Here is a 288,358-nt window from a genome sequence, read left to right on the forward strand (position 1 = left end):
AGTCTCAGGCGGAGACGGATGTCCTGAAGAGCACCCGCTGAGCCCCTGGACCTGGTGAGGCTGGTGTGTTGGGAGACCCTGGGAGGAGGGTCGGCTCCCTGAATAGCACCCGGTGTGCCCTGTGTGTTGGACGGTCTCAGGTGGAGACGGTACGTCCTGAGTGGCACACGAACAGGACATGTGAGAGACTGTGCATGTGTTTTTTTTTTTCTTGTTTTTTCTTTTCCTCTGCAAAACCTGAAGGTGCTTGCTGTGGCTCAGTGGGGTCATGAAGGTCTCGCAGCACAGGGACCTGGTGTTTTCTTTAAGGGATCTGCCCTGGGAGCATTGGTAGCAGACGCTGTCTGTCTACGCCATCCTGCTGCAGCTTTATGGCATGTGACTAAGCGGATACAGTAGTTGTGGCTTTACACAACTATTAAGGGTGAGTACCCTGTATCATTGCTTCATAACCCATTATACCTGCACTGGTAAGGCCCTATGGGTGCACTTTTGTGGTTTTTATCTTTGAGGGTGACAAGCGGTTTCTGGTAACCCGGCGGGGTTAAGAAGGGGACAAGCGGCTTCTGGTGGATCGGTGGGTCCACGAAGACTGCGCAGCAGGAGCTGCAGTGACACCAGCCGCTGTGTATGTGTGTGAACAGCAGCCGGAGGTGCCGGTGATCAGTGACAGCAGGAGCTGTGGTGGTGCCAACAAAGACTTGTGTGGTATCGTTAAAAGACAAACTGTACTGTGTGAACTGTGGCATAAGAAGTTCTGCAGAACAGACATGGGGAAATCCCAAAAGGGGGCGGTGACCCAAATTGGAGTGGTAACCCAAAAAGGGGTGGAGTCACAAAAGGGGGCGGTGACCCAAATTGGAGTGGTAACCCAAAAAGGGGTGGGGTCCCAAAAGGGGGCGGTGACCCAAATTGGATTGGCAACCCAAAGTGGGGTGGTGGTCCAGAAAGGGGCCAAGTGTGAAGAAGTGACAGCACTGGGTGTCTCAGTAGGTATGTCTGGAGTACCGCAGTGTATGTGCAGGTCTTTTTCAGAATGTGGAATATCCTTTCCGGGGAGTAATGATGGGCCACAGATGTGTACAGTGATGCTGCACCGGGAAGGAGCCTTTGGTCGGCTGGAATCAGAGAGTCAGGTGACTCTGACAGGAACTCCTCTCGTTTTCTCTCTGACCGAGAAAAACATCAGGGTTCGCTGTAAACACGGGGTCACGGTGAACTACGCAGTAGACAGAGTAGTGTTTGAGGGGACCAAAGGTGGTGAGTGCCAAGGTAGAGGAATACCACGGGACTTAGTCTATGCCTGGGAGAGGGGCCGGGACTTTCTTTTGTTTGATGACGTTTGGTCTGACGATGGAGATGCTTCGACTGTGGGGCAAGCGGACACTGAGACAGTGACGGCTCCTGACATGGACAGGTCAGAGGTAGAACTGACCAGAGGAAGAAGTACATCTGCCCAACTGACGGACCTGACGTCTCGTGATAAGACAGATGGTGGGCTGGGAGATGAGACGACTGGACTAGACACATTGGTGCTGGACGGTAACTGGAGGGTTCACTCGACTGGGGTGACTGACCCAGTGGTACCCTTTAACGATATAATTAAAGAGGTAGTAGTGAGACACGTGATGGACAAAAGAGAGCAGGATCGTGAGATACAGCTGATAAAGGAGACTGTAACAGAACATGTCGAACGGGAAAGAGTCCTAAGGCAAGCAGCTGAGCACAGAGTGGATGAGCTGGAGAAGGAAGTCTCTGAGCTCAGAGGTCACCTCTCAGCGTGTAAAACCATGAACAAGACCCTGTTGGAAGATATGGAGGTGCTCAGAGAGGCCCAAGAGAAGCATCAACAGGAGATTCTCAGGAGAGAGGATGAGCGTCGCTACCTGGCAGAGGAGAAAGATAAAGTTCTGCAAGAACTCAGTGGAGTAGTAAAAGGTCTTCTGCAGGAGAAGTGGAGGGGCGAAGACATACAGCGGCCTTGCCCGACTGATAGCAAGGCAGAACTGCCAAAGCCCATCTTGGAAAAGGGTCCTGAAGACTGTAAATCTCAGGAAGATGGTGAGCCAAGAGCTGCACAAGACAGTCACCCGGTCTTGGCAGATACCTTGAGGGAAGTGTCCGTGGGGAACCCAGAGCCATCTGTCCAGGATGAGAGCAAGTCCATGACCTTCAAGTGTGTGATGGAGGTACCCGAAGACGTGCGAGAAGCGTGTGCCAGCGAAGGTGTGCATGAGACCTTTAAAAAGGCAGTAAAGGCCTATAGTGTGAGCTGGGCACCAGAAACAGACCAGTTGGTGATACTGGCAGAAACGGAAGACACAGAGAGAAGGGTGGCTGTCCTGAAGGAGATGCACCTACAATGTCTCCGCACGAAACAGATGCTCGTGAAGCGTAATTGGAAAGCCGCTCGACGTCTGGAGCTTGCAAGGGAAGCACAAAGTCAGCTGGGCTTTGTGGAAGACATAATTCCGGTGCCCAGAAATCTGGTGGGGAAAGTCGTTGGCAGACTTGGAAAGGTGATGCAGGAGATGGTGAATCGATCCTGTGTGAAGAGAGTGAGGATCCCACCTGCTGGTGAAATCCAAGTCGTTATTGAAGATGACATGGTTCCTGTCATTGTGGTTGGTTCGGTGGAAAGCATTGGGAAGCTTCGCATGCTCCTGGAATATCGGGTAGCGTACCTGAAGGAGATTGAGCAGCTAAGACAGGATCGACTGCAGATGAATGAGCAGATAGAGAACGTCAGGTGGCGTCCCCCTCCAACCCAAGGTGTAAGGACCCGAAGGGATCCTCCAAGGAATGAAAGGACAGGTAGTCGAAGGCAAGAACGTCGAGAGTTCGCAAGTGGCCGTTCTAATCTTAGTAACATAGGCACGAGACTCGGTGGTGGACATAGCGACAGAGGGTCAGACTCAGACCAGCCAGTTGGCCCAGCTGGACGTGGGACTCATGACCGTGCGAACTGGGAGAGCCAGCCAGTGAGAGAAAGGTCGCGTGATGAAGCACACTGCAGACAGGTGGAGACTAAAGAGTGTCTGGTCACACTGACGGACGTTGACGGGAAGGCCAAAGCCCAAGGCTGAGATACTGACCGCTGGGGGCAGGGGAGGCCTAACGTAAATATGCAGTATGACTACCGAAACAGACGGAGATGGTCCTCCCGACTGGTAGGGCAAGGTGACATGGGTGCCAGGTCTCAAGATCCCTGGGTGATGTCATGTGTTCAACCCCACAAGTTTGAACAGAGGGGGGAGGTATGTGGTGTAGTTACCACTATGTCAGCTAGGGGGCGCTGCGTGGGTGTCCCAGGACGGGTGTACAGGCACATTCAGTGTGGTAACAGGAGCAGGGTCCTAAATGACCATTATGGGTCTCAAGGTGGGTGGCCTTGGGATGCAGGCTCCAGGGTGTATTGATCAGCAGAGGTACTGCTGATCTTTCTGTTACACTGTGTCAGGGAAGCCTGTGTGTGTCTATACAACGTTTAGTGATGTCATAGTCATGTGATCACCTGTGGGTGTGGTTACAGGGCTATGTAATTGAGGTGTTTGGCACATGTGAGAGAGTGTGGAGGGAGTCTGTCTGAGTGTGGACAGACTTCCATGTGTCCAGGGGGGACACTACAGAGAGTGTATATGGGGAGGACTACACCTCCCAGCATGAGCTGAGACTCTCGGTCCGAGTCTGAAGCCACGGACGTTTATGATCTTTTTGGTGATATGCTGAGTTATGGTTTATGAAGCAAATAAACCTCATGGACTTTGGGAAAACCTGCCTCATATTTGTCTCCCGCTGCACCTAAGCGAGTCACATCCCTACAATATATATATATATATATATATATATATATATATATATGCGGGTGACCAGAAAAATGCCCACAGGAAAACTCCCCACAGGAAAAATGCCCACATGGAAAATTGCCCATACGGAAAATTGCACACAGAAATTTACCCACATGAAAAATTGCCCACACGGAAAGTTGCCCACACAGAAAATTGGCAATTTCAGCATCACAAAGTTTCAGCTCTACGATATTTGAGGTGCAAGGTGAGGATGTTCACATTAAATGTGAAAAATGCCCACAGAAAGTTGCCCACAGACATGAATACCCACAGGAAAACAGTAGAGAGTTATAGGTGAGATGCTCTGCACCTCAAAACAATGTTAGCAAAAATTGCTCACACATAAAATTACCCACAAGTTTATTAAGAACAGTTTATTAATGAGGTCTAATAACAATAACTTCAGTTTATTAAACAATCATTGCATACCTGCAAATAATTAGCTACCTGGTGATAGTCCTGAACAGGAACAGTTTATTAAAGAGGTCTAACAACAACAATAACTCCGGTGTAACAGGCCAGATAAACCCCCGTCCAGAATATACCCAGGGTTAAAGTGGCCTAGGCTAGATTATATCCCAGGTATATTCTGGCCTAGGCCAAACTATACCCCGGGGTATAAATTGGCCTAGGCCAGATTATACCCCTCCAGGTCAGAATATACCCCAGCTGCTGTAGATCAGATTTTTCACACTTTTGAGAACCATCAAAAACGTGGTGCCAGGCAGCACACGGGGCCCCAAGCAGCACACGGGGGGGCAGAAACAGTGAACGGGGTCCCAGGCAGCGCACGGGGGCCCCAGGCAGCACACAGGGGCCCCAGGCAGGACACAGGGGCAGAGACAGCGAATGGGTTCCCAGGCAGCACACGGGGCCCCAGGCAGCACACAGGGGCCCCAGGCAGCACACGGGGGCCCCAGGCAGCTCACGGGGGCCCCAGGCAGTGCACAGGTGCCCCAGGCAGCACACAGGGGCCCCAAGCAGCGCACAGGGGCCCAGGCAGCACACGGGTCCCCAGGCAGCGCTGCCTGGGGCCCCTTTGCATTGCCTGGGGCGCCGTGTGCCTGGGGCCCCTGTGCTCTGCTTGGGGCCCCTGTGTGCTGCCTGGGACCCTGTGTGCTACCTGGGGGCCCTGTGCTCTGCCTGGGGCCCCTGTGTGCTGCCTGGGACCCCGTTCGATGTCTCTGCCCCCTGTGTGCTGCCTGGGACCCCGTGTGCTGCCTGGGGCCCCATTTTTTATGGTTCTCAAAAGCATGAAAAATCTGAACTACAGCAGCTGGGGTACAGTATATTCTGACCCGGAGGGGTACAGTATATTCTGACCCGGAGGGGTATAATCTGGCCTAGGTCAATTTTTACCCCTGGGTATAATTTGGCCTAGGCCATAATATACCCAGGAATAATACAAATGGCAGAAAACATACTATGATATAGTGGTCAGAGGATTTCCCAAACCACCAAATGGCATTAGCCATAGGAAATCTCCACCAATACTTGTAAACATGCAAAAAGAAGGAGTTTATATCTTGAAGTAAAGTCACATAATTATTTTATTACTAGATACATCACAAATATATGAATAGACAACATAATGCAATAGTAATATGGTTGAGTGTCAGAAAGAGATCTAGGTGCAACAAAGGTGCAGTGCTAATGACAGCAGGAATAGTATGTATATTGCCAGTGCAAATAAATTCAAGAGGCCCCAAAAATGCAAATTGGTAGAGGTATAGTAATCCCCTAGAGAGGTGTGAACATAGCAATAAGGCCCCTTTCACACTTCAGTCTTTTTGTTTCAGTCAAAATCCCTTGTTTTGTGAAAAAAACGGATCCAGCAAATTTGCCCACTGGATCCGTTTTTTTCTCATAGACTTGTAATAATGACGGATTGTGACGGATGGCCATCCGTTTCATCCATCATTTGATGGATCCGTCATAAATTCTGTGTCCGTCGGCCAGAGACAACGGACAAAGTAGCGTTTTTTGTGTACATCAAAAAGTCGGACAGCGACGGATCCAGCGCCGTCCGTCGTTGGCTATAATGGAAGCCTATGGGCGACGGATCTGTCGCTCTCAGTCAAAAAAAGCAATCCATTTTTTCAAACTGAGCAAGCCCGGATCATTTTCCCTTCATTCACAGATCTGAAACTTTGTGATGCTGAAATTGGCAATTTTCTGTGTGGGCAATATTCCGTGTGGGCAATTTTCCATGTGGGCAATTTTCCGTGTGAGCAATTTTCTGTGTGATGGCAATTTTCCTTGTAGGCAATTTCCTGTGGGCATTTTTCAGGGAACCGCTAAGAGGTTCGGCATGCCCATCCCTCCAAGATCATATGGATAATATAATAGGTTACTCGCTATCCTTGGCTGGTTATGTTCCCAGATACAACGACTGGCCATTTGTTGAAGCATCAGGAAAATCCTATTAGGGATGCACCTAAAGAAATAGATAAGTTTGGGAAGTATTATCATTTTAAAGATATTGATTCTAGCTATCCATAAGGTCATAATATTATGAAGTTTATCTAACTCTGATTTAATAGTTTTAGCTAGATTAGAGAAGTTATTATCCACTACATTTTGGGAGCTTGTTAGTGTAATTCCTAAGTATGGTATACCGTCCAGCATCCACTTAAAGGGGAATCTATTCTCGAAAGATCTGCGTAGTGCATCTGGGACTGCAACTGGATATATCAAGGATTTCGCAGGGTTTAGTGTTTGTAATATGATATTTTACCAAATTCCTCCAGCATGGACATGACAGCTGAGAACGATGGCCCAATATTCACACACGAGATTATGACGTTGTCTGCATAAAGTCCCACTTTATGTGTTATCGGGCCCACTGTGATCCCCGAGATATTGGAATCTGATCTTATGCGCTGAGCCAACAGTTCCATACATAGTGCAAATATAATGGGGAATAGGGGGCAACCTTGTCATGTTCCATTTGTTATTTGTAAGATTCCAGACAAGAAACCCAATGACAGTACCCTAGAGCACAGGGAGTCGAATACATAGAACTAATTACTGAGAAAATGGGACCCACAAAGCCAAATTTAGTCAAGACAGTCCGTAAATTACCCCTAGTGCACCTTGTCAAACGCTTTTTCAGCATCCAGTGACAGGAATTCACTGGGGACACCAGAAAGCTCTGCCACCCTTATCAAATCCAGCATTCTCCTTGTACCATCTTTTGCTTCGCGTCCAGCCACGAACCCTACCTGTTCCAGAGAGATCAATGATGGAATAATCAATTTCAAATGTGACGCTAGAATCTTTGTGAATAGCTTGACATCACAGTTCAAAAGTGCTATAGGTCTAAAATTGCCTGGGACCGTGGGGGACTTCCCCGGTTTAGGGAGGTGTTGTGAACACTTTTGACCTGGCTTCTGAGTTTGGGCTCCCTCTGTTGGTTGGTGCTGGTAATGGAGCTGGTCTGGCTGACAGAAGTCACCTGAGCAGGATGATTGGAGGTCAGGTGTTACAGACTGGAGTGATTTAAGTGAGCAACCTTCCCTCAGTTCTTGCCAGTGATTTGGTTTTCTTCCTGACCTTGAGTCTGCTTGCCTCCTGCTTCGTCCTGCATCTTTCAGATAACTTGTCTGCTTGAATCTTTTTGCATTTGATCCATTTTTTTGCTTTTCTCTGATTTCTGCCTTGCTGGTGTGAGTCCAGCCTGGTTCCCTGCTGGGACCTGTGCTGGATGCTGTTTCATTTGCCTCAGCTTATGTCAGTCTTTGCAGTATTTCTAATCCCGTTATATCAGTATCTTTTGTTTGCATCCAGTTACACCAGAGTTCTGATTTAGTGGGGGAGAGGTCATGTGACCTCAGTATTTTATCATATCAGATGTGTTGGAGTTTTTCTTAGGGTCTTTTGCGCGATTGCAGACAGTATCCTTTCCTGTCCTATTCTATCTAGACAGTTTGGGCCCCATCATTTGCTTACTCTATTTTCTGCCTGTGTTTGTGCCTCATCTTGTCTCACCGGCAATATATGTTCGGGGGCTATCTATTCCTTTGTGGTTCTACTCCGGGGCAGTTTAGCTTTCCCCTTTCTCTCTTTAGGCTTAGTTAATCTTTGGCTGTGCCGAGGCGTCTAGGGCATCGTAGGTACGTCCCACGGCTAATTCTAGCTGTGTTGTCAGTTTAGGGGTCTGCAACCCGCTAAGTTACCAACCTCTCTGGTTATCTGGTTGCCTTGCCTATTCCCCTGTCAACCTCCTCGGTTACCTAATCATAACAGGGAGGGTAGTGATCGTAGCCTCCAGCCCGGGAGTAAACACTTTGCCCGTTTCTCTCCATGCTGTAATTAGACGTAATAGAAAGGGAATCAAATCTTGTTGAAAACATCGAGAATCCATCCAGACCAGGGGCCCCATATCATTTAGTATTGTTTATAGAGAATTGAACTTCTTCCTTAGTGAAGGGTGCATTCAAAAGCGTTAATTGGTCTGGGGAAATATGGGGTAAATTAATTGATTGAAGATATTTGTCTATCTCTTGTTGATCAGGTTGCGGAGTAGATGTATCGTCTTTTAAATTACAAAGATAGGTATAGTATTTGGAAAATACTTCTACAATTTCAATCGGATTTCTAACAAGTCGTCCCTCAGAATCCACTAAATATTCCACTCTAGATTTCACTTCCCTATGATGAACTCTACGAGCTAGCAGGGCACCCGCCCTATCACCTGTGGCATATAATTTAGTTTCAAATTTCTTTAGATTATGGGCATATATAGACAGGAAAGTTTCACGTAGTTTAAATCTAATACGGAAAATTTCTTTTGAAACAGCAAGAGAAGGATTAGACTTGTTTGTGGGCTCTAAATGGTATAAGCAGGATATAAGGTCATTTCTGCTATTTTCCCTTTTACGTTTTAAAAAAGACGCCTGTTATAGTAAAATTTCCCTAATCACCGCTTTATGAGCGGCCCATAGAGTCTCATCAGTGATCTCTTTGGAATCATTTGACTGGAAATAATGCTTCAGCTCAGATTTAACCTTTGCAACTACCCCTGTTGTGAATTCCCTTGCTTGGACTTTGGAGCCAAAGCTCCCTCTGCTTCCTCTGGTGGTTACTGGCAGTAGTGGAGCTGGCCAGGTTGATGGAAGTTTACCACCTAACAACAATAATTGGGAACCTGAGATTACTGGCTGGGAGCATATAATTGAGCTGGCTGCTCGTAGTGGTTGCTGGTGATTTCCTCCTTGTGCATTTGGAGTTCTTTTGTCTCCTGTCTGATCTGCATGGTTCAGTTAAGTGATTCTTTTGCTAATCCTTTGCATCTAATCTGGTTGTGCCTTTTTTTTGCTTTGTTGCTAGGGTTCAGCGTACTCCCTGCTGGGGGCAGCGCTGGGCCCCGCTCCATATGTTACAGCTTGTGTCAGTTTGTTCAGTCCCCTGCTATGTTAGTATCTTTTGCTTTGCTTCCAGTTTATACCAGAGTGCTGATCTAGTGGGGGTGAGGTCGTGTGGCCTCAGGTTTTTTGTATATCAGATGTGTTGGATTTTTTTGGGTTTTGTGCGTGATTGCAGACAGTATCTTTTCTGTCCTGTCCTGTCTAGACAGCTTGGGCCCACCATTTGCTCAGTCTGTTTTCTGCCTGTGTTTGTGTCTCATCTTGTCTCACCCACAATATATGTTTGGGGGCTGTCTCTTCCTTTGGGGATCTGCTCCGGGGTTGTTTAGATTTCACCTTTCTGGCTTTAGGCTTAGTTGGTTCTCCAGCTGTGCCGAAGCGTCTAGGGCATCGTAGGAATGCTCCACGGCTACTGCTAGCTGTGTTGATAGGATCAGGGGTCTGCAATCCGCTGAGTTCCCAACCGCTCTGGTTTTCTGGTGGCTTAGAATGTTCCTGCCATCCTCCTCGGTGACCCATTCATAACAGAATCACCAGCCAAAACCCAAACCGTAGACTCTAGGGTACTCAAAAGAAGGAAAGAATTGTAAAAAAAAAAAAGTGTCAGAATTTTTTTATATATTTTTTCCTCTTTTTCTCTGGGGCCGTAGGAGGATTTTTTCCTTAATGGAGACTAAGAAATTGTCCGATCGTGTTGAGCAGCTTGCTGCTGAAGTGCGGGGAATTTCTGCCTATCTCGCTCAATCATCTGCTGTAGAACCAAAGATCCCTACTCCTGATGTGTTATCGGGGGGATCGGTCAAAATTTTTAAATTTCAAGAATAACTGTAAACTATTTCTTGCTTTGAAAGCTAATTCATCGAGGAGCTCGGTGCAGCAGGTTAAAATTGTCATCTCCCTGCTGCGCGGCGATCTCCAGGATTGAGCTTTTTCTCTGACACCTGGAGATCTTATTCTGGCTAATGTAGATGCGTTTTTTCAGGCCCTGGAGCTGTTGTATGATGAACCTAATGCTACCCTGTTTCCCCGAAAATAAGACACAGTCTTTTATTAATTTTTGCTCTGAAAGTTGCACCATGTCTTATTTTCGGGGGGGTGTCTTATTTTCATGAGAAACATTCCAGCGCGCTCTACCCTTACATAAGGAACGTTCTGTAGCATAAAACCCGTAGTCAGACATATAGACCGTTCAGCAGAAAAGCAGACAACAAATCAAAGTAACACACTACGGTACGGTACTGTAATTGCCTGACTCCCACACAGGGCCACAAAACATATGGGCTCTAAAATGGCTCCCACACACTTTCTGGACACTGTACCGCTACCATAGCAATCACCCACAGAAGTTCCTTTACCATAGCAGCCCCATCATCATTTTGCAGCCCCAAATATTCCCATCATCCCATTGCAGCCCTCATCATCCCTTTACAGTCCCCAATACAGCACCCCCATCATTCCATTACAGCCCCCATCATTCTACAGTACAGTATTGCAGCCTCCCATCATCCCACATCATCCCACTGCAGCCTCCCATAATCCCGGTATCCCACTGCAGCCTCCCATGTGTGTACCGTACACACACACCCATACACACACACACACACACACTTTCACTTTCTTACTGGTTTCCTCCGCGTTGCTGCTTTCAGTGCTTTGGTGGTGCAGGAGCCCTGGGTCAGTCAGAGTGCAGGAGCCCTGGACCAATCACAGCCCAGGAACAATCAGAGGCTATGGACGACGTCAGCTGGCCCATGGTTCCTGCGCTGTGATTGGCTCAGAGCTCATGGGCAGAGATCGGCACACAGCTCCGAGGCTGTGATTAACTCCTGCGAACAGCGCGGCTGCAGTGGCGGGCACCAGACAGCAGGGACAGCAGGAGTGAGAAACAACTGCATACCCCATGCACAGAACAAAGTATGCCTTATTTTCGGGGGGGTGCCTTATATTAGCAGGCACAGTGCTCCCCCTAGCATGCCTTACATTCGGGGGGGCGCCCTATTTACGGGGAAACAGGGTATTGATCAAGCTGAGAAAATCTTATTGGCATTGAACCAGGGTCAGGATGCTGCGGAGTTATATTGCCAGAAGTTACGAAAGTGGGCGGTCCTTACTAAATGGAATGATGATGCCCTAGCAGATTTCTTTCGGAAAGGTCTGGCAGAAACTGTAGAAGAAGTAATGGTAGGATTTCCTGTCCCCTCTGGTCTTAACGACTCCATGTCATTAGCCATTGAAATTGATCGATGTTTACGTGAACGTAAAAGTACGCGAGAGGCGGTGATGCCTTTTGAACAAACTTCTGAACCCATGCAATGTGATAGGGTTTTGTCTAGGGTGCAACGTCAAGAGTTCAGAAGGCGTAATAAGTTATGCTTCTTTTGTGGTGATGCCTCTCATGTTATTTCTGTCTGCCCTAAATGAGAAAAACATTTTGCTCACGCATTTGCGGTGGGCAGTGTACAGCCTAATTTCCTGTTGGCAGTTACCTTGATCTGCTCCTTGTCTACATTTTCTGCTAAGGCCTTTGTTGATACAGGATCAGCTTTGAATCTGATGGATCTTGACTTTGCCAAATGTTGTGGTTTCCCCATGGTGCCCCTGAGGACCTCTATCCCCTTGAGGGGGATTGATGCTACCCCTTTGGCGGAGAATAAACCCCAGTTTTGGACCCAGGTAATAATGTGGGTCGCCCCGGACCATCAAGAGAATTGTAAATTTTTGGTGTTACACAATTTGCATGATATTATTGTGCTGGGTTTTCCTTGGTTGCAGGCCCGTAATCCTGTTTTGGATTGGAAATCTGTGTCTGTGGTGAGTTGGGGTTGTCAATGTGTTCTTAGTGACACTCCTGTTTTCTCCACCTCTCCCAAGTCTCAGGATGTTCCTGACTATTTGACTGATTTTTCAGATGTATTTAGTGAGAGTAAGTCCGCGTCTTTGCCTCCTCATAAGAGTTATGACTGCGCAATTGAGTTAATGCCGGGTTGTAAATTTTCCAAGGGTCGGCTTTTCAACTTATCGGTACCTGAACATGATGCTATGCGATCTTATATCAAGGAATCATTGGAGAAGGGTCATTCATATCAGACCATCCTCTTCGCCTTTGGTTGCTGTTTTTTTTTTGTGGCAAAAAAAGATGACTCATTAAGGCCATATATTGACTATCGTTCCCTTAACAAAATCACTGTTAAACATCAGTACCCATTACCCCTGATTTCTGATTTATTTTCCAGAGTTAAAAGTGTTTGTTGGTTTACCAAACTTGACCTCAGGGGGCGTATAATCTTATTCGCATCAAGCACGGGGATGAATGGAAGACGCCGTTTAATACTCCGGAGGGACATTTTGAGTACCTGGTGATGTCTTTTGGGCTCACTAATGCCCCTTCCGTCTTCCAATCTTTTATGAACGATATTTTCCGGGACCTTGTGGATAAGTTTTCGATCATTTATCTGGATGATATTTTGATTTTTTACAGTGATTGAGATTCTCATGTGGAACATGTCCGGACTGTGTTCCAGATTTTGAGGGAAAATACTCTGTATGTTAAGGGATCGAAATGTCTTTTTGGTGTACAGAGGATTTCACTTTTGGGATTCATTTTGTCCCCGTCTGCTATTGAAATGGACCCGGCCAAGATACAGGCCATTTATGATTGGGTTCAGCCCACTTCTCTGAAGGCTCTTCAGAAGTTCTGGGTTTTGCTAATTTCTACTGTAAATTTATAAGTAATTTTTATGGTATTGTTAAACCATTGACGGATTTGACCAAAAAGGGCGCTGATGTGGTGAATTGGTCTCCAGAGGCAGTCTCGGCATTTCAGGAGCTTAAGCAGAGATTCACTTCTGCTCCGGTTCTACGGCAACCTGATGTTTCACTCCCATTTCAGGTGGAAATAGATGCTTCTGAGATTGGTGCAGGAGCCGTTTTGTCTCAAAGAGATCCGGTAACCTCTAAGATGAATCCCTGTGCCTTTTTTTCTCTAAAATTTTCTCCATCTGAACAGAGCTATGATGTGGGGAATCGGGAATTATTGGCCATGAAGTGGGCATTTGAAGAGTGGAGACATTGGTTGGAAGGAGCTAGACATCAAGTTGTGGTCCTCACCGATCACAAGAATTTGATTTATCTTGAATCAGCCAAGCGCTTGAATCCTAGACAGGCTAGGTGGGCCTTGTTTTTCACGCGTTTTAATTTTGTGGTCTCCTTTCTTCCGGGCACTAAGTGTTAGGAACGGCAGAACGCACTAAATAAAAATAATAATAAAGTGCGTTCGCCGCTCGGGGTCCACCGTGCAGTAGGTGATATAACCGCTGCTAGATGGTGGCAGAGACAATATGGTGATTATGCACACGGGTTAAACTTCACCCAGAGTGTGCAGGACGGGCTCTGTTCACACACAGAGGAGCCGCAACAAAAGATACAAAACACTGAACCTGTTTGTCACAGGCTTCAGGTAGAATACACAAAAACGGTAAACGGTCACAGGAGTAGCCAATGATGGCAGTACTAAGTCCTTCTAGACCTACCGTTAGTGACTGAGAGTATAGCGTCGCAGCCGCAAACGCTCAAGTGGGCTACTACTGCAGCGCGGCGTGGATACTGCCGCTCAACGACACCCCTATGGCGCAAGCGCAATGTTGGACGCTAGCAGCTGTGCCTATGGAGCAATAGCGCGCTGGCGCTGGTACTGATAATAACTCAATCCCTCACACACGCGTAATATCCAAGGGTAGGGGTTTCAAATGAGTCATTCACCAGATCATGCATCCATCAACATTCACATAGCAGCAAGTATGACTATACAAGCGTATGGCGGAACAGCCATGCGTGCTTTTTATAGCAGATGGGACCTTCCGGAAGCCTTCAGATCTCCGAGATGGACCAATGAGATCTGGAGCAGGACCTGAGCACATGACTCCCGAACTCCAATGGGAGATCGTCCCATGAGCATGCTCAGAGGATGGAATGAAGGACTTAGCCTCAGGAGAGATTTGCTGCAAGGCAATCTCTTCTGCAATCTCCTCTGCAGTAGATAATGAGCAGGAGACTGCAGAATGTGAGGGTCTGGATTCCTGCATGGTAACCGCAGAAATCTGACTCCTAACACTAAGAATGTTAAGGCGGATGCCCTTTCTAGGAGTTTCTTTGCGGATTCTCTTGATGTGACCGAGGCTACTACCATTCTAAATGAGGGTGTAGTTCTTTCCGCCAGGAGTCCAGTTTGGTTCCCGATTTTGGAGAGCTTTTTGTTCCAAACTGGGAATTCAGTTAACTTTCTCCTATGCATTTCATCCTCAGACCAATGGGCGGACTGAGAGAACAAACCAGACTTTGGAGTCATAGAATCATAGAATCGTAGAGTTGGAAGGGACCTCCTGGGCCATCTGGTCCAACCCCCTGCTCAAAGCAGGATTCGCTAAATCATCCCAGTCAGATGTCTGTCCAGCCTCTGTTTGAAGACTTCCATTGAAGGAGAACTCACCACTTCTCGTGGCAGCCTGTTCCACTCATTGATCACTCTAACTGTCAAAAAGTTTTTTCTAATATCTAATCTGTGTCTCTTCCCATTCAGTTTCATCCCATTGCTTCTAGTCTTTCCTTGTGCAAATGAGAATAAAGTTGATCCTTCTACAATGTGACAGCCCTTTAGATATTTGTAGACAGCTATTAAGTCTCCTCTCAGTCTTCTCTTTTGCAAACTAAACATTCCCAAATCCTGCAACCTTTCCTCATAAGACAGGGTTTGCAGACCGGTCACCATTCTGGTCGCTCTTTTCTGAACTTGCTCCAGTTTGTTGATGTCTTTTTTAAAATGTGGTGCCCAAAACTGGACACAATATTCCAGATGAGGTCTGACCAAAGAGGAGTAGAGGGAAATAATGACTTCACGTGATCTAGACTGTATGCTTCTGTTAATACATCCTAGAATTGCATTTGCCTTTTTTGCTGCTGCATCACACTGTTGACTCATATTCAGTCTGTGATCTATTAGTATACCCAAGTCTTTTTCACATGTGCTGTCACTTAGCCCTATTCCTCCCATTCTATATATGCTTTTTTCATTTTTATTGCCCAGATGTAGTACTTTGCATTTCTCCCTGTTAAAAACCATTCTGTTAGTTGCTGCCCACTTCTCCAGTTTATTTAAATCTTTTTGAATCCTCTCTCTCTCTTCTCTAGTATTAGCTATCCCTCCTAGCTTTGTGTCATCAGCAAATTTAATCAGTTTACCCTCAATTCCTTCATCTAAATCGTTGATAAAGATGTTGAACAATACAGGGCCCAGGACAGAGCCCTGTGGTACCCCACTTGAGACATTCTTCCAACTGGATGTGCAGCCATTTACGACCACTCTTTGGGTCCGATCACTAAGCCAGTTATGAATCCACCTAACAGTTGCCTTGTCCATTCCATACTTAGTCATTTTTTCAATAAGGATTGTATGAGAGACTTTGTCAAATGCTTTGCTGAAGTCAAGATATACTATATCTACAGCATTTCCTTGATCCACCCAATCAGTGATACCGTCATAGAAGGAAATTAAGTTAGTCTGACATGACTTATTAGTTAGAAACCCATGCTGACTCTGTTTAATCACTTCATTCTTATCCAGGTATTGACATACATGTTGTTTAATAATTTGTTCAAAGATCTTTCCTGGTATAGAAGTCAGACTCACCGGCCTATAGTTGCCTGGGTCCACCTTCTTCCCCTTTTTGAAGATAGGAACAACATTTGCTCTTCTCCAGTCTTCTGGCACTTCTCCTGTTCTCCAAGAATTTTCAAAGATTATGGAGAGGGGTTCAAAAATTTCTTCTGCTATCTCCTTCAGTACTCTGGGGTGTAATTCATCTGGACCTGGAGACTTGAATTCATTTAGGTTAGCTAAGTGTTTCCTCACTATCTTTCTGTTTATAGATATCCTGGATTCTTCTATTCCCTTAATAGGACAGTGAATAACAGTTGATGTTGCATTTCCTTTCTGAGAGAAAACAGATGCAAAATAGGAATTTAAAAGTTCAGCCTTCTCAACATCCTGTCTTACCATTTCATCATTTTCGTCCTGTAAAAATCCTATAGCATCTTTGACTTTTCTTTTACTTTTGACATATCCCCAAAATCCTTTATTATTGCTTTTGACATCTCTTGCAAGCCTCAGTTCATTTTCAGCTTTAGATAATCTGATTTGTGCCCTGCAGGTTCTGCAGACAGCATTATATTCTTCTTTAGATATGCCTCCCTCTTTCCATTTTATAAACATTTTTTTCTTCCTTTTTAGCATGTGCTTAAGTTCTGTGTTCATCCATCCTGGTTTCCTTAAATGCTTCCTATTCTTCCCTCTTTTCGGAATTGTTAACAACTGTGCTTTGAGAATTTCATTTTTCAAGATTTCCCATCCTTCCTGGACATTTTTGTCTTTAAGGATATCCAGCCATTGGATCCCTCCAATTCTCTTTCTGAATCCCTTAAAATCTGCCTTTCTGAAATCTAACCTTGACGTCTGAGTCTTCACAGGTCTTCCACCTCTAGTAATCCAAAATTCTAAAATAGCATGGTCGCTACCTCCTAGGGTCCCAGCCACTTTTACCTCCTCAACCATTTCCTCCCTGTTTATAAGGATTAGATCCAAGGTAGCAGTTCCCCTTGTTTTCTCCCTTACCTTTTGGAAGATAAAGTTGTCAGCAAGAGAGGATAAGAATTTCCTTGACCTGTTAGTTTTGCCTGAGAGAGATTCCCAACAAATGTCTGGATAGTTGAAATCTCCCATGACAACTATGTCATATTTTTTGGAGAACTTGGCCATCTGATGCATAAAGAGTTCATCTATATCTTCGGCTTGCACAGGCGGCCTGTAGTAAATGCCTACAATGGTGTCCTTTCCATTGTTCTGTCCTTGTATTCTTACCCAAACAGTTTCCACAGAACTCCCAGTCTCTGAAGCTTCAATCTCTGTGCAGATATACGCATTTCGAACATACAATGCGACACCCCCTCCTCGTTTATCAAGTCTGTTTCTTGCAAATAAGTTGTATCCTTCTAGTCTTGTATTCCAATCATGTGTATTGTCCCACCAAGTTTCAGTGATTCCAATTACATCATATTTCTGTTCCTGTGTTAGTAGTTCCAATTCTCCTTGTTTGTTGCCCATGCTTTGTGCATTAGTATAGAAACATTTTAGTTTGTGATTGGTTTCTCTTTCTCCAATATTTTTATTAATTAGATTCTTTCGTCTTTGTTCTTCCTTTCCACTTCTAATAGCAGAGTTCTCAATAGCATTTGTCAGGTGTATGGCTTTTTCTGGTCTTTTGCTTCCCTTCCCATGTTGTTCTAGTTTAAAGCTCTCCTTACAAGTGTAGCAAGGCGACTTCCAAATACATGCTTTCCAGTCTTCGTAAGGTGCACCCCATCTCTAGCAAGTAGTCCATCGTATAAGTAGTTCACTCCGTGATCCAGAAATCCAAATCGTTGCTGACGGCACCATCGACGTAGCCAGTTGTTCACCTGCAGAATCTTATTCCACCTCCTTGTTCCATGGCCATCCACTGGGAGGATGGAAGAGAAGACCACCTGCGCTCCCAGTTCTTTCACTTTCTTGCCTAAGTCTTCAAAGTCTCTGCAGATGATTTCCAGGTCGTTTCTTGCGGTGTCATTTGTCCCCACATGTAGTAGCAGGAATGGGTAGTCATCTGTAGGTCTGAAGAGTCCTGATATCCTGTCAGACACATCTTTAATTTTTGCACCTGGAAGACAGCACATTTCTCTTGTAGTTATATCCGGTCTGCAGATAGCGGCCTCTGTTCCTCTCAGCAGGGAATCCCCCATGACCACCACTCTCCGTTTCTTCTTCACAACATTTTTCTTTCTCCATCCAGGAGGACTCTGAGGGCGTACAAGGTTGCTGTTTGTTGGCAAAGTCTTATCCTGATGTATTTCTTCATCGTTTTCCTGCGTGAGAGCCTGGTACTGGTTCCTGAGCAGTATGGGTGCTGACTGCCTCCTGATCCTCCTGCTTCTCTGGGTCACATGTCTCCATTCCTCTGTTTCTTCAGGTGCACTTCGAATTTCTTCTCTTTCTGTAACATGAAGAGATAATTCTGCTCTGTCCAAGAACTCTTCACCTTCCTTAATGATCTTCAACGTAGCTAACCTCTCTTCAAGATTTTGCAACTTTTCCTCCAACAGGGACACAAGCTTGCATTTGTGGCATGTGAAGTTTGGCTTTTCCACTGGTAAATCTGTGAACATGTAGCAAGAAATGCAGCTCACCAAATGTTTCCTGGCCTTTTCCATCTTGAGATTTCTTAAAAACGATGAAAGATGAGCCAAATTTCGGCGCGCGGTTTTTCCAATTTCCTCTTTTCAGCTGCAACGGCCAAAACCCAGTGATCGTTGAGCTCGCGGAGACTCTTCACTTATCCCAGAAGGCACTGGGAATATGCAAATGATCTCCTCAAGACTCTTCTCCTGGTTTTCCGATTTCCTCTTTTCAGCTGCAACGGCCAAAACCCAGTGATCGTTGAGCTCGCGGAGACTCTTCACTTATCCCAGAAGGCACTGGGAATATGCAAATGATCTCCTCAAGACTCTTCCCCTGGTTTTCCGATTTCCTCTTTTCAGCTGCAACGGCCAAAACCCAGTGATCGTTGAGCTCGCGGAGACTCTTCACTTATCCCAGAAGGCACTGGGAATATGCAAATGATCTCAAGACTCTTCCCCTGGTTTTCCGATTTCCTCTTTTCAGCTGCAACGGCCAAAACCCAGTGATCGTTGAGCTCGCGGAGACTCTTCACTTATCCCAGAAGGCACTGGGAATATGCAAATGATCTCCTCAAGACTCTTCCCCTATTTGAGATGTTTCATATCTGCTGATCAGGATGATTGGGTCTCATTTTTGTCCTTGGCCGAATTCGCGCTAAACAATAGTGCTAGTTCTGCCACTTTGATGTCTCCTTTCTTTTGTAATTTTGGGTTTCATCCTTGATTTTCTTCGGGGCAGGTGGAAGCTTCTGCCTGCCCAGGTGTGGATTCTGTGGTAGAGAGGATGCAGCAGATTTGGGACCAAGCAGAGGATAAGTTGTCCCACTCTCAGGAAAAGGCCCAACGGTTTTCCAACCAGCATAGGACCATTGGTCCCCGGTTTAAAGTGGGTGATATGGTTTGGTTGTCCTCAAAAAATATTCCCATTAAGGTTGTTTCTCCAAAATTCAAGCAAAGGTTTATTGGACCTTATAAGATTTTGGAAATCCTTAACACCGTTTCTTTCCGTTTGGCTCTTCCAGTTACGTTTAAGATTCATAACATTTTTCATAAATCTTTGATGAAAAGGTTTGTGGAGCCAGTAGTTCCCTTGGCGGCATCCCTTGACCCTGTACTGGTTAAGGGTAATTTGAAGTATGAGGTAGAGAAGATATTGGATTCTCGTCTGGCTAGACGGAGACTTCAGTACTTGGTCAAGTGGAAGGGTTATGGCCAGGAGGATAATTCTTGGGTCTCTGCTTCTGACATCCATGCCAAGAGATTGATTCTTGTCTTTCACCAGGCCCATCCTGATTGGCCTGGTGGCGTGGATGAGGGTTCAGTGACCCCTCTTCAAAGGGGGGTACTGTTGTGAATTCCCTTGCTTGCACTTCTGAGCCGAAGCTCCCTCTGCTCCCTCTGGTGGTTACTGGCAGTAGTGGAGCTGGCCAGGTTGATGGAAGTTTCCTACCTGACGACGATAACTGGGAACCTGGGATTACTGGCTGGGAGCATATAATTGAGCTGGCTGCTCTTGGTGGTTGCTGGTGATTTCCTCCTTGTGCATTTGGAGTTCTTTTGTCTCCTGCTTGATCTGCATGGTTCAGTTAAGTGATTCTTTTGCTAATCCTTTGCATCTAATCTAGTTGTGCCTTTTTTTGCTTTCTGCTTTATTGCAAGGGTTCAGCGTACTCCCTGCTGGGGGCAGTGCTGGGCCCCGCTCCATAAGTTACAGCTTGTGCCAGTTTGTTCAGTCCCCTGTTATGTTAGTATCTTTTGCTTTGCTTCCAGTTTATACCAGAGTGCTGATCTAGCGAGGGTGAGGTCATGTGGTCTCAGGTTTTTTGTATATCAGATGTGTTGGATTTTTTTAGGGTTTTGTGCGTGATTGCAGACAGTATCTTTTCTGTCCTGTCCTGTCTAGACAGCTTGGGCCCCACTGTTTGCTCAGTCAGTTTTCTGCCTGTGTTTATGTCTCATCTTGTCTCACCGACAATATATGCTTAGGGGCTGTCTATTCCTTTGGGGATCTGCTCCGGGGCAGTTTAGATTTCACCTTTCTGGCTTTAGGTTTAGTTGGTTCTCCGGCTTTGCCGAAGCGTCTACTGCTAGTTGTGTTGATAGGATCAGGGGTCTGCAATATACTGAGCTACCAACCTCTCTGGTTTTCTGGTGGCTTAGCCTGTTCCTGCCATCCTCCTCGGTGAACCATTCATAACATACCCCATCATTCAGTAATAACGACTCATTTAATCGCCACCTGAAGGCAAAGCTAACCTGATGAGAGAGTGCTAGTTGTAAAGAAATAGGCGCTTGGTCAGACCATGTGATAAGGCCTATGCCTGCAGGTATACACCTCCGAAGGGCAGCACTGTCTATCAAGAAATGATCTATCCTGCTATATGTACGATGTCGGAAGGAATAATAGAATGTATAGACCCTTTCATTCGCATGGGAGTATCTCCAGAAATCGTGATAGTGATATTCATGTGCTAGCAATCTTAGCTCCCTCTGATTTCACTGTTTTCCTTGTGAACAATCCAAATTTCTATCCATAGGGAGATTAAAATCCCCACATACTATTTTCCCCCCTTGTTCCAATTCGGAGATTTTTTTGAAAGCTTTCCTCAGAAAAGAATGTTGTCCCTCATTAGGAGCATAAACAGCCGCAATGGTGTGAGGTTCACCAATAAGGGTGCATACAAGAATCAGAAATCTACCCGCTGGGTCTGCACAACTCTGCATGCATTTAAAGGCCACTGTATGCTTCACCATCATACACACCCCAGCCTTCTTATTAGAGTTATTGGCGAAAAATATATGTGGGAAATGAGGATGATGAACCCTACAGTTATTCTTCTCTAGCAAATGTGTCTCCTGCAGACAAACGATGTCAACCCAAGATTTCCTTACTTCCCTCCACAACATGGACCTTTTACCAGGGGCATTTAGCCCTTTAACATTTAACGATAAGAACTGCACACTCATGATTGTAAACGTGGGTGGAATACTTTTGCATAAATGTATATATTAATTTTGCCTCAGAGGGGTATATACCGGCTGTCACATAATTATATCCTATAGGCATATATTCCATCACACTTAGGCTACCAGAGTAGACGCGCCTGAAAAAATAAAAAAAAATAGACAAATAAAAACTGTCATGATCCAGGACGGGGTTTCGCTTTGGCCCATCCTGGGCAGACTGGGGGTTAATTGCTCTGCCTCTCTCTGGCAGAGGGCGGCTATTTAATGCTCACTGGACCTAGGTCCGGTGTCAGTTATACTCCTGCCCTCGGCTGAGTTAGTTGATCTCTTGTATATGTGTGCCTTGTGCCTGATAACCTGTTGCTTGTTTGGTTGTGATCCGGTTCTGTCCCTGTTACGAGTTCTGCCTGCCCCTCTTGTACCGCACCGCTCTCTTGTGTATGACTCTATGCTTGTGACTCGTCTGCTCTCTGCTCGTCCCTTTGGTACCGCACCGCCCTCTTGTGTATGACCTTTGGCTTTGTCCGACCTCCAGTCTGGTTATTCCTCCTGTACCTTGTTTGCCTGTACTGTGTATGTCCTCCGTTTTGCCCAACTCTGAGTTTTCTACCTTCTCTGAAAGCAGGACGCTAAGCCCCACCCCCTTGCAGTCACATGACCATATGTCCTGTGCTGGCTTGCTAAACTTCAGCGGTCAGGTCCTGTGCATTGGTACTTTCTGGCTGTTCTTTTCCCCAGGGGTCCCTACAGTGTGGGTGAGTCCCTGCTCAGCGGAGGCTGTACGCCGGCGCTGTCAGGATCCTGATAAAAATAGAAAAAAGGAAAAAATTGTAACACATAACCATGAACCGGAATCCTGGCGGACACCGGGTAGTGACTGACACAGGTCGGATGTGGCGCAGAATCAAAATCTGCAAAGGGCAAGGTGAAACAGTCACAGTCCAGGAGTCCAAACAGAGAAAGGACCCGTCAGTGAGCTCCAGTCATCCCGACCATGACCCTTACTTCATTTCAAGCCGGAATCCAGTCTGGAACAATTCTTTTCTCCCCTGTTGGTGGCTGTCTAGGTATCAATGGAATCTTCCAACTTGTCAGCTTATCTTCTGCTTGTTTAGGAGATGAACTTGTCACCGTGTGACCTCCATACATAATGATCAATTTTACAGGATTAAATCCCCATTCATACTTAATGTTGCCATCTCTGAGGGTCTTGCATATATGAGCGTATTCCGGTCTTTTAGCCAAAGTTGGTGCCGATAGATCTGGGAATACCTGCAGATTGTTTAATTCAGTAGTTAATTCACAAGGTTTCCTCATCTGCTGTATAAATGCATCCTTAGTAGAGAAAAAATGGATACGGGCTAAAGTGTCTCTAGGCAGAGCATGATCTATGTGCCTGGGTTTTGGAATTCTATGAATCCTGTCAATCAGGAGATCCCTTGGAGACAGTGTGAGAAGTACAGCTTGTATAAACTTATGCATGAAGGGGGCTAGGTCTTTATCAGCTACTTCTTCTGGTATACCCTGTAGACGAACGTTATTTCTCCTGGATCTGTCTTCCAGGTCATGCAATTTGTCAAGCACATGAACTAGTTCCCCCTTAAGTGCCTCATTTTCGTCCACCAGGGCATTAATGGAAGTAGCATATTCTGCCATTTTGTTTTCAACATGTGAAGTATGTTCTCCCAGGAGGCATATGTCCTCACTTATTTCTTTTAAAATGGAGTGCATGTCCTCTTTTAGGGAGGAACAGATGGAGGCTAAGAATTCCCTCATATCCCCTTTAGTCACCGGGGTACAGCTGCTGTGCCTGTCACCCTCTGCGTTCATACCTCTTCCAGAGCCTTGTGAGGACATGGAGGACCCGGAGGGGGATGCAGCTGCCGCCATCTTCCCTGAAGCATGTGTGATCTATCCCTTTGGAAAGAAATCTGGCAGCCGTGGCGGGGAGCTTCTTTTCTTCATCCTACCACATGTCATCATGAGCCCAGATATGCGGGGCAGCCGGCGGTTACTTTTTTGAAGGTCGGGTGTGCCGTGGAGAGCTGGTATGTGCTGCTTTCGGTCAGTAGATGCTGGAGCTCAGGCTCTAAGCAGCCATCACAGTCTGCATGCAGGCCACGCCCCCAGCTCTGGCAAAAATTAAGAGACCACTGCACAGTTTTATAAAAATTAGCTTCTCTACATGTCGGACAGCCTTTCCATTCCAGTGTCAGTTGAATTCCAACCAGAGTACACCTCATTTTACTTAATGTGCTTCTGATTAGATGATCACCTGAACCAAATCTTATTTAACGAAGGAAAGTATAAAAAACGCTGCTGTGGTGTTCACAATCTTCTTGCAATAGGACGAGCTGGATGGCAAAACAAGTGCTAGTAAAATCTCAAAAGTAATAGGAATGAAAAAAACTTGTAACCATGCCAAAGGAGTTGAAAAGAAAAAATTATTGAGTGAGGAAAAGAAGGGCTCAATTCTGGCTTTACTAGTAGAGGGATACAGTGAGCGTCATGTTGCAGCCATCTTTATAATTTCTAAGATGGCAGTCCATTGGAACAAAGTCAAGCAGCAGACATTGGGGACAACAAAGGTACAGACAGGCAGAGGGTGAAAACAACTCTCCACTGACCGGGATGACCGTCATCTTATTCGAATGTCACTCAGCAACCGCAGGATGACATCAAGTGACCTACAAAAGGAATGGCAAATGGCAGCTGGGGTGAAGTGCATGGGAAGAACAGTTCATAACAGGCTCCTAGAGGCAGGGCTCAAATCATGTAAAGATAGAAAAAAGCCTTTCATCAATGAGAAACAAAGGAGAGCCAGGCTGAAGTTTGCCAAGGACAATAAGGATTGGACCATAGAGGACTGGAGTAAGGTAATCTTCTCTGATGAGTCTAATTTTCAGCTGTACCAAACACCTGGTCATCTAATGGTTAGACGGAGACCAGGAGAGGCGTACAAGCCAGTATCTTGCACCCACTGTGAAATTTGGTGGAGGATCGGTGATGATCTGGGGATGCTTCAGTAAGGTTGAAATTGGGCAGGTTAAGCTTTGTGAAGGATGTATGATTCAAGCCGTATACAAGGTTATCCTGGAAAAACAGTTGATTCCTTCTACTCAGGTAATGTTCCCCAACTCTGAGGGCTTTTTTCAGCAGGACAATGCGCCACACAGCTAGGTCAATCAATGTGTGGATGAAGAACCATCACATCAAATCCCTGTCATGGTCAGTCCAATCTCCAGACCTGATCCACATTGAAAACCTCCTCTGGAATGGAATCAAGAGGAAGATGGCTAGTCATCAAACAAAGAAGAACTGCTTGAATTTTTGTACCAGGAGTGGCATAAGGTCACTCAAAAGCAGTGTAAAAGACTGGTGGAAAACATGTCTAGACGCATGAAAGCTGTGATTAAAAATCATGGTTATTCCACAAAATATTGATTTCTAAACTCTTCCCGAGTTAAAACATTAGTATTGTTGATCTAAATGATTATGAACTTGTTTTCTTAGCATTATTTGAGGTCTGCAAGCACTGCATTTTTTTGTTATTTTAACCATTTCTCATTCTCTGAAAATAAATACAAAATTTAGTGCTTGGAAATTTGAAGACATATTGTCAGTAGTTTAGAGAGACACCTAAGCATATTCCTTGTATAAGGCCATGAAGCAACACTGCATAGAAAGTCCGTGGGTAACCCACATTTTCTCCTGTACTTGTGGTGCCTGCCTTGTTTTTATTGGTCTATGTGTTCTTAATAAAGATTTTGTTTATTGTCACAGTAGTTTATAGAATAAAAGAGCAATTTACATTTTACTCAAAATATACCTATAAAGAGAAAAATCAGACAAACTGACAATTTTGCAGTGGTCTCTTCATTTTTGCCAGAGCTTTATATGTAGGGCCCGCATCTCTGCCTGCAGTCCCTCTCTCCCTGCAGACACATCAGCGTACTCAATGCCGAGGCTCCCGTCCTGCTACTTCCGGGTCTGTTGTTGCCCGGGGTGCACGCACTCCTAGCAGGTTTCTAGGTACTGTGCTTAGAGAATCTCAATTTGCAGACACGGCGTTTCGGGCTATTGGCCCGAACTTTACCCCTTAGACCTCAGTCCAGAGCCTCTCACCTAGCCAAATCAGTTCTCATACTTTGCACTGACGAGGGCCAATAGCCCGAAACACCGTGTCTGCAAACTGAGATTCTGATTTGGCTTTTATCCTACGTCATATTGCAAGACTTGTTAAAGGGTTGATTGTGACTTGTAGGATCGCTACAGACTAAATTTCAGAATGATCTTGTTGAAATTTTGAATAGAGCTTTTGAATGTGGAATTATTCCCAAAAAATTATTGGAAATACATAAATCTGCACATCCCCATTTGGCTACATTTTATTTACTCCCCAAAGTGCACAAAAATGCCCTAGATCCACCTGAGAGGCCAATTGTTTCTGCAAATGAGGTGTTGTGTGAAACAGTGTGTAACATCATTGAGTTCTATTTGAAACCTATTGTCACTGAATTGCCCTCATATATTAAAGACACCACGGCAGCTTTGGGGCATCTTGACCAAATACAGCTTAATACCGATATGGTCTTGGTGACCGCAGACGTGGAGGCATTATATTCGTCTATTAGGCATGAAGATGGCCTGAGAGCGGTCTCCAGATATTTGAGACACGGTAGCTTGGATAAAGAAATGATTGAGTTAATTTTGGAATTGTTGAAATTTGTGCTTACGCACAATATTTTTACTTTCAGCAAAAAAATTTTTTGCCAGCTACAGGGGACCGCGATGGGGGCCTCTTGTGCCCTCTCATATGCGAACCTTTTCATGGGAGCATGGGAATGGGCCATTTTCCAAGATGAGTCAGTGGCAGGTACAGAACATATCCATAAATGGATTCGATTTATTGATGACATTTTGTTTATATGGAAGGTCCAATCAATGGCCTGGAACAACTAATGGCTGATTTAAATAACAATAATCTCAATATCAGATTATCTAACAAGTTTTGGAGAAGTATTGATTTTTTGGATCTTTCCATCACAGCCTCTCCTAATGGTCAATTGTCAACATCGGTTTTTCGGAAATCTACGGCAACCAATTCATATTTATATGCAACCTCAGCACATCCCCAAAGTACCATTCAAGGAATCCCAATAGGACAATTTATGAGAATTAAGAGGATTTGCTCTGATGAACAACAATTTGAACAGGAAGCTCTACGTCTTACTGATCGTTTAAGAGAAAGAGGGTATGGTAAAAGAACTATCTCTAAGGGATATCAGAGAGCCAAACGAATACCATGCTATATCAACAAGGACAACCACATATTCAAACTCAGGATGGTAACCAGGTAAGATTTATTACCAGGTATAATAATAGATGGCAGGAAATAAGAGAGGTTATGAAAAAACATTGGCAAATTTTACTTTCGGACCCGATATTGAAAGAGACCTTACCAAAAGAACCATCTTTAGTGGCTAAGAGGTCACGTAATTTACGTGACATTTTGGTGCATAGCCAATATAATCCCAAAAAATGCAATGAGGACCTACGGGATAAAGAGAAGTGTGGTTTCTACCCATGTGGTATGTGTAAAGGTTGTAACAACATGACAAGGAGTAAGACATTCAGAAATCAGGAAGCCACCAGAATTTATGACATTAGAACCCATATAACGTGTGCAAGTAAATGTGTCATTTACTATGTAGTATGTCCTTATGATAAGATATACATTGGGTTAACAAATAGAGAACTTAAGATTAGTTTGAGAGAGCACTGTTTAGACATAGAGAAAGCTAGGGGTGTCTTGGATGACTCTTTGTTGAAGACAATTCCAAGACACTTTAAGAAATTTCACCAATGCAATCCTAAATTCTTAAAGTTCAAAGGGATTGATATGATCCATTATGGGCTTTCGACGTGGGGATTTGGCAAAAAGGTTGGCTAAAAAGGAGTGCCAATGGATTTATAGGTTAGGCACGGTGGCACCATTTGGCCTCAATGAGAGCTTTGGTTTTGGGGCTTTTCTGGAGTAATTTTGGATTAACATTAATAGGATTGTTTTTCTCCTTTTTTGTTTTTGTTCTTCATTTATTTCTTAATTTAGTAGTTAATGGGAAGAATTATTTTAATATTAGGGTTTGGGTTTTTTTTTCAATACATATTTTTTGTTTTTTATCCTTATTTCAATTCTCTTAATTTTGGAATTGATTTTAATTGTATATACATTACCTTTTCATTTTTAGTATGGATCTTCATGGTTAATCCCTGATAAGTGTGATGGAAGCGTCCCTACTGGATTTTTGCCATGCATGGGTGGAAGAAAAGGGCCTTGGATAAAGTCTACATGAAACATTGAAATAATGACTGCAATATGGACTGGTCTTTTTTATTCCATAAATGGATGCATTGTCTTGTATATCACAATAATTTGTACTGATTTGGCACTATATATTGTTTGCACTATTTATAGTCATGTATGGTATATATATATATATTTTTTGATATATTGTGTATATAGTATTTAATATGATTATATATTTTTGGATTTGGTCACTTATTAATCAGATTTTTACATAGTGTAAAAAGTTTTTATAAAACATATAAATTGCTTCCCTATTATGTATTAATATTTTAACACAGCACATATTACTACCTATAATATGTAGGTTGCGTTCTTTGGATGCACCTTATTTATTTTATTTGTGCATTCGATATATTGCACTATTATGCACTTTGTTTTTGGGGATCATATGATGTCTATTGATATGGCCCTTCCATCTTTGAATGGAAATTTTCCAGCGTCTGGTCAGAACGCATGCGCAGACTATGAGCTCGCCAGTTCACGGGTTTCTGGTCTTTTCATGATGACGCACGCGTGGAGAGCCTGAGTGGGCGTTCCAGCGTGTGTTGATACATGTGACCGGAGTACCGGGAACTACTTTGATATGGGAGCAAGATTAATCAGCGCATGCGACGATGAGACCTATGACGCTGGTGGGTCTTTCCTCCGGATTGGTCAGAGACGGTATTTAACCATATCGGCCCCCTGCCCTCACACGCCTCCCGAAGAAGCTAAGCGAAACGCGCATCAGGGCAGAGGGACTCCATTGTCTGTGTGGCGGGCAGCACTCTTGGTGTCAGGTAATCTATTTCCCCCTATTTTACAAACTCTTTGGGCATGTTAACTACAGCCAGTATTTATCGGTGGTTTTGTTCCTGTCAGCATATAGGCACATCTGGTCACTAGGGAAATTGGTTGAACCTAAAAATTGATAATGCATATTTTTGTAAAAATATTCATGGTTAAACCTTGTCCTTTCATATAGATTTTATGACATTTGTTGGTATGTGCTTTTGATATAGGATTACTGTCCGCACATTATTTTGGCACAGCTTGGATTGCTAGGTCCCTCCTTTTAAATGCATCCCTTCTGTGTATATTGTAATTGTTTCAATAAAATTCTATATTTTATATTAAACTATGAGATGCTTCTTGGTGTTCCCATATTTATATCATGGGGACATAGTTGATGTATCATTGTTGTGAGAAGTAATACATTGTTGTTCTCTTTTTGGACAAATTTGGGGTAATTTAATTAAAATATTTATGTATTGTAAATTTATTGAACAGCGTGCCTTTAAATGTTATTAACTTTCTCTAAAATGGCTCAATGCTGCCACTAAGTGGCTAAATGTAAGTTCACACATGAAAGTATGTTACGTTTTTGTTTTACATATTATAATATCGAAAGAGATTATAATTAGTGCATTTTACCAGAATGTATATATTCTTCAATAAAAATAATTGATTCCACAAAGAATCAATCCCTTCATCTTCCCAGGGCAAGGATATGTTCACATGTGGCTGACTAGTTAAAGAAAACTGACCGTATATCCATCTGGAAAAGGTTTATGAAAATCTAACCCCTGTTCTAATGTATTTAACAGATTATCAGTTGCTGAAATATCTAAAACAAATCTGACTAGTTTTAATATAGCGTGGGATACAGTCATTAAAGTAGTTACTAGAGATGATCGAACCTTTTGACGTTCGAATTAAGTAGGTTTGACAAATGTTTCCAAAGAATTTAATTTGCAGTGAATCACAATAATGCAAACTGCTGAAAGCAAGTGTAACCTTCTGAGGTCTATGACTGTATCCAACCCTGTTCACACTCTTTAACAGAAACACAGCCTTAGTAATGTCAAAGAGACCTCACCATAGAAAACGATAGTAATCCGGTAGTAACCAACAGCCCATTTAACAACACAATGAACTGACAGACTTTTCATGATTTTTTTTTTAAATTAAACAACAGTCCAAAAATTATCCCTTTTAGTCATTTGAGATCAAACAGACCTTTCTGTGCATAAAACTGATGGTTAGACTTGAGCGACTTTTGGTTTTTTAGGGTCGCGTTTCGTTTCGTGAAACCCGACTTTTCCAAAAGTCGGGTCGAGCAAGATCGTCCGATTATAGGGAAAAGTCGGGGTCGTCCCGAAACACGAAACCCAATGTAAGTCAATGGGGAATAAAAGTCGGCAGTGAGAGGAGGACAGGAAACACACCTACAGTGCCCATTTGAATGCCAAAAGCATCAATTCTTCTTACTTAAGCTTGTCAACCTTAATTAACTTCATAATATAAGTTACGCACTGAAAAATGGGGGTTATTTGGCTAAAGTTGTGGGGGGGGAGGGCTGGCTGCAGGTTTTCATGTGCCCTGGGCGAAAGAGCGCCCCTTTAACACATACCACAACTCATCATGCTCCGATACGGCAGATAAATAGCGGTATAGTACAATGAAAAATACCTCACTTTTTACATCTCATGACGAGGCCCATCTATTTCTCCATACAGAATCATTGGTCCCATATAATGTTTGAAACAGTATATGATGAGCTCCACATAATGCTACAGTATATGTTGGTCCCCATGGATGAAGCTCCACTGTCTTATGGGCCCAAATAATGCTCCAAACATAATGGGCCCCATTTCTAATGCTCTAGTGTATAATGGGCCCTGTAAATGCTGCTCCAGTGTCTGATGTCCACCTTTGGAATGTTCCAGTGTATGGTGGGCCCCATCTATCATTCTCCAGAGTATAGTGCTTCCCAAAAATTGCTGTCCCAACATTGAAAACAATCAAATAAGTCTCCTCGCTAGGGAATCCCTGTACTTGTCTGGACAGGTGCTGTAGCTTGCTTAACAGCTCGCCAGCCGTTCTCACGCCCAGTATGGATTGCACGTGATTGCACAAAGGTTAGAAAGGGTACCGTATCCCTTGGTAACATTTATGGATAGCGTACACATTCAAAATATATGTCTATACAGCATGAGGCAGGCTCAGACGGTGTTAGGCCCAGTATGGATTGCACGTCATTGCACAAAGGTTAGAAAGGGTACCGTATCCCTGGATAACATGTATGGATAGCGTACACATTCAAAATATATGTCTATACAGCATGAGGCAGGCTCAGACGGTGTTAGGCCCAGTATGGATTGCACGTGATTGCACAAAGGTTAGAAAGGGTACCGTATCCCCGGATAACATGTATGTATAGCGTACATATTCAAAATATATGTCTATACAGCATGAGGCAGGCTCAGACGGTGTTAGGCCCAGTATGGATTGCACGTCATTGCACAAAGGTTAGAAAGGGTACCGTATCCCTGGATAACATGTATGGATAGCGTACACATTCAAAATATATGTCTATACAGCATGAGGCAGGCTCAGACGGTGTTAGGCCCAGTATGGATTGCACGTCATTGCACAAAGGTTAGAAAGGGTACCATATCCCCGGATAACATGTATGGATAGCGTACACATTCAAAATATATGTCTATACAGCATGAGGCAGGCTCAGACGGTGTTAGGCCCAGTATGGATTGCACGTCATTGCACAAAGGTTAGAAAGGGTACCGTATCCCCGGATAACATGTATGGATAGCGTACACATTCAAAATATATGTCTATACAGCATGAGGCAGGCTCAGACGGTGTTAGGCCCAGTATGGATTGCACGTGATTGCACAAAGGTTAGAAAGGGTACCGTATCCCTGGATAACATGTATGGATAGCGTACACATTCAAAATATATGTCTATACAGCATGAGGCAGGCTCAGACGGTGTTAGGCCCAGTATGGATTGCACGTGATTGCACAAAGGTTAGAAAGGGTACCGTATCCCCGGATAACATGTATGGATAGCGTACACATTCAAAATATATGTCTATACAGCATGAGGCAGGCTCAGACGGTGTTAGGCCCAGTATGGATTGCACGTCATTGCACAAAGGTTAGAAAGGGTACCGTATCCCTGGATAACATGTATGGATAGCGTACACATTCAAAATATATGTCTATACAGCATGAGGCAGGCTCAGACGGTGTTAGGCCCAGTATGGATTGCACGTGATTGCACAAAGGTTAGAAAGGGTACCGTATCCCTGGATAACATGTATGGATAGCGTACACATTCAAAATATATGTCTATACAGCATGAGGCAGGCTCAGACGGTGTTAGGCCCAGTATGGATTGCACGTGATTGCACAAAGGTTAGAAAGGGTACCGTATCCCCGGATAACATGTATGGATAGCGTACACATTCAAAATATATGTCTATACAGCATGAGGCAGGCTCAGACGGTGTTAGGCCCAGTATGGATTGCACGTCATTGCACAAAGGTTAGAAAGGGTACCGTATCCCTGGATAACATGTATGGATAGCGTACACATTCAAAATATATGTCTATACAGCATGAGGCAGGCTCAGACGGTGTTAGGCCCAGTATGGATTGCACGTGATTGCACAAAGGTTAGAAAGGGTACCGTATCCCTGGATAACATGTATGGATAGCGTACACATTCAAAATATATGTCTATACAGCATGAGGCAGGCTCAGACGGTGTTAGGCCCAGTATGGATTGCACGTGATTGCACAAAGGTTAGAAAGGGTACCGTATCCCTGGATAACATGTATGGATAGCGTACACATTCAAAATATATGTCTATACAGCATGAGGCAGGCTCAGACGGTGTTAGGCCCAGTATGGATTGCACGTCATTGCACAAAGGTTAGAAAGGGTACCGTATCCCCGGATAACATGTATGGATAGCGTACACATTCAAAATATATGTCTATACAGCATGAGGCAGGCTCAGACGGTGTTAGGCCCAGTATGGATTGCACGTGATTGCACAAAGGTTAGAAAGGGTACCGTATCCCCGGATAACATGTATGGATAGCGTACACATTCAAAATATATGTCTATACAGCATGAGGCAGGCTCAGACGGTGTTAGGCCCAGTATGGATTGCACGTGATTGCACAAAGGTTAGAAAGGGTACCGTATCCCTGGATAACATGTATGGATAGCGTACACATTCAAAATATATGTCTCAGGAGGCAGGCTCAGACGGTGTCAGGCACAGTATGGATTTGACGGCCCAGATTACACAGCGGAGGAGCAGGGAGAGGTAAAGATTGCAAATGCTGGGGCCCTGCCCAAGCAAGGGGGGCCCACTCGTGGGCGTCGGTACTGGCACTGGGCCCCTCATAGTACAGCGGTGTGTCTGACGGCGGGTGTGCACCACCACCGTCAGAGACACTTGATTGCACTATGAGGGACCCTGTGCCAGTGCCCGCGCCCAAGAGTCGGCCTACCCACCTGTCCAGGGCAACGGCACTCGCGGGGGGGGAGGCAGCACAGTTAGGGAGTTTTAGAAAGTGGCATATGTTGATGTTGGACATTCAGCTGTTGCAAAAGGCAAAATAGGTGAAGTACCAGGAAGAGGTGGACCAAAGCAAGCCATTTTTCTGTCACCCTATGTGTCATCAGGGGAAGGTGGGACAAAATCCTTGGAAACCCATGCGTGGTTCATTTTAATGAAGGTTAGATCATCCACACTTTGGGTTGACAGACGGGTCCTTTTTTCTGTCAGGATTGATCCAGCTGCACTGAAGACTCTTTCCGATAGCACACTTGCAGCTGAGCAAGCGAGCTCCTGTAAGGCATATTGGGCCAATTCAGGCCAGGTGTCCAGTTTAGCGGCCCAATAGTCAAAGGGGAATGACCTGTGTGGGAGAACATCGATATGGGAGGAAAAGTAGTTTGTAACCATAGTTGACAACTGCTGTCTCCTGTCACTTTCCATCGATGCAGTATTACCAGTTGTGTGAGCGGTATTTGAAAAATCAGTCCACAACATTGTCATGAAACCCCTGTCTCCAACGCCACTTCTGCTGTGTGCACCACGAACACCTCTGCCAAGCTGCCCCCGGCCCGTACGGCTCGTGTGAGAACCATCACCGCTGCTGTGTGCTGGGAATGCCTCAAGCAACCGATTTACCAGAGTTGCTTGTTTATTAGCCAATATTAGGTCAAGGTTCTCCTGGGGCATGATGTTTTGTAATTTGCCTTTATAGCGTGGATCCAGGATGCTGGCCAACCAGTAGTCGTCATCGTTCATCATTTTGGCAATGCGGGGGTCCCTTTTTAGGATCCGCAAGGCATAATCTGACATGTGGGCCAATGTTCCCGGTGTCAATGATGCACTGCGAGTGCTGGGTGGAGGAGCACTTTCTGGCAAATTCACATCCCTCCAGTCACGCACAAACCCTGTACCAGACCTTGCCACGCCAACATTTTCACTTGCCCCACGAGATGCATCCTCCTCCCCTAAGTAATCATCCCCATCATCCTCCTCCTCCTCTTCTTCCTCCACCTCGTCCAGGAGAGGTCCCTGAGCAGACAATGGCTGAATGTCATCAAGGATTCCCTCCTCCTCTTCCTCCTCATCAACATTGGCTGCAGACGCCTGCTCCTTAAGGTGCGTCAAAGTTTGCATGAGCAGACGCATAAGTGGGATGCTCATGCTTAGGTTGGCGTCGTCTGCGCTTACCAGCCGAGTGCATTCCTCAAAACACTGAAGGACTTTACAAAGGTCTTTCAGCTTCGACCACTGCACGCCTGTCAACTCCATGTCTGCTCTCAAAGTGCCTGGCCGTGTATCCTCCCACAAATGCATTATGGCCTGCCTCTGCTCGCACAGCCGCTCCACCATGTGCAGGGTGGAGTTCCACCTTGTTGCAATGTCGATAATGAGGCGGTGGTTGGGAAGGTGGAGCAATCGCTGCAGCTTCTGCATACGAACGGAGTGTACAGGCGACCGGCGGATGTGCGCGCACAGTCTTCGCACCTTCTGGAGCAGGGCTGTTAACTCCGGATAATTTTTGAGGAAGCACTGCACCACTAGGTTCAAGGTGTGAGCCAAACAAGGTATGTGGCTGAGTTTTGAAAGGGCTATGGCTGCCACAAAATTACGGCCATTATCACTAACTACCTTGCCTGCCTCAAGATGTACACTGCCCAGCCATGACTCAGTTTGTCGCTTCAAGTACTCGGCCAGCACCTCGGCGGTGTGTCTGTCGCCCAAACACATCATCTGCAACACAGCCTGCTGACGCTTTCCACTAGCTGCTCGATAGGGGGACACATCGTGTGCAACAGTGGCAGCTGCAGATGGAGTGCTCGTACGACTGCGCTCTGTGGACGAGCTTTCGCTTCTGGAGGAGGAGGAGGAGGAGGGTCGAACGCCTACAGCCAACTGTTTCCTATACCGTGGGCTAGGCAGCACTGTCCCACCACCGCTGTCCCCTGTGGACCCTGCATCCACCACATTAACCCAGTGATGGACACGTAACGGCCCTGGCCATGCCGACTGGACCATGCATCAGTTGTGAGGTGCACCTTTCTGCTCACTGACTGCTTGGGTGCATGGACAATGCGGTCTTTCACATGATGGTGGAGGGCTGGGATGGCTTTGCGAAAGAAGAAGTGGCGACTGGGTAGGTCATAGCGTGGTACTGCATAGGCCATGAGTTCGCGGAAAGCTGTGCTTTCCACCAACCGAAAGGGCATCATCTCAAACGAGATTAGTTTGGCAATGTGGGCGTTCAAACCCAGTGTACGCGGATGAGAGACTGAGTACTTTCTTGACCTACTCATAGTGTCTGGGAGGGTGAGCTGGACTTGAGAGCTGCATATGGTGGAAGTAGCGGTGGACAGGGCGGACTGAGAGAGGGTTGATGATGGTGATGGAGTTGGTGTTCTTTCTGATGGCCTAGAATCAGTCTTTCGTTGATATAACAGTGGGATTCCCTGACTGCTGTGGCCTTGCAACGACACCTCAACATTTGCTGCTGTGCTAACCGGTGGGCTTACAGTGGGGGAAACAATGTAGCGTTGCTGACTACCTTCGTTGTGATCAGTTGCACATGTGGCACTTGAGGTTTGGTGTTGTGTCCACGCTTGCAAGTGCATGCTGGTCAAATGTCTAAGCATGCAACTGGTATTCAAATTTTTCAGATTTTTCCCTCGGCTAAAGGTCTTTGCGCACTTCTTACAGATAACCTTGGCCTGATCATGAGGATTTTGTTCAAAAAAGTGCCACACTGCACTCTTCCTACTTTGGCAGACATTTTGCGGCCTAGCACGCTGTGATCTTTTGACCCTCTGGACAAGCTGTCCAGCAACTCTTTTGATGTTTGGAACCTGTCTTTGGAGTGCTCCGGGCCTGCCAGATAACAGCTGTTGCGATGTCGATGTCTGCTGTGGATGCTTCTCATCTGAGCTATTGGAAGCAGCACCCTCTTCCCCCAATGGATGCCAATCTGGGTCAACAACTGGGTCATCCATCACCTCCTCTTCTATGTCATGTGCACCTTTCTCTGTGTCACCGTGTATGGTGGTATAGTGTGCGGGAAGGGGCACCTGAGTCTCATCAGGGTCAAAATCTGGCTCTGTACACTGCGAGGACAATGTAGTGCTCTGAGTGAATGTACCAGCAGAATCATCCATCAGCGGCTGTGCATCAGTGCACTCCATGTCAGATTCATCTTGGCCTGGGTAATTCACCATTTGACTTGATAATCCAGGCATGGTATGTGAAAACAGCTCCATGGAGTAATCAGTAGTATGGCCTGCGTCATCCTTCAATCTTGGTTGGGGTGAAGGACACAAGGAAAGGTGTGGTTCATGAACATGAGCCTCCAATGACGACTCAGTGCTTTTACTTTTTACAACTGAAGAAGAGGAGGCGATAGAGCTGGAGGCTGAGTCAGCAATGTAAGACAAAACTTTTTCCTGATGCTCTGCCTTTAAAAGCGGTTTGCCAACTCCTAGAAAACTAAGCGTTCGAGGCCTTATGTAGCCAGACGATGACGCAGGGTCAGCACCTCCTGCATTCGGTCCTATTTTGCTCTTGCCACTACCATCAGATCCACCACCAACACCATCATTACCAGCTGCCAACCCCCGCCCAATTCCACGGCCTCTTCCACCAGCCTTCCTCATTTTTGGTAGAAATGTAGACAAAATCCAACAAACTATATAGTAATGTAAAACAGGGTACAAGGTGTCTATAGGACAGGGGAGATTTAGAATTTCTGCACACACTTGTGGACAGTGGACACTTTTGGATTGTGTGAGGCCCACTGATATCTGAGCGCTATGTGACACGCTCGATGGCACAGCTGCCTGTGACCAAAGTGACGAGAGGATAATGGAGATTTTGAATCTCTGCGTACACTTTTGGACACTGGACACTTGTGGATTGTGTGAGGCCCACTGATATCTGAGCGCTATGTGACACGCTCGATGGCACAGCTGCCAGTGACCAAAGTGACGAGAGGATAATGGAGATTTTGAATCTCTGCGTACACTTTTGGACACTGGATACTTGTGGATTGTGTGAGGCCCACTGATATCTGAGCGCTATGTGACACGCTCGATGGCACAGCTGCCTGTGACCAAAGTGACGAGAGGATAATGGAGATTTTGAATCTCTGCGTACACTTTTGGACACTGGACACTTTTGGATTGTGTGAGGCCCACTGATATCTGAGCGCTATGTGACACGCTCGATGGCACAGCTGCCTGTGACCAAAGTGACGAGAGGATAATGGAGATTTTGAATCTCTGCGTACACTTTTGGACACTGGACACTTGTGGATTGTGTGAGGCCCACTGATATCTGAGCGCTATGTGACACGCTCGATGGCACAGCTGCCTGTGACCAAAGTGATGAGAGGATAATGGAGATTTTGAATCTCTGCGTACACTTTTGGACACTGGACACTTGTGGATTGTGTGAGGCCCACTGATATCTGAGCACTATGTGACACGCTCGATGGCACAGCTGCCTGTGTGCCTATACCCCCTGTGACGCCCACCAAAGCAAGCCAATCACTTGCATGCCCTTCTGAAAGATGGTGGTGACCCGTGCCTAGGTCATCACGTTGCCCACAGTGTCCGTGGATCCTGATTGGCTGAAAAAGAGCGCAAAACAAACTTTTGAAACGCGACTTTGGCGCGTAAGTCGCCGACCTCGTGGCCGACCTCATCCTAGGGTCGGGTTTCGTTTCATGAAACCCGACTTTGCCAAAAGTCGGCGACTTTTGAATTTTTTCGACCCGTTTCGCTCAACTCTACTGATGGTAACTCAAGCTAACATTGTTGCTGTCAGATGTAGCATCATCCTGCTGTGACTGAAATGAACTAAATGGTTATCTTTCATAACAACCTCTGCTTCTTTTACTTTTACTAGTCATAGATCAAGTAATGATTTTTTTTTACCTTAACTTAAAAAAAATAGATCCATTATTAACCCCTTTCCGACCTTGAGCGTTATAGTACAACCACGTGAAAACACATGAAGAAAAGAAAGTATATGCACACAAATAGGGATCACCACAAAGATATGATAATCAAAAAGTATCAATTTTATTAATGGACACAACAAACAGACACTTTGTTTAAAAACAATTAAAAAGTCTGAACAACCAGACACTGATAACAAGACAATGGGTCATTTTGATAAATAGTTAAATACTATGGGTCCCAAGGCCAACCATTCAGTATAATGCCAGGTATCTGCTAGTTACCATAACCTAGGGTCTATCAAATCAATTGTAATGACAATCATGACCTTGGATCAAAAGTACCATATTATCAATAACTACTATGGTTACATAGAGATTCTACATATGCCATGAATAGAAAATTGAATGCTTATCATGTTGCCAACACAAATAAACATACATTAACAAATCCCTTTCCCTAGCATGATATCACCTGGTTTCTGAGGATGAACAAGCTACCGGGTAGGTTACATGGGACCCCCAAACCCACGCGTATCGACACAGTGATGTGTCTTTCTCAAGGTCAGTGTAATGTTCTGTTGAAATCCTTTATATATGCCTATCCAATTAGTAATCACTCTTACCAGCTGAGTTTCAAAGTGGGGGAAAAAAGGTGGATCAGTTCTGAGTTTAATGAGGGAGCGTCCTGCACCCATCAGTGCGCAGGCGCCTGTATTAACTGACGGAAGTACCATGGAGTTGCCCTTACTAAGCATCTATTTCCACTGCGCACGCGCCCACATGTTTTGCCAGAAGTTCAGTACTTCCTCCTCTACTCAGTACTGAATCAGTAAAGGTGCGCAAGCATAATGATCTCCAATACACAGGTGCCTGCAGCGGGGAAAAAAAAAAAATTAAAATTTTCCTCAAACAGCGTGCGAGCGCCCAGGAAGGATCCTTCCCCTCAAGGCGACCTCAGGGCGATGAAAAATGCGACTTTATCTGTGCACTCAATATCACGGCGCCCATATTTAATAGCACAATCGTCCTTGCTAAAAGCACCATAAGAATATAGGGAAGATCATATATCACATCAGTACATCCAAGCACAGGCACCAAAACTTAATGCGCTAAAAGCGCTACCATAAGATGACGCATAGTGTGAATACAGCCACAATTTGATGTGTCAAAAAGTGGTCTAGACACTGGCACAACATGACAGTAATAATAAACTTTATCTGTGCACTCAATATCACGGCGCCCAGATTTAATAGCACAATCGTCCTTGCTGGAAGCACCATAGGGATATAAGGAAGGTCATATATCACATCAGTACATTCAAGCACAGGTACCAAAGCTTAATGCGCTAAAAGTGCTACCATAAGGCCTCTTTCACACATCAGTTTTTTGCCTTCAGGCGCGATCCGGCTTTTTTTTGTAAAACCGGATCCGGCAAAATGCAATGCCAGATCCGGTTTTTCCCCATTGACTTGCATTAGCGCCGGATTGTGCCGGATGGCATTGCGTTTCATCCGTTTTTTGCCGGATCCGGCAACTTGTCTCATTCCGGCGTCTGGAAAAAACGGCTACTGTAACGTTTTTTGTCTCCGGCGAAAAAGCCGGAAGCGCCGGATCCGGCGCTTCCAGCTTTTTGCTACAATGAAAGTCTATGGGCGCCGGAATGCGCCGGATCCAGAAAAAGACGGATCCAGCCACCGGATCCGGTTTTTTTAAGTCTGCGCATGCTCAGATCCAATTGGCCAGCCGCCAGGAACAGAGACGGATCCAGCAAAAAAACGGATCAGTTTCTACAGTTCTCCAAAATTTATGCCGGATCCGTTTTTTCTAAAAAAAGCCGGATCCTGCCTGACGGCAAAAAACTGATGTGTGAAAGTAGCCTAAGATGACACATAGTGTGAATACAGCCACAATTTAATGTGTCAAAAAAATGGTCTAGACGCTGGCACAACATGACAGTAATAATAAATTTTATCTGTTCACTCAATATAACGACGCCCAGATTTAATAGCACAATCGTCTTTGCTAGAAGCATCATAGTGATAAAGGAAAAATCATATATCTCATCAGTACATTCAAGCGCAGGCACCAAAGCTTAATGCGCTAAAAGCGCTACCATAAGATGATGCATAGTGTGGATACAGCACTTAGATGTGATAGCACAATTTTCCTACTCAGGGCGTCATAATAATGCAAACTAACAGGGGTACCCCCAAATATTTCAGTCGCAAATAATGTTCACTATGCCCATAAAGACCTTATTTGAGTAGTTACCAGGTTATTCAAATCAGATATAATTGTGAAATCTATGTATTTATATGTTCATAATTTATCTTGATGAAATCAAGCACACTCCTATACTTTAAATCACTCAGAAACCAGGCTCTGATATCACCCCATATAGATATAAAATAATTTCTCAAGAATATACTAACAGGGTTACTTAGCTAATCTTAAAAAAGCTATCCATCTACACGAAATTCTCCTGTAGATATTGATGACCAACAAATTAATTGGATAGGTAGAGAATTTCGTGTAGATGGATAGCTTTTTTAAGATTAGCTAAGTAACCCTGTTAGTATATTCTTGAGAAATTATTTTATATCTATATGGGGTGATATCAGAGCCTGGTTTCTGAGTGACACACCTGGATTCGCTGTGGATACTGCGTCCACTTGTTATATAGAACCACGTGGGACGGCCGCAGGTGCCTCCTTGCAGTATTGGTGTCTCCCTTAAAACCCAGTCACTAAGGCTGGTTTCACATTTGCGTTTTTTAGCGCTGGAAAAAAACGCATACCTGCGCATGCGTTTTTTCCCCTATATTTAACATGGGTGCGCATACCTGCGCGCTGGTAAGCGCATGTATGCGATTTTCATGCGCTGCGTTTTTTTGGGGTGTGCGTTGGTATTTTCCAGACACAGCATGTTGCATTTTTTGGCCCTTGAAAAAAGCGCATGCGCACGTATGCGCACGTTTTGCGCTAAAAATGGCCATTATTGCCTATGGATGCGCATACGTGCGCACTGGCATGCGTTTTTTTAGCGCTGCGTTTTTTTGGTGGTGTCCACTTGTTGTCCTAGTTATAATCTTCTAAAGTCAAAAAAAAAAAGTCTATATAAAGGAGGTGCCTGCCAAAACTCTGCCACTACTACACTGACAGATTGAAGAGCAGACAGTCAACCAAGAACCCATTATATCAGCGAAGAATGTGAGTATATTACATTATATGCCTGTCCTTATGTATGTACTAATGATTTTTATTATTTTTACATGCAGTATGTCTTCAGAATCAGAGTATTCCCCATCGCGGCAGGAATTGGCGCAAGCAGACCGTGAGGTGATTATTTTTGTGCATCTGGTAAGTATATCTGCTGCTTCTCCAAATCTCTTACGTTTTTTTCAACTTTTTTAAGACATCGTCATCATCCTCTTCTGTGGACGGGACTAGTGAGGGCGAAGAGCAGTAGCAGCGAAGCCAAGTCCCGGTGGTGATACGGAATGTAAGTATCAAATGATTTGTAATGTTCTTTATTTTTTATCTTCTATTTTTACTCTTTTTTATGTTTCTTTTTTTGTAACTTTTTATTCAATTTAAATTGGATTATTCTAATGAATGTGTTTTGTCTAGGTTCCACAACGAGATGAAGACGTGTACCTGGATAATGAGCAGCTCATCAGCCTGGTCCAGGAGCGTTCGCCGTTGTGGGACAGCCGTGACCGGCTGCACAAGGACATTGTGGTGACCCGGCGGCTATGGAATGAGGTGGCCGCAGCATTGATGGATGGCTGGGACAGCGCCACAGCATCCTCCAAAAAGGCGTTTAGTGAGTATTTCCCTGCTCTGTATTGTGCCGCAGTGACTGTTGTCCTTGACGGCACTGTTGGGTTTCGTGATAGGTGTATTCTAGCAGGAAACCCAACAGTGTCATCGGGGTCTACAGTGACTGCTTTGAGTATTGTATTGCTACATTGTGCCGCAGTGCCTGTTGTCCTTGACGGCACTGTTGGGTTTCGTGCTAGGTGTATTCTAGCAGGAAACCCAACAGTGTCATCGGGGTCTACAGTGACTGCTTTGAGTATTGTATTGCTACATTGTGCCGCAGTGACTGTTGTCCTTGACGGCACTGTTGGGTTTCGTGCTAGGTGTATTCTAGCAGGAAACCCAACAGTGTCATCGGGGTCTACAGTGACTGCTTTGAGTATTGTATTGCTACATTGTGCCGCAGTGACTGTTGTCCTTGACGGCACTGTTGGGTTTCGTGCTAGGTGTATTCTAGCAGGAAACCCAACAGTGTCATCGGGGTCTACAGTGACTGCTTTGAGTATTGTATTGCTACATTGTGCCGCAGTGACTGTTGTCCTTGACGGCACTGTTGGGTTTCGTGCTAGGTGTATTCTAGCAGGAAACCCAACAGTGTCATCGTGGTCTACAGTGACTGCTTTGAGTATTGTATTGCTACATTGTGCCGCAGTGACTGTTGTCCTTGACGGCACTGTTGGGTTTCGTGCTAGGTGTATTCTAGCAGGAAACCCAACAGTGTCATCGGGGTCTACAGTGACTGCTTTGAGTATTGTATTGCTACATTGTGCCGCAGTGACTGTTGTCCTTGACGGCACTGGTTTTTTTTTATCAACAGTGGACAAAGTCCAAACACGTTGGCGTTCGATCAAGGACCGCTTCAACAGTGATGTTCGTGCTGAGGGCCATGTTCGCAGTGGATCTGCGTCAAGGACCAGAACTAGATACCGTCACTATCACGCGTTGCAGTTCCTAAGACCGGTCCTTGCCACGAGATCGTAAGTATTATAAATTTTGGGTTTTTATTTTTATTAATCTGTGTTTTTCTAATCCACAGCTGATGCTTCTTGTAAAGGCATGGTAGTAATGATTTTCCTTTCTTCAACAGCACCTGGAGCAGCACCCTGCAACCTGGCCCTGGAGCGGTCCTTCCTCGGACATCCTCTGACCCGTCCCAGCCATCCGACAGCCAGGAAGCACCTTGCAGGTCAACCACACACACAGCTGGTGACCAGGAAGCTGGGCCATCAGGTGTTCCCCTGTCCCAGGTCTCTGCCACTGGTTATGCGGGCACTACCCGCCAGCGGCAGAGGGCCTTGGACAGGAATGTCTTGCCCGAGTTTATGCATTTGAGCGAGACATTTAATTCCAGCCTCAAGTCACTGTCCGACAGAGTTGAAAGCGGTTTTGCACTCATGGAACGTGGTTTTAACCACTTTGAACACCGCTTCAATTCTGTAGAACAGCGCCTTGACCGTCTGGAGGCCGACCTCAACAGACCAGCACACCATTTTTTTAGTAAGATTGAAAAGGGCATGGCTGAACACCTTAGTCCTGATCAACAGCTGAATGTGCTGCAGGCCTGCAACAATGCTTTCTTGCAGGCTATGCAGCATAATCGGTACGGTCAGCAGTCAGTGGTGTCCTTTCCACCTGTGCCACCATTGACTCGCTTCACCTCACTACCGACTTGTGCTGCATACCACTGCACGGACACCTCTATTCAAAGCCAGGACACCCACCGTTACACCACCACAAGTATGAGTGCAGCTGGTCACTTCACCGACACCACCATGGCAATCGCTGCTTCTGTCTGGAGCACCACCGCCACTCCCATGCATGCGTGGAGCTCAGCCACCACTAGGCAAACATGGAACAGCCCTGCCGCTACAACAACATGTAGTAGCCCTGCCACCACCACTCTGCAAACCTGGACCATCACTGCCACCACCAGTCCTCCTGCAAGGACGAGCACTGACAACGAAGAGCAGCAGCAGCAGCCACCTCAGCAGCAGCAGCCACCTCAGCAGCAGCAGCCACCTCAGCAGCAGCAGCCACCTCAGCAGCAGCAGCAACCACCTCAGCAGCAGCAACCACCTCAGCAGCAGCAGCCACCTCAGCAGCAGCAACCACCTCAGCAGCAGCAGCCACCTCAGCAGCAGCCGCCACCTCAGCAGCAGCCGCCGCCACCTCAGCAGCAGCAGCAGCCACACCTGCAGACGGGGGACCTACACTCAATATTTGCCCCTAGTTCAAGGCGAAATCTATCAAGGCGGGCATTGGGCCAAAGTCGGTCCAGGCACACAAGCCTACGGCGACATGCCATTACAACTAATGTACCTGAACAGATTTCCTCTCCTCCAAGTGTTCCTAGTTTAATTCCCTTAACTGGACTACCTTCCCCCACAAGTTTTGTTGCCCCTTCCCCTCAAACACCGTCTTCAACAGCAAGTGTTGCATATTCCCTGCACACCCCCAAATTGAAACCATCTGCCCCCAAACGCCGTAAAAAATAATTTTTTGGTTTATTTTTGTGATAAAAAATAAATTTACATTTGTGGTTCACCATTACTAAGTTTCATTAATGTTGTTTGCGCCGCTCACACACACTGATGGGTAAATACATGTTAAAAACCAACCCAAGGCCTAGTATAGTCATATGTGAAATAATACACGGACTAGTATAGTCATACCAAGGCCTAGTGTAATAACTCGAGTTTTACCAACTTGGATCTGGTTTCATGAAAAACAAACTGTTGAAACTTGTCTTAAAAATAAGTTTCTTTCTAGTTTCACCACTTTGTTTTTTGTGAAACAAGATGCTAGTTGTTAAAAATCGAGTTATTACAGTAGGCCTTGGTATGACTATACTAGGCCGTGGTATTTCACATATGACTATACTAGTAGGCCCAAGGCCTACTATACTCATATTTGAAATACCACGGCCTAGTATAGTCATTCCAAGGCCTAGTGTAATAACTCTAGTTTTACCAACTAGAATCTGGTTTCATGAAAAACAAACTGTTGAAACTTGTCTTAAAAATAAAGTTTCTTTCTAGTTTCACCAGTTTGTTTTTTGTGAAACAAGATGCTAGTTGTTAAAAATCGAGTTATTACAGTAGGCCTTGGTATGACTATACTAGGCCGTGGTATTTCACATATTACTATACTACTAGCCCAAGGCCTACTATACATACTCATATTTGAAATACCACGGCCTAGTGTAGTCATTACAAGGCCTAGTGTAATAACTTTATTTTTACCAACTAGAATCTGGTTTCATGAAAAGCAAACTGTTGGTTTCAAGTTTCACCCGTTTGTTTTTCGTGAAACAAGATCCTAGTTGGCAAAAATTGAGTATGCCTTGTTATGACTATACTAGGCCGTGGTATTTCACATATGACTATACTAGTAGGCCCAAGGCATACTATACTCATATTTGAAATACCACGGCCTAGTATAGTCATTCCAAGGCCTAGTGTAATAACTTGTAAGTTGGAATGGAGCAGATTACATTCATCCACTCAATGCTGACTTGTATTCCCCATGGACTTTCATTGGGGTTGGGTTTTGAGGGTTGTGTTTTGAGAAAATCACATACTTTGTTTTCAACTAGTTGCACAATTTTCTCTTGAAAAAAAAAGGTTTCCTGATTCATGGCCTGCAGCTTTGCTCGTTCCAATATATTTCACGCAGACTAGCAATGCTGCATTTTAACTCATATGTGTATTTACCTGCCCAGGTGTGTGAACATCATAAAATTCAGTTATACATGGGAAGTTTTTTATTAAATTGGAGTTTAAAAAATATAGTGCACTCAGTAATGGTATCAAATAAGGTTTTTTATTACCATAAACAAACAAAAACATTACACCATTTCATCTTGCCAGTGCACCCGTCCTACATCAGAAATAAAGTAGGCCGCAAATTGGTCCCTCATTTGGCCAACTTCAACGGATGACCTGAGAGTGTGCTGAGTGAATTCAGGCAATGGGTTAGGAGCATCATCGTCCAGTTCAAAGGTCGGGTGCTCTTTAGCCATCACAAAGTTATGTAGAACCACACAGGCCTTCACCACCTCATCGACTGTTTCAAGTTTAAGATTAATGGCCGTGCCCAGAATTCGCCATCTGGAAACAAGAATCCCAAAAGCACACTCGACAGTTCTTCTGGCCCTGGTCAGCCTGTAATTAAATATTTTTTTGGTGTGGTCCAAGTCCCGGCTGGAGTAGGGTTTCAGTAAGTTTCCGCACATTTGAAAAGCCTCATCGCCAACCATTACAAAGGGCAGTGGCGGAGCTTCGGTGTGAGGAAGAGGCCGTGGCATAGGGAAATTAAATTGGTTGCCATACAACCTACGGCCCATGTCTGAGTTTTTAAAAGCCTGTGAGTCATTACCACGGCCAAATGCTCCAATGTCCACTGCTACAAACATACATCTGGCATCCGCAATCGCAATGAGTACTATTGAAAAGTACTTTTTGTAATTATAGTACTCAGATCCCGTTCTTTGGGGTTTGATGATCCGTATGTGTTTACCATCAACAGCTCCCAAACAGTTGGGAAAATTGCATACTGTCCAGAATTTGTCAGCAATTTCCATCCACTTTTCAGCGGTGGGCAGGGGCATAAATTCTGGGCAAAGAACATTCCAGAGAGCCCGGCAGGTGTCAGCAACAATTCCAGACAAGGTAGAGATTCCAATACGGTACTGGAAGTGTAGTGAAGATAGGGTTTCTCCAGTCGCCAGGAATCTGTGAACAGACAAAGAAGTAAAATTAATATTTATGTATATTATTTTAAAAAACTATAAAATAAAATATTAGTACATTCACGAAAACTAATTACCCACGGTTTTGAATACTAAATTTAAAAAAAACCCAGCAGACCGCACCCCTTGGTTTTTAAAACATACCGTAATGTCACCAGTAGCCGTTCCTCAGGAGGAATCGCACGACGGAGCTGTGTGTCCTGTCTCCGGATGGATTGTTGGACACGAGCAAGCAAATCCATGAAACTTTCGTGGGACATCCTGATATAATCTGTAAATTTCTCCGGGTTTGCCTGTAGCTCGCTGTAGAGGGTGTGGTATGCCCCACGGCTCTCCCGGAGTTCAACAATCGGATGTATCCACATACGCCGCCGTCTTCGCTGCCTCTCTCTCTTCCTTTGTTCATGGCAAGCAACTGCATACGCCTGAGCCATCGCGATGTCCAAATCCAAGTTGAAGTGAAAACTCTTCCAGCGCAGATCCATGGTCACGAGAAGAATCAAGCAAATGTGAAGAATACTGTAGACAGGGTCTATATATTAACATACCACACCCACAATGAAGTCCCATTGGTCTTGTGTGTTGTTGAATGGTTGTTTTTTCATTTTTGTGGGGTTTTTCCAAAATCTGTAAAAAAACGCAAACGCACAAAAAACGCATACAAACGCGCAAAAACGCTGCGTTTTTTTCCTGCATGCGCATAAAACTGCTTGAAAAAAACGCAGCGTTTGTATGCATTTGTATGCGTTTTTTTAATGCGTTTTTTTGCGGGAAAAACGTGCTGCAAAAAAAAGCAAGTGTGAAACTAGCCTTAGAGCTCATAGTACAACTTATTGTACATTGATGAAGGTCCTAGACCGAAACGTCTGTATGTATGTACTGCAATTCATTAAAACCACCTTTCTGCATCAGAATCTTTTTGGTGTGTGCCAAGTCTATATAAATTGAAGTTCACGGATTGGGATCCTACTTGTGCACCACCTCCGGTTACCAGGGTTGTGCCAACGGTTTTGTTCTTCCCAGGCTGGGTCAGTGGCTTCATCGTCCACCACCTCGTCTCCCACTTCTGCACCCTGGTCCTCTTCCTGACTTGCTGACATAACACCACTTGCTTTCAATTGTGTCTCATAATCATCCTGCTCTTGTGACAATAATTTCATTTTCACATCGTTGACTTCTTGTGAGCGTGGCTGCTCAAATATTTGAGTATCGCTACATGCGATCTCCTCATGTCCTGGTTGGAAAGGGCAGGGTGAGAGGCCAGAATATATAAATGGAAGTGTAAACCAGGGCTGTGGAGTCGGTAAGCCACAGTTGCGACTCCGACTCCTGGATTTTATCAGGCTCCGACTCCGACTCCAGCTCCGACTCCTTCATAAATGGCCAATTCATAACAACAAATTTACTGTTGTAAAATATTAAACATCGTGCTTATTCAGTTTCTCACCATCATATAAGTAATCAGACCACTTAGAGCAAAAACTACATTTATTAGAATACAATTAGAATATAGCAAATAACTTTTATAAACTTTTCTAAACTGTAAGTAAATATGCAATAAACACTTTTATGCAGTTAATAAGAAGAAATCTATAAATTTGTCCTCAGAAAAAGTATTGCCTCTGTCAGATCCTCCTTCATGGATGCCCTCAAATCTGATCTAATTATTTTGAGAGCAGAGAACAACCTCTCTACACTAACTTGTGTTGGTGGCAAAGCAGTAACCACTCGGGCAACATCTCTGACAATGTCAGGATACAGAGGAATCGCTTGTTGCACTGTTATTTTTGATGAACGGTCAAATTTCTCAATTTCTTTTAGTGCACATGAAAAATTCTGTTGAAATGTACTGGCTGTGTTCCTTGATGGTGATGACTCTTCTTCTATGCGGGAACGCTTTGCACGGTCCTTGTGATCCAAATATTTTTCTAAATTAAATTCTTCATCAGTTGATGATGAGGGTGAAGATGTGGCAGGACGACCAAATTCTTCTTGTTCCTCCTGACTGTTCTGCAACCCTTTCATCCTTACTGCTATTTCAAACAGAGCTTCTTTTCCTTTACTTAGCTGTTGATCATCTAGAAGAATCCGATGCATTGGGTCTACATAAACAGCTGCCAAAAGAATGTTATTTTGTAATAGTAGCTCCTCTCTCCGTTTCATTGATGTAGCAATGCCACTTGCAATTAACCCTCCTCTTTGGGACAGGCGAAACATCAGGTTCTTCCACTCCTTTAAGAAAATACCTGGAGTTAAGTCCTCTGCTTGTAATTTTTTAGTCACTGTAAATGGGTGCTCTAGCAATTTTTCCAGCTCAGTCACCTGATTCCACTGACTTTCATTTAGCGTCAGTTGAGGGTTAGCCATGTCTACAAGAAAGGTTTTCAGTTCAACCAAGCGCTGAATCATTAAGTAAGTACTGCCCCATCGTGTGGCTTGATCAATAATTGCCCCTTTTCCAGCACGTCTCTTCAAAATTGAGTCAAGTTTAGGGGTTCTGGCAACAGTAGCCAATTTTCTCACCTTGCCAATCAGTGCAGCAGCATGTCCTTCTTGCAGACTGTCTCTTATAGCCAGCTGTAGCGTATGCACAACACAGCGCATGTGATGAATGAAAGAACATATTGACACAGTTTCAACAAGATCATCTAAACTATCATGTTGCTGTTCATCTGAAGCAACTTCAGTTTGCTCCTCAGTTACAATACTGTGTTCCTCTATTTCAAACATTTCTGTGTCTGTGGACCCAGAATGTTCTTCTAGCTGCTGGTCACCATCATTACTCTCATTCATTAGCTTAATAGTACTTATCATATTTGAAGCATTGTCAGTTACGAGAGAAAGAACTTGCTCTTTTCTAAGTTCATAGTCTTGCAGAACCTTTTCCACCAAGACCTGGAGAAACTCACTGGTGTGATGAGCTTTGGTGTCTTTTACTGCCAATGTCTTGGTAACTATTTCATTTTTGTCACAAACAAATCGGACATTGATGGCAAAATAGTTCACTCTGTGACGTGTGCAGGCATCCATTTTAAGAAACAGAAAGCGTCCCTTGAGAGTTTTTTTAAGTTCTTCCTTTTGTTTAAAAGCTTCTTCGATTACTAATTTTCTAATACTCTCTCTCTCCAGAGAAACAACAAGCTTGCGGGCCATTTCCCCATTCAGACACATAAAAGCTGGTCGTGAAAATAATGAAATAGGCACACTATCCTTTACAACAAGCTCTATGATCTGTTTTTTAAATGTATCTACTGTCATTGTCACAGTAACTTTGTCACTGACAAAATATCTTGCAACTGATGGCTGCAAAGTTCTCTGCTCCTTTGTTTGGCTGGAAGAGCTGGGCACTGGTTCATTGGTTTGGATGCAGTCTTTCTCATCCACTGCTTTCAGTACTTCTGGATGAAAGCGCTGTAAATGTCTCTTTAGATTAGAAGCTCTGGTAGGAGCATTTTTATCTTTGCCTGAATATGCACTCATCTTGGCTTCACAGCATTTGTTTTCGTCTGGATCATTTGTCATACACTGACAGACATAATGTTTTCTATCTTGAGTGATGGTGAAATGTTCAAATACAGCTGATTTAATGTGATGCTTCTTTGACATTCTCAGGTTTTTAATTCTGCATTCACAATCCAAATGACAATTGTTTTTCCTAAAAACAATTGTACAAAATTATTGCCAGGTCGTACAACTGATATAGTGGTCAGTAATACTGTTATTATTCCTCATCCTCATGTACTCACAGTTAACTGATGCAAAGTTTGTTGAAAGGATAATACTTCTTACAGTCTTCCTCTTCTGAGTAGCAGGCAGCTGTGAGATGCTTGGAAGACGCACATCAAAACCAGGGGAAGAGTCTTGAGGAGATCGTTTGCATATTCCCAGTGCCTTCTGGGATAAGTGAAGAGTCTCCGCGAGCTCAACGATCACTGGGTTTTGGCCGTTGCAGCTGAAAAGAGGAAATCGGAAAAACCACGCGCGAAATTTGGCTCATCTTTCATTGTTTTTAAGAAATCTCAAGATGGAAGAGGCCAGGAGCCATTTGGTGAGCTGCATTTCTTGCTACATGTTCACAGACTTACCAGTGGAAAAGCCAAACTTCACATGCCACAAATGCAAGCTTGTGTCCCTGTTGGAGGAAAAGTTGCAAAATCTCGAAGAGAGGTTAGCTACGTTGAAGATCATTAAGGAAGGTGAAGAGTTCTTGGACAGAGCAGAATTATCTCTTCATGTTACAGAAAGAGAAGAAATTCGAAGTGCACCTGAAGAAACAGAGGAATGGAGACATGTGACCCAGAGAAGCAGGAGGATCAGGAGGCAGTCAGCACCCATACTGCTCAGGAACCAGTACCAGGCTCTCACGCAGGAAAACAATGAAGAAATACATCAGGATAAGACTTTGCCAACAAGCAGCAACCTTGTACGCCTTCAGAGTCCTCCTGGATGGAGAAAGAAAAATGTTGTGAAGAAGAAACGGAGAGTGGTGGTCATGGGGGATTCCCTGTTGAGAGGAACTGAGGCCGCTATCTGCAGACCGGATATAACTTCAAGAGAAATGTGTTGTCTTCCAGGTGCAAAAATTAAAGATGTGTCTGACAGGATATCAGGACTCTTCAGACCTACAGATGACTACCCATTCCTGCTACTACATGTGGGGACAAATGACACTGCAAGAAACGACCTGGAAACCATCTGCAGAGACTTTGAAGACTTAGGTAAGAAAGTAAAAGAACTGGGAGCGCAGGTGGTCTTCTCTTCCATCCTCCCAGTGGATGGCCATGGAACAAGGAGGTGGAATAAGATTCTGCAGGTGAACAACTGGCTACGTCGATGGTGCCGTCAGCAACGATTTGGATTTCTGGATCACGGAGTGAACTACTTATACGATGGACTACTTGCTAGAGATGGGGTGCACCTTACGAAGACTGGTAAGCATGTATTTGGAAGTCGCCTTGCTACACTTGTAAGGAGAGCTTTAAACTAGAACAACATGGGAAGGGAAGCAAAAGACCAGAAAAAGCCATACACCTGACAAATGCTATTGAGAACTCTGCTATTAGAAGTGGAAAGGAAGAACAAAGACGAAAGAATCTAATTAATAAAAATATTGGAGAAAGAGAAACCAATCACAAACTAAAATGTTTCTATACTAATGCACAAAGCATGGGCAACAAACAAGGAGAATTGGAACTACTAACACAGGAAAAGAAATATGATGTCATTGGAATCACTGAAACTTGGTGGGACAATACACATGATTGGAATACAAGACTAGAAGGATACAACTTATTTGCAAGAAACAGACTTGATAAACGAGGAGGAGGTGTCGCATTGTATGTTAGAAACGTGTATATCTGCACAGAGATTGAGGCTTCAGAGACTGGGAGTTCTGTGGAAACTGTTTGGGTAAGAATACAAGGACAGAACAATGGAAAGGACACCATTGTAGGCATTTACTACAGGCCGCCTGTGCAAGCTGAAGCTATGGATGAACTCTTTATGCATCAAATGGCCAAGTTCTCCAAAAAATATGACATAGTTGTCATGGGAGATTTCAACTATCCAGACATTTGTTGGGAATCTCTCTCAGGCAAAACTAACAGGTCAAGGAAATTCTTATCCTCTCTTGCTGACAACTTTATCTTCCAAAAGGTAAGGGAGAAAACAAGGGGAACTGCTACCTTGGATCTAATCCTTATAAACAGGGAGGAAATGGTTGAGGAGGTAAAAGTGGCTGGGACCCTAGGAGGTAGCGACCATGCTATTTTAGAATTTTGGATAACTAGAGGCGGAAGACCTGTGAAGACTCAGACGTCAAGGTTAGATTTCAGAAAGGCAGATTTTAAGGGATTCAGAAAGAGAATTGGAGGGATCCAATGGCTGGATATCCTTAAAGACAAAAATGTCCAGGAAGGATGGGAAATCTTGAAAAATGAAATTCTCAAAGCACAGTTGTTAACAATTCCGAAAAGAGGGAATAGGAAGCAGTTAAGGAAACCAGGATGGATGAACACAGAACTTAAGCACATGCTAAAAAGGAAGAAAAAAATGTTTATAAAATGGAAAGAGGAAGGCATATCTAAAGAAGAATATAATGCTGTCTGCAGAACCTGCAGGGCACAAATCAGATTAGCTAAAGCTGAAAATGAATTGAGGCTTGCAAGAGATGTCAAAAGCAATAATAAAGGATTTTGGGGATATGTCAAAAGTAAAAGAAAAGTCAAAGATGCTATAGGATTTTTACAGGATGAAAATGATGAAATGATAAGACAGGATGTTGAGAAGGCTGAACTTTTAAATTCCTATTTTGCATCTGTTTTCTCTCAGAAAGGAAATGTAACATCAACTGTTATTCACTGTCCTATTAAGGGAATAGAAGAATCCAGGATATCTATAAACAGAAAGATAGTGAGGAAACACTTAGCTAGCCTAAATGAATTCAAGTCTCCAGGTCCAGATGAATTACACCCCAGAGTACTGAAGGAGATAGCAGAAGAAATTTTTGAACCCCTCTCTATAATCTTTGAAAATTCTTGGAGAACAGGAGAAGTGCCAGAAGACTGGAGAAGAGCAAATGTTGTTCCTATCTTCAAAAAGGGGAAGAAGGTGGACCCAGGTAACTATAGGCCGGTGAGTCTGACTTCTATACCAGGAAAGATCTTTGAACAAATTATTAAACAACATGTATGTCAATACCTGGATAAGAATGAAGTGATTAAACAGAGTCAGCATGGGTTTGTAACTAATAAGTCATGTCAGACTAACTTAATTTCCTTCTATGACGGTATCACTGATTGGGTGGATCAAGGAAATGCTGTAGATATAGTATATCTTGACTTCAGCAAAGCATTTGACAAAGTCTCTCATACAATCCTTATTGAAAAAATGATTAAGTATGGAATGGACAAGGCAACTGTTAGGTGGATTCATAACTGGCTTAGTGATCGGACCCAAAGAGTGGTCGTAAATGGCTGCACATCCAGTTGGAAGAATGTCTCAAGTGGGGTACCACAGGGCTCTGTCCTGGGCCCTGTATTGTTCAACATCTTTATCAACGATTTAGATGAAGGCATTGAGGGTAAACTGATTAAATTTGCTGATGACACAAAGCTAGGAGGGATAGCTAATACTAGAGAAGAGAGAGAGAGGATTCAAAAAGATTTAAATAAACTGGAGAAGTGGGCAGCAACAAACAGAATGGTTTTTAACAGGGAGAAATGCAAAGTACTACATCTGGGCAATAAAAATGGAAAAAGCATATATAGAATGGGAGGAATAGGGCTAAGTGACAGCACATGTGAAAAAGACTTGGGTATACTAATAGATCACAGACTGAATATGAGTCAACAGTGTGATGCAGCAGCAAAAAAGGCAAATGCAATTCTAGGATGTATTAACAGAAGCATACAGTCTAGATCACGTGAAGTCATTATTTCCCTCTACTCCTCTTTGGTCAGACCTCATCTAGAATATTGTGTCCAGTTTTGGGCACCACATTTTAAAAAAGACATCAACAAACTGGAGCAAGTTCAGAAAAGAGCGACCAGAATGGTGACCGGTCTGCAAACCCTGTCTTATGAGGAAAGGTTGCAGGATTTGGGAATGTTTAGTTTGCAAAAGAGAAGACTGAGAGGAGACTTAATAGCTGTCTACAAATATCTAAAGGGCTGTCACATTGTAGAAGGATCAACTTTATTCTCATTTGCACAAGGAAAGACTAGAAGCAATGGGATGAAACTGAATGGGAGGAGACACAGATTAGATATTAGAAAAAACTTTTTGACAGAGTGATCAATGAGTGGAACAGGCTGCCACGAGAAGTGGTGAGTTCTCCTTCAATGGAAGTCTTCAAACAGAGGCTGGACAGACATCTGACTGGGATGATTTAGCGAATCCTGCTTTGAGCAGGGGGTTGGACCAGATGGCCCAGGAGGTCCCTTCCAACTCTACGATTCTATGATTCTATGATTCTAGTATGATCTAGTCTAGAGGAGGAGCTTTACTACTAAGAATTTGCAACACATTTTCACTTTCAGTTTCATACATTGTAAGTAGGGGGGTTGGGGCAGCATGAGGTTAACCAAGTATAAAATTAGATAAGGGCAGTGGAGAACAGTGACACACAAGAAGTAAGAAATGTCTCTATCTCCAGCAGAACTGCTTATCACTGTTGTTCATAGTTTGATAGAACATATATATTTGAGTAACATTTATAAAATTCATATGAAAGTTCAATTATGAAATATTAATACATTTTTTTTAAAGCTGGAGTCGGAGTCGGTACATTTCTACCGACTCCGACTCCAACCAAAACTAACTCCGACTCCACGACTCCTACTCCACAGCCCTGGTGTAAACAGCTCTTTAGACAGTCCAAGTATGGGATCATTTGTCTCTGGGCACTCAGTATGGTAGGAGGATCAGGGTAAGGATTATGTGGCCTAAAAACATGGCTTATGAGACTGGACCGTGTAGTAGACAGGGTAGTGCTGGCAAAGTGATTGGAAAAATTATCTGCTATCCATCCAACAACTTTTTCACCCTGGTCTGGCTTCAAGAGTGGTGTTCTGCGCTCTCCTACAAAGTGGGACAGGAAGCTAGATCGGCATGATGTGTGTTTGTTATGCTCCTGCAGCAGGCACAGTTTCACCTTGTCCACGTCCTCAGCCTCTGCGCTCACCATCACATTCACTTTCCCATCCCTTACCACATGCCTTGCCCAATTTAAATTATGTATGCTATATCCCTGTTCAAAAAATGTTGCAGACAGTATTACAATGCCTGCAAAATTTGCTACAACTACAGATGGAGGTTTAAGATTGTATCATCAATATAGCAATGCAATTTGAAACCATTTTTTTGTGTGTGTATTTTTAGGCTCAACTCTTTAATGATAAGTTCCATATGAACTGTCACTGGTGAAACAAACTGCAGTATTACAATGCCAGCAAAATGTGCCGACTTCAGATGGACATATAAGACTGCAGTATTAATAGAGCAATGCAATTTCCTTATTTTTTTGGGGGTTTGAGGTTTACTCTAGCAGATAAATGCTGTATAAAATGTCACAACTTAAAAAAGAAAGGCTGTATTACAATGGCAGCCAAATTTGCATGCCTCAGATGGCTGTATTAGACTGCAGTATAAATATAGTAATGGGATTTTTTTAACAAATAATTTATTTTTTGGGGGGGCAGTATTACGTCAGGCAAATTTGCACACCTCAGATGGACATATCAGACTGCAGAATAAATATAGCATTGCGATTTTTTTGTAACAAACAATTTCTTTTTTTGGGTGTTTTGAGGCTCAACTGTAGCATGCTAAATGCTGTATAAAATTTCACTGCTCAAAAAAAATTGCAGCATTACAATGCCAAGCAAATTTGCCCAATTGAGATGGACGGACATATGAGACTGCAGTATCAATATAGCAATGCTATTGAGATCTAACCAAGTATGGCTGTATGCTTTTGAAGCACAACTGCCATAATAAAAATGTATAGCATTTCCCTGCAAAGAAAAATGTGCAGGATTAAGAGCAAAAAGAATATTATTGGCCCTGAGATGGGGTCTTGGTATCAGTTGTAGGATGCAGTGCAAGGGACGTACAATTCACTCTATCCTATCTTACACGATCCCTTCAGCATAATATCTCCCTAAGTGCTACTAACAGCAGTATTAATATTGATTAGCCCTAAGAAGGATTGTTGTACTTCACAAAAATATGTGTCCAGGGTACAGTGTGCCAAGCATGGCATCATGGGTCTTATATAGACCTGATGACACTATGTGGCCAGCCAATCACAGTAATGCTACAACCAAGATGTCTACATCATTACAGTGACTGGCAGGCAATCTCCACATGTTTATTGGCTGTCTAAAAAGCGACAACCTTGCAGGGCGGGGACCGATGCTTGAACGAGTTAAGAGTAGTGATGAGCATGCTCTCTCATCACTAGATATGATGTTATTTTATTAACTATTTTTCTTTTACATTTTTTTCTTCTCGCCTCCTCCCCCTCAGAGCTCTGTTATTTTCCTCAGAGCTCTGTTATTTTCCAGCTATAACATGATAATCTTGCTATTATTTAAAGTAAATAACAATTTATATAAATGCTATTTATATTTATATAGCACCATTGATTCCATGCTGTACATGAGAAAAGGTTACATACAAATTACAGGTATCACTTACAGTAAACAATGACAGACTGATACAGAGGGCAGAGGACCATGCCCTTTCGGGCTTACATTCTACAGGATGGTGGGGAAGGAGACAGTAGGTTGGGGAGGTAGCTCCGGTAGTGGTGAGGAGGCAGCAGGGTCATTGCAGACTGTATGCTTTCTTGAAGAGGTGGGTTTTTCAGGTTCCCTCTGAAGGATCTGAATGTGGTTGATAGTCGGACGTGTTGGGGCACAGAATTCCTAAGGATGGGGGATATTCAGGACAAGTCTTCGAGGAGACTAGGTGATGAGCAAATAAGTGTGGAGAGAAAGAGGTCTTGGGAGGACCGGAGACTACGTGAGGGAAGATATTGAGAGATTAGTTCAGAGATATATGGAGGAGACAGGTTATGGATGGTTTTGTAGGTCAGTATTAGTAATTTGAACTGGATACGCTGAGGGAATGGGAGCCAGTGAAGAGCTTTGCAGAGGGGAGAAGAGGAGCAGCGAGGAGAGAGATGAATTAGTCGGGCAGCAGTTAGAGTATGTGCTCACATTGCAGATTCTACTGCGGATACGCAGCGGATTTGGCCCTGCGGATCCACAGCAGATTCTGCTACGGTGTACAGTACCATGTTATCCAATGTAAAACAAAAGACGCTGTGCACATGCTGCGGAAAAATCTGCAGCATAAACGCTGCGGGTTCATTTTCGCAGCATGTCAATTCTTTGTGCGGATTACGCAGCATTTTACACCTGCTCCATTATAGGAATCCGCAGGTGTAAAAACGCATGCGAAATCCGCACAAAATCTGCAGAAAATCTGTAGTAAATCTGCACTAAATCCACAGGTAAAAGGCAGGTTATTTTACCTGCGGATTTAGCAAAATCCACGTGGAAAAATCCACAGTAATCCGCAATGTGTGCACATACCCTTAAGGATGGACTGGAGAGGTGCGAGAGTGTTAGTAGGGAGGCCACAGAAAAGGATGTTGCAGCAGTCTAGGTGGGAGACGATGAGGGCATCCACAAGCATTTTAGTAGATTGAGGCTTAAGGAAAGGATGGATTCTGGAGATATTTTTGAGCGCAGAGTCAAGCATTAAGGGGGTTTTACACTAAGCGATATCGCTAGCAATATCGCTAAAACGTCACTGGTTTTGTGACGTTATAGCGATATTGCTAGCGATATCGCTATGTGTGATACTTACCAGCGACCGGCTCCCCCGCTGTCCATCGCTGATCGCGCGAGAATGTCTGGCTCCATTTCTTGTCGGGCGCTTCCTGCTGAGACTTCCTGCTGTGACGACGAGCGACGCGTGGACGCGGGCGGGAGGACGTCAGGATCGCTGTGTGTGAATGGTAAGTATCGTGCGCTGCGTCACTGCTGCATCGCTGTGAGATCTTTCTGTATGAAAGCTCACTAGCGATCATTTAGCGATGCACCAGCAATCCTGACCGGGTCGGATCGCTGGTTGGATCGCTGGTGCATCGCTAAATGTAAAAGGGCCTTTACTCCGAGGCAGCGGACTTCCGGTATGGGGGAAAGTGTGATGTCATTAATTGTGATAGGTAGATCAGGTAAGGAAGATCTGTGAGATGGAGGAAAAGTGATGAGTTCAGATTTGTCCACATTGCGTTTGAGGAAGCAAGAGGAGAAGAAGGATATGAATGATAGACACTCCAGGATTCTGGACAGCAGAGAGGTGACATTTGGGTCAGAGAGGTAGATCTGAGTGTCATCAGCATACAGGTGGTACTGGAAATTGAGAGCCTTGGGTGACTCCAACAGAGAGAGGGTAGGATGAGGAGGTAGTGTGGGAGTGGGAGACGCTAAATGTGCAGTTGGAAAGGTATGAGGAGATCCAGGATAGGGCGAGGTCTTTGATGTCAAAGGAGGAGAGGATCTGTAGTAGGAGGAAGTGGTCAACTGTGTCAAAAGCAGAGGACAGATCTAGAAGGAGGAGTATAGAGTAATGTCCATTAACTTTGGCTGTAAGTAGATCGTTAGTAATGTTGGTCAGGGCTGTCTCAATGAAATTATAGGGACGGAAACCAGATTGTCAAAGAGCAAGTTAGATGAGAGGTGGGAGGAAAGTTCAGCGTGGACGTGCTGCTCTAGGAGTTTGGAAGCGAAAGGGAGCACCGATTTTGGGCGATAGCTGGGTGTAGGGTTTGCTTTTGGGCGATATTGGGTCGAGGGTTGGCTTTTTAAGGATAGGCATGATTGTGGCATGTTTGAAAGAAGGGAAGGTACCAGAAGTTAGTGATAGGTTGAAGACGTGGGTTAGGGATGGGATAAGTGTGGTGGTGAGGTTGGGGAGGAGGTGGGATGGGGTCTAGTGCACAAGTGGCGAGTTGTGTTTCAGAGAGGAGACAATTAAGCTCCCATTCAGTGATGTTGGAGAGGGAGGTTATAGGGTTTGGGCATTGGTCTGGTATACAATGGGGTTGTGGTGGTTGAACAATGAAGAACTGCCTTGTTTGGTCTATCTTACTTTTGAAGTGTGTGGCAAAGTCCTTAGCAGAGATGAGGGAGGTTGGAGGGGGCAGAGATGATGGAGGTTGGAGGGGGGAGTTAAAAGTTTTGAATAACTGGGGTTGTAGGATAGGGAAGATACGAGGGTTGTGAAGTAGGCTTGTTTAGAAGAGGTGAGGGCAGATTTAAAAGCGATTGTTGCCTGTTTGAATGCAGTGAAATCATCTTGCAAATTTATCTTCCAACGTTGCTCTGCAACCCTGGACACTTGCCGGAGCTTTTTAGTGATGTTATTGTGCCAGGGTTGTCTATTGGTACGTCGCACTCTGTCACGAGTGAGAGGGGCGACCGTGTCAACAGCTGATGCGAGATTGGCATTGTAGAAAGCACTGGCACTGTCTCTTCAGACCTTCTGAGGTCATCACACAACACAGAACCAGACCCCAATAAGAGGGCAATACTTTGTCTACACAGTCATTATCTATGAACTGTTGCAATATTTATGTTTATCCCTCTCCCATAATGACAATTCTGCTTCATGTCACTTGTCTTATCTATTGCGTTATTTCTGTGCTATGTTGTGCATAAATATGTGATTCTTCAGATATTGTATTAGTCAAGCCTGATGAAGAGAGCTGAGTAGTCTCGAAAGCTTGCAATGTGTTACCATCTTTTCAGTTCGCCATTAAAAGGTATCAACCACTGAGGACTCTCAATTCTAAATATTCTTCTTCTTTCGGTGATCACTGGTGTAAAACGATACATTAATGTTTCTATATATTACTGCAACATGTAACCTTTCATTGCATCTTAATTACAGGAAGCCAAGCTTTCTTCAGCAGCACTTACAATATGGTGAAAGAGTTTTTTTCAGGCTTTTTTAGTCTCTGTACATGGTTATAAAAACTGAACAATAACAAGAAAAATTGAAAATGTATAATGAAGATACGTCAGAGCAAAAAAGCTATTTGCAATGGAAACAGATGCAATGGATTTAACAGCAATCGTAGTTATATTATCATTAAACCTATTGCACAAAGTCCTAAATTATGTAAATTAGCGAAAGCTCCTTGTAATTTTATTTTTGCATTTTTGTACTTTTTGTCTGTTTTCTATGCAAATATTGTATTTCAAGTGTGTGCACTCATGAATTTCAATTAAGCCAATTAATTAGTACACCGATGTGTTCACTGGAACACAGCATATAATAAAATACTCAACGTTAAACATCATTTAAACATCATGACTAAAGGTGGGCTGCCACCCAAAACGTGTTGATGTCGCATTTCTTTTAGCTGTACTGATGATCTTGTCCTCTGTTATGCATGTTGTGTGAATAAAAGCCAATTCACGGTTCATTGAGCTGGATTATCTTCATTTAGCAAAGTTTGGGGTCCACTTTTTTGTGCAACCCTTTGCAAAAGTGAAAAATTTGGAGCTAAAGCAAGATTTTTTGTGAAAAAAATTTGAAATTTTCAACATGATGACCTAATTAATGTAATACCTGCAAGTTCAAAATACTCACTATATACCCTGAATAAAATCCTTGAGGGGTTTAAATTCCAAAATGTCACTTATGGGGGAATTTATGCTGTTTAGGCAGTTTAAGGGACCTGCAAATGCCACATGGTGACCGCAATCTATTTCAGTCAAACATCTGTTACAAAATTCAGATGGTGGCCCTTCCCATCCGAGCCCTGGCATTTATCCAAACAGAGGTTTCTGACGACATATGGGGTATCTGAACGTTCAAAAGAAACTTGGTGTAACACATTGTGAGGTCCATTTTCTCATGTTACTCCTTCTAAAAGTGAAAAGTTGGGACTAAACCAACATTTTAGAGAAAAAATTACAATTTTTCTTTTCATTCCACTTTTCATTCATTCCTGTGTAGCACGTGAAGGGTTAAAAAGTTCCTGACCGCAGTTTTGAAGCATTTGAGGGGTGTGTTTTTTAAAATGGAATCAATTTTGGGGAGTTTCCAATACAGGCAGGGAAGCATGTCACTTATAAGTGAGTATACAGACAAAAGATCACGTGCTTTCAGCTGCTACTTTCTGTGGTAACATATTTCCGTGTCTGTTTCATCACAGGAGTGAGTCTTTCTGCCACATTACCAGTCCTGTGAACACCTCATAAATCAAATGAATAAAAAACCACCATGGTTACTTACCGGTAGCCGGTTTTTCCGGAACCCATGACAGCACACCTGAGAGATCCGCCCCGCCAGGACAGGAACCTACTGAAATATAAGGGGCGGCACCTCTCCCTCGCTTCAGTTGGTTACAGAGCATTGAGAGGACTTCCCGGTTAGTTACATGTTTATCCAACACCACATAACACAAATACACCCTATTAACGTGCACACCCATATGGTGAAAAAAGGGGGGGATATACGGGTGCTGTCATGGGAGATTTTTGGAGACTTCGAACACCTTAGGGAGGGACCATCGCTTGCAGCACCCTTCTACCAAAGGTTAAGTCAGCAGAGGAGGATAGATTTAATCTATAGTGCTTAAAAAAGGTTGAGGGTGAGGCCCAGGTAGCGGCCTTACAGATTTGCTCAATCAATACCTCTGCCTTTTCAGCCCAGGAGGTCACTCTGGTGGAATGAGCCTTGATGCCGTCAGGAATCGGAACACCACTAGCTGAGTAGCCTACACTAATGGCCTCCCTAATCCATCTGGCAATAGTCCCTTTTGATACTCCATAGCCCTTCCTGGCACCCTGAAAGGCTACAAATAGGGACTGGGACCTCCTCCACTGGCTAGTCACTGATATGTACTCTAAGAGGGCTCTTTTAGCGTCTAGTTTATGGAATTTCTCCTCTCCTGGGTTTTTTGGATTCTCACAGAAGGAGGGGAGGACAATTTCCTGGCTACGATGGAAATCTGATACAACTTTCGGTAAATAAGCAGGGTCTGTTTTTAGGACAACCCTGTCCTGGTACACCTGGGTATAAGGTGGATTAACAGAGAGGGCCTGCAAGTCACTTACTCTATGGGCCGATGTAAGGGCCACTAAAATAATGGTCTTTAGGGTGAGATATTTCACTGGTAGTTGTTGCACCGGTTCAAATGGCTCTTTCATGAGAGCTTCTAACACAAGGTTTAAATCCCAGGGAGCTATTTTTGGTAATGGGATTGCTTTAGACCTCTGGCAGGATTTAATGAATCTGGCCACCCATCTGTTTGCTGCTATGTTGCAGTTATATAGAGCGCCTAGTGCTGAAACCTGTACTTTAAGTGTATTTACTGCTAGACCTAGCTGTAGCCCCGCCTGTAAGAATTCTAAGATGGCTCTGATCGGGGGTTCTTGGTCCAACGGTTTCCCTAGGAACTGCAGAAACTTAGTCCATGTTCTAACGTATATGTTAGTTGTTACTGGCTTTCTACTTTTCACCAACCCAGGGGTTTTAAAAGTGACCTCAAATTCCACGCTGTCAGATGGAACCCCTTGTCTTGCGTGTGGAATACCGGACCCTGAGCTAGCAGGTCTGGAATCTCTGGTAGTACCCATGGATCTGAGAGGGACATCATCTGCAGTAGTGAGAACCAGGGCCTTTTTGGCCAGAACGGGGCTATTAGGATCACCCTTGCCTGATCTTCTCTTATTTTCTTCACCACTGCTGGGATTAGAGCTACTGGAGGAAAGGCATAACCCAGTTTGAAATTCCACGGAATTTGCAATGCGTCCACCGCCCATGGCTCTTCTTTTGGGTTTAGTGAACAGAATCTCTTTACCTGCCTGTTGCTTTTGTTGGCAAAGAGGTCTATTACCGGCTCTCCCCAGAGTTGCACTATTTCTGGAACACTGAGTGATTTAGGGCCCATTCTCCTTGCCTTAATGTGTTGCGGCTTAGGAAATTGGCTTGTATGCTCTCTACCCCTCTGATGTGTAGGGCCATTAGAGAGAGTAGGTGTCGTTCTGCTGTGAAAAATTTTGTTGGTTTCGTTCATTAAGGAGTGTGACCTTGCCCCCCCTGGTGGTTGATATATGCCACTGTCACTTTGTTGTCCGACATGATCCGGAAATTGCGGCCTTCTAGGCTGGGAATAATTTTTTTTTAAGGCTTTGTTTATTGCCCGTAGTTCTTTTAGGTTGGAGGATGCGTTTTGTTCTTGGTGTTCCCAGGGCTGCCTGTCCCCTCAGGTGCGCTCCCCACCCCGAGGAACTTGCGTCCGTCAGGATCACATCGGACTCCGGTCTGTGCCACAATGTTCCTGCTACTAGGTTTGCCCTGTCTAACCACTATCTGAGAGTTTTTGACTTTTAAGGAAAGTTCCAGCCTTCCTTCTAAACGTCCTCTTAGCAAATTCTGTGCTGATAGGATCTCTGCCTTTATTTGACGGGTATGAAATTGTGCCCATCTGACCGCTGGAATACAGGCTGTCAGAGTGCCTAGTAAGGACATCGCCCCTCTCAGGGTCATGTGAGGCTGATCTATGGCTCTCAAGGTCATATTCCTCACTTTTTCCACTTTGTCCTCTGGTAAAAGACAAATTTGTTGTTCCGAGTCCAGGATGAATCCTAAAAATATTTGCCTTTTTAGGGGTTGTAGTCTTGACTTTTTGACATTCACTATCCAGCCAAGTCTCTGTAGGGCATCTGTTACCCTTTCCACTTGTTCTGTGCAGTGATGTTCTGAGTTGCCCACTATTAGAAAATCGTCTAAGTAGGGTAGTATAATCGTGTTGTGGATTCGGAGGAAGGCTGTCATCTCTGCCACGACCTTCGTAAACACCCTCGGGGCTATGGATATGCCGAATGGAAGGGCTCTGAATTGAAAATGCCTGAGGTTGCCCTGGATGTAGAGAGCTAACCTTCAGTATTTTTGGTACTCTGGATGGATCGGGATGTGGTAGTAGGCATCCTTTAGGTCGACTACGGCCATAAAACAATCGTGGTGTAAAAGCTTTATGGCCGAAATCACTGACTCCATTTTGAAGGTCTGGTTTTCTATCCATTGATTGAGGCCTCTGAGGTTTATAATCGTCCTGAATGAATGGTCTGGCTTTTTTATTAGGAAGAGGGGTGAGTAGAAACCCCTTCTCTCCTGTTCGCTTGGAACTTTGGTCAGAAAGTGTTTGTCCAGCAGACTTAGGATTTCTGTCTCTAGGGCCAACTGCTCTTCTATCCCATTCCAGACGGGGGTCACCACAAACTATGCTCTCGGCCGTTGAAAAAAGGGAAATTTGAGGCCTGTTTTTATGATGTTTAGAATCCAGGTATTGGAAGATATACTTTCCCAGGCTTGATAAAAGAGCATCAGTCTCCCCCCCACTGGGATATCGGCATCATTGTGGGGATTTATTTGCGGATGAAGCGGCACCGCCAAACCTGGAACCAGACTTTCTTCCTTTTGTCCTCCCATCTTTTCCGATCCCCTGGAGGACGGCCTCTGAATTTTCCCCTGCGAAAGGGTGGTCTTCTTTGATCTCCAGGAAATCTAGGGAAGCCCTTCTTTCTATGACCCGCTTTTTCCAGGATGTCGTCCAAATTTTTCCCAAATAGAAGTTGTCCATCACACGGAAGAGAGCACAATTTAGCTTTTGACTGTAGATCTCCAGGACAGCCTTTAAGCCATAATGCATGCCTTGCGGCGTTTGATAATCCCGCCGCCCTCGCCATCAGTCTCATGGAATCGGCAGAGGTGTCGGCCAAAAAAGCGGCTGCTCCATGTAGAAAATACATGTCTCCCAAAATTTTTTCTCTTGAAACTTTAGATGTGAATTCTTCTTACAGCTGCTGTAGCCAGATCATTAAGGTGCCGGCTATTGTCGGTTTCAGTCCCCCTGCCGCTGCTTCCCATGTATGTCTTGGGTAGGAGTCTGCTTTCTTATCTAGCGGATCTCTTAGTACTCCTGAGTCTTCTAGGGGCAGGGACGATCTTTTGGATGATCTGGATACTGCTGCATCAATTTTTGGGACCTTGTCCCATATTTCTGTATCTTTAGGCTCAAAGGGATCTCCTTTTTGAGGAAGGAAGGCTACCTGATCTTTCAGGCTTCTTCCACTCTCAATGAGCACCTGGATTTTCTCATTAACTGGAAAGGTGCGCTTTTTCCTTTCCTGTAACCCCCCGGACATGACGTCTTCTAGGGACTTAGTCGCTTTCTCTTCCTGTAGGCCAATGGTTGTCCTAATGGCCTTAAGGAGCGCATCGGTATCCTCTACCGGAACACACGGCCTGCCCCCAGTATCACTATCTGAGGAGGAGGACATGTGCTCGGCCTGATATTCAGACGAGGAGGAGTCTGATGAGGAACTTGAGGAGTCTCTCCTACTTTTTTCTTTAATAACATTTTAAGTGAGCCTTCTACCTCGGACCTTATGACTGATCTGAGGTTAGTTGCCAGGCTCGGCACCTCCTCCGCCATAGTTCGCTGGATACAGCTGGCGCAAAGGTCCTTTTGCCAATCTCTCGCTAGGGGGCTCTGGCATATAGCACACTCTCTATTTTTCTTGCTCCCTGCTTTTTTGCCTTTTCCCTAAGGAAAAAATAACTCACAAGAAGGACCCTATTAATATTGGTCTAACTTTCACGATTATCACTCACCACCCACAAAGTCGGGTACCGGACTCGGAGGCTGTGTTAGAGCACGTGGTCTGCGCTCTCTCGACCTTGAGGAATCTCTCGATCTGTGGCTCGGGCGGCTACTGCTTTTGCCGCTTGAACGGCTGCCATGCTTACGTGCAGAGGTCTGCGATGGGGGCAGAGATGGTGGAGACTGTGAACGCTCCTCCTGTGACCCCATTGTATCACCTGGCCGCCCTGCTCCTCGTCCTCCTTTAAGTAGGTGCATCTGGTGAGCGATCTCTTCCCCTCCCCCTGTGACCGCCGGCCGCCATTCATCTTACTGCAGCCGGCGCCGTACCAGGCGTCATCTTGCCATCGCGTCTGTGACGTCAGCCGGCGCACTCCCAGGGTGCACCCCGCTGCTGATGTCAGACGCCGGAAACCGCCCCCGGCTTTCCCTGTCATCCCAGTGAGAAGGATCGGGCGCGCGCAGGGGGAGGGAGGCACGGAGGAGCGCCCCGCTGCCGAGGCCTGCCTTACCGCACCCGCACGAACCCGGGGCCTGCAGGAGGATCCCCGGGGACTGCGCTTCCAGGCCACCGACGGCTGGCGCTGCAGGTAAGCAGACCTGCTCTTCCCACGCCGGGACGGCCCTGGGTCCATCTTCTTCCATGACAGGCACCAACGCTGTCAGACTGGGATCCCGTTCCAGGACAGGAACCCAACTGAAGCGTGGGAGAGGTGCCGCCCCTTATATTTCAGTAGGTTACTGTCCTGGCGGGGCGGATCTCTCAGGTGTGCTGTCAAGAGTGAAGGGAAAAAACCTTATTCTCATCATTTCTGAAAAATTGAACGCTCATCTTAATGAGCCCTGAATGCAAGCTGTGTGGGCTTCTGTCTGATAATGTAAGGACTTATTCAAAGGTCATGGATTTTTCGCATACAGGGAAAAAAAAGCCCATTATTGGTCAGTTTGTGAGTTTTCATCATGTGCAAAAAAAGAAAATTAATTAATGGAGGTTTCTTGGGCTTCTTCAATCAAAAAAAACAAATCGGAAAGCATTAGGATGCCAAGAGCGTGCTGTCCGAATTTTTCATGGACCCATTGACTTGAATAAGTGAGTTTGATCTTTGACTTGAAGCGAAAAAAATTTTTTGTTGACACCCGGCCAGTGTGAACAGCCCTATAGACTAAAATGGAAGGCTGGGCAATTCATGTTGCCAAGGGGCCGCAAAAGAGACTATGACTGTCGTGGAGAGCCGAACCAACCGGTCAAACCTAACCCCTTAATGACCATCGATACGCCTTTTAACGGCGGTAGTTAAGGGTACTTTAACCACAGCGCCATTAACGGCGCTGTGGAAAAAGTGTATAGCGCCCCCAACAGTTGGATCTTCTCTGGTGTCTCGGCTGCCAGGGGTAGCTGAGACCCCAGAGAACATGACTCGGGTCGGTTTTTACCGACCCCGGTTTTGCGATTGCCGTTATTAACCGTATAATGGCGACCACAAACAAAAAAAGTCCGATGTGCGATTTAATTTCTCTCTCCTCTGATATGATCGCACATCAGAGGAGAAATAGGGTCCCTGATCCCCCCCGGTACCTCGGCCTTCGTGCTACCACAAATGGGCGCTGTCATCTTTTTCCAGGAAGGAAATGGCCGGCGCATGTGCAGTGCACCCGCCGAGATCTGCTGGCCAGCACCCGGCAATAATAGGAAGATTTTTCCTATTGGTTCATTTTGGTCACTATGATAGACCCTATCACAGTGATCAAAATAAAAAAAAATAGTAAATAACCCCTCCTTTATCACCCCCATAGTTAGGGAAAAATAATGAAATAAAGAAAATATATTTTCATTTTCCCATTAGGGTTAGAGTTAGGCTAAAGATAGGGTTAGGGTTGGGATTAGGGGTGTGTTGGGATCAGGGTTGGAGTTAGAATTGAGGGGTTTCCACTGTTTAGGCACATCAGGGGGTCTCCAAACGTGACATGGCGTCCGATCTCAATTCCAGCCAATTCTGCATTGAAAAAGTCAAACGGCGCTCCTTCTGTTCCAAGCCCTGCCATGCGCCCAAACAATGGTTTACCCCCACATATGGGGTGTCTGCGTATTCAGGAGAAATTGCACAACAAATTTTGTGGCTCATTTTCTCTTTTTACACTTGTGAAAATAAAAAAATTGGTTCTGAATTAAAATGTTTGTAAAAAATGTTAAATGTTAATTTTTTCCTTCCACATTGCTTCAGTTCCTGTGAAGCATGTAAAGGGTTAATAAACTTCTTGAATGTGGTTTTGAGCACCTTGAGGGGTCCAGTTTTTAGATTGGTGTAACTTTTGGGTATTTTATGTCATATCCCTCAAAGTGACTTAAAATGTGATGTGGTCCTTAAAAAAAACGGTTTTCTAAATTTTGTTGTAAAAATGAGAAATCGCTGGTGAACTTTTAACCCTTATAACTTCCTAACAAAAAAAATTTTTTTTCCAAAATTGTGCTGATGTAAAGTAGACATGTGGGAAATGTTATTTATTATTTTGTTTGACATATCTCTCCGATTTAAGGGCATAAAAATTAAAAGTTTGAAAATTGCTAAATTTTAAAAATTTTCACCATATTTGTTTTTTTTTTCATAAACTCAAGTCATAGCGAAGAAATTTTACCACTAACATGAAGTAAAATATGTCACACAAAAACAATCTCAGAATCAGCGGGATCCGTAAGCGTTCCAGAGTTATTACCTCATAAACGGACAGTGGTCAGAATTGTAAAAATTGTCCTGGTCATTAAGCTGCAAATTGGCTCCATCACCAAGGGGTTAATTCTGCTTATTGTTTTATAATAATTTTTATCACTTAATATTGAGCAGAAAAAGATTAAATCTGTTGACTAGCTGCTACTGCTGATACTTGTTACAATCAGGATTATTGTAACATGTATTCTTACCTGTAGTTGTTTGTCAAAACCATAGAGAATTGACTTGTTCAATACTTATTTCACCCACTGTATAAGGAATGCATTGTGCCATTTCTCACTATTATACATAATTTATGGATATCTATGGTTTGATTTCTTTGTAACATCCCATTTAATCCACACAGACATCTGGTAAGAATTTCATGTCAACAGCATCTTTAGAAATATATTTAAAGAGAAAATTGGTGATCTGTTCAATACTTATTTCACCCCCTGTATAGTTTACTGCTTTTTATTAAGTTTATAAATGATACTACTCCTGGTTACTCAACCATTGTACCTTGCTCCCAACACAAAACAATGTCCCCACAGTATAACGTTCCCACACAATATGCTGGGACATCATGCTGTGTGTGGGGGTGATGAGACGGAGGAGTGTGTGGATTGTAATACTGCATGATGTCCTCACCCAGCTCCCCAATAAGTATGATGCCAGCACACAGCATCCCCCGTCAATATAATATCCCCAAACATAACCCCCACGCAGTATGCTGTCCCCACATAGACCTTCATACGCAGTATGCTGTCCCCACATAGACCTTCATACGCAGTATGCTGTCCCCACATAGACCTTCATACGCAGTATGCTGTCCCCACATAGACCTTCATGCAGAAGGTTTAGAGGTTTGAAGTTTTACTACTTTTATGCAATAATTACAGTTTAAACCCTCTATGGGGCATGGTCGAATATGCACCACAGTGCAACAAATGTCAGACACAAAGTGAGCCAACTAATGGGTTGTGTAGGCCGTCTGAAGATGCACCAGATTTATCAGCATGAACCGCTGTGAAAAATTTGGAACTGTAAAAAAGTAAAGACATATTTGTATTTCTATGGCAAGAGAGGAAACCTCTGCTGTCACTTACCGATTGTGGGGCACCACATGTTTGAACGCCCATTGTTCCGGTAACAAAGTACACTGGCTTCATCTCTGCAAAGGCCGTTCCCCTGCGTTGGCACTGTGCAGAGAGCTGTAAAGGCTTCCAAACAAGACCGGCTTTTCTTGCCTCCCTCATACACAAGTTCTCAGTGGACTGCTCATGTGTTTTAGGGCTCATACACATGACCATATTTTCGATGAAAGTGCTGTGAGAAAAAAAAATGGACAGCACTCAAGTCGATGTTCTTCACTTAGGCAGCGCTGATCACCAATTTTTTCACTGACCAAATCTGATGGTGAAAGAAAAAAAAAAAATAAAGACTCACCCGTCCAAGTCTACGGGTGTACAAAAACAAATTGATGCCAAAAGAAGCTACAGTATAGCATCTGATATATTTCAAACTGTAAATGGCCTTCTAAATTATCAATAGCTGCTGTAAAAAAACGGATTGTATACGGATAGCACACAGGTGACAAGTGAAAAATAATTGTCCCACTTTACCTGGATGAAAATCAGAACAATTTTTTTTTTCACTCATACGAACTTACTCTTTAGGCCGGGGTCACACTTGCGAGTGCAATGCAAGATACTCGCGTGAGTCCCTCGCATCAATACCCGGCACTGCCGCCGGCACTCGGGACTGGAGTGAGCGGCTGCGTATGTGTCTATGCAGCTGAACGCCACGGTCCGAGTGCCGGGTATTGATGCGAGAGACTCACGCGAGTATCTTGCATTGCACTCGCAAGTGTGACCCCGGCCTTCAAGTGAGAGAGGAACAAGGCAGTGCCAAACAGGCTACAGCTGATTTTCCCTGATAAAAAAAAATTATGGGTAGAAACAGAGCCTGTCATCTGCTGAAAGAAAGTCGGGAGATCCCCTTACACATCAGACGGTCAGGAGGAAATTGGCAGGTTTGGACGGCGTTATAACCTACATAGGGACCTGTATCTGCACAGTACCTGGATGCGAGCGCTGCTTGTGCATTTATAAAAAAAAAAAAACACCCCCCTTCGAAATGAGTCATCGCCTGCATTGTCAGCAATAGCTGGAACAGCGGTCATGCCCTTACAGGACCATAAAACCCTTTCAAAAGCTCCACCAGAATCAGCAGGTAGACAACCCTAGGTTATGGCATCTGCGATGCTTTCCCAATCCTACCACATTGAGAAGAACAGCTCACAATGAAGGAAAGACAAGGGATTACTAAAATAAGCTTATTTACTTAGAAATGATACATTGGACATTGTCTGTGTACAGAACAAAGCAATTTATGGTAAACTTAATATAAGGCACCTTTGAAAGCAGATGCTGTACAAAATACATTTAGTGTTACATTTTGAAGGTTATTCTACAGTTTTGGCATATATGTCATCATAGCCACTGCTTTAGGTTATAGCCTTAACTATTTACACTTGCTACATTACCTATAGTGTTACGTTATGTTACAGAATATAATACACAGATCAGACCGTGGTACATGAGGACAAAACACATCATCACAGGCCGCACAACGCTTCCATTAATCCCTAGGAAAAGTCTAAAGGAACACAGAAACAGTAAGGGTTTGGGGGCAAAGCATCACTTGTGGAGATATTTGTTGGACCATGATGAAATAGGTTTGTCAAATTACATGGAAATGATATTACTAAGGCCACTCTGTCTAATTGCCGGACTCTTTAATAGACAATGGCTTGTATGGATTCGGATGAGACAATGGAAGCCATTTTATCGTCTTTTTACTTTTCAACCAATCAGGTCTCGTTTCATTTTACAAAGGACATCTGGAAATTGTAAACTGCTTTCTGTTTGGTTACATAAGACTCACGGATACATATATCAGGATAGGAGGAAAGTTCAGCGTGGACGTGCTGCTCTAGGAGTTTGGAAGCGAAAGGGAGCACCGATTTTGGGCGATAGCTGGGTCGAGGGTTTGCTTTTGGGCGATATTGGGTCGAGGGTTGGCTTTTTAAGGATAGGCGTGATTGTGGCATGTTTGAAAGAAGGGAAGGTACCAGAAGTTAGTGATAGGTTGAAGACGTGGGTTAGGGATGGGATAAGTGTGGTGGTGAGGTTGGGGAGGAGGTGGGATGGGGTCTATGTGAACAAGTGGCGAGTTGTGATTCAGAGAGGAGACAATTAAGCTCCCATTCAGTGATGTTGGAGAGGGAGGTTATAGGGTTTGGGCATTGGTCTGGTATACAATGGAGTTGTGGTGGTTGAACAATGAAGAACTGCCTTGTTTGGTCTATCTTACTTTTGAAGTGTGTGGCAAAGTCCTTAGCAGAGATGAGGGAGGTTGGAGGGGGCAGAGATGATGGAGGTTGGAGGGGGGAGTTAAAAGTTTTGAATAACTGGGGTTGTAGGATAGGGAAGATACGAGGGTTGTGAAGTAGGCTTGTTTAGAAGAGGTGAGGGCAGATTTAAAAGCGATTGTTGCCTGTTTGAATGCAGTGAAATCATCTTGCAAATTTATCTTCCAACGTTGCTCTGCAACCCTGGACACTTGCCGGAGCTTTTTAGTGATGTTATTGTGCCAGGGTTGTCTATTGGTACGTCGCACTCTGTCACGAGTGAGAGGGGCGACCGTGTCAACAGCTGATGCGAGATTGGCATTGTAGAAAGCACTGGCACTGTCTCTTCAGACCTTCTGAGGTCATCACACAACACAGAACCAGACCCCAATCAGAGGGCAATACTTTGTCTACACAGTCATTATCTATGAACTGTTGCAATATTTATGTTTATCCCTCTCCCATAATGACAATTCTGCTTCATGTCACTTGTCTTATCTATTGCGTTAATTCTGTGCTATGTTGTGCATAAATATGTGATTCTTCAGATATTGTATTAGTCTAGCCTGATGAAGAGAGCTGAGTAGTCTCGAAAGCTTGCAATGTGTTACCATCTTTTCAGTTCGCCATTAAAAGGTATCAACCACTGAGGACTCTCAATTCTAAATATTCTTCTTCTTTCGGTGATCACTGGTGTAAAACGATACATTAATGTTTCTATATATTACTGCAACATGTAACCTTTCATTGCATCTTAATTACAGGAAGCCAAGCTTTCTTCAGCAGCACTTACAATATGGTGAAAGAGTTTTTTTTCAGGCTTTTTTAGTCTCTGTACATGGTTATAAAAACTGAACAATAACAAGAAAAATTGAAAATGTATAATGAAGATACGTCAGAGCAAAAAAGCTATTTGCAATGGAAACTGATGCAATGGATTTAACAGCAATCGTAGTTATATTATCATTAAACCTATTTCACAAAGTCCTAAATTATGTAAATTAGCGAAAGCTCCTTGTAATTTTATTTTTGCATTTTTGTACTTTTTGTCTGTTTTCTATGCAAATATTGTATTTCAAGTGTGTGCACTCATGAATTTCAATTAAGCCAATTAATTAGTACACCGATGTGTTCACTGGAACACAGCATATAATAAAATACTCAACGTTAAACATCATTTAAACATCATGACTAAAGGTGGGCTGCCAACCAAAACGTGTTGATGTCGCATTTCTTTTAGCTGTACTGATGATCTTGTCCTCTGTTATGCATGTTGTGTGAATAAAAGCCTATTCACGGTTCATTGAGCTGGATTATCTTCATTTAGCAAACTTTGGGGTCCACTTTTTTGTGCAACCCTTTGCAAAAGTGAAAAATTTGGAGCTAAAGCAAGATTTTTTGTGAAAAAAATTTGAAATTTTCAACATGATGACCTAATTTCAAATTCTGTGTAATACCTGCAAGTTCAAAATACTCACTATATACCCTGAATAAAATCCTTGAGGGGTTTAAATTCCAAAATGTCACTTATGGGGGGAATTTATGCTGTTTAGGCAGTTTAAGGGCCCTGCAAATGCCACATGGTGACCGCAATCTATTTCAGTCAAACATCTGTTACAAAATTCAGATGGTGGCCCTTCCCTTCCGAGCCCTGGCATTTATCCAAACAGAGGTTTCTGACGACATATGGGGTATCTGAGCGTTCAAAAGAAACTTGGTGTAACACATTGTGAGGTCCATTTTCTCATGTTACTCCTTCTAAAAGTGAAAAGTTGGGACTAAACCAACATTTTAGAGAAAAAATTACAATTTTTCTTTTCATTCCACTTTTCATTCATTCCTGTGTAGCACTTGAAGGGTTAAAAAGTTCCTGACCGCAGTTTTGAAGCATTTGAGGGGTGTGTTTTTTAAAATGGAATCAATTTTGGGGAGTTTCCAATACAGGCAGGGAAGCATGTCACTTATAAGTGAGTATACAGATAAAAGATCACGTGCTTTCAGCTGCTACTTTCTGTGGTAACATATTTCCGTGTCTGTTTCATCACAGGAGTGAGTCTTTCTTCCACATTACCAGTCCTGTGAACGCCTCATAAATCAAATGAATAAAAAACCACCATGGTTACTTACCGGTAGCCGGTTTTTCCGGAACCCATGACAGCACACCTGAGGGATCCGCCCCGCCAGGACAGGAACCTACTGAAATATAAGGAGCGGCACCTCTCCCCCGCTTCAGTTGGTTACAGAGCATTGAGAGGACTTCCCGGTTAGTTACATGTTTATCCAACACCACATAACACAAATACACCCTGTTAACGTGCACACCCATACGGTGAAATAAGGGGGGGTATACGGGTGCTGTCATGGGAGATTTTTGGAGACTTCGAACACCTTAGGGAGGGACCATCGCTTGCAGCACCCTTCTACCAAAGGTTAAGTCAGCAGAGGAGGATAGATTTAATCTATAGTGCTTAAAAAAGGTTGAGGGTGAGGCCCAGGTAGCGGCCTTACAGATTTGCTCAATCAATACCTCTGCCTTTTCAGCCCAGGAGGTCACTCTGGTGGAATGAGCCTTGATGCCGTCAGAAATCGGAACACCACTAGCTGAGTAGGCTACACTAATGGCCTCCCTAATCCCATGGATCTGAGAGGGACATCATCTGCAGTAGTGAGAACCAGGGCCTTTTTGGCCAGAACGGGGCTATTAGGATCACCCTTGCCTGATCTTCTCTTATTTTCTTCACCACTGCTGGGATTAGAGCTACTGGAGGAAAGGCATAACCCAGTTTGAAATTCCACGGAATTTGCAATGCATCCACCGCCCATGGCTCTTCTTTTGGGTTTAGTGAACAGAATCTCTTTACCTGCCTGTTGCCTTTGTTGGCAAAGAGGTCTATTACCGGCTCTCCCCAGAGTTGTACTATTTCTGGAACACTGAGTGATTTAGGGCCCATTCTCCTTGCCTTAATGTGTTGCGGCTTAGGAAATTGGCTTGTATGTTCTCTACCCCTCTGATGTGTAGGGCCGTTAGAGAGAGTAGGTGTCGTTCTGCTGTGAAAAATTTTGTTGGTTTCGTTCATTGAGTGTGACCTTGCCCCCCCTGGTGGTTGATATATGCCACTGTCACTTTGTTGTCCGACATGATCCGGACATTGCGGCCTTCTAGGCTGGGAATAAATTTTTTTTAAGGCTTTGTTTATTGCCCGTAGTTCTTTTAGGTTGGAGGATGCGTTTTGTTCTTGGTGTTCCCAGGGCTGCCTGTCCCCTCAGGTGCGCTCCCCACCCCGAGGAACTTGCGTCCGTCAGGATCACATCGGACTCTGGTCTGTGCCACAATGTTCCTGCTACTAGGTTTGCCCTGTCTAACCACCATCTGAGAGTTTTTGACTTTTAAGGAAAGTTCCAGCCTTCCTTCTAAACGTCCTCTTAGCAATTTCTGTGCTGATAGGATCTCTGCCTTTATTTGACGGGTATGAAATTGTGCCCATCTGACCGCTGGAATACAGGCTGTCAGAGTGCCTAGTAAGGACATCGCCCCTCTCAGGGTCATGTGAGGCTGATCTATCGCTGTCAAGGTCATATTCCTCACTTTTTCCACTTTGTCCTCTGGTAAAAGACAAATTTGTTGTTCCGAGTCCAGGATGAATCCTAAAAATATTTGCCTTTTTAGGGGTTGTAGTCTTGACTTTTTGACATTCACTATCCAGCCAAGTCTCTGTAGGGCATCTGTTACCCTTTCCACTTGTTCTGTGCAGTGATGTTCTGAGTTGCCCACTATTAGAAAATCGTCTAAGTAGGGTAGTATAATCGTGTTGTGGATTCGGAGGAAGGCTGTCATCTCTGCCACGACCTTCGTAAACACCCTCGGGGCTATGGATATGCCGAATGGAAGGGCTCTGAATTGAAAATGCCTGAGGTTGCCCTGGATGTAGAGAGCTACCCTTCAGTATTTTTGGTACTCTGGATGGATCGGGATGTGGTAGTAGGCATCCTTTAGGTCGACTACGGCCATAAAACAATTGTGGTGTAAAAGCTTTATGGCCGAAGACACTGACTCCATTTTGAAGGTCTGGTTTTCTATCCATTGATTGAGGCCTCTGAGGTTTATAATCGTCCTGAATGAATGGTCTGGCTTTTTTATTAGGAAGAGGGGTGAGTAGAAACCCCTTCTCTCCTGTTCGCTTGGAACTTCGGTCAGAAAGTGTTTGTCCAGCAGACTTAGGATTTCTGTCTCTAGGGCCAACTGCTCTTCTATCCCATTCCAGACGGGGGTCACCACAAACTATGCTCTCGGCCGTTGAAAAAAGGGAAATTTGAGGCCTGTTTTTATGTTTAGAATCCAGGTATTGGAAGATATACTTTCCCAGGCTTGATAAAAGAGCATCAGTCTCCCCCCCACTGGGATATCGGCATCATTGTGGGGATTTATTTGCGGATGAAGCGGCACCGCCAAACCTGGAACCAGACTTTCTTCCTTTTGTCCTCCCATCTTTTCAGATCCCCTGGAGGACGGCCTCTGAACTTTCCCCTGTGAAAGGGTGGTCTTCTTTGATCTCCAGGAAATCTAGGGAAGCCCTTCTTTCTATGACCCGCTTTTTCCAGGATGTCGTCCAAATTTTTCCCAATTAGAAGTTGTCCATCACACGGAAGAGAGCACAATTTAGCTTTTGACTGTAGATCTCCAGGATAGCCTTTAAGCCACAATGCATGCCTTGCGGCGTTTGATAATCCCGCCACCCTCGCCGTCAGTCTCATGGAATCGGCAGAGGTGTCGGCCAAAAAAGCGGCTGCTCCATGTAGAAAATACATGTCTCCCAAAATTTTTTCTCTTGAAACTTTAGATGTCAGTTCTTCTTACAGCTGCTGTAGCCAGATCATTAAGGTGCCGGCTATTGTCGGTTTCAGTCCCCCTGCCGCTGCTTCCCATGTATGTCTTGGGTAGGAGTCTGCTTTCTTATCTAGCGGATCTCTTAGTACTCCTGAGTCTTCTAGGGGCAGGGACGATCTTTTGGATGATCTGGATACTGCTGCATCAATTTTTGGGACCTTGTCCCATATTTCTGTATCTTTAGGCTCAAAGGGATCTCCTTTTTGAGGAAGGAAGGCTACCTGATCTTTCAGGCTTCTTCCACTCTCAATGAGCACCTGGATTTTCTCATTAACTGGAAAGGTGCGCTTTTTCCTTTCCTGTAACCCCCCGGACATGACGTCTTCTAGGGACTTAGTCGCTTTCTCTTCCTGTAGGCCAATGGTTGTCCTAATGGCCTTAAGGAGCGCATCGGTATCCTCTACCGGAACACACGGCCTGCCCCCAGTATCACTATCTGAGGAGGAGGACATGTGCTCGGCCTGATATTCAGATGAGGAGGAGTCTGATGAGGAACTTGAGGAGTCTCTCCTACTTTTTTCTTTAATAACATTTTAAGTGAGCCTTCTACCTCGGACCTTATGACTGATCTGAGGTTAGTTGCCAGGCTCGGCACCTCCTCCGCCATAGTTCGCTGGATACAGCTGGCGCAAAGGTCCTTTTGCTAATCTCTCGCTAGGGGTCTCTGGCATATAGCACACTCTCTATTTTTCTTGCTCCCTGCTTTTTTGCCTTTTCCCTAAGGAAAACATAACTCACAAGAAGGACCCTATTAATATTGGTCTAACTTTCACGATTATCACTCACCACCCACAAAGTCAGGTACCGGACTCGGAGGCTGCGTTAGAGCACGTGGTCTGTGCTCTCTCGACCTTGAGGAATCTCTCGATCTGTGGCTCGGGCGGCTACTGCTTTTGCCGCTTGAACGGCTGCCATGCTTACGTGCAGAGGTCTGCGATGGGGGCAGAGACGGTGGAGACTGTGAACGCTCCTCCTGTGACCCCATTGTATCACCTGGCCACCCTGCTCCTCGTCCTCCTTTAAGTAGGTGCATCTGGTGAGCGATCTCTTCCCCTCCCCCTGTGACCGCCGGCCGCCATTCATCTTACTGCAGCCGGCGCCGTACCAGGCGTCATCTTGCCATCGCGTCTGTGACGTCAGCCGGCGCACTCCCAGGGTGCACCCCGCTGCTGATGTCAGACGCCGGAAACCGCCCCCGGCTTTCCCTGTCATCCCAGTGAGAAGGATCGGGCGCGCGCAGGGGGAGGGAGGCACGGAGGAGCGCCCCGCTGCCGAGGCCTGCCTTACCGCACCCGCACGAACCCGGGGCCTGCAGGAGGATCCCCGGGGACTGCGCTTCCAGGCCACCGACGGCTGGCGCTGCAGGTAAGCAGACCTGCTCTTCCCACGCCGGGACGGCCCTGGGTCCATCTTCTTCCATGACAGGCACCAACGCTGTCAGACTGGGATCCCGTTCCAGGACAGGAACCCAACTGAAGCGTGGGAGAGGTGCCGCCCCTTATATTTCAATAGGTTACTGTCCTGGCGGGGCGGATCTCTCAGGTGTGCTGTCAAGAGTGAAGGGAAAAAACCTTATTCTCATCATTTCTGAAAAATTGAATGCTCATCTTAATGAGCCCTGAATGCAAGCTGTGTGGGCTTCTGTCTGATAATGTATGGACTTATTCAAAGGTCATGGATTTTTCGCATACAGGGAAAAAAAAGCCCATTATTGGTCAGTTTGTGAGTTTTCATCATGTGCAAAAAAAGAAAATTAATTAATGGAGGTTTCTTGGGCTTCTTCAATCAAAAAAAAAAATCGGAAAGCATTAGGATGCCAAGAGCGTGCTGTCCGAATTTTTCATGGCCCCATTGACTTGAATAAGTGAGTTTGATCTTTGACTTGAGGCGAAAAAATTTTTTTTGTTGACACCCGGCCAGTGTGAACAGCCCTATAGACTAAAATGGAAGGCTGGGCAATTCATGTTGCCAAGGGGCCGCAAAAGAGACTATGACTGTCGTGGAGAGCCGAACCAACCGGTCAAACCTAACCCCTTAATGACCATCGATACGCCTTTTAACAGCGGTAGTTAAGGGTACTTTAACCACAGCGCCATTAACGGCGCTGTGGAAAAAGTGTATAGAGCCCCCAACAGTTGGATCTTCTCTGGTGTCTCGGCTGCCAGGGGTAGCTGAGACCCCAGAGAACATGATTCGGGTCGGTTTTTACCGACCCCGGTTTTGCGATTGCCGTTATTAACCGTATAATGGCGACCACAAACAAAAAAAGTCCGATGTGCGATTTAATTTCTCTCTCCTCTGATATGATCGCACATCAGAGGAGAAATAGGGTCCCCGATCCCCCCCGGTACCTCGGCCTTCGTGCTACCACAAATGGGCGCTGTCATCTTTTTCCAGGAAGGAAATGGCCGGCGCATGTGCAGTGCACCCGCCGAGATCTGCTGGCCAGCACCCGGCAATAATAGGAAGATTTTTCCTATTGGTTCATTTTGGTCACTATGATAGACCCTATCACAGTGATCAAAATAAAAAAAAATAGTAAATAACCCCTCCTTTATCACCCCCATAGTTAGGGAAAAATAATGAAATAAAGAAAATATATTTTCATTTTCCCATTAGGGTTAGAGTTAGGCTAAAGATAGGGTTAGGGTTGGGATTAGGGGTGTGTTGGGATCAGGGTTGGAGTTAGAATTGAGGGGTTTCCACTGTTTAGGCACATCAGGTCTCCAAACGTGACATGGCGTCCGATCTCAATTCCAGCCAATTCTGCATTGAAAAAGTCAAACAGCGCTCCTTCTGTTCCAAGCCCTGCCATGCGCCCAAACAATGGTTTACCCCCACATATGGGGTGTCTGCGTATTCAGGAGAAATTGCACAACAAATTTTGTGGCTCATTTTCTCTTTTTACACTTGTGAAAATAAAAAAAATTGGTTCTGAATTAAAATGTTTGTAAAAAATGTTAAATGTTAATTTTTTCCTTCCACATTGCTTCAGTTCCTGTGAAGCATGTAAAGGGTTAATAAACTTCTTGAATGTGGTTTTGAGCACCTTGAGGGGTCCAGTTTTTAGATTGGTGTAACTTTTGGGTATTTTATGTCATATCCCTCAAAGTGACTTAAAATGTGATGTGGTCCTTAAAAAAAAACGGTTTTCTAAATTTTGTTGTAAAAATGAGAAATCGCTGGTGAACTTTTAACCCTTATAACTTCCTAACAAAAAAAATTGTGCTGATGTAAAGTAGACATGTGGGAAATGTTATTTATTATTTTGTTTGACATATCTCTCCGATTTAAGGGCATAAAAATTAAAAGTTTGAAAATTGCTAAATTTTAAAAATTTTCACCATATTTCTGTTTTTTTTTCATAAACTCAAGTCATAGCGAAGAAATTTTACCACTAACATGAAGTAAAATATGTCACACAAAAACAATCTCAGAATCAGCGGGATCCGTAAGCGTTCCAGAGTTATTACCTCATAAACGGACAGTGGTCAGAATTGTAAAAATTGTCCTGGTCATTAAGCTGCAAATTGGCTCCATCACCAAGGGGTTAATTCTGCTTATTTTATAATAATTTTTATCACTTAATATTGAGCAGAAAAAGATTAAATCTGTTGACTAGCTGCTACTGCTGATACTTGTTACAATCAGGATTATTGTAACATGTATTCTTACCTGTAGTTGTTTGTCAAAACCATAGAGAATTGACTTGTTCAATACTTATTTCACCCACTGTATAAGGAATGCATTGTGCCATTTCTCACTATTATACATAATTTATGGATATCTATGGTTTGATTTCTTTGTAACATCCCATTTAATCCACACAGACATCTGGTAAGAATTTCATGTCAACAGCATCTTTAGAAATATATTTAAAGAGAAAATTGGTGATCTGTTCAATACTTATTTCACCCCCTGTATAGTTTACTGCTTTTTATTAAGTTTATAAATGATACTACTCCTGGTTACTCAACCATTGTACCTTGCTCCCAACACAAAACAATGTCCCCACAGTATAACGTTCCCACACAATATGCTGGGACATCATGATGTGTGTGGGGGTGATGAGACGGAGGAGTGTGTGGATTGTAATACTGCATGATGTCCTCACCCAGCTCCCCAATAAGTATGATGCCAGCACACAGCATCCCCCGTCAATATAATATCCCCAAACATAGCCCCCACGCAGTATGCTGTCCCCACATAGACCTTCATACGCAGTATGTTGTCCCCACATACCTTCATACGCAGTATGCTGTCCCCACATAGACCTTCATACGCAGTATGCTGTCCCCACATAGACCTTCATACGCAGTATGTTGTCCCCACATAGACCTTCATACGCAGTATGCTGTCCCCACATAGACCTTCATACGCAGTATGCTGTCCCCACATAGACCTTCATACGCAGTATGCTGTCCCCACATAGACCTTCATACGCAGTATGCTGTCCCCACATAGACCTTCATGCAGAAGGTTTAGAGGTTTGAAGTTTTACTACTTTTATGCAATAATTAGAGTTTAAACCCTCTATGGGGCATGGTCGAATATGCACCACAGTCAGACACAAAGTGAGCCAACTAATGGGTTGTGTAGGCCGTCTGAAGATGCACCAGATTTATCAGCATGAACCGCTGTGAAAAATTTGGAACTGTAAAAAAGTAAAGACATATTTGTATTTCTATGGCAAGAGAGGAAACCTCTGCTGTCACTTACCGATTGTGGGGCACCACATGTTTGAACGCCCATTGTTCCGGTAACAAAGTACACTGGCTTCATCTCTGCAAAGGCCGTTCCCCTGCGTTGGCACTGTGCAGAGAGCTGTAAAGGCTTCCAAACAAGACCGGCTTTTCTTGCCTCCCTCATACACAAGTTCTCAGTGGACTGCTCATGTGTTTTAGGGCTCATACACATGACCATATTTTCGATGAAAGTGCTGTGAGAAAAAAAAATGGACAGCACTCAAGTCGATGTTCTTCACTTAGGCAGCGCTGATCACCAATTTTTTCACTGACCAAATCTGATGGTGAAAGGAAAAAAAAAAAAAAAAAAAAAGACTCACCCGTCCAAGTCTACGGGTGTACAAAAACAAATTGATGCCAAAAGAAGCTACAGTATAGCATCAGATATATTTCAAACTGTAAATGGCCTTCTAAATTATCAATAGCTGCTGTAAAAAAACGGATTGTATACGGATAGCACACAGGTGAAAAATAATTGTCCCACTTTACCTGGATGAAAATCAGAACAATTTTTTTTTTCACTCATATGAACTTACTCTTTAGGCCGGGGTCACACTTGCGAGTGCAGTGCAAGATACTCGCGTGAGTCCCTCGCATCAATACCCAGCACTGCCGCCGGCACTCGGGACTGGAGTGAGCGGCTGCGTATGTGTCTATGCAGCTGAACGACACGGTCCGAGTGCCGGGTATTGATGCGAGAGACTCACGCGAGTATCTCGCATTGCACTCGCAAGTGTGACCCCGGCCTTAAAGTGAGAGAGGAACAAGGCGGTACCAAACAGGCTACAGCTGATTTTCCCTGATAAAAAAAAATTATGGGTAGAAATAGAGCCTGTCGTCTGCTGGAAGAAAGTCAGGAGATCCCCTTACACATCAGACGGTCAGGAGGAAATTGGCAGGTTTGGACGGCGTTATAACCTACATAGGGACCTGTATCTGCACAGTACCTGGATGCGAGCGCTGCTTGTGCATTTATAAAAAAAAAAAAAAAACACCCCCCTTCGAAATGAGCCATCGCCTGCATTGTCAGCAATAGCTGGAACAGCGGTCATGCCCTTACAGGACCATAAAACCCTTTCAAAAGCTCCACCAGAATCAGCAGGTAGACAACCCTAGGTTATGGCATCTGCGATGCTTTCCCAATCCTACCACATTGAGAAGAACAGCTCACAATGAAGGAAAGACAAGGGATTACTAAAATAAGCTTATTTACTTAGAAATGATACATTGGACATTGTCTGTGTACAGAACAAAGCAATTTATGGTAAACTTAATATAAGGCACCTTTGAAAGCAGATGCTGTACAAAATACATTTAGTGTTACATTTTGAAGGTTATTCTACAGTTTTGGCATATATGTCATCATAGCCACTGCTTTAGGTTATAGCCTTAACTATTTACACTTGCTACATTACCTATAGTGTTACGTTATGTTACAGAATATAATACACAGATCAGACCGTGGTACATGAGGACAAAACACATCATCACAGGCCGCACAACGCTTCCATTAATCCCTAGGAAAAGTCTAAAGGAACACAGAAACAGTAAGGGTTTGGGGGCAAAGCATCACTTGTGGAGATATTTGTTGGACCATGATGAAATAGGTTTGTCAAATTACATGGAAATGATATGACTAAGGCCACTCTGTCTAATTGCCGGACTCTTTAATAGACAACGGCTTGTATGGATTCGGATGAGACAATGGAAGCCATTTTATTATCTTTTTACTTTTGCACCAATCAGGTCTCGTTTCATTTTACAAAGGACATCTGGAAATTGTAAACTGCTTTCTGGTTGGTTACATAATAAGACTCACGGTTACATATATCAGGATACATCTGCACGCACAAGATGCAATCAAGGGGTAAGAAGCTATAATCTTATGTCATTATACTATGTGCGTCACCGGGCCATTGTAATTTGGCATTCTCTTGCTGGATATAGTGTTTTTTATTTTAGTCCTACACATTTGCTTCATTGAGTGTGGATCTGTTCACACACAGGGGGGAAAACATGGCGTTTCCCAAGGCAGCCCATCATATTCCACAACTCATTTTTAATGATCCCTTTGGAAATGAAAGCAGCGAACAGGCAACTACTCCGCTTTTCTTCTGCACTAGTGTTCATACATCAGCTCCATTTATTTTATGCTGTTCTAGGAAAGCGTAGACACCAACCCCTGGGTCCTATAAAAATGGCCAATTTCCTGACATGCTAAGATGGCGCAGAATTAGAGCCAAATGATATTACATGTTGGATTCTTTAAATATTCACGCACATTTCAGCATCCCAGAATAATGTCCTACGCTTTAGGACATCGATATATTCTCACTATATAATGAGCCATATCATCAGTTGCTGGCATGCTGATTATCCTTAGTGTGTTTATACAGTATATTTAATTATCCACATGTTCAACCATTATCCAAAGCAATACTGCAGGTACACATGGCACTTCCACTGAGCAGCCGTGCCACATCAGATACTTCGTGAACCCAGCTTCTTTTCCAAAAGTAAATTCTACCCATTTGTAGACCACTGTTTCGGAACTTTTGCCCCTCATCATAGAGTAGTAGGGAAGTGGAGACCGAAACAGTACTGCACAATAATGACATTGGGGAAAACAAGCTATTAACATGCAGGTTAATAACGTTCTGACCCTGTACAGCTGTCACTGTAAGAGACCCTCCCACAGGAGGAAATGAACTTTACCCCCCCCCCCCCCAGCATCCTCACTCTTCCAGTCCAAATGGTGCGGCAGACACGGTTTCAGTCACTGCAGAGAACTCGGTGGGTGCAATCGTGCCCCGGCATTGACTGAAAACAGGCTGTCAATCAGGAGATGCGGGTGCAGTGACTGAAACCGTGCCTGTCGCACCCCTCTAACAGGAAGAGCAAGGCTTCTGAGAGAAGCGATAAAATTAATTTGCTCCCAGCAGAGGGGCTCAGAACGTTATCTTGTTGATTAGCAGCATTTTTTTTTTTTTACTTGACCGGTTCCCTTTAAAGTGATGTACACATATACACAAGAATAACTGGTCTAATCAGACTCCACATAAAAAAAAAAAGTTTGGCTTGGCCGAGTGTTGAATTGTTTTCGATGGAGTGAAAGCTGCTGCTGACACCTAATAATATAAATCAAGTGTCAATAGAATTTATTTAGCCCATAAAAAAACACTTTTATTTATACTATATTAAAACAAAAAACAATCAAAATCAATTTAACAGGGTATCTAAAGCAGAGGCTGCTGTCCTTAACCCCTTCAAAACCTTGCCCTTTTTAATTTTTGCGTTACAGCTGACATGTGCCGAGAAAGATGTGGGCTCACCGCCCGAGCCTACATCAAAGGCGGAGACACAATATACGCCATACATGTACGGCGCATGTTGTGAAGGGGTTAAAGCAGAGACATTAGACGCTTATGTACATTTTGGCAGAAGTTCAAAAAACTTCAGATATTGGTTTGAGTACCATAGCCTAACCTAATAATTCACTCTTTCCAGGATACAGTCCCCATATAAAGACATGCTAGGCACATAATAAAAGAAAGGAATTACATGAAGTGTCCACCTCCCCAATGCACGTTTCGATGTTGTTCTGCCAAAGACAACATCGAAACGTGCGGTGGAGACAAGACTGACAGCAGTGGTAACTTCATGTAAGTCCTTTCTCTTATGTGCCTAGCATGTATTTATATGGGGAAAGTATCCTGGAAAGATTGAATTACTAGGTTAGGCTATGGTACTCAAACCAATACCTGGAGTTTTTTTGAAGTGCTACCAAAATGTGTATAAGTGCTTGCCTCTGCTTTAAGGACCGCAGTCCCTGCTTTAGTTACCCTATTAAATAGATTGATTGTTTTCTGTTTTAATATAAATAAAAAGTATTTTCATGGGCTAAATATACTCTATTGTCGCTTGATTTATATTAGTTGCTTTGAGTTTCTGCCTAGTGCATTAATATATTTTTGTTAAGTAGGTATTTTCATTTGCGTTATCAACACCACCTGTTGTATTACGTCATACTACTACTGTAACAGGAGAATTCAGCATTAATGCTTTGAATAATTTTAGTTTCTGGCATCATTATCTCCTCTTTTTGCCAGTTAAGAGCAAGCATAAAATAACCTCAATATGGCACATGCAGAGCACTAAAAAACCAGGATATCGCTTGGGGAGTATCATATCAAGAACAATAATTTAATACAAAATTCTGTGTAGCTAACTAAAAATACTGCGGTAAGTGACTGGCATAAATGGCACTGGTCCGCTCTTACACTTATTTTCAGCTTCATCACGGTAGGCATTTTATAAAACAATTGAAACGTGGCAAATTATTGGTGGCACAAATGAAAATCTTGCTTCAGGTAGAAATTGTAAAAAAAGGCAACGGTGACACGTTTCTTCTCCACAAGGGTGCGTACGGGAAACTTAATAACCTGGCGGTAGCTGCTTTCACAGAAAGCAATATAGCTTGAACATGCAATAAAACTGGAACTTTGAGTCTGTCATAAAAGTCTTGATAAAATATAAAAACAAAAATATTCTGTTCTGATGTGCACAGAGGCTCCCGACGACGGAGACGCTCTCAGCACATTATTCTACACAGTACTGAGTTAAGTCTTTATATAGCAGCCTGCAAAATGGATCAGGGAGGCCGCTGAATCTTCAGTTGCCTCTTCTTGCACGTCGCTCCCTCGGTTTAGAGTCCCATTGCTGTGGAGCCGCAAGTTTCCACTGTCAAATCTTGACATCTTGTGATTCTACCATTTTTGCGAGTGTCTTTTTGATCCTTAGAGCTGTGAGACGGGAGGCTGGATTTTGGGCCCAACACTCAGCCATTAGCTTCAATATCGCTCTCAAGCACTGAAGATAAAAGAAAATGAATTAGAAACTTGTTAGAACAGAAAGGATCTACTTACAGTATATGTGTACCATGATGGGGACTCCCTGCAAGGAACCTCTGCTTAGACTTCAGCAGCATTGCACAGGAGTCGGCAAATATCTACGGTAAGCAGACACCTCCAGGACCGCACGCATCTCAAGAATGAGGCCTATGTCACGCTGCTGGGAATGGAGAAAGTACTGTGTGTATAGACATCTTTTCATTTACTTCAGTACACGAGTTTCAAAAAAATTCTAAGAATTTTTCTTTACAATTCCCACAGAAGTGAAGAGAGCCACATTCTTGTCCCCAAAAGTGGAACCTGCATTTATCACCAATTTATGACGTATCCTGTGTATATATGCTAACGTACGATATGGGAATAGCACTTTTAGCCAATTTGTAGAAAATGTGGGCCCAATTATTTAATTTGAGAGGTCTTTTTGTGTGTTTTTTGTTATTCTTTTAAATCTATTTTATATATATATGCATTTTTTTTTTTTTTTGGATCACAGTGAGTGGACTTTAGGTCTTCAGATGTTTTTGCCTGGTTTTTCACTTGCAACTGTGTGAAAAGGGGTTAAAATCTACACAAATGTACTCCAGGCCCCTTTAGGCTCTTATTTTTAGACATTTTATGTATGGCAGGCAATTTTGGTACAATTTTTTTTTTTTTTTTGCAAAAGGTGTAACTATTTGTTCTAAAAAGTTACGAAAAGGATCAATACAAAAAAGAAGATTTTTGACTTTGCACAAAATCAATGAAGTTTGTGCATCATTTTGAAAAATTTGACACAAAAATAAGTCAGTGAATGACGCGAGAAAAAAAATTCCAACTGAAGAATTTGATCCTTCATGTTTTAAACACAATGTCTTTTGAAGAAGGTGAAGAAAGCAAGACACCTACCTCATCACTATTCCACCTATTTGACACAGTGGGCCGTAAACATTTAATGCACACCACTTCTCTCATATCCTCAAAAGATGGGTCGCTGGGCACCATATCATAATATGGCAACTGATATTCTTCAACAATACCTGGAAACAATAGCACAAATCCAAAATAAATGGCTGCTGTAAACGGCACCTTGCTTTGGCTTTTTGTGTGTCATTTCAAGCTGGCAGACGGCACTGAAGGCTGACCTGCAATTCCCTAATTGGGTGATGGATGGAGAACTATGCCCAAGTGAATTAAAAAAGCCAACCCATAAACATTTTTTCCCATAAACCTGTGCATATGTGTATGGTATGTAGTGTGTACATACGCACTTAACACTGTCTTTTCCAGCATACAACGCCATTCTGTATCTCTTCTCCATGACGTCACCACTCTTCAGTCTCCCTGGATCACTCTGTGCGTGAGCCAGAAGTCTCTTTTACAGTGTAAGCCTATGAAGCCTTGTCCTGACGCTCCATCGGGTTACACTGCAAGAGAGACTTCTGGCTCACATATACAACAAAGTGATCCGGATATTCTGAGGAGTGGTAAAGTCACTGAGAAGAGGAGCAGAATGGCGCTGGATACCAGAGAAAGAGGTCGTAGGTGAGTATAATTGACACACACTACATACATATAGGTAGAGGTTTAGGTTAAAAAAAAAAAAAAGTTCATGGGAGGGCCTTAAAGCAGTGGTTTATAGCACTTTAAACAGTAGTTCATAAGACAACTTACCACCAGTGATGCAGCGACGGGTCATTTCCCAAATTATTAAGCTAAAGCTGTAGATGTCTGCCATAATGTACGCTTGGAAATGGTTTTTATTCAAACTTTCATCCAGGACCTCAGGTGCCATGTACCGTTTTGTGCCGACACGAGTATTCAGGGGAATATCAACTTCATGTGTGTCGCTGAGAGAAAAAGAAGGGCAAGTATAATTATTTCTTAAGATTGCAGTTTTTTTCTTATCCAAGAAGAAGGAGAAGTATAAGTCCCTCTTTTGCCCTTCTCTCACTCCGCTGTCTCCTATCTCTCTCATTTTCATAAATCATATATTTTTTTTTATTTTCTCTCCGACTTGGCTGTATCAGGCTTTTTTTTTATTTTTTTTTAGTCTTATTTTGGGTTACTGAACAAAGCGCAGGGCTTGTTCTGTAATGGCAGCAGGCAGATGTCAATGCAGCTGCATGCACAGTGAGGTGAAAGCTTTTGGAGACTGGCCTGGTGTCAACAAGGCAGGGCTGTGGAGCCGGTAAGCCACAGTTGCGACTCCGACTCCTGGATTTTATCAGGCTCCGACTCCGACTCCTTCATAAATGGCCAATTCATAACAACAAATTTACTGTTGTAAAATATTAAACATCGTGCTTATTCAGTTTCTCACCATCATATAAGTAATCAGACCACTTAGAGCAAAAACTACATTTATTAGAATACAATTAGAATATAGCAAATAACTTTTATAAACTTTTCTAAACTGTAAGTAAATATGCAATAAACACTTTTATGCAGTTAAGAAGAAATCTATAAATTTGTCCTCAGAAAAAGTATTGCCTCTGTCAGATCCTCCTTCATGGATGCCCTCAAATCTGATCTAATTATTTTGAGAGCAGAGAACAACCTCTCTACACTAACTTGTGTTGGTGGCAAAGCAGTAACCACTCGGGCAACATCTCTGACAATGTCAGGATACAGAGGAATCGCTTGTTACACTGTTATTTTTGATGAACGGTCAAATTTCTCAATTTCTTTTAGTGCACATGAAAAATTCTGCTGAAATGTACTGGCTGTGTTCCTTGATGGGGATGACTCTTCTTCTATGCGGGAACGCTTTGCACGGTCCTTGTGATCCAAATATTTTTCGAAATTAAATTCTTCATCAGTTGATGATGAGGGTGAAGATGTGGCAAGACGACCAAATTCTTCTTGTTCCTCATGACTGTTCTGCAACCCTTTCATCCTTACTGCTATTTCAAACAGAGCTTCTTTTCCTTTACTTAGCTGTTGATCATCTAGAAGAATCCGATGCATTGGGTCTACATAAACAGCTGCCAAAAGAATGTTATTTTGTAATAGTAGCTCCTCTCTCCATTTCATTGATGTAGCAATGCCACTTGCAATTAACCCTCCTCTTTGGGACAGGCGAAACATCAGGTTCTTCCACTCCTTTAAGAAAATACCTGGAGTTAAGTCCTCTGCTTGTAATTTTTTAGTCACTGTAAATGGGTGCTCTAGCAATTTTTCCAGCTCAGTCACCTGATTCCACTGACTTTCATTTAGCGTCAGTTGAGGGTTAGCCATGTCTACAAGAAAGGTTTTCAGTTCAACCAAGCGCTGAATCATTAAGTAAGTACTGCCCCATCGTGTGGCTTGATCAATAATTGCCCCTTTTCCAGCACGTCTCTTCAAAATTAAGTCAACTTTAGGGGTTCTGGCAAAAGTAGCCAATTTTCTCACCTTGCCAATCAGTGCAGCAGCATGTCCTTCTTGCAGACTGTCTTATAGCCAGCTGTAGCGTATGCACAATACAGCGCATGTGATGAATGAAAGAACATTGACACAGTTTCAACAAGATCATCTAAACTATCATGTTGCTGTTCATCTGAAGCAACTTCAGTTTGCTCCTCAGTTACAATACTGTGTTCCTCTATTTCAAACATTTCTGTGTCTGTGGACCCAGAATGTTCTTCTAGCTGCTGGTCACCATCATTACTCTCATTCATTAGCTTAATAGTACTTATCATATTTGAAGCATTGTCAGTTACGAGAGAAAGAACTTGCTCTTTTTTAAGTTCATAGTCTTGCAGAACCTTTTCCACCAAGACCTGGAGAAACTCACTGGTGTGATGAGCTTTGGTGTCTTTTACTGCCAATGTCTTGGTAACTATTTCATTTTTGTCACAAACAAATCGGACATTGATGGCAAAATAGTTCACTCTGTGACGTGTGCAGGCATCCATTTTAAGAAACAGAAAGCGTCCCTTGAGAGTTTTTTTAAGTTCTTCCTTTTGTTTAAAAGCTTCTTCGATTACTAATTTTCTAATACTCTCTCTCTCCAGAGAAACACCAAGCTTGCGGGCCATTTCCCCATTCAGACACATAAAAGCTGGTTGTGAAAATAATGAAATAGGCACACTATCCTTTACAACAAGCTCTATGATGTTTTTTAAATGTATCTACTGTCATTGTCACAGTAACTTTGTCACTGACAAAATATCTTGCAACTGATGGCTGCAAAGTTCTCTGCTCCTTTGTTTGGCTGGAAGAGCTGGGCACTGGTTCATTGGTTTGGATGCAGTCTTTCTCATCCACTGCTTTCAGTACTTCTGGATGAAAGCGCTGTAAATGTCTCTTTAGATTAGAAGCTCTGGTAGGAGCATTTTTATCTTTGCCTGAATATGCACTCATCTTGGCTTCACAGCATTTGTTTTCATCTGGATCATTTGTCATACACTGACAGACATAATGTTTTCTATCTTGAGTGATGGTGAAATGTTCAAATACAGCTGATTTAATGTGATGCTTCTTTGACATTCTCAGGTTTTTAATTCTGCATTCACAATCCAAATGACAATTGTTTTTCCTAAAAAACAATTGTACAAAATTATTGCCAGGTCGTACAACTGATATAGTGGTCAGTAATACTGTTATTATTCCTCATGTACTCACAGTTAACTGATGCAAAGTTTGTTGAAAGGATAATACTTCTTACAGTCTTCCTTTTCTGAGTAGCAGGCAGCTGTGAGATGCTTGGAAGACGCACACCTAGTATGATCTAGTCTAGAGGAGCTTTACTACTAAGAATTTGCAACACATTTTCACTTTCAGTTTCATACATTGTAAGTAGGGGGGTTGGGGCAGCATGAGGTTAACCAAGTATAAGATTAGATAAGGGCAGTGGAGAACAGTGACACACAAGAAGTAAGAAATGTCTCTATCTCCAGCAGAACTGCTTATCACTGTTGTTCATAGTTTGATAGAACATATATATTTGAGTAACATTTATAAAATTCATATGAAAGTTCAATTATGAAATATTAATACATTTTTTTTAAAGCTGGAGTCGGAGTCGGTACATTTCTACCGACTCCAACCAAAACTAACTCCGACTCCACAGCCCTGCAACAAGGGCAGCAAAGTAGTAATTTATCTCCAAGAAAAACAAGTACAGACTGACATTCTGCACAAAGTACGAAGACTGGACTACAGAAGACTGTGGTAAAGGTATTTTTATGATGAAACCCCCTTCATACTGTTTGAGACATAGGGAAGGAAGATTGTCTGGAGAAGAGATTAATCACTACCATGAGTCCTGGATTATGCCAAAAGTAAAGTATTCCAAGACTATTCAGGTATGGGGGGAGGGTTCATCCATGTAGGGGGCTAACTCACAAATTTGCCTCTGAACACTGCAATGAATAAAGAATGGGATCTACACCTTCAAGAATAACTGCACTAAAGTGATCAGATAGCAACAATGAACAATACTGTTTCCCGCATGATGGAGACCATGTCACAAGGCAAAACTGATAATTAAGTGGCTCAGGGAAAAAAACATTGAAATCTTGGCTCCATGGCCAGTAAACCCTTCAGATCTCAATCCCATTGGGAACCGGTGGTCAATCTTCAAAATGAGAATGACAAAATAACAGAAATTGTGAAACTCCACTGAGTTGTCATTAGTCAGGATTTGGCCCAGATGCCGATACCCAGCTGCCAGGGCAAAGGGCAGAAGTCTCGAAAAATAAGAGTCATTGCTATAAAGTTTTAACAAAGTTGACATTTGTCAATGAAAGTGTAAAAACTTATGAAATGCTGATAATTGTACAGTAACCAAAAGAAACATCTGACTAAAAAAAAAAATCTAAAAAAGCGGCAGCTGCCATTTACCTGTTAAATTTGACTGCCAGTCCCAGGTCAGCAATGCAACATGTCCAGTTCTCCTTGATCAGGATGTTTTTGCTTTTTAGATCCCTGTGTGCGATGGCTGGCTTTCCCTGGGTACCGTAAATCTCAGTATGCAGATGGCACAGGCCGCAGGCAGCGGAATAAGCCAATTTAAGAAGAGATCTTGAATCCAGGGTGGCACACTTAAGAAAATCATATAATGAACCATTTTCATGATATTCTGTTATCAGATACATTTGCGTCCATGATCCAGTCCCTTTGATATCAGCAGCAATAAAACCTGAGGGAAAAAAAGCCATCAGCTATGAAACCTGAGGGGAAAAAAATCCCAGCAAGGAAAGTCATGCCCTTTTACCAACACACAGCAGCACACTTGTCTTGGTTAAGGACAGCATAGTACGTGATCAGTTCTGCTTTAAATATCAGCCCAAATGCATTTTGGCCAAAAGGGCCATTAACGTCTCCCTATACCTGATACACGTGTATAAAGTGAACTCTAGTATACACGCAAACACCCGACTTGTCCAATCACCTCACAGATCCTCTTCAAACCGGCCATACTTTCCCTCTTCGGGGTTGTGGGTACGTTAATGGGAACAAGGAACAAACTTGGCACTTTTTTCGCATATTAAATATACTAACAAAAATTACAAAAACATCAAATAATAAAAAGATATTCACATAAGGTGTTGATACTGGATTATTACACGTATGGCATGATATGGGCTAGAGATGACTTGCCTGCATGGCAGGTAATTCCCTTCACTTTTGATGGAGCAACCATTTGCTAACACAGAAACGGTCTGCTCTTCCAGAATCGGTGAGCTACACAGAGAAGGCTGCTGTAGGGATTTTAATTTATCTGATCCATAACAACCCTCTATTAGTCAAAGAGCAGTAACTTTTTTGCACCATTTTCCCTTTATACTCCATCTAACACAGGTTTATGGGAGTAACCGCATACGCCGCACTTTTCACTTCATTTGACTATCTTACATGGCTGTTCTTTTAATTTAAAAAATAAAATAAAATTTTTTTATGAGATATATATATAATATTAGGATAATAAGAACCAGCCTGCAAACTGCTGTGAACATTGAAGAAGGGGCACATTTGCCGCACCTTCTTCCTCACCAACTGATGGAAGGGGTGATAATAATCAAACTATAACAAATTTGATGGCTTACTCCTTGGACAGGACATCAATATTAGGAGGCTGGATGACCCCAGGAAATCACAACTTAACATCATTAGGTCACTGCTATTCAGGTAGCTCAAATCCTAGCAATGACACTACAGAGCATAATAGTATTAAGGTTGACGGTAGACATAAGTCTACTGAGTTCAACTTATACCCCAACTTGTGGATTCAGAAGGCAGCAAAAACCTCATGAGACTCCTCGTCTCCACATATGGCAATTACACTACTATGATGGCAGCATGTCTTGCTGAATTCTCCGACTGCAGTACTCTAAGACTGCAAAGTACTTTAGTGGTTTAGGTAAGCTAGTCGAGGTGGGCAGCAGCCCAGCTGAGTCTTTATTGCTGTAACAATCCTTCGGTTTGGGAGTCAGTCACCTAATAAAGGCAGCCTGGGGTTTCCATTTTCCCTAAAGATAATGTAGTTTTCTGATCATAAATTTCTACAAACCTTCTTGCACCACAAAATAGATCCCTAGGTGTCTTAAAATTGCTGAAATTTTACTTACCCAATATATTCTCATGCCGCATCAACACAGTCTGGTAGATTTCAGTCTCTCTGAACCAGCTGGCTTCCTCCGCAGTGAAGAATACTTTCACGGCCACTTTTTCTCCTCTCCACTTCCCCATCCAGACTTCTCCATATCGCCCCTTTCCTATCTGTCTCACCATCTGGATTTGCTTTGCTATTGTTCTCTGGACCTGTAGGGCCAAATGAGAAGTTACTTCACTTTGCATCTTTCTACTAAACTGTGGTTTTATTTAGAAGCTATGCAATGCTATACAACCCCCACACCAAGACTGAAAAGAGGACATCCATGTACGTTAATCGGGCCTCACATCTACCCTAGAGGTGCTGCTTCATAGGAAGCACAACCCTGTAATATGGCTCTGATACCGCAGCACATGGAGTGACTTCAGCTCTAGAGGCCCAAAACAGACGACTAGTTTGTTAGTAGTTGGTCAGTGTCGTTATAGAAAATTCTTTACGACTTTACTTTTGTTCCATGTCTGAACAAGTAAACAGACATTGTGACTTACCAAGAGCGGAAGCCCAGATCCACTGCCGGAACTTTGGGACAGGTCGATGAGAGCCTTTAACGACTCTCCAGAGGGTATAAACGCCTCGTCTTGATCCAGGTTTCCACTGTACAGCATTCTCTGGGTTGCCAGTTTGTGCCTGCAGGAAGACAAAGTCCTAATAGAAATTCACAGTGGTACAAAGAGCTGGTCGAAAAATCTGTAGTGGCTCTGAGACTTAGAACGTAATAATAGAGAAGAAATGTGCACAATATGCCGTATTTGAATAAAAATGCTTATAGAAGTTAACTTACTTGTACAAGCAGGTGATGAAGATGAAGACCACCATGATTAATAAGCAGACCACAATGGATATAATCAGGGCTATGACATGAACACTTCTGCCAAATATACCTACTGAAAAGGATTTTTGTGTTAGTCAGGACTGCATAGAACAAGGCAGAGAAGTTTGAGTTATTCTTTTTTGCTGCTCTTTCCAACATTAGACCTACAAATATATTTCTCCTTGTACATTTTAGGGAATATGGTGAATAGCCTAGGTATGGAGAGATTACTGTGACTCTGCACTGGAGCTGCTCAAGAGAAAAAACTACAGAAAAATCAGAATATGGAGACAGATTGTGATTCAAGTCTTCCAACACTAGAACCTATGGCACAAGCTGGAATCGCTCTAAACCAAACTTATATGCAACCCCAATTCAACACTTCTGAAATGTGTGCCATGGAAAGTCAGTCGAAAGGTTTAAGTACATTAGTGTTTTCCCAAGTTTTTAGATACAAATTATAGTTCCTGTTTTGCTTTTTGTGTCCACCTTGTGTTTCACGTAAGCTAGCTACATTTAAAGGGAACCTGTCAGATTATTCATGCTGCCCAAACAGGCAACATGAATCAGAACCTGGCTGCACGACTGCAACCAGGTACGTTCTACTCTCAAATGCTTAGTGCTTCAGAGGATGGAAACCGTTTCAAGAACCACCTGAGGACCTGAGACGATACAGGTCCATCGCTGTCCCCGGCCAGCTCATCCCCGCTCCAGCCAATTGGCAATTCTCTTGCCAAGAACACACATGGGAGAGATCTTTTAATCCCCTGGAGTGGTGCTTTGAAATGCTGGATGGGGGCAGCACCGGACTAGTCTCACCTCTACCTATGGCCCCAACCAGATCTTCAAAATATATTTTCTCTTAAGCTCTGGAGAATTTCAGAGTAAAACATGCCTGGCTGAAATTGTTGAAGCGGACTGCCTCGCTCTGCGACTGCGCATGCGCCGATATATGGCTGCTTTTCTATTTTCATTCATATCAGCCTTGCGTGGGGGAAACAGGACCTGCGCACGCGATTATATGGGCGGTCTTTGAGTCCTCACTGCATGTGTCTGATTATGTTCTCGGTTATGCGGTTGGTCTTTTTCAGTGACTGCGCAAGCGCTAACATATGGCTGTGTTTTAGTATAATTGGCCTTCATATCTTATTGGCTGGCCTGGGTATTTAAACCTTACTAGGACCTGACGATGCCATTCCCCCCGGAAGATGGCATTTAGCCGAAACGTACGTAGGGAATGTGGCACCGCAGGTCTGAGGTTATATCTATATACGGTATCTATCTCTCTCTCTTTTTTTACTTCCATACTCTCCATACAAGTCCTACGTTGATATGTTAGTTGTTGCTCTAGTGAGCACAATGAAGATACAGTGATCTAGCTTGGATATTGAATTCACATTGATGTATGGAGTAAATGTATTTATAACTTTATATATTTTACATTGCCTATTGACCTGTAGTTCCACCATAGTAGCTCTCACTATCTCATATCCTTTAGTATGTTTTCTGTATGTATTATGTTCTCAATGATATTTAACAATAAAGATACACAATTTTAAGGTATAATTGTTCTTTTGTGTGCATATTTTTTATGGGCTATAACTGGCTGAAATTGTGCAGACAGGCTCGGATTCATGCCACCTGTGGTCTGGGCAGTATGAATCAAATGACAGGTTCCCGTCAATTCATTGAACCATTCCAGTAATGATGGAAGGTCACATTGCCAGTCTCTAGCCATGATTTTGTTGCATTAAAAGGGTATTCTCAAGTTTAAAAGTTATTCCCTATCCAAATGACAGGGAACAGTTTTCCAATCGCTGGCAAAAGAGTAGCGGAGGTCAATCATGCACACTACTGCACAGTTCATCCCTAATGAGATAGATATCCAAGCACAGTGCTCGAATGATCGGCAGCGTTCCTTTTGGAATGGATGGAGTGGTGCAGTAGTGCACATGATCCACCTCCGCTTCATATAGCTTGGATTCTCAAGCTTGTTGGGAGCCAAGGCAGTCAGACCCACAGGGATCGGAAAGTTATCTGCTATCTTTTGGGTAGGAGATAACTTTCATGCTTGAGAAGACCTCTATAAAGCAGGGAGGGAATATTGAGGAACAGTTCAGATATTGGGGTGTGGGAATCTAGATTATGTAAGATCAGTCTCAGTGAGGGAGGACGGTCTTTTCTTCCAAGTGAGGGAAATTAGGTTTTGGATATTATTCCAAATAGGTTTTAGTAGGGACCTGAGAACAATGTACATAAAGGGTTTCCTATGCCAGGTTTACAATGCCAGCAGTGAGCGGAACGGGATTCATCAGTTCTGTGCAGTACATCTGGGGTTTCATAACTTCTTGAAACTATTTTTTTTTTAGCTTCATTTGTGATGCTTTCCGGACAAGAGCAACAGTTCATATTGAATTCGATCTGGAGAAAATACAGCGATAAGGTTTTATTTTATTGGTCACTGACATTTGATGAGATCTGGTCTGTTACTAATAGCTAGTTATAGCCTAGAGATCAGTTTAGGTGCAGCGTAGGGGATCATTTGGAGGCAGCTATTTGGCTCGGTGCAGAGGGAGGACATTTCATAGGTGGAAAGATATTGCTTCTTCTATAATCTTTGTTTCAGTCATCTAACGCGATTTCATTGAGGATGTTGACAAGTCACTTGGGTGCATGGAATCTCCTGAAATTAGGGAGCTAATGTGTAGTTTGGCTATACATACACATATATACACACAGACCTGTAGACACATACAGCTATATATTATGGATATCAATTACCTGGTGTCCCATCCGGAGGCAACGTGGGTTGCAAATCTTTATTGCAAAAGTCAGTCCGACAGCACTCTATAGTCCTTCGTAACTGGGCTTTGGGAGAATCCTATATTTCAAACAGAAGAGGGATAAAAGGGCTTACACAAATCATGCACGTGACAAATATTTTATGACACATTCACTTGCTGGCTTTAAAAAGGTTATCGAAAAGCAAGTGGATGGGAGATAACTAGTGTGTTGAGCAACGGCCACTAACCAATGTCTAGTGTTTCATCTCCATATGGTGCTTATATCCAGCCACTGCTAGAGCAGGTAACAGCCGATCTGTGGAGGTGTCAGGGGTTGAACCCCACACCAGTCTCATATGGGGGCCCAGCCAGGAGATAGGCCATCCATATGAAGGTTATAAACAACCTCTTTAATGGTTCTTACATTTTATATGTGTAGTATTAAAAGAAAAATTGTCAAAAATGTTACCTTGCATTGGAAATCTGAACCTTCCAGCTTCATGCATCCAGAGGTTAATGTAATTTCCCCATGCTCATCTTCTTCAATTATAGCAAAGCAATGTCCATTTGTACTACAAAACATGAAAACAACTCCCATTAGATATAGCTAAACTGTAAAAGGAATAGAACATTGGAAATAAGTGTCTTGGCAGACTTCCCTGTTCTTTTAGTGAATTATGGAATATTCATGTGCTTGTTAAATGCGCTTACAAGTTCGGCAATCTGGAGCAGTCACCCTCTACCCTGGTTATTTTCCCAGTGTCTATGTCGTCCCATCAAAAATAAACTTGTTCTTTGCTCTTGAGACATGGTGATGGAATGTGAGGACTTGCACACTTTCCACTAACCTTAGTGAAGGCTTGCTTGGACAATGGGGCATATAGTCATTTGCATCACTGCTACAGCTTTTGCATATGCTTAATTAAAAACTAACATTCTGATTTGTCATACCAATCACATGTACACACTTTGGTTGGATGCTCTTGTATTTTTTATTGTATTCTTAAGGCCTGTTTCACATTTCAGTTATTTGACGTCAGTCAAAATCCACCAGGTTGTTAAAAAAAAATGGAACCGTTTCCGTTGTGGGCCAAACGGATGCCACCAGATCCGTTTTTTGACGGATCCGCTTTAGTAAGTTAGTGACTGAAATTTAAAGGAGACCGAGGAGAGAGGGAGAGGGGGAGAGAGAGAGAGCGAGAGAGAGTGAGGGAGCGAGCGAGAATTTCGCCGCTTCCAGGACGGTATGTCAAGGTTAAAATGTTTCCCGGAGCTAAGCGTCCAGGCATGCACACTAACAGCGGACCGTCAACCGAAAAAAACGTTGCAGGGTCCGTCTGGTCCGCCCGGGAACCGCTAAAATTTTCACGGATCCGTCAAAAAACGGATCCAACGGACGACCGTCGGTCAACATCCACCACTAATGTAAGTCTATGGGGGGAAAAAGCGGATCCGCCAAAAAAGGGGCGGATCCGTTTTTTTTCAGAAACTGGCAGATTTTGACTGACTTCAAATAACTGAAAGGTGAAACAGGCCCAAGCTGTAAGTTCAATAACCCAAATGAAAAAAAAAAAAAAAATTAAAAGTTGAAAAAAGTGCTATACCAGTAGAGAACACTAGATGGCAGCATATGCCTAATTATTGGTACATAGCCCTAGTACAGAAGAATTCAGAATATCCAGATCGGACTGCAGGGCTTAGTAATAAATCGTCTATTTCAGACATCACAGGCTAAACTTCTACCGTGTATAATCTGTAAGTTCTGCTGACACCGACATCTTACCGATACAAATGGCACATGAACTTGTTATAAAACTAGGAGTGATTTTATAATTAGCGCTGGGAGGAGAATCGGCTCATCTCTATTGCTCAATAGAAGCAATACGCCCCTCACGGAGAATGGGGAAAGCTTCCACTTACATGCAGGTATTATTTGTAGCATCTTCTGGGCAATAACCGTAACAGTAGCAGTTTAGGAAGGGTAAGGTGTCCTCGGGAGCCACAGTTACCCCATTTTCTTGTTTCTTGGGGTCAGCGATTGATTTCATTGCAGGTCTTTGTGGCAAGAGGTCAGAGTGTTGACCTGTAGGAAAACCACAAGGCACAGAGAGGTCTGTTATAAAACTGCAGTAACAATCATCTACAATAAATGAGAGACAATACGCAAAAAATAATTCAGTATTTAGCATCTTTAGTCTCTGCCATCCTAGTCCAGAGGTGGATGCGGCAAGGTTTCCACATGGTTTCTGTTGGAGAATCATATGTGGTCCTTTAGGAAAAATGCAGCTCTGCTTTTGCATTACCAGATAGGGGAGACCCTTTTTATTTAATCCTTAACAACCCCTTCAACTTTGGTTTCATTATTTTTATGGATAAGCCTAAAATAAGGTCACACAGAACCAGGAGTCTAGTGCTAGCTTCTGACAGCTGTTTGCGCCACTTTTCCGTGGAGCTCAACCCAAGGGCTTATTCACACGTCAGTAACTTTCATCAGTGTCTGCGCACCAAAACCAGGAGGGGAGCTTATAGAGAAAACGTAAAACTGAAAGATTGTCACCTGTTCTGCATTTTGGAGACACTCTTGGTTTAGGACTACAAATACCGATGAAATTCTGTATGTTTAATTCGCCCTGAATTGTAATAGTATTAATATTGCACCGTCTACAAGCAAAAGTGTATATTCTGGCAGCTAGACAAGTTTTCCAGACATCAACCCAAAAAAACGCATTTAAATAGTCCTTTTTCCTGCTGCATGCATTTTCGGATTTGGACATGAAGAGAACCAAGCACCAAGTCCTGAGCTGTAAAGCAATTGCCAGAAGCGCAGCATTCCAGGGGAGGAACGCGGCAGCCAGTCCTGTACTATAACCATCCCCCGACCACATCCGCGGCACGGCAGACCACATCCGCGGCACGGCAGACCACATCCGCGGCACGGCAGACCACATCCGCGGCACGGCACACCACATCCGCGGCACGGCACACCACATCCGCGGCACGGCACACCACATCCGCGGCACGGCACACCACATCCGCGGCACGGCACACCACATCCGCGGCACGGCACACCACATCCGCGGCACGGCACACCACATCCGCGGCACGGCAGACCACATCCGCGGCACGGCAGACCACATCCGCGGCACGGCAGACCACATCCGCGGCACGGCAGACCACATCCGCGGCACGGCAGACCACATCCGCGGCACGGCAGACCACATCCGCGGCACGGCAGACCACATCCGCGGCACGGCAGACCACATCCGCGGCACGGCAGACCACATCCGCGGCACGGCAGACCACATCCGCGGCACGGCAGACCACATCCGCGGCACCAGGGCTGTGGAGTCGGTAAGCCACAGTTGCGACTCCGACTCCTGGATTTTATCAGGCTCCGACTCCGGCTCCGACTCCTTCATAAATGGCCAATTCATAACAACAAATTTACTGTCGTAAAATATTAAACATCGTGCTTATTCAGTTTCTCACCATCATATAAGTAATCAGACCACTTAGAGCAAAAACTACATTTATTAGAATGCAATTAGAATATAGCAAATAACTTTTATAAACTTTTCTAAACTGTAAGTAAATATGCAATAAACACTTTTATGCAGTTAAGAAGAAATCTATAAATTTGTCCTCAGAAAAAGTATTGCCTCTGTCAGATCCTCCTTCATGGATGCCCTCAAATCTGATCTAATTATTTTGAGAGCAGAGAACAACCTCTCTACACTAACTTGTGTTGGTGGCAAAGCAGTAACCACTCGGGCAACATCTCTGACAATGTCAGGATACAGAGGAATCGCTTGTTACACTGTTATTTTTGATGAACGGTCAAATTTCTCAATTTCTTTTAGTGCACATGAAAAATTCTGCTGAAATGTACTGGCTGTGTTCCTTGATAGGGATGACTCTTCTTCTATGCGGGAACGCTTTGCACGGTCCTTGTGATCCAAATATTTTTCGAAATTAAATTCTTCATCAGTTGATGATGAGGGTGAAGATGTGGCAGGACGACCAAATTCTTCTTGTTCCTCCTGACTGTTCTGCAACCCTTTCATCCTTACTATTTCAAACAGAGCTTCTTTTCCTTTACTTAGCTGTTGATCATCTAGAAGAATCCGATGCATTGGGTCTACATAAACAGCTGCCAAAAGAATGTTATTTTGTAATAGTAGCTCCTCTCTCCGTTTCATTGATGTAGCAATGCCACTTGCAATTAACCCTCCTCTTTGGGACAGGCGAAACATCAGGTTCTTCCACTCCTTTAAGAAAATACCTGGAGTTAAGTCCTCTGCTTGTAATTTTTTAGTCACTGTAAATGGGTGCTCTAGCAATTTTTCCAGCTCAGTCACCTGATTCCACTGACTTTCATTTAGCATCAGTTGAGGGTTAGCCATGTCTACAAGAAAGGTTTTCAGTTCAACCAAGCGCTGAATCATTAAGTAAGTACTGCCCCATCGTGTGGCTTGATCAATAATTGCCCCTTTTCCAGCACGTCTCTTCAAAATTGAGTCAAGTTTAGGGGTTCTGGCAACAGTAGCCAATTTTCTCACCTTGCCAATCAGTGCAGCAGCATGTCCTTCTTGCAGACTGTCTCTTATAGCCAGCTGTAGCGTATGCACAACACAGCGCATGTGATGAAAGAACATTGACACAGTTTCAACAAGATCATCTAAACTATCATGTTGCTGTTCATCTGAAGCAACTTCAGTTTGCTCCTCAGTTACAATACTGTGTTCCTCTATTTCAAACATTTCTGTGTCTGTGGACCCAGAATGTTCTTCTAGCTGCTGGTCACCATCATTACTCTCATTCATTAGCTTAATAGTACTTATCATATTTGAAGCATTGTCAGTTACGAGAGAAAGAACTTGCTCTTTTTAAGTTCATAGTCTTGCAGAACCTTTTCCACCAAGACCTGGAGAAACTCACTGGTGTGATGAGCTTTGGTGTCTTTTACTGCCAATGTCTTGGTAACTATTTCATTTTTGTCACAAACAAATCGGACATTGATGGCAAAATAGTTCACTCTGACGTGTGCAGGCATCCATTTTAAGAAACAGAAAGCGTCCCTTGAGAGTTTTTTTAAGTTCTTCCTTTTGTTTAAAAGCTTCTTCGATTACTAATTTTCTAATACTCTCTCTCTCCAGAGAAACACCAAGCTTGCGGGCCATTTCCCCATTCAGACACATAAAAGTTGGTTGTGAAAATAATTAAATAGGCACACTATCCTTTACAACAAGCTCTATGATGTTTTTTTAAATGTATCTACTGTCATTGTCACAGTAACTTTGTCACTGACAAAATATCTTGCAACTGATGGCTGCAAAGTTCTCTGCTCCTTTGTTTGGCTGGAAGAGCTGGGCACTGGTTCATTGGTTTGGATGCAGTCTTTCTCATCCACTGCTTTCAGTACTTCTGGATGAAAGCGCTGTAAATGTCTCTTTAGATTAGAAGCTCTGGTAGGAGCATTTTTATCTTTGCCTGAATATGCACTCATCTTGGCTTCACAGCATTTGTTTTCATCTGGATCATTTGTCATACACTGACAGACATAATGTTTTCTATCTTGAGTGATGGTGAAATGTTCAAATACAGCTGATTTAATGTGATGCTTCTTTGACATTCTCAGGTTTTTAATTCTGCATTCACAATCCAAATGACAATTGTTTTTCCTAAAAACAATTGTACAAAATTATTGCCAGGTCGTACAACTGATATAGTGGTCAGTAATACTGTTATTATTCCTCATGTACTCACAGTTAACTGATGCAAAGTTTGTTGAAAGGATAATACTTCTTACAGTCTTCCTCTTCTGAGTAGCAGGCAGCTGTGAGATGCTTGGAAGACGCACACCTAGTATGATCTAGTCTAGAGGAGGCGCTTTACTACTAAGAATTTGCAACACATTTTCACTTTCAGTTTCATACATTGTAAGTAGGGGGGTTGGCAGCATGAGGTTAACCAAGAATAAGATTAGATAAGGGCAGTGGAGAACAGTGACACACAAGAAGTAAGAAATGTCTCTATCTCCAGCAGAACTGCTTATCACTGTTGTTCATAGTTTGACAGAACATATATATTTGAGTAACATTTATAAAATTCATATGAAAGTTCAATTATGAAATATTAATACATTTTTTTTAAAGCTGGAGTCGGAGTCGGAACATTTCTACCGACTCCAACCAAAACTAACTCCGACTCAGACTCCACAGCCCTGCGAGGCACGGCAGACCACATCCGCGGCACGGCAGACCACATCCGCGGCACGGCAGACCACATCCGCGGCACGGCAGACCACATCCGCGGCACGGCAGGCCACATCCGCGGCACGGCAGGCCACATCCGCGGCACGGCAGGCCACATCCGCGGCACGGCAGATCACATCCGCGGCACGGCAGATCACATCCGCGGCACGGCAGATCACATCCGCGGCACGGCAGATCACATCCGCGGCACGGCAGATCACATCTACTCCTCCGGCATTAGCACTTTTACATTGGCAAACGGTTAGAAAATAATGATCGCATTGCTGCAAAAGTGTTTGTTAAATGCAAAACAAAGACGGTCATCTTCTAAGTCTCGTGAGGTCAGCATAAAGCTGTAAATGTAACATATTAGACATTCACCTATTCTACAAAAGAGGTTCCTAAATACACCACATTCGGGTGATGAAATTGTAAAGAAATGTAACGAGCTGATAAATACAAATAAAAAGTCAAAACCGAGTGTCAGTTACATTGTCCTGTCCAGAGTCGGGTCAGAATCCTATAATAAGACTCTGCCCAAAGTGCAAGTGATAAGGTTCTTAGAACCAGACTGACATGTGGCACCAGGGTGAAAACACATCCTTACTTGTAATGGCGTCTGCACCAACAGCTTAATCCAGCGGCAGAGAAAAAGTGAAAAGGTCAAGTCTCCGGATTGTCCCTATATAGTATTATATCAATATGGATGTGGTGTCGCTTAAGAAAACGAGGCAGAACTAGTGCGGCAGGATGCGCCTGTCTTCCTGCCTCAGATCTTCTAATCACACCACCCTGGGCATGACTGACAACCAGCATAACTGTCCTACCATGCCGCTGACCATTGTAATTACCAATCTCCTGCCTATCTTCTCTCCTAGCACTGGCCGTTTCCCACTGGTCATTGTGATTCCTATTTTTCAGGGAAGGAAATACCTCTGCAGACAATCAATGGCTGTGGTTGTAAAGTGTGGATGTAAATGGCTAACATGGGTCACATCCCTGCCGCAGACCATGCCCAGCTTGACCATATGTGAAGTTAACGCCTTAGGGCTCATACTCATCTGCAAGGAAAAGGGACAAGTGCAATTCAATAAAATCGGATTGCATTCTGACCAATTTTATTCTATGAGTCACAGCTCATCTGCTATTTTTTTCTCAGCTTAAATCAGACTATTGTACAGAAATTTGACTATGGGGTTAGTAATGTGGCGTCTTATAGAGGCCTCTCCATTACTAACCCCTGGGCTTGATGTCACCTGACAATACAAAGGTGGCATCAACCCCAATACTATCTCCCCACTTGCCACCGCACCAGGGCAAGGAGTGAGGCTAAGTGCCAGATGTGGCGCATCTCACGGATGTGAAGAGAGGAACTGATTCAGCTTCCAAGCTTGCAAACATGTGCATCCCTGAGAGTTCACCGGAGTTCGTGCTCTCACTTTACGGCACTACCGCTGTGAGAATTTTCTCACGCAGCGGTGCCACAAGTAAGAGCACGAACTTCGGTGAACTCTCACGGCGGCGCAGTGATACACTGTGGGAGGATCACCTCCTGTCACTATATCACCGGAGGCCGGGTAGAGCAGTCACATCTCCCGATGTGACAGTTCCACACATGAGATCGTCGTGAGACATTAGCTATTAAATAGACTACAGTGGAAAGTTAAGTATGTGTTGGTTTATTATTTTATTATTGTTGCAGGAGATGGAGAGCATCTGGGATTAGGTGTTTGGTGAGTATGAATGTGTTTTTTTTTGTTTTACAATTGAACACAGTCACCAGATGATGGGACTACTACTGTCTCATCATCGGCTCATGCTGTCACTGTTATATGTGACAGCAGACATAGCCGGATGGGAGTAGTAGTCCCATCAGATGATGCCTGGCTACACACAGACAGACACATATTCTCTGCTCACACACTCTTCCTCATTCCTTTCTGCAGCGTTTTTGGCACGCAACTCCACAGACCTTTTTACACCTTTGCGGTTTTGCTGCGGATTTGACTGACTCAATGGAAGTCAATGGGTGCAGAAATGCTGCAGATCTGCAAAAAGAATTTGACATGCTAAAGAAAATAAAATGCTGCGAATAAGTTCGGAATTTTCCGCAGCATGTGCACAATAATTCTAGATTCCCATTGATTAACGTTGCTTGAGCTACCCTTTGCGGATATGGTACAATTCCGAACAGAAAAACCGCTGCAGAGCCGCAAAAAAAATCTGCAACGTGTGCACATAGCTTTATACTTCCTAATCTACACAGAAGACGACAGGGTCTGGGTCAGTATATTGCTCCTAAAATCCATGAGATGATTATACATAGCTACCTACCTATATAAAAAATGCATACCTGCACACACAAAGGTGTGTGTATGGATTATAAAAACCCTATTTGAACACTAGCTCATCGTCTGATGATACATTTCCTTTAAGAGATGTTAGTACATTTTTATTAGCAGCTAGGCAAATATAATTACATTTTCACAGGATTATTATGGGCAAACCAAAATAATTAGGAACCGTGAGTAAATTTCAAGGTTCAGATGATACCTGGCCAACCGTGATGTGCCCTCTGATGCTAGAAATCTGGAGAGAATATTCCCGTTATTTCGCATGGCACAGGGCATGCAGACAACCACAGAGAGCTGCTTCATATGATTGACCACTGGAATGCAAGTTTTCACCTGCAGCGACTTAATTGGAGCCTGGAAATACTGGGGGCGTCTGGAGCCAGACCCGCAGCCATCATACATGGGCTTGTTGTTGGGGTTCTGTAGACGGCTTACTAGAGCTGATAAAATGATATTGCTCGCATCCATGAAGACACTTTGAATATCAAAAGCCAATGCAAATAATTAATACGTAGATTTAAAGTTGGAGTCAATTAGTCAGAACTAAAAACGCTGGGCTTGATGCTTCCTAAGGATATAACAGACGGCATAACCTGCCACTGGAGACAAATTACCATCTCATGGCGAGACAATGTATAGACAAGCAAAAGGCTTCAGTAACACAGATCAATAAACCTTAAGACAAAGCCTTAGTTTTGTAGACAAAATAAAGCGCGCACACACAAAAAAAAAAAAAGCGTGATTGACCTTATAAGAAGTCATTGCCAGCTCGTAATTTACAAGTTCAAGAGCAAATCACAAACCTGCTAGAAATGAAGAAACATCATGAAACAATCACTGACCTCAGGGAGACCAGTCAAAGAAAACACTGAGGCAGCCGGCAAAGGCGCTCAATCAGTGAAATCCTAGGTGCACTGCTCCCTGGGAAATACGAATATGCAAATAAAGTCCTTGGAGCCTCATTTAAGAGTCTCAAACACAGGTCCTTCCCTGGAGTAAGATCTGGCTAGTCCCATGTTTGAGACTCTTAAATGAGGCTCCACGGACTTTATTTGCATAGAAATGAAGAAAGCCCACACATGCTAAGGCTCTATGCACACCGTGTCTGTGCTCCAACTTCATGGTCAGATAAATATGTCTATTGGGATACCAAAAGAATGTCCTTTCCCCCATATCAGAGATCCTCCTTTCCCTGCCACTTCTGGGCTAATAGTACCTGCTCCCCGTACATCGGGCCTTCTGTGATGAGGTCTCCTCACGTGATTGAGGGTTAAAAACACCAGAAGTGAAGGAGGAGACCGTTGATGCCACAGAAAGGTAAAGGAAGGAGAGGAGGGGTTTTTTTTGCTAAGTTTGAACCTTGAAGAAAGTTGTTATTATTATTTTACACGTGAATAGACTTAGTTTTTGCAGATTTTGACTTCCAGAATAATCCTCAGAAAATCCACATAAAAAAATTAACACGCTTCATATTTTTTATATTTTTGCAGTAACAATTTCCGAGGTGGAGGTTCGCTCAAATTTGACCCACTTTGCAGCTACTCTATCATCTTGTGTATTTTAACCCCTTCGCGACCCAGCCGGGTCACCTTTCTGACCCGGCCAATTTTTACAATTCTGACCACTGTCCCTTTATGAGGTCATAACTCTGCAACGTTTCAACGGATACCACTGATTCTGAGAATGTTTTCTCGTGACATATTGTACTTTATGATAGCAGTAAAATTTCTTCAATATGACTTGCGGTTTTTTGTGAAAAAACAGAAATTTGGTGAAAATTTTGAAAGTTTTGTAATTTTCCAACTTTTAATATTTATGCCCTTAAATCAGAGTCATATCGCACAAAATAGTTAATAAATAACATTTTCCACATGTCTGCTTTACATCAGAACAATTTTGGAACCAAACTTTTTTATCAGGAGGTTATAAGGGTTAAAAGTTGACCAGCGATTTCTCATTTTTTCAACAAATTTTTACAAAACCATTTTTTTTTTTTTTTTTTTTTTTTAGGGACCACATCATATTTGAAGTGACTTTGAGGGGTCTATATGATAGAAAATACCCAAAAGTGACACTATTCTAAAAACTGCACCCCTCAAGGTGCTCAAAACCACATTCAAGAAGTTTATTAACCCTTCAGGTGCTTCACAGAAATTGGAATGTTTAAAAAAAAAAAAAATGTTAACTTTTTCCACAAAAAATTACTTCAGATCCAATTTGTTTTATTTTACCAAGGGTAACAGGAGAAATTGTACCCCTAAAGTTGCTGCACAATTTGTCCTGAGTACGCTGATACCATATATGCAGGTAAACCACTGTTTAGGAGCATGGAAGAGCTCGGAAGGGAAGGAGCGCAATTTGACTTTTTCAATGCAAAATTGGCTGGAATTGAGATCGGACACCATGTCGCGTTTGGAGAGCCCCTGATGTGCCTAAACAGTCGAGACCCCTCACAAGTGACACCATTTTGGAAAGTAGACCCCCTAAGGAACTTATCTAAATGTGTGGTGGGCACTTTGAACCCACAAATGCATCACAGAAGTTTATAAGGTAGAGCCGTAAAAATAAAAAAATCTTATTTTTTTCACAAAAATGGTATTTTCGTCCCCCACTTTTTAATTTCCCAAGGGTAACAGGAGAAAGTGGACCCCAAAAGTTGTTGCGCAATTTGTCCTGAGTACACTGATACCCCATATATGCAGGTAAACTACTGTTTCGGCGCATGGCAGAGCTCAAAAGGGAAGGAGCGCCGTTTGATTTTTCAATGCAAAATTGGCTGGAATTGAGATCAGATGCCATGTCATGTTTGGAGAGCCCCTGATGTGCCTAAACAGTGGAAATCCCCCAATTCTAACGCCAACCCTAACCCCAACACACACCCCGAACCCTAATCCCAACCCTAACCCTTGTTCCAAACCCAACTTTATCCCCAATCCTAACCCTATTGGGAAAATGGAAATAAATACTTTTTTTTTTATTTTATTATTTTTCCCTAAGGGGGTGATAATATGGGGGGGGGGGGGGTTGATTTACTATTTATAGCAAGTTTTTATGTTTGGTAGCTGTCACACTAAAAGACGCTTTTTATTGCAAAAAAATAGTTTTTGCATCACCACATTTTGAGAGCTATAATTTGTCCATATTTTGGCCCACAGAGTCATGTGAGGTCTAGTTTTTTGCGGGACGAGTTGACGTTTTTATTAGTACCATTTTTGGCTATATGACATTTTTTGATCGCTTTTTATCCCGATTTTTGGGCGGCAGAATGAACAAAAAACAGCAATTCATGAATTTCTTTGTGGGGGGGCGTTTATACCTTTCCACGTGTGGTAAAAATGATAAAGCAGTTTTATTCTTCAGGTCAGTATGATTACAGCGATACTTCATTTATATTTTTTTTATGTTTGGCGCTTTTATACAATAAAAACTATTTTATAGAAAAAAATGTTTCATTGCTTTATTCTGAGAGCTGTAACTTTTATTTTTCCAGTGATGGAGCTATATGGCTTTTGTTTTTTTGCGGGACGAGATGACGTTTTCAGCGATACCAAGTTTATTTATATCCGTCTTCTTGATCGCGTGTTATTCCACTTTTTGTTTGGTGGTATGATAAAGCATTTCTTTTTTGCCTTTTTTTATGGTTTTCACTAAAGGGGTTAACCAGTGGGACAGTTTTATAGCTCGGGTCGTTACGGATGCAGCGATACCAAATGTATAAATATATTTATTGGTAAAATATTTATTAAAATTTTTTTTTTTATTTGGAGATTTTTTTTTTAATCTACTTTTACATATTATAATTATTTTTTTTTACTTTATTACATTGTCCCAGTATGGGACATTACTATATAAAGTAAGATCACTGATCTGACACTTTGCACAGCACAGTGTCAGATCAGCAATCTGACAGGCAGTGTAGGAGGCTTGCCGGCTGACAAGCTACTTCACTGAAGGACCCGGAAGGACCCCCTCCCCCGCCAATCTTGGAGCCGGGACAACGCTATTGCATCGCGTTGTTCCAGTGGGAGCGCGCAGGGAGCCCCCTCCCTATGCGATTGTTCTCTATGCCGCTGTCAGTACTGACAGCGGCATCAGAGGGGTTAAATGCCCACGATCGGTGCTAGCACCAATCGAGGGTGTTGCTGCGGTGTGTTAGCTGTCACATACAGCAGATGCTCGCACCCGATCACCACGGCACTCAGCGCGAGGCAACGGGGATCGTGCCGCTGTGAGGGCAGAAATGCTGTTCCTGTAGAGCAGTACTTGTACGGCGAAGGTTGGGTAGGGGTTAATGTCCAAAAGTCCAGATAGAAAATTCTCAACATTTAAAGTATGAGTGCACGGACCCCAAGTATCAGGGACCTTCTGCCAGAAAATGAAAAGGAAATGCAATTAAAAAGGTGAGGAAAGATGAAAGAACTTGCGTGTTTGAGGTAAAAAGAACAATCTACTAGAAGGCTGAGCACGTGGCAAGGAATTCTGGAGGACACAGCACACAACTTGTCTCCACATGTTTCCCCCTTCGTTTTATTGCTGCAGCAGTCACAAAGGAGTCTGAGGTCTGGCAATGTGCACTGAATCAGCCTTTTCTCCAACAGTTGCTTTTATTTCCTTTCTCGTTTTCTTAAGTGAACGGCTTCATCCACTGCCTGTTTCTAAGCTGCACAGCCAGACTGAGATGGTCTGTGGAGGGCAAGAGTTAATAGCCACCAGCCTTGGAGAATGAAGTGGCCATTGTGCAGAGCTGCTCCATTCTGGTGGCCCCTACTGATGGCCACAACTTCACAGAGGGAGGAGGACAAGCAGAGATCGAAAACAAGGGACGGGCAAGGCCGATGATCACATTTCCACATGGGTACAGGCCGTCTATTGAGAGACAAAGATGGCGGCTGAAACCAAAAATCTAAGCGCAATGTGTTCTACTAAAGACCTAGTATTTCTACAATTTCCCCGGCTTCGCAACATTAGGGTGAAGACAGATATTGGACCATGAGACAACCAGCACAATAATGCCTTCTGCGTGCCTTCAGAGTGCGGTCTGGTTTTATAATACCTTAAAGCAGCTTAATTTTAAAAAATAAAAATCGATTTCACACAGATTGCAAAAATGATCAAACGGACTGAACAATGGAACAAAATTGGATGAAGTATACTACTTTTTCTTGCATGCTGAAAAAAAAGGTTAAAAAAAGTCAGAGGAGAGGGGCCATAGGCTGAATTTCCGCAGCTTTTTCTCATCCACAAAAAACCTGAGCATTTATCAGTGCGCTGAATACGATTTTCATAAGTATTTGGTTTTTAGCATTTTTCACAAAAAAAAAAAATTGAGCCAGAGCATATATTGGTAAAAGTGCAATGATTAGGTGAGCATTCACACTGTGGCCACAATATAATTAAGTACCCTATGTTAAGGTACTGTCACACTTAGCGATGTACCAGCGATCCCGACCAGCGATATGATGCGGTCAGGATCGCTGGTACATCGCTAAGTGGTCGCTAGTGAGCTGCCACATAGGCAGATCTCACCAGCGACATCGCTGGGGTCGGGGGTCGCTACTTACCTGTCACACTAGGCGATCCTGACGTCCTCCCGCCCGGCTCCACGCTCGTCTCTCCACAGGAAGCACCGCAGGAAGCTGACGACGAGAAGCGGTCCTGGACGTTCTCGCGCGATCAGCAATAACCAGCGGGGGAGCGGGTCGTAGGTAAGTATCAGACACAGCGATATCGATAACAATATCGCTATAACGTCACAAGTTATAGCGATATTGCTAGCGATATCACTTAGTGTGACAGGCCCTTTACTTACAGGTACAATTAGGGCTTATTTACTTACTACAGAGACAGACAATGGAAAATAGTCAGCACACTGATTCAACTAGTATGCCATGTTGAGGTCTGTTTGTGTGTATTTTGCTTTTTTTAAATAACCATTTACTTGAAATAGTCTGCAAAACAGACTAGAGTAGGACTATATCTATCCCTTTCTTTTATGCAAACTATAGGTTAGGAAAAAAAATATACCGTATTTTTCGCTTTATAAGACGCTCCGGATTATAAGACGCACCACAATTTTTGAGGAGAAAAATAAGAAAAAAATATTTTTTAATAAAATGGTGGTGCCTCTTATAATCCTTGCATCTTATTGCTTACCGGGGTTGGTGGCTGCGGTGTAGAGGGGTCCCAGGCTCGCTGCTGGAGGAGGCAGGCGTGGAGTGATGCTGCAGGCCACATTCAGGGATGAGGGGGGGCTCCGATGTGTGCTGTTGCTGCTGCAGAGTCTTGTGCTGGTGTCAGGTTTCTCCACTTGTCCGGCGGTTGGAGGCCGGTGCTGCAGGTGCTCCGGTGCGGCGTTGTGTGTCCATCGATGCCCGGGGCTCTGCCGACATTGTTTGACAGACCAGAGCCCCAGCATTTCCTTGGTTCCCTGTATATGTGCGCTGAAGTGCCGGTAAAAAAAAAATGGCCGCCGGCGCGTGCGCAGATGGGATCTCGGGACCAGTTCTCGAGAGATGAGATCTGAAATCTCATCTCTCGAGAGCTGGGTCCCGAGATCCCATCTGCGCACGCGCGGCGGCCATTTTTTTGCAGGCACCACCGCGCGCACACAGGGAACCCAGGGAAAATGGCCGCCGGCGCGTGCGCAGATGGGATCTCGGGACCCACCTCTCGAGAGATGAGATTTCAAATCTCATCTCTCGAGAACTGGGTCCCGAGATCCCATCTGCGCACGCGCCGGCGGCCATCTTTTTACCGGCACACAGGGAACTGAGGAAATGCCGGGGCTCTGGCCTGTCGCACAATGTTGGCAGAGCCCCGGGCATCGACGGGCACACAACGCGGCACCGGACACACCCGCAGCAGCGGCCAGCAACCGCCGGACGCCCCCGATCACAGCCTAGGTAAGGCATGTCCGCTTTGTAAGACGCACCCCTGTTTTCCCCCCAAATTTTGGGGAAAAAAAGTGCGTCTTACAAAGCGGAAAATACGGTATGTACAGCTGATGAGATAAAAATTGAACACGTCACCAATTTTCTAACTAAATATATTTCAAAAGGTGCTATTGACATGAAATTTTCACCAGTTGTCACTAACAGCCCATCCAATCCACACAAAGAAGTCAAACCACAGATGTCCATAAATTATTTGTAATAATGAGAAATGACAGAGAAAAAAAGTACTGAACACATTACGAGGAGCAAAAACCCATGGAAAGTCATGACACCAGCTAAAATCTATCAGTAATTAGAAAGAAATCCTGCACCTTAGTGAAAAAATAATATCAGCTGCTTCAACTGTTGGCCTATAAAAAGGTGTCACATGATGCATCTCATGATGGGTAAAACCAATGAGCTGTCTCAAGACCTTTCACATACCACAGAAAAAAAAAAAAAGCAGGACAAAGACACAGCTGTATGACCTCGGGTTAATGAAGCTGCACACACATCAGGGAACACGGGTGCCACTTCCAAGGAAAATAGTCTGTATATCCATAGAGAAGAAAGTGGATAGGCACAATCCGTCCCGTGCAAAAACACGGGTATTACATACCTGGTAATGTGTTTTTTCATGAGACATGACGGCACCACGAGAGAGGGGATCCGCCCAGCAAGGACAGGAAACCTTCAAGATAAAAGGGGCGGCTCCTCTCTCCGCATCAGTTGTTTTACAGAGCACGAGAGGAACTCCGCAGGTTAGTGCACACATAAATAATACATATTTTATACTGCTAAATTTCCAACACCAAGGGAGTGTATAATACTAACCAAACACCCAGCTAATGACGTGATCAAATAGGGCGGGAATATAAGGGTGCCGTCATGTCTCATGAAAAAACACATTACCAGGTATGTAATACCCGTGTTTTTCCATTCTACATGATGGCACCACGAGAGAGTTACAGAGATTTGTATTCTCTTTAGGGGGGGATCACTGCCTGTAACACTCTTCTCCCAAATGTGAGATCAGAGGCAGCAGATAGGTCTAATCTGTAATGTCTGAAAAAGGTAGATGGAGAGGACCAAGTGGCCGCCTTACAGATTTGGTCGATGGAGACGTCAGCTCTCTCCACCCAGGACGTTGCCATGGCCCTCGTGGAGTGGGCTTTTAGGCCCTCTGGAACAGCCCTGCCTGCACTACTATATGCTAACATGATGGCATCTCTCACCCATCTAGCTATAGTCTGCTTAGAGGCTTTAAGGCCTTTTCTTGCCCCCTGGTATGAGACAAATAAGGCCCTCTGTTTTCTCCAAGGTCTTGTCATGTCTAAATACTGTAGGATACATCTCCTAACGTCTAAGCAATGAAGTCTCTCCTCCTTCTGTTTACCGGGGTTAGGACAAAAAGATGGTAGGACTATCTCCTCAGCCCTGTGGAATTTCGACACTACCTTAGGGAGGTATGCTGGGTCTAATTTTAACACAACTCTATTGTCCATGACCTGAGTGTATTGCGGGTCTGCTGATAGTGCGTGTAAGTCCCAAACCGTACGGGCCGATGTGAGTGCCACTAATAAAGCTGTCTTTAAAGTTAACACTTTATCTAATGTTGCGTTTAGTGGTTCAAATGGACTTTCTGTCAGAGATGATAGAACTAAATTTAGATCCCAGGGAGGAGGCATAGGAGACGGGACAGAGTCAGCTCTAGTACAGGCCCGGATAAATCTGGTCACCCATCTATTGTTTGCCAGGTCATAGTTGAATAAGTCTGCCAGGGCTGAAACGTGAACTTTGAGGGTGCTGACAGCTAACCCCAACTCTAAGCCCTTCTGCAGAAACTCCAGTACTGCCCCTATCAGTACTTCTCCCTCCTGTATCGGGCCTGAGGTAGATAAAAATTTTCTCCATATCCTTCCATAAATTTTTGTAGTCACTGGTTTTCTGCTACTGAGTAAGGTGGATATTAACCCCGCTGAGAAACCTTTTTTCTCTAACAGTGACCTTTCAAATTCCAGGCTGTCAAATATAGCCTGGACTTCGGAGGGTAACTGAAGGGACCCTGTGTTAGCAGGTCGTGGTCCTCTGGGAGCACCCATGGGTCCGCCACCGACATCACTCTCAGCCAGTAGAACCACGGTCTTTTCGGCCAAAAGGGAGCTATCATAATTACTCTGGCTTGGTCCTCCCTGATCTTCCTCAGAACTGCTGGAATGAGGCACACTGGAGGGAAGGCATACATGAGACCTGGTGTCCACTTTATCCTGAAGGCGTCTACTGCCAACGGCCAGTCTACTGGACTTAGGGAGCAGAATTTTTGAACCTTCTTGTTGGTTTTTGAGGCGAAGAGATCTATGATGGGTTTCCCCCACATATGCACAATCCGTTGAAAAATGGACTATCTTAGGCGCCATTCTCCTTGCCTCAGGTGGTTCCTGCTCAGAAAGTCTGCCTTCAGGTTGTCTACGCCTCGAATATGCAGGGCCGATGATGAAAGGAACTGGTGTTCTGCTAGATTCATGATCCTTTTTGCTATTCGCATCAGGGACCGAGAACGGGTGCCCCCCTGGTGGTTCACATATGCGACTGCTGTACGGTTGTCTGATAGGACTCTCACATGATGTCCTCTTAGGTGTGTCAACAATCCCTCCAGCGCTTTCAATGGCTAGTAGCTCCCACTCGTTTGAGGATAATTTCTTTCCTCCTGGAGCCAGGGATCCTGGAGCCACCGTGTGTCTAGATGGGCTCCCCAGCCCCATGGACTGGCGTCCGTTGTGACTACTCTGGAGGCTGTGTATGTCCAGGGCACTCCTCTTGGAGAGGACTCTATCTGTAACCACCACTTGAGTGACTGGAGTACAGGGTCCGGGAGGGTGAGCTTCTGCTCTAACTGCCCCTAAAGCCTCAGGTCGTTTTGTAGAACACACCACTGAAGTTCTCTTGTGTGAAACTGTGCCCATTTTACTGCTGGTATGCAGGAAGTTAGGGACCCCAACAATGACATGGCCCTTCTCAGAGTTTTTTTTTTTTGTTTTAATGTTGCCATGATTAGATTTTTGATCTTCTCTTTTTTCTCCTCTGGGAGGCGACACTCCTGTACCACCGAGTCCAATGTTAGGCCCAAAAAATTTTGGATCATTGCTGGTACCAATTTAGATTTTTTGAGGTTCAGTTGCCAACCCAGGGTCTGTAGTGTCTCCATCACTATTTTGACTTGTTCTTGACAGTGAGAGAAATTTCTTCCCACTATCAAGAAGTCGTCCAGATATGGTATCACCAGAGTGTCTTTTTCCCTGAGATGGGCTGTGACCTCTGCAATTAATTTTGTGAAGACTCAGGGAGCTATCGCTACACCAAAGGGAAGAGCCCTGTATTGAAAGTGACGCCACCGAGACCTTATCTGAACCGCCACTCTGAGATATTTGCGGTCTTGTTGCCGGATCGTGACATGATAGTAAGCATCCTTGAGATCCAGGACTGCCATGTAGCACTGAGGATAAAGGAGCTTCACCACTGACCTTATCGCTTCCATCTTAAATGATGGAACTATCAGATATTTGTTGAGGCCTTTCAAATTTATAATCGTCCTCCAGGAATTGTCTGGCTTTTTTATAAGAAATAGGGGGGAGTAAAAACCTTCCTTCTCTTTTTCCGGAATTTCTTCCAGGACCTGTTTTTCTAGAAGTGATAATACTTCTCCTTCCAGACTTTCTTGTTTTTCTTGAGATGACTGTACTGGAGTCTGCATGTATCTTCGTGGCGGCCAGTGGTGAAATCTTAATTCCAGACCCGACCATACTATATATGGGATCCAGGTACTGGATGAGTTCCTCTCCCAGGCTGGGAGGAAGTGAGAGAGCCTTCCCCCCACCTGAGAAGGACCGTCACTGGGAGGGTTTTTTGGTGTCTTTGGAGGGCTTGCCGAAATAGAAGCCTCTCCCACCTCTGGCTCGCTTGTCAGAATTGTTTCTGTCTCGATCCCTGTACTGCTGTCTTCTGAATTTTCGGCCCTTCTGAAAGGAGCGCCAAAAGGCCTGAAATGGCTGTTTTGGGAAATTCTTCTTTTTGTCGCCGGCTTTCTCCAACACGTCATCCAATGGCGGTCCAAACAGGAAATTTCCCTCACATGGCAGAGAGCAGAGTTTCATCTTTGCCTGAGTGTCCCCCCGGCCAGCATTTGAGCATACTGCCCGGCGTCCTACATTGGTTAAGGCCGCTGACTTTGCTGCTAGCCTGGCTGAATCTCCTGAAGCCTCAGCAAGAAAGAATGCCGCTGCTCTGATGGCCAGTAATGCTTCCAGAATAGATTCCTCTCTTTGCTCTAGCTGGTCTTCCAGGTTTTCCACCCCTATTTTCAGGGACCTAGCCACAAAAGTGGCCGTGATGGCGGGCCTTCGTGCCCCAGCCGAGACCTCCCAGGCCATCTTAAGACAACTGTCTGTCTTTCAGTCCAGAGGTTCTTTTAGAGAACCTAAATCCTCAAAGGGTAGGGAGGATTTCCTGGCGAGTTTTGATATCACTACATCAATTTTTGGAGCTCTATCCCAGGATGAGGATGCCTCTTCCTCAAAGGGGTACCTCCTTTTTAGGGAATTGATTATCTGGGACTTCTCTGGATTTTCCCATTCCCGTTTTATGAGTCCTTCCAGTTGTTCATTAATAGGGAAGGCTCTACGTTTTTTTCTTTTGTAGACCACTAAACATGAGTTCCTGAGCTGTCTTTTTTGCTCGCTCATCTACCAGCTATCCGTATCCGCTGATTGTAATCCCCTCACTGATTTGCAAACCTCTGTTTGAATTAGGGATCTCAGACTGTCAGAGAATGAGGGTGTCTCTTCCGATACTGTCTTGTTAATACAATCCTGGCACAATCTTTTATTCCAGGATGCTCCTAAGGGACTATTGTATAAAGGACTTTCTTTATTTTTATTTATTTTTTTTTTTTCCTACTCTTCTTAGGGACCTCCTATACTCCACCCCGCCAATGTATGTAAGATAGGGGAGAAAGGAGACAAGAGAGAGAGAAAGAGAACAGACATTAGAGTGCTGGACTTTCTCGAAGTTCACTCACCACTAGGACGCTTCACAGAACGGATACCGGATCTGGAGGCTGACTGGTCTTCTCACTGTCTCCCAAAGAGACTAGGGACCCCTCCTTTTTGCGGCGACGATCCGTCCGTGTGCTGCCCGAGTGGCTCCCACTGCTGCTGCAGCGTGTCTGGCTCTTCTCCTCTGAGCGCAACCGCCTCTCCTTCGCCTCCTGGTGCAGCTGCAAGTGCTCTGGCGAAGGGCTCTCCATTTTATAAACTGCTTAACTGCTGCTGTTTTGTGATGAGAGCAGTCACATCTAACCAAATAATGGTGTGGTGACGCCTGCCAGCACTTCCTGTTGCCTATAAATAGCAGCACTCTTTTTTTTTTTTTTTTTTTTTTAAATTAATTGGTACACCTGGTTGATCCTGCACCTGCCAGCCGCTTGCACTTCCTGGTTATGCCCCCACGCCTGCGCACTATAGCTGGCCTATGCGCACACCCGGCAATCACATCCGGTGCGTGCTCTCCTCCGGTGCCCCCGCCCCCTTCGGTTGCATGCGCGCTCTCTTCCAGTGCCCATGCTCCCTTCAGGCGTAAGCACGGCTGAAGCACGCACCAGGCGATGCGCGTTCCCCTGACCCGTGCACCCTTCACTTCCGGTGCGCGTCAGGGGTCACTTCCGGTATGCGCCTGGAATGCTTCCCGTGCGTACTTGCGGTCTGTTCTCGGTGTTCCGACGCCATGGACCTCCCGAGCAGCTCTCTTATAGCGCAGTTTGTCAGCCATACCTTGCACTGCCACCACCGTTTCAGTGTACCGTATCAGAGAGACCCGCTGTCGCCCGTCAAACCTGCCGACTAGTCTTACCGGGAGAAGCAACTGCACTACCACCACTGACAACGGGTACTGGATCGGAGAGCCCCGCTATCGCCCGTCATACCTGTAGTCCAGCCTTATCAGGTGAAGCATCTCCACTGCCACCACTGAAATCAGGTAATTCCTCATCAGGGCCGTTTCTGTAGTGCCTGTCTCAACAGGGAGGGTACCCACATAGCCTCCGTGGAGCTTTAATTCTGCCTTGACACCGATGTGTCTCACAGGCTGCATGGCCACTATATGTCGACAGGGAGGGAGCACGGAAAGTGGCCTCCGTGGACTTCTATGGGGCAAGTTTTGGTCATCTTGGAGGGTACACGAACCATGGTCTCCGAGGCATCATTACTTCACCCGGGCAACTGCCTCACGGGCTGTGGCCATGCACTCGCTCAGGGGGGACATAGGAATATATGGCCCCCGAGGCGACTATTGGTACCTGGTGACGGGTGTAGCAGACCAGTGCCTGCCAGTAATCTCCCGACCCAGGCCCAGGCATCCTCTTCTTTCTTCCAGAATCTTCAAGAGCTTTTCATCTTGAGGGTTCCCCATCGAGGACAGGAAACCAACTGATGCGGAGAGAGGAGCCGCCCCTTTTATCTTGAAGGTTTCCTGTCCTCGCTGGGCGGATCCCCTCTCTCGTGGTGCCGTCATGTAGAATGGAAAAATATACTTTATTGTGGCATCAAGTTACCAACAGCAGGCAGATAAATACATGGAGCAAGTACAGACGACGATCGTTTCGCGCTTACATTGCGCTTCAACAGGTCATCCTCTATGGGTGTCTCAAGACCCTTGCAACCTCATTGTTGCAAAAATTGATGACACTGGGTTACAGAAGAATTTCTGAACTACTGAAGACTCCACTGAGCACTGTTGGGGCAATAATCCAAAAGTGGAAAGAACATGATTTCTCCATAAACCAGCTATGACCAGGTGCTCCCTGCAAGCTTTCAGACAGAAGAGTGAAACAAATTATCAGAAGAGTTGTCAAAGAGCAAAGCACCCCCTGTGGAGAGCTACAGAAAGACCTGGAATCAGCCCATACAATTGTTCCAAAGAAAACTATAAGTACTGAATTTAACCTCCATGGTCTGTACACACACTAACCACGCAAGATTCCACTGCTGAACAAAAAGCATGTTCAAGAGCACAATGACATTTAGACAATCCTGTGAAATGCTGGGAGAATATAGTCTAGTCAGATGAAACCAAAATTAAACTCTTTGGATATCATAATACACACAGTGTTTGGAAGCCAAAAGGCACCGTATATCAACCCAAAGGCACCAACAGTGACTGGGATGATTTAGCGAATCATGCTTTGAGCAGGGGATTGGACCAGATGGCCCAGGAGGTCCCTTCCAACTCTGCGATTCTATGATTCTATATTTAGATGTGGCAACATCAAGGTGTGGGGCGGTTTTTCAGCACATGGCACTGGCAAACTTAATATAATTATTTATTTTTTAGAGCACCATTGATTTCATATTGTTGTTCATGAGATGGTGTTATATATAAAATACAAATATAAATTACAGTGAACAATCTAACAGTGACAGACTGGTAAAGACTGCCCTGTTAAAGAAATTGTAGCAAGAATGTTCAATACTTTTTCAATTTAATGTCAACAGCATCTAAATGCATTTACTTAGAAATTTGGTGACGTGTTCAATACTTACTTCACCCGCTGTGTGTATAAGAGTGCGTGTGTGTGTGTGTGTGTGTGTGTGTCTGTATACACACACACACACACGTATTCAATACCTCTTCTCTTAGCTTTTTAGCCATTTTTTTACATTACAACCTGTGTTTAAATATTTTTGTAATCCGACGTGTGTGTGATGCATCAGCACTAAATAGTCTTAAGTTCGTGAAGTGAGAAAAATGGACAAATTAAATTCATGGGATCAAATAACTAAAAATTGCCATGTGCATATGTATTCACCCCTTTTGCGATGACACCCCTAAATATTTCTGGTGCGGTTATGACAAATGAGCCTGGCGCCCAATCTGCGCTGGGGTCACTTTCTCCACCTTCGGACAAATCGAACAAGAGGAAGTGATAGAGTAGTCACTGCTCTGACTTCCTCTCGATGTTCAAAGGGAAGGGCCAGTTACGCCAGGCTCACGTGCCATAATCGCTTATTTTATCTGTGCCAAACATTTAGATCAAGAAAGGGTTGTCCTAGCAGTAGACAACTTGCACCATTAACCAAACTCCACCATGAAGAATAAGAAGGTCTCAAAACAAGTAAGGGACAAAGATGTGAGAAGTGAAAGTCAGGGTTGGGTTGTAATAAAATTAAAAAAAATATTCCCAGTCTCTGATGATCCCCTGGAGCACAATCAAATCCGTGATCATCAAATAGAAAGAACTTGGTACCACAACAAACCTGCCAAGAGAGAGCCACCACCAAAACTATCAGCCCGTTCAAAGAGGGCATTAATCAGAGAGGCAGCACAAAGACCAAAAGTAACTCTGAAGGAGCTGCAAAGTTCCCAAGAATGGAGTATCTGCCCATACGACTACAATAAGGCCGGGATCACACATGCAAGAAACTTGGACGAGTCTCATACGTCATTACCTGGCACTGCCGCCGGCACTCGGGATATGGAGCGTGCGGCTGCATGTATTTCTATGCAGCCACAGGCTCCGCTCCTGAGTGCTGGTGGCAGTGCTGGGTATGGATGTGCGAGACTAGTCAGAGTTTCTCGCACATGTGACCCAGCCTGAATCGTACACTCCATAGAGGTGGCCTTTATGGAAGAATCCGCATGGTTCAATGAACACATCTGGATTTACCTGCGCTCAGTAGACTACAGTGCTTTGGCCGCAGCGAACATGCACTGCTAGTTCCGGAGCGTGGGTACCCGGCCTAAAACGTGCACTAGTTGACAGTTTTATCTGCACACATTACAGTCACCAAAATATTTGATTGTTGCCATTAAATGACTCTTTAGCATACAGAAAAGTGTTTGCCCCGAGATGAAATAAAGATTATAAATACATATTAAATACACAATAAATCGCAAGAGCACATAAACCACACAAATGAAAGGAATATGCACAGAGCTATATACATATATGAGCCATTTTTTAATTAAAAATAAAATGGATGAAAATCTGATCCAGATGATGGAAGTATCAGAGAACCCTGATGCCGTTTCCTTAGTGTTCTGTAGTTCGAGTTTCTTAGGTAAAAGAGAAAACCACTTCTAAACAAACAGTGACTCTAGAGCAGGTCACAGACAGCAAGTCTAAGCAGTTACTAAGGAACCCGACAATATACAAAAGCAGGAGGAAGAATGGACAGTATACTCAATGACCAATGAGAGCTTCTAAGGAACAAGGTGACCTTGGATATTCCCGTGGAGTTCACTATTAAACTATGGCCTTATTCAGACATCATTTTAATATACATGTTCCATCCGTGTATAATTTTAACAACATTGATTATACGCAAACATACAGTGAACAAACATGTTATTAAATGGAATCTGTCAGCAGGATTTTGCCATGTAATCTGAGAGTTGAATGATGTAGGGGCAGAAACCTAGTGAATTGTCAGCAATTTGCCAATCTGTGGTAGGGGTGGGGTTACACAGCTTAGCTGGACTAGCCTGCAAGTTAGACCTAGTCAGGCAGTGATAATGTCCTGCAGATAAAACACTGATTGTATTGAAACTACAGCACACAGCCTAGGTGACACTTCACTGGAATCAGCCTATCTTGCACTATATTATGTTGCTCTCAGATTAAATAGCAAAAATCTGCTGACAGATTCACTTTAACATCGCAATATATACAGTCATATGTTAAAGTTTGCGCACCCCTTTTAATGTTAGCCTTTTTTCTTTATAACAATTTTGGTTTTTGCAACAGCTATTTCAGTTTCATATATCTAATAACTGATGGACTCAGTTATATTTCTGGATTCAAATGAGGTTTATTGTACTAACAGAAAATGTGCAATCTGCACATTCTGTAGAAGACGCTTTGCAATTTTGTTTTTATATTGTGAAAATCACTGATGAATTGCAGATGGTAAAAACTGACAATGGCCAAACAGTGATGAAACTAGGATGAAAGATTTTGGTGACACTTGTACCATTTCTGGCATACATGGAAAACACCTACAATTAGGTCTCACTCAAATGTCTGCAACTTTTCAAGGCTTGTCTGATTAAAGATGGGACAGCGTCCCTCCAACATTTAGGCTGGGTTCACACGTAGCGGAACTCTCGCGGAAAATACCGCGAGAATTCCGGAATTCCATTCCGCGGGAAAATCGCATTTTAAATTCCCGCGGAAAAACTAGCATATTGCAAGCGTAATTAGCTTGCAGAATTGCTAGCGTTTTCCAAGCGATCTGGAGCATCGCTTGGAGAACTGATTGACAGGTTGGTCACACTCGTCAAACATAGTTTGACGAGTGTGATCAACTTTTTAGTATTGAGGCCGCCTATGCGGCCTCAATAGTAAAAGATAGAATGTAAAAAATAATAAAAAAAAATATTGTTATTCTCACCTTCCGACGTCCCGCGCAGCCTTCCCGCCTCTCTCCACGCTCCCAGTAATCCTTTGCGACATTTACCGCGATGACGTCTGTTCTCGCGGGATCGCGACGTCTCGCGGTCATTCGCAATGACGTCGCGCGAATGACCCGCAAGACTTCGCGATCCCGCGAGAACGGACGTTATCGCTCGCAAAGGCTTACTGGGACTGGGAGCGTGGAGAGAGGCGGGAAGGCTGCGCGGGATGCCGGAAGGTGAGAATAACAATATTTTTTATTTTAAATTCTATTTTTTACAGGGATATGGTACCCAAAGCTCAGTGGACAGTCTCCTCTCCTCCACCCCCTGGGTACCATCCGCAAATGTTCTGCTTACTTTTCGCATGGTGGGCATAGCCACATGCGGAAAGTAAGCAGAACAATGCATTCCTATGGGTGTGGGATCGCCGCGATTCAGCGAAACTAGTGAGCATGCTGCGGTTTTTACCACAAATTTATTCCGCCGCGATAAAACCGCAGCATTAGCACAGCATTGCGGAATCCCATAGGAATGCATGGAATGCTTATTTTTTGCGTTTTCGCGGCAAAATCGCGCAGCTAAAACCGCCGCGGAAACGCGAAAAAAACGCCACGTGTGAACTAAGCCTTACAAGACTCACTTCTTCACTCTGTAGTGGCTGAGCCTGGGATTGGACTATTCGATGGGTCTGACCTGCGGAGAGCTGGAAACCCTCACCTCGGTCACCTCCACATACAGTTGCTGCCAAAAGTTTTTGCGACTGACACATTGGTTTTCACAGTTTTAAAATCTTTTAGTCAGATGTTTCCATAGTTACTAACGTACAAATTATCAGCATTGCTTAAGTTTTACTCATACTGACGATGTAAAGCAACTTGATGTAAAGCCTCAATATGTATAGTGTTGTGGCCCACATCCTGACTGATGGTAAGCCATTCCTGTGTCTTCAGGGCTTTGAGCTCTTCACAATCATTGTTTTTGCCCATCTACCCACTCTATCCAATATGGACAGCCTAACCTAAGGCCACGTCACACGTTTTGTAAACCAAAGCCAGGATTCTATTAGTTATTGCTAGTTTGGATTAAGATTTCTATATTTTAGGCTAAAAACCTCTTTTGTTGTAAACCTAGTTGCAATAGTATGGATTATACATTCTCATCTATGGGCTCTATTTCTGTATTACATTACTATTTCTATGTAATAAACCATAACTACCATTAGGAAATGGCAGAAAAAGAGGCAAAAAGCATGATGATAAAATTTCTTCAAAATTTATTATTTACTCAATACATAAATTAAACAAAGGAAAATGCACAAAACGCCATGCTAATACACAGAGCAGAAACCATATCAGAAAATATGACAGGAAAACACCATAAAACTCATGTGATCAAAACTGATTGTTTGATAGATAGTAAAAATTATAATAAACTGCTTGATGTAATAGACAGATTATGTGCAAAATTCACAATGAAAAAAGTGCTACATGCAAGGAGGTGCCAATAATTGTCTGCTGCATATAAAACGCTAGCCACCCTATTGAGAAAAGCACAGCCTTTTATTAAATGCACAAAAATCCACTGTTGAGAATGAGCAGTCACTTATTTCATATAAGTTCCAGTCACCTATACCTCAGAAAAATAAAGTGCTTAATGCAATAAGATTGATTTTGTGTGCAAAATATGCAGGAAAAGTGCATATGAAGGTGCCAATAGTTGCCTGCTGCAAATAAATGCTAGCCACCGTATAGAAAAAGCACAGTCCTATATTCAGTGCACCTACCAGGTCACAACAGAGAAAAAAAAAGGTGATTCGGTTTCATTACAAATGTTCATCCACTTGCTGCATTTAAAAGCTGCTAGCCACTTAAATCTCATTATTTTGCTGCATATAAAGCGCTAGTCATCTATGGGCATATCTATCAAACAAGAAGTTTTTGATGACATGAGTTTTATGGTGTTTTTCCAGTCATATTTTCTGATATGGCTTCTGGTCTGTGTATTATTAGCATGGCATTTTGTGCATATTCCCTTGTTTATTTTATGTATTGAGGAAATAATAGATTTTGAAGAAATGTTATGATCATGCTTTTTGCCTCTTTTTCTGCCATTTACTAATGGTAGTTATGGTTTATGAATAATTTTTGAGGTGGTATTTATACATCTTGGACATTTTTGTTATATTTCTATGTATTGCAGGGTCTCTAGCCATCCTGCTCCTCTTTCACCGTGTGGATTCATTTTTATATATGGTTTTCATTTATTGGGGGCCTTTATTCTTTTAGTCTACGTTTTCAATAATGATTGCAACTTTTATTACACATTTGTGTTAACTGTTTTCAATGTTCACATTGGGTTCCATTTCTTTCATTAAATGTGAAAAAAAACAACTTGAAAGTAATACACAGGGTGGTCCAAAAGTAGGGGGACAGAAAATAACATTTATTTTGATTTATATATAAAATTATATTTACTAACACAAGCATAACATTGACAATTAAATTTTATTCTAAATGATAATACAATGGCCCTTACGTTTTATCAGTGCAGGTGCTCACACAGTTTTCCGTCACAATTTGCACAGCTCTGAAGTCTGCCTCTTATGCTTCCACAAACATTTTTGCACAAGTCTCTTTGGTTTTCGACTATAAACTTTGTCCTTGAGTACTCCCCAAAAGAAAAAGTCCATTGGAGTCAAGTCTGGTGAACGTGCCGGCCAATCAAGTGGGCCTCTTCGGCCAATCCCTTCATAACCCTATTGCACATACTGTCCATCTACTTTTGGACCACCCTGTATAATAAAAAAGCACATTACTATAAACGTACATTTTCAAATTTGTAATGTATTTTATGGTTATGTGACTACGGTTAGTGTGTCTACTCTAGTACCCATTTTTTGTTACACGTCTAACTAGTCGTGTCTAAATAGTCTAATTATTTTTGAATAGACTAGTTAATAGCTACTATAGAAGGGGGTCATAGCTCTGATACATAAAGTACCTTTATCCATTGTGGGGTTTGCCCAAAATCCTTTATTATTCAAATATGCTCATGAGGTGCTTAATGCCCCCCTGGCGTGGCCAAGCAGCTCCATACCCCTTCTCACTGACTTGTTATACATGTACAGGAGCCAGTGCTGTCAATCGTGGAAGATACATGTATAACAAGCAGCTGGGAAACTGTTGGTCGGAAACACCAAGGGTGCACGGAGCACCTCATTAGCACATATGAATAAAAAGCAAGAAACCAATGGAATAAAAACGAACGCATGGGCCATGCACATACAGTGAACAAGTCAGTAAGACAGTGTTCACACCACCAAGAGAGTGGAACACAGATTCCATTGGTTTCTTGCTTTTGTAAGTATTTGGGAGGTTTCTACCCCTCCCATGTGGGTCATGCACATATAAAGCCGTCTCACACAGCATGCCCACATCAGACATTGCCTCTCTGAACCCTGCTCATATAGGAGGTACTGTTCACATGGTCAGGTTTTAAATACATTGGATAGGACTGCTCTGATGTGTATACCTTGGCGTTGGTGGAGGGGCTTAGCGTACATTTTTGGCAAAGAAACGTATCAACTAAATACCCTGTTTTATCATCTTTTTACTAGAACTTGCTATTCATTGTTGGAATTTTTTTTTTTTTTTTACAGCAGAGTATTTTTTCACATTTGTTGTACTGTGTTTCTCTGTGTTTCAGTCTCATTGGTAGTGTGAACAATGTCTTACCGACTTGTTCACTGTATGTGCATGGCCCATGCGGTCGTTTTTATTCCTTTTAAAGAGGACCTGTCACCCAGTCAAAAGTGGCCAGTTTTTCTCTAATTCACCATATGGAGAAATGAGCAGTTTTCATTTGTCCTGTTTTTGAGGGTCTTAAGCCTAAAAAGAAACCCCCAGAGAATCCTATGAGCAACGTCTCCTTGGCAAAAACCATAAAAAAGGGTAATGATGAGGCAATGAGGCATAAACGGGCAATGTAGCCAGCGTGAAAATTGCAAGATTTCAAATTTTGTTGGTTAAATAAAGATCATGATATGGGTAAAAAAACAGACAATATGTAAAAAAAAATACATGTAACAAAAATCTGATTAAAATAGGTCATTTTCTGATTATGGCTTCCTTATAGGGTATGAACACAGTCTCAAACTCTGGCAAACCTGGCAAGTTTTTCAATCAGATGCCTCTTTTGGTAACTGGTGTTTTTCTGTATTGAAGCGTCATTTGTGTCATTGTTTCAGTGGTTTCCTGAGCATTAATCCAAAGGTTTTGGCCACTGGCGACATTTGGAGTAGTAGAAGTTTGTTCTTTCATTCCATTAACTTTTTTAAGTAAAATTGATGATGGCTAAATGCTCCAAAAGACATCCTGGAGCATGTTTTGAGCCTTCGCATTGACTTGACTTCAGCAAAGCATTTGACAAAGTCTCTCATACAATCCTTAGTCATTTCTTCAATAAGTATGGAATGGACAAGGCAACGGTTAGGTGGATTCATAACTGGCTTAGTGATCGGACCCAAAGAGTGGTCGTAAATGGCTGCACATCCAGTTGGAAGAATGTCTCAAGTGGGGTACCACAGGGCTCTGTCCTGGGCCCTGTATTGTTCAACATCTTTATCAACGATTTAGATGAAGGAATTGAGGGTAAACTGATTAAATTTGCTGATGACACAAAGCTAGGAGGGATAGCTAATACTAAAGAGAGAGGGAAGATTCAAAAAGATATAAATAAACTGGAGAAGTGGGCAGCAACTAACAGAATGGTTTTTAACAGGGAGAAATGCAAAGTACTACATCTGGGCAATAAAAATGAAAAAAGCATATACAGAATGGGAGGAATAGGGCTAAGTGACAACACATGTGAAAAAGACTTGGGTATACTAATAGATCACAGACTGAATATGAGTCAACAGTGTGATGCAGCAGCAAAAAAGGCAAATGCAATTCTAGGATGTATTAACAGAAGCATACAGTCTAGATCACGTGAAGTCATTATTTCCCTCTACTCCTCTTTGGTCAGACCTCATCTGGAATATTGTGTCCAGTTTTGGGCACCACATTTTAAAAAAGACATCAACAAACTGGAACAAGTTCAGAAAAGAGCGACCAGAATGGTGACCGGTCTTGCAAACCCTGTCTTATGAGGAAAGGTTGCAGTATTTGGGAATGTTTAGTTTGCAAAAGAGAAGACTGAGAGGAGACTTAATAGCTGTCTACAAATATCTAAAGGGCTGTCACATTGTAGAAGGATCAACTTTATTCTCATTTGCACAAGGAAAAACTAGAAGCAATGGGAATGAAACTGAATGGGAGGAGATACAGATTAGATATTAGAAAAAACTTTTTGACAGTTAGAGTGATCAATGAGTGGAACAAGCTGCCACGAGAAGTGATGAGTTCTCCTTCAATGGAAGTCTTCAAACAGAGGCTGGACAGACATCTGACTGGGATGATTTAGCGCTTACATTGCGCTTCAACAGGTCATCCTCTATGGGTGTCTCAAGACCCTTGCAACCTCATTGTTGCAAAAATTGATGACACTGGGTTACAGAAGAATTTCTGAACTACTGAAGACTTCACTGAGCACTGTTGGGGCAATAATCCAAAAGTGGAAAGAACATGATTTCTCCATAAACCAGCTATGACCAGGTGCTCCCTGCAAGCTTTCAGACAGAAGAGTGAAACAAATTATCAGAAGAGTTGTCAAAGAGCAAAGCACCCCCTGTGGAGAGCTACAGAAAGACCTGGAATCAGCACATACAATTGTTCCAAAGAAAACTATAAGTGCTGAATTCAACCTCCATGGCCTGTACACACACTAACCACACGAGATTCCACTGCTGAACAAAAAGCATGTTCAAGAGCACAATGACATTTAGACAATCCTGTGAAATGCTGGGAGAATATAGTCTAGTCAGATGAAACCAAAATTAAACTCTTTGGATATCATAATACACACAGTGTTTGGAAGCCAAAAGGCACCGCATATCAACCCAAAGGCACCAACAGTGACTGGGATGATTTAGTGAATCCTGCTTTGAGCAGGGGATTGGACCAGATGGCCCAGGAGGTCCCTTCCAACTCTACGATTCTATGATTCTAAGTATAGCGCTTCTCCTGCGCAGAAAACACCAAAAGAATGAGCATGTCAATTCTTTTCACTGCTTGGCGGCTTTGGAAATCTGAAGCGGTTAAGCTGAATATAACAGCTAGTCGTTTTTCCAAAGCAATGCATGTGCGGAAAATGCCCGAAAAACAGCTTGTGTGCACATACTATTTAAACGGACCTGTCTCTAGGATAAAAGTACAGCTTTTGTTCTAAATCTGTTGGCGCTATTATCCTGAACATGGCCTTTTTTTTTCCCAAAAAAATCTGCCATACGGTTCCAGACAAAAATCAATGGGTAATGCTAATTTTCAGGATGAATTTCAGCAGGCAGGATTACACCACTGGCAGTAAGGACACCACACACAGCTGTTAACGCTGGATCCACCAACCAGATTAGGAGATGTCACAGCTGACCCTGCTGCGCCTCCCTTTACAATGACCTTTCCATTGTTCATTAAACGCTTCAATATAAATAACATAGGGTCAGTGATTCTTTACATTGTGGCTACGCACATGTGTTCCCCGAACCGATAGGAAGTTAGAGTCTAAATAAGCGCTCGTGGCCAATGTGAAAATGGTAAGATTACTAATCGTTATTACAGATTGTGATATAGGGAAAAAACACTGCCAAAATAATACAAAAGTCGTCAACGCAAAAACCTGATGTAAATAGATCATTTTCTGATGATGGCATCCCTTTACGATGTCCATACTCTTTAGGTAGAAAAATTTGTCCAACAGGTATTTCTGCCGACCGGCTCATACGTAGGAACACTCATGGAGCAAACCACTGCCAGACAGACCATGGTGGCACCTCATCGCCAGGGAGAGCACAAAAATAATGCAGGCAATGAAATTCTAATTGCCTAACACTCATCTCCACTGACATCTGTAAGGAGAGGCATCAGACCTCCACGCAAATTAAGAAAAAAAACAGAAGCATTGACGCTCCATACGTACAATGGGTGGATGAGAAGGAATAAAGACTCGGTGGAGCTGCAGTTAGGCTGGGTTCACATCACGTTAGTACCAATCGTTTAACGGATCTGTTAAACGAATGCGATAAAGATAATGGCCAAATTCTATTTTTTTCTGCGATCGTGTGGTAGTATTGCATTGGCATGCATTAGTAATAGAGGTCTATGCACAGCGAACGCGTCCATTCGCGTTAGACCTAACGTACCCGAAAATGCGGTAGACCGTGTTCGAAGGAGCGTCACTAAGTAACGGATCATCGCTAACGCATGCCAATTCTGACATGTTTTAGTATGCGTTACAATAATGGATGGTAACAGGTGCGTTAACGGATCCCTTACATTGCGTTAGTGCCGCATAGTAACGGATCCGTTAAACGGATGGCACCTAACGCAATGTGAACCCAGCCTTAGGTTGTGCAAATTGTAAGCACAACACTGCATGAAGCTTGGAAGGTAAGGTAAAGAGACGTGGTTGCTGCTCCACCCGCTGCCCTGATGGAGGTCAGGCACAAATCACGAGGAGGAAGGTGAGGAAAAAATGCGGTAATGTCGATTCCAGAGAACTATGTAACCAGGAAGATATAAGAAAGCAAGGCTTTATTGACATGTTTCAGAGTTGTTCCAACTCGCTCAACAGGTACCAAACCAAGGAGTTGGAGGAACTACAAAACGCATTAATAAAGCCATCCTTTCTATATCTACCTGGTTGTTGTTTTGCGGACTCTGCAGCGCCCAATATTACTGCTTTTTCTCCTCACCTTCCGCACACAAACTATGGCCCATTTACAATGGCAGATTTCAGGCCAGTTACAAGTGCTGTTCAAACTACATTAAAGTCGCTTAATGCTTGTTTTTTGGTATATTTACACAGGAAAAATTAATAATGATGGGGACAGAACAATGGTTTATATGACTGTTTGGTCCCAATAGGCAGAGCATTCGGAAGCACATTACCTGTTTACACGAGATGTGCTGCAGGTACTGAAATAGAAAGCAAATCATTGCTCACTCGTTGGGTACTTGCTGGAATTAATACTCAAAGGTATGGTAGGTGCAGTCAATCTGAGATCGACACTGATCTACTTGTGTGAACCCGCCTTATAATCATCTGACTTAACGGCTTATTAACGAAACCTGGCTAGCTGCATTATAGTTTGGGCCAGGGCTGTGGAGTCGGTAAGCCAAACCTCCGACTCGGACTCCTCAATTTCCATGACTCCGACTCCACCAAAATGGGCTCCGACTACACAGCCCTGGTTTGGACTGCGTCAATTCTCACAATAAACTAAGCCATTATCACCCATTTCCAATAAAGCAAAGCTATGACCCAATTAAAACCATGTGCTACGAGTGCAGTTACATTTTGCACAAACCTCGGCTTTGAGAAGTTTTTCTGTACTGTGCCATGTTTCTACTAACATAATACACATCTTGGAGGCAGCAGCAATTAAGGAGTGCAACTTTACAAGGGCTTCCAAATGTCGGGGAGAAAGGAGCATGAAGCTAATCACTTTATTTGTGTGTCACAGGTGAAGTACAAGACTAAAAAAATAAACCATATTTTAGAGGCGAACAAGTGCGCATTTATATTTGTCAAGGTGATAAACTGAACTTTCCTTTGGGTCTGATTTGCTTGGCGCCATTGGAAGAACACTGTATTTTCTTAGCATAAGCTTGAAATGAGACACTCCCGGACCCCTTCACCAAGTGCCATTGAAAACATATGACTGGCAAAGCGACAGGACTGAAAACCAAAGACATCCTGAAAGTATTGCTGGAATGGCCAGAGCTCACTGGAATTTTGGAGACATTCGGATATAAACTAGCATAAAAGGGAATGTGTCACCAGGAAATTACCTATTGTTTAATATAAGGTTTTTGTGCTAAATGTATTTTGTTATAATTTGGCAAGATTTGGGGGTTTTTTTTTTTGTTTTTTTTTTTATACATCTCACAATATGATTTAAAAATAGAAAAAAAACCAACCCTGGATATTTTCACACTGGCTAGTGGGGCCTTTCAGACTTTAAAGCACCATTCCAGTATTTTTTATTTTACTCATCTAAGGTCCCTGATATTAGAACTTGCCTGCTGCCGTCTTCATCTTTTATCACCACCGCCCCAGTCTGTCTCTTTGTGACCTGCTCCAGTGCTTGCTGGAGCGAGCCGGAGGTCATTTTTCAATCCAAGTTTACGAAAGCCTTGTTTGTCTCTTATAGACTTGTATTGAGAGCTTGTGACGCAACTTCTGACTTCCGACCAGTCAAAAGTTTTTGTCACAAGGTGGCACAAAGGGTACAGAGAGGTGCTGAAAAAAGGTGAAGATGCAGGAGAGCGAGTAGAAGACTGGGGGCACCACTCCAGTACTGATAAAAACCCGCTGAAGTGGTGTTTTAACGTCCTGCTGTTTCCAGAAACACCACATGTACGTAGTCACAGTGGTGGGATGCCACGGTATCTGTAGTATTGAAGAGTCAAATTAGCAAGTGCAAAGGTCACTGTGGAGAAGGGTCAGCTGTGACATCACCTTTTGTGAATGGTGGACACAATCGGCTGTGTATTGCAACCTGTCGCAATCCTGTCTCGGATAATATGGAAAGAACAGGAAGTAGGAGTCTAAACATGATTACAAGGTTACAGATTTAGAAATATATGGGGGGGGGATCCTTTTTCAAGAAATATTTGCAACACAAAAGCATGATTTCAATAGGTAATTTTATGACAAATGCCCTTTAAAAGGCGTTTCCCGGTCAGCCCAAATTAGCTTGGTGTGGCTATGGACACCTGTCACCCCACTTACAATGATCTGCCGGTTTTGTGCCATCAAATGCCGGATGTGAACACGCTTCCAGAGAATGAACAAGATCTAGCAAAACTATACCTCAGTACCCGCAGATGCTACCAAGTGATTACCTGAAAACAACTACTCAGCACAGAGCTTTGATCCAGACCATTTGGCATCTACGCGTCCCAAGAAAACGGCATAAACCTATACAACTACATGACGTGTCATTTTAGCACTGCAACCAGAACTATGAGCCCTACTTTTAGGATTCCTTACTAGAATATGCAATGGTTTTTCTGTTTTCAACTCATAATTTATCACAAATTTCATTTTGCAAGCTGCAAGCATCAGATTTATAGGGTATGTCAATTGTGGCAAAGAAAACTCAGATATTTCACTTCATTTAATGTGGAAAGAATTTATGATGGGAATTCACATAACATGCCATTGACTGATGCACTGAACTGTCATGAACTACAATAATTTCAGGGAACGGCACAAGGGAATTTAATACGAAATCGGAAATAAATGCCTACAGCGGCAAGTGAAATGGAGGCTTGACAACCAAGACCAGAAGAAAAGGTGTAATCCTCTCTCATACTTATGGCATATAAACATGACAGATTATGCCTACAAGACGCAGTGGTGATGTAACAATTTCATGTGACCTGAAGAAGTCCAACACTGGTCTCAGCGGCTGTGCAGTCAACATCGGCAGAGCTGTGGAGCACAGCGATTGGCTGCAGCGGTGATATGTGCAGTAGTGGTGAAGTCCTGCACTGCAACCTGTAAATAAAGGCTGATCCAGTTGCGAAGAAGCATGGTGGAAGCAGCCGGGAGCAATAACTTATTATTTTAGGCTAATTCAAGCAGATAATCCAAAAGTATCTTATTCCCAGAAAACATCTTGTGCATAATAGTTGCATCTGTGCGTCTAAGATGGATGCAAAATCCAGTCGGACTGTGGATATTAAGCCCGAGTGTAGGCCAGATCTAGTGCTGGTAAATACATGCCAGTAATACACTCAGGCCTATCCCTGTAACACAGTCATATGAAATGGCCTAAAGGTATACTGAACACATACGCAGATACCACGCTTCTGATCCTTCAGTGTGTGAAGAGTTGAGGAACTAACACTTGATTGTATTTTTGGTGATCATGATGGGTAAAGACAAAGATGACCTCTCTCAGGACAGACCGCCGTAATATTTATGAGGACAGGCCGACTTAGGTTTCCTGCACAGGTCCATCTAAAATCTACAATTTTTTAAAGATTCAAAAATTATGCCTCACAGGTAGTTTTGCAGTCACGGCGATCATACACACAGCATTAAATCCACTGCACTGATTATTATATTACAGTAGCTGTTGTCAAGGGGCGGGGATCAGTTCTAAAAGAAGATGTGTTGGAAGCAGGAAAAGGGAGAAAATGGAAGGCTCTAAAGGGCCTGTCACACTACGCGATATCGCTAGCAATATCGATATAACGTCACTGGTTTTTGTGACATTATAGCAATATTGCTAGTGATATCGCTGTGTCTGATACTTACCTCCGAACGCTCCCCCGCTGGTTATCGCTGATTGCACGAGAACGTCCTGGACCGTTTCTCGTCGTCAGCTTCCTGTTGGGGCTTCCTGTGGCGCCGACGAGCGCGGGCGTCAGGATAGCCTCGTCTGACAGGTAAGTAGCGACCGCCGACTCCTGCTATGTCGCTGGTGATATCTGCCTGTGTGGCAGCTCACTAGCGACCACTTAGTGACGCCCCAGCGATCCTGACCGCGTCATATCGCTGGTCGGGATCGCTGGTGCATCACTAAGTGTGACAGTACCTTAAGTGACGGACATGAGAAAAATGGTGATGTTTGGTGACTCGGTAAGATTATCTAAAAAATGTCGGATTTTGTGGAGTGTTCCTGATACACACTGGTGATAGGGACACGGGGCGCCTGAGGCTCACTGACATGTACAATTACACAAAAACATGTTTAAGATAAAGTTAAAGGGAACCTATAACGCCCTGCATATATAAAGTTTTAATTTCCCTGCAGCCGCTTTCGTACAGTCAGTGTTCATTATAATGTAATCACTCTCTTAGGCTGGTTTCACACATCCTAATTTTTCCGGTACCGGGAAAACCGGTACCAGAGATATCAGTGTGTCAATTTGTCACATTCGTGTGGCGTCCGTGTGCTATCCGTGTGTACCATCCGTGTGTTGAAACAATTTGTTTCAATGTTAACCCTATGACTTTTAAAATGCACACAGACACTATTCGTGTGCGCTACATGTTTACACGGACCCAGTGACTTGTATGGGTCCGAGTAATCCGTGCTGTCACTCCAAAAGACATGTCAGCGTGTTTTGCACACGGACAAACGGTCTGTGAAAACACGCTGACATTTACATAGACCCAATCATTTGAATGGGTCTATGTGTGTCAGTGTCTCCGGTACGTGAGAAAACTGTCACCACACATACCGGAGACACTGACGTGTGAAACTGGCCTTACACAGACAGCCTGCTATGCATACTCATGCTACAGAGCAGACTGTCAATCAGATCAGAACACAGGGGAGTGATTACAGCAGCACTCACAGTATAGCGAGTGGTGACTAACAGCTCACTGGAAACGAGAAGATGCAGGGAGAATAAATCTTTATTTTCTCCCTGGAGCTGCACCTCAAGTTAGCTTCTTCAACTGGATTTAAAGAGAACATTCCATACCATTTGAGCCTGGTAAACCATGGCTGTAGAACTTAGTAAAATGTCATTTGTATTTTTTAATTGCTCCTCTCTGTTGCGGAGATACAGTATTAGCAGTGAATGAGTTTGACACCTAATAAGTTAATTTGCATTTAGCCCATGTGGGTGTTATCAGATAGTTCTTCCCATGCATGAGTTTGACCAAACAAGCAGCAACAATCGTGAAAAACTACACGCCTCAACAGTAGTTTAGAGCAGGTTTCTTAGCCCGAGACATGTTATAACAGACAGACTGGACCCAACAGGATCCCTTTAACATTGGCTATTAAGAATGGTGGTAGAATAACATAATGCACAGCAGTTTACTAGATATGTTATAATAATAAATCATAATAACAACAACATGTGGCTTCAAGACCACAGACCTACTATAGTGCCCATAATGTCCGCGTGTTATGGAAGTGACAAGACATGATAACTCACCTTGATTGTGAACTGCTAATAAAATACACCCGAGCACAGCGGCCATCACACGCTCCGTCATTTTGATGTTCGCTAATGACAGCATTTCATCAAATCAGAGAAGACTGAGAAGAGGAGATAAGTGCGATGTCTTCAAGTGTTTCTTTGGTAGCGGATCCTGTGAATGAAAAAGAAAAATGAGCGACTCAGGGAGATAAATCTATTTCTATCTTAATTTTCACAAAGATCTAATAATTCATAATCGGATTCATGGATTATGGTGCCCTATATGCTGGTCCCTAAACTGGAAAAACCATCAGATACCATCAGATTAATATAGTTTTTTAAAAATATTTCATAAAAGCTGTGTATCAGCAGCAAAATGTAATTAATACATGTCATAAAGGGGTTGTAACTACTCAGACTTTCTTAAATACTTATATTCCTTTATGAAAAATAAATTATTAAAATATAATAAAATATAACCTCTGTGAATCCAATGGGAGGTTCTGAATTCTAGGACCACCCTCTGGACTCATTCCTCAGATGCAGATAAACCATTTTATTGCAAATTACAGCGGATTTTTTCCTGCTGTTTAAAGTGCGGCCTGCAGATAGGGAACCTCGCCCATTGCTATACAAGTACAGAACTATGACTTAAAGGTTTTAGCTGCAAAATTTAATCATGCTACAAAAAAAAAAAAAAAACATGAGGCACATTATACTTTACAAATACGTCAATTTTTAATTTTCATTACTGGAGCGAAAAAAAAGAAAAGTTTCAACATTTCTACATCCAGACTTCAAAAAAGTTTGTGGAACATCTCGCACACCTAAACAGTTAAAGCAGACAAAGGGGATTTGTGTTCAGATGAATGGAAAGCAAATTTTGGCTTTCATTTGGCCTCTTGTTTCGGTGAGCTTGACCTGCACGACCCTGTCAGCCTGGCGCTATTCCTGAATGGAATAATTTGTATTTGTTCAAGGATGTGCCTCAATTACGGTTGGTGGCTGCCTCCACCATAAATAACTCAATCTGTCTGTTCATCAAAACCTAAGAACTTTTCTTTTTAATTGGAGCTCTGGAGCTATTTAACACACAGGCAAATTAGTGGTGGAGCAAAAGGATTCCTGTCATTTCCAATTTCGCTGGGTAAGGGGCACGCAGCCTTCGACCTGTGGCCTACTTTTCACACATCTGTGACTTCTCAGTAATTAGGAAACAAAAAGGATTCATCACCACAAGGGAAGGGAGACAGGCTAACAACAGGGGGGAAATCGCATTAAAATCAAAAAAGACTGCAAAATGGTCATGTGCCTCTAGATAGGCTACAACAGGCCATATCCTTGGCACCTGCAGTCCAGAGATATCCTGAGGTCTGGAGGGCCACCGTGCACATGAAAAATTTTGCAGGCTTTGCATAGCACTGTTTGCCCATCTCTCAACTACAGATCTATCAACAATCTAAAATGCAGATTTTTCACACTCTGCCAATTATGCCATGAGCATCGGGATAAATGCAATCATCCATCAAGGGAAGCAAGCATTGGATGCACTGCATTCAGACCCATACAAACGTTTCCTTGAGAGTCAGGCAGTTCTTTTTCCCCAGCTTATGGAGATGATAGCTATACCTCCCTTATGATTTTTCAAGGATCTGTTCAAGCTAAAAAAAATTATCTCTGATATTGCTATGCTAAATGTGTTTATCAGTATCAAAGTATTGTGGCCTTTCATTGGAATAGGTCACCAATATCAGGGAGTCCATATCTTGCCAACTGCTGGCTGAGCTATGATAGGGATCTGCATGAGCTATAACTTGGGACACAGACACATGACCACTAGCTGTAGTAGACAGGTGTTCGTTCACTGAGTTCCCTATTGCTGCCAATGGTTGTGGTTGTTACATGGTGCTGGGTAACAAAGTGTAACAGACAAAGCCCAGAACACAGGAGTAGCAAGTGATTGGAAAGGAGATCTAAGTGAGGAATGTTTCACCTTGTGTAGAGGGACACGCTGTCATGGATTAAAATCCTGCTGGGCACGCAAGGAACCCCCCTGATCATGTCGGCACATTTGAAGTTAGCCAATGACCATCCTGATGATCCAGAGGAAGCATGAGAGGGTCACATAGTCAGATGAGACCAAAATAGAACTTTTTAGTATTAATTCCACTCACCGTGTTTGGAGGAAGAAGAATGTAGAGTACAATCTCGAGAACAGCATCCCCACCATGAAGTATGATGGGGGAAACCTCATACTTTAGGGGTGCTTTTATGCAAAGGGGACAGGAGAACTGAACCGTATTGAAGGGAGGATGGCTGGAGTCATGTATTGCGAGATTTTGGCCAACAACGTCCTTCCCTTAGTTGTGTTGTGGCTGGGTCTTCCAGCATGATACTGACCCAAAACACTCAGTCAGAGGCAATAAGGAGTGGCTCCGTAAGAAGCATTGGAAAATCCTGGAGTGACCTTGCTAGTCTGCAGACCTGAACCCAATAGAAAATCTTTAGAAGGAGATAAAACTCAATGTTGCCCAGTGAAAGCCCCAAAATCAAAAAGATCCCGGAGAAGATCTGTATGGAGGAGTGGGCCAAAATCTCTGCTGCAGTGTGTGCAAAGGAGATCTAAGTGGGGAATGTTTCTCCTTGTGGAGAGTGACACGCCGTCATGGATTAAAATCCTGCTGTGCACGCAAGGAACCCCCTGACCACGCCGGCACATGTCCAGGCACATTTGAAGTTAGCCAATGACCAATGCTCAAGAAGTATAAGAAATGTCTGACCTCTGTAACTGCAAACAAAGGTTTCAGTATCAAATATTAAGTTTTTTTCTATTGTATGAAATACTTATGTCATGCAATAAAATGCAAGTTAATTATTTAAAAATCAAACTGAATCACTTTTTTTTTTTTTGTTTTTTTTTTTTTTTTTTAAAAGATTCTGTCTCTCACAGTTGAAGTGTATCTACGACATAAAACACAGACCTCTCCATTCTTTGTAGGTGGGAACATTTGTAAAATCGGCCATGTATCAAATACTTATTTTCCCCACTGTATCAGTGTAAAAAGACTTACAGGCCATGCAAAGCTCTTCTGGAAAAGAAAATGTGCAACTAGCCTCTTCAAAAGGAATAGGATTTGACCCTTGGCACCATCTATTGGGTGCAACAATTCTAAAAGTCAGTATCAACACTTAAAAGAGCCTTGCCACAAGTGCAAAGCAGGGGATCTGATCTCAGTAGAGGAGAGGCCTCTTACTGGGGATCTAAGGGGGAACGTTTCTCCTTGTGGGGAGTGACATGCCTGACATGCAAGTGTAAGGAGACTTAGAGGTCATGTAATGCTTCTCTGGGAAATTAAGTAGGCAATTATTACTCTTTTTCTTATTTTAGATCATTGTAAAGGAGGCCCCAGAGAAAATATTTCATACTGGGAAGCACGGTGGCTCAGTGGTTAGCACTGCAGCCTTGCAGCTCTTTGGTTCTGGTTTCCTCCCACACTCCAAAGAAATACGGATAGGGAATCTAGATTGGGACCTCCACTGGAACAGTGCTGATAATGTCTGCTAAGCGCTGTGGAATTAATGAGTAAAATACATAAAAATAAAAGCTTCACTAATAATCCAAGTAAAATATATTTGGGGTCATGAAAGAGTTTCAATAAGTAAAAACATCTACATTTCAAAAACTATGTATGTCCTTATCTAAACATCAAAGAAGCATTTGTTCAACAGTTGTGTGCATGCATATAGAAAAAAAGTCATGAAATCCTTATCAATCACCAAGAACACAACAGAGGATGTGAAGGTTTACACTTACAACTGTTTGCCTTAGGACAGGAAGGGCTGGTGACAGCCACATTATCATCATGGGTGTTCGATCAAGGCATGCTTTGTTTGGCCAAATGTTATCAACAGCTAGCAGGGATGGGCAACCCTCAGCTATGCCGTTACTATTGTCACTCAAGGTATGGTACGTTCACCTTTTCCAGGCAGATTTGGAGCAAGTCTACTCCAAAAACTTGCTAAAAAAAGTGCTCAGAAAATGCTGAAAAGAATGAACCTATTAATTTCTATGCAAAAACAATTCCTGGTTCATATGGCCAGGCTTCTAAGCATCTTTTAAAAAAGTTCAGGTTTTTAAAAACGCAAGGAAGTCCGAAAAGGTGACTACCAGCCTTCAGGTAGTTTATGCTCCGAAGATGCGCCATACAAATCGATACATACAATAAAAAGGTTTGATCACTTCTTGCTCAGTTTTTTTTTGTTTTTTTTTGGAGGTGGGGGGGCAGTTATGACCAAAAAATAATGCCATCTTTATTTCTTTTTCTCTTTACAGCGTTTGCTGGACACTGGTTCATTACATATTCTGATAAGCCAGACTAATCTGTATGAGCAATACCAAACAGGCTTAATTTAATTTATTTTTAATGAAGGAAAAGTTGAGACAATTTGAATTTTTATTTTCAATTACATTTTTATCTTTTTTTTTAGGCCCCTTAGGGTGACTTGAACCTATGATCCATTGAGGGCTTGTTTTATACGCTGCAATATCATAATACTGTAATGTACTGGTTACATTATGATCTTTTATGAAGGTTAGCCTGAAACAGAAACCATAGAGATCTCTAGCATTGGCCAATCGGTGCTACGTGATTGAACGTGGGGTCACATCGGAGGCGAGCACATCATTTAAATGGTGCATTGAGAGACTAAATGATTAACACCCCTGATCGGAGCTTAGAGTCGCCAACTCCTGTTAGGAGTCATTCAGTTTCATGTACGTGCTTTATTCGGGATTTTCATGTACACATTATAGTCCATAGGGAAGTTCCCATGCTTTTTGTGTTCCGTACGCCTGCGTAAAAATCAAAGGGAAATTCAAAACTGAAAAGTGGGGCATGCAATATTATTCGGCCCCTTTACTTTCAGTGCAGCAAACTCACTCCAGAAGTTCATTGTGGATCTCTGAATGATCCAATGTTGTCCTAAATGACTAATGATGATAAATATAATCCACCTGTGTGTAATCAAGTCTCCGTATAAATGCACCTGCTCTGTGATAGTCTCAGGGTTCTGTTTGAAGAACAGAGAGCATCATGAAGACCAAGGAACACAACAGGCAGGTCCGTGATACTGTTGTGGAGAAGTTTAAAGCCGTATTTGGATACAAAATGATTTCCAAAACTTTAAACATCCCAAGGAGCACTCTACAAGCGATCATATTGAAATGGAAGGAGTATCATACCACTGCAAATCTACCAAGACCCGGCCGTCCCTCTAAACTTTCATCTCAAACAAGGAGAAGACTGATCAGAGATGCAGCCAAGAGGCCCATGATCCCTCTGGATGAACTGCAGAGATGTATAGCTGAGGTGGGACAGCCTGTCCATGGGACAACAATCAGTCGTACACTGCACAAATCTGGCCTTTACGGAAGAGTGGCAAGAAGAAAGCCATAAAAAGTTTTGTTTAAAGTTTGCAACAAGCCACCTGGGAGAGACACCAAACATGTGGAAGAAGGTGCTCTGGCCTGATGAAACCAAAATCAAACTTTTTGGCAACAATGCCAAACGATATGTTTGGCGTAAAGGCAACACAGCTCATCACCCTGAACACACCAACCCCAATGTCAAACATGGTGATGCCAGCATCTCTTCAGCAGGGACAGGGAAGATGGTTAAAATTGAAGGGAAGATGGATGGAGCCAAATGCAGGACCATTCTTGAAGAAAACCTGTTGGGGAGTCTGCAAAAGACCCGAGACTGGGATGGGGATTTGTCTTCCAACAAGACAATGATCCCAAACAAAGCAAAATCTACAATGGAATGGTTCTCAAATAAACTAATCCAGGTGTTAGAATGGCCAAGTCAAAGTCCAGATCTGAATCCATATCGAGAATCTGTGGAAAGAGCTGAAAACTGCTGTTCACAAACGACATCCATCAAATCTCACTGAGCTCGAGCTGTTTGCCAAGGAAGAATGGGCAAGAATTTCAGTCTCTCGATGTACAAAACTGATAGAGACATACCCCAAGCGACTTGCAGCTGTAATCGCAGCAAAAGGTGGCGCAACAAAGTATTAAGTCAAAGGGGCCGAACAAAATTGCACGCCTCACTTTTCAGTTTTTGAATTTCCACAAAAATTTCAAATAACCAATACATTTCGTTCAATTTCACAATTGTGTCCCACTTGTTGATTCTTCACCAAAAATTTACATTTGCTATCTTTATGTTTGAAGCATGATATGTGGGAAAAGGTTCAAAAGTTCCAGGGGGCCGAATACTTTCGCAAGGCACTGTAAAGGTACTGTCACACTTAGCGATGTACCAGCGATCCCGACCAGTGATATGACGCGGTCAGGATCGCTGGTGCATCGCTAAGGCTAGTTTCACACTAGCTTTTTTGAGCGCAGCGACGGCCTGCGCACGGCCGCCGCTAAGCCCCGCCCCCTGTCGCGCCTCCGTCGGTAGCTCCGCCTACCGGCGCATGACGCTGCATGCGCCCTGCGTCCCCTATCTTTATCACTGGGGCGCAGGCCGTGCGCAGTATGCGTTTGGCGCAGGTCGGCGCACTGTCAAAAGGACGCATGCGCCGCCAAACGCATACTGCGCACGGCCTGCGCCCCCAGTGATAAAGATAGGGGACGCAGGGCGCATGCAGCGTCATGCGCCGGTAGGCGGAGCTACCGACGGAGGCGCGACAGGGGGCGGGGCTTAGCGGCAGTTTGGTTGCGCCGGCGCACCGTCAAAAAGGCGCATGCGCCGCCAAACGCATACTGCGCACGGCCTGCGCCCCCAGTGATAAAGACAGGGGACGCAGGGCGCATGCAGCGTCATGCGCCGGAGCTACCGGCGGAGGCGCGGCAGGGGGCGGGGCTTAGCGGCGGCCGTGCGCAGGCCGTCGCTGCGCTCAAAAACGCTAGTGTGAAACTAGCCTAAGTGGTCGCTACTGAGCTGCCACACAGGCAGATCTCACCAGCGACATCGAAGGGGTCGGGGGTCGTTAGTTACCTGTCAGACGAGGCGATCCTGACGTCCTCCCGCCCGCGTCCACGTGTCGCTCATCTCCACAGCAGGAAGCTGACGACGAGAAACGGCTCAGGACGTTCTCTCGCGATCAGCGATAACCAGCGGGGGAGCGGTCGGAGGTAAGTATCAGACATAGCGATATCGCTATAAAGTCACAAAAACCAGTGACATAGTGATATTGCTAGCGATATCGCTTAGTGTGACAGGCCCTTAAGTCACACATCAGTTTTCTGTCCACTGAACGCTCTGGCTAGCAGACACCTCAGGGAGCGGCTCATCACTTCTGAAAACAAAAGGATCCACCATTGACACGCCAACTGCACAATCCTTTATCAGGAGGGCCCCAAACGTAGCAGAGGCTACATACAGTTTTGGCCAAAAGTATTGACACCCCTGCAATTCTGTCAGACAATACTCAGTTTCTTCCTGAAAATGATTGCAAACACCAATTCTTTGGTATTATCTTCATTTAATTTGTCTTAAATGAAAAAACACAAAAGAGAATGAAGCAAAAAGCAAAACATTGATCATTTCACACAAAACTCCAAAAATGGGCCAGACAAAAGTATTGGCACCCTCAGCCTAATACTTGGTTGCACAACCTTTAGCCAAAATAACTGCGACCAACCGCTTCCGGTAACCATCAATGAGTTTCTTACAATGCTCTGCTGGAATTTTAGACCATTCTTCTTTGGCAAACTGCTCCCGGTCCCTGATATTTGAAGGGTGCCTTCTCCAAACTGCCATTTTTAGATCTCTCCACAGGTGTTCTATGGGATTCAGGTCTGGACTCATTGCTGGCCACCTTAGAAGTCTCCGGTGCTTTCCCTCAAACCATTTTCTAGTGCTTTTTGAAGTGTGTTTTGGGTCATTGTCCTGCTGGAAGACCCATGACCTCTGAGGGAGACCCAGCTTTCTCACACTGGGCCCTACATTATGCTGCAAAATTTGTTGGTAGTCTTCAGACTTCATAATGCCATGCACACGGTTAAGCAGTCCAGTGCCAGAGGCAGCAAAGCAACCCCAAAACATCAGGGAACCTCCACCATGTTTGACTGTAGGGAGCATGTTCTTTTCTTTGAATGCCTCTTTTTTCTCCTGTAAACTCTATGTTGATGCCTTTGCCCAAAAAGCTCTACTTTTGTCTCATCTGACCAGAGAACATTCTTCCAAAACGTTTTAGGCTTTTTCAGGTAAGTTTTGTCAAACTCCAGCCTGGCTTTTTTATGTCTCGGGGTAAGAAGTGGGGTCTTCCTGGGTCTCCTACCATACAGTCCCTTTTCATTCAGACGCCGACGGATAGTACAGGTTGACACTGTTGTACCCTCGGACTGCAGGGCAGCTTGAACTTGTTTGGATGTTAGTCGAGGTTCTTTATCCAACATCCGCACAATCTTGCGTTGAAATCTCTTGTCAATTTTTCTTTTCCGTCCACATCTAGGGAGGTTAGCCACAGTACCATGGGCTTTAAACTTCTTGATGACACTGCGCATGGTAGACACAGGAACATTCAGGTCTTTGGAGATGAACTTGTAGCCTTGAGATTGCTCATGCTTCCTCACAATTTGGTTTCTCAAGTCCTCAGACAGTTCTTTGGTCTTCTTTCTTTTCTCCATGCTCAATGTGGTACACACAAGGACACAGGACAGAGGTTGAATCAACTTTAATCCATGTCAACTGGCTGCAAGTGTGATTTATCTATTGCCAACAACTGTTAGGTGCCACAGGTAAGTTACAGGTGCTGTTAATGACAAATTAGAGAAGCATCACATGATTTTTCGAACAGTGCCAATACTTTTGTCCACCCTCTTTTTTATGTTTGGTGTGGAATTATATCCAATTTGGCTTTAGGACAATTCTTTTTGTGTTTTTTCATTTAAGACAAATTAAATGAAGATAATAATACCAAAGAATGTGTTTGCAATCATTTTCAGGAAGAAACTGAGTATTATCTGACAGAATTGCAGGGGTGTCAATACTTTTGGCCACAACTATACTGTGTAATATATTCGTGAAATGGTCAGACAGTAAAGAAGTAGAATAAGAAAATCTGCAGTTTATGATCATAAACTCAGAAGCGATTGTTGTGGAAGAAGCTGTAAGGGTATGTTCACAACGGGCTTATTAATGTGGATGTTGGAGCAGAGTCCGCTCCAAACCCACATGAAAAAAAAAAAGCATGTTTCAATTACTTTTTGAATAATCTTCCTATTCATGTCAATGGTAACACACGCCTATAGGGCATATGGTGTTAAGACTTTCCCACATGGAAAAAGCAGCAGCATGTCAATTCTGGAGGCGTTTCTACTAGTTAAAAGAACAACTTTCCAAATTTCACTTCTGAATCGCACAAAACAGAAAAAAACATCTATCTATCTATCTATCTCTCTCTATATATGTCAAACACCATAGAAATACAAGCAGTTTAAAGGGAACCTGTCAGCACAGTAACCTAAAGACAGTGTCAGGTCGGCGCTGTTATACTGATTACAATGATACCTGGCGATGAAATCAGTCTTGTGGTTGTTTAATCTTAATTTTCAATTTTGAGTTGATGATATGCTCGTGCTCCAGGGCGGCCTGTGTGGGGGGGGGGGGGGGTCTTTATGTGGTGCTCTGATTAAGTATTCATATGTATGGCTTATGGTCCCTCACTGACTTGACCCCCAGTAATGAATATTATATATATAGCTTGTAGGAAAAAAAAAAACCTTCTGCAGGCAGGCGCCTGTGCTGCAGTATGATCGCATATCTATTGTGCATATAATTAATTTGCTGCAATCCTGATATTCATAGAAAAAAAAATCTGTTTGAAAACGGTGATGGCCGCACCTACGCAGTAGCAGCTATCCGTGATCTGACAGTGGCTACTATGCAGGCAACGCCATCTTGCTAGTGAAAAAAAAATCCACAGCGGGGGAGGGGACTGAGACCTTACTGTGAACATCCCACAAGGAGCCACACCAATATTAGTATGAAGCAAAGGGTTGTGTGTTGAAAAAAAAAAAAAAAAAAAATAATCACCCTACATGGATTAGGCCACTTCCCTGCAGTTCGGGATCACCATAGCACGAAGGCCATGTGTACACGCAATGTGAATGCTGGGGTTGGTTTCTGTAGCCGAAACCTGCTCTTGGCACTAAAGACGCAGAGTTGAAAGTCTGTCTTTAAGAATTTTTGGGTGCAGATTCCAAGTGTTTTCTCTACAGTACACACGCTTAATAAAGTTTGCCTTACTCGCCAGAAATATTAGTGCATTCCTCTCCCATTGATTCACTTTCTCATTGCTTTCTAAAGGGCCTGTCACACTAAGTGATATCGCTAGCAATATCGCTGTGTCTGATACTTACCTACAACCCGCTCCCCCGCTGGTTATCGCTGATCGCGCGAGAACAAGCTGGACTGTTTCTCGTCGTCAGCTTCCTGCGGCGCTTCGTGCTGTGACCATGAGCGTGGAGCCGGGCAGGAGGACGAAGGATCGCCTAGTGTGACAGGAAAGTAGCGACCCCCGTCCTCAGCAATGTCGCTAGTGAGAACTGCCTGTGTGGCAGTTCACTAGTGACCACTTAGCGATGTACCAGCGATCCTGACCGCGTCATATAGCTGGTCGGGATCGCTGGTACATAAGTGTGACAGCACCTTAAGGGTGAAAAAATGCTGCAAAAACTCTGAAAGTAGTGACACGCTGCCGATTTACCCAACGCTGCAGCTCTCAAATTCAGTCAGGAAAAAAAGAAAACAAGTGCGTCCATGAGATTTATGAAACCTCACAGCTTTTGCTGGTACTGTAAAAAGCAGCTTTTAACAACAGCATAAAAAAAAACAAAAACGCTGCAGTAAGAAAAAAAACGCTGCATGTGAACATGGCCAAATATTACTTCATAAACTTTCTGGAGAAGCGCAACATATTTTACAGAACTGCCACACAGGACGATCCGGGTCACACATTGCTGCTCTGCCCATGGTTAGTAAGTCTTATACCATGCACATAACATAAAATCAGACTTCCATTCTCCCAAACCGAGTAACCCCTTGTGCTCCACAATCCGGGAAGCGATCTCTCCCACCATGGACTTAGCGGGCCGCGAGGGGATTACTTTTTCTTATTTTTGTTCTTCAGACTCTAGGACACGGGGGTAACTGCACATAATCGGAGCCACTTTGTGACTATAACCGTGTTCCTGCTCTGACATGAATGTGAATAGTTTCATCAGGGAAAGGGTTACACACACACAGAAAATTGAAGCCAGAAGAAAGCCATCCAGGGTCCTGCATTTCTTGAATTAACATCTGCAGCTTTTCCTCCTGGCCTGGTGCCAGCACACTAAAGAAGCAAGGACCCTCCTCTTCCTTGAGCTCCTGCCCCCAAAGGCAGCCTCAGGCGCCCTGTCTGACATGCTTTTCAAGGCGCGCTCGACTACAGGCCAGACATCCTGGCTCCACTTCCATTGTGTGCAGGGGGCTCCTCTGCTCCTTATCCAAGGCCTGGATTAGCATAAGAATCCCCATCCTCCCTTCCATCAGGCACACCAAGCAGCAGCCTTCCCCCGCTCTGCTCTGACACAAGGCAAGGTTCTCTTTGCCCCCTTTGGTATAATTTCCCTACAAATCATCTCACCCCATCCAGATATTCGAACACTTTGCAGGCGATGACAGCTCATCATATAACGCAGGCCTATTATTTTAAGCCTTCTCTAGAGGGGCTGCAGTTTAGCTCCGGCATTCTTGAAGTGTCACAGTAGAAGCCCCCCGGCCATATTTCTTACTTCCTGTTGATATGCTATTATGTACTTTAAATAAAAAGAAACCAAGAAGCTGAGCATCAAAACAGCGAGAACCTCCAAAGTCACCCCTTCATTGGCTCCATCTAAGAGAAGACCTGTTTTTGACCCCTTAGGGACGCAGCTCACTGTAGCCATATGCGGAGTTTAGACGGGTGCCGGAAAAATCACCATTCATTCAATTCACATCAGCACCATTTTTGAAACAATTCTTTTTGTTAGGAAGTAAGAAGGGTTAAAAGTTTAATCAGCAATTTCTCATTTTTTCAACAATCTTTACAAAACCAATTTTTTTTTTTAGGCACATCACATTTGAAGTGACTTTGAGGGGCCTATACAACAAAAAATATCCAGAAGTGATAACATTTTGAAAACTGCACCCCTCAAAGGGCTCAAAACCACACTCAAGAAGCGTATTAACGCTTTAAAGGCTTCACCAGAATTAAAGCAATATGGAAGGGAAAATGAAAAAGTTGTTTCTTCCCACAAAAATGTTGCTTTAGCTCCAATGTTTGCATTTTAACAAGGGTGACAGGAGAAAATGGACCATACAGTTTGCTGTGCAGTTTCTCTTGAGTACACCGCTACCCCATATGTGGTGAAAAACTGTCTGGGCACACGGCAGGGTTCAGACAGGAAGGAGCACAATTAACTTCCGGAGCACCAAACTGGCCACATCACATTTGCAGAGCACCTTATGTGCCTAAACAATGAAAACCCCCTCAAGTCACCCCATTTTGGAAATTACACTGGATTTCTTTTTCAAAGCAAGGAGCCATGATGCTTTTCCATTGCCTTTGTGCTACCAGTAACGTGGATGTCTCCTACACGTCCATTGACAGAAGACGGACCTGAGTGGGGACTTGCATTTTTGAACAAGCAAAAAAGGAAGCACACTGTAGCGCCATAACATGCAAATATGAAAAATGAATTGCATTACTGTATTAGAAATATGAAAACTTGAGAAAGTTTAGCGCATAAAATGGCCAAGTTATGTGTACCTGGAAGCCACATTAAGGCAGTGAGGATTGGCATAGACAGTGACCTGGAAAACGAGAAATGCCTTAACGTCGCTTCCAGGTACACATAACTTGGCCATTTTATGCGCTAAACTTTCTCAATTTTTCATATTTCTAATACAGTAATGCAATTCATTTTTCATATTTGCATATTATGGCGCTACAGTGTGCTTCCTTTTTTGCTTGAGTGTATATGAGTTGGAGACTCTAGGTTAAGCAACTGTTCACACAATGTTTATGCTTGGATGTGACGGTCAGTTTTTGAAATTTGCAATTTTTGTAGACTGACTTAATCTTTTATTGGGAACATTTTACATAACATTTGGGATCACATTTATCCTGCGCTCTACGCTGAGCACTTACATTAGGGTTTGCATCTAAGTCTCTGAATGACATAATTCACAAGAAACCCTTGAGAGATCCATTCACTATAATGAGGCAGCAGAGTTACACCAGGCTCCGCCTGGCCTCTCTTCAGCCATCTTTTTGAGAGGTGCACAAAATTCTGGCAGACTGCACTTTTATTGACACCACTGAATCATGGGACAGCCGGCATCCACAGTGCCTCCATCTGCTTCATTATAGGGAATCTTTCACCAGGGGTTCCGTCTGAATCACGTATTTCAGGGATTTACAAGGAAATCCCAGTGTAAGAGCTCGGCGTAGAGCGCAGGATAAATCTGAGCCGAGCCTTACTGTAACTTTTGGGAAACAGAATGAACAAATCAACAGAAGGTGAAGAAGTGGTTTTATTTTTTACGTCGTTCCTCATGTGGTATAAGTGATTAGAGTAGGTTTACATGTGGCATATTGGCAGCGTTTTGGACGTGCGGTGATTCCGCATGTGTTCATTGAATCACCGCATCCTATACATAGAATAGTGCTATTTATTTTGCGGAGACTGAGCATCTCTGCAAGATAAATAGACATGCTGTGGTCTAGAAAGACGTGTCGCATGTCCAGTTACGCAGGGATGCCGGAGGCGTCCTGCATGCATAGTGGAGATGAGAGTTCAAAAAATCCCCTCCACTATGCTGTAACATCTGGATCCTGTGGATGTATGCAGCGTCCAATCCGCAGCTTTTACTGACTGTGGGAACATACCCTTAGACTACTTTATTCTTCGGGTTGGTGCGACTCCAGCAATACAAGATTTATATCGCTTGGCTGTTGTCACACACTAAAACAAAAAACACTTTTTAATTGCAAAAACTAGTTTTTGAATCTCCATATTTTGAGAGCTTTAATTTTCCTATATGTATTTTTTTCAGGTCAGTAAGATTACAACAATACCACATTATATTTCGCCACTTTTACACAAAAACTTTTATAGAAAAAACATTTTTTCCATCGCTATATTCTGAGAGCTTTTTATTTCTCCATTGATGTAGCTGTATGGTAGCTTGCTTTTTTGCAGGACAAAATGACATTTTCACAGATACCATTTTTATTTCTATTTGACTTTTTGATTGCGTTTCATTCCTTTTTTGGTCAACGATATGATAGAAAAGCATAGTTTTTAGCCACATTTTTTACGGTGTTCACTGAAGAGGATAACTACCGTGACAGTTTTATAGGTCGAGTTGTTAAGAATAAAGCGATACCAAATATATGTGCTTTTTTTTATTTAGACTTTTTTCATTTTGTGATTTTTAAATTATTTTTACAATTTACTTTTTTTTTCCTTAATCCCTCTAAGGGACTTTTCTTGATTTCTTCTTCTAGCATGGTCTAAAGAGATCCCCGTAGTTGGCAGACCCAAAGGTTGTCATGACAACGATCGGGCCCCTCACGATGTCGTTGCAGGGTCACCGATCGTACTGGAGACCCTTTCCTCTCCTAGCCTACTAAATGCTGTGATGGTGGCATTTAAGGGGTTAACAGCCAGGGAGCAGTGCTGGAAGTAAAAGCCGGGACTCTATCACGCAAGCGAAGCTTCCGACTGCGATCACGCAGGTACAGCTCTTGTGCTCGCACAATCGCCATGACCTACAGTATACATTAAAGGTACCGAACCCTTATCCGACCAGGACATATAGGTTACGTCAAAGGAGGTCAAGGTGTTAAACGGGTTGTCACATCGTGTACAGTGAAATGCATACTTCCAGCTACATTTTGACAAGCTGTACGGCGCCTCGCACAATACTAGTGAATTGAGAGAGGATGTGGATGTCTAGTCGGAATGTGGCTAGAAGTATGAAATTCACATACCGTACTTCCAGTCACTGGAAAATCTTTATAGTGCGCACAAAGCGAGATGTCAGGATTCACAAGTCTGCGGTCAAACAAGAGTGACTGCAGACTTTTGTGCCAAACCTGGACAACAAGGGATCAATTATTAAGTCCTTTTTGGCTAACTGTGGATTGATTTCTTGCATGTCTTAGAATCTTTTTGGGGTGCGCTTAGTTCAGAAATAAAAAGAATGAAACCATTTTGTGGGAATGCTATGACTATGGAGATGCCAAGTATGTTCATATATCTATCTTTACTGTTCTGGGATGATTACTCATCAACTCAGGACAACTTAGGGAGCTTTTGTGCAGTACTAGCGTTGATTGACAACAACCTCTTGTTTATACCAGGCAACATGATGGCTCAGTGGTTAGAACTATAGTTTTAGTTTAGCTCTGCTGTGTTCTCCATGACAGAGAAGTTATCAGACTCCTCTGGCAGCAGCTTACGATGCTGCAAAAATAGAATCAGCAGATAGTAATTCAACAAGTCGGATCTCATCTGCCTAGACACCATTTGTGGGGAGAAGAGCCAGGAATCCCCATATAAGTCATTTGTCCAATCTGGGCTTCGCTTCATTGTCTATACAGTACAGCACTCTGCTTTTTCCTGCTGACCCAAAGATAATGAATCGATCTGAGGCCAGGCATGAGCATCTCCACCCCATTCACGAAGTTCTAACCCCATTCTCGGGTTTCTAAGTCCTCGATCTTGGGATCACTGGGATGGTCAGTGGTCTGACCCCCAGTGATCAGCTTATCGCTTATCCTAGGTGGGTCGGTTTACTTCATTGGGCAGTAGTGAATACGGTAGCTGCTAAAGTCTTCTGGCACCAACTTATGGTATTTCCTGCAGGAACAAAACATTACTCCACTTGCGGCACATAAATGTGTGCAAACCTAGCAATATGACCAGTTTCAGTCATGTTTTGACCTAATCCTATAATGTAACACATTTAAATGGAATGGGTAGACAGTCTAGTAAAATTATCTTTCATTGCAGAGGTCAGTAACAGATAAAAGGCGCGAGCAGAACACATGAATAGCTAATTCTGTCATGTATGTACTGTGCAATACAAACATACTATCTGAAATGCATTCAATTCTTCCTTAAAGGGAACCTGTCAGCAGGATTGTGCACAGTAACCTGCACACAGTGTCAGGTTGGCGCCACATGAAGACCTTCCCCCCCCCCCCCCCCACACAGGCGGCCCCGGAGCATGGGCATATCATTAACTCAAAACTGAAAATAAAGATTAAACAACCACAAGACGGATTTTATCAACCAAAGTATCATTGTAATCAGTATAACGGCGCCAACCTGACACTGTCTGTAGGTTACTGAGCACAATCGTTCTGACAGGTTCCCTTTATCTAGATTGTGAGCCCCAATGGGGAACGTGTGATAATGTTTGTAAAGCGCTGTGGAATTAATGGCGCTATATAAATGAGTAAAATAAATAAATAAACTAGTACAGATGATCGACACTGCATTATTAAAAGGTTTGTTGGCACAGCTCACACGGTCTACTCCACTGACTATGGGTAGGCACAGCTCCACACAGAGGGGTGGACAAGTGCAAATTGTAACCTAGCATCCAATATACTAAATGAAGGATAACTCATCTATACAGGACCACTGGGACCCCTACCAATCATGATAGAGGGGCACTTTTATACCCCTTACCCCAGTTTAGAAAGCAGTGGATGTGCGAATGCCAGACTGCGGCACCACTCATTCTCTCTGGGGATGCCAAGTGCTCAGCTTGACTTTTGCTGGCAGCCCTACAGATTAAGAATGGAGTGGTGAGAGGTGATAAATTATCTTCACTGGACATCCCCTCTAAGGATCCTAAACATATCTGAAGGAAAGAAAATCCAATCTGTCTAGTATCTAGGCCTTCTTCATCATAATGAGAGGCAGTAATGGGGAACTATTCGGCTGTGCTTACAAAATCAGTGCCTCCTGCATCTTTCTCCTACTTCTAATTTCTCTTCTGTAGCTTCTTACATCTTATAGTTAACTATAAACTTTAGCTATACCTTCAGAAAAAGTTTTTTATCCGTATCCCAAAGTTTTCAGCATACATCTAGCTAAATCCCCCTCCCTAATGGACCAGCGTATCACCTCATATTACCCCCACTGTCCAGCATATCTAAAACTCTCTCGCCCCAGCATGTATCTTCTAGCCCACACATTTCTGGCTGCAGTATGAGGCTCTCAATCCGTGCCCTGGCATTGATAACAGTACCAAGCTAGAAAGGGGGATGTTACAAGTTGTGGAGTATGGAGGAGGCAGGGTGGGCCACGACACAGAGGGGTGGGAGTCGGAGACAGTAACTATTGGTCTAGGGATGTTTCGAAGTGTGAGTTACAACCAGAGGCCCCACATTTCTCTGTGCGCTTTGAAAATAGGAGCCTTGACGAAATGGAGCTGCATGGGTTAAATCCTGTTATGGCTGCTAAGCAGTAATGTGCGCGTGAGTACGTGTTAGCGCGTGAGTACGTGTTAGCGCGTGAGTACGTGTTAGCGCGTGAGTACGTGTTAGCGCGTGAGTACGTGTTAGCGCGTGAGTACGTGTTAGCGCGTGAGTACGTGTTAGCGCGTGAGTACGTGTTAGCGCGTGAGTACGTGTTAGCGCGTGAGTACGTGTTAGCGCGTGAGTACGTGTTAGCGCGTGAGTACGTGTTAGCGCGTGAGTACGTGTTAGCGCGTGAGTACGTGTTAGCGCGTGAGTACGTGTTAGCGCGTGAGTACGTGTTAGCGCGTGAGTACGTGTTAGCGCGTGAGTACGTGTTAGCGCGTGAGTACGTGTTAGCGTGTGAGTACGTGTTAGCGTGTAGGTCAGATGCTCAGTAATACTGTGTGTGTACGTGTTAATGTGCAGGTCAGATGCTCAGTAATACTGTGTGTGTGTGTGTGTGTATATATGTGTTAGTGTGTAGGTCAGATGCTCAGTAATACTGTGTGTGTACGTGTTAGTGTGTAGGTCAGATGGTCAGTAATACTGTGCGTGTGTACGTACGTGTTAGTGTGTAGGTCAGATGCTCAGTAGTACTGTGTGTGAGTGAGTGTGTGTGTGTTGCTCAGTAGTACTGTGTGTGTACGTGTTAGTGTGTAGGGCAGATGCTCAGTAGTACTGTGTGTGAGTTGCTCAGTAATACTGTGTGTGTGTGTACGTGTTAGTGTGTAGGTCAGATGCTCAGTAATACTGTGTGTGTGTATATACGTGTTAGTCTGTAGGTCAGATGCTCAGTAGTACTGTGTGTGTACGTGTTAGGCTACTTTCACACATCAGGTTTTCGGCGTCAGGCGCGATCCGGCGTCGTGCCGGAACGCCGGATCCGGCAAATGTTTAGTAAAACCGGATGTGACGGATCCGGTTTTCTGCCGGATCCGTCTTTTTCTTGACAGACAAAACCGGATCCGTCTCATCCGGTTCATCCGTTTTTCGACGGATTACTCCGGAACCGGTTTTTAAAATTGACCCTTGTGGCCTTCCGAACGGGATTGGCTACTGGAAAACTATATATAGCATGTTCCTACAGCCCTTCTTTGACAGGTTGTAGAGGAGAAAGTGCAGGTTGGAGAGAAGAGCAAGTTACTGGCGAAGATGGATTTTGTCATTGGAAATATTTTGAAGAATTTGGCGGATTTTATAGCGGAGGCGAATCGTTTGAGGGTGATTGTTCTGGAGAAGGAGAGAGCGAGACAGCAGCGCATCAGGCATCGTAGACGACGTTTGTGGATCCACCCCATCACAGCCAAGAGAATGACGCGTGGGGTCTATTCTACACTCTGCATGGACCTTCGACGAAACCCGGATAAATTTTTTGGATATGTTAGGATGAAAATGGAGAATTTTGATTACTTGGTGGAGCGCATTGCACACCTCATAAGAAAAGCGGACACCTATTGCCGCTTCTCTGTTTCACCCGCAGAGCGTCTGATGGTGACTTTAAGGTAAGCCACATTTATTGGATGTGATCGCATCAGAGCACACTTTCACTGCAATCTTGTTGGTGGTAGTTTGTATCTCCAAGTGTTATAGCTCAGTTTTGGTATGTAATGCTGTGATTTAAAACTAATTTATTGTTTTTTAATTCCCCACAGATTTCTTGCAACTGGAGAATCCCTTTCGTCACTGCATTTCCAGTACAGACTCGGGATTTCCACCATATCTGGAATTGTGAAGTACACATGCCGTGCACTGTGGGACTCCTTAGCTGAAGAGTTTTTACCAGAGCCCACAACAGAGAGGTGGATTGAAATTGCTGACAAGTTTCAACAGATATGTCAGTTTCCAAACTGCTTGGGCGCTGTGGACGGGAAACATATCCGCATTGTAAAGCCAGCTGGATCGGGATCGGAATATTTCAATTACAAGAAATATTTTTCAATTGTCCTCATGGCCATCGCTGACGCGGAATACAAATTTATTGCGGTTGATATTGGGGCCTATGGCCGCTCCAATGACTCTCAAGTTTTCAAACTGTCTGCCATGGGGCGTAAACTGTATGGAAACACCTTCCAGTTCCCACCACCTAGACCGCTGCCGCAAACATCTGGTCCACCTATGCCATTTGTCTGTGTAGGGGATGAAGCCTTCCAGCTGTCAGAACACCTTTTGAAACCGTACTCTAGCAGAGGATTGACAAGACCAAAACGCATTTTTTTAATTACCGCCTCACAAGAGCAAGAAGAATGGTTGAATGTACCTTTGGTATTCTGACAGCCAAATGGCGGGTCCTATTGACTGCGATCAACCTCAAGACAGAAACTGTGGACGAGGTGATCAAAGCGTGCGTGGTACTCCACAATTTTGTTATCTGCAAGGAACCCATTTCCATTCAGGACACCTCTGAAGAAACCACCTTGCAAGATTACCATGACATTACCACTAGAAGTTCTGTGACGGTTTCAGTAATGAGGGACAATTTTGCACTATACTTTATGTCACCTCAAGGCAGAGTACACTGGCAGGATGACAGAGTGTGAAAGATTTGTGCCCTAACCAAACTTGTGTACCTTCTGTACCAACAGTATATACCTTTGCCAACCAAAGTTGGCTATCTTGTCATGGTCTCTATTTTTAGCTTTAGGCCACAGGTGTGTACCTGGTTGTTTTTTATGCAAAGTATTTCACCTTTTAACAAAAGTTGTGTACATTGTTAGGAAATCACCAACAATAAACACAACTTTTTAGGTGAAATACTTTGCTTCAAACACAACCAGGAACACAACTGTGGCAAAAAGCTAAAATTTACCCACAGTTATATACCTAGTTTTGAATACCATTTCACCTTTTAAATACCCTGTATTTAACCTTTTTCGCCGCAGAAAGAAATGACAGACAACCAGTGTAAAATAATTTAACTTTTATTGAAAAATGTTTTTTTTAGTAAACTTTTTTAAAATTTTAATAAACTTGTTTAATAAAGCTTTGAAACCATAAAACTGGTCATTTTTATTTAAATACACACATTATAAATCTGTGTAGTGTGTGGTGGAAATACTGCTGGAGGGGCTGCGGGACACTTCGACACTGGGAGTGTGGAGAGAGGACTGGGATCGTGGTGAGGAAGGAACAGTTAGAGGTGAAGGTGTGGAAAAAACTACAGAATGGGTGGACATGTGGGAAGCAGAAGAGGTGGTGGGTGGTGGAGTGGAGGGTTGGGCAGGGACTGTAGGAGCAAATGATGTTGATGGCAAGTTGTATGGGGAAGGAGTTTGGTACGGGGCAGGTTGCTGGAAGTGGGGAGATGTCTGGTACGGGGCAGGTTGCTGGAAGTGGGGAGATGTCTGGTACGGGGCAGGTTGCTGGAAGTGGGGAGATGTCTGGTACGGGGCAGGTTGCTGGAAGTGGGGAGATGTCTGGTACGGGGCAGGTTGCTGGAAGTGGGGAGATGTCTGGTACGGGGCAGGTTGCTGGAAGTGGGGAGATGTCTGGTACTGGGGAGGTTGCCGGTACTGGGGAGGTTGCTGGTGCTGGGGAGGTTGCTGGTGCTGGGGAGGTTGCTGGTGCTGGGGAGGTTGCTGGTGCTGGGGAGGTTGCTGGTGCTGGGGAGGTTGCTGGTGCTGGGGAGGTTGCTGGTGCTGGGGAGGTTGCTGGTGCTGGGGAGGTTGCTGGTGCTGGGGAGGTTGCTGGTATGTAATAGGAGGGGGAGGATGGAAAGTGGCTGGAGGGGGTGTAGATGTAATAGGAGGGGGAGGATGGAAAGTGGCTGGAGGGGGTGTAGATGTAATAGGAGGGGGAGGATGGAAAGTGGCTGGAGGGGGTGCAGGTGGAGGAACTACTGTGGTGGGAGGAGGAGGAGGTTGGGAGGTAACTTGCTGGAGAGCAGCGTGGCATGAATGCATTACATGCATCTGCTGGGCAGGAGAGAGCGTTTCCATGCGCTCCACAACAGACCTGAAAAAGGTGTGGTTTGGCGAAGATCTTGCTTCTGAATGCATGGTTTGCAGAAGTGTCTTCACCTCCAGAATGCTGGAGTTGATCTGATGATAGCCTGCGGAGATTTGCTCTGACAAGACTTTTAGACAGTTCTGGAAAGATGCATTCAGATGCAAGAACTCTGGCGCATAAGTCTTTTCCTGACCCCTCTGCCGCTGCCGCCCAGTACCCGCAGGTGTACTAGAGGTGGCAGGGGCAGAAGGGTGGGGTAAAGGGAAAGCGATCTCCTCACCAGCAGCTTCATGTAATGTAGGCGGCCACGATGCTCCTGTGCTGGTGGATGGGACAGATGGGTCGAATGTGTGGGAAGGCTGGGAAGGTGCAGATGTACCGGGGCGGTCGAAGTGTCCCTCGGTGCCGGTCTCCTCAGGGATCGCCTCAGAAGGGTCCAATCGTGCAGGCTCCCGAGTGCTGCTCACCGTGCTGTGGAATAAAGAGAAAAAAAACAATTAAAATAGTGACATGGTATGGCCCTGGCTGAAAAAAAAAAGTTACATCTAAACATTTTTTTGTCACATGTGGTGTGTAATATTTACCTTCTGGTGAGCATTGTCTCCCGGAGGAACGACAGGGCTCGTGCGTACTTGTACTTGCTCCTGCGTCCTCCAGATCCACTCGGGGCCCGCATCTCTTTATTGAACTCCTTCTTGAAACGATCCCTCACAGACCGCCACCGCTTCACAATTCTCTCCCCTGAAACGAGAAAGGACAAAGTGGTTAGTATACAACATCAGTGTTTCCCAAACTCCAGTCCTCATGGTCCCCAGGGGTCATGTTTTCAGGATTTCCAAAGTAAATAGAAATCCTGAACACATGATCCGTGGGGACCACGAGGACTGGAGTTCGGGAAACACTGGTTTAAATCAAGCAACCGGTACTGTATATACTTACGCTCTTTAATCTGGGCCCGAGCTTCGAGGTCCTCCCAGCGGTCCACAAGGAGCGAACAGATTTCCTCCCAGAGTCGTCGGGTAACGATCAGGTCAGCGTGGCGGCGGTCAGCCATATTCCAGAGCGGCTCCCTTTCTCTGACGAGATCGATGAGGCGGTCCACATCAATCCCTCCATCCTCACCGTCAGAGTCGGGAGCACGCTGTGAAGGCTGTTAAAGAAAAAGACAAAAATAACATAATTAGCCTCCACAAAAGAAATGAAATAAAAAGTGCAAAAAAACCAAAGCAAAAACATGGATTTTTGTGAGTACTCACCGTAAAATCCTTTTCTCCGAGACGCTCATTGGGGGACACAGAGACTGTGGGTGTGTGCTTCTGCCGTCTGGAGGCTGACACTAAGTATACAAAAAAAGAGTTAGCTCCTCCTCCGCCGCATACACCCTCGCCCCCAGACCGGGCGTAACTCAGTTTAGTGCATAAGCAGTAGGAGAACGCGCCTTAAATTCAGGCAAGAAATTATACATCTGGAAAAGGGACCACCCTGATCCTTACATAAGGATTTGTATAACTTAAAATAAGCAAAAGCCAACTGGCTAGTAGGGTGGGTGCTGTGTCCCCCCAATGAGCGTCTCGGAGAAAAGGATTTTACGGTGAGTACTCACAAAAATCCATGTTTCTCCTTCGTCTCATTGGGGGACACAGAGACTGTGGGACGTTCTAAAGCAGTCCCTGGGCGGGATCTTAGCTCACCCAATCCATGCTATTTTGCGCCCCTGATTAGAGGTGCGCAACTGCTGCCTGGAGAATCTTTCTTCCCAGGCTTGCATCCGAGGATGCCTGGGTATGTACGTTATAATGTTTGACAAACGTATGCAAACTGGACCAGGTAGCTGCTTTGCACACCTGTTCCGCTGAAGCTTGGTGTCGCAGTGCCCATGAGGCACCCACTGCTCGAGCCGAGTGTGCCTTGATCCCTGCCGGAACGGGCGTGCCACTGATTTCATAAGATTCTTGGATCGTCAGGCGAACCCATCTGGCCAAAGTCGCTTTGGACGCAGCAAGCCCCTTCCGCCGCCCTTCTGGGATCACGAATAGAGAGTCTGTCCGGCGGAAAGGTGCTGTCCTTGTCACATACCTCCTAAGAGCTCTTACCAGATCCAGGGTGTGCAAAGCCTTTTCTACCCTGTGCACCGGTGCCGGGCAAAACGAGGGTAAGACAATGTCTTCGTTGATATGGAATGCAGAGACAACCTTCGGCAAGAAGGGAGGAGCTGGCCTTAAAACTACCTTATCCTTATAAAAAGTCAGGAACGGCGGTTTACAAGATAAAGCCGCCAATTCCGAAACCCGCCTAATAGACGTAATAGCTACCAGAAAAACGACCTTCCTGGACAGGTAAGGTAAGGAGACTTCTTGTAACGGTTCGAAGGGAGGCTCCTGAAGGGCCCTGAGCACCAAGTTCAGGTCCCATGATTCCGTCGGCGCCTTATAGGGGGGTACTAAATGTGCGACCCCCTGCATAAACGTCTTAACCTGCCAGACCGAAGCGACCTTTCGTTGAAAAAGGACCGACAGGGCCGAGATTTGCGTTCTGAGCGAACTCGGAGCCAATCCTGTGTCCAGCCCTGCCTGCAAAAAAGCCAGTACGTTGGGGATTGAAAAAACCAGAGGAGCCACTCCGCGATCCCTACACCAACGGAAAAAAAACTTCCCAAGTCCGATGATATACTTTCGCCAAGGAAGGCTTTCGGGCACTCACCATCGTGGCCACCACATCGCGCCTGAATCCTGCCTGTGTTAACAGCCAAGATTCAATGGCCACGCCGTCAAACACAGGGCCCCTAAGTTCGGATGGTAGATCGGCCCCTGGGACAGCAAGTCCGGCCGATCTGGTAGACGCCAGGGTACGTCCACCACTAGCTGAACCAGATCTGCATACCAGGCCCTCCGAGGCCAGTCTGGGGCTAGCAGAATTGCTGGAACCTTCTCTCTCCTTAACTTTCTGATGACTCTTGGAAGCAGAGGTAGCGGGGGGAACAAGTACGGGAGACGAAACTGGCTCCATGGAAGCACCAGAGCGTCTGCTGCGATCGCCTGCGGGTCGAGGGATCGAGCGACGAACCTTTGTACTTTGGCGTTCTCTCTGGATGCCATAAGGTCCACGTCTGGAGTCCCCCACCGTTGGCAGATCTGTTGAAAAACCTCGGGGTGCAGGGACCATTCCCCTGCCGCGACCCCCTGTCGGCTGAGAAAATCTGCCGCCCAGTTTTCGACTCCCGGAATGTGCACCGCTGAAATTACCACGTGGTTCTTTTCGGCCCAACGCAGTACCAGCCCAACCTCGCGCATGGCTGCTTGGCTGCGCGTGCCCCCTTGATGGTTGACATATGCTACTGCTGTAGCATTGTCCGACTGAATGCGCACCGGCCGGTGTCTCAGGAAACACTGAAAATGTTGCAGGGCCAATCGTATTGCCCGTATCTCCAGAATATTGATCGGGAGAATTATCTCCTGAATGGACCACCGCCCCTGGGCTGTGTGACTCTGGAAAACTGCTCCCCAACCCTGCAGGCTTGCATCGGTCGTCACCACCAACCACTGTTCCGGGGGAAAGGGTTTCCCCTGGACCAGAGACGAGTCGCGAGTCCACCATCGGAGTGATCGTCGGACCAGCGGAGACAAATTGCACCGATGACTGAGGGATAGCAGCCTTCGGTCCCATGCTGACAAGAGCGCATGCTGAAGCGGACGGAGATGGAACTGGGCAAACGGGATTGCCTCCATCGCCGCCACCATTCTGCCCAACACACTCATGCCGTACCGGATGGATCTGGAGCCTGGCTGTAGAAGGTTCCGTACCCCCTGTTTGATCTTTCACGCCTGGTCCTGAGGGAGGATCACCAGCCCCCGGGAGGTGTTGAAAACCATACCTAGGAATACGATTCTCTGGGCTGGAACCAAGGACGACTTGTTCCGATTGATCAACCAGCCTAGACGGGCCAGGGTATCCAGCGTGATACGGACATTCTCCTGGCACGCCTGAAACGACGGCCCCTTTACCAAAAGGTCGTCCAGGTAAGGTAGTACCGTTATGCCCCGAGCATGCAGGATGGCCATAACCACCGCCATTATCTTCGTAAAGACTCTGGGAGCAGTGGCCAGACCGAAGGGCAGAGCAACAAATTGAAAATGTCGCCCTCCGATCGCAAAACGCAGGAACCTCTGGTGTGGAGGAAAAATCGGAATGTGCAGATATGCATCCTGCACATCGATCGAGGCCAGGAACTCCCCTGGATCCATGGCTGCAATGACCGAACGGAGGGATTCCATCCGGAACCGCCTGACTCTGATGAATTTGTTCAGGATTTTTAGATCTAATACTGGCCTTACTGTCCCGTCTTTTTTGGGGACCGAAAACAGGTTGGAGTAAAAACCTTGTGTCTCTTCGCTTTTCGGCACTGGGACAATGACCCCGTTGCGCTGGAGCGTCATCATGGCCTGTAACAAACCCTCCGCCTGCGATTCTGTTCCGGAAAGCCGGGAACGGAAGAATCGCCGTGGCGGGAGTCCGAGAAACTCTATCTTGTACCCGGACGATATCAATTCTGCCACCCAAGCGTCGCGTGCCACTGCGACCCAAACGTGGCTGAACCTTAGCAGGCGTCGGCCCACTCTGTCGTCCGTAGGTACGAAGCGCCTCGAGTCATTTTGCTGGAGGCTTTTGGGATCTGGCCCCCCTTGTTCTGGGCAAACGGCCTCGGCCTCTACCCAGCGGATTGGCTCTGTAAGAGGTTTGCCTTTCCCTAATCTGACCATCATTTGCGGAGGTGGATGCTCTGGCCGAAGTCCCCCTCCAGGGGTTACGAAAGGGCCGAAAACGCCTCTGTGTCTGCCTGAATGCTGGCCAAGTCCTCTGCTGCGGGAGGAAACTACTCCTCCCCCCTGTGGCTTCTGAGATAAGCTTATCAAGCTTCTCACCGAATAACCGATTGCCCTGAAAAGGCAATGAGGTCAAGTATTTTTTGGAGATAGAATCCGCTTTCCACAATCTCAGCCATAATGCTCGCCTAACGGCGATCGCATTTGCTGCTGCCACAGCAGAACACTCGGCCGCGTCCAGAGAGGCGCTGACGAGAAAATCACTTTCCCCTAAGATCTGATTTGTCACCTCCAAGACCTCCGCAGGCAGATCTCTGTTTTGGAGGGCATTCTGCAGAGCGTCCGCCCATGAAACCATGGCCTTAGCCACCCAAGTAGCCGCAAAGGAGGGGGCTAGGGCCGACCCCGCTGCCTCATACACCGAGCGGGCAAGCCCCTCTATAAGGCGATCAGTTGGGTCCTTGATAGAAGAACCGCTGGGTATCGACAATAGCGATCTTGACGCTAAACGTGATACCGGTGGGTCCACCACTGGCGACTCCACCCATCCCTTATGGAGTTCAGGAGGAAACGGATACTTAGCTTGCAGCGCTTTTTGCATTGCAAAACGCTTATCCGGGTGTTCCCTATGTTTCTGGACTAGCTCCTCGAACTCCGGATGCGTGGCAAACCTTCTATGCGGTCGCCTGGTCTTTTTGAAGGAGACCTTGTGACCTGAGGCCGTGGACACATCGTCCTCGATCTCTAATGTCTGGTTGACTGCCTCAATGAGGCTGTCCACCGAGTCTTGGTATCCCAGGCTTTCTGGATTCCAGGCCTCCTCCTCCTCCTCGCCCTCATCCTGCTCGCTTCCTGAGCTCGGCGACGGGGAACGAGATACCCCAATACCCGCCGCCGAAGCCCCAGAGGGTCCGGCCGACGGGGAACGAGCTCTCTTGCTACGAGCTTGTCTGGTGCTGGAGCGGCCTCTAACGGTCGGAGGGTCCTGAGACGTGGACGAGCTGTCTTCCGCTGGCAGACCACCATCCTTGTCCCTGCCTGGGCCTTGGAGAGACTCAATTGCCCTTGTAAGGGACATCATAGAGTGTGATAAAGACACCGCCCATTCTGGAGGGTCCTGACCTCTGGGCTCTGCAACAATGGGGGGCTCCTGGGCTCGCTCCGACTCGCAGGCTTCACAAAATTTACCCGGCTGCGCTTTAGGCAGCCTGACCCCACAGGAAACGCAAACAGCGTATAGGAAAGAGTGAGCTTTCCCTTTGCCAGACATATTGCAAGGTAGGGTAGGAGGAGGAGGATAACCCCTTCCTTGACTACTAGTGCGGCACTCGAAACGGGGTTGCACTCACCCACCGGTAATGTCCCACCTTGCGTCTCTTCCACGGGGCGTGTGGCGTTACTCGCCGGGGCACTCGCACTCCGGGAGATAGGCGGCGGCTTCCGGCCCCACTTCGGCGAGGAAATGCAAGGAGGGGGGCGGGAGGTCCCCGGTAACTGTGCGCGCCCGCCGCTCTCCGCCCCCGGAAGTTAGTGGGCAGGGCTTCCGCTACCCCCGGAAGTCGGCGGGCGGGCGCGCGGAACTCCGGACCTCCCCATACAGCAGGGACCGCGGCCGCCCGCGGGGCTCTGGCCGCACTCCACGTGCGGCGTTCGAGGGAGGGAGGGGGGCGGGAGCTCCCCGGTAACTGTGCGCGCCCGCCGCTCTCCTCCCCCGGAAGTTAGTGGGCGGGGCTTCCGGCTACCCCCGGAAGTCGGCGGGCGGGGCCTCGTGCGGCACTCACGGATCTCCCCATACAGCGGGGGCCGCGGCCGCCCGCGGGGCTCTGGCCGCACTCCGCGTGCGGCGTTACCCGCCGGGGGCAGCGCCGGGTGAGAGGCGGACTACCTGGTCCCGGTCTTCCTATTAACAAAGGTGAGCCGGGCCGCCGAGGGGGCTCTCTTGAGGTGCTTCTCAACCCCATCCCTGGGCAGGGAGAGGGAGGCTACTGCACCGCTCTCCGCCACCGCTTCAATCCCTTGGCTCACCTGCGCCTCCAACTCCACCCCTGGTCTCACTACCTAGGGGTGGTAGGGGCATTAAGCATTCCCACGTTGCAGGAGAGAACAACGTGGAGGATCACTCACACGTGCTCGCCCGTTGGGGTCGATGGGGAAACCGAATCCTCTTATCAGGATGCGTTGCCGCCTCTTTACAAAATAAAAAAGAAAAATGGTTGTCTGGGGAAAAGTCCCAGATGTGTCCCTCGGTGCGGGAGAGAAACACGTGGAGGGTAACTCACACGTGGTCGCCCGTTGATGATTTGGGGAGATCGGACCCTCTCTATAGGATCCGTCGCCCCTGTCTTATCTTTATAGAAAAGAAGAAAAAAAAAAAAAAATCTAGTCTGGAGCTCCAGATTGCGTGTGCCTCCATCAGACACTAAGCAAAAAACTGAGTTACGCCCGGTCTGGGGGCGAGGGTGTATGCGGCGGAGGAGGAGCTAACTCTTTTTTGTATACTTAGTGTCAGCCTCCAGACGGCAGAAGCACACACCCACAGTCTCTGTGTCCCCCAATGAGACGAAGGAGAAATATTTATACTTACACGCTGGTGACCGCCGCGTTGCTGTCGCCGACAACCCTGGGAAGCACTGCGAGGACCTCTTGGCCGAGCACCAGATTGGGAAGACTAGAGAAGAAAACAAAAAATTTTATGTCTTTGGATGTAGGCATTTGTTTGCTGTGTGTGGTCTGCAGAACATTGTTTTCTATGTGTTGTGTGTAGTGTGATGTTGTGTTTCTGCGTTTGATGCAAAAAACTTACCAATTGTGAGCCCACTCCAAGTGTCTGTCCACCCCTTCCTTCTTCTTCTGGGAGCTCCTGTTTTGAAATAAAAGGCAATGAATACACATATATTACAGAGATGATGGATTTTGGAAATAAAAACTTACCGTCAAACGCTGACGATGCGAGGGAGGGCTCCCAGAAGATGTGCTGTCTTCCTCATGGCCAGACTCCATGGCTGTGGGTGGTGTTTCTGCTGCTGCCATTGCTGCTGCTGCTGCATCTATTGGGCGGCTGTTGAATAAAGAGAAACAAAGGGCCAATGAATATCTTGATATTCCATAGCCCTAGTTTGGAGGAATGGGGGATTTGATAATTACCGTCTCTCATCTGCTGCTGGACTCCCCTCCCGTTGTTCAGCATGCTGCTCCATTTGGGGTGGTGCTGATGGTGCTGCTGCTGCAGATGTCTGCTGCCTTCTCCTGCTCCTGGTTCTTGGCTTGGGTGGCATGTTGGGTGTGGCTGAGGGTCCCATTGTCTTGCTTTTATATATGTCCTGTGGGCAGAGCTACTGAGCATGCTCAGACCAAAGAAACCGGATCCGGCCGCCGGATCAGGCGCATTGCGGCGCTCATAGGCTTTCATTGTATGAAAAAGCCGGACACGCCGGATCCGGCATCTCCGGCTTTTTCGCCGGAGACAAAAAAACGTTACAGTAGCCGTTTTTTCCAGACGCCGGATCGCGTCACATTGCCGGATCCGGCGAAAATCGGATGAAACGCATGGCCATCCGGCTCGAACCGGCTCTAATGCAAGTCAATGGGGGGGAAACCGGATCCGGCATTGCATTTCGCCGGATCCGGTTTTAGTCAAAAGCGCCGGATCGCGCCTGACGCCGAAAACCTGATGTGTGAAAGAGGCCTAAGTGTGTAGGTCAGATGGTCAGTAATACTGTGTGTGTGTGTGTGTGTGTTAGTGTGTAGGTCAGATGGTCAGTAATACTGTGTGTGTGTGTGTACGTGTTAGTGTGTAGGTCAGATGGTCAGTATTACTGTGTGTGAGTGTGTGTGTTGCTCAGTAGTACTGTGTGTGTACATGATAGTGTGTAGGGCAGATGCTCAGTATTACTGTGTGTGTGTACGTGTTAGTGTGTAGGTCAGATGCTCAGTAGTACTGTGTGTGAGTTGCTCAGTAATATTGTGTGTGTGTGTACATGTTAGTGTGTAGGTCAGATGCTCAGTAATACTGTGTGTGTTAGTGTGTAGGTCAGATGGTCAGTAATACTGTGTGTGTGTACGTACGTGTTAGTGTGTAGGTCAGATGCTCAGTAGTACTGTGTGTGAGTGAGTGTGTGTGTTGCTCAGTAGTACTGTGTGTGTACATGTTAGTGTGTAGGGCAGATGCTCAGTATTACTGTGTGTGTGTACGTGTTAGTGTGTAGGTCAGATGCTCAGTAGTACTGTGTGTGAGTTGCTCAGTAGTACTGTGTGTGTACGTGCTAGTGTGTAGGTCAGATGCTCAGTAATACTGTGTGTGTGTACGTGTTTGTGTGTAGGTCAGATGCTCAGTAGTACTGTGTGTGAGTGTGTGTGTATGTGTGTGTGTTGCTCAGTAGTTGAGCTTCAGAGTCAGAGTGGTTTAGCAATTAACCAACATATCTGTTGCACAGTGGGCAAATGAGTTTTACATTCACAGTAAAGTGGAATTGGCACTAGACATAAATGGAGACAAGGCTGGAAATTTGGCATCATTTGCAAACTTTAGGGGGCACTGCCAATCACTCTACTTGCCATCTGGAGACTGGCGATTTTTCTTTTTTTTTTTTATTGTAATCTGTATACAATTTTTTTCATTTTAGACTAAAAAGCAAACAGATTTTTTCTTTTTTTTTTTAAAGGCACCCAGCTATTTGAACAATCTAAGCACTTAGATTCTAAGGGCTCACTCAGACATCTGTACCAAATCAGTCTGAGCACGGTCTAGTAATCCACGCCGTGGCCATGGCTCTTCCGGCCTAAGGGTGACTGCTTCATATATTTTTACAAGGCTGTCACACTCCGGCATGTGCACTGCGGTCTGATATTGGACTGAAATCCATGGATGTCTAAGAGCCCTGTCACACATAGCGACTCACCAGCGATCCCGACAACGATATCAACGTGTCAGGATCGCTGGTGTGTCGCTACATGATCGCTGGTGAGCTGTCAAACAGGCAGCTTCACCAGCGATCAGCACCAGTGACGCCGAGCGGCCGCGCTGATGCAAGGAGCAAAAAAAAAAAAAATCGCCTGAACACATTTTTTCTAAATATCTGAAAACTCCATAAAGAAACCTGCTTACTGTAATCGGTCCAGCCAGCTTGTATGAAAAGTGAAGATGAATGCTACCAGCTGCACCAAGGACACAGATGTCCCATATCAGAATATCAGCTGAATCACAGATACAGATCAGCCAACGGCCAAGTAGCTCATGGCCAGAAATGATGCTGTGTGCAGGAAGCCATCTCCATCCAGAAGACAGATCATCTTACCACCCATTCCCCTACCCGTCATTGCTATATTACAGTACGGTGTGTGCCTATGGGGCAGCTTTGGTGCAGAAACATGTGACTGTCGTGTTTAAGGGCCCTTGAGAGAGGATTGTTGGGGAGTGCCGCCAAGTTTTTCGAGCAGAAGACATTTTAAGAAGCTGGAGTTTTTTTCCTAAAGAGTATTGCGTATTTTTTTTCTTGGTTATCTCCTGATAGCATTTCCAATGCATATGGCCTCTGGCAGTTTTCTGATTCCCATTGTGTGCACATGTCACCAAGGTTTATGATCCACAGAAGGAACCAAAGAGCTAGATGAAAAGAAAACAACACAAATCACTATCAGTTACAGTAACCAGACAGTTCACGTAATGCCTAAAAAACTGGAGTCTGAACTGAGAAAGTAAATTAATGCGTATGCACAATGTAAGTGCATATTAACACATGACCATTAACCAGAGAGAAAACAAAAAACACAAATATTCGTGCCGTAACGGGATGGCTTGTACATTATTTTGATAAAAATTATGTTTACTAAATACTCTTATTATTATTATTACCTTTATGCATTATTTGCAGTTTTTTACTTTTCATTTCAGGATATTTGTGCTTTTTGTTTACATAATGCCATAGCAGAGAGCCGCAGATACCCAGAGGTCCCACCAAACTCTGGAAGGAAGACAGAAGGTCTGGTCATCTGAATGCAAGGAGTACCAGAGAGGAGGCGTCCAAGGATGGGAAGAACAAAACAGGTGTCTGCAGGCAGTTGATTGCTACCCTAAACGGTTATTATGATACGAAATATAAAATTCTACACTGGTCTTATTAAACATATCTAAAAAGGCAAAAACTAACATTAAGGCTATGTGCCCACGTAGATATTGTGAAGCAGAATAAACCTGAGCAGAATCGCACGCCCTGCTCCCGGGAAAACGCATGCTTTTTTGACGCGCTTTTGTAAGCGTTTGTCAAGCGTTTTTGCTTATAAAATTGATGGTATGCGGAACCGCGTGCGATTCCACAAAATTAATGAACTTGCTGCGTTTTTAATCGCTAAGTGTTTCCGCAGCGGTTAAAAACACACCATTGGCACAACATGTGCATTTTTCATTAAAAATCAATTGGATGCTTTTCTTAAGCGTTTCTGCAGCAGAATCATTTGTCTAAGGCTGTGTGCACACGCTGCGGATTAGGTGCTGATTCATCAGCGCGGATTTTGTAAAATCCGCAGGTGAAACCGCAGGTCAAAAGACCTGCGGTTTTACCTGCGGATTGCTCTGCGGTTTTTCATCTCCTCAATGGAGGAGATGACAAACCGCAGCGGAATCCGCAGAAAGAATTGACATGTCAATTCTTTCTGCAGATTGAAAACCACAGATAATCTGCGCGGAAAATTCCGCACCGTCTGCATTGCGTTTTTTGATTCCCATAGGGAATAATGGTACTGTACACCGCAGCCAAAACCGCTGCGGACCCGCAGCAAAATCCGCAGCGTGTGCACACAGCCTAAAGGCGTTGCAGAAACGCTTAAACGCTACTTGGGCACACAGCCTAATGTTCACTAAACGGCAGCATACATTTCCATGATATAGACTAAATAATATAGGGGCAGCACGTGACTTAGCAGTTTTATATAGAACATACAGTCCGATCTTCAGAAGCATAATGCCGAGCTGGAAGAGCTGATGAATATTTTACTAATTTATCTGGTTTCTCATTCTGAGCTTTTTAGTCAAATTCATTTTTTCCTGTTAAAAACCATTCTGTTAGGCCTGTTTCACATTTCAGTTTCTTGCCATCAGTCAAAATCCGCCGTTTTGCAAAAAAAAAACGGATCCGCCGTTTTTTCCCCATTGACATGCATTAGCGGTGGATTGTCACGGATGGTCATCCGTTGGATCCGTTTTTTGACGGATCCGCCAAAATTTGGGCGTCCGCTGACTTCAGTGGACGGACAATGAAACGTTTTTTGTCTGCATCAAAATAGCGGATAGCAAAGGATCCGTCTCTCTTTTTTCCCAGACTCGTTTTCCTTTAAATTTCAGTCACTAACTACTAATGCGGATCCGTCAAAAAACGGATCCGGTGGCATCCGTTTGTGCAACAACGGAAACTGATCCGTTTTTCACAACCTGGCGGATTTTGACTTACGTCAAATAACTGAAAAGTGAAACAGGCCTTAGTTGCTGCCCACTGCTCCAGTTTATTTATATCTTTTTGAATCCTCGCTCTCTTCTCGCTGCGTCCAAAATGCTACATTCTGCATTACAAGGGCAGTGGATGGGATTTATAGAAATCTTGAGCCCACTGTGTTTCTTTTTAAGGCTACATAAACTCATCCGCGGTGCGGATTTACGAGACGCAGCATGTTAATATCTGCAGCTGCAGATAGACTGTCATTAGATCATGTAGTAAATCCGCATAGTAACTAAAACAAATGAGTTTATTAGAACACAGTGGAAATACATTGAGTCCAAAACGCTGCTATTCCTGATGGTGGGCACGAGGCACAACGGTCACACTGCTCAATGACCTTCAGAGGGTTATTCAGTTAGGGCGAGTTGTTTGTATATGAGCCCATATATTTGTATGCATGTTGGTAACTGTATCCCTTCTTGCATGTGTTGACATGTATGTGTTGTTTCGAATATGAATATATACAGTATGAATGTACGGTATATATTTGTGGCTGTATGTGTATGATATGCTGTCGCCATCCTTTCCTTTCAGATTTCCTATATATGTGCACAAACTGATATATGGTCTGATATTATGGATATCCTGCATGGCTATGAGAATTTGTTTTACATACAGTAACTAATGAATTATTAAATATGGTGGTTGCTGTATACTATAATCTTTGTCTGAGATAGAGATACATACACACATATATACATATACACACACATATACATACACACACACGCATCGTATATACTCGTGTATAAGCAGACCCCCCTAATTTTGCCACAAAAACTAGGAAAACTTATTGACTCGCGTATAAGCCTAGGGTGGAAAATGCAGCAGCTACTGGTAAATTTCAAAGATAAAAATAGATACCAATAAAAGTAAAATTGAGACATCAGTAGGTTAAATGCTTTTGAATATCTATATTGAACCAGGAGCCCCATATAATGCTCCATACAGTTCATGATGTCCCCATAAGATGCTCCATACAACATACACCCCATATAATGCTGCACAAAGGTTAATAATGCCCCCATAAGATGCTCCATACAACATACACCCCATATAATGCTGCACAAAGGTTAATAATGCCCCCACAAGATGCTCCATAGAATAATATGCCCCATATAATGTTCCATAAAGGTTATGATTCCATAAGATGCTCCATAGATTATGCCACATAAGATGCTCCATAGACTATGCCCCCATAAGATGCTCCATAGACTATGCCCCCATATGCTGCCCCATAGTATATGCCGCCCCATAGAATATGCCCCCATATGCTGCCCCATAGACTATGCCCCCATATGCTGCCCCATAGGATATGCCCCCATATGCTGCTCCATAGAACATGCCCCCCCATGCTACTTCATAGCATATGCCCCCATATGCTGCTCCATAGGATATGCCCACATATGCTGCCCCACAGAATATGCCCCCATATGCTGCTCCATAGAATATGCCCCCATATGCTGCCCCATAGTATATGCCCCCATATGCTGCCCCATAGTATATGCCCCCATATGCTGCCCCATAGTATATGCCCCCATATGCTGCCCCATAGAATATGCCCCCATACGCTGCCCCATAGACTATGCCCCCATATGCTGCTCTACAGAATATGCCCCCATATGCTGCCCCATAAGATATGCCCCCATATGCTGCCCCATAAGATATGCCCCCATATGATGGCTCCATAGAATATGCCCCCATATGCTGGCTCCATAGAATATGTCCCCATATGCTGCCCCATAAAATGCTCCATATATTATGCCTCCATATGCTGCTGCAAAAAAAAAAAAATGCCATACTCACCTCTCCTGCTCAGGACCTCACCTGTCTGGGGGCCATCAATGCTCACCGCTGTTTGCCATGCCGTCTGTCAGTGACGTTCAGGCAGCAGAGGGCACGGCGCGCACTAACCACGTCACCGCGCCCCCTGCTGCCTAAACGTCACAGACAGGATGCAGCAGACAGCAGTGATGGACATCCCGGAGAGGTGAATATCGCTATACTTACCTCCCCTGGCGCGGTCTCTGCAGTGGCAGCACGGCTTCTCCACGGTCTCACTTCCTTCCTTCAGCAGTCACGTGGTACTGCTCATTACACTCATGAATATGCGCATATTCATGAGTTTAATGAGCGGTACCATGTGACCACTGAAGGCAGGAAGGGAGACCGCGGAGAAGCGGGGGAGCTGCAGAGACCGCACCATGGGAGGCAAGTATGATCTCTGACACCCCCGCCGACCCCCCAGGCCGAGAGGGGGACTTTCAGCCCAAAAAAATGGGCTGAAAATCTCGGCTTATACACGAGTATATAATGTGTGTGTGTGTGTGTGTGTGTGTGTGTGTGTGTGTGTGTGTGTGTGTGTGTGTGTGTGTGTGTGTATGTATAGTGTTTTCATTTTACGTTGTTTGATATATTTGTTTATGTTGATATAATGCTCCCTGAGGCCTCGTTCACACGTACCATTTTTTCGCGTTTCCGCGGCGGTATTTTCCGTGAAAAATAAGCATCCCATGCATTCCTATGGGATTCCGCAATGCTGTGCTAATGCTGCAGTTTTTACCGTGGCGGAATCGTTTCGCGGTAAAAAACGCAGCATGCTCATTAATTTCGCGGAATCGCGGTGATCCCGCACCCATAGGAATGCATTGTTCTGCTTACTTTCTGCATGTGGCTGTGCACACCATGCGAAAAGTAAGCAGAACATTTTCAGATGGTACCCACGGTCCGGAGGAGAGGAGACTGTCCTCCGGGCTTTGGGTACCATATCCCTGTAAAAAATAGAATTTAAAATAAAAAATATTGTTATTCTCCCCTTCCGACGTCCCACGCAGCCTTCCTGCCTCTCTCCACGCTCACGGTCCCAATAGTAAAAAGTTGGTCACACTGGTCAAACACTATGTTTGACCAGTGTGACCAACCTGTCAATCAGTTCTCCAAGCGTTGCTCCAGATCGCTTGGAAAACGCTAGCAATTCTGCAAGCTAATTACGCTTGCAAAATGCTAGTTTTTCCACGGGAAAATCGCGGGAATTTAAAAAGCGATTTTCCCGCGGAATTCCGGAATTCTCACGGTAATTTCCGCGAGAGTTCCGCTACGTGTGAACCCAGCCTTACAAAAAAAAAACACAACAACAACAACAACTTTGTCGCCCCAACAGCATCTCCCACATGACATTTTCTGCTTTTGTATTAATAGAATGGAATTCTAAAATGGATTTCTTTGGAACTCGACCTTTTATTTTAATTTCTGTGGTACAATGAGGTGTTCGGTGGGGAGGGTGCCCCGCCGACATTTTGTGGCAGCCCGGAGTCCCGCACTTTCCATATATTTCTATGCAGTGGACTCCGGGAAAATACCCGCCAGAGGTGGCGAATGCGGAAATTGACATTTCGGCACAGAGATCTCATCTCCAGAGATGTCATGTGTGGCCTGCGGCGGCCATTTTCCCAGAATGCACCGCATTAGAAAGTATGGAAGGTGCAGGGCATCGGGCTGCCACAAAAATGTTGGTGGAGTCCCTGCACCACGGAGCACCCTGTCGTACCAGCCTGAGGCCCGCAGCCATGGCCCAACTCCTGCCGAACACCCCGTCAGATCAGCCTGGAGTCTGCCGAATCTCCTGACTCCCCCTGCAGCGACCCTGCCACCTGGGACTCTGCTTTACCACTACAGGCCCCCATGTGAGCCACCGCAAAACTGGATCATAACACGCACCATTAAAAAATAAAAAAAAACTTTTTTTTTCCTATTTTCGTCCCTAAAAATTGGGGTGCGTCTTATAAACTGATGAGTCTTATAATCTGTAAAATACAGCATATATTTTAACAGACACATTTCTAAGAAAAATACCTGAAACATCAACACAGTAATAAAAATAATTAAAGTGTATCCTACAATTTTGCAGGCAAGAGCAGCTGATTGCTTAATTTTTACATAGACCCATTAGTTCTAAGAAAAAGACCAGAAGTGAAGCGTATTTGAGGAAAGTCTTATTCTCATAGCTTAATCGTTAGCAGATCTGATGATGATTTCCTTCAATATTGCAGTGAAGGAAAACCCTGACAAGATTCTCTTCTACAGGAGAAATTCTATGAAACATCTGAATGGTAAATGGATTCTTGTGCTCATATCTGCAGCACTTTAGGTGGACTTACCAAATCCCCATTTTTAACATTTTGTCAAGTCACAGTCCATAGAATACAATGAGGGAATCGATTAACCTATTTTTCTCATAACACCACTGAAGTTCACACATTCCTTTTTTGCTGCTTTTTTTATGCAATGCTTACAAAAAGCATGTTTTGCTTTGTTTCTGTTGCTACGTTTTTGTCAGGGTACATTTATCTCTTGTGCATGCTGATACAGTGTCGGGCATAAAAAAAAAAAAAAAAAAAAAAAGTCTGATTCAACTTCAAATGCCATTGGCACAGCAAAACCTGACACCTGTGCTTTTTGCTTCAATGGGTGGAAAACGCTGCAACAACGTTGGCTGAAGTGACATGCTGCATTTTGCAAAAACACGTCTCTGACAAAACAGGAAAAAACCACAGTGTGTTCATGAGAACATAGCTAAAGCAGATTCACAAAAATCAGTGCAGATACTGAAAATGGGAACGGCGCTATTCTTGCTGGCAAAAATATCAGAAAATACCCAGTCAGCCAGCAGTCCAACAAAAAGTCACTGCACTACCTGAACACAAGTACCGGTAACAACAGTTTTGTAATGAAACTGCCAGGGTCTTCTTAGCAGGGTTTTTTTTTTTTTTCTTTCAGTTTTTAACCCCTTAACTTCCAGAGCTTTTTCCGATCTTTCGTTTTCCGCTCCCCTTCTTTCCAGAGCCATAACTTTATTTTTCCATCAGTATGGCCATATGAGGGCTTATTTTTTGCGGGATGAGTTGTACTTTTGAACGACACCATTGGTTTGACCATGTCGTGTACTCGAAAAAGGGAAAAAAAATCCAAGTGCTGTGAAATTGCAAAAAATCCCACACTTGCTTTTTGTTTGGCTTTTTGGCTAGGTTCACTAGATGCTAAAACTGACCTGCCGTTATGATTATCCAGGTCATTACAAGTTCATAGACACCATACACATCTAGGTTCTCTTTTATCTAAGTGGTGAAAAAAAAAATTCCAAACTTTGCTAAAAAAAAAAATTGCACAATATTCTGAGACCCATAGCGTCTCCATATTTCGTGATCTGGGGTCGGGTGAGGGCTTATTTTTTGTGTGCCGGGCTGACGTTTTTAATGATACCACATTTGTGCAGATACGTTCTTTTGCTCGCTCATTATTGCATTTTAATTCAATGTCGCGGCGACAAAAAAAAACGTAATTCTGGGGTTTTGAATTTTTTTCTCACTACACCGTTTAGCGATCGGGTTAATGCTTTTTTTTATTGATAGATCGGGCAATTCTGAACGCAGTGATACCCAATATGTGTATGTGATTTTTTTTTTTATTGCTTTATTTTGATTGGGGCGAAAGGGGGGTGGATTAGAACTTTAGTGTTTTTTTTTTTGTTTTTTTTTACTTGGGCATGCTTCAATAGCCTCCATAGGAGGCTAGAAGCATGCACAACCCGATCGGCTCTGCTACATATAGGCGATGAGCAGATCGCCCATATGTAGCAGATTTACTGCATTGCTCTGAGCTCTGGCCACCGGGCGGCACTCAAACATTTGACAGCGGCGTTAAACTAGTTAATAGGCCCTGGCGATTCCCCTTGCGACAATTGCGGGCACATGTCAGCTGTTGATAACAGCTGAAAAGTCGCGGCTTTGAGGTGGGCTCACGGCCGGAGCTCACCTCTAAGCAGGGGATCCTTACCGATGACGTACTATTCTGTCATCGGTAAGGAAGGAGTTAAATAGAACCTCTGCACCTTTGTCTATGAGCTGTGTCTGATACTGCAGCTCATAACCAATCAACTGAATACAGCTAAATGGGGATGCACTTACACACTGATATACATCATATGTATGATAGATCAACAGGATGTTGGGGGGGTCTGAGACCCAGCAGCTCCTTCGCCATCAGCCGATATCTCTTTTCCAATGTTAGTAATGTACAAGAGCGAAACATCACAGCGCCAACATTGCTTAGTGGCCACTGATGAGAACTACAGTTCATAGATCATTGATGTGTATGTCCCAGGCAACTACCACTGTAATCAGTGAAAAAGCTATGTACAGGAGCGAAACAGAACACCCAGCTCACAGACAAAAGTGCTGTCAATTGTGGGAAGAAAAAAAAACAGAAAAACTCTTAAGACAAGACAATCCTTATAAAGGACATGTCTTAGGACTTATTCAAGCGTCTGTGCCAATCAGTCCGAGCATGGACTGCTAAGCCATTTCTATAAAGCTGCTATACTCAGGTCGGGAACTCCGCGGTCCGTTCACTGTCTGAATGAGCTTTTAAGTTGGTTAAGAACATAACTATTTTTGTTAGTTAATGACTTGACCTGAGGCACTAACATTTTAATGATTCCCAGTCTTCACTCTATGACTATACAGGCAACAGTAGGATCACCTACTGGACTCCTAGACATACAAACACCAGGAATTTCAATGAGTAAATGCAAGTAAGGCCGGGATCACACATGCGAGAAACTCGGACGAGTCTCGCATCTAAAAAGGAATCTGTCACCCCATTTTTGGTATATAAGATGCGGCCACCGCCATCAGGGGCTTATCTACAGCATTCTGTAATGCTGTAGATAAACCCCCGATGTAACCTGAAAGATAAGAAAAACGAGTTAAGGGCCTTTTACACACAGCGATATCGCTAAAGCGTCACCGACTTTGTGACGCAACAGCGATATCGCTACATGTGACACTTACCTCCAACCGGCCCCCCCCGCTGGATATCGTTGATAGCACGAGATCGTCCTGGTCCATTTCTCGTCGTCGGCTTCCTGCTGGCGCCGACGAGTGACTCCATGGACGTGGGAGGAAGTCGTCACCAGAGCTGCCGTCTGACAGGTAAGTAACGACCGCTGACCGCTGCTGCATCGCTGGTGAGATCTGCCTGTTTGGCAGCTCACTTGCGACCATTTGGCGATGCACCAGCGATCCTGACCGGGTCGTATCGTTGTCGGGATCGCTGGTGCATCACTAATTGTAACGGGACCTTTAGATCATACTCACCCAGGGGCGGTCTGGGTCCGGTTCAGGTCAGGAGGGTGTCGCGGTCCGGTGCCTCCCATCTTGTCGAGATGACATACTCTTCTTTGCTTCCCGGCGCAGGCGCACTACTCTGCCCTGTTGAGGGCAGAGCAGAGTACTGCAATGCACAGGCGCCCAAAGAGGTCCAGCACCTGTGCACTGCAGTACTCTGCTCTGCCCTCAACAGGGCAGAGCAGTGCGCCTGCGCAGGAGCTGCAAAGGGAAGCAAAGAAGAGGACGTCATGGCTACAAGATGGGAGGCGCCGGACAGGACTGCAACACCCTCGGGACCCGAACCGCCCCTGGGTGAGTATAATCTAACTCGTTTTTCTTCTCTTTCAGGTTAAATCGGTAATGCTGTAGATAAGCCCCTGATGGCGGTGGTCGCATCTTATATACCAAAAATTGGGTGACAGATTCCCTTTAATACCCGGCACTGCCGCCGACACTCAAGAGCGGAGCGTGCGGCTGCATAGAAATACATGCAGCTGAACGCTCCGCTCCCGAGTGCCGGCTGCAGTGTTGGGTATTAAGATGCGAGACTCATCAGAGCTTCTCGCATGTGTGATCCTGGCCTTATACTCATTCTTTTCCAACAAACTCATTCTGCTCAGCTCCTCCACCTTTACACCATGCTGTGCACAGATCGGACAGCAGGTACAACATAACAGGTTCATTCCAATGTATAAATGGCAGAATGTGCATGGTTCAAGCATTACTCATTATGAGACACTCTGCTTACCTTCCCCAACTCTTCAGGCACTGGGAAAACCAAGTTCTGAGCGATAATCAGCAATTTTACCCGTATTTCCTGTTCATTAACTCCAAAGGGGTGTAAAACTGATGCATATTTTTGCAGACCTAGAAAAAGGTAAAAACAAGGAATTTAAGAAAGGCATAAATACACTTTAATATGATAGTATTGCCTGTCGGATCTTGCTTAGCACAGATATATTCAGTCCAATGTAACATTGGAGACAGAAACAGGACAAATCACTTCAAATTGAAAAAAAAGGAAGCTTGCAATAATCGGAGCTGCCCCACCCAGCGGGTAATCTTATCTACTCATGGCAGTACTAAAGAAGAATTCCAGGATCCCTGTGACCTCCTCCCAAGGTTACCGACCTCCTCCTTTCCAATCCATTAGAACAAGTCATTTGTAACTTGCAATTTCTGAGCTAGACACCGGGAGACTGCAACCCTGCAGAGGGGATCAAGCAGCAGCGCTTACACAATATATAGAATACATACCTCATTTAAAGGTTTGTAGGGTAAAATCACTCAAAAACTGAAGAAAAAAGTGACTATTGTATTGCTTTTACAATGTATAGGAACCTGAATTTTTTAACCAAAAAAATGAAATCTGATTCCACAAGTAAACTATATAAAAATAAAAAAAAAAATAATAAAAAAAACCACACGTCTTCAACCTGATTCTAAGAAAGCTGGTTTAAAACTAACACAGAATGAAGGAGTCCGAGAGCCTCAATATGTTGTGGAAAGCTGGGCGACAACCACAGGACCAGCAGGTCAGACCTATGGGAGTGGAGACGCGTGCATATTCATTACCTTAATGAGCGGTACCACGTGATCGCTCAGCACAGGGGAAGAGCTGCCGCACCGGAAAAATAAAGATACAGGGACGTTCAATGGCGCAAGGAGGGAGAGTATGATGTCACAGCCGCCGGGTCCTGCCGCTGCTCCCCCGCTAGCTTTCTTGGACAATGACTCGTGTATAAGCCGAGGGGAGCATTTTCAGCACAAAAAAAATGTGCTGAAAAACTCCGCTTATACGAGTATATACGGTAAGTTAATTGCGTTTTTTAACATGTGTTTTTATTGCGTTTTTAAAGGGAATCTGTCACCCATATTTCTTGATATCATGTAAAGATATCACCCAATTGCGAGTCCCATAAGGATTCTATTAGGGCTTTTGACTCCCCCGACCCCGCACCTTTAAGGCATAAATACCTTTTTGATCTTGTTGGGGATGTATGCAAATCGCCGCGGTCCGGTTTGATAGGTGTGGCTTAGTCGCCTTCTTTCCCTCCCCGTTCACGGCTTGCTGCACGTAATCTTCATCTGTGAATATCACAGACGCCGTTGGTTTCTGCGCTTGCGCATTGTGAAGGCCACCGGCGCCTGCGCAGTATGCTTTGCCCAACTGTGGGCGAAGCATATAATCGCTACTGCGCATGCGCCCGTATATTCCAGCGTGGTCTATGCCCCAGAAGTCTTCACATGCATGGGACGCGCAATTGGGTGATATCTTTACATGAAATCACGAAATATGGGTGACAGATTCCCTTTAACGCTTTGCTTTTCCACTGCAGAAACGAACGTGTGTTTTTTTGCAGACTTTCTGCATCTAATGCAAGTCTATGGGTGAAAATCTGCTAAGAAAATTCAGCGTACCCTCAAGAGAAATTGACATGTTGCGCATTTGAAAAACTCACCACAGGTCTCTTTATGTTCCTTTAAAAAGAAGCCCAGTGGGCATAAGAATTCTATAAATCCTATCTACTTTGCTAGAACATTAAGATGCTGCGTTTTAGACCAGTTAAAAACGCACCAAAAAGCTCATTGTGGGAACATAGCCTAAATGTGCCGCCATACTACTTACTGACAGAAAGCGGTTAATGTGGTCCTGACAAAATGGGTCTGTGGATTTTATTGGTCCAGGTTGCATGCAGAATATGAGTTACTAACACTGGTTACAGACATAACAAATCTTCCTAACAATGACGACAAAGGAGAAGTTTTGTCTGCTTTAGTCATACAAGTTCTGGATTCTGTTTCATTGCTAAGAAAAGCAACAGCCAGGGTGAAAGCACTGCAACTGCTCAAAGCAATTCCTTAATTAAAGGCGTTTCCCACTATTACCAAATTAGATTGTTAGGGGTTGACACCTTGCACCCCTATAAACCAGTCTTGTTTGGAGTGGGACACCACAGCTTCACACACCTGCATACTACAAACCGGCTACTATACAATTCAATGTAAGTTGATCTGCAGTACCTGGTAGTATTACAATGATGGAGGAAAATTCCCCTTAGGCCAGAATCACACATGCAAGAAACTCGGACGAGTCTCGCATCTGAATACCCGGCACTGCCGCCGGCACTTGGGAGCGGAGCGTGCGGCTCCATGTATTTCTATGCAGCCCCACGCTCCACTCCCAAGGGCCATGCCTGGTATTCAGAGGCTAGACTCTTCAGAGTTTCTCGCATGGGTGATCCCGGTCTTAAGGGCCCGTTACACATAGCAATATCGCTATAACGTCACCGATTTTGTGACGCAGCAGTGATATTGCTAGCGATATCGCTATGTGCGATACTTACCTCCGACCGGCTCCCCCCCCGCTGGTTATCGCTGATCACGCGAGAACGTCCTGGACCATTTCTCGTCGGGGGCTTTCTGTGGCACCGACGAGCGACGCGTGGACGCGGGCGGGAGGACGCCAGGATCGCCGCGTCTGACAGGTAAGTAGCGACCCCCGACCGCTGCTATGTCGCTGGTGAGATCTGTCTGTGTGGCAGCTCACTAGCGACCACTTAGCGATGCACCAGCGATCCATATCGTTGTCGGGATCGCTGGTGCATCGCTAAGTGTAACGGTACCCTCACAGTCACAGATTCTCTACAGAGAAATGAGATGTTAGAAGAGAAGGACCCCATACATTAAAATGGTCAGGCAGTCCCACCAAAATCTAAGATTTGGATTATTAATCTTATGTGTCTGGGGGCCTTAGAATACACAGTAGGTATCAAAGACATTCAAGTCAGTGATTCAGTGGCTCATGTGACAGTATAAGCCCCAGTAAGAAAATGAAGTGTCAAAGGGATAGTGAAGAGCATCCAGTATTCACTGGTCAAAAAAATAAAGGAAACGCTTAAACAACACAATGTAACGCCAAGTCCATCACACTTCTATGAAATCAACCTGTCCAGTTAGGAAGCAACACCGACTGTGAGTCAATGTGTCCAGCTGTTTTGCAAATGGAACAGACAATAGGTAGAATTTATAAGAAATTAGCAAGACAACCGCTATAAAAGGAGTGGTTCTGTGCTCATGATTTTTGGCTGTTTTGGACACTTTTGCATTTTGTCATGAGGCAGTGTCTACTGTACAACTAACAGACGTTGCTCAGGTAGTAAAGCCCATCCAGGATGGCACATCAATGCAAGCTGTGGCAAGAGGGGTAGCTGTGTGTCAGCAGTGTCCAGAAAATGGAGCAGATATCAGGAGACAAGCCAGTACACGAGAAGGAGGGAGCCATAGGAGGGCAGCAACCCAGCATCAGGACCGCTACCACCTCCTTTGTGCAAGTAGGAACAGGAGGATCAGTGCCAGAGCCCTGCAAAATGACCTCCAGCAGACCAGTAACAGAAGGGACGAACTGGGAAAGAAAAAAAGCGCAATAGGGTCTTACCCGGTGACAATGGGGGTGTCAGAAAAAGGGGATATACAGTCACCTTGTTACGTTACTGAATGGCAACACATAACAGGCACACAACAGCTGCTGCACAGATACCGGTCAACAAAACTATCAATATAGAGATGAAGATGGAGGTATAAAGGGAGGGTACCCCAAATTTGTAACTAGGATCCGTTGGTTTGTTCTATCCATCTTTTAGGGCCACACCTCGGTATTTTTGGTTGTCCAGAAAGTTCCTTTTTCCTCTTTTTTGAATAAAGTTTATTTTCCTGGATATTTGGTAGATTTGTTCATTATTTTCCTCATCATCCTTCACACATATACACCACTTTACGGTGCGTATGTCCTTTATACACACGTACATACACTTTCATATATGCTTAGTGTTTTGCACTTTCTTAAAATATCCGTCTTGGTACATCTTTTTGCTCCATATAGCATACAAATATATATGTGTGTGCAATTATCTAAGATCTAAGGGGATTTTCATTATTTCTTTAATATTGGTTTCATTTCTTTTCTTTGTTACGTCATCTTCATTTTTTAGGCGTCATTATTATGGTATTAATACACTGATTAATATTTTCTCCTTGTTTACTTTTATTCACATTTATTTTCATAATTTCCTTTTCCCCCCTTTTTTGTCCGTTTATGCATTTACACATTTCATTTTCTGCGTTGTCATTTTTCAGGCTTATTTATTGTTCATTAATTCATTATTTTTCAGCTTTTTACATTTTTTTATTGTTCATTTTCTTTATTTGTTTTTCTTTCACTTTTCATATTTTTTAAATTTTTCTTTTTTCATTTTTTTACATACTTTAGTTTTCACTTTTTTGTTTTTTTCCTCTTTTTCCTTATTTCATTGGTTTCATTTTTTCATCCATTCTTCATCAATATATTGCTTAAATCATGTTTCGTATGTCTGGACATTGGACCATCCCCCTTTATGCAAAAAAACATTTATTTAACACCTACACAGGTGCTTTTTCTTTCTTCTCTCCCCTTCATGGTTCCTCTCCTTTTCTCCTATGCCCCTGCGACTTTGGTGCACTTTGGTAGCGTTTCTTTTCTTTGTGCTTCTCCCGGGAGCTGTTCTTACGCTTTCATTTACTTCTGAGCTTTGCCCGACTGAGCCGTTGTGGGTTTTTCCAGCCGGCACAAGCACGTTGGTTGCAGTGTGGGCAGAGACGTCTGCCCATACTTTGCTGATTCCTTCAAGTTGGGACTACCGCTACCAATTTGTGAGCTCGGCGCACACCGGTACTCACTGATCACCAGTGGATCAGGTACTTAAACTTGATTTGAGCACTTGTCGTCACTTGCCCTGACACGTCAATACGCATGGGGCTGATAGAGTTTTCCCCCCGTTTGTTTTCCGGTCCAGACGGGTCACAGGTTGCCTTATTTATTTATTATTGGATTGCTGGGCTTGTTTTCTGAGACCTACTGTATGGGCCGGTTCGGCATTATATCCTCAGTCCTATGCTTTTTCAGTATGGACTACTGTTAGGATCTTCTGAAGGGCAGTTTATAGGTCCTGAGCACTATTGGTTTTTCTTGGACTGGTCATTATTGACATACCCTTCCTCAAAGTTTTATATATATGGGCTACATCAAAACCGGACCATGGTTACCCTTGTAGGCAGGATATATGGGCTTTTATATTATGCTGCTTTGTTCATGTATTTTTTCATTTTTTTGGATGCTTGTTATTGAGGGGATTGGTTAACTCCTAAACCTAGTAATTGTATGCACCTTATTAGGACCATATACTGTATGTGGGGACCCATATGTTTTTACTTGTTTGTCAATAAAGTTTGTTTATTTTATGATTACAAGTGGTGTGCTTATCATACATTGGTCCTTTTCTCTTTGGCTTGATGAAGACGGAGGTATCACTCATGCGCTGCTGATAGCCAATTGTCGGTGAAATAAAATGATTTTATTTAAAACCTCTTTGTCCTGATGAAGAGGTCCTGCATGACCTCGAAACGCGTTGACTTTTAAACCTGTTTAAATAATTTTATTTCACCGACAATTCTCTATCAGCAGCACACAAGTGATACCTCCGTCTTCATCTCTATCTCCAGTAGGCCACTAACATCCATGCGTCTGCTCAAACGGTCAGAAACAGACTCCTTAAAGGTTGTAGGAGGGCCCAATGTACACATGTGGGTGTTGTGCTTACTGCCCAACACCATGCAGGGGGATTGACATCTTCCAGAGAACACAAAGATTAGCAGATTCGACATTGGCGCTCTGTGCTCTTCACGGATGAGAGCAAGTTCACACTGAGCATATGTAACATAGTAACATAGTTAACAAGGCCGAAAAAAAGACATTTGTCCATCCAGTTCGGCCTATATTCCACCAGAATAAATCCCCAGATCTATGTCCTTCTAAAGAACCTAATAATTGCAAGATACAATATTGTTACGCCCCAGGAAGACATCCAGGCCGCTCTTGAACCCCTCGACTGAGTTTGCCATCACCACCTCCTCAGGCAAGGAATTACAGACTCTTACTGCCCTAACAGGAAAGAATCCTCTTCTATGTTGGTGGAAAAACCTTCTCTCCTCCAGACGCAGAGAATGCCCCCTTGTGACAGAGGTGATATAATTTGGAGGCGCCGTGGAGATCAGTCTTCTGCCTGAAACATCCTCCAGCATGACCGGTTTAGCAGTGGGTCCATAATGGTATGGGGAGGCATTTCTTTAGGGGGGAAGCCACACAGCCCTCCATGTGCAAGCCAGAGGTACCCTGACTGACATTAGGTACCGGGAAGAGATCCTCAGTCCAATTGTAAAACCTTATGCAGGTGCAGTAGGGCTATAGGATCCTTCTGATGAATGACAATGCCAGGCCTCATGTGGCTGAAGTGTCTCAGCAGTTCCTGCATGATGAAGGCATTAATGCTATGAACTGGCCTGCTCGTTCCCCAAGACCTGAATCCAATCGAGCACATCATGACTCATTATATCCACCATTGTCATGTTGCACCACAGACCAAGAGTTGTGCGACGCTATAATCCAGGTCTGGAAGGAGATCTCTCAAGAGAACATCCGCCCCCTCAGCAGCAGCATGCCCAGGCGTTGTAGGGAGGTCATACAGGTTCAGGTAGGCCACACGCACTACTGAGCATCATTTCTTGTCTTGAGGCATTCCTCTGAAGATGGATCGGCCTGTAACTTGATTTTCCACTTTGATTTTGAAAATCATTTTAAATCCATACCTCCATGGGATATTAATTTTGATTTTCATTGATCATTTTTGTTTTTAATTGTTCTCAACACATTCCATTATGTAAAGAATAAAGATTTGCAACTGGAATATTTCATTCAGTGATACCTAGGATGTCGGATTTTAGTGTCCCCTTTATTTTGGGGGGCAAGTGTATATGATATGCCACAAACTGTATGGTATGTTGTAGGGCAGGATAACAATATGGGAAATGCATCTTGAAAGTAAGATGTAATTAAACTGTGGGCAAAGAAATATTTAAAGGTTTGGAAATTTACTTCCAGAGTAACTTCCTGGAGGGGTCACTAGAGAGACAGGATTTCTCCAACTAGGTTAGACCTATTTTGCATATTTTCACCCTAAAGGCCCCGTTACACATAACGATGTCCCAGCGATCCCACCAACAATCCGACATACGCCGGTTTCCAAGGTAAACAGCGGGTATCCAAGAGCCGCAGCTCCTGGATACCCGATGTTTACATTAGAAACCAGCGTCGCTTATCTCTCGCTGCCACACGCATCGATGCGTGCTGGCCAGTGGGAGACCAGCGAGCAAAAAATGGCCCAGGACGATCGAGCACCATCAGCGATACTCGGCAGGGGGGCCAGTCGCTGATCCCCGTCACACACAGCGAGGCGTCACAAAATCAACTCACACCTGTTCAAAGCAGTTAAAACTGGTTTGAATCACTGACTGGTAACCAACTTACGATTTTACTTAAAAAAATGCTTTGTCCCAATTAATTTGCACAGCACTGTAGCTGTAAGTCTGCATGAAGAGTCAGCACCATCCAATGACCGCATATAAAATGACCCCCGGAAGTCATGTGACATAATAAGTAGACACGCAAACCCATTTGCTAAGGCCTGTTTCACACTTCCGTTTGTGACCATCAGTCAAAATCCGCCGTTTTGCAAAAAAAAAAACGGATCCGCCATTTTGTTTTGCGGATCCTTTTTTTCCCCATTGAGTTGCATTACCGGCGGATCTTGACGGATGGCCATCCGTTGGATCCACTTTTTTGCGGATCCGCCAAATTTTTTGCGTCCGCCGACATGCCCGAACGGACCATGCAACTTTTTTTGTGCTGCAGGATCCGTATGTTATAGTGCGCAGGCCCGGAGGAAAGAAGTCAGCCAGAAATTTAACGTCTGAAATCATCTTCGGCGGCCAGAAAAATTCTCATTCTCATTTTCGCTCTCTCATTCTCTCTCTCTCTCTCTATGGGCTACGGTTCCTTTAAAATTCTTCATTCATCGGATCCGTCAAAAAAACGGTCCGTGGCATTCGTTCACATCAGTTTAGCAACAGATCCGCTTTCCGCCATTTTGGGGGATTTTAACTGACACAAAAATCTGAAGTGTGAAACAGGCCTAAAGAGAACCTTTCACCAAATTTTCATGCTGAACAGGACACCGGATGTAATAGTGGCTGCAGACTGCAATGAAGTGTTTTGGGTTATTTTTGCTTCACTAGTGCAGAGATATTAGCAAAGTATTTGACAACTAATGAGTCAACACCAACTTGGACTTAGGCTAGGTTCACATTAGCATTTGAGTCCGCAGTGTATCATCCGCAAACGCATGCATTTGAGAGGGTTTTTTGCATGCGTTTGATATGACAGACAAAAATGGGCGTCTCATGGGATTTCTATTTACAATTTGAAGAACGCATGCAAAAATCGAACGCATGCGTACCAATGCGTTCCCATAGACAGTAATGTGTGCTTTGACGCACACATCCGCCTGCGCATATTTGACGGATTTTTGATGCCTCAAAAAAATGCAACATGTTGCGTTTGCCGGACACAGCGAAACGACGCATGCGTACGCAAAAGCATGGATCGCATGCAAACGCATGTCCCTGCGTACACCATGTTAAATATATGTACGCATGCGATCTATGCGGATCAAACGCTGCGCACACAGACTCAAATGGGAAACCAGCCTTAAAAGTAATTTGGGAGTGTTCTTCTCCCAGTATGATGCTAACCAATCATAAGCAAGCAGCAAAACTCAAAATAAAGAAGACCACGCCTCCACTGTGTGAGATGCAATGACAGGCATGATCTCCTTGTCTAATCTCCTGCAAAAAGTGTTAGGATTTGAGCACAGATGACATATCTTTCATAAAAGGCCCCAGTAGTCTGTATAGAGGAGAGGCAGCACAGCTGAGTTTAGCTGCGCAACATTACAAATCCATCTAGCAGCTATCCTCCTCTCATAGCACAATCACCTCTGTTGTACTGTCCAGTTCAACATGAAATATGTAATTAAAGTTCCTCCTTAAAGGCAGGCTTCCTATATTAGACAAACACTTAGCAATTGGCTGTATCTGTGTAACATCCTATGAGAGACATCAATGCACTGAACGGAGATAAACAGAAATCAAGATCACTGCTATTTTGAAGTGGGGTTTATATGAGGTGGAACAAAAAAGTGTTAGATAGTAGCAGATCATCACCATACTGTTCAACAGAACAAGTAAGAAACATTATCATCTACAATCCTAAAGCATTGCAGAATGGAATCTGCAGTTCCCGGCATTACCTTGAATGCAAAGACAGGCTTCCATTCAGGATTATACAAGAATGATCAGAGCATTTAATACTAATAGTTGGAAAGGTGTGCCTTCTAGTAGTGCCAAACCTTCCAGGATCCCAAGCCATGAGTGATGACAGACACAAACCTCGCCCTCTACTGATGATTGATACCAGGATACAACACCTGCAATATAAATGACTGCTTGTTTTCAAGCATCAGCTCCTGTCGTTATGCAACTCTGAAATGTTAAATACCCTGTGAAAAGTATACTATTCTTGTTCGTGATAAAGAGCTTTGTGTGTACAGTATATGGGGCATGGTGTTATTCTGCTTAGTGATAAAGAGCTGTGTGTACAGTATATGGGGTATGATAATATTCTACTTCATGATAAAGGGCTGTGTGTATGGTATATTGGGCACAATACTATTCTGGTTAGTGACAAAGCTGTGCGTACAGTATATGGGGCACAATGCTATTCTACTTAGTGATAAAGTGCTGCATGTACGGTATACGGGGCACAATACTATCTACTTAGTATTAAAGGGCTGTGTGTACAGTATATTATAGCGTCATTTATTCCATGGTGCTTTACATGTGACTATGGGACACGATACTATTCTACTTCGTGATAAAGAGCTATGTGTACAATATATGGGGCACAATGCTATTCTATTTCATGATAAAGTGCTGCGTGTGTATGGTATATGGGGCACAATACTATCCTACTTCGTGATAAAGGGCTGTGTGTGTACGGTATACGGCCCGGGGCCAACAATATTCTACTTAGTGATAAAGGGCTGTGTGTACAGTATACGGCCCGGGGCCAACAATATTCTACTAAGTGATAAAGGGCTGTGTGTGTACGGTATACGGCCCGGGGCCAACAATATTCTACTTAGTGATAAAGGGCTGTGTGTACAGTATACAGGGCACGATGCTATTCTACTTTATGATGAGCTGTGTGTGTATGGTATTTGAGGCACAATACTATTCTACTTAGTAATTAAGGTCTGCGTGATCTTAGTATCACACAAGAGAAGTATTCTTCACGGAAGTCTTTTTCACCTGCCGAAGTAGTGGTCACGTAAGAGTGGAAGCTTTTACCAAGGTGACCAGAAACAAGGCGAGAAACAGCAAGGTGACCGTGAGCAGTCACATGAATATTCACGTGACAACAGCTATACTTCTGATCTGACAGGATGGTCTCCAAGTTCTGCCATATATAGTATACTAGCTGAAGAGCCCGGCGCTGCCTCGGCATAGTAACTAACTACGGTTAGTTATAACAAATTATAATGAATAATAGAGATATATATATAGATATCTATCTGAGTGTATAGCCCCGCTCACTATAATATCCCACATCATCCCGTCAGCCAGAGCCACCGGACTACTACCCCTAATATCCCACATCATCCCGTCAAAGCCAGTAAAAGAAGAATAGTGAAATTGCACAGAAACATGGTTCACTAAGATCCCAGGTTTTCTACTGATCACGCTGATATTCTCACTTATCTGCCACCATAAACATCACAGTCATGCTTTTCACCAATGGACAGGCACAAACCTTATACATTAGTACAGTAGAGAAACCTTCACACACATTTTCATGCACCGTCAACTTGTAATTTGTCGGGCTGAGTTGCTCATGGATGTACAGCATCTGTATGCAGTATAGTATCATATTTAATGGGTTGTTATGGGAGAAGCATTATGTGTTATATGGGTATAGTCAGGTGAATTATGGGGAAAGTAGAACTTTAAAAAAAACTCACAGCATCAGAGCACAGTAACACATCAATAATGCAAAAAAGTGTCAGTGAGAAAATATTAAATCTACACGACATTTAATATGTGCACTTTCCTACAGTCATGTGTGTCACTGATATATTAACCCTTTTTTATGTGCCTCATGCTAAATATAAAATTTGCTCACGATCCTTGTATCAATGAAGCAATGAATTTATTTTGTCGAATTGTCCTGCGTTCTCATTCTGAGCTGCTGCTATACAGTTTCTGGTGTGTTGCTGCATCTAGCATCTTTCAAACCCATTTTCCTTTTTTTTTTAACAGGAATAACCCCCCCTTTTTGCAGGTTCGTGTCCACCTGAGCAGATGTCCGGTTCTTTCCTTTTTCTTTCAGTTTTTCTTTTTTTCCATGTTAAAATCATAAATTTGACTTTATTATCTCTTTTGGAAATGTAAATTTAATCAAAAAATCTTCTAAAATACGCATACTTTTGTAATATATCCTAGGTGAACTGTTAACCATGTGGTGTCATTGAACTTTGACACTGCATCATCTGACTTGTTGGCGCTCATTTTTTTGAAATCCAGCATCCTTTCAAACCTATGTCTGTGATACCTGTATGTATTTTGTTGTATTTCCTGATGAAGGGGGCATGAGACCCCTGAAACGCGTAGAATAAAACCACTGCAATCATACAGCATTCTCCCGGAATTTGTCTAAAGCGGCAGCGCGGAATATAGCTACGAACTCCCTTTGGAATTAAACATAAGAATATGAAATTCCTCCTCCCTTGCATTTGTTGGATTCTGGCAAAAGGAGGGGAGCACGATGTCCTGTGAACGGTGAAAATCAGACACAACTTTGGGCAAAAAGGAAGGACGAAGATGGAGAACTAAACAATCGTCTGATTATTAGATATGGTTCTCTTATAGACAATGCCTGCAGGTCTCCTACACATCTTGCCGCAGTAATAGCTACTTGGAAGGTCACTTTGTAAGAAAGAAGCTGAGGGGTACAGGAGGATAAAGGTTTGAAAGGGGGCTGTCTGAGGCCCTTGAGAACTATATTTAGATCCCATGAGGGGATAACAGGCTGTATCCTGGGACACCATCTAAGGGCTGACATCATGAACCTTTTAATCCAACGGTGGTTGGATAAGTCTTGGTCAAATACAGAGCTTAGGGCAGAGACCTGAACCTTTAAAAAGGTACTAGGCTTGAGGCCTAGCTCTAACCCCCTCTGTAAAAAGTCGAAAATTGGTTATATGTTGGGGTGGAACGGGTCTGGTGCATTAGGCATGCACCAGGATGAATTTTTTTTCCATACATTGTTGTAAATGGCATTGGTAACTGGTTTCCTGGGAATCTGTAAGGAAGCAATTACTCTGTCCGAAAGCCCCTGTGTAAGTAACACCTGGGCCTAAGTAGCCAAGCAGCTAACTTCAGCTTTTGAGCCCAAGGTACTGATTGGATGCAGACGGTCAAAGAACCTAGGACAGACATTGCTGCCCGAAGAGTAGGAGACCTCTGTTTCCTGAACCCAGAAATGCTGGTCATATCAGGCAATGATACTCTTGTAGGAAGGACATCTGCTTTCCTGAGTCCAGTAGCACTCCTAAAAACCTTCTTGTTGTAGAGGGTTGGAGCGCTGACTTTTTTTTTTAGATTTGGGAGCCACCCCAGGGATTGTAGAATGTCCAGTGACCTCAGTACATGAGTCCCGAGTGTCTGAGCAGATGGAGCTATGATTAACAGGTCGTCCAGACAAGGCACAGTACAGATGCCCTGCCCCCGGATGTAGGACACGGTCTCTGACATTCTGGAGAAAACCCTTGGTGCTGAAGATATTCCAAAGGGAAGCACGTTGTATTGGTAGTGTTTCACTTGCTGGTTTTGTAAGACTGCAATTCCTAGGTATTTCCTGTGGCGAGGATGAATTGGGACGTGAAAATAAGCATCTTTCAGGTCAATGGTTGCCATACAAAAATGAGGTCTTACCAATTGAATCGCCGATTTCATCGACTCCATCTTGAAACTTCGATACACAATTTGACGGCTGACACCCTTCAGATTTATTATTACACGTGCATCCCCCAAAGGTTTCTTCACAAGAAAGAGGCGGGGGTAGTGACCTCTTCCCTGCTAGTACACTGGTACCGGTGAGATTACCTTTGATTTTAGCAGCTCCAGAAGTTTCGACATCAATAAGTCTTGGGCTCACAGAGATGGTAGGGAGGTGACTATTAGACCCCGAGGAGAGGAGGATTCGAGCTTTATAAGGAGGCCGTCCCTGATAACATTGAGGATCCACCGGCAATTGGAAATTGCCAGCCATTGAAGTAAAAAATTCAAAAGCCTCCCTCCTACAGGGTCGGAGTCATTGCTTGTCCTGGTGCTGCTGCTGGAGGACAAGGATGTTCTTGCCCTTCCCCTTAGCATAGCTCCATCTCCCAGTTTTTCCTTTACCCTTGGCCTGAGAGGTCTGAGGCAGAGAGGAATGAAAAAAAAAAACACTTCTTAGCAGGCTTCTGCTTAGGAAGAGTCTTTTTATCTGTGACTTTCTCCAGAATTTCATCAAGGGCTGGCCCGAAGACATACTCGCCCTTAAATGGGATGGAGCAAAGTTTAATTTTGGAGGTGACATCCCCACAACACATTGTAAGCCATAGGGCCCTTCTAGCAGCATTGGATTGGACCAAGGACCTAGCAGCGATACAAACTGATTCGGCCGAGGCATCCGCCAAGAACCCAGTAGCATTCTTAAGTAGCGGGAGAGAATCTAACAACTCTCCTCTTAAGGTCCCTTAAGATATGACTCTCCAACTGATCCATCCACAGAAAGAGGAATCTAGCAACACAGGTGGATGCTATGTTCATCTTAAGAGAGGAAGCAGAGGCTCTCCACCCTTCCTATCAATTAGGTCTTAAAGTTAGGAAGAGTCCTCAAAGTAGAGTGAAGTCTTCTTGGCTACTCTTGCTACCTGTACGTCCATCTTAGAAACATCCCAGCTAATAAATTCACCCTCTAGAGGAAACCTATGCTTAAGTTCCGAGGGGATGCACAGCTGTTTTTCCGGAAACTCCCACTCTTGAGAGATCATGTTCATGATGTTCTTATGGACTAGGAAACCAATTTGCCTTTCTGCCTTCAACCCTCTAAATATTTCATTTTGGATTGTATAGGGAACCTGTTCTTCCTTCAAGCTCATAGTGTAACGTACTGCGCTAATTAATTCCTCCATATATTCCAAGGAGAAGAAATATTTCTTAGCCTCGGATATTCTACGGGATGTTGATTCTTCCCAAATCCCTGAAGCCAAGCTAAAAGAGTCCTAAGAATCCAATTCAGAGTCCTCAATTCGGAACTTCCTCTTCTTAAGAGCTGATGGTCCCTGTGAAGGAGGAGGAGGTGTAAAGACAGCCAAGGAGGATTGTATCTGCTACTTTACAAGGGAACATATCTCATCCAGGAGCGAGGGATGTTCAGCTCTAACTTTATCCGTACACCCCTGACATGAAGCTTCCTCTCCCATCGAGATGGAACCTTATTACAGATTGCATATTTAAGGACTTTCTTGGCCGGGTCTCTGTGGGCAGACTTGCCTCCCTACGAAGAGTAGGGAGAGAAGTATAACTCAAAAGGGACCCACTATTCTGAATACAGGACCCCGGTTAGGACCCCCCCCCCCCCAGACTCACTGAGGCTAGGGCAGCGCTGGGCTCTGCAGACCCAGGGCAGGAAGCAGACAACATCCATACTGCAGGGACTTAGTCTTATCTGAAGGTGTCTTCTGGCAGGTTTATATAGAAATAGACCCTGCCCTCAGCGCTATACAATCTTTCCCCTCCTCCCCCTCCGGGTCCTGAGCAGGTGTCAGCTGGTTCGCAGTTCGGGCATCCGGAGGCTTCAGAGAGCCGAAACCGGAAGTGCATGCGTTCCACCATGGAACGCAAGGCCCGGAAGTGACCCACGCCCTGTGATGTCACTTCCAGGTCGCTGAACAGCAAACGCGGAGGAGGAAGAGAGCCGGAGAGCTCAGGGAGGTCTCCGGATATGGGGATCACTGGCCCACTTTATCCCCCAAGAGGGGCAATGGTGGGCCAGGAAGGTCCCTAATCCACCGCCAGCAGGGAGGCGGGAGCAGAACGGAGGAGAAAGGAGTCCACAACCACCACTGTCCGGCGTAAACACCGGTACACTGCAGCGCCGGCCACACAGCATACAGAAAAAAATAACCTCTCCATGCCCCAAGGGGGACAGGAAAGACACTGGCAAACAGGAGGTGGGAGGGGCTTTTAACCTCTTTGTGCTTCCTGTCCCCCATTAGGGTATGGAGACAACCTCCTATGCTGTTGTGGAAGGTGACTAGAGAAAACTCTATTTTGGTCTCATCTGACCTTCTTCCATGGCTCCTCTGGATCATCTAGATGGCCACTGGGGAACTACAAACGGCCTGGACATGGGCTGGCGTAAGCAGGGGGACATGGCGTGCCCTGCAGGATTTTAATCCATAACAGCGTAGTATGTTACTAATGGTTTGGTCTCCACGCTCTTCAGGCCATTGACCAGGTCCTCCCGATTAGTTCTGTGCTTATTTTTGACCTTTCTCAGAATCATCCTTACCCTGCAAGGCTAAATCTTGCTTGGTGCCCCAGACCGAGGAAGATTCACAGGTCTGCAATTGTCCCTTGTGTCCTTACTCAGCTTTATGGTCTTGGCCATGATGCAAAGGTATGAGTGTGATTGAGTGTGTGGACAGGTGTCTTATAAAAAGGTAATGAGCTCAAACAGTGGCATTTAATACAGGTAATGAGTGCAGTAGGAGCGCTTCTTAAAGAAAAACTAACAGGTCTATCAGAGCAAGAATTATTGCTGGTTTGTAGGTGATCAAATACTTTCATAAAAAGCAATTTAAATTTACAAAATAATACAATGTGATTATCTGGTTTTTATTTTTAGATTCCCTCTCTCACAGTAGAAGTGTACCTCAAAAAAAATTACAGACCTCTCCATTCTTTGCAGATGTGAAAACTTGCAAAATCGGCAGTGTATCAAATGCTTATTGTCCCCACATACAGTTTTTCAAGTTAGATAAAGTAATTTGCATGTTGACTGCAAAATACCTAAGTTTATAGGGTCCCATGTATACTGAAGTTATTTTTATTTATTTTTTTAAGAAGGGACCAACCAATAATTTAATGTTTATGGGAGGGCAGTGGACTCTGTTATAGTTTGGTGGTACACAGCCATACCTGCCGACTCTCCCAAACACAGGCTGTTTAGGATCAGCCATACATTGCTATGTCCACTATGATAAAACTGCTGCCAGAGGAGCAATTTGCCAGAGAACAGAAAGAGCAACCACTGGAAATCCAACAGGACTCTTCTCTCCCCCTGGCACCATCTGCCGGGACGAGTCGGAAGGTCGCATAAACCTGTTGAACCCGCCAATAGTCTATAAGTCTAAGGCCAAAGTCACACTCATTAATGACCCTCGGCTCCTGCTCTGCTTTGAGTGGGAGCCAAGTGTCATGCTACTTTGCTTCGATCCTCTGGCATGACAGGATCAGAGCACAGCTGTGGAGGAGACAGAGAAAGTAATTTCTCCATCTCCTCTGCTGCCAGCTTATATTGCACTGCACTCAGGTGATAACTTGGTGCAGTGTGACATTTCACTAGCACCCATAGACCTGTATGGGTGCGAGTGAGTCGAGTCTCACTGCCAATCACAGCAGGCTGCAAATCGGCATGAGAAAATACCCACAGATGTGAGCTGCCCCATAGCGTAACACTGGGCAGAGTGCTATGAGAGGTTTTATCGCATAGCCCATGGCTGTGTTTTATGGTAGTGTGACTCCGGCCTAGAGTGTATGGGGTCCTGTGACCGATTGCCTGCGGCAATTCAAAACGTAAACTACCAATCTGCCAAATGGAGATCCCAGCACCCACCAACTGCAGACAGTCATGGACCTACGGACACAATGATCCCATCAACTTCACAGTGAGTAATCCACTTCTGTCGGGATTTTGGAGCAGCATCATAGTGTGCTCCTCCAATAGCACGTTCAACAATACATAACAAGATACAAGAACAGAAAAGAAAATATGCGGACACAAAGGTATTGTGTGAGAAAAGAAAGCTGTAGTAAAATGTAGTGTGCGATCCCATAGAGAGTGGGGGCAGGGCAGTGCTGAACGCAGAGACTGCAGCTCTCTCCTAGTCAGCAAGGCTCCAGTCTTCAAGTGTCGCTGCAAACTCTGGAACGCAGAACGTGTAACCTGATGCTGCCCCCCACCTTTACTTCCCCCCTCAGCCACATTTAGAGAGAAATATGAGCTCTTTAAAGAATGGCGCAGCAGACTGCTCAGCCTGGACAAGACATCTTACCATAGTAAGGAATAGGAGAAATTACAGCCGCCTGCACACTCAGTCATTTACCACTAAAAAATATATAAATATATATATATATATATATATATATATATATATATATATATATATATATGAGATAGAGAGAGATTTTAAACAAGAGACTGCGTAAGAGTCCATCCCTCCAGACGGCCACAGCAGTCCTGTAATATGACAACTGTTATTAGTCCTGAATATTTGCACTCAAGAGCCTATCGTAAAACAAGCAGCTTTACGGTACGTTGTGCTACGAGGCTCTAACAGAACATTATGGTTACACATGGCCGGGGTCAGATCTGTGGCTACTCAGTAATAGGACCACCAAACGTGCAAAAACGGCCTTACACGGGACGATGTGCTGCCATGAAAGCTAAAAAGCATGGTTTACATTATTTCATTATGAGGAATTGATAATGGCCAGCAGCAATGAAACTAAGAATTAGGTGGGTCCCCATAACAGATTGCATTATCTTTATATACTGGGCAATCTCCGGTGACAACAACTACCTCCTACTGTTCCGACTTCCTATTACAGAATTTTTCATACATGGTGGTGGTGAGCACTGCAGCCTTGCAGATCTGGTTCAAATCCCACCAAGGACAACACCTGCAAAGAGTTCATATGTTCTCCCCGTGTTTGTGTGGGTTTCCTCTGGTTTCCTCTGGTTTCCTCCCACACTCCAAAGACATACTGATAGGGATTCTAAATTGTGAGCTCCATCGGGGACAGTGATAATAATTTATGTAAAGCGCTGTGGAATTAATGGCCTATAGTGAGTAAAAAAAATAAAAAATAGTCCATCTGTCTTTACATTAACGTATACAAGCATAATTCACAGCAAATGCAGATGTTTGTCACACTGTCCCCCTCCCGTTACATACACCAATTTCGAATGCACCCCTTTTAGTCATAATCCACTAACCATTCCCTTACTATGCTCTATGCTTGTTCAGGCAAGTGCAGTTTTTATTTTTTTACTTGCAGATATTCCGCATCTAATTCAGTTTAAGGCTAAAGCTGGAGTCACACATAGCAACTTACCAGCGATCCCGACAACGATATCAACGTGTCAGGATCGCTGGTAAGTCGCTATGTGATCGCTGGTGAGCTGTCAAACAGACAGCTTCACCAGCGATTAGCACAGCGACGCTGAGTGCACGGCGTCGCTGTGTTCTTTAGAGCTGATGTCATGGATCCATGTAAAAAATAGAATTAAAATAAAAAATATTGTTATTCTCACCTTCCGACGTCCCGCGCAGCATTCCCGCCTCTCTCCACGCTCCGGTCCCAGTAATCCTTTGCGAGAATTACCGCGATGATGTCCGTTTTCGCGGGATCGCGAAGTCTCGCGGTCATTCTTGCAAAGGATTACTGGGACCGGGAGCGTGGAGAGAGGCGGGAAGACTGCGAGGGACGCCGGAAGGTGAGAATAACAATATTTGTTTTATTATTTTACAGCTGATCGCTGGTCTCCCGCCTGTCACACGCAGCGATGCGTGCTGGCCAGCGGGAGATTAGCGACGAAGAAAATGTCCAGAGGTTTTTTGCAGCGATCAGCGATACCGGCAGGGGGGGCGGTCGCTGATCGCTGTCACAGACAGCGATCTCGCTGTTGAGATCGCTGTTGTGTCACAAAAGTTGTGACTCAGCAGCGATCTCGCTAGCGAGATGGCTATGTGTGACGGGGCCTTAAGTGCCCACGATGCAGAAATGCTGCGGAAATGTCTGCAGCATTTCCGCAACTCCCTGCCACGGGTAAAACGCATGCGGAAATATATGCGTTTCCCGCAAAACACAAGCGTTTTGCAAGCTTTTTTTTGGAAAAGTGATGACAGGTGGGTAACTCTTGTCAAGCATAGTACTTGACAAGTGTGACCAACTTTTTACTATTGATGCTGCCTATGCGGCATCAATAGTAAAAGATAGAATCTTAAAAATAAAAATAAAAATTAAAAATAGAGATATACTTACCCTCTGTTGGCCCCTGGAGTCGTCCCGCCTCTCAGCGACGCTGCCGGCAACTGCCGCATCGATGCATTGCGACAATGACCTCTGATAACGTAGCATCTCGCGAGACTGCTACATCATCAGAGGTCATTCACGCAATACACCCCTGGGAACGGAAGATGCCGGCAGTGTGGCTGAGAGGCGGGAGGACTCCGGGGGCCAACAGAAGGTGAGTATATCTCTATTTTTTATTTTAATTCTTCTTTTTACAGGGATATGGTACCCAGGGCATGGAGGAGAGTCTTCTCTCCTCCAGACCCTGGGTACCATCCGCACATGAAGCGCTCACTTTACACATGGTGGGCATAGCCACATGCGTAAAGTGAGTGTTTCAATGCAATCCTACGGCGGCGGCATCGCTGCATTTCTGCAGAAATAATGGACATGCTGCGGATTTTACCTCTATGCGATTCCGCAGCAGAAAAATCCGCAGCATTGAACCAACAACTGCGGAATCCCATAGGATTGCATGGAGATGCGTTTTATTAGCGTTTCCGCTGCGGCAAAAACGCGGCGGAAAAGCATAAAAACGCAATGTGGGCACACAGCCTTAAGGCCATGTTCACTTATTGTGTTTTTGCTGTGTTTTTCTGCAGGTATCACCTGCAATCTTGGCAGTAAAGAAGCAGGTTTTGCGGTGTTTTTATCAGGTACTTTTGTCTTGTGCATAAAAAAATGCAACTTTTTTTGCAGCAAAACTCAATACCTGCATGTTTGCTGCGTTCTTGCACACTCATTGCTATCTATGGGTGAAAAAGATGAAAGTTTAACATGCTACAGTTGTCAAAAACGCATTTTTCCAACTCAGTCAGGAAAAAAAAAACGTGTGTGCATGAGATTACTGAAATCTCAAAGCTTTTGCTGGTACTGTAAAACGCAGATGAACATGGCCCAAGGGGAAAATCTGTTCATACAAATATCACATGTAATTCTCACATGACAGCATCACTAAAGTTGTCTAAGCAAAAGACCAGAAGTTTCAAAAACAAAACAGCTTTATTTAAAACATCTGAGAGCAGTCCGATTTTCACAAACTGTCAGAATAGAGAAGAAGGTGGAGAAACTTAATTTCTCCATGGACAACAAATACAGTATAAATAACACTCATACCACATCGATCAAAGTTTGATCACAATAATCAGTCCATTTTTCTTGTACGGGGAAAAATTGGTCGCGTTAATGAGGCCTAATTCTTCAACTAGTTTTTCCCGACATAGGCAGGAAGTAACATGGGGAAACGGTCTGAGCTCAAAACACAAAGACCTGTATCTTCCCAATCCCCTTGTTATTTTTATTTGTTGTATTGGACATCTTTTTGGCCCTTACATTTTTTTTAATTGTCACTATTAAAAGTCATGTTTTAATACTCTTCCAATTGCTGCGGATCCTGGATTCTTCTTAACTTGTTGTTTCATTGCCAGAAGTTGGTCTGACGTCCGCACCGCTCATTTATAGAGGGGACAGTTTTTCGACACTTGAGCCTATTTCGCCCTTCCCCTTTTTATAGGCAGGAAGTGCTTGGAGGGGATGGGTACCTGCTGCGCTGGATTTTAGTGATTACTTTGTGAGGAGGTATGTGTGGCTGTCTATAAGTGTAATTATTTCTCAAAGTAATGAAAATGGATAAATTTTAGACATATTGTAACCCACTGCTATACATTTAAGAAAATCTCCCATTAATAACAAGGGTAAAATAAACATGGTTTTAATGTTTTTTAGGTAATTAAAAAAATGCAGCTACTCTTTTTCTGGTACATCCAAAAAAACAAAATTGCCGATAGAACATAAACCGGCCAAACTGTAGTCAAAAGAACATGTGTCTTGCAAGGTTTAGTCTGACCTTCCTTATGGGATTCCTGTTTTCCTGTCTCCATTTTGGGGGACCATCCTCCAGGCCCTTACTCCTCCTGCGTTCACAGTGTAGTATTCTGGTAGGCTAAGGGTGCTGGGCAGACCAGGTGATGCCATTAGCCTCAAGGGTCCTAGTCCTCAGGCTATCCTACAGGTTTCTTCTGATCAGTCCATCTCTATGCGGCCCACTGGTAAGGGGAAAACTAATCCCCTCACATGGCTGGTTCACTGGCTGGTCCCCAACTCTACTCTGAGGCGCTCACTGGAACCCTGACTGGAATAACGGCTCCAGCCACCAAGCCATTCACCGAGCAACTGCCTCATTGGGGAGCCCAACTGCTTTCTACCCGGGATGCTGAAATAAGTGCGGACATACAGGGACTTCATGACAAATCCCTTTATGAAATAGTAATAAACTTCAATAATATAAATAAGAGTACACAGAGTTGTAGTAATACCCAACTCTGGGGTATTACACATGGACAAGTGCCAATTTTGTGGGTGTCTGGGTTACTTAACCCCTTCACAACCTTGGACGTATGTATCCATATTGTGGTGCGGTAACCTCTATTAAAGCTAGGGGGCGCTGTATATGCTACTCAGAATATGCATGTGGGCGTGTCTGAACGCCCAAGATAAAGCCTGTATGTGTGTGGCTGTATGAAATAGAACCTGTAGTGACGTCATGACCATGTGATCCATACCTCACTTGTGGGTGTGGTCACGTAACATATAGTGTGACAGATTTCTGGTCACATGGGTTGTGTGTTTGATCCTGAGTGGTCAGAGTGCAAGGTCCCGGAAGGTCTGTACTTCCTGGAACGGCCCGGACCTGGTAGAGTCTGTGACGGCTCTGCCTCTGCAACTGTAGACGGCCTAGTGAGCAAGGCTCTGTCGGGAACAGTGATCCCAGTGCGGCCACTTCCCTGAGAACGCGTGAGGGGTAAACCGTGACTAATGCTGACCGGGGTCAGTAAGAGACTGTGTACGCTGTAAACTGAATGTTTAATGGACATTGTACTAGAAGCTACATGCTGTTTAGTTCATGAAGAGCGGTTTATGCTGAAGTTTAATAAACCGAATGAACTGTTTAACCCTGAGTGTCCCAGCGTATGCCTCAAAGACCGGCCAAGCAAGTAAATCCCCGTCCACTCATGTGGTGGATCTCTACAATATGTCCAGGTTAGCTGGTACTTACCAACCTTGGACGTATGGACACCCCATAGCGATTTTGTGTGCACACTGGCTGTGAGCAATCACGGTCAGGTGTCTGCTAATTCTGACACCTGAAACGGCACTCAGTGCAGGAACTGTGCTTGCACCGCTCCTGTCACTTTAACCCCCCCCCCCCCAAACACTGCAAAAATAAAAAAAAATTGGGGCTGAAATCACATTTTTGCGGGAAAATGTGATTTTTTTTATTTTCACGGCTCAACGTTATAAACTTCTGTGAAGCACCTGGGGGTTCAAAGTGCTCACCACACATCTAGATGAGTTACCTGAGAGGTTTTGTTTCCAAAATGGGGTCACTTTTCGGGGGTTTCCACTGTTTAGTACATCAGAAGCTCTCCAAATGTGACATGGTGTCCGCTATCTATTCCAGCAAAATTTGCATTCAAAAACTCAAATCTCGCTCTTTCCCTTCCGAGCCCTGCAGTGTGCTCAAACAGTAGTTTTCTCCCTCATATGGGGTATCAGCATGCACAGGAGAAATTGCACAACAAATTTTGGGGTCCATTTATTCCTGTTAACCTTGTGAAAATAAAAGAAAATATGTGGGTCTAATGTACAATTTGGGAGACAAACCTTTACTCATTTCCTTCCAAATTCCAAAAACTTCTGAAAGGTTAATAAACTTCTTGAATGTGGCTTTGAGCACCTTGATGGGTGCAGTTTCTGGAATGGTGTCACATAGACCTCTCAAAGACACTTGATGTTGTCCCTAAAAAAAGGTTTTGCAAATTTTGCTGAAAAAAAGAATGAGAAATCGCTGGTCAACTTTTAACCCTTATAACTTCATAACCCCTCTACCCTCTCCTACTGTATCCTCACCCATCCCCTTGTAGACTGTGAGCCCTCGCGGGCAGGGTCCTCCTCCTGTACCAGTCATGACTTGCATTGTTTAAGATTACTGTACTTGTTTGTTTTTTTATACCAAGATTATTGTACTCGTTTTTTTACACATACCCCTCCTCACATGTAACGTGCCATGGAACAAATGGCGCTATAATAAATAAAAAATAAAAAGATTGGTTTAAAAAGTGATACTAATATAAAGCAGACATGTGGGAAATGTTATTTATTACGGTAACTATTTTGTGTGACATAACTCTCTGATTTAAGGGCATAAAAATCAAAAGTTTAAAAATTGCTACGTTTTTGCTAAAAAATTTTTCACAAATAAGCACAAGTTACCGTATATACTCGAGTATAAGTCGAGTTTTTCAGCCCCCTTCTGGGGCTGAAAAAGACCCTCCCTCGACTTATATTCGGGTCACGGTGCCAACTTACCTGGTCCCCGTCGTCTCCGGTCCCCTGCAGCGTCGGCGGGTGATGATAGGGCCGCGGCGGCGTTCAAAATCTCTGCGCGCCGCTCTCTCCCGTCCTCCGGCAGTGACGTGCAGGGGGCGCGATGACGTGGAAAGCACGCGCCCTCTGCCTGAGTCACTGAAGAGCCGGCGACGCTCAGGAGCAGCTGTCATCAACGTAGGTGAGTATATAGTGTGTTTTTTTTTTATTCCAGCAGGGGCAGCGGCAGTAGCAGCAACATGATAGGATTACCGGTAATCCTATCATTTTGGGGGCAGCATTACGATATTTGGGCCACCATTCACTGTGCAGCATTTATGGGGGCATATGTTGTGCAGCGTTATTTGGGCCAGCATTCACTGTGCAGCATTTTGGGGGCATACTGTATGTTGTGCAGCATTATTTGGGCCAGCATTCACTGCCCCCAAAATGCAGCGCCTACTGTATGTTGTGCAGCATTATTTGGGCCAGCATTCACTGTGCAGCATTTTGGAGGCATACTGTATGTTGTGCAGCATTAAATTTACCAGTATCTTCGGCAATTCCCACCCTAGACTTATACTCGAGTCAATACGTTTTCCCAGGTTTTTGAGGCAAATTTAGGGGGGTCGACTTACACTCGGATCGACTTATAGGTATATTGAAGAAATTTTATCACCATCTTGATGCACAGTAAAGCCCCGTCACCCATAGCGATCTCGCTAGCGAGATCGCTGCTGAGTCACAATTTTGTGACGCAACGGCGATCTCACCAGCGAGATCGCTGCGTGTGACATTGACCTGCGACCGACCCCCTGCCGGTTATCGCTGATCGTCCTGGAATAGCTAGGACATTTTTTTGATCGCTGGTCTCCCGCTGTCACAATAGTAAGTCACAATAAAAATCTCAGAATCAACGGAATCCTTTAAAGAGTTCCAGAGTTATGGTGCGGTAGCCTCCGGGAAATCCCATCCCAGGAAGATGCGGCAGTGGTGCTCTGTGGTGCGAGGGGGGGGTTCCCCTTCTTTCTGCGACAGGTTCGGCGGGGCTCCGCCGAAACCAACAGGTGTGGTGGTGGTGCTCTGTGGTGTGGCGGGGCTCCGCCGGCATTTTGCAACAGATTTGGCAGTGGTGAGGCAGGGCTCCACCGGCATTTTGCAACAGGTGCAGCGGTGGTGGTGCGGCGGGGCTCCGCCGGCATTTTGCGACAGGTTCGGCGCTGGTGGTGCTCTGCCGGCATTTTGTGAAAGCCCGGAGGTCGCCGCAGATCTATTGCTGCTATGCGGTGGCCTCCGGGAAAAAGGCCACTGGGGGCGGCACATGCTCAGATTCAGATCTCGGCAACGAGATCTCATCCCGAGATCTGAATCTGAGCATGCGTCGTCCCCGGCAGCAATTTTCCTGGAGGTCACCGCATCGCAGCAATGGATCTGCGGGGGCCTTCGGGCTTTCACAAAATGCAAACTGTCGGCAGAGCCCCCCCCAGAGCACCACCACCGCACCTGCCTGGGAAGGGAGAATGCATCTCGCTGCAGCATTGGACCGGGACTGCCGCCACAGTTTTTGTAAGTATAATCTGACTGTAAAGACACACCCCCCATTTTCCCCAAAAAAAATTTGGGACAAAAAGTGCGTCTTTTATTCTGGAAAAAATGGTACATAAGCACTGTAACAATGTAAAGGAGTCTGCAAACAACCAATGTGCAGCATGGAACAACTGCTACCTGGCAGCATGTTTTTCGGTCAGTAAATATGAAATAGCGGGAGACCACGCTCCAGATACGTGCTGACCGACCTGTAATCAATGGTTTAGTGCACATAGGCTGCCCTCGCTCTAGTCAACACAGGTCCTGTTTACACAAGTGGATGTGCTGCCGACAAGGATGATTCCTTATGCAAACCAAAAGGTCTTTTCACCCGATGAACAAGCGTTTTGCCTGTTTGTCGGGTGACCAGCAGTCTGTTTAGACTGCACCATTATGAAACAAGGTTCCTAGGAGAACTCTAGCACAATAATCATGCTGTGTACGTGTGGCTATAAAGCCCCTTATAAAAATACAAAGCGAAAGAAGTTTATCAGCCTTAGGAATGTTAGCAGATAAATTTACATATGGTGTTCATCTATCACCAAGTAGACTATAACTAAACTAATAAAAAAAAAGGTACCTAAAAGTATTAAGTTACGTATCGGTAACGGTATTTTTCGGAAGCCCATGACAGCACCACGAGAGAGGGGATCCGCCTTTCGGGAACAGGAAACCTACAGATACAAAAAGGGCGGCACCTCTCCCACGCATCAGTTGGATTACAGAGCTTGAGAGACTACCATGGTTAGTACATCGCATATACACAATATATACAACCTATCCTATTTACAATTCTTTAAACCATCTCCCACATAAGGTGAACTCGCAAAAACAATCCTCTAAAGGGGTGCACCCTTCTACGTGAACAAGGGAGGGAACTAAGGGTGCTGTCATGGGCTTCCGAAAAATACCGTTACCGGTACGTAACTTAATACTTTATTCGGACTCCCATGACAGCACCACAAGAGAATTACAGAGATGTAAACTAAATTAGGGAGGGACTACAGCCTGCAGCACCCTTAGCCCGAAGGCAAGAACTGAGGAGGCACCCATGTCTAACCGATAGTGGTTAAAAAAGGTAGAAGGAGATGACCAGGTGGCCGCCTTACATATCTGGTCAATTGATACTCCCGATCTCTCTGCCCAGGATGATGCCATGGCACGGGTGGAATACGCCCTCAGGTTCTGTGGAGCCGGACCGCCACATGCTGTGTAGGCAAAGAGATAGCCTCCCTAATCCACCTTGCTAATGTGCGCTTTGACACTCTATACCCTTTCCTGGGACCTTGGAAGGATAAAAATAATGCGTTCTCCTTCCTCCAAGGATCTGTGGCTGCTAAATATTTAAGTAGGCATCTCTTAACATCTAGAGTCTGAAGTCTTTGTTCTTTAGGATTGGTTGGATTAGGGAGGAAGGAAGACAGAACTATCTCTTGTGTCCTATGAAAATGAGATGCTACCTTGGGAAGGTATGCCGGGTCTGGCCTTAGGATTACTCTATCCTGTAAGAATTCTGTGTATGGAGGTAATCTGGAAAGTGCCTGTATGTCGCCTATTCTACGTGCAGATGTTATTGCTACCAAAAAGGCTGTCTTAAGTGATATCATCTTTAGTGAAGCAGAATCCAGAGGTTCAAACGGTTTCTCTGTCATGGCTGTCAGGACTAAATTTAAGTCCCACGGCATACACCTATCTTTGAGTATGGGTCTTGATCTGGTAACTGCCTTAATGAATCTCTCTACCCAATGGTTACCGGCAATGTCGCATGCAAATAGGGCCCCTAAAGCTGAAACTTGCACTTTCAATGTGCTAGTGGACAGGCCCAACTCGAGACCCCTCTGGAGGAATTCTAGGATCTGTTTTACAGGTATTCCATCCCTGATATTAAACTCACAGGTGGACAAGAATCGCTTCCAGGTTCTAGCATATATACCTGTGTTGGTTTGTTTCCTACTTTTTAGGAGTTTATTGATTACATTTTCTGAGAACCCTCTATCCCTCAATAGTGTCCTCTCAAACACCATGCCGTCAAACGGAGTCCCGCTACTTGTGGGTGGTTGACTGGCCCCTGGTAGAGGAGATCTGGAAGGTTCGGCAGTACCCAAGGATCGCCTACTGACATGGTACTCAACCATGCAAACCAGGTCCTTCTGGGCCAGAAGGGGGCAATCAATATGACTCTTGCCCCGTCTTCCCTGATCTTCCTCACTACCAGAGGTAGAAGGTTCAAAGGCGGAAAGGCGTAAGCCAGCGAAAAGTCCCATTTTATTAGGAGGGCGTCCACTGCCAGTGGATTTTCCCTGGGATTTAGGGAACAGAAAGTTTTTTCCTTCCTGTTTTCCTTGGTGGCAAAGAGGTCCACCTCCGGTCGACCCCATTTGCGGACAATCTGATTGTAGATGTCTGAGTTTAAGGCCCATTCTCCCTGCCTTAGGGCCCTGTGGCTTAGAAAGTCTGCCTTCACGTTGTCTTTTCCGCTGATGTGTAGCGCGGTTAAAGATAGAAAATTTTTCTCTACTATCTGAAGGAGACGTTCCGTTATCCGCATCAGGGCGTTGGAGCGGGTTCCACCTTGGTGGTTGACATAGGCTACCGCTACCTGGTTGTCCGAAAGTATCCTCACATGATGGCCCTGTAGATACATAATGAGTTTTTTAATGGCCAATTCAATCGCCAGCAGCTCCCTCTGGTTAGATGAGATCTCAGCATCGGAGTTCCACTGTCCCTGTACCACTATGTCCCCCATATGGGCCCCCCAACCCCAAGGACTAGCGTCTGTGGTTATTACGCGGGTTATCTGTACCACCCAGGGCACCCCCGAGGCTAAATTTTCGACATCGAGCCACCACCTAAGAGATGTAATAGTTGAGGGGCTTAGCAATACCTGACCCTGCAAGAAGCCTAAGGTTCTGCTATTAACCAGGACGTCATTCTGAAGGGCCCTAGTGTGGAATTGTGCCCACTTGACCGCTGGGATACATGAGGTTAGGGAGCCTGACAGGGACATGGCCTGCCTGAGGGTCATGGAGGGTCTATCGATTGCCCGAAGAACCTACTGCTGTATCTGCTGTAATTTATCTACGGGTAACAGACACTGCTGGGTTTCTGAATTTAACAGCAAGCCTAGAAACTTCTGGACCCTTAAGGGCTGAAATCGGGACTTTTCGTAATTTATAATACATCCGAGGTTCTCTAATCTGGACTTAGCTTTTTTAATCTGAGATAGACAATGGTCCACTGAATTTCCCACAATCAAAAAATCATCCAAGTATGGGATAACTAAGATATCAACTTCCCGTAAATGAGCCATAACCTCGGCCACTATTTTTGTAAATACCCGGGGCGCTGCTGAGAGACCAAAGGGAAGGGCTCTATATTGATAATGACGGATTATACCGTCTATTGATACCGCCACTCTCAGGAACTGCTGGAAATCTGCGTGGATGGGCACATGATAGTATGCGTCTTTTAAGTCCACTACCGCCATAAAACACCCTTCAAACAGCATCTTTATTGTAGAACTAATAGATTCCATTTTAAAGGTGCGTTTAACCAAAAATTCATTAAGGAAACGTAAATTAATAATCGTCCTGAATGTTTTATCTGGCTTTTGGATTAGGAATAAGGGAGAGTAGAATCCTCTTCCTCTCTCAGACTCTGGAACCTCTATCAGAACGTTTTTCAGACACAGGTTCAAGACCTCTGCTTCTAAAGCCGCTTGCTCGAAGGGTGAAGACCTTAAGGGTGTTGGTTTAAAGGTATCCCGTGGGACTTGAGTGAACTCCAACCTGAGTCCGGTGGATATCACATTCCGCACCCAGTCACTATTGGTGACCTGTAGCCATGCTGGGAGGAAGGATGACAGTCTACCCCCCACGGGAATTACTAGTCATTGGTTTTGTCTTTTACGCTCTCTCGACGAGCGTCTGAACATCAAGCCCGCACCTCTTCTCCTTCTATCCTCCCATCTGGGACGGTCTCTATTAGGTGAAGGGTTACGTCTTCTCCCTTGACCGAATCTCCTCCTATTAAACGGACGACGGTAAGATGCGGACCAAAGGTTTGGGAATTTCTTTTTATCATCCCCGGCCTTCTCCAGTAATTCGTCCAGGACTGCTCCGAATAAATATTCCCCCTCACACGGGATAGTACAGAGTTTCGCCCTGGACTGAATATCTCCCGGCCAGCACTTCAGCCACAGGGCTCTCCGAGCCGCATTAGAGAGTCCTGCTGCCCTGGCGGCCATTCTTACTGCATCAGCCGAGGCATCTGCTAGGAAGGCTGCGCCATCCTGGATTATTGGAAGGGCCCCCAGGATTGCCTGTCTAGATGTTCCCTGTTTTAACTGCAACTCTAACTGGTCCAACCAGACCATCATGGACCTGGCCGTGCAAGTCGATGCTACTGCTGGTCTTAAGGAACCGGCTGCCATCTCCCAGGTATTTTTAAGGAAGGTATCTGTCTTCCTGTCTAGAGGATCTTTAAGGGACCCCATGTCCTCAAAAGGTAGCGAGGATTTTTTCGATGCTTTCGCAATAGCTGCATCTAATTTAGGGGCCTTGTCCCAAGTATTCATTGCTGTGTCGTCAAAGGGATATCTCCGCTTGAGGGCTGGTGGTAGCGACCCTCTTTTATCTGGCTTTTTCCACTCTCTGCGGATGAGATCCTGGATCTTTTCGTTTAGTGGGAAGACCCTACGCTTCCTCTGCTCCAGCCCCCCGAACATCACATCCTGCATGGATAATTGAGGCTTCGGCTCCTCCACCTCCAATGTTCCTCTGACCGCTTTTACCAATTTGTCTACTCGGTCGAGCGGCAGGCAAAACCGACCAGAGTCCTCTTCTTCTGAGGAGGATGAGGGAGATGAAATATGGGAGCCCTTACTTCTCCTCCACTATGTCGAGGAATCCGACTCCACCGGGTCCTCACCCCTTACACTCTCTGGTTGGGACAGGGATCTTAGGGTTTCCTTCATCTCTGCCCTTACTATATCCCTTAAACACGCCGCTACTGCGGGCGATTCCTCTGCCACTGTCTGCTGGATACAGGGGGGACATAACTTTTTGGGGCATGAATCTGGTAACGGGCATGCACAGAGTGCACATTCCCTGTGTCTGGTTTTACTCGTAGCTTTCTTCCCCTAGAATAAAACACAGAAGGAGGCCCCGTCACTGAGTGAACATTCACGAAGATCACTTACCAGTGCCACAATCAAGTACCGGAGAATGAGGAGGATTTTTCTCAGTCGATGCTCCTGTTTGCCTAGCGGAGCTCTTATGACTGGACTGGTCACTTCGTCCCGGACGCTCCTTACTGTCACGGGCCTCTTTCTTCTTCTGTTTGACCTGCCTAAGGTCATCCAGGGGCGGCAGTGAAGATTGTCGCTGTTGCCGCCGTTGCTGCTGCTGCTGCTGCTTTTGCTGCTGCTGCTGCTCGCTCTCCATTACTGGCTTGCAATAATGTGGCCAAGGCAAGGCACCCATCTAGGGTCCTGCCTATATACCCCTCCTCCGGACAGCAGATATCCTCCTGCCACGCCCCCCCCAATAGGGCCCCCCTCCCCAGCTGGCGCCGCTTTCGGCAGGGGAACCGGCGCCGCCATCTTGGGTCTCCGCGCCTGCGCAGTGGCGCCGCTGACCCGGAAGCGCCCCGAGGCTCCGCCCCCTGACGTCATCGCGACTCCGACGTGACCGGAAGTCACGCGGGACGCCCGGGCACTGCACTATGGAGCGCTCCCCGGCCCCAACGCTCTGCAGCCGCGCCGCAACCCCCCCCCGCGATCGCGCCGCTGGAGTTGGGAGTCCCAGGGGGTATACTCACTGGCGCGGTCTGCTTATGGAGACGGACCTCCTCCGGACGCCGCTCCCTGCTGTCTACGCCACCGCCGTGCCACCCATCCTGGGCCACCGTGGCGTCTTCCAGGAGCTCCGCACCAGGCCGAGGTAGGAGACCCCCTCGCTACCTACTATACCGGCCGGCCGGCCTGGGATCCAGTCATCTGCAGGATCCCGTCCCCTCAGGAACAGGAAACCAACTGATGCATGGGAGAGGTGCCGCCCTTTTTGTATCTGTAGGTTTCCTGTTCCCGAAGGGCGGATCCCCTCTCTCGTGGAGCTGTCATGGGAGTCCGAATAAAATGTCATACGGTACAGAATTCTTTCCTCTAGCCATTGCAGCCATAAAGCTTTCCACCACTTTATTTGCACACGAATGTATCTAGCGGGATTTGGATTTCAACCAAAAGTAACATTTTTTGCAGATAAAAAGGCAAGTAACCCAAAACATTGTGGACCTGATTCATCAAATACGGCAGTATTGTGGCATAAAAAACTTTGAAGAGTCGTCTAATTTTGGTGCAAAATTTTGCAACCTGGCATTTTCACATCATTTTCACTCAGCTCCGACAAAGTGGCCAAGGCTTGGGCGGGATAGGGGTGTGGTAACTGCCGCTCCTCAAATTCATGTCCAACGGCTATGTTCGCTACAACACAAATCTTACTCCAGCACAGAATGGACTAAGATTTGTGGCAAGATGCACACCACTTGTCAACCGTCCCGATTAATGGAGGGGCACTCCTCTTCATGAATCAGGAATGTCTGACTCCAGCATATCTCCTCATCAAGATTGATTTGAACGATGCTAGTCTTGATGAATAGCGCTCAGTGTGTGGGAAATCAGGCGAATACTATTGTAAAAGATCAGTCGAGAAGCCCCTTTCACACACTGGTCACAGGAAACACTCTGCGAAATCAATCTCAAAGTTCAAAATGGTTCCTAAAAGCAACAGTCATGTGTACACTCCTCTATCGTATGTCGGATGAGAGCACCTCTCAGTACACAATCCCTAATTAAAAGCCAGCTAGCCTAAAATTCCCTCAAACAAAACAATGTATGATCCAAGAGCCTAAGAACTCCAGGAGACAGCAGAGTATTTTCTCTAATAACAGAGTTAAGCCAAGTTTTCCAGAGATATTATATTTCGTATGTCTAAGGAAATAGAGCAGCAATCTAAACGAAAACTGAATCCGACAAGAAACCAGACTTCCGCGTCTCAGTTTATATGAAGCACCAGGATCCCACTCTTCAGTTCAACTAGGCAAACTGCATTTTTGCGCAGATATTTTTCAACTAGGATTAGATTGTGGGAAAAAGACTCCAACCTGCATTCAGAATACACTTTTTTAGTGACTAGATTACAATGATACAAGGAATTCATTAAAGCCATACAAAAAGAAATTCGGTAATTAAACTTACAGGTAACTGTTTCCTCGTAGCATGGCAGCATCAAAAAGAGATGGCCTCACTCCCAAGGACAGTGAACTTGCACATAAAAAGGAAGCACCTAATAAGAATCACTAAATTTCCAAAAATCTGAAGGAGTCTACTAGATTACAATTATTTTTTCCAATTCAAAATTTTTTATTGAGAGATTTTAAAATATGTTAATTTCAATCAACAGAAATTGGACAGGCATTATCACAGGAAAGCAATCAACAAGTAAAAACAACAAATGATAAAGAAATTTCACCAACTATCCTATCAGAAATAACAGCAAATAGAAAAAACTGTCTTTAGAGTTATATGTTTAAAGGAGATGGACCCAATGGCTCAAATGGGTTTTGGTAAAGACATGTAGGAAGAGGGTAGATGCCAGGGAGGAGATCTTCACAGGCCAGATTCTATTTGCTGCTTTACTAAATCTTTTTGTCCAAGGATGATCTGCCAGCTTGATGTCAAAGAAGCTACTTTTTAATACGGGCTGAACAAGCAGCTTTTTTTTTTTATCAGTATGAGGAAACATTTTATTAGATAATGTACAAAGGCATCTTTCCCATAGAAATACATAGGCTATCTACTAAACTATTTAAATAAGTGACATCTATACTGAAGGTAAAAACTCGTCAACCCCATTAATTATAAGAAGTTTTGGACTCAGTCAGTGGTTTGGTATATTAACCCTTTCGCGCCTGAGCCTGTTTTTGCCTTCGTGACCAGGCCAATTTTTTCAATTCTGACCAGTGTCACTTTATGAGGCCATAACTCTAGAACGCTTCAACGGATCCTGCTGATTCTGACATTGTTTTCTCATGACATATTGTACTTCAGGATAGTGGTAAAATTTCTTAGATATGAACTGCGCTTATATGTTAAAAAAATCGAAATTTGGCAAAAATTTTGAAAATTTTGCAATTTTCAAACTTTTAATTTTTATGCCCTTAAATCAGAGAGTGATATCGCACAAAATAGTTAATAAATAACATTTCCCACATGTCTACTTTACATCTGCACAATTTTGGAAACATTTTTTTTTTTTTTTTTTGGAAGTTATAAGGGTTAAAAGTTGACCAGCGATTTCTCATTTTTACAACAAAATTTACAACACCATTTTTTTTAGGGACCACCTCACATTTGAAGTGAGTTTGGGGGGTCAATATGACAGAAAATACCCAAAAGTGACACCATTCTAAAAACTGCACCTCTCAATGTACTCAAAACCACATTCAAGAAGTTTATTAACCCTTCAGGTGCTTCACATGAATGAATGGAATGTGGAAGGAAAAAATAAACATTTAACTTTTTTTCACAAACATTTTACTTCAGAACCATTTTTTTTATTTTCACAAGTGTAAAAACAGAAAATGAACCACAAAATTTTTTGTGCAATTTCTCCCAAATACGCCGATACCCCGTATGTGGGGCTAAACCACTGTTTGAGCACACGGCAGAGCTCAGAAAGGAAGGAGTGCCGTTTGACTTTTTCAATGCAGAATTGGCTGGAATTGAGATAGGACGCCATGTCGCATTTGGAGAGCCCCTAATGTGCCTAAACAGTGGAAACCCCCACAAGTGACCCCATTTTGGAAACTAGACCCCTTAAAGAACTTATCTAGATGTGTCGTGAGCACTTTGAACCCCCAAGTGCTTCACAGAAGTTTATAACGTAGAGCCATGAAAATAAAAAATCATTTTTGTTCCACAAACATGATCTTTTAGCCCCCAATTTTTTATTTTCACAAGGGTAACAGGAGAAATTGGACCCCAAAAGTTGTTGTCCAATTTGTCCTGAGTACACTGGGACCCCATATGTGGAAGAAAACTACTGTTTGGGCACACGGTGGGGATCGGAAGGGAAGTAGTGACGTTTTGGAATGCAGACTTTGATGGAATGGTCTGCGGGTGTCATGTCGCGTTTGCAGAGCCCCTGATGTGCCTAAACAGTGGAAATCCTCCACAAGTGACCCCTTTTTGGAAACTAGACCCCCCCAAGGAACTTATCTAGATGTGTGGTGAGCACTTTAAACCCCCAAGTGTTTCACTAAAGTTTATAATATAGAGCCGTGAAAATAAAAAAATCATTTTTTTTCCACAAAAATGATCTTTTAGCTCCCAATTTTTATTTTCACAAGGGTAAGGCTAGTTTCACACTAGCGTTTATGAGCGCAGCGCCGGCCTGCGCACGGCCGCCGCTAAGCCCCGCCCCCTGCCGAGCCCACCGGTAGCTCCGCCCACCGGCGCATGCGCCCTGCGTCCCCTATCTTTATCACAGGGGGCGCAGACCGTGCGCAGTATGCGTTTGGTGGCGCATGCGCCTTTTTGACGGTGCGCCGACACAACCAAACTGCAGCAGGTTGCGTTTGGCGCAGGTCGGCGCACCGTCAAAAGGACGCATGCGCCGCCAAACGCATACTGAGCACGGCCTGCGCCCCCTGTGATAAAGATAGGGGACGCAGGGCGCATGCAGCGTCATGCGCCGGTGGGCGGAGCTACCTTTGGGGGCGCGGCAGGGGCGGGGCTTAGCGGCGGCCGTGCGCAGGCCGTCGCTGCGCTCATAAATGCTAGTGTGAAACTAGCCTAACAGGAGAAATTGGACCCTAAGAGTTGTTGTCCAATTTGTCCTGAGTACGCTGGTACCCCACATGTGGGGGGACACCACTGTTTGGGCACACGGTGGGGCTCGGAAGGGAAGTAGTGACGTTTCTGGAATGCAGACTTTGATGGAATGGTCTGCGGGCGTCATATTGCATTTACAGAGCCCCTGATGTACCTAAACAGTGGAAACCCCCAATTCGAATTCCAACCCTAACCCCAACACACCCCTAACTCTAGCCCTAACTCTAGCCCTAACTCTAGCCCTAACTCTAGCCCTAACTCTAGCCCTAACTCTAGCCCTAACTCTAGCCCTAACTCTAGCCCTAACTCTAGCCCTAACTCTAGCCCTAACTCTAGCCCTAACTCTAGCCCTAACTCTAGCCCTAACTCTAGCCCTAACTCTAGCCCTAACTCTAGCCCTAACTCTAGCCCTAACTCTAGCCCTAACTCTAGCCCTAACTCTAGCCCTAACTCTAGCCCTAACTCTAGCCCTAACTCTAGCCCTAACTCTAGCCCTAACTCTAGCCCTAACTCTAGCCCTAACTCTAGCCCTAACTCTAGCCCTAACTCTAGCCCTAACTCTAGCCCTAACTCTAGCCCTAACTCTAGCCCTAACTCTAGCCCTAACTCTAGCCCTAACTCTAGCCCTAACTCTAGCCCTAACTCTAGCCCTAACTCTAGCCCTAACTCTAGCCCTAACTCTAGCCCTAACTCTAGCCCTAACTCTAGCCCTAACTCTAGCCCTAACTCTAGCCCTAACTCTAGCCCTAACTCTAGCCCTAACTCTAGCCCTAACTCTAGCCCTAACTCTAGCCCTAACTCTAGCCCTAACTCTAGCCCTAACTCTAGCCCTAACTCTAGCCCTAACTCTAGCCCTAACTCTAGCCCTAACTCTAGCCCTAACTCTAGCCCTAACTCTAGCCCTAACTCTAGCCCTAACTCTAGCCCTAACTCTAGCCCTAACTCTAGCCCTAACTCTAGCCCTAACTCTAGCCCTAACTCTAGCCCTAACTCTAGCCCTAACTCTAGCCCTAACTCTAGCCCTAACTCTAGCCCTAACTCTAGCCCTAACTCTAGCCCTAACTCTAGCCCTAACTCTAGCCCTAACTCTAGCCCTAACTCTAGCCCTAACTCTAGCCCTAACTCTAGCCCTAACTCTAGCCCTAACTCTAGCCCTAACTCTAGCCCTAACTCTAGCCCTAACTCTAGCCCTAACTCTAGCCCTAACTCTAGCCCTAACTCTAGCCCTAACTCTAGCCCTAACTCTAGCCCTAACCCTAGCCCTAACCCTAGCCCTAACCCTAGCCCTAACCCTAGCCCTAACCCTAGCCCTAACCCTAGCCCTAACCCTAGCCCTAACCCTAGCCCTAACCCTAGCCCTAACCCTAGCCCTAACCCTAGCCCTAACCCTAGCCCTAACCCTAGCCCTAACCCTAGCCCTAACCCTAGCCCTAACCCTAGCCCTAACCCTAGCCCTAACCCTAGCCCTAACCCTAGCCCTAACCCTAGCCCTAACCCTAGCCCTAACCCTAGCCCTAACCCTAGCCCTAACCCTAGCCCTAACCCTAACCCCTAGCCTGCCTACCTGCTTTTTTTTTTTATTTTTGTGTTTTTTATTTTTTGTATTTTTGACTCATAGTAACGCCACTTCTCCTCTGATCTCACACTGGCAGATCATCAGAGGAGAAGCAGCGTTACTATGTGACAAGATCGCTGCCCGGCACATAGTAACACCACTTCTCCTCTGATCTCACACTGACAGATGAGCAGAGGTGAAGCAGCGTTACTGTGTGACAAGATCGCTGCCTGACACAGCTGTGCCAGGCAGCGATCAGCTGTGCCAGGCAGCGATCTAGTCACACTGTAACGCTGCTTCACCTCTGCTCATCTGTCAGCATGAGCTCAGAGGAGAAGTCGCGTTATAATGAGGGAGATCGCCGGGAAACAAGCAGCTTTCCCAGCGAGCTCTCTCATTGGTTCAGGTCCTGATGACGTTGCGTCACAGCAGCCAATCAGGTCTCGATGATGTCGGGGGTCCCAGCATGCATTGTACACCGGGATCCCCGCGTTATAAGGTATGAGGGGGTCCCGGGGGGCACAAAACCGCCGACAGTAGATAAACGTCGGCGCTGCACAAAGCCCAGCAAGCGCCAACGTTTATCTACTGTGGGCGGTCGCGAAGAGGTTAAAGCACACCATTTCCAAATTACCGTACCCTACTAGACAAATAATGTCTCGCAACCACCAACTGATGAATATATAAAATTTAACATATATTGATTAAAACATCTATGGTCTTGCTATACTATTTAGAATTAGCAACAAAAGTTATACATATATACTTATAAACGCATACATACACACAGCTCTAGCAAAAATTAAGAGACAACCTCCAAATGTTCAGTCTGTCTGATTTTTCTCTTTATAGATATATTTTTGAGTAAAATGTAAATTGTTCTTTTACTCTACAATCTTCTGACAACACGTCTCCGAATTTCCAAACAATAATATTGCTTTTTTTCTGAAAAGGAGAAATGGTCAAAAAATTAAAAAAAAACAGTGCTTTCAGACCTCAAATAATGCGAAGAAAACAAGTTCATAAGTTCATTTAGAAACAACAATACTAATGTTTTAACTCAGGAAGAGTTCAGAAATCAATATTTTGTGGACTAACTTGTTTATTAGCATTATTTGAGATGTGCAAGCACTGCATTTTTTGTTATTTTGACTATTTCTCATTTTCTGAAAATAAATACAAAATTTAGTGATTGGAAATTCAAAAACTTGTGAGTAGTTTATAGAATAAAAGAGCAATTTATATTTTAGTCAAAAAACATACCGATAAAGAGAAAAATCAGACAAACTGAAAATTTTGCAGTGGTCTCCTAATTTTTGGTAGAGCTGTAAGCTGCTTGAAACGATTAGTCCTTTATGTGGGTACAACCAATAACACAGGATTTACACAGCAGGCAAACTATGCTCCAGTTTGTATCCAAAACTCTTTTGAGGCTGTGTGCACACGCTGCGGAATGCTCTGCGGATTTGGCCGCGCGGATTTTCTAAAATCCGCAGGTAAATCTGCAGGTCAAAAGACCTGCGGATTGGCCTGCGGTTTTTCATCTCCCCAATGGAGGAGATGGCAAACCGCAGCGGAATCCGCAGAAAGAATTGACATGTCCATTCTTTCTGCGGTTTTGAAACCGCAGCAAATCTGCGCAGAAAATTCCACACCGTCTGCACAGTGCTTTTTTTTCCCCATAGGGTATAAAGGTACTGTACAACACAGCAGAAACTGCTGCGGATTCGCAGCGTGTGCACATACCCTGAGAGGCAGAATGGGTAAAAAAAAACACCTTTAAAACAGAACACTTTTGGCTGCGGAACATTTTTCTTCTTTATCACTTAGGGAGATCCTGGGAAACCCTTGGCATACAAATAAATGCATCAAAGCCTTAAACTTGCTGGCTCTCCAGATGTTATCAGGACTGTCTTCACACTTTGCCTGGAGACATCTTATTTATTTACGGTACTTTGTCTAAAGGCCCCGTCACACTAAGCGACGCACCAGCGATCACGACAAGACCTGGCAAAGATCGTTTGTGCGTCGCTAATTAACTGCCAAACAGACAGATCTCCTAAACGACACAGCAGCGATCAGCGATCTGTATAACGACCTCGGCGGTCGTTGGGATCTTGTCACACAGCATGTAGTGTTTTAACGATTCAACCTAGTCCCGCCTGTGCCGCAGAGATATGAGTCGCCAACGAGGTTGCTCGTTGTTTATAAAGGGTGTCAAACTCAGCGATTCAGGCGCACCAGCGGGACGCCAATGATCAAAAAACGGCACAGGACGTTCGAGCACGATCAGCGACATCGCAGCAGGGGCCACATCGCCACTGCATGTCACACATAGCGACATCGCTAACGATTTCGCTGTTGCATCATTAAATCGGTGTCACGCTAGCGATCTCGCTAAGTGTGATGGGGCCTTAAGGGTCCCGTTTCACATAGCGACGCACCAGTGATCCCGACAACGATACGATCTGGTAGGGATCGCTGGTGCGTCGCTACATGGTCGCTAGTAAGCTGCCAAACAGGAAGATCTCTTCAACGATGCACCAGCGATCCCGACAATGATGTGACCTGGTAAGGATTGCTGGTGCGTTGTCACAGCGCAGCTATTCTGAACGATTCCAGCCTGCATCCCTGAGTTCTACTTCGCTCGTCAAACACAGCGATGCATGCTGGCCAGCGGGACGCCGACGATGAAAAAATGGCCCAGGACATTCGAGCACGATCAGCGATATCCAGCGGGGGGCCGGTAGCTGCTATGTGTCACATGTAGCGAGATCACTATTGCGTCACAAAATCGGTGACACATCAGCGATCTCGCTATGTGAGACGGGGCCTTTAGGAACAAAAGATCGTGAGTTCCTTGCCACACCGCCTTAGCGGGAAGTCTTTATTTAAAGGTGGTGTATAATACTGGAAAAAAAAAAAAACATTATGTTCCTGAATCAACTGCTCTTGCTGGAAAAAAAAATAAATTACACTTCAGCTGGAATACTGGAAATAACTAGAGAAGTATTGATTGAGGCTCCTCTATCATACTACTAAAAACTGTCTATCCGCTAATCTTCCTGAAGATGAGGCCAAATTTAGCTTCTGTTTCAGTTCTAGCTTTGTTTTGATGAGTTTTGTGATGGCAGAATATATAGGTTTGATGATCCCCCACTCTAATGAGTATAACGTGTACTTGCTCTACCATCCGCACATAACAATTAGCCTCTAAATAAATGAAGTTGTCTTCATATCAGATATCAATTTTCCATTCACTCTCCATTTTAAGTAGCAGATGACTTGAATTATGGTAGAATTTAATGAAGAGAGATATTGGTGTGCACTCTGTCTAAATCGAGATGAGAGGTGCTGGTGAGGCGGACTGGAAAGTCCAATGCATTTAAACAGTTAATTTTCACCGCACACTCAATTGATTGCTTGAAAAAATGTGAGTTTTTATTGTACACAAAAAAAATATGACTCATATGAATCATATGATATTATGACTCATAAACCAAATGATGGGAGCGAAACAAAAAGCGACTGAAAACACCAACGTTTCGACCCGTCCCGGGTCTTATTCATAGAGTTGCTTAGTCCAGAGAATATAAGGAAAGAGGTATGTGATTCAGGGATCAGATTACCCATGGGTCCACAGTGTCTAGTTATGGTGGCCGTAGAAGGAGCCGAGGATCTTGGAGGCTTGGTGTGTACAGGGGCGCTCTCGCACCTTGCTGCTCTGTAGGCACGCCTGATAATTAGAATGACATTTTAATATTGTTTACTTCTCTTTATGTAGCCAATGCCTTTATCAGTGGTGGCCAAACATGTGCAGTGCTTGCAAGCCCCTTTCTCAAGAGCTCGTAAGCACTGAACTGCAGCTGGCAAGGATCACTGGAGTGTGCAATTATCTCCTGAACTCCGCCAGCTTCAGTGCCACTGCACTTCCAACGTTACAGAGGCAAAGGATCTCATACAGCAGCATCAGGAGCACACAGTTCAGCCAAGTGACTCGAAAATGCCGCTAGTGCAAAGTGTCAACCAGAAGAACCTGTCCCCCAGAAGACAGGAGCCAGCTGGCTAGGAAGCGGTGAGCACCTGGACAGACATAGGACCACTGTTGACTATTAGATTTCTGACCAAAACTATATTATGGAAAGATTAAAATAAAAATCAACGATGGATGAAACGTTAAGTTCCTCTTAAAGACTCCGGAAACCAATGTTGTCATGGAGGGGAGTGTGAAATTCAGGCATGAATGGATATTGAGGAGACATCACAATGCAGTCCCCAGAATTCATATTAAAACCTGGTCTGTGAATACTATCTGTACATCATTCTAGGAGCTTCTTTTTTCCAAGAACTTTATTATACATCCACATTTGCCCTTTTAGTCTGAAGTCTACAATCATTTGCTTATTTTCGACTTGCATCAATTGGGCTGAAACACTAAATTATTCTGCATTTATTATATTTGGTGATTGAAATAAAACAACTTGGCTAACACTACAAATATATTTGTGGGAATATACAGTGCCTACAAGTAGTATTCAACCCCCTGCAGATTTAGCAGGTTTGATAAGATGCAAATAAGTTAGAGCCTTCAAACTTCACACAAGAGCAGGATTTATTAACAGATGCATAAATCTTACAAACCAAAAAGTTATGTTGCTCAGTTAAATTTTAATAAATTTTAAACATACAAGTGTGGGTCAATTATTATTCAACCCCTAGGTTTAATATTTTGTGGAATAACCCTTGTTTGCAATTACTGCTAATAATCGTCTTTTATAAGACCTGATCAGGCCGGCACAGGTCTCTGGAGTTATCTTGGCCCACTCCTCCATGCAGATCTTCTCCAAGTTATCTAGGTTCTTTGGGTGTCTCATGTGGACTTTAATCTTGAGCTCCGTCCACAAGTTTTCAATTGGGTTAAGGTCAGGAGTCTGACTAGGCCACTCCAACACCTTGATTTTTTTGCCTCTTGAACCAGGCCTTGGTTTTGTTGGCTGTGTGCTTTGGGTCGTTGTCTTGTTGGAAGATGAAATGACGACCCATCTTAAGATCCTTGATGGAGGAGCGGAGGTTCTTGGCCAAAATCTCCAGGTAGGCCGTGCTATCCATCTTCCCATGGATGCGGACCAGATGGCCAGGCCCCTTGGCTGAGAAACAGCCCCACAGAATGATGCTGCCACCACCATGCTTGACTGTAGGGATGGTATTCTTGGGGTCTTATGCAGTGCCATCCAGTCTCCAAACGTCACGTGTGTGGTTGGCACCAAAGATCTCGATCTTGGTCTCATCAGACCAGAGAACCTTGAACCAGTCTGTCTCAGAGTCCTCCAAGTGATCATGAGCAAACTGTAGACGAGCCTTGACATGACGCTTTGAAAGTAAAGGTACCTTACGGGCTCGTCTGGAACGGAGACCATTGCGGTGGAGTGCGTTACTCATGGTATTGACTGAAACCAATGTCCCCACTGCCATGAGATCTTCCCGGAGCTCCTTCCTTGTTGTCCTTGGGTTAGCCTTGACTCTTCGGACAAGCCTGGCCTCGGCACGGGAGGAAACTTTCAAAGGCTGTCCAGGCCGTGGAAGGCTAACAGTAGTTCCATAAGCCTTCCACTTCCGGATGATGCTCCCAACAGTGGAGACAGGTAGGCCCAACTCCTTGGAAAGGATTTTGTACCCCTTGCCAGCCTTGTGACCCTCCACGATCTTGTCTCTGATGGCCTTGGAATGCTCCTTTGTCTTTCCCATGTTGACCATGTATGAGTGCTGTTCACAAGTTTGGGGAGGGTCTTAAATAGTCAGAAAAGGCTGGAAAAAGAGATAATTAATCCAAACATGTGAAGCTCATTGTTCTTTGTGCCTGAAATACTTCTTAATATTTTAGGGGAACCAAACAGAATTCTGGTGGTTTGAGGGGTTGAATAATAAATGACCCTCTGAATAAACTTTTCACAATTTAAAAAAAAATTAAACAAAGAAATAACATTCTTTTTTGCTGCAGTGCATTTCACACTTCCAGGCTGATCTACAGTCCAAATGTCACAATGCCAAGTTAATTCCGAATGTGTAAACCTGTTAAATCTGCAGGGGGTTGAATACTACTTGTAGGCACTGTATGTGCAAGATGGGTTAAGCAAAAAAAAAAAGCAGGTATTAGTCTGGTTAGATTCATGATGCTGTAATTTTAGCTCCGGTAATTGCATGGCTAAATCTTCAGAAATAAGCACTGGCCTTTTACCCTTTAAAATGAATCATGATTGACCTGACCCCTGTAACAATACAAGGTCAATGGCTCTGGGATAGAATATACCATGGAAGGAACAGTAAAACATATGTAATATTAGGCCGGGATCACACACAGCGAGATACGGCCGAGTCTCGCAGGCTAAAACCAAGCTCTGGCGCCGGGACTCCGGAGCGGAGCGTGCAGCCGCACAGCAAATCATGGAGCTGCACGCTGCGCTACGGAGTGCCGATGCCAGAGCTTGGTCTTAACCTGCGAGACTCGGCCGTATCTCGCTGTAGTGTGACTCCGGCCTTAGAGTCAATATAGGAACAAGAAACGGGTTTATAAAATATTTTATATCCACATGAAGTTTTATCATGTTAAAATGACAGAAATAGAAATCATCTTTATAAAAAAAAATGCAGCAAAAAGGTAAAACATAAGAAATACATTGCAAAGTGATTACGCAGAATGTAAGAGATTCAGGAGCGCACGGCTCCTTTGACTCCCGGGCTCTTGCTTTTCAGGAAGCAGTGGGCTCATGACTATTCACAGTTCGGGCCAGCAGCATGGTCGTGCAACTTGTCTGAACTGTGCACTCTCCAAAGCTACAAGCCCCATCGGAGGAGTGCAGAGGGATTATAGCTGGACTGATGCCACACACCACATTCAGAGACATTCTAGCAGGCTCTAAAGCAGGGGTGGGGAACCTCAGGCCCCAGGGCCATTTACGGCCCTCGATGACCTTTTATCAGGCGCCCGAGCAGATTCTCAGGGACCGCATTATTGGGCAGGGAGCTGTATTTTGATTGCCACAATCTCATTAATTTCTTCTTGCTCTGTTAGCACACACACGCAGTGTTCACTACTGGACATTGAAGGGCATGCAATGAAAGATTAAGTCATGAAACTAGTGCCAGAGTCAGGATGCACTTTGTGATTATAAATATCAAAATGGCCCTTGGCAGAAAAAAAAAAAAAAAACGATTCCAGTCCCCTGCTCTAAAGCAAAGAATTTGAAATCGCAAGCTACCATACCTGCCTATAAAATTGGGCACCTAGTGAGAAACTGCACGGTGGCGAGTAACATAATGCAAGAAAATGATCTGTACAACTTGTTAAATTGGAGGTATGGGAATGAATAATAAAGGTCCACCATTAGGGCATGTGCACATGTTGCAGATTTGGTGCTTTTACGTTACGTTTTTTCTGTGTGGACAAAACCTGAAGCAAAACCTGATGCCAGCAAAGTGAATGAGAAACCCGACGTGTCATGCACACGTAGAGTATTTTTGACTTGCGGATTAGGTGCAGAAAATAATGTGCGCCATGTCAACTCTCTGAATTTCTTGTCCTGTGTTTTTAACAATTCACTTCACTCGAATCAATCAAAAAAGAACTGCAAAAAAACGTGCGTTTTTGCAGACAAGAGATGCAGAAATGGTGCAGAACTTTTACTCAACGTGTCCACATACCCTTAGGCCACGGTCACACTTGCAAGTGCAATGCGAGACTCGGGACCGGATTGTGCGGCTGCATGTCTTTCTATGCAGCTGAATACTCTGGTCCGAACCGCCGGCGCTGCCGGGTATTGAGGCGCGAGTTTCTCGCATTGCACTGGCAAGTGTGACCCCCAACCCTAGGATACGTTCCAACGTTCAGGAATTGCTGCGGGTTTAATGCTGTGTATTTATGCAGCATCAAACCCGCAGCAGCCACGTTACAGCAATGTGGATGGGATTTCTAGAAATCCAATGTCCACTATGCGTGTATGTGCACCTGCGGATCACCCGCGAAGACCGACATGCGGCGCGTCTTTCAAGACCACAGCATGTCAATTTCTCTTGCGGAGACGAGAGTCTCTGCAACAGAAATTACATCAATAGAATGTACTGAACTCTGTAAATCTGCACGGTTCAGTGAACACATTCAGACTTACCTGCGTTCAATAGAGCGCAACGTTTAGGACTCGGCAAAAATACACTGCGTCCAAAGTGCTACTACATGCAGAAGGTGGGCACATAGCCTTACTGTTCCAAATGACTTGTAGCAACAGTTCTCAATTGTCAATAAGATACTTCTAATATTTCAGTAGTAATAATATGAATAACTACAAAGTTATAAAGACTTACACGGTGTTAAAACATTGTCAGCATAAGTGATCTAGCACTAAACTATAAGGGTTTGTTACCACGCTGCATTTTTGCCACCAGTGTTATTTTCAAATCTTTAGCATGTCAACTCTTTCAGCATTTTTCACCCATTCAAATAAATAGGAAAACAATGCAATTATCACATCAAAATTGCACACGCAAAAATGAATGTATTTTTCGCATCGTTGTCCTGCTATTTGATGCAGAAAATGCTGCTGCAAATACTGAAAGTGTGCACATAGTATAAAGTTCCCATGGTCCTATGTTACTAGCCAACCAAAAAAACCCTTAACATCTACTACACACACTGTAAAATTGTGTGCCATATTTTTACATCAGATTGCTCATGTGTCGAGTGATGCAGACTGCACAAATTGCTTATTCGTCGGGTGAAATGTTCTTTATCATTGCTCTCAGTAGCACATCGCCCTGTGTAAACAGGATCTGTGCTGCCGAGAACAGCAGCAGGTTAGGTGGCTGAACAATTTATTGCAGTTCGAGCAGTGAGTGTTTAAACACAGGCCGTGCCAGACAAGCAAGGTATGTTGCCAGTCGGTCGTCGTTTACTACTGCATCGTGCAGTGTAAACAGACCATCGCGCAGTGTGAACAGACCTTTACTGCTACGACATAGATCCTGCTAGCTGCACCTGTTGAGCGCAGAGTACTGCAGTGCGCAGGGAAAGGTCAGAGAGGCCCAGCATCTGCGCACTGCAGTACTTTATTCTTCCCTTAACAGGGCAGATAAAGTACGTCTGCGCAGGAGCTGCGGCAGAAGTAAGGAGGACGGCATCGCTAGAAGATGGGAGGCGCCGGACCGGACCCCGACACCCAGCAGACCAGATCGGACCCCAGGGTGAGTATAATCTAACTTGTTTTTCTTATCTTTCAAGTTACATCGGGGGGGGGGGGGGGGGGGGGGGCTTATCTACAGCATTACAGAATGCTGTAGATAAGCCCTTTATAGCGGTGACCGCATCTCATATGCCAAAAATGAGATGACAGATTCCCTTTAACTGCACATGATTCTGGGAACAATGGCACATCATCTGCTAATAAACACAAGGTCATAGCCAGGAACAGAATGTTATCTGCATCATCGACTGCTCAACGTTCGCTTCCCTATAATATAGCCAGCATTACAACTAAAAATCTATACCATGGCACTGCACAGACACAAGGAAGGGAGGCTGCAACTGCACAGGCACAGTTTTACCTAATGGGTCACTTATTGACTAGTGCTGCACAAAATTACTGTACCTTCAGGACAAGGAAAGCCTAGCTATCTGGACAGGATCCAAGCAAATGTGCACCAAAAAACAAACATCTCCAGGACACAACCCCAAGAATCACAGCAGTACCACTTCATGGGACAACTTCTATATAATCCATCGTCACACACAGACGACTTCATTTCAATCTACAACGTTTTGTGATATGTAGCTTAAGGCCTGTTTCACAGATCAGTTGTTTGTCAGTTGCAATCCGCCAAAATGGCGGAAAACGGATCCGCCCGCATACGGACCTCAACGTGTGACACCGGACCGTTTTTTTTTACGGATCCGGCGAATTAAGAAATTTAAAGGAACCGCTGTCGAGAGAGAGAATTTGTCTCAGCCTCCAGATCGGGATTTAGGGTTAAATTTAATGCAAAGGCGATTCTGCTGGGCATGCGCAGTGTTAAAGTGCGGATCCGGCCAGTCAGAAAAACGCTTCATTGTCTGTCCAGTCTTGTCAGCGGACGCCAAAAGCTTGGCGGATCTGCAAAAAAACGGATCCAACGGATGGCCATCCGTCAAGATCCGCCGGTAATGCAAGTCTATGCGGAAAAAAACGGATCCGCCATGAAAAATGGCGCATCCGTTTTTTTTTTTGTAAAACAGCGGATCTTGACTGATGGAGACAAACGGATGTGTGAAACAGGCCTGACGATTGCTCTTAAAGGGCAACAGTCGCTTTAATCTTTATTGCACAAGTGTCTTCACTAAATACAGATTTTACCTCGGAATTGAGAATTGTGATAATGATCAATTCTGGAAGGGAACAAAGCAGATCTCTCTCTGATAGGATACATCGCAAAGTTACTTATTCTCATGTGTACTATGATGGATATGCTTGACCTATTTACCCAGTGAATGTTGAAAGCATTTATTTCACCAAATTTTATCTAAAGTGCACAGTAATAACATAATGTATCACTACAAGTTTGGGCACCCCTGGTCAAAATTACTGTTGTTGTGAACAGTTAAGCTGAATTGATCTCTAAGGTTATGTTCAGATGTTGGGTCTTTGCTGCAAGCAAAACCTGTTCTCTAAGCAGTAAAGAAGTTGCTTACAACAAGCAGGTTTTTGTTGGTCTCTTGTGCATGCTGATAAGGTTTAGTGCACCCCCAAAAACAAGATGCAACTTCCATAAGGTTTTTGCACCAAAAAAGGAGCAAAACCCGATTACTTGTGTTTTTTGAACTTATACTCAATGTTTTCTAAATGGTGAAAAAGCGCTGAAAGAGGTGACATGCTGCAGTTAGCGAAAACACAACTGGGTATAAGGCTGTGTGCACACGCTGCGGATTTTGCTGCGGTTCCGCAGCGGTTTTGGCCGCTGCGGACCCGCAGCAGTTTTTGCTGCGGTGTACAGTAGCATGATTCCCTATGGGAATCAAAAACCGCAGTGCAGACGGTGCGGAATTTTCCGCGCGGATTATCTGCGGTTTTCAATCCGCAGAAAGAATTGACATGTCAATTCTTTCTGCGGATTCCCCTGCGGTTTGCCATCTCCTCCATTGAGGAGATGAAAAACCGCAGGGCAAAACCGCAGAGCAATCCGCAGGTAAAACCGCAGGTATTTTGACCTGCGGATTTTACAAAATCTGCGCGGATGAATCCGCACCTTTTCCGCAGTGTGTGCACACAGCCTTACGTTTGCATCAATAATTTCCCCATGTCATGGGCTGCAACACAACCACAAAGTATGATTGATCAACTCCTATGCTTAATGGTTGGCGAGATATTCTTTTACTAAAATTCTGTGCCCTTTATTCTCCACACATACCTTTGATCATTGTGGCCAGACAGTTCTATTTTAACCTCATCCGTCCACAGGGCTTTTTTCTAAAATGCATCAGGCCTGTTTAGATGTTCTTTTGCATACTACTGATGCTGAATGTTAAGATGAGAACGCGGGAGAGATTTTCTTTTAATGGCTCTTCCATGAAGGCCATATTTGTGCAGGTAGAAGACGCAAGTGAACACTGTCAGGCTGTGTGCACACGATGCAGATTTGCAGCGGTTTCGCAGCGGATTTTACCACGCAGAAACGCTGCATTTCTGCATTGTGATGTACAGTAGCCTTAAAATCAATGTAAAAAAAAAAACCGCTGTGCAGACGCTGCGGATTTTTCCACGCGGTTTTCCTGCGGTACAAAATCCGCAGCATGTTACTTCTTTTGTGCGGTTTTCCATCTCCCCTGTCACCAAATCCGCAGGGGGAAAACCGCGATGGAAAACCGCACAAAAACCGCATGAAAACCGCATGAAAAATGGAAGAAATCCGCATGAAAAATGCAGGTCATTTGACCTGCGGATTTCTTCCATTCTGCACGGAAAAATCCGCAGGGCTCAAAACTCTGTCTGCACTCAGCCTCAAGGGAGCACCAAAGAGTGCTGAGAAGTAACTTTATTCCACAATGCGTTTCAACGACCAGACGTCATCTTCATCAGGTTGCTGTCACCTGATGAAGACGACATCTGGTCGTTGAAACGCATTGTGGAATAAAGTTACTTCTCAGCACTCCTTGGCGCTCCCTTGACCTTGTTCATTTGCATCTTCTAGTCTATCCCTCTTGAGGGTTCATGGCTGGTGCTGCCTTGGATTCATCATTCTTTCTACAGCCCTCCTCCCATGTAGCTCGGTCCTCAGCGCTCCCCAGAGACCGCCTGTCATATTCTGTATATTTGTGCAGGTGTCACTGAACAGTAGAACAATGTACGGCAACTCCAGAGTCTGATAAATCTTTCTGGAGGTCTTTTGCAGTCAAGCAGGGTTCTGATTTGCCTCTCTAGCAAATTTTACCAGAAGCTTTCACTGAAATTTTGCTTGGCCTTACAGACCTTATCTTGACCTCCACTGTTCCTATTAACTGCCATTTCTTAAATACTTTTCGAACTGAGGAAATGGCAACCTGAGACCGCTTTGCTATCCTCTTATAGATTTCTCCTGCTTTGTGGTCCTCCACCATTTTCATATTCAAAGTGCTAAGCAGCTGCTTAGAAGAACCCATGGATGCTGTTTTTTGGCACACAGAAACCTTGGTCAAATTGTGCACACAAATCTCAAAAGGTGCCCAAACTTTTTTTCGGCCCCTGCCTGTAATTTTTAAGATATGAAAAAAAAAAATATTTGCATAAAATACAAAGAAAATGTGTCATCTTGAACTTTAGGCCTTTTAGAGATCATTTGATCTTCAACTATTGTAACTGTTCACAATAACAGTAATTTTGACCAGGGGTGCCCAAACTTTTACATCACACTGTATAGGGTATAGTAGCACCGTCTATAGTTTTCCTCAATGGGAGAAATAATATGAAGCTAAATAAAGTACCGTATATACTCGTGTATAAGCCGAAATTTTCAGCCCATTTTTGGGGCTTAAAGTCCCCCTCTCTGCTTATACACGAGTCATATATGGGGGGGGTGGGGTCAGAGACCATACTCCCCCCTCCTGGCACGGTCTCTGCAGCCCCCGTTTCCCCCATGATCTCAGCGCCCCAGCTGTTCCTGCATTCAGCGGTCACATGGTACCGCTCATTAAACTCATGAATATGTGCATACTTAATGAGCGGTACCACGTGACCACTGAATGCACGAACAGCTTGGACCCCGACATCATGCTGGAAGCAGGGGCTGAAGAGACCGTGGCCAGGAGGGCGGTGAGTATGACGGGGAGCTGAGCAATACTTACCGCTCCCGGTTCCATCGCTGTCTCCGGGTCCTCTGGCTGTGACATTAGCGGAGGGCGCGGTGACGTAGTTAGTGCGCGCCCTCTGCTAACGTCACTGCACAGGACCCGGAGACAGCGATGGAACCGGGAACAGTAAATATAGCCAGTGCCGGGGGCCTGAGCCAGCGGCTACACCGGCGCCTGGCCCCCAGCAACGGAGAGGTGAGTATGTTTTTTTTTTCTTTTTTTTTTATAGCAGCAGCACATGGATGGGGTTTATATATGGAGCATCTACTTGGGCCACTATTAACCCTTGTGCAGCATATGGGGGTGTTTATATATGGAGCATCTACTTGGGCCACTATTAACCCTTGTGCAGCATATGGGGGTGTTTATATATGGAGCATCTACTTGGACCAATATTAACCCTTGTGCAGCATATGGGGGGTGTTTATATATGGAGCATCTACTTTGGCCACTATTAACCCTTGTGCAGCATATGGGGGGTGTTTATATATGGAGCATCTACTTTGGCCACTATTAACCCTTGTGCAGCATATGGGGGGTGTTTATATATGGAGCATCTACTTGGGCCACTATTAACCCTTGTGCAGCATATGGGGGGTGTTTATATATGGAGCATCTACTTGGGCCACTATTAACCCTTGTGCAGCATATGGGGGGTGTTTATATATGAAGCATCTACTTGGGCCACTATTACCGTAACCCTTGTGCAGCATATGGGGGTGTTTATATATGGAGAATCTACTTGGGCCACTATTAACACTTGTGCAGCATATGGGGGGTATTTTATGTATGAAGCATCTACTTGGGCCACCATTAACCCTTGTGAAGCATATGGGGGGTATTTTATGTATGGAGCATCTACTTGGGCCACTATTAACCCTTGTGCAGCATGTGGGGGTATTGATGTATGGAGTTTCTACTTGGGCTACCATTAACCCCTGTGCATCATATGGGGGGGTATTTATGTATGGAGCTTCTACTTGGGCCACCATTAAACCTTGTGCAGCATATGGGAGTATTTATGTATGGAGCATCTACTTGGGACAACATTAACCCTTGTGCAGCAATATATGGGGGTAATCGTGAGAGTCTCTCGCGAGTATGAGCCCTTAGAAGACAAAAAGGGTTATGTTGCTCCTGTTGCTAGTAAGATACTGCAGCTTATCCAAAAAAAACACAAATCACTATCATCTAGGGAGATGGACCGTACAGATAAATTAATTTTCTCTCTGTTCCCACAAAGAGCTTTTGATGTTGCATATTTTCTATGCCATTATGTAAATTATGTTACATGTGTTTTCTCATTGTATACAAACTTCTTGAAGATGTTATCTTGGTGAGCAGTCAGTCCTTATAGTGTAATGGTTGTTGAATTCCAAAATCTGAAACTGAAGTGTAAAATGACTCTCACCCCTTCATGAAGAACTGCATAAATCTGTGAGCACATTGCAACAACCATCCACTATTCCTACTGACAAGTGGCATTCTCTGCAGCAGTGACAAAGCTACAGAAATGTTCCTATTTTCCCAATAGAAAATGGCTAGCAATGCATTCTCCCAATATATGCAGAAATATATATACAATCTCTCAAAGTATACAAAATATATTGTGCAGGTGAAAAAAAAAAGTCAAACTTTTACTTTTGGACCCAATTTTTCCTCATCTAACATTCTTTTAATGCCACAAGCCTTAGGAAAAAGTCAGCCAACAGAGAGTGGGCGTTTAGATATTTAACCCTACTGTTAAGTATCAAACCATGGCACATAAACGCCCATGAAATCAGAAGACTGAAACAATATCACTGCACTTTTGTTACCTGTATTATTTGGATTTGTTAAGTGCCGCAAAATGTTTGCACTATGAAAACATTATATATTTTTCATCACTTAGTGATTCTTTGGCATGGATCCCCCCCACAATGGATATTTAAAAGGGGCCATCAAGGATTTACATTTGAAAAAAAAAAAAAACCCTGTCTCAAAGAACGTATGTGATAAAATATTCAATGCTCAATTTAACGCACCACCACTCCGGTGATCACACCAGTCTTTGTAGCCTTGCCCCGGCAGTGATCACCAGCCAAACATACACAGGACTGCTGCAGCCAGTCAATGGAATAAGAAGATTCTTTTAAGCATTTAATTAAACACTTTTTCCAGTATTTTTAGGTACAGAGCAGCTCAAAAAGACAAAACAAAATGCAGTGTGATCATACCCCAAAAAAGGTTTTGATTTGTCAGATTCTTAGAAATCTAAGGCAATAGAAAATGATACTATCTTATGTGAGGTTTGACAGATCTGTGCTCATTTACTCACTGTGCGCCCTCTTGCATGCCCACATGTTAACACTTCCCATTGTCTCAACAGGAACGAACACGCGTGAAGGAATATAGACATGATGGGAGCTAAACAGTGCCAGCCCTGACCGGATTTGATGCGTGTCAGCATTTCACTGATGCCCATTAATACGAATGGCCTGTATATTGTACCGCAACTCACCGGCACTGTCTCTATGGGTTGATATATTTAGTCTATAGTGAATGAACCTCCAATAAATGCAAAAAAAAACAAAAAACTAAGGAATACACAGACAACTGCCTACCAGATTCTATTTCTTATACTATGTGGACGACACAAATAAAACAGATTCTTCACTTTGACAGCTTCTGCCATTACATCAACAACACGCAAATGTCTGATGAATTTATGCCACTGTCAGAGCTGTCATGAATGGCAACGCATGAGAGCAATCCATCAGGAGCATTATCCCAGGGAATCAATGTCACCAGTACAGCCAGCCAGCTAGTGAATGGGTCACCGGAAGCCGAGCCTGACCCCCAGTACAGTACTGATGCACTACAAGTAGCAGAATGACCATACTTTCAATAGGGGAGTACTAAAAAACAGGGGGACGGCTTCTATCAGTGGTGTACCCCAGGAAAAGCTAGAGGTTTTGCATCATTGAATAAGAAATTATACAAGATAACAGGGAAACAATCTGTTATTGTTATTCTCCCAAATATTTACAGTGCATCAATCACAAGATTTCACAAAAAAGGATACAGACATGAACAAACAGATCTCACATACCGGCCTGGAAGACTTACTTTGTAACTCATGTCAGAATGGCTGTAGAATACAACAGGATTTTTTTTTTCTTTTTAAGTAAAATGCTGTATCAATTTGAGGATTATACAGCTATTCTGACATAGATTTCCAAAGTAAGTTCACTGAGCAAAAAAATAAAGGGAACACTTAAACAACAGAATATAACTCCAAGTAAATCACACTTCTGTGAAATCAAACTGTCCACTTAGGAAGCAACACTGATTGACAATCAATTTCACATGCTGTTGTGTAAATGTAATAGACAACAGATGGAAATTAACGGCAATTATCAAGACACCCTCAATAAAGGAGTGATTCTGCAGGTGGGGACCACAGACAACATCTCAGTACCAATGCTTTCTGGCTGATGTTTTGGTCACGCTTTCACACTCGTGGTAGCATGAGACGGACTCTACAACCCACAGAAGTGGCTCAGGTAGTGCAGCTCATCCAGGATGGCACATCAATGCGAGCTGTGGCAAGAAGGTTTGCTGTGCCTGGCAGCGTAGTGTCCAGAGGCTGGAGGCGTTACCAGGAGAAAGAGGCCAGTACACCAGGAGACGTGGAGGGGGCCGTAGGAGGGCAACAACCCAGTAGCAGGACCGCCACCTCAGCCTTTGTGCAAGGAGGAACAGGAGAAGCACTGCCAGAGCCCTGCAAAATGAACTCCAGCAGGCCACAAATGTGCATGTGTCTGCACAAACAGCAAAAAACCGACTCCACGAGGATGGCCCGAGTGCCTGAAATCCACAGATGGGGGTTGTGCTCACAGCCCAACACCGTGCAGCCCTCCAAAGAAATGTCACCCCTGACCATTACTGACCCACTGCCAAACCGGTCATGCTGAAGGATGATGCAGGCAGCAGATCACTCTCCACGGCGTCTCCAGACTGTCACGTCTTTCACATGTGCTCAGTGTGAACCTGCTTTCTTCTGTGAAGAGAACAGGGCGCCAGTGGCGAATTTGCCAATCCTGGTGTTCTGTGGCAAATGCCAAGCATCCTGCACAGTGTTGGGCTGTGAGCACAACCCCCATCTGTGGACGTCAGACACTCAGAGCATCCTCATGGAGTCGGTTTCTAACAGTTTGTGCAGATACATGCACATTTGTGGCCTGCTGGAGGTCATTTTGCAGGGCTCTGGCAGTGCTCCTCCTGCTCCTCCTTGCACAAAGGTGGAGGTAGCGGCCACTGTCACCGAGCTTTTCCAGACAGAACCAAGGGACAGCATATTACTACACATTTAGGATTTCTCACTAGTAGATGGATATTATTTAACACCAAAGAACCTCAAAAGGCAGATATAACTAATAAAGGCTGAGCAGAACAATCAGGAACAACTGTAGTCTCTGCAGTAAGTTTAAAAAAATAAAAAATCACTGCCAAATTATGAAGTTTTGCCACAATGTTGCACCAAGTGCTGCAAGAACCTTAATTTGACCCCACAGTTTCTAGCAGACAAAACATCGCCCCTCATGTGAGCAGCTTCAGCTACTATTAGACATGTGGCTCCAATGGGAACGCAGTTTAAGATCACACTAGGCGGGTTTTTTCTGCAGCAAAAGCTGATCTCTTGGCAGGACAGAAGCTGCAGGTTTTCCTTGCTACGGCTTTGGCATGCTAGATTTGTCTCTTGCGCATGCTCACAAAGTTTAGTGTTGGGAAAAAAAGGCCTATTCTATAGAATCAGGTTTTGGCACAAAAAACGCAGCAAAACCTGATACCTGCGTCATTCATTTTAACGGGTGAAAAACGCTGAAAGACGTGACATGTAAAAAACCCACGCAAAGCACAAAATCCTGACAAAAAAAAAAAAAACAAGCTATGTGCATGAGATTTCTGAAATCTCAGACTCTGCTGGTACTGTGAAACACGGAGGAAAATTTGCATTAAAAAGAATGCATCAAAAACGCACTGAAAAAACGCCTAGTGTGAACTTAGCCACTCAGATTTTACACTAACATGAAAAGCTTGGCTTTAATGGTGTTTTTCCAAACTATTTTAATTAGGTTTTTCTTGCCGTATTTTAGATGTTTTTTTTCTAATCATATTAAGAAATATCTGAAAAAACCCAATACACAGAGCACAGGACATATTTTTGCAAGTTCTAGATGGAAAACCAGAAAATCAACCCTATCGATTTACAAAGATTTAAAGGTGCATTTACACCTAATCGTCACCTATTGACAGATTGATTGGCGATCGTTGAATGACCTGTTTAGTAAGGCTGAGCAGAACTCTATGGGCGCACTGTCAGGACTCCGCTGTGTCGCCTGCCCAAGCAGTCATCGTACGACCACAGGTATGTGATCTGCATGTGCGCGGGCCGACTCGCTTCTCTCAATGGACAATTCCGAGAATAAAGAAAAGTTGTTAGTTGGCTTCTGACCAGCAATATACAAGAGCATACTTGCAGTCAAGTGAAGACCGCTGGAGCAGGCAACAGAGCGGAATCCTGACACTGGGCATGCTGCACATCATTACTGAGAAAATAGAGGCACTGCACAAATTTAGGTTTAGCCCCCCAAAATACCTTTAAAGCTATGCACACTATCATTTCTGAGTTTTCTAAGCAGAAACTAATCAAAGTCCTCCTCCATAACTTAGGAATTTCCCTCCAAATACGCAGCAAAAAGACTCAACATGAACACACCCCAAGGGCATCATCTCATGGGGATTTTAAGCAGAACTTCTGCAACTCTCCAATCAAAACTTATTGTTTTGGAAGTCCTGGTTGTTTGTGGAGCATGTCTGCTCTTAAAAACTCAGTGTGAACACACCCTAAAGCATTTTGATGGACAGATTGTTGCCATGGCCTGTTTAATCACTGATGATCAGGAGTAAGTCACTAGTGCTACATCTAAAGGTCACCATACACATTACTGAGCAGGGTCCCTTGAGTTTTATGCAAATGACTCTTCATGCTACACATCCATCTAATGGTTTCATTACCCCCTCTAAAACCTAAGGTGGAGGGTCTCCAGGACCTTTGGCATTAGACTAGCATAATACAACTCGTGACCAGGTAGTGAACAGCGCAGAGATGCAGAACCCGAAGAGCCGTCTAGAGCGCTGTCCACGGGGACGTCCTGCTTCACTCTTGTATCATCAAGATACATCCCAATCATTAGATACCCAGCACACAAAAGATGTCCTATGACCCAGACATTGAGCGCCAGAAGGGACAGTGATGATGTCTGTACAGCACTGTGGAGTATGATGGCACTACACAAATAAACGATGCTACTCTAACCTGAATGTTGTCATTTATTAAAGTGGGAAAAACTCTTGGGCACAAAAGTCGATTTTTTCTTAAGATACAGAGTAGATTATGAAATGATTAGAGCTTATGGCCACGCCATCGTCTCCAGCGCCGGACGCCCCACCACCAAGAGCCATCGTCTCCAACGCCGGACGCCCCACCACCAAGAGCCATCGTCTCCAACGCCGGACGCCCCACCACCAAGAGCCATCGTCTCCTACGCCGGACGCCCCACCACCAAGAGCCATCGTCTCCTACGCCGGACGCCCCACCACCAAGAGCCATCGTCTCCTACGCCGGACGCCCCACCACCAAGAGCCATCGTCTCCTACGCCGGACGCCCCACCACCAAGAGCCATCGTCTCCAACGCCGGACGCCCCACCACCAAGAGCCATCGTCTCCAACGCCGGACGCCCCACCACCAAGAGCCATCGTCTCCAACGCCGGACGCCCCACCACCAAGAGCCATCGTCTCCAACGCCGGACGCCCCACCACCAAGAGCCATCGTCTCCAACGCCGGACGCCCCACCACCAAGAGCCATCGTCTCCAACGCCGGACGCCCCACCACCAAGAGCCATCGTCTCCAACGCCGGACGCCCCACCACCAAGAGCCATCGTCTCCAACGCCGGACGCCCCACCACCAAGAGCCATCGTCTCCAACGCCGGACGCCCCACCACCAAGAGCCATCGTCTCCAACGCCGGACGCCCCACCACCAAGAGCCATCGTCTCCAACGCCGGACGCCCCACCACCAAGAGCCATCGTCTCCAACGCCGGACGCCCCACCACCAAGAGCCATCGTCTCCAACGCCGGACGCCCCACCACCAAGAGCCATCGTCTCCAACGCCGGACGCCCCACCACCAAGAGCCATCGTCTCCAACGCCGGACGCCCCACCACCAAGAGCCATCGTCTCCAACGCCGGACGCCCCACCACCAAGAGCCATCGTCTCCAACGCCGGACGCCCCACCACCAAGAGCCATCGTCTCCAACGCCGGACGCCCCACCACCAAGAGCCATCGTCTCCAACGCCGGACGCCCCACCACCAAGAGCCATCGTCTCCAACGCCGGACGCCCCACCACCAAGAGCCATCGTCTCCAACGCCGGACGCCCCACCACCAAGAGCCATCGTCTCCAACGCCGGACGCCCCACCACCAAGAGCCATCGTCTCCAACGCCGGACGCCCCACCACCAAGAGCCATCGTCTCCAACGCCGGACGCCCCACCACCAAGAGCCATCGTCTCCAACGCCGGACGCCCCACCACCAAGAGCCATCGTCTCCAACGCCGGACGCCCCACCACCAAGAGCCATCGTCTCCAACGCCGGACGCCCCACCACCAAGAGCCATCGTCTCCAACGCCGGACGCCCCACCACCAAGAGCCATCGTCTCCAACGCCGGACACCCCACCACCAAGAGCCATCAGCTACTACACTGGCCAGAGTTCTAATGTTCTAGCAATCAGTGCAGTTCTCAACAGCAAAATCCCATATAAGTATGTCCACCACAAAGAGTAACCAAACAACAACATACATTAGCAAAGCATCTGTGTCGTATAAATGTTCAACAGTACGTCGCTCATCGGTCCGGACACTATGGTCAACACGTCCCCTCATCCGAACGCTCGGCTAGAAGGGGTTAATGGTGTGCCATCAGCCTCACCTGTGCCTTGGCCCTGCAGGTAGCACACAGGCTGTGCCCTCCGTCCCGGCCAATATAATGCCGCCATACAGTGCACTGACTTTACCAGGACATGCTGGTTAACCCCTACATGATCAGAACAAAACAAACTTCGAGGGCCGTGCAGAGGGCGCCCTGCTGTGGGAGATGCCTACAAGTGCTGTGGAGTGTCCTGTGTTGTGTGCACGCAGGCCTGCACATAGGTACGGCTGCACCAGGGAAGCCTCAGTCCCTCCTCCCGCACAATCCCCTCCGGGATAACACACAACTTCTAGCCGGCGCCTGTATCTGCGCATCGCTCACCCGACTCCGGTCTTCATACTCGGTCTTCTGCCGCTCAGATAAATCCTCCCCGGCGTTACACCACACACTTCTCGCTCTTAGCCGCCGCCGTCTGCCTCTATTCACTCCCTCACACCTCTCTGTGCGCGCTCCTGCTGCTCCGTGCACGTGCCCGCACGCACAACACCGCAAAACGGGGGCGGCGACGCGCGTTCAATGACGTCACCAGCGCTGTCCCAGTACGCTCCAGAGTGAGTGCGATTAACCCCTTGCTGCCAGTCCCGAACAGAGCGGAATTGATTCCACACGATCGGTGCAGAGTTGCACAGAGGTTCTGCTGCTCTTCTTTGTAGTGGCACACTGTGGGCTGCTCCTGGACACACATGCTCAGAGGTTCTGCTGCTCGTCCTTGTAGTGGCACACTGTGGGCTGCTCCTGGACACACATGCAAAGAGGTTCTGCTGCTCGTCCTTGTAGTGGCACACTGTGAGCTGCTCCTGGACACACATGCTCAGAGGTTCTGCTGCTCGTCCTTGTAGTGGCACACTGTGAGCTGCTCCTGGACACACATGCTCAGAGGTTCTGCTGCTCGTCCTTGTAGTGGCACACTGTGGGCTGCTCCTGGACACACATGCACAGAGGTTCTGCTGCTCGTCGTTGTAGTGGCACACTGTGAGCTGCTCCTGGACACACATGCTCAGAGGTTCTGCCTCTCTTCTTTGTAGTGGCACACTGTGGGCTGCTCCTGGACACACATGCTCAGAGGTTCTGCTGCTCGTCCTTGTAGTGGCACACTGTGGGCTGCTCCTGGACACACATGCTCAGAGGTTCTGCTGCTCGTCCTTGTAGTGGCACACTGTGGGCTGCTCCTGGACACACATGCTCAGAGGTTCTGCTGCTCGTCCTTGTAGTGGCACACTGTGAGCTGCTCCTGGACACACATGCTCAGAGGTTCTGCTGCTCGTCCTTGTAGTGGCACACTGTGAGCTGCTCCTGGACACACATGCTCAGAGGTTCTGCTGCTCGTCCTTGTAGTGGCACACTGTGGGCTGCTCCTGGACACACATGCACAGAGGTTCTGCTGCTCGTCGTTGTAGTGGCACACTGTGAGCTGCTCCTGGACACACATGCTCAGAGGTTCTGCCTCTCTTCTTTGTAGTGGCACACTGTGGGCTGCTCCTGGACACACATGCTCAGAGGTTCTGCTGCTCGTCCTTGTAGTGGCACACTGTGGGCTGCTCCTGGACACACATGCTCAGAGGTTCTGCTGCTCGTCCTTGTAGTGGCACACTGTGGGCTGCTCCTGGACACACATGCTCAGAGGTTCTGCTGCTCGTCCTTGTAGTGGCACACTGTGAGCTGCTCCTGGACACACATGCTCAGAGGTTCTGCTGCTCGTCCTTGTAGTGGCACACTGTGAGCTGCTCCTGGACACACATGCTCAGAGGTTCTGCTGCTCTTCTTTGTAGTGGCACACTGTGGGCTGCTCCTGGACACACATGCTCAGAGGTTCTGCTGCTCGTCCTTGTAGTGGCACACTGTGGGCTGCTCCTGGACACACATGCTCAGAGGTTCTGCTGCTCGTCCTTGTAGTGGCACACTGTGAGCTGCTCCTGGACACACATGCTCAGAGGTTCTGCTGCTCGTCCTTGTAGTGGCACACTGTGAGCTGCTCCTGGACACACATGCTCAGAGGTTCTGCTGCTCGTCCTTGTAGTGGCACACTGTGGGCTGCTCCTGGACACACATGCACAGAGGTTCTGCTGCTCGTCGTTGTAGTGGCACACTGTGAGCTGCTCCTGGACACACATGCTCAGAGGTTCTGCCTCTCTTCTTTGTAGTGGCACACTGTGGGCTGCTCCTGGACACACATGCTCAGAGGTTCTGCTGCTCGTCCTTGTAGTGGCACACTGTGGGCTGCTCCTGGACACACATGCTCAGAGGTTCTGCTGCTCGTCCTTGTAGTGGCACACTGTGAGCTGCTCCTGGACACACATGCTCAGAGGTTCTGCTGCTCGTCCTTGTAGTGGCACACTGTGAGCTGCTCCTGGACACACATGCTCAGAGGTTCTGCTGCTCTTCTTTGTAGTGGCACACTGTGGGCTGCTACTGGACACACATGCTCAGAGGTTCTGCTGCTCTTCTTTGTAGTGGCACACTGTGGGCTGCTCCTGGACACACATGCTCAGAGGTTCTGCTGCTCTTCTTTGTAGTGGCACACTGTGGGCTGCTCCTGGACACACATGCTCAGAGGTTCTGCTGCTCGTCCTTGTAGTGGCACACTGTGGGCTGCTCCTGGACACACATGCTCAGAGGTTCTGCTGCTCGTCCTTGTAGTGGCACTCTGTGGGCTGCTCCTGGACACACATGCAAAGAGGTTCTGCTGCTCGTCCTTGTAGTGGCACACTGTGAGCTGCTCCTGGACACACATGCTCAGAGGTTCTGCTGCTCGTCCTTGTAGTGGCACACTGTGAGCTGCTCCTGGACACACATGCTCAGAGGTTCTGCTGCTCGTCCTTGTAGTGGCACACTGTGGGCTGCTCCTGGACACACATGCACAGAGGTTCTGCTGCTCGTCGTTGTAGTGGCACACTGTGAGCTGCTCCTGGACACACATGCTCAGAGGTTCTGCCTCTCTTCTTTGTAGTGGCACACTGTGGGCTGCTCCTGGACACACATGCTCAGAGGTTCTGCTGCTCGTCCTTGTAGTGGCACACTGTGGGCTGCTCCTGGACACACATGCTCAGAGGTTCTGCTGCTCGTCCTTGTAGTGGCACACTGTGAGCTGCTCCTGGACACACATGCTCAGAGGTTCTGCTGCTCGTCCTTGTAGTGGCACACTGTGAGCTGCTCCTGGACACACATGCTCAGAGGTTCTGCTGCTCTTCTTTGTAGTGGCACACTGTGGGCTGCTACTGGACACACATGCTCAGAGGTTCTGCTGCTCTTCTTTGTAGTGGCACACTGTGGGCTGCTCCTGGACACACATGCACAGAGGTTCTGCTGCTCGTCCTTGTAGTGGCACACTGTGGGCTGCTCCTGGACACACATGCTCAGAGGTTCTGCTGCTCTTCTTTGTAGTGGCACACTGTGGGCTGCTCCTGGATACACAAGCACAGAGGTTCTGCTGCTCGTCCTTGTAGTGGCACACTGTGAGCTGCTCCTGGACACACATGCACAGAGGTTCTGTTGTTCATCCTTGTAGTGGCACACTGTGAGCTGCTCCTGGACACACATGCTCAGAGGTTCTGCTGCTCTTCTTTGTAGTGGCACACTGTGGGCTGCTCCTGGACACACATGCTCAGAGGTTCTGCTGCTCGTCCTTGTAGTGGCACACTGTGGGCTGCTCCTGGACACACATGCTCAGAGGTTCTGCTGCTCGTCCTTGTAGTGGCACACTGTGGGCTGCTCCTGGACACACATGCTCAGAGGTTCTGCTGCTCTTCTTTGTAGTGGCACACTGTGGGCTGCTCCTGGATACACAAGCACAGAGGTTCTGCTGCTCGTCCTTGTAGTGGCACACTGTGAGCTGCTCCTGGACACACATGCTCAGAGGTTCTGCTGCTCTTCTTTGTAGTGGCACACTGTGGGCTGCTCCTGGACACACATGCTCAGAGGTTCTGCTGCTCGTCCTTGTAGTGGCACACTGTGGGCTGCTCCTGGACACACATGCTCAGAGGTTCTGCTGCTCCTCTTTGTAGTGGCACACTGTGGGCTGCTCCTGGATACACAAGCACAGAGGTTCTGCTGCTCGTCCTTGTAGTGGCACACTGTGAGCTGCTCCTGGACACACATGCACAGAGGCTCTGCTGCTCGTCCTTGTAGTGGCACACTGTGGGCTGCTCCTGGACACACATGCTCAGAGGTTCTGCTGCTCTTCTTTGTAGTGGCACACTGTGGGCTGCTCCTGGACACACATGCTCAGAGGTTCTGCTGCTCATCCTTGTAGTGGCACACTGTGGGCTGCTCCTGGACACACAAGCTCAGAGGTTCTGCTGCTCTTCTTTGTAGTGGCACACTGTGGGCTGCTCCTGGATACACAAGCACAGAGGTTCTGCTGCTCGTCCTTGTAGTGGCACACTGTGAGCTGCTCCTGGACACACATGCTCAGAGGTTCTGCTGCTCTTCTTTGTAGTGGCACACTGTGGGCTGCTCCTGGACACACATGCTCAGAGGTTCTGCTGCTCGTCCTTGTAGTGGCACACTGTGGGCTGCTCCTGGACACACATGCTCAGAGGTTCTGCTGCTCTTCTTTGTAGTGGCACACTGTGGGCTGCTCCTGGATACACAAGCACAGAGGTTCTGCTGCTCGTCCTTGTAGTGGCACACTGTGAGCTGCTCCTGGACACACATGCTCAGAGGTTCTGCTGCTCTTCTTTGTAGTGGCACACTGTGGGCTGCTCCTGGACACACATGCTCAGAGGTTCTGCTGCTCGTCCTTGTAGTGGCACACTGTGGGCTGCTCCTGGACACACATGCTCAGAGGTTCTGCTGCTCCTCTTTGTAGTGGCACACTGTGGGCTGCTCCTGGATACACAAGCACAGCGGTTCTGCTGGTCTTTCTTTGTAGTGGCACACTGTGGGCTGCTCCTGGATACACAAGCACAGAGGTTCTGCTGCTGGTCCTTGTAGTGGCACAATGTGGGCTGCTCCTGGACACACAAGCACAGAGGTTCTGCTGCTGGTCCCTGTAGTGGCACACTGTGGGCTGCTCCTGGACACACATGCACAGAAGTTCTGCTGGTCATCGTTGTAGTAGCACATCGTGGGCTGCTCCTTGTTTTTGTCATTTGATGGTATGAGGATTCAGGTGTTGGGGTTACATGAGTAGCTAATGCACCTTTGACTCTGGTGTAGGAAAGCCAGGTAATCTGTATGTCCAACACCTTAAAGGGCATTCTCAAGTCCTTTATCTGTGGGATTGGAGATAACTTCCCAATTGCTGAAGTCCGACAGCTGGGACCCCCACAACCAGGAAACTCGGAGCTGAGAATACTCCCTGTGAATGGAGCTGTGGTTGTTCATGTGGACTGCCACTGTATTCACTATTACCTCCAGAGACAGCTGAGTGCTAGGGTTTGGACCCCCAGCAATTAGAAAGTTTTCCCCTATCCCATAGATAACTTCCAAACTTAAGACTACCCCTGTAAAATATTTTTAGAGGAATTGTTAAGCGCTCTGTCAAGTTTTTATTTATAGCCAAATCCCTTTAAATGTAACCTGACAGGTCCCCAAAGCCTCAGAAACAGTCCGAGTACAATTTAGTACAGTGGGGAAAAAACGTATTTAGTCAGCCATCAATTATGCAATTGACATCATAGGTAGACCACAACTGTCAGAGTAAAAATGAGAAAACAAATCCAGAAATCCCCTTGTCTGATTTGGCAAGATTTATTTTGCAAATTATGGTGGAAAATAAGTATTTGGTCACCTAAAAACATGCAAGATTTCTGTCTCTCACAGACCTGTAACTTCTTCTTTAAGAGGCTCCTCTGTCCTCCACTCATTACCTGTAGTAATGGCACCTGTTTGAACTTGTTATCAGTGTAAAAGACACCTGTCCACAACCTCAAACAGTCATAATCCAAACTCCACTATGGTGAAAAAGAGCAAAGAGCTGTTGAAGGACACCAGAAACAAAATTGTAGCCCTGCACCAGGCTGGGAAGACTAAATTTGCAATAGGCAAGCAGTTTGGCGTGATGAAATCAACTGTGGGAGCAAAAATAAGAAAATGGAAGACATACAAGACCACTGATAATCTCCCTCTATCTGGGGCTCCACACAAGATCTCACCCCGTGGGGTCAAAATGATCACAAAAATGGTGAGCAAAAATCCCAGAATCACACTGCGGGACTTAGTGAATGACCTGCATAGAGCTGGGACCACCATAGCAAAGGCTACCATCAGTAACACACTACGCCGCCAGGGACTCAGATCCTGCAGTGCCAGACGTGTCCCTGTGCTTAAGCCAGTACATGTCCGGGCCTGTCTGAAGTTTGCTAGAGAGCATTTAGGTTATCCAGAGGAGTATTGGGAGAATGTCATATGGTCTGATGAAACCAAAGTAGAACTGTTTGGTAGAAACAAAACTCCTTGTGTTTGGAGGAGACAGAATGCTGAATTGCATCCAAAGAACACCATACCTACTGTGAAGCATGGGGGTGGCAACATGGTTTGGGGCTGTTTCTCTGCAAAGGGACCAGGACGACTGATCTGTGTACATGAAAGAATGAAGGGGGCCATGTATTGTGAGATTTTGAGTGCAAACCTCCTCCATCAGCAAGGGCATTGAAGATGAAATGTGGATGGTTCTTTCAGCATGATAATAATCCCAAGCCCACTGCCAGGGCAACGAAGGAGTGGCTTCGTAAGAAGCATATGAAAGTCCTGGAGTGGTCTTGCCAGTCTCCAGATCACAACCCCATAGAAAACCTTTGGAAGGATTTGAAAATCCGTGTTGCCCAGTGACAGGCCCAAAACATCATTGCTTTAGAGATGATCGGCATGGAGGAATGGGCCAACATGCCACCAACAGTGTGTGCCAACCTTGTGAAGACTTACAGAAAACATGTGATCTCTGTCGTTGCCAACAAAGGATATATAACAAAATATTGAGATGAACTTTTGTTAATGACATAAGTTCCCAGCTTTACCAGTATGGGCGCACATAGTCAGTGAAGCTCTGAACTACTCACCATTTCAGTGCGCACACACGGGCAGCCGCTCGTCATGGTACATGCGCGGCTCGCTGATCGACACTGCGCAAACACAACTCCCCCAATAACACTGCACAAGCGCAGGATTTCAAGTGACGTCGGTGTAAACACAGTAACATAATTCAAATTGCGTGGGCAGCGACAACCCTGACTGAACGCAGTGAAGCGCACCTGTATGACTAAATGAGCCGGTAAGATATAACTATATAAAGCGCTTTTTTTAAGGATTACAGCTCCTTTTTTAATGATAAAAACGTAATAATAAAGCACATTGCGTCACTAACAACGCACTGGGGATAGTTTACATGCTACAAATGACATGACAGGTTCCCTTTATGTATTTAGTCAGATTTTTACCTCAGTATTTGTAAGCCAAAACCAGGATTGGAACCATCAGAGGGAAAGTAGAATAAAACCACCTCACCACTTCTGGATTTATCTCTGAGGTAAAATACTGACCAAATACTGACCGTGGCCTTAGGAAGCCGTCTGTGCCCTGTGCAGGAATCCTTACGTTGATATACCCATGCACAACCTGCTATTATAGGGGTAGATAGAGAGGGAGCGGAGGTGGAAGTCCCCAGGGGCCTTTCTGCTGCATGTGCTTTATAGATGGTAGATGGGGCCCTGTTACAGATTTTGCACTGGGGCCCAAGAACTTCTAAGTATCCGGTCACAATAAAAATGCACGTTTGTAACACAGAAGGGACAGAGAAGAATGATATATAGTTTTGTTGGGAAAGATTGGGTTTTTATGTACGGTATTTTATTAATTTAAATCTCTGCTTATTGTGGGCTTTGGAGTCCTGTGGGTGGTCCTACTTTGTGCTTTGATGCACACACAAGGAACAATGTCTATCATCGAGCAGGACCGCCCTCTGGACTCCTAACCCCAGAATAAGCAAAGATTTAAAGGAATAAAATACAAGTCGTACAAAATTCACCAAAGAAATGTATAAATCTGCTAAACTCATCCTGCAGTGTATTCACACCCGTCTCCTCTGTGTTAATCTACGTTTCACAGAGACTCAAGAACAGACCCCCATTTCCAGCATTGCGCTGCCTTGTGATCACCCATCTAGGCTGTTCCATTGCTGCCCCTCAAGCCATTGTGGAGGCCTGAGCTCCTCACACGTCTATGACACCGCTGGTGGACTCTATAGTATGCGGAGCAGCAGGAAATACAGCTGCCTTCCTCTCTAACTCAATTAATTATTTCCTTTCTACATAAAACTGTAAGTATTGGCCACTTTGGGAAGGTAAAAGGATTTCCTGCAATGCTTCGCTTATTTCCTCTGAAAAGTATATTAGCAAATGCTTAAAATGATGAGTGAGGCTAGTAGACAGCACAATGGTGTACTATGAATGCCTTCTAATATTACTCATGATACATGTGGAACACTGTGCTAGTAGATTGTCAGCTCTCATGAACAGGGTCCTCTGTCTCTATGCACCAGTCTGTACATACAGTGTGTAGGGGCGATTTAAAGGGGTTGTTCGGGCTAATGATATTGATGATCTATCTTTAGGAAAGGTCTTCACTATTGGGTCATCTACCACCCGGCACCTCCAAGTCCATCTATTGTACCTTATGATCCAACATTGTTCCAGGAGAACGCTTATATCCAGAATCTCTATGAAGTAAATACCAAGTGCTTCCTTTCAGGGACTTAAAGAGTAACTGTTGTTTTAATCAATCAATAGTACACGTGAAAGTAAGAAACTTTGTAATGTGCTCCTTTCTCCTCCTAGACTAATATTTAATTCTCAAAATTCTCAAATCTTGGGTAAAATCATCCTTCAGTAAATACAGATTTTCCCATTACTGAGATGACTGTTGGTGCTTATAAAGTTCTATGGAGAACTGGAACTATTGTTTCAGGAGAACTTTCACCAGGATGCCTGTTTCTGCCACTAGGTCCACTCCATCATAAGAAATGACAGTTTGTGTAAAATTCTCAATAATGGGGAAATCTGTCTTCACTAAATACAGATATTACTCATGAATTGAGAATGAAAGATCAGTCCAGGGTGACAAAGAAGCAGATTTCTTGGATAAGATTTACTACAAAGTTTCTTATTTTCACATGTACTATTGATTTATGAAATATAAATTAAAATGACTGTTACACATTAAAATGAGTGAAAGAATATATTCTTGTATCAACCACCCTTCTCCCTCAATCTACTAAATACAGTGCCTTAAAAAAGTATTCATACCATGTGAACGTTTACAGTTTTTTTACGCTACACCCACAAACTTACATTTTTTTATTGGGATTTTACATGATGTATGTAACAACACTAAGTAGCAAGTATTTGTGACTTGTAAAGAAAATTATATATGGTTTTCTAATTATTTAAAAATATAAATCTGAAAATTGTGATGTGCACTTGTATTTAGCCCCCTTGAGTCTGACATCCCTAAAAAAAAGTCTGCGCGACCACATGCCTTCATAAGTCACACAATGATTAAATCGAGTCCACCTATGTGTAACTTATTCTCAGTATAACTACCTCTATTCTGTGAAGGCCTCAGAGGTTTGTTTGAGAACATTAGGGATTAAAGTCTATTATGAAAACCAAGGAACACACCAGACAGGTCAGGGATAAGTTTGTGGGTGTATCATGAAAAAATGTCAGTAGCATAATCAGTCATCTGGCAGCTAGTGAAGGCATGTAGGCACCTTTCACAATAAGCAGGGAAGGGGTTCTTTACTGTAAATAATCTTTCCTCCCAACATGGTGAATATTCCCTTTTCATTACATATCATGTCCTAAGAATGAAAGAAAACATTAGGCGACTTTCACACGTCCATAGGTGTCCATTTTCTTTCTCGGTAATACTGATCCATGAAATTTCATTAACCTGTTTGTGAAATCCATAGGTCTATGTGTGAGATATGTGAAACTCAAAGCAGTCCTATTCTGATCTGAGTTTATGGATAGGAACAGGGCTGCCACTAGGAATTTTGGGGCCTCATACTGGCAACATTTTCAGGGCCCTCTTGAGATTCCGCCTAGGCTCCACCGCTCTCTCTTGGAAAAACTACACTTCTCACCAATCACACATTAACAGTTCATATCACAATATCACAAACATAACCAGCAGCTTTTCTTTTGGCCAAAAGATTTTTTAATCTGCCACCACGACAAGGTAGACTTCTCTGGCCGGGCCCTACTCTACTCTATCCTATTAAGTATTGGTTAAAATATGCAATACAATTTAGGTATATTTTTATTTATTTTTAAATTTTTAAAATGAACAATAATATTACATACAATGGACAAATACCAAAACACCATGACCAAGTACCATATTACCACCACATAGTGACCTATAATACCACATACAAGATACAAATACAGCCACACCATGACCGGACCACATATTACCACTATATAGTGACCGAATACTACAATGCTAATCATTAATAAAAAAAAAGGCACAATACTAGTATCACCATAAGTGCCATTATACAGGAGATCTGTTCTTAGTATGCAGTGTCCATGTACAGGTAATACAATGTCACCGGTGACATTATACACAGGAGCTCTGTATATAGTGTTAGTGTACAGGTAATACAGTGATCACTGGTGACATTATTTACAGGAGCTCTGTATATAGTGTCAGTGTACAGGTAATACAGTGATCATTAGTAACATTGTACACAGGACCTCTGTATATGTATACAGTAGGGTGACCAGATCTCATATGGGGGGGAAAAAATGTCAGAATCTTGTTCGTCTGGACCCCACAAAACGATTCCCCTTTCCAGATATTGAGAGAGCCAAAATTTGAGCTCGATCAAACGACGTTAACCCGTGCCGCTCGTCGCTCAAAGTTTGAAAAAATCCAAATTGAGGTATTTTAAGATTTAGGTATTTTGCAAAGTCTGTTAGACTATAAAGAATGTGACAACAACATTGCAGAAATAGCCCTGACCAAATTTTCGAACCATTTGTGGTATTTGAATGCAGAGTTGGTGGGATTATCGTTTTTTGATCCCACCATTACAGACAATGAAAAGTTGTTAATGGCTAATAAATTGCTCAGTAGCACAGATGAACCATCAGAGCACGCTAACCTACATGAGTTGATAATTTTACATAGTTATCTAATCTATTCTAGAGCTTTTGTTAAAGTAGTTTTTGAAACGTCAGAATATAATGCTCGGCATTTGCTTACAACTTGCAGGACATATTGCTTTTGTTCTTCATCTTTTGTCAGAAGGTCGTTAAAGTCGGTTACTTCCTACCTCTTTTAATTTTTCTTTCCTAACTTTTGGATTTACAACCCTAGTGTGCTCTGATGGTTCATCTGTGCTACTGAGCAATTTATTAGCCATTAACAACTTTTCATTGTCTGTAATGGTGGGATCAAAAAACGATAATCCCACCAACTCTGCATTCAAATACCACAAATGGTTCGAAAATTTGGTCAGGGATATTTCTGCAATGTTGTTGTCACATTCTTTATAGTCTAACAGACTATGCAAAATACCTAAATCTTAAAATACCTCAATTTGGATTTTTTCAAACTTTGAGCGACGAGCGGCACGGGTTAACGTCGTTTGATCGAGCTCAATTTTTGGCTATCTCATTATCTGGAAAGGGGAATCGTTTTGTGGGGTCCAGACGGACAAAATTCCGACATCGATTTTTTGCGGTCACCCTAGTATACAGTGTATAGTGTCTGTGTACAGGTAACACACTGACTCACCAGTAACATTTCTAGTTGAAGTCCTTCATCTTCTCTTTTCATCTTCATCCAGCTCAGATCGCCATCAGTTATTCCAGCCAGGGCTCGTCTCTGCAGGAAATAACAGTTATCTAGAGATCTGCTTGCTGAGCACATTACTTAATTTTTTTCCCAGCTTCTACACTACATCACATGATGAAAAAAAGTGCCATAGTGACACTCTGCACAGTAACAGGACCGCCCCTCCCCCATTTAAAATAATATCCTCAAAAAATAAAATAAATACATCACTGCAGTAATAATATCCCTTCATTAGCTCCTATGGTAATAATATCCCCCATCCTGGCTCCTCGTGTGTCTCATTCATGGTTCCAGCCATATGTTCTCCCATTCTGGCCCCATATGTACTCCCATCCTGTCCTCATGAGTATCCATTCTACCCCCATGTGCTGTCCCATCCTGCCCCATATGATCTCCCCATCCTGCCCCATCTATCTCCATCCTACCCCATATGATCTCCCCTTCCTGCCCTATCTATCTCCATCCTGCCCTATGTTCCTGCCCCATCTGTCTCAATGCTGCCCCATGTCTCCATCCTTCCCCATGTCTCCATCCTTCCCCATGTCTCCATCCTGCCCCATGTCTCTATCTTGTCCCACGAATCTGCACCATGTGCCTACATCCTGCCCCATGTCGCATGGTGCAGGATCATGGGGCAGGATGGAGACACATGGTCCATGTGTCTCCATCCTGCCGTTGAAACATATTGTGGCTTGCCGCTATCAATAAAAAAACTTTCTCCTTACCTGGCCGCAATCCAGCGTGATGTTCCCCCCAGGCATTTCAAGAACAGACTCGTCATTGTCATTCGCCGGCGACGTCGGCACTGATGTTAGCTGCCAGCCTCCGATTGGCTGGCGGCTTTTAACTATTGCCGTGTGGGTCCGCACTGCAATGGAGTTTCACTGAACATGCGTCTCTGATGCAGGTTCAGTTACTGCATTGGCAGAATCCTGCCACTGGGGCCCAGTGAGCAGAAGGGAAGGGGCCCAATGTGGGCCCCCTTTGCTCATAGGGCCCCATACGCTAGTCAGGGCAGTAATGCCCTGATGGCGGCACTGGATAGGAATCAGCTATACAAGGATATGAGGAACATTTAATGGCAATCTCAGCAAGATCCCCCCAACTTTTTATATGCGAACGTAGCTCTTTCAAAGACAAGTCCAGCAATAGCTATACATGGCCTGTCCATTAATCCACTAATGAGAAATCAGCGTTTGAATGATATGTAAATGAGGCTGAAGTGCTTTGAGTGTGTGGAAGCTCTTCCCAAGCCTTAGTCACTTTGGTTCTATTCCCTGTCTAGCATCACCTCCTCCTTCTAGACTGATAGCCTCTATGCTGTGTGATTTCAAGCAAAAGACTTGTCACTGAAGTAAGGGAAGGTGGCACTGGGGATAGAGCTGGAGTGACAGAGGCTTGGGAAGAGCTTAAAGCATTTCAGCCTCATTTGTATATCAGTTCAAACACTGATTTCTCAGTAATGGAGGAACTGGCTGGCCATGTAAAGCAATTGTTGGACTTGTCTGTGAAAGATCTACATACCCATATAAATAGCTTGGGGGGAGAATTCCTGCTGACAGATTCCCTCTAAGCACTAATGCAAATTGTATTCCGTTCTGTATCCGTGCTCATGCAGTTGCTGCTTAGTGATCATTTTGAACAAAAATGTGACCTCTGCAGAGCTTGGTTCTCTGGTTACGGACCCCGAAGTCAAGTCTCCAGTAGTCAGAAAGTTATCCACTATCTTATGTATAGGTGATAACTTCATACTTTGGCAATAATCCTTTAATCAAACCTTTGTTGTGGTGTGTACGCCTTTTGTTTTTGTGCTAGCTTCACTTGCTGCATTTCTGCCTTACAGGTTTTCACCATCTAGTTAGTCTCATAATATTTCAATGAAACTAATTTGGTCACCCAATAAAAAAAACATCTTTGGTGCTCCAATGTTCCAAAATGTCTGCTGGGAAGATGTAACCTTACCCAAAGGCCAAACGTTCAGTAGTAATTAGAACAAATGGCGTTCCTTGGGGACATTATCCAAATTGTGCCCTTTAGCAAAACTGTGCAGTCCTGTTTATCAATCAAGGTATTTAGCAGTTCAAGTGTCATTGAAAGGTAATTAGATTCTTAAATTCCTACAACTGATTAGCATTTGTTTATTTTGTTAAGGTTTTCTGGTAAAATCACACACCATGGCTCATACTCTTCATTGTCACTATTTATTCATTTGGAAATATCTTAAAATATTTAGCGCTATTGTTAAAGTATATGTCTATATTTTAACACCATGTCAAATTTAGATTGACATTTAGATTTCTATAATATTGTTTAAACAATATGTAATTTTCTCATGACATATTCTCTGTAAATATATAGTATGAATGGTCAAGTTCAATCCATTTTTAATTAAAAATGTTACCACTGGACAACCACTTTTTAACCCCTTTACGCGAGCGTGTTTTCACCTTTCTGACCAGACCAAATTTTACAATTCTGACCAGTGTCACTTTCTGTGGCAATAATTGTGGAACTCTTTAACATATCCCAGTGATATTCCAGTGCACATTGTACTTTATACTAATAGTAAATTTAGATTGATATTTTTTGCCCTTATTTGTGAAAATATTGGAAATTTGGCGAAAACTTTTAAAATTTCACAATTTTCAAATTTAAAAATTTTATGCCCTTACACCACATGGTTATATTACACAGAAGAGTTAATAAATAACATTTCCCACATGTCTACTTTACATCAGCATCATGTTTGAAACATAATTATTTTTGTTAGGATGTTAGAAGGCTTGAATATTTATCCGCTGTTTCTCATTTTTTAAACAAAATTTAGAAAATCAATTTTTTTAGGGACCACAACACATATGAAGTGACTTTGCATGGCCTATATGACAAAAAATACCCAAATGTGACACCATTTTAAAAACTGCACCCTTAAAAGTGCTCAAAATGACATTTAATAAGTTTATAATAATAATCTTTATTTTTATATAGTGCTAACATATTCCGCAGCGCTTTACAATTTGCACATATTATCATCACTGTCCCTGATGGGGCTCACAATCTAAATTCCCTATCAGTATGTCTTTAGAATGTGGGAGGAAACCGGAGTACCCGGAGGAAACCCACGCAAACACGGGGAGAACATACAAACTCCTTGCAGATGTTGTCCTTGGTGGGATTCGAACCCAGGACCCCAGCGCTGCAAGGCTGCAGCGCTAACCACTGAGCCACCGTGCCGCCCATTTATGAAGCCTTCAAATGCTTTACAAGCATTAACGCAATGTGGAAAGAAAAAAATTAATATTTTGCTTTTGCATTTACATAAGGATAACAGAAAAAAATAGACCATACAGTTTGTTGTGCAATTTCTCCTGACTACGCCGATATGTCTGGTGGAAAACTAATTTTTGGGGGGCACGGCAGGGCTCTGAAGGGAAAGATCACCATTTGACTTTTGGAGTACAAAAATGGCTGGAATAGATAGTGGAAGCAAAAGTCACATTTGAAGAGCCCGTAACATGCCAAAACAGCAGAAACCACAACAAGTCACCCCTTTTGGAAACTACCTGTCACGACCTGGGATCAAGGGCTCTTTCTCTGTCCCTAACACTAGGGGGCGCCCTTCGCCCTGCTCCCCGGGATACTTTAGATGGCAAATATGCTGAGGCCTCCGCCATTGCCTTTCCTGTGTTAGCCCTCTGTCTGTTTCCTCCCCCACTCAGGGAAGAGGGGGCACTATTGTGCACTATAGTACACCAACCCGACAAACAGGGTAACATACAAACAAGAGTTAACTGAAAACTCCAGGCATACAAAATATTCACTTACTGTATATACTCGTGTATAAGCCGACCCGTGTATAAGCCGACCCCCTAATTTTGCCACAAAAAACTCGGGAAACTTATTGACTCGTGTATAAGCCTAGGGTGGAAAATGCAGCAGCTACTGGTAAATTTCAAAAATAAAAATAGATACCAATAAAAGTTAAATTAATTGAGACATCAGTAGGTTAAATGTTTTTGAATATCCATATTGAATCAGGAGCCCCATATAATGCTCCATACAGTTCATGATGGGCCCCATAAGATGCTCCATACAAAATACACCCCATATAATGCTGCACAAAGGTTAATAATGCTCCATAAAGGTTATGGCCCCATAAGATGCTCCATGCTCCATAGATTATGCCCCCATAAGATGCTCCATAGATTATTCCCCCATAAGATGATCCATAGATTATGCCCCATAAAATGCTCCATAGATTTGACCCCCATAAGATGCTCCATAGATTATGCCCCAATAAGATGCTCCATAGATTATACCCCCATAAGATGCTCCATAGATTATGCCCCCATAATATGCTCCATAGATTATGCCCCAATAAGATGCTCCATAGATTATGCCCCATATGATGCTCCATAGATTATGCCCTCATATGCTGCTCCATAGAATATGCCCCATATGCTGCTCCGTAGATTATGCCCCCATATGCTGCCCCATAGAATATGCCCCATATGCTGCTCCATAGAATATGCCCCCATATTCTGCCCCATAGAATATGCCCCATATGCTGCTCCATAGACTATGCCCCATATGCTGCCCCATAGAATATGCCCCCGTATGCTGCTCCATAGAATATGCCCCCATATGCTGCCCCCCATATGCTGCTCCATAGGATATGCCCCCATATGCTGCCCCATAGGATATGCCCCCATATGCTGCCCCATAGAATATGCCCCCATATGCTGCTCCATAGACTATGCCCCCATATGCTGCTCCATAGAATATGCCCCCATATGCTGCCCCCCATATGCTGCTCCATAGAATATGCCCCCATATGCTGCCCCATAGAATATGCCTCCATATGCTGCCCCATTGAATATGCCCCCATATGCTGCTCCATAGACTATGCCCCCATATGCTGCCCCATAGAATATGCCCCCATATGCTGCTCCAAAGAATATGCCCCCATATGCTGCCCCATAGAATATGCCTCCATATGCTGCCCCATAGGATATGCCCCCATATGCTGTCCCATAGAATATGCTGCTCTATAGACTATGCCCCCATATGCTGCCCTATAGAATATGCCCCCATATGCTGCACCCCATAGGATGCTCCATAGAATATGCCCCCATATGCTGCTCCATAGGATATGCCCCCATATGCTGCCCCATAAGATATGCCCCCATATGCTGCTCCATAGAATATGCCCCCATATGCTGCTCCATAGACTATGCCCCATATGCTGCTCCATAGAGTATGCCCCCATATGCTGCTCCATAGAATATGCCCCCATATGCTGCCCCATAGAATATGCCCCCATATGCTGCCCTATAGAATATGCCCCCATATGCTGCTCCATAGAATATGCCCCCATATGCTGCTCCATAAACTATGCCCCCATATGCTGCTCCATAGAATATGCCCCGATATGCTGCCCCCATATGCTGCTCCATAGACTATGCCCCCATATGCTGCCCCATAGAATATGCCCCCATATGCTGCTCCATAGAATATGCCCCCATAAGATGCTCGATATATTATGCCCCCATATGCTGCAAAAAAAAAAATTCCATACTCACCTCTCCTGCTCAGGACCCGGCACCTGAGATATTCACCTGTCCGGGATCCATCGCTGCTCTCCGCTGTCTGCCGCTTCCTGTGTCAGTGACTGTTCATCCAGCAGAGGGCGCAGCGCACACTTACCATGTCATTGCGCCTTCTGCTGCCTAAACGTCACAGACACAGCAGCAGACAGTGGTGAGCAGCGATGGACCCCGGACAGGTGAATATCGCTATAGTTACCCCCTCCTGGTGCAGTCTCTGCAGCCCCGCTTCTCCATGGTCTCCTGTTGTGAGCTCATTTTCGGGTTTGCCTCTGGCTTCTGGTGAGGGTTATGGAGCTGGCTGTGCTGACAGAGGAGTAGTGAGTTCTCTATCTGGACTCCCTCTGTTGGTGAAGGGAGGTAATGAAGCTGATCTAAATGGCAGAGACCGGCCACCTGAGGAAGAGGACTGCGATTGGACATCAGGAGTTTCTGATTAGATTTAAGGCAGCCGACTCCCTAGTTTCTTGCTGGTGATTTTTCCTGACTGTGGCTCCTGGTTTCAAGTTTGGTTCCTGCCTTCCTAAAGCTAAGTTTTCTCTGCTATTGTTCATATGAGTTTTTGTCTGGTTTACTTAGTTTTTGTGTTCAGCCAGCCCTGGCTGGGACTGGGCTGAATCCCCATTTTGTCTCTGATCAGTTGATCTCTTTTGCTCTGTCTTCAGAATATACCTGAGTGCTGATATAGTGTTTTGAAGTCTAGCGACTTCAGGGCCTTTTTCTATCAGACGTGTTGGACATTCTTTTTGGCAGGGTTTTTTTGCGTGATTGCAGACAGCAGCTTTTCTTTCCTGTCCTTTCTAGTTAGCGAGGGCCCCATCGTTTGCTCAGCCTATCTTTCTACCTGTGTCTGTGTTTTCATCTTATTTCACTGACAATACATGTTGGGGCTGTCTATTGCTTTGGGGTCTGCTCTGGGGCAGTTTAGATTTTCCCTTTCTTTCTTTAGGCTTATTTAGTTCTCCGGCCATGACGAGGCATCTAGGACCACCGTAGGCACGCTCCACGGCTACTGCTAGCTGTTGTGGATAGGATCAGGGGTCTGCAATCTGCTAGTTACCAACCTCTCCGGTTTTCTGGGTTTAGCTTGCTTTTTGTTTTTTCCTCCTCGGTGACTCATTCATAACAGTCTCCCTTCCTGCCTGCAGCGGTCACGTGGTACCGCTCATTACACTCATGAATATGCGCATATTCATGAGTTTAATGAGCGGTACCATGTGACCACTGAAGGCAGGAAAGGAGACCGTGGAGAAGCAGGGGGCTGCAGAGACCGCACCGGGGGGTAGGTATGATCTCTGACACCCCCGCTCCCCCTCCCCCGCCGTCCCCCAGGTATATGACTCTCGTATAAGCCGAGAGGGGGACTTTCAGCCCAAAAAATGGGCTGAAAATCTCAGCTTATACACAAGTATATACGGTACATATAACAGAGGCCTGTATCGGGGTGTGAAGGTAGGGGAATAAACCAAAATAGAGAAGGATGCGGAATTACCACACATACAAACCAAGCAACAGGCACTAATATCTTCTTCAACTCTCCTTGTCATACCAATTCCTCTCCCACCGTTAGCCATGCAGCAATAAAGCTAGCTCTGACAAGGATTAATAACAGAGCCCAGATTATAAAGTGAAAAGGAGTGGTTACCCAAGCACAGCTGTCAGCACAGGGATTTTCAACATGGCCGATTAACCCCTGCTCTGCCAGAAGAAATAAACACATTATAATGTAGAAGTGCTTCTTCTTGGCGCCGGAGTAGGAGCAATCAGAAACTATGGTCTTCTGGGACCTCACTGTCACGGTAACCCCGTGACAACACCTCTTGAGCATTTTTAACCTTCAGGCACTTCACAGAAATGTATAACATTGGGATGAATAAATGGAAAATTACAATTTTTTCCACTAAACTCTTGTTTTAGTCCCAAGTTTTTAATTTTTAAAAGGTATGATCGGAGAAAATTAACTGTACAATTTGATATGCAATTTCTCCTGAGTACGCCAATACCCTATATGTGGTCAAAAACTACTTTGAGGCATAATGCAATGCTCAGAAGGTGCGATGTCGCATTGGCAAAACCTCTGAGGTGTTAGAACAGCAGAACCCCACATAGGTGACGCTATTTTACAAACTACATCCCCCTCAATTAATTCATCTAGGGATTCAGTTAGTATGTTAACACCATATTTGTCTCACAGAATTGTATACCATTAGGCGGTGAATAAAGAAGAGTTACATTTTCACCAGTAAAATGTTGTTTTAGCTCCAAGATTTTAATTTTTCTAAGGGGAAATAGGAAAAAATGGGCCTCACAGTTTTCTGCAATTTGTTCTATATTCACCAATACCCTACATGAGTATAAAAATACTTTTCCTGGCTCAATGGAATTCTCAGAAGGGGAGTAGCAGTTAGTTTGCGGGTGCCAGGACCCACTGGGAGAGCCCTTGAGGTTCCAGAACAGCGGTACCAGCCCATAAGTTACCCCATTTTACAAGCTACACCTCTCAATGAATTCATCTAAGGATGCAGTCATCATCATATGTTATTCGCAGTCGCAGAGAGACCCTGCAAGACTGGCACCAAACCAGCAAAGGCACAAGCACAGGCGCTTTTGGCCCAATATGCCCCAGCAAAGCGAGACTTAAAGGAAATCTGTAACCCCCTGGACGCTTTCAAGCTATAACTATGGGCTGTAGTGCAGCGGGGTTGGTGCAGTGTGATAGATCAGGCCGTGACCCAGGAAAGTTCAAAGCAATGTCTCTTTTAATTATCAGAGTACTCACAAACAGAAAGTAACTAGGATCTTCCATATCGCAGCCGGAAAACAAAGACAGTCCGTGACCGAGGCCGGTTGCCGTTGGCGACTGCACCTCCGTGTACGCTGAGGGGTGACAGGCCTTTTGGCTCCACTTGGCTGTGTTACATCACACAGGTGGGTCTCTCTCTCTCTCTCTGCATAGCAAGACCAAACTGACACACCCAACCCTGTGCTGCATGAGCGTTCACAAGCAACCTGTGGCCGTAGGCCACGTGGAAAACATGGCTGGGCAGGAAACGGACTACCATCCTGTAGTCAGTTTGAAAAATAAAAGCCCTGGCAGGTTTTCTTAAATCTGCCTTGGACAAATAGCTTGCCCAAGGCGAACACTTTTATTTTGCATTGCAATCACAGCTATGCCTGTTACTGCAGTGCACTCCCGCGGCCTCAATATGCTACTATGCACACCCTGGGGGACACATAGTGACCATCGCATATTACACCGGCCGCTGCCTCACAGGGCATACAGGTAATAGAATGGTAACATTAGTCTTACCTGTATGCCTCATAGATGCGGTCTAGTTGTGGAGAAACACAGATTTAATGTTTTATGTTAATGATTTCTTACAGACTGCAGCATGCGGTGCCTTTAAGAAATCTCTGCCTCCTAACTTCATTATAATAGCACCCCCTTCCATGCACGTTACACTAAAATTCCAGCAAAGAAGGCTTACATCGGTCCCTCGCCCATCTTGTCTTAATTGAAACTTTGATTTAAAGCTCTAAATGATGCCCCAGACCCTGATACCTCATGCATGGCCCATGGATGATTGCTGCTGTGTCATTATCAAATTTCTACTGTGGGTAAATTGATGCCACTTTTCCTGATGTCTGCCCATAATTTTTGGAAATGTTTGGACTCCATGTCGTTCTCCTTCATGTGTGTTGCTGAATTTGGCAAAGCTCTCAGAGCACGAGCCTTACATCTGTCGCTCATCCACGTATTACTGAGTAATGTTTCAGCTAGAAATGCTAGTCCAAGCCCTGTCCCAGGCCCTTTCCTATGCATCCATGCAGCGTAATTATACTATTGTACGTTGGGTCAATATATGCCACTTTTCCTGGTGTCTGCCCCCAATTTGAATGGTTTGGGAAGCTTTTTGGCACCCTTAAGGTGTTGTCTATGCTTTTGCTTTTGCCTGCTATTGAATTCAATGGGCTTCGGGTATGTTCGACAAACTGTTCGGCAAACATCGGGACGTTCGCATAACCGAACCTTGAAAAGTTCGCTCATCTCTACTTGTGAGGATCAGAGGTTGCATGCATGTAAGTACCTAGGTCACAGATGTATGGAGGAGACTGGTTGTGGGTGGCTTTGTGTGCCATGGTTAGGGTTTTGAATTGGAGTCTCTGGGCAATGAGGAGCCAGTGAAGGGATTGACAGCTAGGAGAGGCCGGGGAATAGCGAGGGATAGGTGGATTAGTTAGGCACAGTGGCGTAGCGTGGGGGGGGGCGGTCCGCCCCAGGCGGCACGTGTGTGGGGGCGGCGCGGCAGCAGAAGCAATTCCTCTCCTCTGTGGGAGAAGCGCGGAGTCTGGACTCACTGACTGTACATTTCGGCCTGCGGGGCTGTGCAGTGAGGGGGTAATGTAATGCAGCCTCTTCCCACCCTTCCTCCATCCTTCTCCTCCGCCTATCGGGAGTCTCTGTACCCCTGCTACCTAGCAGCTTCTCCCTCCTCTCCGCCTGGACCCTCAGTGAGCAGCGCTGCGCTGGGCAGAGGTAGTGCTGACGTCAGCCCTGCTGCACTGGAGGACTGTCATGGTGGGATGGTCGCGACTGCCAGGAATGTGATGCACACAAGGAGCCATGTTAGGAAGAGCCAAGCAGTGAGCTGGTGAGTGCGGGGCTGGGGTAAGGTGGTCTGCGGCTGCCCCCGGCGGCCCTGTGTGCAGGCAGCTGTCATCCTCATCACAGGCTGCGCTGGGTGTGTGTCTGCCTCCATTGTGTGCAGTTATGTGCCACCAACACCGCTGCCTGTGTCTCACCATGTGCAGCAGCGAAAGGATCTGTGCATGCAGCCACACTGTGTGTGTGTATGTACACTTATGTGTGTGTGTATGTACACCTGTGTGTGTGTGTGTGTGTATGTACACCTGTGTGTGTGTGTGTGTGTGTATGTACACCTGTGTGTGTGTATGTCTGTGTGTGTATGTATACACCTGTGTGTGTGTGTACACCTGTGTGTGTGTGTGTGTATGTACACCTGTGTGTGTGTATGTCTGTGTGTGTATGTATACACCTGTGTGTGTGTACACCTGTGTGTGTGTCCACCTATGTGTGTGTACACCTGTGTGTGTGTGTCTGTGTGTGTGTGTGTGTGTATACCTGTGTGTGTGTATCCACCTATGTGTGTGTACACCTGTATTTGTGTATGCCTGTGTGTGTGTGTGTCTGTGTGTGTGTGTGTACGCCTGTGTGTGTGTCTGTGTATATACACCTATGTGTGTGTGTATGCCTGTGTTTGTGTATGCCTGTGTGTGTGTGTGTGTATACACCTGTGTGTGTGTGTGTACGCCCGTGTGTGTGTATCCACCTATGTGTGTGTATGTACACCTGTGTGTGTGTACACCTGTTTGTGTGTATCCACCTATGTGTGTGTATGTACACCTATGTGTGTGTGTGTACACCTGTTTGTGTGTATCCACCTATGTGTGTGTATGTACACCTATGTGTGTGTGTGTACACCTGTGTGTGTGTATCCACCTATGTGTGTGTATGTATGTGTGTGTACGCCTGTGTGTGTATCCACCTATGTGTGTGTACACCTGTGTTTGTGTATGCCTGTGTGTGTGTGTCTGTGTGTGTGTATACACCTGTGTGTGTGTGTCTGTGTGTGTGTATATACACCTATGTGTGTGTGTACGCCTGTGTGTGTGTCTGTGTCTGTGTGTGTGTGTGTATATACACCTGTGTGTGTGTGTGTGTACGCCCGTGTGTGTGTATCCACCTATGTGTGTGTATGTACACCTATGTGTGTGTGTACACCTGTTTGTGTGTATCCACCTATGTGTGTGTATGTACACCTATGTGTGTGTGTGTACACCTGTGTGTGTGTATCCACCTATGTGTGTGTATGTATACACCTGTGTGTGTGTACGCCTGTGTGTGTATCCACCTATGTGTGTGTACACCTGTGTTTGTGTATGCCTGTGTGTGTGTGTCTGTGTGTGTGTATACACCTGTGTGTGTGTGTGTCTGTGTGTGTGTATATACACCTATGTGTGTGTGTGTACGCCTGTGTGTGTGTCTGTGTCTGTGTGTGTGTGTGTGTATACACCTGTGTGTGTGTACGCCTGTGTGTGTGTGTCTGTGTATATACACCTATGTGTGTGTGTATGCCTGTGTGTGTGTCTGTGTGTGTGTATACACCTGTGTGTGTGTACGCCTGTGTGTGTGTGTCTGTGTATATACACATATGTGTGTGTGTATGCCTGTGTTTGTGTATGCCTGTGTGTGTGTATACACCTGTGTGTGTATATACACCTATGAGTGTGTGTATGCCTGTGTGTGTGTGTCTGTGTGTGTGTGTATACACGTGTGTGTGTGTATACACCTGTGTGTGTGTGTATATACACCTATGTGTGTGTGTATGCCTGTGTGTGTGTCTGTGTGTGTGTATACACCTGTGTGTGTACACTCTGCGCATGTGTCAGCACAGCAGCAGCTCTGCTTTCCTAGGTTTTCTGTCCCGTCCTGGCACCGTAGCAGCTGCAGAGGCTCCGCCCTATTGATGCTCCCGGGAGGAGGAAAGAATATGGCGGTGCTGCTGCCCCGGCTGGGAGCGAGAGGAAAAGGGTAGGACAGTACTGCACGGGGTGAGGTGGGATACTGGGGAGCATGGTATGGGGGCGATTTGTGGGAGAGGCTGCTGGGTGCACCGCGGCCATTACCGGAGAATGCACCACCAACATCTGTACGGGAGAAGCCACAGACAGCTGTCACATGCCACATAGACATCACACCACAGGTGTCCTAATACAATAATCATCCCCCATATAAGTGTTCTCGTACATCCCCCCATATATACGTGTCCTCGTACATCCCCCTATACGTGTCCTCGTACATCCCCCCCATATATACGTGTCCTCGTACATCCCCCATATCCATATATACGTGTCCTCGTACATCTCCCCCTATACGTGTCCTCGTACATCCCCCCATATACGTGTCCTCGTACATCTCCTCCCCATATATTTTCTGTTTTTTTCTGTCACATTATTAAAAATTATTATTAAAAAAAGCCATTAGGTCTTCATCCAGCATCATCAAGCTAATACATACATATATATATAGAGAGAGAACTGCAAGAAGATGAAAGTCTAGAAATGTAGAAATAATAACAGCAGAGTTAGTAGCAGACTAAACATTAGATCTTTGAGTGTAGTGTGGGCTCTCCTGATGCTTCCGGATTATCATCGACCAAAGGGGCGGCAAATTTTTCGACCGCCCCGGGCGCCACAAACAGTTGCTACGCCACTGGTTAGGCAGTAGTGTTTAGGATAGATTGGAGGGGTGCGAGACTGTTACAAGGGAGGCCACAAAGCAGGAGGTTGCAGTAGTTGAGGCAGGAGATGATGAGTGCATGGACTTGGGTTTTTGCAGATTCTTGATTAAGGAATGTACGGTTTCAGGAAATATTTTTAAGTTATAGTCAGCAGGAAGCGGAAAGGGCATGGATATGTGCTTTGAAGGAGAGACCAGAGTCCAGTGTTACCCTGAGGCAGCAAGCTTGCGGGGCGCCTTCATGCACGCCTTATAGATGAGGGCCAGAAAGAGCATATGCTCGAGTGGATGGCAAGCGCTGCATCAAGTGAACTCTCCTCCTCTTCCTCCACCTTAACATCACACGCAGTACAATACCCAGAGGTAGTACCCCAATTACCTTTGTTTCCCCCATGTCACAACTATCCAACCGCCCCACTGACTGTGGAGAACCACAAATGGGCCAATCTGCAGAGGTGTTCACACATTCTATTCCATGGGCATCACAGGAGGAGGAAAGGAGAAAAGCATCTGCACCGATGCCCCAAATTTTTCCTGTTGAATCTGGGGCTGGATGAAGTAGGGTCCGAGCAGAATCCAGATCCTCATTATAAGATGTTAACCTCCAGGGGTGGATGTGATCCTGATTAGATTCAGATACATGAGATGCACGTTGACTGTACTGTGCTGTCAGGGCAGATAGAGGAGGAAGATATCTCTAAGGGCAAGGAGTGGGAGAACAGAGAGGATGATGATGGGTTTGTAGATTCCACTTAGTGTGATCCCAGAGGCACGCAGCTGAGTAACTCAGCAGAGAAGGTGGAGGAGGAGGAAGAAGAGGAGGTTATATTGCGGATTGCCACACAGACACAGAGTGATGCAACCATGACAAGCATTGCATCCTCAGCCACAACTCTGGCTGTAGCCATCAGCAGTTGTGGGTCTTTAGTTCGCATGGGCGGCAAGGGTTTCCTAACCTGGGACTTTTTTGAGACCGAAAAGAATGACCCAAGTCACGTTATCTGCCAACTTTGAAAAAAGCTCAGTAGAGGCAAAGATTCCAATAATTTGACTACTACATGCTTAAACCAGCACATGCGCGATCAACATGTGTTAGTCTAAAAATCTCACTGCTATAAAATGTGGCCTAGTGAGCCTCGCCCACTACCGTCACCGTGGCAAGTGTTCTCACACAGGTCTCCTGGAACCTCCACTTGTTTACCCACTACAGTCAGGGTGAGTGAGACCCCATCAGATGGTGTGGAAGTGGACATACCTGCTGTTTTGACCGATCTTAGACACCGAGCACATCATGTCTTTCTCAATCCACCATAACATCTCTTTTTGCACCTCATTCACAGTCCAACAGTTTGTTGTGTTCACCCTACTCCACTGTAACACCAAGGAGAGGCGAGCTTCCAAGAGTGGACCCTCTAGATCGTGGTACTAAACCTCCCCCAGGCAAGCTAACCAGGTGGAACCAACCCCTATAAGGGATCGCTAGGGGCAGGCCCAGGGGATTCAAATACCACAAATGCCGGAACTTAGGGTGGCTCGAAGGAATGAGGTAATCAAGGACCAGTAATACTAAGGACAGAAGGAACTGGGTGGACAGTGGTAAGGGACACAAACGGGGAGCAGAGGAAGTAGGACAGGAGGGAGGCAGATGCTAGGGACGGGATATGAGGAATATAGGAACAAGGGAAGGGAGCAAGAAAAGGAGACCACCAGGAGCGGACAGAGGAGACTGGGGCTGTAGTAGACACAAAGGCAGAAACACTAATGACCACAGGGTAGACAAAGACACAGAAGAAAACATGAGAGAGAGCCTAAGTACAGGTGCAAGGAAATATACAATAATCAGGCGCCTCCACTGAGGGAGGGCGGCCTGATATATCTGCATGCGCTCCATTGGCCTGGCGGTGCTTCCAGGTCAGGACACCACAGCTGCAAAAGGAATCGAGGGTGTGTGCAGCTGGGACCTAAGGCGCATGCGCGAAGCAGGAAGTCCCACAGCTGTGCACAAGGATGACAGCGCAGAGGGAGCGTGCCACAAGCGCTGATGATCAGCACGCCGGGATGCAGGCATGAGAGGGTGAGTAGCGGGGGACCACACAGACAGAGCACTCGCAGCAGGGGACCAGGTGGCTACAGCACATGCAGTCGGGGACCGCGTGGCCACAGCTGTATCATCCACTCTCTCTCAGCACAGCAGCCAGCCTTGCGTGCCACAGTTGTGGTCATGTAAAAGATTGTTTCCTCCTACACATGAAAAAGCTAAGAGCTTAAACTTCATCATATTCAATCTCTTGGCTATGGAAATGCTGGCTTTCCGACTGGTGTTTACAAACGGTTTCCGAAAGCTGATGGCTATTGCAGTCCCCCATTACCACTTGCTCAGTCGCCATTACTTCTCTAAGAAAGATATGCCTGCTCTACACCAGCATGTTACAGATAGCATCACCCGTTCTATGTCTGCCAGGCTGGGCTGCATTTCACCACTGACACCTGGACGAGCAAGCATGGCCAGGGGCGTTACATCTCGGTGACTGGGCACTGTGTGACTGGTGGCTGTGGGGGCAGGCAGGAAAGGGTCTGCCCCACAAGTCTTGGAATCCCCAAGGCTTGAAAAGCGCATGTTGATGAAGAACTAAACTACTAGACAACAGGGGTTGGAGAACTAAACTACTAAACACCTAAGGTTGGATAACTAAACCACTATACACCAAGGGAAGGTAAACTAAACTACTAGACCCCAAGGTATGGTGAATTAAACCACTACACATCAGAACATGGAGACCTAAACTACTAGACAACAGGGTTTGGAGAACTAAACTACTAAACACCTTACGGTTGGAGAACTAAACCATTACACACCAGAGGATGGAAAAGTAAACCACTACACACCAAAGTATAGTGAACTAAACCACTAGAAACCAAGGTGTCAAAAAACACCAACTCTTAGAATCCTCAAGTCTTGCGGGATAAACCTCTTTATCTAACACTCCCTCCACTGCTATTACCTCCACTTCCTCCTCTAGGGCCTCCACCTGCACCCTTAACCTCTTCCTTAGTGAGGTACATATTTCAACAGTGCTGAGAGAATGCCCCCCACCTCTGTACTGCACAGCCAGGGCTCACCACAATCAAGCAGTGTTTAAATTAATATGCCTTGGAGATTGTAGTCACACAGCTCAAGAGTTGTGGACAGCTATCCTGTTGTGAATTCCCTTGCTCGAAGTTTGGAGCCAAACCTCCCTCTGGTGGTTACTGAGAGTAGTGGAGCTGGCCAGGTGGATGGAAGTTCCCCACCTGACGACAATAATTGGGAACCTGGGATTACTGGCTGGGAGCATATAATTGAGCTGGCTGCTCTTGGAGGTTGCTGGTGATTTCTCCGTGTGCATTTGGAGTTCTTTTGCCCACTGCCTGATCTGCATGGTTCAGCTAAGTGATTCTTTTGCTAATCCTTTGCATCTAATCTGGTTGTGTCTTTTTTTTGCTTTCTGTTTTGCTGCTAGGGTTCAACGTGCCCCCTGCTGGGGGCAGTGCTGGGCCCTGTTTCATATGTTGCAGCTTGTTCAGTCCCCTGTTGTGTTAGTATCTTTTTGCTTTGCTGCCAGTTTATTCCAGAGTGCTGATCTATTGGTGGTGAGGTCGTGTGACCTCAGGTTTTTTGTATATCAGAAGTGTTGGACGTTTTCAGAGTTTTGTGCGTGATTGCAGACAGTATCTTGTTGTGAATTCGCTTTCTGGCCTCCCTCTGGTTATTACTGAAGGTAGTGGAGCTGGTCAGATCGACAGAGGGGTTGCGAGTTCTCTTTCTGGGCTCCCTCTGGTGGTTACTGGAGGTAATGGAGCTGATCTGTTTGACAGAGGCTTGCCACCTGATAATGATGATGACGATTGGACATCTGGAGTCTCAGATTGGGATTTAAGACAGCCGACTCCCTCTATCTCTGCTGGTGATTTGCTTCCTGTTCCTCCTGAGGTCTGATTTCTCCAGCTCTGTCCCTGTATTTTCAGCTAAGCGGTTTATTTGCTATTCTGTTTGCATTTGATCTGGTTTTGTCTATCTCTTCTTGGTGCGGGTCAGCCAGCTCCGGCTGGGGCTGTGCTGAATCACCGCCCATATGTTACTGCTTGTGCCAGTTTGTTTTATCCCCTGGTAGATTGGTCTCTTTTTGCTCTGCTTTCAGAATATACCAGAGTGCTGATATAGTGGGGGGTGAAGTCGTGTGACTTCAGTGTTTTTAGCATCAGTGTTGGACTTTTTGCAGGGTTTTTTGCGTGATTGCAGACAGTGTCTTTCCTTTTCTGTCCTGTCTAGTCAGTGTGGACCCCATCATTTGCTCAGTCTATATTCCTGCCTGTGTTTGTGTTTTCATCTTGTCTCACCGACAATATATGCTTGGGGGCTATCTATTCCTTTGGGGTCTGCTCTGGGGCATTTTAGTTTTCCCCTTTCTTGCTTTAGGCTTAGTTAGCTCTCCGGCTGTGTCGAAGCGTCTAGGATCATCGTAGGTACGCTCCGCGGCTACTGCTAGTTGTGCTAGTTGTGTGGATAGGATCAGGGGTCTGCAATCCGCTTAGGTACCAACCTCTCTGGTTTTCTGTGGCTTAGCCTGGACCTGCTCTCCTCCTCGGTGACCCATTCATAACAGTATCTTTTCTGTCCTGTCCTGTCTAGACAGCTTGGGCCCCACCATTTTCTCAGTCTGTTCTCTGCCTGTGTTTGTGTCTCATCTTGTCTCACCGACAATATATGTTTTGGGGCTCTCTATTCCTTTGGGGATCTGCTCCGGGGCAGTTTAGATTTCATCTTTCTGTCTTTAGGCTTAGTTAGTCCTCCAGCTGTGACGAAGCATCTAGGGCATCGTAGGAACGCTCCACGGCTACTGCTAGTTGCGTGGATAGGATCAGGGGTCTGCAATCCACTAAGTTACCAACCTCTCTGGTCTTCTGGTGGCTTAGCCTGTTCCTGCCATCCTCCTCGGTGACCCATTCATAACATATCCAGGCCGAGTTTGAGCAATGGATGTCTCCACTGAGCTTGGAGGCAGGGAAGGGTGTGTGCGAAAATGGTGCAAACATGGTGGTGGCCTTAAGCCGGGGCAGCCTCACCCACATGCCTTGCCTGGCTCATGCTAAACCTGGTGGTACAGAAATTTCTCCACTAACTCATCCTGGGGGCGCTGCTGCAAAAAGCACAGTCGCTGTGTGCTCACTTTGCGGTTCGCACCCCTTGACATGCATTGCTACAGAGGTCTTTCAAGCTACCGGCTAATTGGTTGATATGTGATGTGCCGCGTGGTCGAATTCCACTCTGCACATGTTGCAGAGACTGTGACAGTAGCGGCGAGCTCTGGTGCAGTAAGTTAGTTTGGATAGCCTGGGAAACGCAGGTGCAAATAACGCTTGTCTAGTGGGCACAAATGAAGGATCTCTGCACCCTTCTGCACAGTTTCAAAATGGCTATTAAGATGGTTAGCACTGAAGATGCCATCATCAGCATCACTATTCTGTCATCTACATGCTGGAGCACACTTTAAAAAGTATGTGGAAGAAGGTGGTGGTCCCAGAGGAGGAAGCAGAGGAGGATGTGGAAGGGATAACAATATCTTTAAGTTCCGGGCTGTCGTCACACAAGCGGGTGCCATAGGAAGGTGGATTACAGCAATTGAGGGGGGCTCATGGTACCAGACAAACTGTTAAAGGTGCAGGAGCCGAGGAACAAATGGAGGAGGACGATTGTTATCCCTTCATCTTATTAGCTATTTCGAAATTGTGCAGAAGGGTGCAGAGGTCCTTCATCTGTGCCCACACTGCAAGCGTGATTTGCACCACATCCGTATTGCATTGGCCTAGGCTATGCAAAAGGACATACTGCACTTGAGTTCGTCGCTGCTGCCACAGTCGCTGCAACATGTGTAGAGTGGACTTCCACCATGTCGGCACATTGCATATCAGATGGTTAACCGGTAGTCAAAAAGAGCTAAGTAGTGATGCAAGTCGATGACCTGCAAGGTGCGAACAGCGGAAGTGAGCACGCAGCGACCATGCTTTCTGCAGCGGCACATCCAGGCCGGGATGATAGTGGCAGAGAAATTGTTGTACAACCAAGTTGAGGACATGAGCCATGCAAGGCACGTGGTTTGTTATTGCACACGGCCTTTCCTGCCTCCAGGTGCAGTGGAGACAGCCGCTGCTCAGACTCGGCCTGAATAGCTGTCCACAGCTCTTGAGCTGTGTGACTGCGATCTGCAAGGCATATTAATTTAAACACTGCCTGATTACGGTGAGCCCTGGCTGCACAGTACGGAGGTGAGGGGGATTCTCTTTGCACTGTTGGAACACGTATCTCATTAACGGAGAGGTTCGGGGCACAGGTGGAGACCATAGAGGAGTTGGAGAAGGCAGAAGCAGTGGAGGAAGTGTTAGATACAGAGGTTTATGCCTCAAGCCTTGGGAATTCCAAGACTTGTGGAGTAGCCCCTTGCCCACCTGCCCACAAAGCGATCAGAGTCACCCAGTGCCCTGTCACTGAGATGTAACACCCCTGCCCATGTTTGCTCTCCAGGTGTCAGTGGTGAAATGCAGCCTGACAGACAGATTTTTTCAGAGAACAAGTGATATTGTCTGTGACACGCTGGTGTAGTGCAGGCACAGCTTTCTTAGAAAAGTAATGGCGACTGGGTAACTGGTCCTGGAGGACTACGGCAGCCATGAGCTTTTGGAAACCTTTTGTATTTACCAGGCGGAAAAGGTAGCATTTCTATGGCCAACAGATTGGTGATGATGGATTTGAAGCTCTTAATTTTGGCATGTGTAGGCGGAAACATTCTTTTACGTGACCACAACTGCAGGACCGAGGGCTGGCTGCTGTGCTGGGAGAGGGTGGAGTAGGGTGAGCACAACAAACAGCTGGACTGTAAGTAATGTGCAGGTTATGATGTTATGGTGGATTGAGAAAGATGTGGTGTGCTCAGTGAAACAAAAACAGCAGGCATCTCTATTTCCTTAACAGCTGACAGGCTCTCACTCACCCCAAATGTAGGGGTTAAAGAAGTGGAGGTCCTGTGGTCAGAGACCTGTGTTAGAACACTTGCGGTGACAGATGTGGAATAAGCATCAGATGCGGTTGATGGGACGGCCAGTGATTGGCAAGGCCCGATAGTCCACATTTTAGTGCAATGAGATACCCAGACAAAGTTATGCTGATTGTTCATGTGCAGGTTCATGCATGTAGTAGTCAAATTATTGCAATTTTTTCTTCTACTGAGTTCTGAGCAAAGTTGGTACGGAGTTGGGTCATCCTTTTCAGTCTCAGAAAAGGTCGTGGTTGCATCAGTCTGTGTCTGTGCGGCAAGCCGCAAAGTAACCTCCTCATCTTCCTCCTCCACTTCCTTTGCTGAGCTGCTCAGCTGTGTAACTCTGGGTTCACACCAAGCGGGATCTACAATCTCATCATTATCCTCTTTGTTCTCCCACTTCTCGCCCTAATAGTCACCCTCCCCCTCTTTCTGCCCTGACAGCACAGTACAGTCCGTTTTGCACCTCAGGTATCTGAGTGTCATCAGGATCACCTCCACCCCCGGAAGTTATCATTTGTTGATACGGGTATGGATTCTGCTTGGACCCAACTTCGTCCAGCCCCCGATCCAACAGGAAAACTTTTGTGCATCGGTGCAGATGCTGTCCTCCTCTGTGAATCTTTGGAGCAGACCTCTGATACCCATGGAATAGAATGAGTAAACAGCTCAGTAGATTCACCCATCTGTGGTTCGCCACAGTCAGTTGGGCGGTTGGAGAGTTGTGATGTGGTGGGAAACGAGGGTAACTGGGGTGCCACCTCTGAGGATTGTACTGTGTGATATTGAGGTGGAGGAAGAGGAGGAGAGGCCACTTGATGCAGCGCTTGACATCCACTGGAGCACATGCTCTTTCTGGCCCTCAATAACAAATCATACCGCTGTGCGGCTTCCAATTACAGGGAGTGGAGTAGCCCATCCAGTAACAGATGTCAGTTGTCTTTGAATAGGACAAGTCAGTGTTTGTTCACTTGAGCTTTTAGTAACATTAACACCTAACCCACGTATACGTCGAACACCAAGCAATAGGCTCCTTCCACCATGACCTTGCTTTTTCTCTACTTATATTGGATGTATTCTTCCCCTATTTTAGGCAACTGTTTCACAACCCTAGGCCCAGACCTGTCAGCCACCTGTCACTATATTAACAATCATTATTTATTTTCTGAGATAGTAAGCCTGCACAAGAATATCAGCCCAAACGATTTTGATTAGGAAATGGGGCCTGGTGCCTGCACAACAATATTAGCCCAAACAATTTTGATTAGGAAATGTGGAATACTACCTGCACCCTAATATTAGTCCAAACAATTTTGATTAGGAAATGGGGCCTTTTTTCCAGAGCAAAAATATTAGCCCAAACGATTTTGATTGGGAAATTTGACCTCCTGACTGCAGCACAGTTTTAGCTAATCTAATTTTGATTAGGAAATGCGGCCTTCTGTCTGTACCCCAATATTTGCCCAATCGATTTTAATTAGAAAATGGGGCCTCCGACCGTCACCCCTATATTAGCCCTAACAATTTGGATTAGGAAATGAAACCTGGTGCTGGCACCCCAATGTTAGCCCAATCGATTTTAATTAGAAAATGGAGCCTCCGGCCGTTACCCAATAATAACCCTAACGATTTTGATTAGGAAATGTGGAATACTGCTGCACCCTAATTTTAGCCTAAACATTTTTGATTAGGAAATGGGGCCTGGTGCCTGAACAAAAATATTAGCCCAAACGATTTTGATTAGGAAATTCGACCTCATGACTGCAGCACAGTGTTAGATAAAATGATTTTGATTAGGAAATGGGACCTGGTGACTGAACAGTAATGTTAGCCCATATGATTTTAATTAGGAAATTTGACCTTCTGACTGCAGCACCATTTTAGATAAAATGATTTTGATTAGGAAATGGGAACTGGTGACTGAACAGTAATATTAGTCCAAATAATTTTTATTAGGAAATTTGACCTTCTGACTGCAGCACAGTATTAGAAAAAATGATTTTTGATTAGGAAATGGGGCCTTCTGCCTGCACCCCAATATTTGCCCAATAGATTTTGATTGGGAAATGGAGCCTCTGGCCTGTACTCCGATATTATCCCAATCGATTTTGCTTAGGAAATGGTGCCTCCTGCCTGCACCCTAATATTAGCCCAAATGATTTGGATTAAGAAATGAGAGCTAGTGCCTGCACCCTAGTATTAGCCCTAACAATTTTACCTAGGAAATGGGGCCTCCTGCCTGCACCCTAGTGTTAGCCAAAACAATTTTACCTAGGAAATGGGGCCTCCTGCCTGCACCCCAATATTAGCCCAAACTATTTTACTTAGGAAATGGGACATGGTGTCTGCAACCCAATATTAGCCCAAATGATTTTGATTAATAAATTGCAACTCCCGAGTCCTGACTGAAACACATTATTAGTCCAAACTATTTGGATTAAGAAATGGGGTCTTGAACCTGCACCCCAATATTAGCCCAAACTATTTTGATTACTAAATGTGGTCTCTTGAGTCCTGACTGCATCACAGTATTAGCCCAAATGATTTGGATTAGGAAATGGGGCCTGTTGCTTGCACCTCAATGTTAACCCAAACAATTTTGATTAGTAAAGGTGACCTTGTGAGTTCTGACTGCAACACAGTGTTAGCCCTGGATTAGGAAATGTGGACTTCTGCCTGCAAAACAATAATAGCACAAACTAGTTTGATGCTGCAAGGTCGATTTCACACAGGAAACAATCCTATCTAACTATATGACAACTTGCAGCAAGAGCAGCCTGCGGTGTTACACTAACAAAATGGCGCCAGCAAAACAACATGTCCACTTTTTATATGGAGAGGGACATCTGACTTTGGCAGCCAATGACAGAAACCCTTGTGTCTGGACATTGTGGATGGTTTCTGCACCCTAATTGGCTGCCGAAATATATACACATTAAGTTAACTAAAGAAACAAATTTTCACACTGCCGCTCCTCTGACCTACACCCCCTCCCCTCATAAAACACAGTCCCCCCTCTCATCATAGAGCACTACTACTCCAGCCAAAGTCCTTACAAAAGCATTAGTGGAAATACCATCATTCACTGAACTGTGCCCGCTAATGTTGCCGACTTGATCTACTGTACATTCGTGCCGAATTTGAGAATGGCAAATGTTTTTCGAAGAAATTCTCTTATCTCTACTCACAAGATTTCCTTCTCTACTTACATGTGCATCTCAAAAAATTAGAATATCATCAACACGTTAATTTCAGCTGAAGGCTGCTAGCAAAGCAACCTGGGCTTCCATAGCACCTCATCAGTGCCACAGACTTATCGCCTCCATGCCACGCCGCATTGATGCATAAATTGATACAAAAGGAGTCCCGACTAAGTATTGATTGCATTTACTAAACATACATTTCAGAATGCCATCATTTCGGATTCTAAAGTCATTTTTCAAGCTGGTGTTATAAAGTATTTTAATTTACTGAGACAATGACTTTTGGGTTTTCATTGGCTGTAAGCCATAATTATCAACATTAACAGAAATAAACACTTGAAATAGATCACTCTGTTTGTAATCACTTTTTGTATTGATGAGCTGAAATAAATTAACTTTTTGATGATATTTTAATTTTGTGAGAAACACCTGCGTGTGTGTCTATATATATATATATATATATATATATATAGTATATACTGCTCAAAAAATAAAGGGAACACTTAAACAACACAATGTAACTCCAAGTCAATCACATTTCATGGGGTATTAATTTTAATTTACAATAATCATTTTTATATTTTATTGCTCTCAATGCATTACATGTGTAATGAATAAAGATTTGCAACTGGAATATTTCATTCAGTGATATCTAGGATGTGTTCCCTTTATTTTTCTGAGCAGTATATAAATATACATACAGTTTTTGAAAGTGTTTGCCTCCTTTTTTACCTATTCTTTTGCATGTTTGTCACACTTAAATGTTTCAGATCACCTAACAAGTTTAAATATTAGACAAAGATGACACAAGTAAATTCAAAATGCAGTGTTTAAATGAAGGACTTTATTATTAAGGGAAAAAGAAATCCAAACCTGCAGTTCCCTGTGTGAAAAAGTGATTGCCCCCTAAACCTAATAACTGGTTGGGCCACACTTAGCAGCAACAACTGCAATCTAGTGTTTGTGATAACTGGGAATGAGTCTTTTACAATGCTAGGGAGGAATTTTGGCCCACTCATCTTTGCCGAATTGTTGTAATTCAGCCACAATGGAGGGTTTTCTAGTATGAACCGCCATTTTAAGGTTATGCCACAGCATCTCAGTCAGATTAAGGTCAGGACTTTGACTAGGCCACTTCAAAAGTCTTAATTTTGTTTTTCTAAAGCCATTATGAGGTGGACTTGCTGATGTATTTTGGATCAATGTCCTGCTGCATAACCCAAGTGCGCTTCAGCTTGAGGTCACAAACAGATCACCGGACATTCTCTTTCAGGATTTTTTGGCAGACCACAGAATTCATTGTTCCATTTACCATAGCATGTATTCCAGGTTCTGAAGAAGCAAAACATCCCCATACATCACACTACCACCACCATATTTAATTGTTGGCATGATGTTCCTTTTCTGAAATGCTTTCTGGCACAACTGACATGAACCTTTGGTCTTATTGCTCAGCAGTGGTTTTCTTTTTGTAACCCTGCCATGCAGGCCATTTTTGCCCAGTCTGTTTGTTTTGATGGAGTCATGGACACTAAATGTATCTGAGGCAAGAGAGGCCTGCAGTTCTTTGAATGTTTTTGTGGGGTCTTTTGTGATCTCTTGAGTCGTTGCCTCACTCTTGGGGTAATTTTAGTTGTTTGGCCACTACTGGGAAGGTTCACCACTGTTCCATGTTTTCGTTATTTGTGGATAATGGCTCTCACTGTGGTTCGCTGGAGTCCCAAAGCTTTAGAAATTGCTTTTCAACCTTTTCCAGACTGATAGATCTCAATTACTTTGTTTCTCACTTGTTGCAGAATTTCTTTGGATTGCGGCATGATGTCTAGCTTTTGAGAACCTTATGGTCTACTTCATATTGTCAGACAAGTCCCATTTAAGTAATTTCTTGATTGAGAACAGGTGTGGCAGTAATCAGGCCTGGCTGTGGGTAGGGAATTTGAACTCAGCCTCCCCAAGATGTGATAAGCTATAGTTAATTTATGTTTTAAGGGGGGGCAATCACTTTTTCATACAGGTCCCTGTAGGTTTGGATTTCTTTTGCCATTAATAATAAAGACCTTCATTTAAAAACAGAGTTTTGTGTTTACTTGTGTTATCTTTGTCTAATATTTAAACTTGTTTGGTGATCTGAAACATTTAAGCGTGACAAACATGCAAAATAATAAGAAATAAGGAAGGGGCAAACACTTATATACTAGCTATGGAACCCGTTCTACACATGGGTGGCAAGCATTTTTATTGGTACATTTATACAGTATCTTCAATAAAATGGCGCAGGAGATTGAGGTATGCGCATGCTCTGACTCCAGTGCCATTTTATTGAAGTAAAGTACTACAACGTCAACATAGCAGTACGCACGTGCCGGCCAGAGGGGTAATGGCGGTGGTCAGCGAGTTTGCACTGCAATGTTGGACATTGTAGTAGGAGTCTTCAATAAAATGGTGCCGGAATCAACGCGTTTGCATCTCGCAATAATCAGCACCATTTTGCTGAAGACACTTTGTCTGAGAAATCGCAAACACAGTGGTTTCAATAAAATGGCACCGTAGTGCAGTATGCACATGCGCTGACTCCAGCACTACTCTGCGCAGTCAACATTGCAGTGCACATGCACTGGCCATAGGCATAATGGTGATGGCTGGTGTGTGTGCACTGCTATGTTCATGTTGCAGTATGATTCTTCAATTAAATGGTGCCAGAGTCAACACGTGCAGTTACTGCGACATCCGGCATCATTTAATTGTAGAAACTGTGTCTGTGAATTCGCACACTGTGTCTTCAATAAAATGCCAACGAATTGTGGTATGCGCATGTGCTGACCTCGGCACCATTTTATTGAAGTAATGTATTATAGCGTAAACATATCCGGCCATATGAGTAATGGCAATGGCCGGCGAGTGTGCACTGCTATGTTAATGTTGTACAATTCTTCAATAAAATGGTGCTGGAGTCAATACATTTGCATCTCCTGATATTCAGCACCATTTTGCTGATAACAATGTGTCTGCGAAATTGCATCCACAGTGTCTTCAATAAAATGGCGCCATAGTGTGGTATGCACATGCGCTGTACTCGACGCCACACTGCATAGTCAACATAACAGTGTATACGTGCCTGCCATAGGCACAATGACAATGGCCAGTGCGTGTGCCCTGCTATGTTGACATTGGGACCATTTTATTGAAGAATTGTACTATAGAGTCAACACATGTGCATCCCTTGATATCCAGCACCATTTTGTTGAAGACACTGTCCGCGAATTCGCAAACACAGTATCTTCAACAAAATGGCGCCGTATTGCGGTGTGCGCACACACCAACTCTGACGCTGTGTGCATGTGCTGACTCCGATACCACTCTGTGCAGGCGCTGCTTATCCAATATTATGTAAACCACTTTTTTTTTAAAGTCTGTGGTATTTATTTACGTTGGGTTGTTGGTGTGCAAGTTTATGGGTTGGGTCTTATGTATTTCTTCCTCTCCTGGCTGTCTTTCTCCGTTTTATTTTTTTTTTCGCTTCGCCTGGACTTTCTAGGTCGGCTGTTATAGTTCAATAAAATGGCGCCAGAGTGAGCGTGTGCACATACTGTGCCTAAGTCCCGTGCATATGCACTGCTATATTGACATTGTAGTACATTACTTCAATAAAATGGCACCGGTCAGCGTGTGCGCATACTGTGTCTATGCCCGTTGCATGTGCACTGCTATATTGACGTTGTAGTACATTACTTCAATAAAATCCAGCAACATTTTTGTGAAGATATTGTATCTAGGAATTTGCATGTACAGTTTCTTCAATCAAATGGTGCCAGAGATTGCGGTATGCGCATGCTCTAATTCCGGCATCATTTTATTGAAGTAATGTACTACAACGTTAACATAGCAGTGCGCACATGCCAGCCATAAGGATAATGATGTTGGCCGACGATTGCTCACTGCTATTTTGATGTTTTAATAGAATTCTTCTATAAAATGGAGCTGGAGTCAATGCGTTTGCATCTCGCGATAGGTCTAAAATATTTGCCTAATATAAATTCTGAAACACATGCAGGTGTACAGTATTGACGTGGGAAACAAAGCATTTCACTAGTAAATCTGCCCCAATAATTCTTTACATTAGAAATTGTCTAGGAAAGATTTTTTTTTTAAATTAAGTTTTAGAAGTAAAAATTGACTCAAATATACAGAATGCAACAACAAAAAAGCTTTTATTTATTCAGTGTATGTCTACACAGTCATATTTGATAGAATGGTGTTTTTACAGAACAAAATACATGCAATATACATTCACACTTTTTTGTAATACTGTAAACTGCGGTTCACATAATGAACATAAAAGCAAGAAAACAAGTAATTGACTATTTTACTATATGCAAGGTAAAGGCACCATACACATTAAAGATGACTATACTGCTCGGACTGGAGGACCAAACCATATGTATATGGGCCACCCTAAAGATGACGTAGACACACTAGACTTCGTGTAGATAAGCTTCAGTCAGATGTTTGGCCAAAAGGTATCTAAGGTTGACAGCTGACAGCCAAATGATGATTCAGCCAATCATTCAGACAGCAGCCACCTCGGCTGTCTCTACCATACACAAGAGCTCTGGTTCAGCCAAACACTCCTGTGTTCTCTATAAGAGAGCCGTCATCCAACATGTCTGGTAGCAGCTTATCTTCAGTAGACAATATGATCGGCAGTCGAAAATTGGACATGCCGGATCGATATTTTCCAGGGTAATTGTCTGTGGCTCCCATATACATTACACTGTTGTCAAGCAAACCCATGAATATTGGTGGGGGGGGGGGGGCAGCTGCCAATAGTCTAATGTGTATAGAAGGCTTAAATCTCACCATATCTTGCTTGCTAATCTGATGACCAAATGGTGTGATAAAAATGAACTGTTATACCTTCTGCAATGTAAACTTTTGCGGCAAGATAGTTTTTATTGCTCCAAGTCATCAACAATGGAAAAAGTAGTATGTTTTCATATAGTCTTCATTAATAAAATTTTTAGCAATTTTGTCTTAGGATGCTATGCAAACTTAGGTGTCTCCATGGCAACAGACAACAAACAAATGATATGTAGTCTGATCCTGCAATCAAAATGCTTTCTATCTATCCTCTGCTTCCTGCTGACATACCAATCGTGTGTTAGGGTGCTTTCACATAGTTTTTTTCTGCACATTCGTGGGTCCACCACAAAATGGTATTCTGACCCAAACGCCGGCAGAACCATAGACTATAATGGTGCACGCAGAGTAAACATACGCTCTGATGTGCATCATTTTCGGGCATAAACGCCTACTGAAAGCGAACAGTCTACTATCACCAAACACAGTCGTTTTGTAACAAAACCACCTCAATTCAAGTAATTTAAACAACATCCCCAAACATGAACGGGGATATAGAGGCAATAACACAGTATTAATTAAAATAATTTAATTCAAACATGTTGAAATAATGACACCTAAACAAGGAATCCTCATAGGTCAAAAACCGGAGGTATAGAAAAACCAGGAAAGCTATAATGTCATGAGATATATAGTTACACACATAGCAAAAAAGAAATATATGAACATATATTATGTAACTAACAAAACAATGAAAAGTACACCGTGCAATTGTGCCACATAATAATCAGTACAAAAAAATAAAAAAAAATTTTTGAAAACGTTTTTTTGCAATCAGAATGAGCAATATAAAGTGCACAATGCAACTGCGCTATACGAGGGCCAGTTAATGAAATGCAGTGTATAGTAACTAACAAAACAATGAAAAGTGCACCGTGCAATTGTGCCACATAATAATCAGTACAAAAAAATTAAAAAAAATTTTGAAAAAGTTTTTTTGCACTCAGAATAAGCAATATAAAGTGCACCGTGCAACTGCGCTATATGAGGGCCAGTTTATGAAATGCAGTGTATAATACACCATTTCTTGTAGCTCCAAAAAGCTACCAGCCAAAAATGTTTGATCCAGCAATCATTATATATCACAAACTATGTATTACTCACAGTGAAAAGTTCCTGGTTAACCAGACCACCCGGGCGTACCCCGACAGCACTGTTTCAAACATTTTTGGCTGGTAGCTTTTTGGAGCAGTGCACGAAGCACTTTATTTTTATCATGCCATTTTTGTTTTATGCAGTATGATACATTTTGGTCAGGAAATTACAAGGAATGGTATATTATACACTGCATTTCATAAACTGGCCCTCATATAGCGCAGTTGCACGGTGCACTTTATATTGCTTATTCTGATTGCAAAAAACTATTTCAACATTTTTTTAAAATTTTTTTTGTACTGATTATGTAGCACAAATGCACGGTGCACTTTTCATTGTTTTGTTAGTTACTATACACTGCATTTCATTAACTCGCCCTCATATAGCGCAGTTGCACGGTGCACTTTATATTGCTCATTCTGATTGCAAAAAAACTTTTTCAAAATTTTTTTTTATTTTTTGTACTGATTATTATGTGGCACAAATGCACGGTGCACTTTTCATTGTTTTGCTAGTTACATAATATATGTTCTTATATTTCTTTTTTGCTATGTGTGTAACTATATATCTCATAACATTATAGCTTTCCTGGTTTTTCTATACCTCTGGTTTTTGACCTATGAGGATTCTTTGTTTAGGTGTCATTATTTCAACATGTTTGAATAAAATTATTTTAATTAATACTGTGTTATTGCTGCTATATCCCCGTTCATGTTTGGGGATGTTGTTTAAATTACCCAGTCTACTATGTTTGAGTGTCTGCCTCCAGTAGGTGCCCATGTGGAAGTGGTGGGCACTTGACCTCAAGTATGTGATTTGCATACATGTGGTGACGTGCCGATTAGATGGGCGCAGCATCACTCATGCGAGTGTATTAAATGATGCCAGACACAGTCTAATCAGATTGTGGCTGCAAGTGCACAGATCACATACTTGTGTTTACATGACTATCTATTCTCGGCCCCTGAGAATCTGCATAGCGTACTGCGAGCGATGTGAAGATTCATAAGTTTGCAGTCACATAGAGTGATTGCTGCAGACTTGTAGCCTAAGGCCGGACAACCCCTTTTGTAAAAAATATTTGCACATTTGTTTATTTTTCCATTCTGGAAGCACTGGAGCAATAAAAAAACTTGTTTGGGAAGATGTAGAGGCAAGATGACTGCACCACCCCTCAATCACTAGACATAAACACAGTTTTAGCAATTTTACCTCTAGTGCACCACTGCTTGGTCTCACTAGTGCAGTTGGTTGTCATTTAGCTATATTAACTTATAGATGTGCATTTGTTTTCATAGGACAGTGATACTTTACAGCATGCAGATTTGTGACATACCATCGCTATTATTTTCAAAGCTAAAGACTAATTCAAGATGACTGCAATCTCAATATGCTTCTAACATGTTAAAAACCTCTTGGATTCGGAGACTCAATAAACAGCAAGATTAGGCCAAGAAAATATTGACCTGAAAATATTCTATCTAGGGCACTTTCACATATTTAGAAATGCTTTTTCTTTCCTTGTTACATGTTGTAAAGAGATTTTTCTTATCATTCTTATCATTTTTCAACATACCCTATGGAATATAGTTGCAGAGACCCATCACAAAAACTCAAAGTCAATGTGTGAGGTATGTCTCTACTTTCACCTGGCAGCATTTGGGTCACTAATTTTCATTAGCAATTTGGAAGCCAAAACCAGGCTTGGAGGATAAATGAAGAATACATATAAAGGGAAGATTTTTTCCTCTTCTATGTTGAAGCCAGCTCAGGTTTTGGCTTACAAATACTGATGCACAATACCGAAATCCTGGTGTGTCTTAACAAGGAGTTGCAAATTTTCCAAAGAAAAATACTGAAAAATAGTTCGAATAATACCACAACTATTTTTGTTTTCTATCTTTAATTGCATGTATGTTTGTTAAATTTAGAAACAGATATCATTGGAGTGGATGTCCATACAGCTAAAATATATTTCTCCTGCTCAACTTTGAGGCAGCAACTGTTACATGTAAATATTTCTCCAAAATGAATGCAAATAAATATTAATATTCTATTTACATAGTAACATAGTAACATAGTTTTGAAGGCTGAAGGAAGACCTTATGTCCATCTAGTTCAGCCTACTTTTAGTGCCGCTGTTCTGCATTGTTCATCCTGGGGAAGGCAAAAACCCCACAGAGTAGATGCCAATTTTCTCCTTAGGGAAAAAAATTCCTTCCCCTTAGCTGGGTCAACCATCTACCTATAATATTCTGTTATTTGTAACCTTCTATACTGTTACTCACAAGAAAAGCATCCATTCCTTTCTTAAATTCATTCAGTGAGTTGGCCATCACCACTTCCTCTATTTATGAAACACTGATAGTCTACTCTATCCTATGGACCAATATGGACCAGTTGGGAAATAGTTAAGGCTCATTCATGTGAGGAACCCATTGTGAGTGATTTGCCATTGCTTCCTTTCCATGTTGTTTTTGAGATCTAGCATTATTAAATGCAATAACCTTCTGTCTTTTACAGTGATGCAAATCATCATATTCTGTCAGTGTCCTGGTGGGAGTTCAGTACTCAGCTCAGTTTTAATATGGTGTTCCCTGAAATAATATCTTCAGCCTCCTTTACCCATGTGACTGACAATACACTACCTAGCTATCCTTCAGTATAGCAGGCACAGATGCACCCATATGTGCATTGGAAATATATCGATGCAAAAGTATTACTCAGTAATCACATTGAGACACCACACTGGACCCATATTAAGTCATTGGCTGCTTTTGATGTTTTGAATTTAAGAATAGCCATCAAGTGACCTCCGAACAGAGGGGCCAATTCATCAAGACTGGAGTTATGCTGGCCTTGATGAGGGGGAATGCTGGAATCAGATGCTCCTGATTCATGAAGAGGCAAAAATCCCTCTCAAGCCACCAACATTAATTTGATGGGCGGCGATCGCTATGCCCATTACTCTACAACTTTGCTGATTTTACTAGGCGAAACTGGAGTGAATGCCCAAATATTCGCACAATTTAAGTGTATCTCCGAATTGTGTCTACAGTTTGCCACTTTTCAAAGCTTTCAGTCGTGAGAGCTTTAATGAATCTGGTCCAAAGGTTTTCATAGCATAGTTTACATAGTTTATGCTTGGAGAGTAATATTTTGATAATTGTACAGCAAACTAATTCTTACTCTAGTGCACCGTGTCCCAAATTTGCTAACAACCCAACTGAAGTGGACCATCCTGAAAATTCTGGAAGACTATGTTTCTGCCTTTTAGATGGTCATTGGCCCATCATACCAACTGGAACCCATTTATCAAGTCACTTGGCTTACATGGAAAGCAAGTAGAAATTCAATGGTGTTAACTAATTGTATGCGTGAATTGGACTCTAGTCTATCAGTGTTCAGGTCTATCTAATGGATATGGTACTACAAGGAAAGGTCCTTTTCTGCTGACTTAAGGGCATGTCACACTAAGAGATATCGCTAGCAATATCGCTATAACTAGTGACGTTATAGCGATATTGCTAGCGATATCTCTGTGTCTGTTACTTACCAGCGACCCGCTCCCCCGCTGGTTATCGCTGATCGCGCGAGAACGTTCAGGACTGTTTCTCATCGTCAGCTTCCTGTGGCGCTTCCTGCTGTGAGGACGAGCGACGCGTGGAGCCGGGCGGGAGGACGCAGGATCACCTGGTGTGACAGGTAAGTAGCGATCCCCGTCCCCAGCGATGTCGCTAGTGAGATCTGCCTATGTGGCAGCTCACTAGCGACCACTTAGCGATGTACCAGCGATCCTGACCGCGTCATATCGCTGGTCGGGATCGCTGGTACATCGCTAAGTGTGACAGTACCTTTACTCACGGCCTGCACTCTACATCTGATGAGAACACTGCCTTTATCTCCTAAGTATTTAAATTAGAAATGTCATTCTCGCATGTTATCCCCAACTCTAAATCTACTAAATAATTTGCACACACATAAATAAATCACAAAAATATTTTTCACAATCTTAAATTCTCTATCTCTGTTCACTAACAGGCACTCATTGTGCATCTTCTCTTGTATATATATTTATGTAACAGTCATCATCAGTTTTTTGCAGATACAATTGTTTTATTAGTATAGCAACAAACTACAAAAAAAATATAACAAATCTAAACTGTCTTGGAAAATCCAAGGCAGCCAATGTCAAAGCCTAACTACTTCATCAATCCTTTGGTCTAAACTACATGCGTAATTTCTAGCAGCAAGATCCAGAAAATGCTTCTAATCAATTTCTTGTTTTTGCAACTTAATTATCGTCTTTGACAGATGAGTGGAGTCGTTCGCAGTTCCAGAATTAAACCTGGTCAGCTCTGACGACGTCTGGCATGATTTTGCTACTAGGATAAACTACTCATATAGCTTACCTAGGTATTACTATGCATTGCAGTGCACACCCATTAAACTTCAAATGACACTCAAACCAGCTAGTAAATTAAAATAATTAAAATTAATAAAAACTAATCATATTAAAATAATTAAAATTAATAAAAACTAATCATTGTGAAAGCAGTTTTCAAAAAAACAGATTTCTCATGTTTGTTGGAATTTAAAAAATCCAACCGTGCTTTCCTCCCCATAACCTGAATCGAAATACAGTGTAAACACTAAAAAGCAAGACTATGTGTGCTCGCTATAGAGTGGAGATTCTAAATACTAACTAGCCGTCACCGTCACTAGAAAATCATTCTATATACTTTATAAAGAAATGCCTATAAATAGGTTAAATTATAGTGTCTATTATAAAATTGACAAGCAAGCAATGTATATGCAATCACCATCTGCTGTTTATTAAAAAAAAAGCGGAGAGGTGCCTCGTGAAAATCATGTGAATGAGGTCCCCTCTTCGCTATAGAGCATTTGATCAACATACATCCTGGGATAGGACAGTTCGTGGCTCGATGCAATTCGTTTTTAGAATTTAGCATAAACCTCAATTTGTTCTAGATTGGCACTAAAAAGCTTTGGGGACCCTAAGCAGACATAGTCAGTGTTTGCTGGGGTGTCAAGAGCTCAACTGACTCTTTGGGGGCACTCTTCAGCCACATGCAAATATTACATTATCCTCATTGTCAAATGTGTATATGCTTCAATATAATAATAAGCTAGATAGTTTATTGAATGAATGATGAGATACTTCCTTTGTACTTTGTATGTATGTAGTGAACCAAGTATATTGGGCCAACTGCTGCTCATAGAGAGGGTTGAGGGTCCACGCGTGCATAACGGCCCAATGAGAGATTCGCCTGTTCCCCTGAAGGCCAGATTGCGCCTACATACAGTGTCCCATGAGTGGACCTAAAAGAAGAGAGCCTCTGTGTAAGAACAGTATATGGGCCCTTTGCAATCCAGTAGCTCATAATGCACAATTCAGCTGCTTTGATGGTAGAAGTGTATGCCATTACCTCTTGGGTACATGTGCAGCTGCGCAGGTAGCACCAATGGTATGTCTGCCCATGTATGTCTGCCCCTGTAGAATGACCCACCTATACATGACTCCCCAACACTCTGGACCCATTTTTATGCTCCTGGTAAATATAAAAAATGTAGACATTTATGTCATGAATGCTCAGGTGATTGCAGTCTTTGCAATGCAAGCTCATTCTGTAAAACATAGAGCTTAGAGCTACTAGCGCCATCACACGTGACTAATTCCATTTCAGTATTACAATCTTTCTGCCATTCATTCCTCTCATATGTATACTTGCATTATTTCCACACTTCAGTACTAAACACTTTGCTCTATCATTACCATGTGTAAATATCTAGGCTTCTAGGGGATTGTCCATGGATATAATCCTGGATGCTGTATATACAGTATCTGCAGCATATAAATGGCATATGCTCAGTGTCTATGGATAAAATCCTGAATACTGTATATATCTGCAATATATAAAGGGTATATGCTCAATGTCTATGGATATAATCCTGGATACTGTATATATCTGCAATATATAAAGGGTATATGCTCAATGTCTATGGATCTAATCTGGATACTGTATATATCTGCAGTATATATAGGGTATATGCTCAATGTCTATGGATATAATCCTGGATACTGTATATATCTGCAATATATAAAGGGTATATGCTCAATGTCTATGGATCTAATCTGGATACTGTATATATCTGCAGTATATAAAGGGTATATGCTCAATGTCTATGGATATAATCCTGGATACTGTATATATCTGCAATATATAAAGGGTATATGCTCAATGTCTATGGATATAATCCTGTTTACTGTATATATCTGCAATATATAAAGGGTATATGCTCAATGTCTATGGATCTAATCTGGATACTGTATATATCTGCAGTATATAAAGGTTATATGCTCAATGTCTATGGATATAATCCTGGATACTGTATATATCTGCAGTATATATAGGGTATATGCTCAATGTCTATGGATATAATCCTGAATATTGTACATATCTGCAGTATATATAGGGTATATGCTCAATGTCTATGGATATAATCCTGGATGCTGTGTATATCTGCAGTATATAAAAGGTATATGCTCAATGTTTATGGATATCCTGGATACTGTATATATCAGCAGTACATATAAGGTGTACACTACTGTTCAAAAGTTTAGGGTCACTTTGAAATTTCCTTATTTTTGAAAGAAAAGCACAGTTTTTTCCAATGAAGCTAACATTAAATGATTCAGAAATACACTCTATACATTGTAAATGTGGTAAATGACTATTCTAGCTGCAAACATCTGGTTTGTAATGCAATTTCTTCATAGGTGTATAGAGGCCCATTTCCAACAACCATCACTCCAGTGTTCTTATGGTACTTTGTGTTTGCTAACTGTGTAAGGAGGCTAATGGATGATTAGAATACCCTTGAAAACCCTTGTGCAAGTATGGTAGCACAGCTGAAAACAGTTTGGCTGATTAGGGAAGCTATAAACCTGACCTTCCTTTGAGCTAGTTGAGAATCTGGAGCATTACATTTGTTGGTGAAGCAGAAGTCCAGCATGGGTGATATACATAAAAAATAACTTTTATTCCATTTTCATTAAAAGCACATAAGTCCAAAATTCATCTTTATATCCAGAGATATCCAGTTATTTTTTATGGATATCACCCATGCTGGACTTCTGCTTCACCTTCATACTACTTGCAGCACTGCATGATCCACACGGTGGGATGGGAGAGGAGGTGAGATGATCTTTCTTGATTCTTTTTCATTACATTTGTTGGTTCCATTAAACTCTCAAAATGGCCGGAAAAAATGAACTTTCATGTGAAACTCGACAGTCTATTCTTGTTCTTCGAAATGAAGGCTATTCCATGCGAGAAATTGCCAAGAAACTGAAGATTTCCTACAATGGTGTGTACTACTCCTTTCAGAGGAGAGCACAAACAGGCTCTAACCAGAGTAGAAAGAGAAGTGGGAGGCCCCGCTGCACAACTGAGCAACAAGACAAGTACATTAGAGTCTGTAGTTTGAGAAATAGAAGCCTCACAGGTCCTCAACTGGCAGCTTCATTAAATATTACATGCAAAACACCAGTGTCAACATCTACAGTGAAGAGGTGACTACAGGATGCTGACCTTCAGGGCAGAGTGACAAAAAAGCCATATCTGAGACAGGTTAATAAAAGGAAAATATTAATATGGGGAAATGAACACAGACATTGGACAGAGGAAGCTTTGAAAAAAGTGTTATGGACAGACGAATCCAAGTTTGAGGTGTTTGGATCACACAGAAGAACATTTGTGAGACCCAGAACAACTGAAAAGATGCTGGAAGAGTGCTTGATGCCATCTGTCAAGAATGGTGGAGGTAATGTGATGGTCTGGGGTTGCTTTGGTGCTGGTAAAGTGGGAGATTTGTACAAGGTAAAAGCAATTTTGAATAAGGAAGGCTATCACTCCATTTTGCAATGCCATGCCATACCCTGTGGACAACGCTTGATTGGAGCCAATTTCATCCTACAAGAGGATAATGACCCAAAGCACACCTCCAAATTATGCAAGAACTATTTAGGGAAGAAGCAGGCAGCTGGTATTCTCTCTGTAATGGAGTGGCCGGTGCAGTCACCAGATCTCATCCCCATTGAGCTGTTGTGGGAGCAGCTTGACCGTATGGTACGCAAAAAGTGCCCATCAAGCCAAACCAACTTGTGGGAGGGGCTTCTGGAAGCATGGGGTGAAATTTCTCCAAATTACCTCAGCAAATTAACTGCTAGAATGCCTAAGGTCTGCAATGCTGTAATTGCTACAAAGGGAGTATTCTTTGACAAAAGCAAAGTTTGAAGGAGAAAATTATTATTTCAAATAAAAATCTTTTTTTCGAACCTTGTCAATGTCTGGACTAGATTTTAAATTCATTTGGCAACTCATCTGATTAATAAAAGTATGAGTTTTCATGCAAAACACAAAATTGTCTGGGTGACCCCAAACTTTTGAACGGTAGTGTATGCTCAATGTCTATGGATATAATCCTGGATGCTGTATATATTTGAAGTATATATAGGATATATGCTCAATGTCTATGGATATAATCCTGGATATATATCTGCAGTATATATAGGATATGTGCTTAATGGCTATGAATATAATCCTGGATGCTGTATACATCTGCAGTATATATAGGATATGTGCTTAATGTCTATGAATATAATCTTGGATGCTGTATATATCTGCAGTATATATAGGATATGTGCTTAATGTCTATGGATATAATCCTGTATGCTGTATATATCTGCAGTATATATAGGATATATGCTCAACTTTTAGCATACTTTTTGTAAGACCCTTAATATTGTGATACATAATAGTGTTATATGTATTTCACTGTAACCACTATCCCAAGCCACAAAGACGTAATAATATTTAAACATTTATCCTACATGTACATATGGGTGATTGCTCTACAGTAACATCCTACTATTTTTGTAGATACTTTTTTCTTTTATGGCTTTTTTTCTGGATGAGTCTATTCTGTATCTTGGCTAATTCCCTCTGCTCAGGAAGGTGCCGGGGGACTCAGATATAAACAGTGGAGCAGCGCTTCCTTTTTTGGCCAGGGTGCACTTCATTTATTTTAAACCTCTATCCACGGCAGCTCTAAAAATACCATACATCTGGTTGCTTGGCACTCTGCTTATTTTTCTGCTCGGACTGTAGCTCTGTGTTCAATCTCACATCAGTATCATCAGAACAATAATCTCGTCACATACTTGTATTTAATAAACCTCTTTGGCGTCAGGACTATTTTTTGCAGCCCCATAGTGTATATCTTGGGCAGGGGATGTATACAAGGCCTTGGTTTAACACATTTTATGTAATCACTATCACTCTTGGACCCCACGTCTTGGGAAGGTCACCTAGTGAAGATGATATTCTGAGAATGTCATATGCCTGTGGCTAAATGGTGTCAATAAAATCCTTTTGTACTAATGGTCTAATCTTTGTTATGAGCTTTGCATATGAGCAAATTACTCTCTGGGACTTGGAAAGCTTGTTGTTTTGTTCAATGTGCATAAGGTTAATGTATAAACCAGCAAGGACTAATACTAAAGTGGGAAGGGAGGCCAAATACCATGCCCACAATATGAAAGGAACAAAACTTATTTAAACCTTGTTATTTCAAGGACTTTGTGCCCTTTTGATGTACGGTAATTTTCCTACCTATCATCACAAAAACCATCCCATTTTGATGGTCACATATTAAGTTATTTATAATCTTCTGTTTACATAAGTTTCTAAAATTTCATTTCTAATGTGTTGTTTTTTTCATATCTTGTTAGATTTCTGCTGCATTGTAGCATGCTTTAAAGTAAAAATTCGGTGTTTTGAACTTTTTTGGGAGTTGTCTGTCCCCGTCTTTACAAGTAATTAGAATTTTTAGACATTGATAGCGTGGGCATGTTTCTTGCACAAAGGCTTGTCCTTCTTGGAGTAGAATGGTTGGCCTTCCAAATTCACATGGCAAACCTAGAATATAAAAATAAAAAGTATTTTTTAAACAGTAAAACACATTTTTTTTCCATGTATTTTAATTTGCGGCCAATATATATACAGTACAGTTGTGCTCAAAAGTTTACATATCCCAGCAGAATTTTTGCTTTCTTGGCCTTTTTTCAGAGACTATGCATAACAAAGCCAAAACTATTTCTCAACTCATGGTTAGTGATTGGGTGAAGCCATTTAATATCAAACTACTGTGTTTTCTCTTTTTAAATCATAATTACAACCCAAAACATCCAAATGACCCTGATCAAAAGATCACGTACCCCATTTCTTAATACCGTGTATTGCCCACTTTAACATCAATGACAACTTGAAGTCTTTTGTGGTAGTTGTGGATAAGATTTTTTATTTTCTCAGATGGTAAAGCTGCCCACTCTTCTTTGCAAAAAGCCTCCAGTTCCTGTAAATTCCTGGGCTGTCTAGCATGAACTGCACG

At 44.5% G+C, this 288,358-nt stretch overlaps 2 protein-coding genes across 7 annotated transcripts in view; both read right to left on the bottom strand.

Moving 5' to 3' along the window:
• Positions 1–85,687: 85,687 nt before the first annotated feature.
• Positions 85,688–237,486, bottom strand: BMPR1A (bone morphogenetic protein receptor type 1A). Of its 6 annotated transcripts, none has more exons than XM_073574866.1 (14): positions 237,190–237,486; positions 178,441–178,559; positions 136,770–136,926; positions 104,825–105,034; positions 99,640–99,802; positions 98,189–98,291; positions 97,718–97,817; positions 94,907–95,009; positions 94,614–94,752; positions 94,082–94,274; positions 92,355–92,652; positions 88,200–88,375; positions 87,435–87,565; positions 85,688–86,508 (listed from the first exon to the last, which is right to left on the bottom strand). In XM_073574866.1, exons 5-14 carry the CDS (start codon positions 99,765–99,767, stop codon positions 86,383–86,385), a joined length of 1,497 nt encoding a protein of 498 aa, XP_073430967.1. In that variant the 5' UTR covers positions 99,768–99,802; positions 104,825–105,034; positions 136,770–136,926; positions 178,441–178,559; positions 237,190–237,486; the 3' UTR covers positions 85,688–86,382. The 6 variants fall into 6 exon arrangements, with proteins under 6 accessions (XP_073430967.1, XP_073430968.1, XP_073430963.1 ...); XM_073574867.1 differs by lacking the exon at positions 104,825–105,034 and adding an exon at positions 126,241–126,496; XM_073574862.1 differs by lacking the exon at positions 104,825–105,034 and adding an exon at positions 201,750–201,910 and having other exon boundaries at positions 237,190–237,485.
• A 44,283-nt stretch (positions 237,487–281,769) lies between these two features.
• Positions 281,770–288,358, bottom strand: part of LDB3 (LIM domain binding 3) — a 263,258-nt gene continuing 256,669 nt past the window's right edge. The window contains exon 15 of the mRNA XM_073574869.1: positions 281,770–287,886. Within this exon, the coding sequence (XP_073430970.1) occupies positions 287,797–287,886 (90 nt within the window). The 3' untranslated portion in view covers positions 281,770–287,796. The remainder of the gene's footprint in view (positions 287,887–288,358) is intronic.

This window comes from Dendrobates tinctorius, unplaced genomic scaffold (assembly GCF_039654945.1).
Source record: "Dendrobates tinctorius isolate UK_male_01 unplaced genomic scaffold, ASM3965494v1 ptg000040l, whole genome shotgun sequence".
Classification (NCBI taxonomy): Eukaryota; Metazoa; Chordata; class Amphibia; order Anura; family Dendrobatidae; genus Dendrobates; species Dendrobates tinctorius.

What these genes read in the sequence shown, in the direction of transcription:
- BMPR1A (XM_073574861.1), bottom strand. Translation starts at nt 136,854, where the DNA reads ATGCTGTCATTAGCGAACATCAAAATGACGGAGCGTGTGATGGCCGCT. An exon ending in GCCTCCGGATGGGACACCAG is followed by an intron (nt 95,010 to 97,717) that starts GTAATTGATATC and finishes AATCCTTTTCAG; the next exon opens with TAGGTATATTTGGCAGAAGT. An exon ending in GCGGCATGAGAATATATTGG is followed by an intron (nt 92,653 to 94,081) that starts GTAAGTAAAATT and finishes TTTTTCCCTCAG; the next exon opens with GTTTTATTGCTGCTGATATC.